This window comes from Orcinus orca, chromosome 3, assembly GCF_937001465.1.
Source record: "Orcinus orca chromosome 3, mOrcOrc1.1, whole genome shotgun sequence".
Lineage (NCBI taxonomy): Eukaryota > Metazoa > Chordata > Mammalia > Artiodactyla > Delphinidae > Orcinus > Orcinus orca.
In genome coordinates, this window is record NC_064561.1 from 117,139,067 (window position 1) to 117,427,424 (window position 288,358).

A 288,358-nucleotide genomic window follows, 5' to 3' on the forward strand; every position below is an offset into this window, starting at 1 on the left:
AAGTCTTTCATTTTATAAATAAGCAAACTGCAGGCTGGAGAAAGTGTAGACTCTACATATTTTATTGATTTGCGGTAGGAAAAAAAATTTTTTTAACTCATAATAGCATCATATCATACTTTGAAATATATAGTTTTAAAGCAAATAAAGTCAAAATGAATGCAGAGTCTCCCTACCTAGGTTAAATAGCAGTTGATCTTTGTGTTCATGGTAGAGTTACATAGATTGATCAGAGATCCTTCTAATGCTAATGATTCCACAAATAGGATCTGTTTATTTGGAGATGGTATATAAATGGTGTTAAAACCTGTTAAGGGAGGCATGTCACTTCATTAAATGAAAATGGAGTGACCTGATGTAAAAATTAATCTGAGCTTCATTCTATGCATACCTCAACTTTTCAAAAAGGAAGAAACTCTGACTGAAGAGGTAAACATGCTGCTCTACCTTACCAACCCCTACTGTTGTCTGAATTAGAGTCCTTAAGTCAGGACCAACCAGATAATGGAACAACTCTCATTCTCCCTAAGAGACAGAACTGTGACACAAGAAGAGTATGCTTTCCCCATATCTTTTCTACACTTCCATCTGTTTGCAACCAAACTAATAAGACTTCAAGTTGCAATAACCAATGAGAAGAAAGTGAGAGTAGTGGGGGAGTGACTGAGGGGAAGGAGGAGGGGGGTTATTCAGAGGTACCATAATAAAATTTTAGAGGTTTATACCACATGGATAATATACCCTCATGAGGACAGAAAATAACCTGGAGAACATTTCATAAGATTACCTTTTCTTTCTTTTCTTGGTGTAAGTTAAGGGTTACAGAATTCCATGAGTAAGGACAAAGGAGATATCTTTGCTTGCTACGGGGAATAAAATTAGGACTTCTGTATTTCAACTTGATCTTATAAGAATATAAGAATAATTCATGAGAAGGAGAAATAAGTTCCATCTAATCATTTAGTCTCTGGAGCAATGGCAAATCTGAGTATATTTAGATTTCTGTTTGTATAGCTAAAGAGAAAATAACAACATTGGATACATCAAAAAAAAAAAAGAAAAAAAAGAAAAAACTACTGAGAAACTCAAGTAGGTTGTAAATCTGAAAATGGACCTCAATATTTTAACGTGACTTCAATAACTGGCAATTTCATATACTATATATTGAATGCCTCTTTCATCTGCTGCATGCCAGGGTTGGAATTTTGCAGGTAAAATAACAAAGGAAGAATCTATGCACACTTTCTTTAGATTCCAGCAGTTTAGTTATGTGAGTCATATTCTTTTCTTTCTTTTTTAAATTTTATTTTTTTAACATCTTTATTGGAGTATAATTGCTTTACAATAGTGTGTTAGTTTCTGCTTTATAACAAAGTGAATCAGCTATACATATACATATGTTCCCATATCTCTTTCCTCTTGCCTCGTCCTCCCTCCCACCCTCGCTACGCCACCCCTCTAGGTGGTCACAAAGCACCGAGCTGATCTCCCTGTGCTATACAGCTGCTTCCCACTAGCTATCTATTTTACGTTTGGTAGTGTATATATGTCCATGCCACTCTCTCGCTTTGTCACAGCTTACCCTTCCCCCTCCCCATATTCTCAAGTCCATTCTCTAGTAGGTCTGTGTCTCTATTCCCGTCTTGCCCCTAGGTTCTTCAGGACCATTTCTTTTTTTTTTAGATTCCATAAAAATGTGTTAGCATAAGGTATTTGTTTTTCTCTTTCTGACTTACTTCACTCTGTATGACAGACTCTAGGTCCATCCACCTCACTACAAATAACTCAACTTCATTTCTTTTTATGACTGAGTAATATTCCATTGTATATATGTGCCACATCTTCTTTATCCATTCATCCAATGATGGACACTTAGGTTGCTTCCATGTCCTGGCTACTGTAAATAGAGCTGCAATGAACATTTTGGTACATGACTCTTTTTGAATTATGGTTTTCTCAGGGTATATGCCCGTAGTGGGATTGCTGGGTCACATGGTAGTTCTATTTGTAGTTTTTTAACGAACCTCCATACTGTTCTCCATAGTGGCTGTATCAATTTACATTCCCACCAACAGTGCACGAGTGTTCCCTTTTCTCCACACCGTCTGCAGCATTTATTGTTTGTAGATTTTTTGGTGATGGCCATTCTGACGGGTGTGAGATGATATCTCATTGTAGTTTTGATTTGCATTTCTCTAATGATTAATGATGTTGAGCATTCTTTCATATGTTTGTTGGCAATCTGTATATCTTCTTTGGAGAAATGTCTGTCTAGGTCTTCTGCCCATTTTTGGATTGGGTTGTTTGTTTTCTTGATATTGAGCTGCATGAGCTGCTTATAAATTTTGGAGATTAATCCTTTCTCAGTTGCTTCATTTGCAAGTATTTTCTCCCATTTTGAGGGTTGTCTTTTTGCCTTGTTTATGGTTTCCTTTGCTGTGCAAAAGCTTTTAAGTTTCATTAGATCCATTTTTGTTTATTTTTTTTTTATTTCCATTTCTCTAGGAGGTGGGGCCAAAAGGATCTTGCTGTGATTTATGTCATAGAGTGTTCTGCCTATGTTTTCCTCTAAGACTTTGATAGTGTCTGGCCTTACATTTAGGTCTTTAACATGTTTTGAATTTATTTTTGTGTATGGTGTTAGGGAGTGTTCTAATTTCATACTTTTATATGTACCTGTCCAGTTTTCCCAGCACCACTTATTGAAGAGGCTATATTTTCTCCACTGCATATTCTTGCCTCCTTTATCAAAGATAAGGTGACCATATGTGGGTGGGTTTATCTCTGGGCTTTCTATCATGTTCCATTGATCTATATTTCTGTTTTTGTGCCAGTAACATACTGTCTTGATTACTGTAGCTTTGTAGTATATTCTGAAGTCAGGGAGTGTGATTCCTCCAGCTCCGTTTTTCTTTCTCAAGGTTGCTTTGGCTATTCGCGGTCTTTTGTGTTTCCATACAAATTGTGAAATTTTTTGTTATAGTTCTGTGAAAAATGCCAGTGGTAGTTTGATAGGGATTGCATTGAATCTGTAGATTGCTTTGGGTAGTAGAGTCATTTTCATAATGTTGATTCTTCCAATCCAAGAACATGGTATATCTCTCCATGTATTTGTATCATCTTTGATTTCTTCCATCAGTGTTTTTTTTGTTGTTGTTGTTGTTGTTTTTTGGAGCATGGTCCTCTTACTGTTGTGGCCTCTCCCATTGCGGCGTGCAGGCTCAGCGGCCATGGCTCATGGCCCTAGCCACTCCGCGGCATGTGGGATCTTCCCAGACCGGGGCACAAACCCGTGTCTCCTGCATCAGCAGGTGGACTCTCAACCACTGCGCCACCAGGTTATCCCCATCAGTGTCTTATCAGTTTCTGCATACAGGTCTTTTATCTCCTTAGGTAGGTTTATTCCTAGGTATTTTATTTTTTTTGTTGCAATGGAAACTGGGAGTTTTTTCTTAATTTCACTTTCAAATTTTTCATCATTAGTGTATAGAAATGCAAGAGATTTCTGTGCATTAATTTCACATCGTGCTACTTTACCAAATTCATTGATTAACTCTAGTAGTTTTCTGGTCGCATCTTTAGGATTCTCTATGTATAGTATCATGTCATCTTCAAACAGTGACAACTTTACTTCTTTTACAATTTGGATTCCTTTTATTTCTTTTTCTTCTCTGATTGCTGTGGCTAAAACTTCCATAACTATGTTGAATAAGAGTGGTGAGAGTGGGCAACCTTGTCTTGATCTTGTCCTGATCTTAGTGGAAATGCTTTCAGTTTTTCACCATTGAGGATGATGTTGGCTGTGGGTTTCTCATATATGGCCTTTATTATGTTGAGGAAATTTCCCTCTATGCCTACTTTCTGCAGGGTTTTTATCATAAATGCGTGTTGAATTTTGTCAAAAGATTTCTCTGCATCTATTGAGATGATCATATGGTTTTTCTCCTTCAATTGTTAAAATGGTGTATCACCTTGAATGATTTTTGTATATTGAAGAATCATTGCATTCCTGGGATAAACCCCACTTGATCATGGTGTATGAACCTTTTAATGTGCTGTTGGATTCTGCTTGCTAGTATTGTGTTGAGGATTATTGCATCTATTTTCATCAGTGATATTGGCCTCATCTTTGTCTGATTTTGGTATCAGGGTGATGGTGGCCTCGTAGAATGAGTTTGGGAGTGTTCCTCCCTCTGCTACATTTTGGAAGAGTTTGATAGGTTAGGTTTTAGGTCTTCTCTAAATGTTTGATACAATTTGCCTGTGAAGCCATCTGGTCCTGGGCTTTTGTTTTTTGGAAGATTTTTAATCACAGTTTCAATATCAGTGCTTGTATTGGTCTGTTCATATTTTCTATTTCTTCCTGATTCAGTCTCGGAAGGTTGTGCATTTCTAAGAATTTGTCCATTTCTTCCAAGTTGTCCATTTTATTGGCATATATTTGCTTGTAGAAATCCACTTAAATATAAAAACACAATTAGGTTAAAATAAAGGGATATAAAATGATATACCATTATAACACTGTTCCAAAGATAGAGTGGCTACATTAATGTCAGTAGATTTCAAAGAAAAGAATATTATTAGAAAATTTTAAAAGGATACTTTTAATAAAGAAATAAATGTATTAATATATCGTAGCAGTCATCGTTTTTTAGCATCCCAAATATTTATGCATATAATAACACATGTTCTAAATATGTGAAGGAAATAAAGATAAAACTTGAAGGAGAAATAGACAAATCTACAATTACAGTTAGAGATTTCAATGTCCCTTATTCCACAGTTAATCAAACAAGTAAACAAAATCAGTGAATATGCATAATGTTGAACAAAACTACTAACAAAATTAACCCAATTGACATTTAAATAAGAGTCTACCCAGTAGTAGCAGAGTACACATTTTTTACAGGTGACCATAGCACACACACCAAGACAGTTTATATTCTGGGCTTTAAAACAAGTTTCAATGAATCTAAAATAATTTCATATAAAACATTTTCTGTGATTATAATAAAATCAAACTTTAAATCAGTAATAGAAATATATCTGGGAATTTCAAAATGTTTGGAAACAATATATTAAACACTTAAATAACCATCGTATCTAAAAAGAAATAAAAAATTAAATTAGAAAGTATTTTGAACTGAACAAAAATGAAATCTCAACATATTAAAATTCGGGGGCTTCCCTGGTGGCACAGTGGTTGGGAGTCCGCCTGCCGATGCAGGGGACGCGGGTTCATGCCCCGGTCCGGGAAGATCCCACATGCCGCGGAGCGGCTGGGCCCGTGGGCCATGGCCGCTGAGCCTGCGCGTCCGGAGCCTGTGCTCTGCAACGGGAGAGGCCACAACAGTGAGAGGCCCGCGTACCACAAAAAAATAAAAATAAAAAAAATAAAATTCGGGAGATCCAGCTAAAGCACTACTTTTTAAAACAATTTTATTAGTATAGTTGATTTACGATGTTGTGTTAGTTTCGGGTATACAACAAAGTGAATCAATTATACATATACATATATCCACTCTTTTAGATTCTTTTCCCATACAGGTCTTTACAGAGTATTGAGTAGAGTTCCTTGTGCTATACAGTAGGTCCTTATTAGTTATCTATTTTATATATAGTAGTGTGTATATGTCAATCCCAAATCTCCCAACTTATCCCTCCCCCTGACCCCCTGGTAACCATAAGTTTGTTTTCTACATTCTTAACTCTATTTCTGTTTTGTGGGTAAGTTCATTTATACCCTATTTTAAAATTCCACATATAAGCCATATCATATGATATTTGTCTTTCTCTGTCTGACTTACTTCACTCAGTATGACAATCTCTAGGTCCATCCATGTTGCTGCAAATGACATTACTCCATTCCTTTTTATGGCTGAGTAATACTCCATTGTATATATGTACCACATCTTCTTTATCCATTCCTCTGTCATTGGACATTTAGGTTGCTTCCATGTCCTGGTTATTGTAAATAGTGCTGCAATGAACATTGGGATGCATGTATCTAGGGAGATATAACACTATCTTCCTATATTTGAAAAAAAGAAAGTTCTCAAATCAAACATCCCAGATTTCACATTAAGAATCTAGGAAATGATGGGCAAATTAAACCAGAAGTAAGCAAAAGAAAGGAAATGATAAAGATCGGAGTGGAAATCAATGAAATAGAAAGGAGACAAAGAATAAGAAAGAGAATAAAACCAAAAGCAGATTCTTTAAGCAAATCAGAAAGATTAATAGAAACTTTAGCCAGACTGATCAAGAAAAAAAGAGAATAGTCAAATTAGCAATAGTAGAAATGAGGGAGGTTACAACATCACAGATTTTCTAGATATCAAAAGGGAAATAAGGGGATATTATGAATAATCAAGTCAATAAACTAGACACTAGATGAAAATGACAATTTCTTTGAAAAACATAGACTATGAAAACTCACTTAAGAAGAAATAACCTGAGTGTTCCTATATCTATAAAACAAACAATTTTTTATTTACAAACTATTCCACAAAGAAAACTCCAGGCCAAATTTTATTCCAGAAAATTGAGGACTAGATATACTTCCTGATAAATTCTATGAGGCTGGCATTGGCTTGATACCAATAGTAAAGTAAAAGGACATTACCAAAAAAGAAAACTATAAATTTAAATGCTTCAGGTCCATAGATGCATTTTAAAAAGTATGCTAACCAATGATACATAAAAATATAAAATATCATGACCAAGTGGCTTTTTCCCCCCAAGAATGCAAAGTTGTTTTACTATAACAAATAAATTTTGAATAATCAACACAGAAAAAACAAATTTTACTACATTGAACATCCACATCAGATTAAACGTAAGAGTTTTTTCTTAACCTGATTAACAGCATCTACCAAAAAAATACAAAGAATATCATTCTAAAGTGTAAGAATCAAAGTCTGTTTTTCCTTTAATATCAGGATCAACATGCCTATTTCTGCACTCATCACTTCTATATAGCATCATACTAGAAAGTCTAATGACTATAAAGCAAGATAAAGAATAGTAGCTTCCAGATTTAAAAAAAAAGTAAAAATTCTTTTATTTGAAGATGATATGATCATATATGTGAAAATCCTACAATGTCCATAAAGAAAATTCCAGGATTTATAAGTGAGTTTAAATAATTTTCAGGAAAAGAGATCAACTGTATTTTTATATACTAACAATCAGATATTAAAATTAAAACTGAAAAACCATTAACAAAGAATTAAATGAGATATTTGTCAGTAAATCTCATAAAAGATGTGCATCACATAATACTAAAAACTACAAAGTATAGTTGAGAAAAATTAAAGCTCTAAATAAAGAGATTTACCATGATTATAGATAAATGATCCAATATTGAAGATGTCAATTCTTTACAAAATAATGTATAGATTCAAAGCAACTTAAATCAAAATTCAGGAAGTATTTTTAGTAGAAGTTTAAAAATTTATCCTAAAATTCATATAGAAGAGAAATTACCTGATATCATCAAAATATCTTTTAAATACAAGATGAAATTTGGAGGACATACACTGTTGTATTTCAAGATTATCATAACATACAATGTTTTATTGGCATTAAAGATAGACAAAGAGATGAATGATAAGGAACTGAGCCCACCTAGTCATACTTCACTGAGAATATCGAAGTAATTAGAAAGAAAATATACTAGTGAGCTTGACTCTGAAGTTAAAATTTCATGTACGGGTGAATGAAGGAAGCTAAGGGATACAGACATAGGTGCAATATCAAAGATATAAGAGAATCTGATTTGATTTTGAAATGTTGATATAGACTACGTGATGGAAAATGTTTTTGTTTTTTGTGTTTTTTTAACTAGCCAACATTTTTGGCTAGCCAATTATTTTTGGATAGCACATTTCATTGATTTTGGTGAAATTATGTATCTCCTTGCCCTCCCCTCCCTTATTAAGTCAAAGGGTGTGTCTGTGATCCAGGATTATAATGGAATTCTCTCTTTGGGGAATTCATCTCTCATGTTGGAAAGTCCAGAAGAAAAAATAGGTAAAGCTAATCCACTCTAATGCTCAAACCCTGAAGATATTACCCATTAATTCCTGCTACCAACTTTCTAAAACTACTTTGATTCCTGTGCTTTCAAAAGTCTGCTTCTTCGGATTTTGCTCCAATTCTTTGAAGTAATATTTTTTTTTCTTTTATTTTTGCTACTTTTATCAGATTCAGTTTCTGTTGCTTAAAGACAAAGAATCACAACTGTTGCAAGGTGTTAATTGTATTTCTTGATGAAAATATCAAAATACGCAGATAGAAATGTAGGCCAGGACCCAGAGAAAATGTTTTGTGTGAAGATACAGATTTGGGAATCATATAAAGGGATTGAGTGAGATTTCTGATAGAGGAAAAAAAAGTATAAAATAAAATTTTGGAAACATGCCCAAAATATAAGTGCTTGACAAGTTATTAAAATCAAGCAACTTCACATATAAGTGCATGATATTCTATATGTTAACAGCAGAATTAACCTTATGTTTCATTAAAACTGAACAATCTTCTGGAATCATAGGTATCTTGACTAAATAGGCATTCATATAGCCTAACTAAAAACCAGGTGATAGAAAAACTTGACTCTGAACATACACAGAAACTGCTTCTCCAAACCTTAGAGACATACATAATCTTTATATTGTCCCCCATTTTTTTTTTTTTTTTTTTTTTTTTTTTTTTTTTTGCTGTACGTGGGCCTCTCCCGCTGCGGGGCACAGGCTCCGGACGCGCAGGCTCCCTGGCCGCGGCTCACGGGCCCAGCCGCTCCACAGCATGTGGGATCTTCCTGGTCCGGGGCACGAACCCGTGTCCCCTGCATCGGCAGGCGGACTCTCAACCACTGCACCACCAGGGAAGCCCTGAACACCATTTTATTCTTTTATGCCATTTAAAACACAACAAACATCAAAACCACACGATAAAGCTGAAGCTTCTCAGAAAAGGTAATTTGAGAGAATGATAATATTGTTAATGTGTAAGTTAATTTTCACTTGTAATTTGAGACATCAGTCTCTGCTAACTACTATGTACTTTTTTCTCCTTCAAAATTTTGCTTTGCACTTACACAGCATCAAAAAAAAAAAAAAAAAAACTAAATCAATCTAGGCAGGGTATCAGAGCCTTCTCAATTTCAATAATGCAATTTAAATCCCATTACTTTTTGGCAGGCTACTAAAAAAGCACCATGATGCAAAGAATTCTACTAGTTATTTAGTATTGCCAGATTATGTTTTATCAACATTCCATAAAATGCAGTCGATATCAAACAAATATTTTGTTTTTTATAACCCTTATTATTTATAAGATTTTTGAGTTGTTGTCATTTTTAATGCCCTAGTACATTGCAAAATATTTTTCCCTTATTTGTTCCCACTATCCTTGAAAGTTTCACATATTGCTGCTATAATATGACATTCATTACAGGTACCTTAATCACTTTCAATTACTTTTAATGTGATAAAATTCTATGTTATGGAGTTCTTAAAGTGTTTAATATGGCATCATTCAGCTAAGTTAAATACCCTCAGGTAACATTAATTATTTGATTTAAACCTGCAGAACAAAGACACTTAGATGAAGTTTAGATTAAGAATTGCAGTTTAGCTATTTACTCACGTCTTTACATAGGGAGGAGGGAGCTGTTGGAGATACTGAGAGAGTAGACAGGTGAAGGAGAAAATGTAAAGATATCAGCTTCTTGAATGATAAAGAGCAAAGATGTTGCTATATTTTCCATTTTATTAATGAATTACTCCGGAATTACTTTGATTTTATTATTTTAAGACAGACTTCAATGAATATGAATATTTAGCATTTATAAAGCTTTCTATCTTCCAAGCACTTAGCTAATTAATCTTTAAAACACCCTTGTGAGGATAAGTATCATTATACCTTTTGACACATAAAGAAACAGATACACAAAGAAAGGTTAAATGCTACATATTCTATTTCACAAGCAATGGAATGGAAATATGAGAACCACAAATCTCAGATACAATGAGATCATACTCATATTACTTGGCAATTATCATTTAATTCCCCATATTAAGTCAATAGCTACTTGCACTATACTGCTATACAAGAATGGTGCTTGCCATGGGCAGAGACAAACAGCTTTTGCTTGGAGTACTGAAAAAAGAAGATGGCTTAATAATAGCAGCAGAGTAATTTATACATTAGGGAAAATCACAAATATCAGTAGAGTTTTTTTTTTTTTCCTTTTTCTCTCCTGTACCAACAGAAAGGAATTCAGCAGTTTTTCTAGGACTTAGTCTCTCGCCTGTGTTTTTACTCCCATTCCTTCCAGACATCCCCTGGATCTCACCTTGCCATAGGCATTCCTGAATCTTTTCTTGACTTCAGTATTTGTTCTCCAAATCCATGGTGCTTATACCTGTTCAGGTGACAGATTCCTGAAAAAAATTATGCATTTTACAGATCACTACAATGCATTTATTTATCATCATTTTAATCTCATCTTTCAAACTTGAAACCATTTTACCTACAGGAAATTTGATTCTATATGTAGGCAGTTAAAACTGAAAAGAAGTCCTTAAACTATATTAGTTAAACACGACCATTTACTTTTAGAATTTCTGGGAATTTTCTTGTTTTAAATTGCCTTCCCTTCTTTGCAGATAAGTGATAGCTTGTGTCAAATACTTCAAAGACATCTAAGAAAAAAAATTACAATTACTGTCATTAATGATTAGAAAAGTAACTTGATTAGTGTTACAATTTTTATACTAACCCTATTATCAGTTTTAAGTTTTGGAATATGTTCCCTCTTGTAGGATATACCTGTTGTGTTGGATGAAGACTTGCTAATCACTAACCTGAAAACACACACACACACACACACACACACACACACAGATACAACTCTTCTAACCTAAAATTCTATCAATTGTTTAATCTTTAAAAAAAATTTTTTTTATTGGAGTATAATTGTTTTACAGTGTTGTGTTAGTTTCTGCTGTACAATGAAGTGAATCAGCTATATGTATACCTATATCCGCTCCCTCTTGGACCTTCCTGACCCCACCCCCATCCCACCCATCTAGGTCATCACAGAGCACTGAACTGAGCTTCCTGTGCTTCATAGCATATTGCTATCTATTTTACACATGATAGTGTATATATGTCAATCCTAATCTCCCAGTTGGTTCCACCCTCTCCTTCCCCCACTGTGTCCACATGTCCCTTCTCTACATCTGCATCTCTATTCCTGCCCTGCAAATAGGTTGATCTCTACCATTTTTCTAGATTCCACATATATGCGTTAATATACAATATTTGCTTTTCTCTTTCTGGCTTCACTCTATATGACAGACTCTAGGTCCATCATATTTCTACAAATGACCCAATTTCGTTCCTCTTTATGGCTGAGTAATATTCCATTGTATATATATATACCACATCTTCTTTATCCATTCATCTGCCATTGGACATTTAGGTTGTTTCCATGTCCTGGCTATTGTAAACAGTGCTGCAATGAACATTGGGGTGCATGTGTCCTTTTGAATTATGGTTTTCTCAGGGTATATGCCCAGTAGTGGTATTGCTGGGCCGTATGGTAGTTCTATTTTTAGCTTTTTAAGGAACCTCCATACTGTTCTTCATAGTGGCTGTATCAATTTACATTCCCACCACCAGTGCAAGAGGGTTCCCTTTCCTCCACACCCTCTCCAGCATTTATTGTTTGTAAATTTTTTGATGATGGCTATTCTGACTGGTGTGAGGTGATAACTCATTGTAGTTTTGATTTGCATTTCTCTAATAATTAGTGATGTTGAGCATCCTTTCATGTGCCCCTTGGCCATCTGTATGTCCTCCTTGGAGAGATAATTTTTAATCTTAAATTACTATTTTATCTTTCTTTTAATTACTGCCCAGTAATTTGAAAGATAAACCATTTTTGTTGCTGCTGTTTCTTTACCCCTTTTCAGTCTCTTGCAATCTGGTTTTGACTTTGTCTACTGAAAAATACTCTCAAGGTAGCAAATGACAACTTTATAAAAAATTCAATGGCCTTATTCTCATTATACTCAAATTCTTTGTAGCATTTTGTGTTGTCTGATACAAATTCTTAAGTCTCCTCACATCTCACATTCCTTTCAGTCATCACATTCTGCTGTTCCTATCTCCATATTGGATAAATTTCTTCTTTTAGAATCCCAAGACCTCTAACCTGCTTCAGATAACAATTTCTCTTGGCTGAACTCTGAAATTGGCTTTTCAACTGACCTTGCAGCCTCCAGTTTGTTCTCACACCATATTAAAATCTACCCTCTCCCACACCTGGAGGCTGTATAACAGTGGTCAGAACTCAAACTCTGGACTATTCCTGATTTGAATCCTGGCCGAGTCATTTACTAGCTGCTTGAATTGAGTCAATTACTTGAGGTCTATTCCATTGATTTCCTCAACTTAAAATGTTGATGCATGTGAAAAATCCTCATAAAACTACAGTAGCCATTCTAAGAACTCAGTGGGTGATTGCTAATATTATTCTGACAGTATAATTTTTTAAAAACCCAAGCCTGAATATGTGCATTCAATTGCTTTAAATTTTTCAAATACTGATGTTTCTGTTTCTTTTGCTGTATTGTGTTTTAGTTTACTATTACAGGTTCTTCCTTCTTAGTTTGTTAATTTATCATCTACCACAACTGCAAACCAGAAATATTATCACTCACTCAATATAACTTTTCCTTTCCTCTGTCGTGTATTTTTTCTTGACTATATTTGTGCCAGATAGTCCTTTCCTCCATCTCTGCATGTCAAAAAATGTTAACTGTATTCTGGGGTGCAGATAATAATGTTACCTTCTCTGTGAAATTTACCCTGAACCAAGCCATAATGTATTTCTCCATTGACTGCATTGCCTTAGCACTTTTTGTTACTCCTTTGATTCATCTCTCCTAATAAAGAGTTAAATCCTTGGGGGCATACAAATTGTTTATTGAAATTACATCCTCTACAGTGTTTGCTAAACAATACTAGGTACATAGTAGGTGCTCAATTTCTGATATATTAATGAAAACCTTATACTCCTTTGTACCCTAGGGATGATAACAATATTTTCAAGTAGATGAATTGATATATTAGTGGTTACAATAAAAGAGGAATGAAAAAGCAGAAACAGAATATGCTGTGTTGTATTTCTGTTTTTCCATATTAATAATTCTTTGAATCCACAACAATATAAATAACAGTAATACTCTTTTCTTTAGTTTTAACGTGCATTTTAAAAACACCACCGTAATTATGCTTATTTTTCTAATATTTTTCTAATATTTAACATTTATTTTTCTAATATTTAATCATATTGAGAAAATAAAAGTAACATTTGATTCTATGTAAAGTTATCTGTTTATGAATAAAAATCACTGATGAATATTTAACTATTCTTCCCAGAGGTATTAAAGTAATTTCATTGATAATTTTTAAAAATATTTTCATATTAGCTTTCCTTTCAAGTGTTAATTAGTTCTGAATTATAGTGAGGTGAAAAAATGATAGTTTCATTTAGAAAGACCTGATTAAACTCCCAAGGCAACAAACTCAAAAGAGTCCATTTTCTTCCAGGTTAGAATTTAAAAGAATTTTTCTGATATGTTTTACATTTACACTTTAAAACATAAATTATATTTTAAGTAGGTAATATATGTATGCTATATAATTATTATATAAGGGATATGCAATAATAATTATATCTTTCTCTGAGCCCCTAGTATCCATACAGAATAAATAACTGTAGTCATATCATTTACCGCCTTTGATGGTTTATGCTAATACAAGAACATCATACAGCATGAATACACTTTATATCTCTAAATCCATGTATTATTATGTAGCATTTTCCAACTAGAAGTTCTCGCTCTAAATTTAGAAAAACATTTCTAAAAATGTACTAAATTAACTATCGACCACTTATTATGATTATTTATGGTTGTATATCCCATCTAACAAGGTTTTAGTAGCTTAAAATATGTTAAAATATCCAATAAGATTAAAATAGTACTTTAATTGAGAAAGATTTAGGAAAGATCAAAGAAAATAAGGTCCAGGAAGACACTATCCTACAGGGGTCCCCAACCCCTGGGCCACAGACCGGTAGCAGTCCCTGGCCTGTTAGGAACTGGGTCACACAGCAGGAGGTGAAAGGCAGGTGAGGGAGCAAAGCTTCATCTGTATTTACAGCTGCTCCCTATCACTCTCATTACCACCTGAGTTCCACCTCCTGTCAGATCAGCAGTGACATTAGATTCTCATAGGAGCACAAACCCTACTGTGAACTGTGCACGCAAGCGATCTATGTTGCCCGCTCCTTATGAGAATCTAATGCCTGATGATCTGAGGTGGAGCTGAGACAGTGATGTTAGTGCTGGGGAGCGGCTGCAAATACAGATTATCATTAGCAGAGAGGTTTGAGTACACAGAGACAATAATAAATCAGTTGCTTGCAAACTAATATCAAAACCCTAACAGTAAGTGGCAAGTGACAATTAAACTGCATCTAGGCTTTATAGTGGCAAGTGAGGTGGCATGTTTTAAGTCTGAATCCAACACTTATGTTAGTCCGTGCACGGCCTGCCCATTATTTTGTTTACCACTTCCATCCGCTCCTCTTTCCCGCACTGTGCACTTGTCTCAGTCACAATTTTGGTAAGCCCACAAGCTAACCCTAGCCGAAATGAGTAAAAAAACAAATGTCACTGGAGAGCTTCTTTGAAAAGGGGGAAAGACTCAATGATGAGACAGCAGAAGACTCTAGGACTGCCAACAAAAAGAAAGCTGCATTTAAAAGAAAATAACAAGAATCCTTCTTAAATTACGGGTTCATTACAGCAGGTGATTCACATTCTCCAAGCCTGGTTTGTATAATATGTGGTGACTGGCTATCCAACAAAGCCATGAAATCTTCAAAACTGTTTTGCCACATGGAGACCAAGCACCCTGCATTAAAGGACAAGCCTTTGGAGTTTTTCAAAAGAAAAAACCGTGAACACGAAGAACAAAAGTAATTATTGCAGGCCACCACTTCATCAAATGTGTCTGCACTGAGAGCATCATTCTTAGTGTCTAACAGCATTGCTAAAGCTAAGAAGCCCTTTACTATTGGTGAAGAGTTGATCCTGCCTGCTGCTAAGAACATTTGTTGTGAACCTTCAGGAGAGGCTGCAGCTCAAAACGTGGCATGTGTTCCTCTTTTGGCTAGCACCATAACTAGATAAATTGATGAAATAGCAGAGGATATTGAGGCACAATTGTCAGAGAGGATTAATGAGTCACCGTGGTATGCAATCCAGGTTGACCAGTCTACCGATGTTGAAAATAAGGCAACAATGCTTGTTTTTGTGCTATATATTTTTCAGGAGGATGTGCATGAGGATATATTATGTGCCCTTTTGTTGCCAACCAACACCACACCTGCAGAGCTATTCAAGTCTTTGAATGATTTCATATCAGGAAAACTGAAGTGGTCATTTTGTGTTGGTATATGCATGGAAGGAGTGGCTGCCATGACTGGACAGCTTTCTGGTTTCACTACTCAGGTCAAAGAGGTCGCTTCTGAATGTGAGTGTAGGCAGTATGATATCCATAGAGAAATACTGGCTAGCCAAAAAATGTCGCCTGAACTTTACAACATTTTGCAGCATGTGATTAAAATTATCAACCACATTAAATTACATGCCCTTAACTCACGTCTGTTCATGCAGCTCTGTGAGGAGATGGACGCAGAGCACACACGTCTTCTCTTATACGCAGAAGTGAGATGGCTTTCTAGAGGTAGATCGCTAGCCAGAGTTTTTGAGTTATGCTCCAGAGATTACTTTTAGAAAAACAGTCACCACTGGCAGCACATTTTACTCACACAGAATGGGTCACAAATCTTGCTTACTTGTATGACATATTCAATCTGCTCAATGAACTCAATCTGTCACTTCAGGGGAGAATGACAACTGCGTTCAAGTCGGCAGATAAAGTGGCTGCATTCAAAGCCAAACTGGAATTGTGGGGACGACGAGTGAACGTTGGGGTTTTTGACATGTTTCAAACATTAGCAGAGATTTTGAAAGAGACAGAGCCAGGGCCTTCTTTCTCCCAGCTGGTGCATGATCACCTATCTCAGCTTTCAAAAGAGTTTGAGTATTACTTCCCAACCACAAAAAAAAACCTGAACTGGGAACGAATGGATCCACTGCTCATTTGTGAATAAGCCAGGTGAATTGACTTTGTCCGAGCTAGAAGACAAGCAACTGCTTGAGATCGCAAATGATGGTGGCCTTAAAAGTATGTTTGAGACAGCTTCAAATCTCCATACGTTCTGGATTACAGTCAAGGAGAAATATCCTGAGATTGCCACAAAGGCACTGAAAAGCCTGCTTCCATTTCCAACATCCTGTCTTCCTGTGAAGCAGCATTCTTTGCAGTGACAGCAAACAAAACAAGATGATGGAGTAGACTGGACATTAGCAACACACTTCGGGTCACTGTCTACCATCACCCCCAGACAGGACCATCTAGTTGCAGGAAAACAAGCTCAGGGCTCCCACTGATTCTGCATTATGGTGAGTTGTATAATTATTTCATTATATATTACAATGTAATAATAGAAATAAAGTGCACAATAAACGTAATGCACTTGAATAATCCCGAAACAATTCCCAGCCCCCACCCCTGGTCCATGGAAAATTTGTCTTCCAGGAAACTGATCCCTGGTGCCAAAAATGGTGAGGACCGCTGGTACACTATAAAGTTGGGGATAAAGTCAGTATGCAAAGAATATGCCATTAGATCTTATATAACTTGTTAGAAATGGGTTGTAGATTTGGCTCAAATTCTTAATAGTAGAGGAAAATTTTATCAGATAGAAGTATTAAAGAGTTTATAACATTAAAAAATTAAGCATATAGAGAAAATATAGGAGAATAATTACATGTTCTTTGAGGAGAAGAAGATATATTAAACAAGTCACCCAAAATCACAAATTAAAAAAAGAAATCATTGAAAAATTGAACTTTATTCAGCCTACCACAGACTTATATAGTTCTAGCATTTAATATTATGGTATGATTTATGTTTTGATATGTAAATTTAAAAAAAATCCTTAAAGTATAATTTCTTTGTTATTTTAAAACTGTAGTTCCTCTAATATTTTTAAATGTTTGTAATTTTGTTTTAGTGCTTATCTTTGTAATTATATCTTTATATCATCCTCTTGTCTTCCTTCTTAACATCACACCTATCATTTCCTTTTCCTAAACTCTTCAACTCCTCTTCTCATCTCCCAATTTTAGTCAATAATATTAGATTTCTTAGTGTTTACTTGTTTGCTCTTTTATGTACTTATATTTTACTGCTTCATTTGTCAGCTTTAAACACCACCTAACTTTTCCATTACAAATAACTAAGCTGATTCTACTTCCTGACTTAACTCCCTTTCTTCTCCCATTTTATTTTGGTTGTTTTATTTCTACTTTAGAAGCACCTATACATTTACACTGTTCTGTACTCTGTTAGTCTCATCTCTGTTTTTGTCTCAGATCTGCAATTAACAATATTCAATCCTCATGGCCAGTTCTTTGCTGTTTACTTAATAATGTTTTTGTTGGTTGAGGCTTAGCCTACAATAGTTTCCTCAAACACAATACATATAAGCAATAAGTCACATACTTTAATGTGTTCAAAACTATTTATCATCTTTATAGTAGTTGAAAGAGAGATGGATATAAAATCCTTGGCTCACTCTTTTCGTGTATAAGTTTCCATATAGATATTACTTTCTTTCCAGTTATTTAGTATTAATTCAGTATTCAATTTTCTGTTCAGCAGATTTGGAATATGTACTAAATTGATCTTTTGGTTCAAATATTTATCCCTTGTTATATATGTGCTTATGTCACACATTACAGTCCTTCCCACTAAGGTGGATTATTTTTTAAATATATGTAAACTATATTATTTATCAGATTTTGCAATGTGATCTAATTAGCCTACTCTGGCCAGTGTTATCTTGATAAAATATAAGATTTTTCTTATTATCTACTACATATATAAATATGCAAATAAAGTAACAATATAGTGCTCACAAAGTACTGATTCCTAGCAATATCATATAGAAGTTAGCAATGATTTTCAAATTTCAATTCTCATCAGAATCATCTTAAGGAGATTTTTTTAAACAACACTGACAATATACTAATCCTAGAGATGCTAATGAAGAAAGGCACTTCAGAAATCTGCATTTTTAACAACACCACAGGTAATTCCGGTTTAGGTAATGCTATATTCTTAGTAACAGTGGACTAAAGTAATATAGTGTTAAATTTTAATTCATATGTTATTATTCAAATTAAAAAGGAAGATTTTTTTCTATAATATATAAATGGATTAGGCAATCATGTGAATCATTTATGATACTTAAATTAATTAGCCAAACATTTAAATAGATTAACTAGGCAGGAGTTAAACAAAATGTTTAGAGTCCATTTATCCATGAATAATATTTTCAACTATTTAAATAATTCCCTGAGTATAAACACTAATAATATAAAACACAGCGGGCAAAATAACTGAATCAACAAAATGGATACCTCAATCTCTCCTTTAGAACCAGCTATTTTACTCAGGAATTCACTGACCCTTATTTTATAATTCTGGTATCCTGGTTTACTCAAGCCAAACAGAAAATAAAGGAAATTGTTATAGAAAGTCTCACTGTGTACAAGATAGTAAAAGCTTATGGGCCATGACTGAAGGAAAATCCATTACAATGGTCCAAAACTAGTAAGTAAATAAATAAATAAATATTCAGTGATGATTCTCTATCATAAAGAAAAGCTTAATTTATATTCAATAGCCTATGTTAAAGAACTTGGACAGCATTTAATAAATTATGGAAGAATCTCTTCCAAGACAATGGAAACCTAAAAATAAGAAGAATATCAAAAGTACTTGTTTTATCTGGAAAATTAACACGTATTTTATACCCATCTTTTCTAACAATTCAAAACATAAGGATCATTGGCTTTTTCACTGAATATCTAGATTTTTGTTTTTAAGATTTAAAGTCTTACTTTAGCAGTGCCATTGAAATCTTGAGTTTAGGATGAAACTTTTTACATTGTAAGGCAATTCTAATAAAAATAACTAAATAAATAAAATAAACTGAGGGGTATTACATTTCCTGTCAGAGTCTTTATGAACTTTAATCTAGTTTCCACTGTATCATGCACCTCTTTCTTTCAATTTTAGTATTTTCTAACATTTAAAATATAAACATTCTTTGCAAGAGTAAAATTAGCTGTAAGTGGTGAGTGGGAGGGAGTTTGATTGGTGGGTGGGGTCTGTTTGGTATTAAGAAGTTAATACCTAATAAAAGAACCATTCATTTTAGAGTTGTGCTTTCACCTTAGATATTTGAATATCTTCTCATCATTTCAAAGTATTACCCTAAAATTACTATTTGAAATATGCCACCAGTGAAAAATGTGTTCATTGTTCTTCTTTCACAAACCACATTTCATCAGTTAAGCTACACTACCAATTCTCATGTTCATCTGAAACATGTGTCCAATTTTCTCTTAGCCTAATTCTGTCTTTGAAGACAAAACAGTGAATCAAGTTTGCTTTCACATGAAAGTATTCCAAATGTTTAAAGACTTCAATCCTGTCTTTACTAAATCTTTGTTCTCCTTTATTTCTATGCTCTCTGTTACTACTTTCTGCAAACATTTCAATGGTACATGATTTCCAGGCATTTAAACTGCAGGTCATTTTTCCATAGAACATTAATTGGTTAGAATTCTTCTTGGAAGTTATGCTTGGAATTCATCATAATCTTTGAGATATAATCTGATAAGCAGGATTACTTCCTAGAACTTTATGCTTTTATAAATACATACTGGGTTTACTTTAGTTATGCATTAACTCCAGTTATATATTATTAGTTTATTCATTTACTTGCATCTATGTATATAATTGTCATTTAAACTTGAAATAAATTAAAAACCTGATTTACCTCACTGCTGAGATTCACTAGATTCAAATCACTATTTTTTTCCAATCTAAATTTAGGATATTATATTAAATCCTAGTATGCCTGTGGCAGCTGGAGCTCCAAGGTCAGTCACCAACACTTGTTAGCAGTCTCTCAGTTTAACTCTATGCAATGTTGAATAATATAATTTTCTGTGTGTACAATGACAAGAAATTATCTTTGGTAATTTCTTGGTATTTCTGAATTTTGGTAATTCAGAATTGTCTGAAGTTAAAATTAATTTTTGTTTTGTAAGAAAACTTATACAAGTATATTCATAGCTAACCTGTTTGAAAACAATCTAAATATACTTCAAAAGGAGAATGAATACTTAACAAATTAAGCCATTTGAAATTGATGATATACAATCTTTTTTGATCTATAGAAAGAGCAATCTTTTATGGGTCATCCTGATATATTCTGATATATGTACACTATAGAAAACTATTAAGCTGTAAAAGTGAATGAACTGGAGTTGCAGATATCCTTATGGAAGACTTTAAAAAATATATATCAAGGAAAACCAAAATCAAGTTATAGAAGCTCACCTATAGTGTGATATTGTGTTATAAATGTAAAAAAATTAAAATAGTATTATACATTATTTTAGAATACTTACTTTTATAATAAAGGTGTTAAAATATCCACAAGAATAATAAACACCAGTACTAAGATTGTGGTAACATTGGAGTAAGCAGGGATAAGTATAGATTTCTGACTAAGCAGGTAGGTTTTAAAAAAGTGGGTGAGACTGACTTAGTTGGTTGATCAGTCATCTGTTTCCCTAAATCCTCCCTTTCCAAACCCCTCTATGGCTATATACTTGTTTCTGAACAATAAATAAAGTGAGACATTTAAGTGTCTTAGTTCAATATTGGCATGCCATGAAATGTCAGTAAATATTATTTAAAATAAAATAATAACTTAAATGGCTTCTGGAAAGTGAAGGTTATTTACTGAATGCATTTATGTATTTATGGTATTTAATAAATGTAAAAGAAGTATTAGTAGGAAGCCTGATAGAAGTCTGAAAGATAAATGGAGGATTCAAAATTGATAATTTTATTATTGATACCTATCAGACTACAGTGTAAACTTCTTGAATCCAGAGTACATAGCTTATTCATCTTTTATCCACAGTGTTTGAAACAACTAAAGTGTTCAAAAATGAGTGGAAAATTAAGAGGAGGACAAGAGAGATTGTGTGACTTAGTACTAGCGCAACATCAGATGTGTGTACTTAAATATGCAAATCCTAATAATTTTCAATTAAGTGAAAGCAGGAAGAATAATTTATACCCATCAAAATGCTATGAATATGAAAAGTTATTATCTTAATTATTTTAGGTATATTACTATATTACTATAGTCTCTCTATGGATAAATTAACTAGCAATTATAGGAACATTTCGTGATCTTTTGTTCATATTAAGAAATGATAGAAAAGAGTTTACCTATCAAGAATTGTCTAAAGCTTTGGAAACCAGAGAACTAATGTTACTACCTATTAATCTCTTCTGCCTTTTGAAAAGGCCTTTACTTAATAGAGAAATCACAACTTGAGTTTCCCTTCTTGTCAGTACAATCTCAGTCATCACATATGCTCTCTCTATTGTACAATAAAGAATGCTTGCCACTCCAGTACAATCAAAGAGGAATGAAATGAGGTCAGCCTCTATTCATACTCCAATTCTCTCTTTCAGGCAATGAAGACCAGGCACCTTTGTGAGATATCACACTTAATAGAAAGGCCTAGCAATTCAGAAAAAAAGTCTATACATCACTTGAGGGAAGTAAGAAAACTGAAAGAAAGATTTTACCCTTTATTCTATAAGACTATTTCTTCTAAAATGAATGCAGAACAAGCACCTACTATTTGAATCTGTATAGCCACAATTCATCAAACTTACTGAGCTTCTGGAAAACTGTAATAAAGTTGATATGGTTTAAAGTGCAGGTTTTATTCAATGTTATATCAAAGCTATAGAATTTCTATCTGACACATAATATATTTATATGTATAGAAAATTTCTTAATAATCATGGATACTTCCTTCCAGAAGGGTAGTAATTACACATAATTTTAGAATTATGTGTATCATACACATTTTGTGGATAGGTCTTGTGTAAATAGCACCATTTTTACTACCTTTTAGACAAGTTATTTAGGTCTGTTGCCCCTGAGTGCTCAATTCAAAACGGAAGGTAATTGGGCAATGTCAGTGAAAATAGAGTGAGGACCTCTGAAAATTCATCCCACCATAAAACCACCCCCCAAAAAAGCACAAAAATTATCAGAATCAAAATGTTTAGAATTCTGGACGTTAACCAAAAGCTTGTGTCAACCAAGGGGCAGTTACTCAAGAAAAGTGGCTGAATCTCTTAAAGAATAGCAAATGTGTGGCATAGTATTTACCCTAGTTCCACCTCTGGCCCTCAAATCTGAAGCAGCTTTGAAAAATAACAGGCTATATTCCTGGTACTAGAGGGAGCCAAATGGGGCAGGAACTCTTTCAAAGCTTCATTCTCAGAGAAAATTCATTATTTGATTGTCTGTTTTTCCCTGAAGACCCCAATCAAAACACCTGTCTTTATTTGACCTAGTGATAAAAACTTCTGAGGACCCAAGGGGAGGGCTGCAGTACATTTGTCAAATGTTTTAACACTATGGCTAAAGGAATAAGGTGAGAAAGTAATCTGAGGAGTAAGATGACCATAGGGGCCTTGAAAAACAACTGCATATGCCTGGGAATCTAGAGACCTCATGTGTAAATATAGCTATGCACATGTTCAGGAAAGACCTAAGAAGGACCTGATCTCTCAACCCTGACTGAACTTGAAGTTCTGTGAAATCAAGAAGTAAAAGTAAAGCAGAATTGCAAGCTGTCTGATTGTTGAAGGCATGCCCAATTATACAAAGCCCCTCACCAAAACAAGGAGCCTTACTGCTTTCAGACACTTAAAGAAATTTCTGTCCAATCATTAATTGACTACAAAGTTAATCAAATAGAAACCCAAGGACCACATATGACACAGATACAGAATTTACATAATTAGGCAGAAAAGTCACTAAACAAACAAAAACTAAAATACCTGTATATTAAAAAATAAAAGAGACCACAAATTAATAACCTATGCTTTCACCATAAGATAGTGGACCTACAGGGGAGAGTAATCCAAACAAAACTAGATCATTCAATATTCTACATAAGAACACGTGACACATACGGTGTTTGGTGTAAACAGATTAGCAAATGTGGCCCAATGCAAAAGCAGCTAAAAGTTTCAAGGGGATTGTTAATTATATTATTTCGAAAGTTTCCCAGTACTTCTCTCACAGGGAGGGTAAGATGAGGAGGTGTTACTCCAGCAGGAAGACACTTCTATGCCAAATGGCTTTAATATCTCCCTCATTTCTCTGGAATGCAGACAACACAGAAACTTATAAATAATTCAGGAGTCAAAGCAGAAAAACTTGAACTCCAAAAGTGACGACACCTCCAAATAAGCTTAGTTTCTAAAAATAGTGCTGCAACTTTACACAACCATTGTTGCGGTTAACAAGCATCAAGGCTCAAGATAGTCATCTAAACAAATGTATACGTAAAACTTAAACCTCTGTTACAGTAACTCAAATAATCGTGGGATGGATATCAAAATTTTCCTAATTCTGTCAAGATCAGGTAAAATTAGAAAAATAATTCACTACAGAAAGACAAGGCCAGATTAATACAAAATATATTTCCTGTCACCATATTGATTAACATTTTTGCAAGTTCTTTTGCCAGGAGAAACTAGAGAAGGGCATCAGGACTCAGTGTACATTGTCCTTCATTACATCTGAGTAAAAAGAAATGTGTATATGTATGTATATATATTTGTATATATGTGTGTATATATATGGATATGGATATATATACATGGATATTTTTGTGTGGAAATGAACTGAATTTCAAAATTTCATTCTCATGTAGGCACTGTCTCTGTCAGGAACACTAGCAGCTCTGGGCTTACATTAGCAAGGAAACAACGTCATTGGAAGGATTCAGTTCCTCCCAGTAGTTTCAGGAAGAGCTCAGACAAATCTGCATTCTTTGTCATGTTGTGGGCAGTTTCTTATTATGGAGAAGGTAGTGAGGAGATAGAGAGGTGAAACATACATACTGGGGAAAAAAGTACTGATTATGAGAAAAACATGTTTTCCCAAACAAAACTCAAGATCATGAAGAATAATGAGGGGGAAGGAGATATTTACAGAGTTTTATTTTATCTTAAGGAAACCAAACTAGTACTATCAAAATTGTCCATGAAGAGATCTAACTAAATTACATATGCTCACTATTCATATCAGAGTCTCTAAATTTGGGCTTTGGAAAATTTAACTTAATTTTAATTCATTTTATAAAATTTGATGAGATAAAAAAATATTGGATAATACAACAGGCAGTTGAAAGGAGACTAACAGCTGAGAGAATGCAAAAGACAGAGAAGATTAAAATGGAAAATATAATGTCTATTAAGTTTAAATGGCTTAATGAGGACCTATTGTATACCACAGGGAAATATACTCAATATCTTGTAGTAACCTATAATGGAAGAGAATGCAAAAAAAAAAAAGAATATATACATCTATATTTATATGTATAATTGAATCTCTTTACTATACGTCTGAAACTAACACAATATTGTAAATCAACTATATTTCAATACAAATTTTTTAAAAAGAAAGGAGGCAATGTCTATAAGACAAGAAAAAAAATTAAATTGCTTAAAAAAATCCAAAAATTGGTAAGTATTTAGGTAGGTAAGAACTTTTGTTTGACTGAATATTACTATTATATATGTGTGGAAAATATTAAATGAGTAAAAAACAAAATTTCTCTCAAAATTCTACTTGGTTAACCTGAACTAGAGAATGATATAGTTAGTTTACTAAGTGATGAGTTACTGACCAAGGACAGAAAAAAAATTTTGTTTACTGAAATATTTTGCCAATGTGAGGAACTAAGGCACAAATTTTTTAACACAGGATATTAAACAATGTGTGTTAATGTTCTTTTGTGACTGTATATTAGAAGCATATGATTTATAATATATTTTAGGTATATATAAGAAATGGATTTTTAATTTAATCCTATTCATATACTTCCTAAGTAAATAACACTGATTAAATATTAGGAATATTTAAGGTAAAAAAGTATAGCATTAACATACAGATATATAGGAGTGGTGAAAATTATATGTCTTGTCACATTTGGGTGACAAATAGCTATGAGTTATTGGAATTGCTGCTACCAAAATAGACTTGTCAATTTTCTCACTGTGTGTACTTCATTGCTCGATGATGGTAAAAGATGAATAGTAGGAGCGATGTTAAATGCTAAAATTTTTTTTTTCCTCTATGATGCCTTAATGCAGCTATGATCAGTACAAATTAGTTCCTACATTATTTGCAATTAGTATTTTTCTTACAACACTCAACAGAATTTTAATTCGAATGCTTAAATATAAATAACCACAGTTCATAAACATTTTATTTTTTAGGACTTTCAAGCTGCCTAGAGTTTATTATAATTTTTTGAACACCTTTACTGGAGTTTAATAGCTTTACAATGTTGTGTGAATTTCTGCTATATAACAAAGTGAATCAGCTATATGTATACATATGTCCCCATATACCCTCCCTCTTACATCTCCCTCCCACACTCCCTATCCCACCCCTCTAGGTGGTCACAAAGCACCAAGCTAATCTCCCTGTGCAATGCAGCTTCTTCCCACTAGCTATCTATTTTACATTTGGTAGTGTATATAAGTCAGTGCTACTCTCTCACTTTGTCCCAGCTTACCCTTCCCCCTCCCCATGTCCTCAAGTCCATTCTCTACATCTGCATCTTTATTCCTGTCCTGCCCCTAGGTTCTTCAGAACCTTTTTTTTTTTTAGATTCCGTATATATGTGTTAGTATACGGTATTTGTTTTTCTCTTTCTGACATACTTCACTCTGTGACAGACTCTAGGTCCATCCACCTCACTACAAGTAACTCAATTTTGTTTCTCTTTATGGCTGAGTAATATTCCATTGTATATATGTGCCACATCTTTGTTATCATTTCATCTGTCAGTGGACACTTAGGTTGCTTCCATGTCCTAGCAATTGTAAAAAGTGCTGCAATGAATATTGTGGTACATGATTCTTTTTGAATCATGGTTTTCTCAGGGTATATACCCAGTAGTGGGATTGTGGGATCATATGGTAGTTCTATTTTTAGTTTTTTAAGGAACCTCCATACTGTTCTCCATAGTGGCTGTACCAATTTACATTCCCACCAACAGTGGAGGAGGGTTCCCTTTTCTCCACACCATCTCCAGCATTTACTGTTTGTAGATTTTTTGATGATGGGCATTCAGAATGCTGTGAGGTGATACATCATTATAGTTTTGATATGCATTTCTCTAATGATTAGTGATGTTGAGCATCCTTTCATGTGTTTGTTGGCAATCTGTATATTTTCTTTGGAGAAATGTCTATTTAGATCTTCTGCCCATTTTTGGATTGGGTTCTTTAGTTTTTCCATATTGAGCTGCATGAGCTGCTTATAAATTTTGGAGATTAATCCTTTGTCAGTTGCTTCATTTGCAGATATTTTCCCCCATTCTGAGGGTTGTCTTTTCATCTTATTTATGGTTTCCTTTGCTGTGAAAAAGCTTTTAAGTTTCATTAGGTCCCATTTGTTTATATTTGTTTTTATTTCCATTTCTCTAGGAGGTGAGTAAAAAAGGCTCTTGCTGTTATCTATGTAACAGAGTATTCTGCCTGTGTTTTCCTATAAGAGTTTTATAGTGTCTGGACTTACATTTAGGTCTTTAATCCATTTTGAGTTTATTTTTGTATACGGTGATAGGGAGTGTTCTAAATTCATTCTTTTACATGTAGCTGTTCAATTTTTCCAACACTACTTATTGAAGAGGCTGTCTTTACTCCATTGTATATTCTTGCCTCCTTTATCAAAGATAAGGTGACCATATGTGCATGGGTTTATCTCTGGGCTTTCTATCCTGTTCCATTGATCTGTGCTTCTGTTTTTGTGCAAGTATCATACTGTCTTGATTACTGTTGCTTTGTAGTATAGTCTGAAGTCAGGGAGCCTGATTCCTCCAGCCCCATTTTTCTTCCTCAAGATTACTTTGGCTTTTCAGGGTCTTTTGTGTTTCCAAACAAGCTGTAAAAAATTTTTTTCTACTTCTGTGCAAAATGCCATTGGTAGTTTGATAGGGATTTCATTGAATCTGTAGATTTCTTTGGGTAGTATAGTCATTTTCACAATGTTGATTCTTCCAAACCAAGAACATGGTATATCTCTCCATCTGTTTGTATCATCTTTCACTTCTTTCATCAGTGTCTTATGATTTTCTGCATACAGGTCTTTTTTCTCCTTAGGTAGGTTTATTTCTAGGTTTGGATTCTTTTTGTTGCAATGGTAAATGGGAGTGTTTCCTTAATTTCTCTTTCAGATTATTCATCATTAGTGTATAGTAATGCAAGATATTTCTGTGCATTAAAATTGTATCCTGCTACCTTACCAAATTCATTGATTAGCTCTAGTATTTTTCTGGTGGCATCTTTAGGATTTTTTATCTATAGTATCATGTCATCTGCAAAGAGTGTCAGGTTTACTTCTTCTTTTCTGATTTGGATTCCTTTTATTTCTTTTTCTTCTCTGATAGCTGTGGCTAAAACTTCCAAAACTATGTTGAATAATAGCGGTGAGAGTGAGCAACCTTGTCTTTTCCTGATCTTAGAGGAAATGCTTTCAATTTTCACCATGAGAATGATGTTGGCTGTTGGCTGGTCATATATGGCCTTAATTATGTTGAGGTAGGTTCCCTCTATGCCTACTTTCTGGAGGGTTTTTTTCATAAATTGGTGCTGAATTTTGCTGAAAGCTTTTTCTGCATCTATTGAGATTATCATATGGTTTTTTATCCTTCACTTTGTCAATATAGTTTATCTCACTGATTGATTTGCATGTATTGAAGAATCCTTTCATTCCTGGGATAAACCCCACTTGATCATGGTGTATGATCTTTTCAATGTGCTGTTGGATTCTGTTTGCTAGCATTTTGTTAAGGATTTATTTTTCTGTGTCATCAGTGATATTGGCCTGTCGTTTTCTTTCTTTGTGACATCTTTGTCTGGTTTTGGTATCAGGGTGATGGTAGCCTAGTAGAATGAGTGTGTGAGTGTTCCTCCCTCTACTATATTTTGGAAGAGTTTGAGAAGGATTGGTGTTAACTGTTCTCTAAATGTTTGATAGAATTCGCCTGTGAAGCCATCTGGTCCTGGGCTTTTGTTTGTTGGAAGATTTTTAATCACAGTTTCAATTTCAGTGTCTGTGATTTGTCTGTTTATATTTTCTATTTCTTCCTGGTTGAGTCTCAGAAGGTTGTGCTTTTCTAAGAATTTGTCCATTTCTTCCAGGTTGTCCATTTTATTGCTGTAGAGTTGCTTGTATCAATCTCTCATGATCCCTTATTTAACTGCAGTGTCTTGTTACTTCTCCATTTTCATTTCTAATTCTATTGATTTGAGTCTTCTCCCTTTTTTTCTTGATGAGTCTGACAAATGGTTTATTAATTTTGTTTATCTTCTCAAAGAACCACGTTTTACTTTTATTGATATTTGCTGTTGTTTTCTTTATTCCTTTTTCATTTATTTCTTATGTGATCTTTATGATTTCTTTCTTTCTGTTAACTTTGGGTTTGTTTTTTGTTCTTCTTTCTCTAATTGCTTTAAGTGTAAGCTTAGCTTGTTTATTTGTGATTTTTCTTGTTACTTGAAGTAGGATTGTATTGTTATGAACTTCCCTCTTAGAAATGCTTTTGCTGCATCCAATAGGTTTTGGGTCATCATGTGTCCATTGTCATTTGTTTCTAGGTATTTTTTGATTTCCTCTTTGATTTCTTCAGTCGTCTCTTGGTTATTTAGTAGTGTATTGTTTATTGTGTTTGGAATTTTTAGTTTTTTTCCTGTAATTGATATCTAGTCTCATAGCATTGTGGTCAGAAAAGATAAGATTTCAATTATCTTAAGTTTACCAAGGCTTGAATTGTGACACAAGATATGCTCTATCCTGGAGAATGTTCCATGACCACTTGAGAAGAAAGTGTATTCTGTTGTTTTTGGATGGAATGTCCTATAAATATCAGTTAATCCATCTTTTTTAATGTATCATTTAAAGTCAGTGTTTCCTTATTTATTTTCATTTTGGATGATCTATCCATTGGTGAAAGTGGGGTGTTAAAGTCCCCTACTATTATTGTGTTACTGTCGATTTCCCATTTTATGGCTGTTAGCATTTGCCTCAGGTATTGAGGGGCTCCTGTGTTGGGGCATAACTATTTACAATTGTTATATCTTCTTCTTGGATTGATCCCTTGATCATTATGTAGTATCCTTCTTTGTCTCTTGTAATAATCTTTATTTTAGAGTCTATTTTGTCTGATATGAGAATTGCTACTGCAGCTTTCTTTTGATTTCCATTTGCATGGAATATCTTTTTCCGTCCCCTCACTTTCAGTCTGTATGTGTCCCTAGGTCTGAGGTGAGTCTCTTATAGACAGCATATATATGGGTCTTGTTTTTGTATCCATTCAGCCAGTCTATGTCTTTTGTTTCAAACATTTAATCTATTTACATTTAAGGTAGTTATCGATATGTATGTTCCTATTACCATTTTCTTAATTGTTTTGGGTTTGCTATTGTAGGTTTTTTTCCTTCTCTTGTGTTTCCTGCCTAGAGAAGTTCCTTTAGCATTTGTTGTAAAGCTGGTTTGGTAGTGCTTAATTCTCTTAACTTTTTCTTTTGTAAGAAAGAGGAAAACAAATACCGTATGCTAACACATATATATGGATTCTAAAAAAAAAAAAAAAATTGTTCTGAAGTACCTTGGGGCAGGACAGGAATAAAGATGCAGACGTAGAGAATGCACTTGAGGACACTGGAAAGGGGAAGGGGAAGCTGAGACAAAGTGAGAGAGTGGCATGGACATATATACACTACCAAACATAAAATAGATAGCTAGTGGGAAGCAGCTGCATAGCACAGGGAGATCAACTCGTTGCTTTGTGACCACATAGAGGGGTGGGATAGGGAGGGTGGGGGGGTGATGTAAGAGGGAGGGTATATGGGGATATATGTATACGTATAACGTATTCATTTTGTTATACAGCAGCAAGTAACACAACAATGTAAAGCAATTATGCTCCCATAAAGATGTTTACAAAAACAAAAAGAATTGCTGCCCTGTACTTTCTGTAGTCATGAAGAAATATCTTTAGAAGATCTTTTAATAGATTTGTTCCATCTAATCAATAAATATAGACTAATAACTGCATTCCTCAAATAATCAGATTACTTCTTTCCTTTTCCCCACACCAACTATTTCAGTAACTTGCATTCATCATTTCAAAATTAATGTAGTTAAAGTCAAGCACATTGCTAAGCCTTGTATTCAGTGTTGCAAACACTTCCTGATATATGGAATTTTTCATTTGTGAGGAAGACTATATCAAGAAGCAAAGAAACAAAAGACATACATATGAACGATACCTAAAATTATGATATCATAATGAAAATGAATAGGGTGCCATGATAGAAAAGAGAAGGGGACTTCTATAGAGCAAGTAGTTTGGGAGGTTGATTCTGAAGAGTTGACATTTTAGTTGAGGCCTGAATGATGAACGTTAGCCATCCAAAATAGGAAGAGAGTGGGGAGTGGGAAATGAGTGGGGAATGAGACAGTCTGAGAACAAGGGAAACATGCATGTATGTAAAGAAAGCTGATTGACTCCAGATTATAGCAAGTCTTATAGATATATCAGACTCAATCTCCTTAAAATTTGCATGAGGACCCAAAACATATGCACTGATAAAATTTAAATGCTATAGGCTTTTAAGATAGTCTTCTTTTCAAGAAAATGGTGACTAGTCCAGATGATATAGTCTGGAAGTCATAGGAGAGAATAATTTGGAATGAATGAATAACCATGGAATGAGTTTTCTTATTTAGTACTTAAGGTACTACATCCTTATTTACTTCTCTGCTGAATATCTCTATCTAAACCAATTGCTAAATGATATATAGAAATTGATAGAATGGGAAATAAGAAAGAGAAAGTAAACAAAAACTCTGGGTGCCCTATTGGTCCCTACTTAACTTCAGATTTCTATTTTGGAAAGGTTAATGAACACTAGTATTTTCTAATTTAATCTGAGGTTTTTATACAATATTTCATATATTAATGCAAGTGAAGTCACTTTTATATTGACTTTTTAGAAGTAACTCTTATATCGAGATCCAAATAGACTAAAAGTTTTTCAGAATAATATAAGAGATCATCTATATATCAGTTGAAAGAAGTCACAGTTCACCCAGGGCCCAGGAAGATTCTGCTAATAAGAAATAGATTTTCTTAAAATATTGGAACATTTTTCACACAATTATCTAATCTAGCCCTTACATTTTCTTTAATGGGAGGCAGAAATTCCATGGGCATTTTTGTAAAACAAGTTGAAAAAATGAATAGTAAAAGTGGAAAGGAACCTTTATTTACAACAATGCATGGAGCAGATAAAGACTTATTTAAAATGCATGAATAAATTGTATTTCTAATTTATATGTGAATTATATTCATATTCATTAGAACAATAATGATATTTAAGGATGGGTATATCATTGTATTAATCATATTTTTAATTTCTGCAAATGGATGCTTTAACATCCACCGAAGGGACTATTAGTTACCCTTAACCATATTATGACTCACTCATAGATATACGGAGTCCTCAGATAGTTTTAAACTATATGCTCTAACAGTCACCGTGAATATGAGTATCATGGGGGTGCTACTTTCAAACATAGTGAATCAAATCTGAACCTGTTTGCCTTGCTTCTTCCTTTTCTTTCCACAGAAACCACTAAAAGGTGCTTGCCCACAGTTCCCCCCTCTCTCTCTGCCTGTGGCCGACTCCAGTGCTTTCCTTGAGTGTCCCTGCTTACTGTGCTCTCCCCAGGGAACTGTGAGTATATTGAACCTTGAAATGTGCCAGCTCTCTTTCTCTTGATCGGTATCTGGTTATTACCATACTTCACCCAAAGTAATATGATTGAAACAATCATGTGTTCTCAGATTCCCTGACCTTAAGAATGGTAGTGCAGAGCATGATAGTACAATGTTATTTCTAGGGGAAAAAAAATGTTGATTTTTTTATTCCAAGAATTCCATGGGAAAAATTAATTCTATATTCATAATTATTAATTTCTGTACCTCAATTAATGAGGAGACAAAGTAAAAAGTATTATGTCTGACCCAATATAAATTATTGAGAAAACATCATATATAGTTTTCAAAAATCTATATTGAATGGATACATAACCTCTATTATTTCTCATGTATTTCATATAAGTATCTGTTATTCTTTGAAGTGGTTCTGTAAATGAGATATTGTGAAATATTCATTTTTGTGACTATAATATGATAAATGAAGTCAGTTTGCTTCAGCTTCCAGGATCTACAATTCAGTGCTACTTGAGCTGCGTTGGGGTATGATTGATCTTGGTGTCAGTATAAACTATGGAAATATTTTCAACTTTCGGTTAATGTAGTTTCTTACTATTGAAATAAACATGCATCAGCCATATCTAGGAGATAAACATATTAAGATTGCCCTAAACATATATTCCTTAATTTCCTGCCTATATTTTAAGGCTTTCTTATAAGTAAGGTAGGTAGATGCTCTTTGATAATGTTGAGTAGCAGCCAACTTTTTAGTCATAATAAAGATTAGATGAAAAGAACACTGTTCAGTTTAGAATAACCCAACCTATTTAGAGCTGCAAAAACATTTCCAAAAAAATAATCACCATCAAAACAACTATTGTACTTCAGACTTTTACTGGATATATAGTTACACATTAAATTATCACTTTTATAACATTATAAATGTACAATCTAATAAAAATAACAAAAGTTTACCACATTAATTGCTGTTAGTTAGAAATAAGAAGTTCACTTGAACTACTTCCATGGTAAAGGAAATGTGAAAATTTTGCATTGCTCTCACCTTAAAGTTCACAGTGAAATGCATACATGAGGCTGAATCGAGAACATTAGGTAAGCTCTTTCAAAATTCACAGTGTGCAATATACTTTATTTTTCTCTCAAGTCTCATTTTATAGACTATTATTGGAAGAAAAATAGTCTAATTTTGAGGGAGCAATGGACTGATTCAATATGTCAGATGCCACGTTCCTATCTAGTAGACTGACAAAAAGTCACAAGAATTTAATTTCAAATAGAGCAAATCAAGCATTGCTTTATAAAGACCATTTACATGTCATGTAGGAGATCTTAAACAAAAGTACTTTTGTGCTTATCTGAGCATATAAATACCTGGGAAACTTTTAAAAGCTGAACATATTTTTCCCTCTATCAAAATTGTACTATGAAGGGTAATCTAATGGATTTTTTTTCACTGATAAAACAGATCTCAAATACTGTGCAAAGTAAATAAAATAACACATTTTCTACTTATGGCTATAGCCTTGCAATATAAAGTGAGTATAAATAGTTAAAAAAAAAAGAGTTAATTATTGGCTTTCTTATTTACAAAGTATTACAAAGAGCTTAATCCACTTAGGTAGTATGGAGTTAAATGGAAGTATTGTAGTATAATTAAAAAAAATTTGGAAGTCTTTAATGATATCAAAATAATATTATATTCCTAGAATATGTTTGAGGATTTCTTAGATTTATTTATTTTATCCACCCATGTGTCTGTAATGCATATGTGTTTGTATATATACAAAGTAGAGACATTCAGCATTCACAGGTAACTGAAATGCATTTTAGGAGACTAATGAGAAATGTTAGTCCTGTGTTTATATTTAAGGGAAACAGATATATACACCTACAACACTCTTTATACTTTAGTTGTAAAAATATGTTTCTTCATATTACTTCATATTCTGATTAGCATAGAGGAAGAATATGTCTTATTTTTGTACTGTCATTAAATCAAAATGCTAATTTGGGGAAAATATGTTTAAATATAATCTCCTCCTACATTCTCTGTAAGCATTTCTATCCATATCCACTGTCTATCTATCCACTGTCATTAAGTCAAAATGCTAATTTGGGGAAAATATGTTTAAATATAAACTCCTCCTACGTTCTCTGTAAGCATTTCTATCCATATATGGGAAAGAAATATAGAAAATCATTGTTACAGTCATGAACTGTTTTTCCCAATAAAATCTGATTTCTAGATTAAAAAAAAGTTTGCTACAGAGGAAGAAATGATCTTTTTCTTGTCATTCTGCATATTTGCAGTGTGCACTTTGCCAACTTGCTTCCTTTTTGTGTAGTTATGGCATTGTGCCTGTGCTCTCCTATGTTCACATTGGGGTGCTCACCAGGGTATACTTCAGTGGAAACGCCCCTTTAAACCACAGCGCCTGAAACAAATAAATGGTTAAACAAAGAAGTAACAGCAATGCAGAATAGGGAGCATAATACATGCTCATGTTTCCTTGTTTAAATATTACAAAATTTATTTTTGAGTGGTGAAAAAATGATAGGATAAGAGGGAAAAAAGGAGACGTGAAAGGGAGCTACTGGGAAACAATTCAAGCCCCAACAGGAAGAAATTGATCTCTATTACATTAACCAAATTATACATTCTCTTTCTCTGTATAAGTTTAAGATATGTTATGTTTAAGGTAAGGGTATCTGAGGTTTAAGACTCTCAGATGACCTTCTGTCATAGAATGTTCATAGGGATTTTTAAGAAAATCTCTAAAGCCATTAATGCCAGTTAGATCCCTTGATCATTATGTAGTGTCCTTTGTCTCTTGTAATAGTCTTTATTTTAGAGTCTACTTTGCCTGATATGAGAATCTTTTGATTTCCATTTGCATGGAATATCTTTTTCCATCCCCTCACTCTCATTCTGTATGTGTCCCTAGGTCTGAAGTGGGTCTCTTGTAGCCAGCATTGTTTTTGTATTCATTCAGCCAGTCTATGTCTTTGGTTGGAGCATTTAATCCATTTACATTTAAGGTAGTTATCGATATGTATGTTCCTATTACCATTTTCTTAATTGTTTGGGGTTTGCTATTGCAGGTCTTTTCCTTCTCTTGTTTTTCCTGCCTAGAGAACTTCCTTTAGCATTTGTTGTAAAGCTGCTTTGGTGGTGGTGCTGAATTTTCTTAGCTTTTGCTTGTCTGTAAAGGTTTTAATTTCTCTGTCGAATCTGAATGAGATCCTTGCTGGGTAGAGTAATCTTTGTTGTAGTTTCTTCCCTTTCATCACTTTAAATATATCCTGCCACTCCCTTCTGGTTTTCAGTGCTTTTGCTGACAGATCAGCTGTTAAACTTTTGGTGATTTCCTTGTATGGTATTTGTTGCTTTTCCCTTGTTGCTTTTAATATTTTTTCTTTGTATTTAATTTTTGATAGTTTGATTAGTATATATTTGGTGTGTTTCTCCTTGGATTTATCCTGTATGGGACTCTCTGTGCTCCCTGGACTTGATTGACTCTTTCCTTTCCCATGTTAGGGAAGTTTTTGACTATAATCTCTTCAAATATTTTCTCAGTCCCTTTTTTTCTCTTCTTCTGGGACCCCTATAATTCAGATGTTCGTGTGTTTAGTGTTGTCCCAGAGGCCTCTGAGACTGTCATCGATTCTTCTCATTCTTTTTTCTTTATTCTGCTCTGTGGTAGTTATTTCTACTATTTTATCTTCCAGGTCACTTATCAGTTCTTCTGCCTCAGTTATTCTGCTATTGATTCCTTCTAGAGTATTCTTTATTTCATTTATTGTGTTGTTCATCATTGTTTGTTTTCTCTTTAGTTCTTATAGTTCCTTGTTAAAATTTTCTTGTATTTTCTCCATTCTATCTCCAAGATTTTGGATATCTTTACTATCATTACTCTGAATTCTTTTTCAGGTAGACTGCCTATTTCCTCCTCTTCATTTGTTTGGTCTGGTGGGGTTTTACCTTGCCCCTTCATGTGCTGTGTATTTCTCTGTCTTCTCATTTTGCTTAACTTACTGTGTTTGGGGTCTCCTTTTCACAGGCTTACAGGTTCTTTGTTCCCATTGTTTTTGGTGTCTGCCCCCAGTGGGTAAGTTTGGTTCAGTGGGTTGTGTAGGCTTCCTAGTGGAGGGGACTGGTGCTTGTGTTCTGGTGGATGAGGTTGGATCTTGTCTTTCTGGTGGGCAGGACTGCATACAGTGGTATGTTTTGAGGTGTCTGTGAACTTATTATGATTTTAGGTAGCCTCTCTGCTAATAGGTAGGGTTGTGTTTCTATCTTGCTAGTTGTTTGGCATGGTGTGTCCAGCACTGGAGCTTGCTGGTTGTTGAGTGGAGCTGGGTTTTAGCGTTTAGAGGGAGATCTTTGGGAGAGCTCTCGCCGATTGATATTACGCTGGGCCAGGAAGTCCCTGGTGGACCAATGTCCTGAACTTGGCTCTCCCACCTCAGAGGCTCAGGCCTGACACCTGGCAAACGCAGCAAGACCCTGTCAGCCACACAGCTCAGAAGAAAAGGGAGAAAAAAGAAAAAAAAAAAAGAAAGAGAAAATAATAAAATAAATAAAGTTATTAAAATAGAAAAGTATTGTTAAAGTATAAAAATTTAAAAAGTAATTTAAAAAACAGAAGAAGATAGCCACCAAACCAATAAACAAATCCACCAATGATAACAAGTGCTAAAAAGTACACTAAAAAAAAAAAATGGACAGACTGAACCCTAGGGCAAATGGTAAAAGAAAACCTATACAGGGCTTCCCTGGTGGCACAGTAGTTGAGAGTCCGCCTGCTGATGCAGGGGACACGGATTCGTGCCCTGGTCTGGGAAGATCCCACATGCCACGGAGCAGCTGGGCCCGTGGGCCAGGGCTGCTGAGCCTGTGCATCTGGTGCCTGTGCTCTGCAACGGGAGAGGCCACAACAGTGAGAGGCCCATGTACCGCAGAAAAAAAAAAAAGAGAAAACCTATACAGACAAAATCACCCAAAGAAGCATACCCATACACACTCACAAAAAGTGAAAAAGGAAAATAAAATATATATATATATATAAAAATGGAAGAGAGCAACCAAATCAATAAACAAATCTACCAATGATAATAAGCTCTAAATACGAAACTACAATAAACATAAAATTAGAAACAAATTAGATGCAGAAAGCAAACCCCAAGTCTACAGCTGCTCGCAAAGTCCACTGCCTCAGTTGTGGGATGATTCTTTGTCTATTCAGGTATTCCACAGATGCAGGGTACCTCAAGTTGATTGTAGAGATTTAATCCACTGCTCCTAAGGCTGCTCAGAGAAATTTCCCTTTCTCTTCTTTGTTCGCACAGCTCCTGGGGTTCGGCTTTGGATTTGGCCTTGCCTCTGCATGTAGGTCACCCTCTGACATCTGTTCTTCGCCCAGACAGGACTGGGTCAAAGGAGCGGCTGATTTGGGAGCTCTGGCTCACTCAGTCCGGGAGGAGGGAGGGGTACGGAATGCGGGGCAAGCCTGTGGCAGTAGAGGCCGGCATGACGTTGCAACAGCCTGAGGTGTGCCGTGTGTTCTCCCAGGGAACTTGTCCCTGGATCTCGGGACCTTGGCAGTGGTGGCCTACACAGGCTCCCAGGAGGGGAGGTGTGAATAGTGAACTGTGCTTGCACACAGGCTTCTTGGTGGCTTCAGCAGCAGCCCTAGCATCTCACGCCCGTCTCTGTTGTCCGTGCTGATAGCAGTGGCTTGCACCCATCTCTGCAGCTTGTTTAGCCAGTGCTCTGAATCCCCTCTCCTCATGCACCCTGAAACAATGGTCTCTTGCCTCTCCAGCAGTTCCAGACTTTTTCCTGGACTCCCTCCTAGCTAGTTGTGGTGCACTAGCCCCATTCAGGCTGTGTTCACACAGCCAACCCCAGTCCTCTCCCTGGGATCTGACCTCCGAAGCCTGAACCTCAGCTCCCAGCCCCCACCCGCCCCACCTGCAGGTGAGCAGACAAGTCTCCCAGGCTGGTGAGTGCTGGTCGGTACTGATCCTCTATGTGGGAATCTCTCCGCTTTGCCCTCTGCACCCCTTTTGCTGTGCTCTCCTCTGTGTCTCCGAAGCTTCCCCCCTCCCACCCCACTCCCGTTTCCACCAGTGAAGGGGCTTCCTAGTGTGTAGAAACTTTTCCTCCTTCACAGCTCCCTCCCAGATGTGCAGGTCTCATCCTTATTCTTTTGTCTCTGTTTTTCCTTTTTTCTTTTACCCCACCCAGGTACATGGGGAGTTTCTTGCCTTTTGGGAAGTCTCAGGTCTTCTGCCAGTGTTCAGTAGGTATTCTGTAGGAGTTGTTCCACATGCAGATGTATTTTTGACATATTTGTGAGGAGCAAGGTGATCTCCATGTCTTACTCTTCCACCATCTTGAAGGTCCTCCTAAATGTTATTTTTAAATGGCTATAAAACTGATAGCATTTTAGAGTGAATAATATAGCATTATACAAAATACAGAGAGCAAATTCTCACTTCACAAAAAATTCCAGAGTAACTATTAATATTGTTTTCTTATTTTTCACCGATATTCAATTTTTTAACTCTAATGGAGGACTTAGGAATTGTTACCCTAATGAAAATGCAAAAAAAATTAAATAAATAAATTTATAAATAAATCAAGAATATGAGGAAATAGACACTCTCATATGTTGCTAATATAAATTAACAAAATCATTTAGTGAAATAATTTACTACATTCTATGACAATGTAAAATGTACACATCCCAGGATTCAACAATTCCACCTATTTTTAGCTGGTCCAGAAGTAAATGCATTTAAGGAGTATGATGCTGCTTTTTACCCCCAAGCCTTTTGAAGGTCGCTATAAAAAGAACCACTGGGAGAACTTTAGAAGTTTTTCTGCAATTTGGAAGATGGTGCGTTACACTATGACAGCTAGAGGGTTTTTCCTACTACCCTTGCAATTTCAGTATTTGTAGGTAAAAGGGGACCCCAAGTTCTTCCTTTTGATCAGCTTTGGGGCATGTAAGAGAGAGCATGGTTGTGGGATCACCTTGTATCTTGTCTAAGAGTGCTGCCTGAGGGGAGACCTCAGTGGATAGAGACGGAGGTAAACAACTAAATGTCCAGGAGTGAAGGAAGGCTAAAATACATGACTCAGAGAGCTCCAAGATGCCTCACATTAGTCAAGAATACTGCAAGAGAGGCATTCATCTGGGAGCCTGTAAAATGCCCAGGAAAGTGTGCCAGGAGGGAAGGAGTCACATGTAATTATCTGTCAGTCTCAGAAAGTTCAAACTGCAAAACCAAATAAGAACTGTCAATCTCCTTTCATCTCCTCCCTCCCCCTACTTGACAAATGGCTGGCTGGATTTGCAGCCGGCCAGTGGGGGAAGAGATGAGCTTGGAGGTATTAAGTTTATATTAAGAAAACAGAAGCATCCTGCTTTCTTTCCCCTGAAGCTTCAGCCTGGGCCAATCCCAAATGGTTAAGATAAAATTGAAAGCTAAACAATTGCAAAATGTTGACTATCACATAGGCCTGGATATATTATTTTCAAAATTAAGAATTTTTTATGAGAAAGTGAACAAGGCATATTTTATCATCAGAGAATGATCAGCTCAGTCTTGGGTCTGTCTAAATCTTCATCAAGCTGCAGGGTATATTCACCCTCAGAGAACGAATTTTAAAGTAAAAGGGAGAGGAAAAACAATAAAGCTATATTTTGATTACAATCCCACATAATGTTTGTTTAACACGTTACTTACATATACTAACAAGTGAAAACGGCAAGTTATGCAATGATACAATGAAAAGGACCTCATTTATGTTTTTAAAATATATCGATATAGAATAGATATATCACATAAATGCATACATTATATTAATGCAGAGTAAGGACCCTAGTCAGTCTCTACTAAACATTTAGGAGAGTCTACTTCTGGATAGGAGGGAAAGAGACTTGGAACAGGAGATAAAGGGAACTTGTAGTTGTGTACAGTATGTCTCTTTTGGCAAGGACAATGAATGGTATATTTTGTGTATTTAATAATTCATTTAAAAATTGCTCAAATGCCCTTGGGAAAACTCCTAAAAATTTAATCTTTTGAATTTTAATCATTACAATAATGATAGGTGCAGGAGACCTTTAAGCGTAACTTTTAAATCATTGCTTTTCTGAATTATCTGATGTTCTGTGCTCACCTACTGACTATCCATTCTGCAGATCTTCTCAGAATCTGTTTTCTTGACATTTACCCTCTGCTTTTAAAACACTTCTTATTCTTTAAGGTAAAAATTATCTGGCATTGTAGACACATACTCACTGATATTTAAAGAAAAGACTAGGTCTTCTCTATTTTTATTAATCAAACTGATTTTGTAAATTGGTGATACTAGCTAAATAACTTAGCAAGAAAAAAGGAACGTTAGGCCAGCATACAATAATATCAAATAAAAACCAAAGGTGACCTATTAATGAATTTTTTGTACTATTATTTGATCCAGCTTGTGGGACTTTGCTTAAATCTATTCTACAGGTTAGCAAATCTCCAGAGATAATAAGAGATCAGAAGCTGTCAATGAATTCAGAAATCTTGGCACTATTTTTATCAATTCATAATGGCCACCTGCTGGATTGTAAACTGCCTAGAAGATCACACTGCTATGCACCATCTCAGATAGGATGTTTCTAATATATAGAAAGTCAGGAAGGCAGAGTATCAATATGATTCAAACCCATTTACTTTAAAATGAACTTCTCAATTTTTCAGTCTAAAAGGACTTTTAGCTACATCTTGATAAACTATATTATCAATTTTAATGCAAATGACAGTGACATATGTACATTTGCATCTTATGTAGCATAGATAAACAGACTTTTAAAATAGCTTTTGGTATAATTACAAAGGCTGATAATCTTATATGAAGGTTACTAGGAAGAGTAACATTTAAAATCTATTTATATTTAGACTTTATATGGTTTCTATAATTTCACACATCAGATTAAATTTCACACAGCATTATAAATCAGATTTCTGCCATTCACTTTTCAAAATGACAGCTAATACCCAGGACTAGTCTTAAAAATACTTAATAATATTACTAGGACTTATAGAACATTTATAAAATGTGGCATTACATTTAGTTGTTATGGGAACACATAAGACTCTGTACATCTGATACAATAGGAACAAAATGGAAACTGTTTAGCACAGGTAGAATAGACAGTTTGACAAAACCACATTTTGTAGAAGAATAATTGTTACAGTTGCATCCAGTTGGATTGACAGGTAGTTTATTTTCTTGCCCAAACTTCTGTAAGGCTTGTCGAGCTCCTTGGCTTTTTTCTCTGGGGTGTGGTCTTTGATGCTTGTTTTGCCAAATGCCCATTCTTGTCAGTGGAGATTCCACTTGTGTAACAATTTTGGAAGATGCCTTCCAAACGCCCAAAGTATCAATTGGGCCTCTGAAGGAAGGTAAAGTTAGCCTCAAGCAGCAAAACGTAGATGTTTTAGATAAGGGTTTTTTTCCCCTTTAAAAAATTTTTAAGTTCTAGGGCTCTTCTTCAGTTGCAAAACATTCTTTCAGAAATCTAATGCCCTAAAGCAGGCAATAGATACACATAGTACTGTAGTGTGAAGAATCGATCATTAACTATCTAGCTTAAATTAGTGTATTTATTCATACCCAATAATTGACACCGTTTCATTTATGTTATCATACATATAATAAAATGCAGATATTTCAGTGCTCTGTATTCATCAAAAGGCTCAAGATCATCAAGCATTTCCAGCTAGCGTTGCTATGAACATAGGGAAGAAAAATTCTTGTGATACTAAACAAATAATAGTTCTTCATATGAAAGGTTAATAATCTAGCTACTTAAAGCAGGGGAATATCCAGTTAACTTATGGAGATTTAGGAGAAGAAAGGAGAAAAAAACTCGGGGTTGGTTCAGTCATAGAATCACTGGTAATAAAAACTGATGGGAATTATAGATACTCCCTAGAACAACCCTGGCCTGATTTTAAAGTTGAAGAGATTGAAGCCCATGGAGACTTAGGAGTTTAAGAAGTGAGCTGTCTTTTATGAACTATGTAATCAATTAAAACATTATTTCAGTTGTCTCCTCTCAAAACTGTGTGCAAGATATTCTTTCACACTTAAAATTCCATAAACATCTTACATTCCAGTTTTTACTTGTCTAATTTCACAGGTATATTTTCATTTACCAGAAAATTTTACTGTATTTATCTATAGCAATTTGTCTGGAGAATAAAAAACAGAAATCCCAGTTTTCAGTAGTTCACTGCTCGCATTCACATTATGGGATCATAAAGTCATTTCTGTGGGGAAAAGAAGTCAGTGATTCTACTACTGAAAGGTCAATTGAATATCAGCACTATTCTTACCTAGAAAATCCTAAAGTCTATGCTGAATTATCGCTAGAGAATCTGTCCCATCCACATTTGAACAAATGCTGCTTACATTCTTAAGAAATGACGTTTGTAAGAGTCAGTTGCAGTATCTTTTAAAACAGTATTTCTGGCCCCAGAATAATCTGTTTCAGTCTAATGTGAGAGTTTAGGTAAACTATATCAGTTAAACTGTGGGTTACTCTTGGAACAAACTTTGAGAAACACTGGGCTAGATGAATAATGATACATGTTTTAGCTTATTTTTTATCTAGATTAATTCACATAACTAGTGTAGTTATTGAATGGAAAATTTATTCTAAGATCCCAATGTTTAGCCATAGAATATAGTGATGCTGGGACTGAAAAGAAGTTCTTACAAACATCGCCTTTGACCTCTGTTTAACCTATACATAAATCCAAAGTTTACAAATTACTGTTTGTGTGAACTCAGAGAAGTAACTTAACATCTCTGAATTGGGGATAGGCAATTTATATCTTAGAGTATTTTATCTAAGAAGCTTACATAAAAATAAATATGAAATTACATGAAATTTTGACGCTTTATTACACTAATCATTATTATCAGCATGATAACTATTCCAGTTAATGTTCAGTCTTCACAAGTACATTTTTGCAATGAACTTGCATTAATTAGCAATCTCCTTCATTTCTTTGCTGTTTTATTCAACTACTTGGCATTACTGAAAAGCAAAACTCTGTGTGACTGCATACTTAGCCAGCTTATTCTCAGATTCTTGCTTTGAAAAATAAATACCCATTTTTTTCTGTATAGTACATAGTTGCAATTTTATTTACTTTTTAAAACTTATTTACTATTCACTTATTTTCTATGTACTATCAGCATCTTATCTACCACTATTATTTTAAGAGCTAGAATTGAAGACAATGTCCTTTCAAGTTTGGCAGAAAAATATCCCTATTATGAATAATATTATAACTTATACTTTCTATGGTATGCCTATGAATTTTGAATGTTTTATAAAAAAAATCAGACTAGTAAATGGTGATTAATTTTGTTATATTTTGCTTAATATATTTATAAATATATATTAATATAATAATTATAATATATTAATATATATTTTCCTTAATATATTTATTTACCATCAATATAATTTTCCATTATTACTTTGAAATAGATATTATGTCAGATGTATAAAATTATGTAGTTCCTATTCTAGTGGAAAGTCAGTATTTACTTCTATTGTATCTAAAATAATTCATCACCTCATATTAACAGAATTTTAACACTATGCAGGAGGCAGAAATGATACAACTAGTCACCACCCTATCACAGCAGAAAAAATTCAAAATTATTTAAGATTTGAAATTTTGTAGAATTAAGAAGTGATAGGTGTTTTCAAATATCAGACTGAAAAGGGCAATTTACTGAGGAAAAGGACTATCAAATTCTATAAATACTACTTTAATCACTAAATAAAAGAAACATTTGAAAGGATGAGACCAAAAAGGCCAGTTTTTATGCCATTAGCTCTTAATTTATTTAATGGAAATTAAAGTTTCCAGTGTCAGTCCTTTCATATTCTTGTTATATTTTAAATATAACATATTTTATGACATATCGTATTCTGCTTTACATCCTTGCTTTCACTGCTGTTTTCCCAACTGCATTGTTATAATCTTCTTAAAAGTAGGGGTCACTTTATTTGGTTTTGTGGCCTCCATTGTCATAAAGCAGTGTGTGACACATACTAAGGTCAAATAATTATTGGATTGAATCAGAAAACTTGATTTTTGTGTATTCTAAAGGTATGAAGAGGTAATGGAAAGTTAGTAGATCAACATTTATAATACTTTATGTCAGGGGTCAGCAAAACTACAGCCTGCAGCCCAAAGACAAAGAGCCACTGGGTATTTTCATTAGTTTGCAAGTTAAGACTACTTTTACAGTTCTGAATTATGGGTGCGGGGGCGGGGAGAGTTTAAAAAGGAGAATAAAAAATAAGAATAAAAATTTCATAACGTGTAGAAATTATATGAAATTCAAATTTCAGTGTTCATAAATAAAGCTTACTGAACACAACACCATTAGACCTCTACATGCTGCCTATAGCTGCTTGGGGGCTATAACAAAGAGTTGAATAGTTGCAACAGAGGTTCTAAAGCTGGCAAAGTCAAAAATACTTACTATCTGACCCTTTATAGAAAAAAAAATTCCCACCCTGCTTTATGCTTTTATAGGCCTTTATAATTTATAATACAATTTCATCATCTGTATCTCATTTGAGATTCATAGCATTCCTATGTATTATGTCATATTCATCTCCAGTGTGCTGTAACTAAAAAGAAGTACAATCTATATTTTACAATCTGTGTTTTACAAACTAAGGCTTATAGATTTTAAGTGGTGCTGTCGGATTTTCAATACACTTGTTCAGACTCTAAGCTCAATAATTTCACACTAGTATAGTCTCCTCTTCCATTAAACAATATTAGAGAATTCCAACTTTTTAGTTTTAAAATTCCTGTGAACTATACAATCCTGTAGAGTACTTTAGTTACAGAGAACTATGACCCACTATACAATTTCACCAATACAATGGTGAAATGATAGCCTATCTTAAAAGTTGATTAAATATCAAACACTTTAATTCACTAATTAAAAAAAATTACGTTTTAACACTGCACATTTCTCTCTTATTTTCACTTTTGTTCTCATCTAATTACTTGTTTCCCATCACTTCACAGTTGATTTGAGTAAAAATGGTAAACTTGAAGTCGAGTTTAATAGGAATAAACACTGGATACAGATGGCAAAATATTAGAGTAAACTCATCATTAAATTACTTCTTAAATCTAATTTCTGGAAAAAAGATCATTTTTACTAAGTAATACAACATTTGCAAAGGAACTCATTTTTCTAACAATAAAGAATTGAGATAGTTTTCAACTCTAAGAACCAATGCCACTGTTGCCTGGAGGAGAGCATATAAGATAGGCTATTCAGGTGAGTGAAAGAGGAAAGAAAGATGGTCAGTACGTGGTATAAATTGTGGTGGAAAATAAAACATGACTGAGGAATAGGATTCTAATTTTGATGATCAGAGATAAATAAATGTTTTCTACTACAAAAGAGGCAAGGCTAATTGGTAAAAGAATACAAAACTTAGGAGAGAAAATAGAAGAAAAGGTAAGACCACACAATCCAAGGAATTTTTAAAAGTTTAAAGGATGGGTTATTATATTCTCTTGCACTTATAACCATTCAGATAAAGAAAGAAGAAACTAAATAAAATATAATCAATCACAGAAGAAAATATTTGATTTTATATTCTGTGGCAATTGTAATTTTAAAATAATGATTAAGCTAAATAGATCTCAGTCTTGGAAATATATATAAGATTACATAGCTACACATTTATTAATTGATATCGAGACGGGTTCAGAGAAAAGGTATCTAATTACCTTGGTCTCAAATGCAAAATTTCACCAGAATTTTCACAAGGTCTTCTATAATGTGTAAAACCGCTACCTTGGATATGCCTTATTAACAAAGTAATGGGACAAAAATATCAATGAATTTTTTATCTTTATTCTGAACAACCTCACAGCTAGTAGTCCTCCTAAACCATTATTTATTTAAATAACCAAATTTACTGTTCCTTTCATTAGTTTAAATGCCATTTATTAATGGGCCAAGTAAGGATCCCATAAAGAAAACTGCTTAAAAGATTTTATTATTTTTTAATTAAGACAGGTTTTGCCATCTTTTTGTTGGGAGGGATCTGATATCTGGAACTACACAACATTATAATGTTTTATTTTCTCATTTTTAAACTTTCTAGTGTTGGTTTCTATTTTTTGTGTTTGAAATCTTCACCTTGGACTGTGTATTTTGGAGTCAGTCTTACTGTCAGTAACTATATGTCTAATTAGATTTTCAGTTGCAAGCAACAGAACCCAATTTACAATTTAAGGAGTTGAGGAATCCACTAAAAGTTTTTCGATCTGATGATCAGAAATGTACTAGATCATCAGAGTTAGGCTTGGAGGCTATATATTCAGGGACAAGGAGGGAGTTACTCCACCTAAGACTGTATTGTACCTGCCCACTATGCCCAGATATGAAGCTCATGATGGTGATGCTGGACAGTGGATGCCAGCCTGCCTACTGTTGATGCTTTCTTTTCGTACAGTGAGTATAACTGGCAGTATCACATGTTTATAACCTAGATGAAGAACATTAGGAAAAGGAGATTCTGACCCTGCTTTCTTCAGAGGAGTTTCCTTTGGGAAACTTTAACTAAACATAGGGGGAGTATTCAAATGAAGTTGAGCAGCCAAAAACCATGCAAAATTCCACTATATGAACATTAAAAGGGCAGTCAATAATTAGAAAAAATCTTATATATGTTTATTATGTAATTCCTTTGACAAAATGTATTTTAGTTAATCCATTTATACATTAACCAAACATTTATTATATGTGATGCTCTCTGCATTATGCTGGGTGGTTAGGGCATAGTTCTTGGCCTAAAGATTTTAATAATTTTGTAGAAGCAATAAATAAGTTTAAAAAGACATTAAAATATTATACTCAATAGAGGCATATGCATTGCAGTGGGTATAAGAGGAAGAAGAGATTATTTCTGATGTGTGGAGGGGTTTCCAGTATATCAGGAAACATTTCTTATAACAGGTAGCATTAAAAGGGAATGGAGGAAGGACTGGATCTGCAAAATAAAAGGCCTTCCTAGGGGAAAGAACTGAACTAAATCATCACTGAGGCAAGTAGAATCAGGATATAGTCATAAAATAAAAAGTGCTAGGACATTAAAATAGATGTAAAATATAGTAAACAAGAATTCACATGACCTTTTTATTTCATATAATCATTGGACTTCATGATTATTTTCCTATGTGGGATTTTGTGTAAATAAATAATTATATACTCATGCATCCATTTAAAATAAAATGGATGCATAAGTATATAATTATTTTACACAAAATTTTGCATTTGCATTATTTACTTTGTTAGCCACTTTATAATTTGTTCCTGGTGTGCATTAATAATCTGTAATCACCCCTTTAATCATACCTAATTTATTACATGCCTAAGTAAAAATTTCTGAAGTTTATTCCCAGTGAAACAAAGGCTTATTCTCAAAACTTTAAATGAGAAAATGTTCAATTTTCTGTTCTGAAAAAAATGTAATATATTGCTATGGATTGTCATTGCTCTCCACCCACAATTAAAACAATATTATCAAGCATTTCATCTTAACCCTTTGGCTTGTGAAAAGTAGTATGTGCATTAGCCATTTATATTTCCTCTTTGTGAAACATCTGTTTTAGGATGTTACCGGGGTTTTTTTGGTTTTTTTTTTTTTGATTTTGTTATCTGACTCAATCATTTGCAGCTTTCTTTTTTTGAATGGATGTGCTACAAATATCATCTCCCCAGTATTACCTGGTAAATATATTTAATTTTTTAATGGGGGCCTTTCATGAACATTTTTTATATTAATAAGGTCAAATATGTCTCTTTCCTTCCCTTTGTGATTAATTTTTTATTTTAAAAGTATTTCTCTCCACTGAACATATGAAGATATTCTCTTGTATTTTATTTAAAAATTTTTAGTGTTTTGCCTTTCAGTTATAATACAGTTGTAATTGAGTTTTACGTAGGAGAGAGAAAGGCATTCACTTAAACTATCCACCCCACATAGGGATAACCAATTTCATAACACAGTTGAAAAGTTTGTCCTTTCCCTTGTTTTTAGCCATACGAACTTTGTTATAAAGCAAGTGTCCATAGAACCATAAGTATGTTTCTGGGCTCTTTCATCTGAGCATGTGCATATTTGTCTACCTTTGTGCCAATAATATACTGTCTTCATTACTAAAGTTTCATAATAAATATCCTCACCAAGATGACAACATAGGTTGTTTCTGACTTTGCTTCTGTTCACAAGAAGAACAACTAACAGCTATCCAAGAACAAGACACCACTGAGAATATCCTAGAACACGGTGGTGAGGGTAAAGCACTCCCCATACCACACAGACTAAGACAGACTTCATTAGAAGGAAAGAGAAGGAGCTATACTTTGACACATTGCCTCTCCCCCAGGCCAGTGCAACCTCATATAAAGAGGTTTCCCCTGAACCTCTGGTTCCTCCACTGAGAAAAGAGAACCAAGGTGGGACTACTGGACCACCCCAACATTGTGAGTTGCTTTGCAAGAGCTCCTACTCTGATCTTGTACCACAGGGATTTTGGGGGAATCTGCAGGACTCAAACACTGGGAATCTGACTGTGATGGAGAAAAGGAACAAGCTTGCAATAACCAGCACATGGATCTTTGCTGACTGAGTTCATACCTGCAATGCCCAAAAGGTAATCCTAGCCAATGGCTTTGCTCATCTGCAGAACCAAATTAGGGGCACACTCTTTCTGACCAGAGAACTTTGCAGGGTGCAGATGTGCCTGATTTGGAACCTCAGTCAAGGAGTTCTGCCAGCCTTAGAGCCTGTTTACTCACACCCAGGCAATGAACTCAATCACAACCTCACCCACTGTGGAGAGGATATTCCAGCCCTTATCTGACCAGAAGGGCTGCAGTTAACTCCTGGAACCTGTGCCACCCAACATCATAAGAGGTGAGTGGGCAGACTTGACAGTTGGCAAAGCAAAGCCAATGGGAACTTGGAGTGAGGGTCAATGTGAGTTAGACAACAAAGGGCTTTACCAGCTTTAAGGCTGCTTCTCTCACTAGGCTCATTCAGGAAGTCTATTTTATAGTCCTGCTCATCGCTGAATACAGCCTTCAGCCTGTCTGCCCAGGGAAACTAACTAGAGCACACAGGAAACTGCATAGTTCATTGAACATCCCTAGGTACAGTGGCACTTGAACAGAGAGCACAGTGCATGGCTTCTGCATTTGCAGAGCAAAACTGGTGGTCCCACCTGACCAGGGAATTCAGTGCACATTCTGGCCTGATTTTATATAGGCTCAGGGTCCCATCCTGCTGCCTTGCCAGGAAAGGGAAGCTAATTCAGAGCCCCGTCTATTACTGAATATAATACCTAGTCCCAACCATCTAGTAAGACTGAAAAGATAATCAAGGCAACTGTGGATCCCATCCTACAGCCTCACTTGGATAGGTTACCAAGCCAGCAGTCCTATCCAACTCTTTTCAGCCAGTGGCAGGCCCCCTCATCCCCATTCTTCAAGCTTAAACAGTTGCTTTGCCCCAAAATAGACGATAATAGCAGGCCCCACCTGCCCAAGGACATTACAAGCAAACACACCCAGAAACCCCAAACTGAGCTGAGGGTGAAGAAATGCCTTTGCCAAAGGAAATCTGTACAGTTTTGAAGAGCAGCCTGATTACTTAAATGCACAGATACCAATGCAAGGAATTAAGGATCACAAAAATATCAGGTATATATGACACCACCAAAGGAAATTAATAAAGCTCCAATAACTCACTCTACAGAAATGGAGATCTATGAACTGTCAGACAAAGAATTCAGAATAATAATTTTAAGAAAGTTTAGTGAACTACAAGAAAGCACAGACAGACAACTAAAGAAAAATAGGAAAACAATGCATGAACAAAGTGAGAAGTTCAATAAGGAAATAGCAACCATAAAAAGAGAAATCCTAGAGTTAGGAAATATAATAACTGTACTCAAGAACTTAACAGAGAGTTTCAAAAGTAGACTCAAACATGCAGAAGAAGGAATCAATGACCTGGAGGATAGAACATTGGAAATTACCCAGTCAGAGGAGCAAAAAGAATGAAAGAATGAAAAAGAGTGAAGAAAGTCCAAAGAAATTACAGAACACAATAAAAATGAACAATATTTGCACTATGGGAATTCCAGAAAGAGAAGAGAAAGGGACATAAAGTATATTTAAAGCAATAAGGACTGGAAACTTCTTGAATCTGGGGAGAGAAATGGACATCCAGATCCATGAGGCCCAAATGATCTTGAATAAGTTGAACCTGAATAGGGTTACAACAAGATATATTATACTTAAACTGTCAAAAGTCAAAGACAAAGAATTTTAAGAACAATAAGAGAAAAGAGAGAAGTTACATACGAGGGAACTCCTATAAGACTGTGGGTGGATTTCTCAATTTAAACTTTTCAGGACAGGAGAGAATAGGTTGACATATTTTAAAATATTGAAGGAAAATAACAGTCAACCAAGAATTCTATACTCAACAAAGCTGAGGGTGTTCATTACCACCTGCCTTACCAGAAATGCTAAAGGTAGTTCTTTGAATGGAAGTAAAATGAACACAAACTAACAACATAAAACATAAAAAATATATTGTAAATCTCATTGATAATGGTGAATATATAGTCATAGTCAGATTTTGCAATATGGTAATAGTGGTGCATAATTCATTTACAAATCTAGTTTCAGAGTTTAAAAAATTAACATAATAAAGGTAACCATAACTACAATAATCTCTTCTACCCAAAGCAAAGTGGCACAGTAAGACCATTCTAAGGAAAACAGGGAAGGTTTGAGGATGAAAAGTAACAGCAAGTCATGTAAAATGAACTGGATAAAAAGAGAAATAACACACATGAATATGTTTAGTTATACTGAAATATGACGATGTTAGATGTATTTTTCTGCCAAATACATCTAATTATTAAAATAATAAGTACTCTAGGTGTTCCCTGCGATCTCCCTTCCTGCATGCTTTCTGCTTGAAGTTCCCTTGAGTGTCGCTGGAGAACCACCTTTTCAGTTTGGCAAGAGCAGATCCTTCATGTTTGTAGTTGAATCACTGATCCCCAACAAATACATACCCAGAAACTGCAGCACTCACTCAGTTCCTTTTCCTCAGATATATGAGTTTCAGCTCTGTAGGGACTTTATACCAGCTTCTAAATTTTAGTGATTCCAACTTCTTCCCTTTGTTTCTCACAGCCCTTGGGGTGGAAGTTGCCTTTTGCAGTTGCTACACAATATTTGGCACAGGGCGCCCTTCACTATCCTCTTGATAGTGTAATGAAACACAGGCATTATCCATTCATCTATTGACAACACTTAGGTTGTTTTCATATCTTGGCTATTGTAAATAATACTGCAGTGAACAAGGGAGTGCAGATATCTATTTGATAGCCTGTTTTCATTTCCTCTGGATATATACCCAGAAGTGGAATTGGAGTATCATATGGTAGTTCTCTTTTTAATTTTTTGAGGAACCTACATACTAGTTTACATAGTGGCTGAACAAACAGGGCACAAGTGTTCCCTTTTTTTCCATATCCTTGCCAACACTTGTTATCTCTTGTCTTCTTGATTATAGTCATCCTAACAGGTGTTGTGTGATATCTCCTTGTGGTTTTGATTTGCATTTTCCTGATGATTAGTGATGTTGAGCATCAGTTCATGTACCTGCTGGTCATTTGGTTGTCGTCTTTGTGAAAATGTTTATTTAATTCCTCTGCCCATTTTTTAAGCAAATGTTTTGTTGTTGTTGCTGTTCCTGATTTATATGAGTGCTTTATATATTTTGGATGTTAACCCTTATCTGATATATGATTTGCAAATAACTTCTCCCATTCTACAGTTTGCCTTTTCATTTTGTTAAATGATTATTTTGCTGTGCAAAAGCTTTTTATTTGATGTAGTCTCACTTGTTGATTTTTGCATTTGTTGCTTGTGCTTTGTGGTATAATATCCAAAATATCATTGCCAAGACCAATATCAAGGAGCTTCCTCCATATGTTTCTTTGTAAGAGTTTCAAGGTATAAGGTTTTATGTTTAACTCTTAAACATTGCAAGTTAATTTTTGTCAGGGGTGTAATATAGGGTCTGATTTCATTTTTCTGTGGTTATCCAATTTTCCCAACACCAGTTGTTGAAGAGATAGTTCTTTCCCCTTGAGTATTCTTGTTTCCCTTATCAAATATTAGTAGACTATATATATGTGGGGATTTAATTCTGAGCTTTCTATTCTGTTCCACTGATCTATGAGCATATATTTATGCCATTACCAAATTGTTTTAATTACTATAGCTTTGTAGTATATTTCAAAATCAGGAAGTGTGATGCCTCTAGCACTGTCCTTCTTTCTCAGAATTGTTTTGGCTATCCAGGGTCTTTGTAATCCCACACAAATTTTAAGGTTGTTTATTCTATTTCTATGGAAAATGCCATTGGAATTTTGATAGGGATTGTGTTGAATTTTAGATGGCTTTGGATAGGATGTCCATTTCAACAATATTAATTCTTCCTATCTATAAACTCAAGATATTCTTCCATTTGTTTTTGTCTTTTTCAATTTTTTTTCATATCAAGTTTTGTAGTTTTCATTGCATAGATCTTTCATTTTCTTGGTTAAATTTATTTCTAAGATTTTATTGTTTTTGATGCCATTGTGAATGAGATAGTTTTCTTTATTTCTGAAAATATGTGGCAATTAAATAATACACTACTGAACAACTGATGGATTAAAGAAGAAATTTTAAAAATTTAAAGGGAAATTTTAAAAATCTCAAAACAATGAAAATGGAAACACAGTATACTATGGGATGCTGCCAAAGCAGTTCTGAGAGGGATGTTTAAAGAAATAAATGTGCATATTAAGAAAAGAGGAAGATCTCAAATAAACAACCTAATTTATACCTCAAGGAACTCAAAAAAGAACAAACTGAGCCCAAAGTTAGGAGAAGGAAGGAAATTTTAAAAATCAGAGTGGAAATAAAGAAATAGAGACCAGAAAAGCAATATAAAAGATCGACAAATCTGAGAGCTGGTTTTTCAAAAAGATAAATAAAATTTACAAACCTTTGGCTACACTAACTTCTTAGAAAAAAAGGAAGATAAATAAATAAATTCAGAAATGAAAGAGGAGACATTACAACTGATACCACAGAAATACATAGGATCATAAGAGACTACTATGTACATTTTTATGCCAACAAATGGATAACCTATAAGTCAATAAATTCCTAGAAACATACAACTACCAAGACTGAATCAGGAAGAAATAGAAAATCTGAACAGACCAATAATGAGTAAGGAGATAGGATTAGTAATCAAAAACCTCTCAACACAGAAAAAAAAAGAGGGTTAAATGCCTTTGCTAGTGAATTCTGTGAAACATTTAAAGAAGAATCAATGCCAAGTGTTCTCAAATGCTTCCAAAATGTGAAGAGGAGGGGTCACTTCCAAACTATTTTAAGAAGCGAGCATTACCCTGATACCAAAATCAGATAAGGACACTACTAAAAAAGAAAACTATAGACCATTTTATCTGATAAATATAGATGCAAAAATTCTCAACAAAATATTAGCAAACTAAATTGGGCAATATCTTAAAAGGATTATATCCATGACCAAGTGGGATTTAACCCTGGGATACAAATCAATAAATATGATACAACACATTAATAGAATGACAAATAAAATGTGTGTGTGTGTGCATATATATATATATATATATATATGCACACACACATATATAATCATCTCAATAGACACAGAAAAAGCATTTGAAAAAATTCAATATTCTTTCATGATAGAAACCCTCAACAAATTGGGTATAGAAGGAACATACCTCAACATAATAAATGCCATATATCAGCAGTCCCCAACCTTTTTGGTACCATGGACTGGTTTCATGGAAGACAATTTTTTCATGGATCAGGGGTGGGCAGGAATGGTTTCGGGATGATCCAAGTGCATTACATTTATTGTGCACTTTATTTCTATTATTATTACATTGTAACATGTAATGAAATAATTATACAACTCACCATAATGAAGAATCTATGGGAGCTTTGAGCTTGTTTTCCTGCAACTAGATGGTCCCATCTGGGGGTGATGGGACCACCTCAGCTCCACCTCAGATCATCAGGCATTAGATTCTCATAAGGAACATGGAACCTAGATCCCTCACATGTGCAGTTCACAGTAGGGTTCAAGCTCCTATGAGAATCTAATGCCACCACTGATCTGACAGGAGGCGGAGCTCAGGCGATGGGGAGCAATGGCGAGTGGCTGTAAATACAGATAAAGCTTCACTTGCTTGCCCACTGCTCACCACTTGCAGTGCGGCCTGGTTCCTAACAGGCAACGGACCAGTACCGGTCCATGGCCCAGGGGTTGGTGACCCCTGCCATATATGATAACACATAGCTAGCATCATGCTCAACAGTGGAAGATTAAAACTTTACCTCTTATATCAGGAACAAGACAAGAATGCCCACTCTTACCACTCTTATTCAACATATTATTGGAAATCCCAGCTAGAGCAATTAATTAGTCAAGACAAAAAATAAAGGCATACAAATTGAAAGGAAGTAAAATTATTATTATTTGCAGATGAAATGATCTTATATATAGAAAATCCTAAAGACTCAAACAAAACACTATTGGAACTAATCAATGAATTCAGTAAAGTTGCAGGGTACATAATCAACATATAGAAATTGGTGGCATTTCTATACAATAACAAAAAAAATCTGACAAATAAATAAAATGATAATATCTGGAGAAAAGAGCTTTATGTCTTACAGTTTTTACTACTTTTTTCATTTTTGTATGCATTATACATAAATAATGCATTTGAAAAATCATTTTCATATATTTTGAAACAGTGCATGGGTTTTCTGTATAGAGCATTCACATTTTTCTGAAAATATTTATTCCTAACCTTATTAATAAATCTTACTGTACTCCCTCAGCATTCTTCCTAAATAACTCTTGACATATACAATTAAAGAAAGAACTATAGTTAATTAGATGCCAAGGGTTAACTACATATTAAGTAGTAATTTGAGTAGACTGTTCTTGGGTCATTAAATATATTCTGAATCAATATGTATTAAAAGCAATTAAATGTATACTTGACTAATATACAGTATGTCAAATATATATTAGTGAATGTAATTACACATTTTTCTACTCAGACTTAATATTCAGGTTTGTTTCAGGCTACTGTTTATTTTTAAATTTCCCTGGATGTTTTTCTTTAAAAGTCTCATTGGGTTTTATTATATAATCAAATTATGGTAAAACTGTAATTGTTTATGAAAATTTACTATCTTATTTGTTCAATACATTTATTTAACAACAACTTATATTCTTACAATTCAACTGAAGTTAAAGTAAACAAACAGGGAGATGCATATATAAGAAAGAAGTCTATTAAAGTACTTGAACCAAAGAGACGTTATTCTGTATGCGCAGAATTCCACACTGAATGTTTGGTTTAGAGCATAGTACTTTTTAAATAAAATAATACAGTTGACCCTTGAACGACACAGGTTTGAACTGTGCAGGTCCACTTATATGTGAATTTTTTTCAGTAAATACATATTACAGTAGTACATGATCTGTAAAGTTACACGTAGATTTTCAACAGCTCAGGGGTCAGTGTTCCTAACCCCCAAGTTGTTCAAGAGTCAACTATATAACACAAAAAGACTAAATTGGAAAACAACAAAATAACATATAGCAAAATTTGCCTGTTGTAAATTTAAATTCATAAAGGGAAATATAAAGATATATAATTTTATATGAATGTGTTTGTGTATATTTGTGTCGATTTCAATATTGTCGTTTAGAGAGATATGAGGAAACTGAAGAAACTGAATCTTTTGTTGAATGATCCATATTTTACACAGTTAATAAAAGGCACCCTTATGTTATGTAAACTATTGCTTCTTAGAGAGTATACATTATTTCTTTGAATGGCAAGGTTATTGAAGAAAAGATTTGTCATCTGTGTAAAAAATCCTGTATTAAAGTTATATTGATTGAATCATTTTCCCCTGATGTTTAAATGAAAAAGATCTCTTACAGTGAATTTCTTTAGGGAGAATCTAGCTTAGTCTCATACCTGCTAAACTATAAAACTGCTCTTGTCTACTGTAAAGAGATAAATCTCTTCCTTGCAGGTTTATTGTGAGGATTAAAGAGATAAGATATTTAGAGAATCTAATACAATATCTATCTACAGATGGCAATCCCTCAGGAATTTTTTTTTAATTTATATTGAAATATAGTTGATTTACAATGTTGTGTTAGTTTCAGGGGTACAGCAAATTATTCAGATAGATAGATAGATATAAAGATGTATATATATATATATATATATATATATATATATATATATACCTATCTAAAAATTAATATATATATATATTCCATTATAGGTTATTACAAGATATTGAGTATAGTTCCCTGTGCTATAGGTAGATCTCTTCCTCTTTCCACTTCACATCAGGGAGAGATAGCCTGCAGACCACAAGATGAGGAAAAGTCATTTCTTGTCATATAGTAAAGGAGTATCATGAACATTTTAGTGCTATTTTGAATGAAAATTTTAATATTGCTTCTTGGCAAAAGATGAATATACCTATGTTCCCATATATGTCATTTCCCTTTGTTTTATTTTACTTTATTTATAGAAAAGATACTAGTAAATACTATGACAGTTTATGGAAAAAGAAACAGTTCTTCAATCCATCCATTGACAAAATTGATAGCATTTACTTTCGGATTTATAGACAAAATTAAGTCCTAAATGTTTTTCAGTAAGGATGATTCTAAAGCTAAAAACAAATTAACAACACATTTGCATTATTATAAGTTCGTGAACAATTTTCACAACACATCAAAGCAATGTGTTAAGGGATTTCTTCTTTTCAGATACAGAGAATCTACTAAGAATCTCTAAGCTATTATTCCCTAACACTTCATCAATTCGTCAAGTCATGCTAGAAATGATTGCTTCACAAATGAAACATAAGTTCCCAATAGAATTTCTTGCCCCCATGTCAACCCAGGGCTTTGAAAAGCTTTATTTTTCTTTTCTGTTTTAAGGAGATTCTATACCTTCATTATTATCACCATTTTATTCCATTCATTTATTTATTCCACTTTTATTATTTTTATTGCATCAAGGAAATGCAAATTAAAACCACAATGTAATATAACTATAGACTTACTATGAAGTCTATAATGAAAAAAAAACCTGACAATACCAAGATTTTAGTGAGGAAGTGGAGAAATTAGAATCCTCAATCACTGCTTATGGAAACGTAAAATCATATACAATTGGCCATTTGGCCACATGGGGTCCACATCCGTGGATCTGGAGTACTATGCTATTTTATATAAGGGATTTGAGCATCCAAAGATTTTGGTATCCATGGGATTCCTGGAACCAATACCCCCTGTGGGCACCAACTACCAGCTGTAGGCACTTTGAAACAGTTTAGTAGTTTCTTAAAAAGTAAAACCCAAACTTTGCAAATAACCCAACAATTTCACTAATAGGTATTTCCCCAGGGAATTGAAAATTCATATGCACAAGGAAAAAAAATCCTGAAAAATGTTTTGGTGGCTTTATTCTTTATCCACAAAAGCTGGGAAGAATCAAAAGCTCCTTCCACAGGTAAATAGATAAACAAATTGTGTTAAATATATAAAATGGAATACTAATCAGCAATAAAAAAGAATGGACTACTGTTATCATGCCATATGTGGTACATATATTATAACACAAATTAACCTCAAAAACATTATGTTGAAGTGAAAGATGCCAGACTCAAATTGTAAGACCTAAAATGTTGCCCTGACATCTCTGAGTCTCAGATGGCCCCAAAGACCCAACTGTGAGTTCCTCTGCTCTTGCTAGGTATAACCCTCATCCAATGGGAATGTTCCCTGATCCAGCCTATTCTTCTATCATCCAGATCAATTGCACTTCACTTAGTTCTCAACCTCATGGGTTTCATGTTCCAACCAGCACATAAAATTATTCAAACTTGTCTTAGTCTGGGTTCCTTGAAAAGTACCACTGAAAGAAAATAAGAAGGGAGCAGAAGTGCTGGGAGAGCCTTCAGACCATGATGGAAGTCTGATCCTAGTCAAGGGAGAGAGGGAAGACAGAAAGGAGGACAGGAGGTTGCAAAGTTAGGTGGAAACATTTTAAGCTATAGTACATTTGTAAGTAAAGTTCATCAAGATAATCAGATAGTCCTCAAAGCAGTGTCTTCCAAGAAAGGAGTCCCACATCTTGCAGGAAGGAGCCTGTCTTAGTATCCCACCCATACTCAGTCACTGAATGGTAGCAGCCTGTGGGAAATGAAACACAGTGGTGGATTTTAGAGTGCGACAGGTGAGTCCTTCAGCTAATTATGCTCCCTTATATTGGAGATCTGAGAGGCACATCCTCAGGGTCACCGCAATGCTCCATGTACATTTTTAATGAAGGAGAGCTTTCATTGAGCTAGGTAACCAGGCTGGGTTTCCTATGCAGATTTGAAATATGTCTACTGACACAATAAAATTTTAACTTGAATGAAAAGTTGGCTAGGAATTATATCTACAAGGCCAGAATTTGTTTCACTGAAAGGTTCTTCATTAGCAAAAATAAATGAAATGTCACCAGAATAGGAAGAGCTATACTTGTTTGTATATTTTTTTCTACCCACCCTCTATACTGTGCCCACTGTGTTTGTTGCTAAATCCTCTAGAAAAATAAAAATAGAAACACATATATTTCTTAAAATCTATGTGAAAGAAGAAAGAGAAAATTATGTGAAAGCTCTGTTCTCTAATTCTAAGTTTTTGTGAATCAGACTTCCTTTTCCAAATATATGCTGGGGGTGGTGGTGGTGATATTTAACTTTGTATTTATTTTAAATTATTTGACCCAATATATTTTCCAATTAATAGTTCAGCTATAATAATGCAAATATTTTAGAAAAAATAACTTGAAAATTAAAGAAAAACAGATCATTTGTCATTTAATTAATGTTCATTGATCTCATTTTTAAAATAATACTGTTAAAATTTATTATTGACAAATTATTCAATCAAATATTTTACAATGACTAAGAAAAATTACCATTATTAAATTGCCATTATTAAACTCTATTCTATAATTTTATTGAAAAAATATATATTTATATTTATAGCTGAGACATAATTTTACAAGTATGACATTTGAAAATCTGTACATTCCTATTAGAGAATTAACAATAATTATAGTGTACATACACTTTTCAGAGAATCAAGAAGAATTTGAAATATCATATTTTATATTGAATTAGTTACTATCTATTTCAAAACACTATTATCTCTATGTTCTGAGATAGTCATAAATATGGCTAACGACAGAAAATCAGCAAATCAGGTCAATAAATTACTAGGAGTTAGCATTCTCATTAAAAAAAAAGAATTTCATATTTTATATAGGACTCAGTTTAACTGGTGGAATACAAACATGACTTGAAAACAAAGCCTTTAAATATATATGTGTATATGCATGTGTGTGTGTATTTTATTTTTAATTTTATGAGGGTTAATTGTTAGTTCCTTCCTATGGGAAAGTAAAAAGTTGTTTTATTGTTAAAAAGCTCAGCCTGGGTTTAAACTTATCTCCTTCATATGAACTCTGGAAATTCTTGGGAAGTTTACCTAATGTTCACTTTCCTCAAGTATAAATGGAGATTACAATAATAACCAAAATATAGGGTTGTTGTGAGGATTAAATAAGATATTTGTTAAGGAGGAAGGATAGTTCTAAGAACACTGCTAACATTTAGTAAATATTAACTTTCATTATTATTATAACTCTAATGTAGATTTTTAAAACTCAGAGTATCCTTATATTGTATTATATGTGAATGTAAAAATTATGTATCAATTACATATGAATGTAACAGTCAGATAAGTTAAATTGATAGATTGAAAAATAAATAAAATCATTAGCAGAGCTTAAAAATTTTGGACAGTATACATATGCTCACCCTGCTTCATACCACTTATTGTAATTTTAAACCTTACTTTAGAATGCGTTACAAACTGGTAGACGAATCAATGAAATGAAGGCAGTGGTGTAGAGCATTCATTAAGTTTATAACGACTTGCAGCAATGTCTGTAGAAGCAGACTTCATAAGAAGTGTCTAAATCCAATATACTTTCATGTTGACTTCCATTACACAATCATAGATGTCAAATATATTCCCACAGGTAAAAGTTTATTGACTCCAAAGAATCATAAAACTCTTATATTTAACACCACTCCAAAACTTCTGAAATCACATATTTAACCTAGATAGGCTTCTAGGTACCCTCTTTACAGCAATTTCATGAAAATTGACAGTGAGGAAAAATTGCAGCTACTGGATTACTTTTTTAAACAATGCTAAGAACACATTGCCTGAAGTTTCCTTTGTTTCCTTAGCAAAGTTCCAAGACCAAAGCCTATTAGATTAAAAAAAAAAAAAAAAAAAAACCAGCACAGGGATAGAAAACAAGGAAAAACCAACACCAGAAAGATAAACCAGCAAGGCATGAAAGAAAATTTAAAATCTTTTAAAAAGCCCTTTTAGTCTTTCGTGGTGTAAAGAGAAATATGACAAAACCGCCTAACTTCCAGAAGATGTTTTGTATATTTGCACTGAGTTGTGCAAATTGAGTTAATGTCATATTTAATTTAATGAATTAATTCTGGAGAAAGATATATAATTAATATTTTTTCAAGAGAAGTTTTATGTCTAAACATTTAATTCTTGTGTCTAGGGCAATTTTAAATATATGACTAAATATTTTATGAAAATCTTTAGCAGAACAATTTGGATCATTATTAGTATGAGACCTAATTTTATTAACATCTTACTAAAAAACATTTTACTAATATTTAAATAACATCTTACCAAATAACATATTTAGTAAGATATTATCTTACTAAACAAAACTAGAGAATTATTTTCTTCATATGATATATGCCATTTGAGAAATGCCTTTAGGAAATGAGATACTCCACAAAAGAGAAATTGTCCACGTAATGGAATGTTATTTCTGAATGCCTCTTGTTACTCACTAAATATATACACATATACATATGCATATATATAGGAAATATATATGTATTCTTTCTTATGAAAGTTACACATTGAATACAAGTACTTTTCTCTGCCCCCTCTTGAAAAGTCAACTAATAAGACAGTAAATGATTTAATTTTAAAATTGGCATTTTAAAATTCCCAACTGCTAAGAAGAGAGAAAATTGACCCCTCCAAAAAAGAAATGTCAAAATATTGTTAAGTGAAAAACATGATGGATGGCATTAGCAGAATGTCATATTGAAGTCTAAATGCCAGTAGGAGAGGACACCAGTGAAGACCAAGGCAGTTTACACCACAGAAACCTGATAATTCCAGAGAATTATAGATGAAAACAAACAAACCAAAAATCCAGTGGCATAGTCAAAATTTTAAAAGGAATGTTGGACTTCCAGTATCATTTCAGTCATGTAATGATCTTAGAAGTCATCACTAGCCTTACAAGCAGAAGCTGAAGAAACTGAAAATTGAGGACTTTCTATGGACCCATCAGAGAGCTGAGTTTGTAGGGAAAACCATGACCCTGAAACCTGGGGATACAGGCTTATTCAGAGTTACAGCCAAAGAATGCTTACCTGGAGCAGAATACACGGCAGCTGTAGAGGTGGCAACACTTAAATGGTAATTTTCACTGAAGCTAAGTGTGAACTAATGTGAGAATGGGAAAATTCTGGGAGCTCCAGTGTTAGAGAGGCCCCCACATTTTATGAGGTTTACCTCCAGGAACACCACCAGATTATCATGGGGAGGAGACAAAAGGGACCCTTATACTGTTCCAGCCAGAGGGAGGGAAGAATAACATTTGTGCAATTCATCCAGAGCATTTTCCATAACAAAGGTTGATTCTCCAGGGCAAAAGACATTACCAGAGCATTATCTCACAGAGGAAATGGCATTTCTCTGGCTAAAGTCCCATCTTGCCTTCCTGCTTCACCTATGAGTGGGAGAGGCTAAAAACACTTCTGAATCTTATAGCTCAGGGTCATGGGCACACTAAAAGATGGATATTTAACCAAAGACTATAGAATGCTTCCCGCCCAACATACCTTCCCATCACACAAAAGGGCTTCATCAAAATAACAGTGTATTAGAATTGAAAGACTTTGAGGATGCAGACTGTGTTTGAACAGGAGTACAAAGGGAAGCTGAAAGACAAGAGGAGAGGAAAAAACAAAACAAAACAAAAAAACAAGGACATTAGAAGTAAACAATTTAAAGCCCCTCTGGCATCCAAAGCTATAGCATACATAAAGTCAGCCCAGCTTTCAGTTATATTAACATAAATCCTCACATTAAAGGCCCACTTACTTCAGTTCCTATTACCTGACACATTATGTCTGACTTTCAACAACAATAAAAAAAACTACAAGGCATGCAAAAAAAACAAGAAAATTAAGAGATGAAGCAAGCATTAGAAGCAGACTCAGATGTGGCACAGATTTTATCAAACAGGAACTTTAAATAACTATGATTAATATGTTAAGGAGTCCAATAGAAAAATGTAGGCAACATGCAAAGAATGCATGGGTAATGAAAGCAGAGAGACGAAATCACTTAGGAAAAAATCAAAAGAAAATGTTAAATATTTAAAAAGCTTTATAACAAGAATGGATAATACCTTTGATAGGTTCATTGGTAGACTGGAGCTAGCTGAGGAAAGAATCAATGAGTTGAAGATATTTCAATAGAAACATCACAAATTGAAATATAAAGATATAAATGAATAAAAAGCTATAATATAAACTTACTTAGACTACCACAAGAAGAAAAAAGAGGAAATGGAGCATAAGAAATAGTAAGTAATAATAGCCAAGAAGTTTCCAAAATTAATGACACCAAGTTACAGATTCAAGATCTCAGAGAAACCAAGCAGGAAAATACAAAACAAAACAAATTACAAAAAAAAAAAAAAAAACTATTCCTAGACATTTTGTGTTCAAACTGCTGAAGAAGATAAAGTGAAGATCTATAAAAGAAGCTAGAGGAAGTAAAACACTTTATTTACAAAGGAAAAGTATAAGGTTTACAGTGAACTGTTCATCAGAAACCGTATAAGCAGGAAGAAAACATAGCAAAATATTTAGTGTATAGAAAGAAAGAAACACACACCTAGAATTGTATATCTATGAAAATTGCACTGTAAAAGTAAGGGAGAAATAAATACTTTCTCAGACAGACAACAACTGAGAGAATTCATTAACAGCAGAATTACATTGCAAGATATTTTAAATAAGATTTTCAGGGGAAAACTAAAATGACACAGATCGAATACTAGTATCTACATAAAGAAAGGAATATCATTAAAGAAGGAATAAATGAAAGTAAAATAAAATTTGGATTTTTATTTTCTTAATTAATCTAAAAGACAGTTTTATTTAAAGTAATATTTGTAAAAATCTATTAGCATACTATAGATATAGGTTAATGATATAAATGAGAGCAAGGCTAAAAAGGGGTGGGAGGGAGGAATTATACTCTACTATAAGTTACCTACACTACGAATGAAGCAGTATAGTGTTATTTGAAGGTAGATATGGGTGTATATTTCAGTCTCTAAGATAGCATCTAAACCAACTAAAAATAGAAGTCTAATTTATATGCAAAAAGAGGGAATAAAATGGAATCATGTACAATGTTCAATTAAAACCAGAGAACACAGAAAAAGAGGGAAAAGAAACACATAATAAGTGCAATGAGTAGAAAGTAATTACAAACATAGTAGATATTAACCCAACTAAGACTATAATCACCTTATATATGAATGGTCAAATACATCAATTAAAAGGTGGAGATATTCAGAATTAATTAAAAAAAATAAGAACCAACTGTAATTTGTCTACAAGAAACCCACTTTAAATATAAAGATTCACAAACAGCTATACGTTAAGAACTGAGCATCAAAATACATTAAGACACTGCAATGTCTACAGCTATACCACCCTGAATGCGCCTGATCTTGCCTGATCTTGGAAGCTAAGCAGGGTCGGGCCTGGTTAGTACTTGGAGTCAGGTCTGGTTAGTACTTTGATGGGAGACACTGCAAGAACTGCAAATAGAAATATAGAAACCACTATTACAGTTGAAGACTTTCACCCTCTTTCAGTGATTAATTGATTAAGGAAAAAATTTCTACAGGGATAAATTTGACCTGAAGAGCATATCAGTGAACTTGATTTAATTTGATATTACAGAATATTTCATCCTAAAACAGCACAGTACAGATCTTCCTAAAGCTCACATGGAATATTCATCAAAAAAGACCAAATTTTGAGCTATAAAACACCTTAAAAAGTTTAAAAAATAGAAATCATACGATGTATATTCTCAAAACACAATGGAATTAAACTAGAGATTAACAATAGAAAGATGGAAAAAAATGCCCAAGGCCCCAAATATTTGGAGATTAAATAACACATTTTTAAAAACACATGGATAAAAAAAGAAGCCTCAAGATAAATTTTTAAAATATTTTGAACCAAGTGAAAGTGAAAATACAACTTAGCAATATATTGGGGATGCAGTAAAAGTTGTGCTTATAGGGAAATTTATAACATTAAATGCATATATTAGGAAAGAAGAAAGATAGAATGTCAATAATATAAGCTTCCACCAAAGAACTCTAGAGAAAGAAAAGCCATTTAAGCCTAGATGAATAGATAAACAAACTATGGCATATTCGTACAAGTGAATCTTATTCAATGATAGAAAGAAAAGAGCTTTTAAGTTATGAAAAGATGTAGAAGAGCCTTAAATGCATAGTGCTAAGTCAAAGAAGCCAATCTGAAGAGGCTACATACTGTAGGATTCCAACTGTATGACATTTGGGAATGATCAACACCATAGAGGTAGTCAAAAATTCAGTGGTTGCCAGGAGTTCATGGGGATAGAGAGATGAATAGGTGGAACCCAAGGGATTTTTAGGGTAATAAAGATATTTTACATGATACCGTAATGGTGGATAGATGTTACTATATATTTGTAAAAATTCATAAACTGTATAATAAAGAGTGAACCCTAATGTAAACTATGAGCTTTAGTTAATAAACTGTATAAATATTGGCTCATCGGGTATAACAACTGTATCAGTTATTACAATTGTTACATCAATTGTATGATCAACAATTTTTATAATTGTTACAGTAGTCATAACAAATATATCACTATATTAATAACATTAATAAGGAAAGTGTGGGGGGCATGGAAACTGTGCTTCCACTCAATATTTCTATAAATGTAAAACTGGTCTAAAAATAAAGTATGTTTTTTGTCTTAAAAAAAGCAAAGGGTTGGAGAATTTCTGTATTAAACAAAGGAAAAACTATGGCCTTATGCTTGAGAGCATATGCCATTTGTGTAAATATTTCAGATGGCTGGAAAAATGAGCCAGCTTCAAAAGAAGGTCCAGAATCTGACTCTTCAGATTGTTAAGAATAAAGGAGAATTTGGCATATGTCATTAAAAGATTCTTGGATCAACTGAAAAAATAGTATTTAATTACTATGACTGCAAGTATTGAAATTAAGAAGGACAAAATTTCAGGTTCACATTGACTTATAGGGTGATCCTTCTTAGTATCTATTTTGTAATGTGATTTATTACTTAGTATATAAATGAGATAATTGTATGAGTTGACATAATCATGAAAAAATTGTATTGGATCTTATGCATGTTTGTAACATGAATTTCTAACTTCCTACTAATGTCTTCTACTATCATTAATATCATTATGCTATAACTTTTACTTTTTAAAGTGTTGTTCCATTATGGAAAATTGTTCATAGCAAGAAGACAAAAGTATAATGTACTGGGCTAGATTTTACCAAGGGACTACCTGAACTCTAAAGTGTCCTAAATTTATGTTAAAATGGTGATGAATTTCATGGATGAACTTTCTCAGAAGCCAGAGAACCTTACACTGATATCCCACAAGGCAAAACAAAAAACAAAACAAACAAACAAAAAAAACACTCACCTGATTGTCTTTTTTGAATTAGTGTAGAACATTGCAGAGTAAACTCTCCAGGGCTGCTGATGGTTGGAAACACAGACACCAGTATATGTACAGTATATTCAAGTGGAGGAAAAGTACTATGGCTTCATAAGTAAAGAAAATCATGTTTAACTCTGTGTTTAGAACTACAGGATAGAATGATAATATTATCAAAATTTGCAATACGTACAAATGGGAATAGATTCTGATTTTTTGAGCCAAAGAACATGTAATATTATTAATTTGCATATTTACAGGCCCTTAATAAATATTTTAGATATAAATCTGAGTTTCTGAGTTTTCAAACATAAAATTTGCATTCACAGTAAATATGTAAAAACAAGCAACAGCTTCCTGAACCAAAGTGACTGGTATATTAACAAGCCTTAACTTTAAAATGTGTTCAAAAGTGGTAGTTCCTATACCTCAATAAAAAATTGAAAACTATCCATGACTTCTCTGTCTAAACTTAAATATTAGGCAAAATAACGAACACATTAACTTCAAAACTGCAGCTATAAGTTCAATCTCTAAATACACAAGCTCACGTGTGTGTGTGTGTGTGTGTGTGTGTGTGTGTGTGTGTGTGTGTGTGTGTGTGTGTGTGTGTGTGTGTGTGTGTGTGTGTGTATGATCTCTTCATTCCCAGCTGGGGCATATGCAATCTGGCTGCTTGCTCTGGATGAGGCTAGTCCTTTATATTTCTTTTCCCCACTTGGAAATTCTCCACCCCTTAGTTACTAATTGAAGTTGCTGGATCTTCTGAGATGGACCCTAGGCAAATAATGATCAGAGAAAGAATACAGAGGCTTACTCATAGGGTGTACTTGTCACCTAAGTTTGTGGATGCACTGACTTTCTCATGTGGATAACTTCTACTGGGACCCTGTACTTGAAACTCATGTGATCTTCGTGGTGCCACTTCTCTCTCAGCTCTAGAGTCACCTCCGTTCCACATAGATACTCTTCATTTGAGCCCTTAACCCTTCCAGTAGGTCCTTTTAGGCAAAACTTGAAACAACACCCAGATAACTTTCTCTCAGGTATGATCCATATTTCATCCTTGAGAAACACTGTCTTTTTTCTTATTTATCACTCAGATGGGAGTATAGCTACTTTCTAGATATAGTAACTCAGTTTTGTCTCTGCTGCCCTCCAAATTCCCTGAGATGGAAGTCAGATACCAGGTCACTGTATCCCCGAGATACAGGAAACACATACCAAATTATCTCAGTGGTGTCACTGAGGCTTGAGGAAAGGGGTTAAATACTTGCCATCTTGGCCCTCCTGGGATTAAGGAGCTAGGACTCATACCACAGCTTTGTCATAAGAAGTAAACTAGCAAAATTTCTCTCTTTTCTCCAGTTTATGACTCTTTGACATCCTGGATATGGATGAGAGACTGATGAGTTGTGAAACAACTTCTTGTCAACATATTTCCATCTTGTAAATAACTTGAGAAAATTTTACTCTATTATGATGCTTCAGGTGAAACTGTCAATTTACTATTTTGTCTACACATTTTTTCCCTGTTCCAGGCATATCTTATATTCAGTATCTCATTATGTCTCACAATTACTTGGGAAATGTTTTCTAATTATTCTCATTCTATAACTGAGGGAATAAAATTGAGGATTAGAAAGATCAAGTAGCTTGCCTTTAAGACAACAGCAGTAAGTGGTAGAGAGTGTTCGATGAATAGTGTTTGCACATTTCAAGAGCCTGTGTGCTCTTATCTGCTGTTTATGCCAGATACTCACAAAGTCAGAAGTTATGCATACCTGTATGGTTGAAATTATGAGTAGTCACAACAAAGTGTTGCTGTTTTTGTTTTAATGGGACAAAGGTGTGGATGATGTAAGTTCTGAACTATGAAAAGAAGGATATGCTACTCCTCTCTGTCCTCTACCCGTTGCCCCAAGAGGCAGAATGTTACCATAGACAAGTAGTTAAGTGCAACACATAACTGATTATCCATCTTCCCTGAAACATAAATATTTATATTAATTTGAATACAGATTTTAAAGGAACTGAATACTCATTTAAATGTGTACTATACTGTTTCCCTAAAGCCTTCAGGTGACTGAGGATTTTGTGTTTTCAGATGTGAATTCAGAGTGTTTGCTGTGAAATATCTAAGTGGAACAAGGCAGGGGGTTGGTAACAACTGTAGTAATTCTTCATTGAAATACAGGTAGGTTTAAAACTGGAGTGATAATTACCACAAATCTGGATTCTTTAAGCCATAGTCACATTCCTGATAATTGTCAAAGAGTATGAACTTAAATTCACTACAGGCTGAGTTGTTCACAAGAAACAGTTAAAATCCATGCATAAAAGATATGTAGTTTATCCACCCGGCAAGACAAGCAAAATTTATGCCATAATTAGAGCATATTATCAAAGGGCCATGGCTGGAAAATGATTTGGTTATATATTTTTAATTCAGCTTTTATAAACTTAATTTTAGTGAGATGCTATCAGCCTATATTGACTAACATCATAAAAATAAATAAACCAATGCATTGTTTATTAATAGAGTTAATCATAATGCCCTTCATAATGTTATCTTTTAAAGGATACAAATGTTTTCCTTGTCCTTAGACTCAGAATATAGCAGGCTTTTATCTTAAAAGTTGAATTTCTTATAGACATATATTTAACCTGTTGATTAGAAACATTTTTTGGCAGCTGATCAGAATCTTGAAGATACATTTTTTATTTTATATTTTGCAAATAGATTAAGTTAATGTTATGAAACTGAAGATGTGCCTTACAGTCCCTACTCCATGTTTTACTTTGCCTTGTCTTTTTTGGTTTTTTTCCCCATATATTTATGATGTAGGCTATCTTTCTATAGATAGATAGATAGAGAGAGAGAGAGAGAGATAGATTTTTTTAATGGAAGAAACACAGGTATATATGGTATAAATTCTGAACTAGGAAAAGAAAGATATGTTAATCTCCTTTCTCCTCTGTACCAAAAGGCAGAATGCCACCATATACAATTAGCTAAATACATCTAAGGCTTTACTTTAGATGACTGAGGATTTTGGTTTTTACAATTTCAGATGTAAGTCTGAGTGTCTATTGTGAAATATCTAAATGAAATATATCCTTTTAAATAATTCCTTTGATTATGGCTTGCTTGAACAAACTTAAAGTTATAGTGTATGACCTCGTGAGAAAGTTTTGTTGGTTGCAATTATTCCAAATGTTAGATCACATAAGGGTGGTATAGAGACAAACACAAGCACCTCAGGAAAGAACCAGAAACTATAGAACATCTGTTCTATAGCTGGTCACTTGAACAGTATACTTTTCATAACACAGTAGAGGAAATTAAACAGAAAGTTATTCAGGGAATATTCCAAACATATTAAATTATTCAATGATTAACTAACTAAATATTTTTAATTAAAACCCTTGACTCTTTAGTTATACTTTTATATCTCACATTAACATATTTATATTATATATTTAGAAAAAAGTATTTAGTCATATTTCAAACAACGTATTTCAGGGAACTACACAGCAATGTCAGATATTCATAAACCAAAAGCAAATGCCATTTTGTAATTTGGAGTGGACCTTCTCTAAGATTATTTAGACTTAAGAGACAGAATACACATAAGGACACCTACTCTGTTACAGGATTTTTCTTGAGCCCATTTGCTTTTTTGCTATCATCATTAGAATGTGCTTAATAATTGCATAAATGAAAGGTTTCTTTCAGAGTCTAAACTGCTTTTATTATGGAGATTACAAAGTAGGATGGATAGATGAGCTCTATTAGAGCAATCTGTGAAGGAGGATGGATGGATGGATTCATCTATAGTACTCTTCAAGGGGCATAGTAAAATAATAAAGGACAAGTAATGATCATTTCCATTTCCATGATTATGTAAACGCTCCCCAGGAGAACGTTTATTATGAATACTGTCATTGAAATCACATTTTCCTGTGTTGACTGGAGCTAAATGCCTCGGAAGACCTGATTACTAAGCACTTCATAAGATGTAGCATGTGATGCTACCCACAGCACTGCCAAAGAAATGTCACTGTAAAATTCTTTTGTTGTAAGCAGTATTTTAAAGCAAATATTCAAACATCTCTTTAAGGTGTACTGAGCTCTTCCAGCATCATAAGTAACAATGAGTCTTACAACAAATCCAAACATTATTGTTCTTTGAATCATGTTAATGGTTATTTAAAGTATTACTCAGCACGAGTTTATTTCAGCCAATGATACAAACAGGTTTACAGAAGCATTTGTGTCATATACACATAGGAAACACGAGGAAATACATTTCTATTTCAACAACACTTTATGTAATTTTAGGTGACATGTTTTTGATTTATGCAATCATATTCTTCTTTCTTGGGAGTGGTTTTCTGTATTTCAAAAGAATTATCCTAATGTAAGAATATATATTAGATCTAAAGAATACATCCAATTTTATAAATACCAATTTTATGACAATTCAGTTTCCCAATTTTGTATGAAATACTTTTGGATATCAAATAATTGAGCGAACACTATTATAAAACATTCTGCTCACTTAACCATTTAAAATAAATGGTAAAAAACAGAAGAGGCATGAGAGTCTGAAACCCTTTATATTTAGTCAACCAGTCTAATTATGCATCTACTCTGTTCCAAACACCATGGAAGAACTGTGAAGAAAACAAACTAAAAATAGAGAATATAGGCACTCTTTTCAATAAGCTTACACTCTTTGGTGACAGAAAATATTTTGTAAAGTATTTAGAAAGCAGTTCTAAAAGAATAAGTAGACAAGAATGAGTGTCGCACGAAATTATATACAGAAGTAGAGATAGAATTAAAGAAAGATATTTGTATGCTTTGTGAGTCAATGTGTGTTTCTAACCTGGTTAGTGTATTGATGGAGAAAAATGGAGAGGCACATTCCACATTAGGAGTAAGGAAGCAACAAGTGTTTTAGAGCTTGCAGGGTGGTCTTACCTGTGTGAAAACAGTGAGTAAGGTGATCTCATGAAAACAGAATTGGTCGACAGGTCATTTAATGGAAGGAGATACAACAACAAAATGCACAGTGGAAGGTTGATAAAATCCTTTTATCAGTTATTCCGCTCAAAAGCATAACAGTCCTAACTACAAACATTTACATAACATTTATTATATGCCACACTTTTCTATGATTTTGCAAACATCAACTTGCTTAATTCTCACAAAATGCCTATGAGGTAGATTTTATTATTTTTTCCACCATAAAGATGAGGTAACTTGCTTAACACCACAACGCTACTGAATAGGGGGATTTGAATTTAAAACCAGGCAATCTCACTGCCAGACTGTGCTTTTAGGCATTATTACTATGCTACTTCTCTTCAATGGGACCATTTTTAAAAATAATGTTTGATCAAGTCATTGCTATGCACCATGTACCATCACTAAGTTTAATCAAAAATTATCAGCCCAATAATGTGTGAAAATTGTCTTCAGTCTTTCATACATAGGCAGCCTGAGATTACATGTTCTGCTGAATGCTGATCATAGAATAAAGTAATAAGAAATATTTATGGTCACCTCTAATTACTGTTAAATATGTATTGTTCCAAAATTATATTATCCTCATTTTCCTGTTCTGGCCTTTCTTTTTCCCTTTTTTTAATTAATTAATACAGCAAATGTTTGATAAGCACCTGTGTCCTAAGTGCTATGTAAGGCACAAAGAAACGCTAAATAAGTTTAGTTGCCACAGTATAGAAGATCATAATCTAGGTTCCTAACATCCTCTTCCCATTCTATCTGGTACTGGTGTACTCTCTGTGTCCTCTCATTATGCTTTTAAATCAGCTTTTCAGAAAGAAATTGAAACAGATTAACCTGAGAAATCCTGACATTTTAGGTGATGACTTCTGACAGTTATTTGCTTTCTAATGTTGATCAGATTTTTAAGATACATGGTAAAGTTTTAGGATTGATATTCACCCTAATTTGTAACACACATACACCAGTTGTCTATGTGTTTCTTCTCTGATTTTTTTTATCCCTTTTATCTTCAGTTATAAACACTACATCCTCACATTTCCTAATCAACAGTTGTGTAATAAGCATACCCTTTTAGTCCAATCAGGATGCTATAACAAAATACCAGAGACTGTGTGGCTTATAAACAACAAACATTTATTTCTCAAATTCTTTTTCTGCATCAACTGATATGCTCACATGATTTTTTATCTCTAGCTTGTTGATATGGTGAAACACATTAATTTTCAAATGTTAAATGAGTCATACATTCTTGGAATAAATCTAACTTGGTAATGGTATATAATTATTTTTATATATTTCAGGATTTGGTTTACCAATTTTTTAAAAAATATTTTTCATGTAAGATAACAAGAGATATTGGTCTGTAGTTTTCTTCCTTCCTTCCTTCCTTCCTTCCTTCCTTGCTTCCTTTCTTTTTTATAGTGTATTTGTCTGGTTTTGGTATTCACGTGTTCCTCCAGGTTGTATTTCCCTCTGTGGAGTATGTTGGGCTACTGGAGCTCTTATCACCCTCAGATAGGGAGCTATCTGGGGATATTATGTCCTCAGTTGTTAGTGCAAATGACACTCTGAATGTGAGCCCCACACTTCTGACACACAGCAGAGTTTCTCCAAGCACACCACCAGGAAAACAATCAGACAGCCGCTTCCCCTCTGCTGTTCCTGTCTTCATTTCTGGTGTAGGCATACATGCCTTGGAAAAAATGGTACACAACTTGTCATTAACTATGGCAGAGATGGCTAATGTTACCACTGAAGTTATTCAGGACCAGTAAGACTCACTGAGCTCATTAGCCAAGTTGGTGATAGACAAACAAATAACCCATGGTAATCTGCTGGCAGAACAGAGTGTTATTTGTGTTATTGCCAATACCTCTTGTTGTATATACAGTTGACTTTGAAACAAGGTGGGGGTTAGTGTGCTGTCCCTCCAAACAGTTGAAAATCTTCCTGTTTGGCCCTCCTATACAGTACTCAGTTCCTGTGGTTCCTCTGTGATTCCTCTGTATTTCAAACGTGTTGTTCAAGGGTCAACTATGTATCAATAACTCGGAGAAGCTGGAGAAAATCCATGCTCAGGTGGATAGATGGTTGTCAGCAGTACACACACAGTCCCTCCTACACTCATTCTTTGACTTGTTTAGTGAGCTCAACCATGGCACTTGGGGTTCCTGATTGAGGTTTCTGGCCATCTTCTAGGGAAGACTCATCATTCTCCTGGGTCTGTCTCTTCTAGTGACCCTGGCAAAGTGCTGTCTCAAAATGATAGGTTCTGTGAGCAAACCAGCTGCAGACAGTTATTCAGGGGCTCAACTGGACTTGACTTCACCTCCAAATGCAAGATGGGCAATGATCCTGCCAGATTTTGTATGCTTTATCTGCTATTTCAGCAACTAAGTGAGGGGCCAAGTGGTAGCCTGTTGGGAAATGTAGTCTCATGCACCTGGTCTTTTGACTTGAATTGCTGTGTAAGAATGGGCCCTGGGCTTGGAATACTCCCTTTGCAAGAGATAAAGGGCCCACACAAGCTGTGCCAGGCTTATCAAATACCTATCCCTGTTCCAGGTACAATGAGTGCTCTTTTGTCTCTGCTTAAAACTTGTGTATCATATGGTACCTGGCCAACCCCACTGTGATATCTGTCCTTGGTGGGGAGGGGACAGGTTTCCTTCCACTGCAGCACAAGACAGTTTCTAGCAGGAGAGACTCTGGCCATGAAGGACCAAGGCACACTTACTGAAGCTGATCTGGCTCTGTCTCTTCTAAGTGTTGTTCTATCCAATATTTGACTATGGTATGTGTGTGTCTGTGTGTGTATGTGTGTGTTTGTGTGTTTGGTGATCCAGATACCGAGATGAAATGGCCAGAAGGTTGTTTAGAGTCCTCCCTGAGTTTTGGTAATCAGTGCAGAGTACTGGGATTAATAAGTGGTGCACAGTACTCTGCTCTACAATAACTTACATAGTTGTCTCTCTCTCCATCTAGAATGTAAGTCTCATTAGAGCAAGGACCAGATCATTTTTAAGTGATAGTAACCATATTTTCAACTTACTTGATTATGACTGTAAAAGGCTTAGCATAGAGTAAGCTCTCAAATTATTTTCATTTAATGAAAAAAAAAATTGTTCTTTTCTAAAAATCTACATTAAAGTCTACTCTTGGTTTCTTTTTTGTTTTTCAGACAAATATTTGAACCTAACTGAAAAATCAGTGAAAAATATCCTCTCATCCTTATTCAGTAGAATGAATTATTTAACATAATTTAGAGTTACATTTAAGTTCTCTGTTTTAGTTAGTACAATTTGGTCTCTGTTTTACTATCATTATTATTTTAAACTGTATCAGTTTTCAATCATTATGTATATTTATATCTCTATCATAATTTCTAATTTAGAAACTATATTTAACCTCAATCTTTGTTTTATTTTTAGTATTTTCTCTTGTTTTTATTCTCATTGTATATTTTCATAGCAGCATCCTACTGTGAAACTGTATGTGAAATTACCCTAAAGTGTTTTCTCTGTATATGAGTAGGGTTTTATGCTTTGGAGTTCTTTCTTTTTAAACTTCATTTTTTCACAGAATCCATGATTATTGTCTCTTCATTCAGTTTTCTAGAAAGAGTGTTTTTTAACATTGTTTTTAAGAAATGACTTAAAGACAAACAGGAGTTGATTTGACATTTCTCATATGGTTTATGCCCATCCACAACTTTTAGAGAGGTTATCAAGAAAGGTAGGAAAAATGATTCAAAGGTCTGGTAATCTATACAACATTATTTAGGAATCAGATATGTATCAGATATGTATATGAGTAATTGCCTATAAACTGACATCAAGAAATCCTAGACAAAGGAACCCGGCGATAAATTGTTCTCTTTAGGATATTGTTATTCATAACAGAAAAATACCTCAGGCTTTGTTGGGGCTAATGGTGGACTCTGGGAGGGCTCACGCCAAGGGATATTTCCCAGAATTTCTGCTGCCGGTGTCCTTGTCCCCGTGGTGAGCGAGAGCCACCCCCTGCCTTGGCAGAAGGCCCTCGAAAACTAGCAGCCAAGTGGCTGACAGGGTCTTGGTGCTCAGGTCAGGTGTCAGGCCTGAGCCACTGAGGTGGGAGAGCTGAGTTCAGGACATTGGTCCACCAGAGAATTCCCAGCCCTGCATAATACCAAATGGCAAAAGCTCACACAGAGATTTCCATCTCAATGCTAAGACCCAGATTCACTCAACAAACAGCAAGCTACAGTGCTGGACACCCTATGCCAAACAACTAACAAGACAGGAACACAACCCTACCCATTAGCAGAGAGGCTGCCTAAAATCATAATAATTTCACAGACACCCAAAAACACACCCCCGGATGTGGTCCTGCCCAAGAGAAAGACAAGATGCAGTCTCATCCAACAGAACACAGGCACCAGTCCCCTCAGCCAGGAAGCCTACACAACACACTGAACCTGCCTTACTGACTGGGGGCAGACACCAAAGAAAATGGGAACTACGAACCTGCAACCTGCAAAAAGGAGACCCGAAACACAGTAAGTTAAGCAAAGTGAGAAGACAGAGAAATACACAGCACATGAAGGGGCAAGGTAAAAGCTCACCAGACCAAACAAATGAAGAGGAAATAGGAAGTCTACCCCAAAAAGAATTCAGAGTAATGACAGTAAAGATGATCCAATATCTTGGAAATAGAATGGAGAAAATACAAGAAAGTATTAACAAGGACCTAGAAGAACAAAAGAGCAAACAAACAATGATGAAAAACACAATAAATGAAATTAAAAATTCTCTAGAAGGAATCTATAGCAGAATAATGGAGGCAGAGGAACAGATAAGTGACCTGGAAGATAAAATAGTGGAAATAACTACCACAGAGCAGAATAAAGAAAAAAGAATGAAAAGAATTGAGGACAGTCTCAGAGACCTCTGGGACATTAAATGCACCAAAATTCAAATTATAGGGGTCCCAGAAGAAGACGAGAAAAAGAAAGGGACTGAGAAAATATTTGAAGAGATTATAATTCAAAACTTCCCTAACATGGGAAAGGAAATAGTCAATCAACTCCAGGAAGCAAAGAGAGTCCCATACAGGATAAATCCAAGTAGAAACACACCAAGACACATATTAATCAAACTAACAAAAATTAAATACAAAGAAAAAAATATTAAAAGAAGCAAGGAAAAAACAACAAATAACATACAATGGAATCCCCATAAGGTTAACAGGTGATCTGTCAGCAGAAACTCTGCAAGCCAGAAGGGAGTGGCAGGACATATTTAAAGTGATGAAAGAGAAAAACCTACAACCAAGATTATTCTACCCAGCAAGGATCTCATTCAGATTTGATGGAGAAATTAAAACCTTTACAGACAAGCAAAAGCTAAGAGAATTCAGCACCATCAAACCAGCTTTACAACTAATGCTAAAGGACTTTTCTAGGCAGAAAACACAAGAGAAGGAAAAGACCTACAATAAAAAACCCAAAACAATAAAGAAAGTGCTAATACAAACATACATATCAATAACTACCTTAAATGTAAATGGGTTAAATGATCCAACCAAAAGACATAGACTGGTTGAATGAATAAAAAAACAAGACCAGTACATATGCTATCTACAAGAGACCCACATCAGACTTAGGGACACATACAGACTGAAAATAAGGGGATGGAAAAAGATATTCCATGCAAATGGAAAGCAAAAGAAAGCTGGTGTAGCAATTCTCATATCAGACAAAGTAGACTTTAAAATACAGATTGTTACAAGAGGCAAAGAAGAACACTACATAATGATCAATGGATCAATCCAAGAAGAAGATGTAACAATTGTAAATATTTATGCACCCAACACAGGAGCACCTCAATACATAAGGCAAATGCTAACAACCATAAAAGGGGAAATCGACAATAACACAATCATAGTAGGGGACTCTAATAACACTCCACTTTCACCAATGGACAGATCATCCAAAATGAAAATAAATAAGGAAACATAAGCTTTAAATGATACATTAAACAAGATGGACTCAATTGATATTTATAGGATATTCCATCCAAAAACAACAGAATACACATACTTTTTAACTCATGAAACATTCTCCAGGATAGATTATATCTTGGGTTACAAATCAAGCCTTGGTAAATTTAAGACAATTTGAATCATATCAAGTATCTTTTCCAACCACAATGCAATGAGACTAGATATCAATAACAAGAAAAAATCTGTAAAAAATACAAACACATGGAGGCTACACAAACCACTACTAAATAACCAAGAGATCACTGAAGAAATCAGAGAGGACATGAAAAAATACCTAGAAACAAATGACAATGAAAACACAATGACCCAAAACCTTTGGGATACAGCAAAATCAGTTCTAAGAGGGAAGTTTATAGCAATACAATCCTAACTCAAGAAACAAGAAACATCTCAAATAAACAACCTAAACTTACACCTAAAGCAATTAGAGAAAGAACAACAACAACAAAAGCCCCCAGAGTTAGCAGAAGGAAATAAATTATAAAAATCAGATCAGAAATAAATGAAAAAGAAATGAAGGAAATGATAGCAAAGATCAATAAAACTAAAAGCTAGTTCTTTGAGAAGATAAACAAAATTGATAAACCATTAGCTAGATTCATCAAGCAAAAAAGGGAGAAGACTCAGGTCAATAGAATTAGAAATGAAAAAAGGAGGAGTAACAACTGACACTGGAGAAATACAAAGGATAATGAGAGAGTACTACAAGCCACTATATGCCAATAAAATGGACAACCTGGAAGAAATGGACAAATTTTGAGTAAAGCACAACCTTCCAAGACTGAACCGGGAAGAAATAGAAAATATAAACAGACGAATCAAAAGCACTGCAATTGAAATGGTGATTAAAAATCTTCCAAGAAACAGAAGCCCAGACCAGATGGCTTTACAGGTGAATTCTATCAAACAGAGAAGAGCTAAAACCTATCCTTCTCAAACTCTTCCAAAATATAGCAAAGGGAGGAATACTCCCAAACTCACTCTACGAGGCCAACATCACTCTGATACCAAAAGCAGACAAAGATGTCACAAAGAAAGAAAACTACAGGCCAATATCACTGATGAATATAGATGCAAAAATTATCAACAAAATATTAGCAAGCAGAATCCAACAGCACATTAAAAGGATCATACACCATGATCAAATGGGGTTTATCCCAGGAATGTAAGGTTTCTTCAGTATACACAAATCAATCAATGTGGTAAACCATATTAACAAACTGAAGAATAAACTCCATATGATCATCTCAATAGATGCAGAAAAAGCTTTTGACAAAATTCAACACCAATTTATGATAAAATCCCTCCAGAAAGTAGACATAGAGGGAAGTTACCTCAACATAATAAAGGCCATATATGACAAACCCACAGCCAGCATCATACTCAGTGGTGAAAAACAAATCATTTCCACTGAGATCAGGAAGAAGACACGGATGTCCACTCTCACCACTATTATTCAACATAGTTTTGGAAATTTTAGCCACAGCTATCAGAGAAGAAAAAGAAATAAAAGGAATACAAATTGAAAAAGAAGAAGCAAAATTCTCACTGTTTGCAGATGATATGATACTATACGTAGAGAATCCTAAAGATGCTACCAGAAAGCTACTAGATCTAATTGATGAATTTGGTAAAGTAGCAGGATACAAAATTAATGCACAGAAATCTCTTGCATTCCTATACACGAATTATGAAAAATCTGAAAGAGAAATTAAGGAAACACTCCCATTTACCACTGCAACAAAAAGAATAAAATACCTAGGAATAAACCTACCTAAGGAGACAAAAGACCTGTATGCAGAAAACTATAAGACACTGATGAAAGAAATTAAAGATGATACAAACAGATAGAGAGATATACCATGTTCTTGGATTGGAAGAATCAACATTGTGAAAATGACTATACTACCCAGAGCAATCTACAGATTCAAAGCAATCCCTATCAAACTACCAATGGCATTTTCCACAGAACTAGCACAAAAAATTTGACAATTTGTATGGAAACACAAAAGACCCCGAATAGCCAAAGCAATCTTGAGAAAGCAAAACAGAACTGGAGGAATCAGGCTCCCTGACTTCAGACTATATTAGAAAGCTACAGTAATCAAGACAGTATGGTACTGGCACACAAAAAAAGTAATATAGATCAATGGAACAGGATAGAAAGGCCAGAGATAAATCCACGCACATATGGTGAACTTATCTTTGATAAAGGAGGCAAGAATATACAATGGGGAAAAGATAGCCTCTTCAATAACTGGTGTTGGAAAAACTGAACAGTTACATGTAAAAAAATGAAATTAGAACACTCCCTAACACCATAAATAAAAATAAAGTCAAAATAGATTAAAGACGTAAATGTAAGGCCAGACACTATAAAACTCTTAGAGGAAAACATAGACAGAACACTCTATGACATAAATCACAGCAAGATCCATTTGGACTCACATCCTAGTGAAATGGAAATAGAAACAAAAATAAACAAACAGGACCTAATGAAACTTAAAAGCCTTGCACATTGAAGGAAAACATAAACAAGATGAAAAGACAACCCTCAGCACAGGAGAAAATATTTGCAAATGAAGCAACTGACAAAGGATTAATCTCCAAAATTTACAAGCAGTTCAATATCTAAAAAACAAACAACCCAATCCAAAAATGGGCAGAAGACCTAAATAGACATTTCTCCAAAGAAGATATACGGATTGCCAACAAACTCATGAAAGGATGCTCAACATCACTAATCATTAGACAAATGCAAATCAAGACTACTATGAGGTATCCCCTCACACCAGCCAGAATGGCCATCATCAAAAAATCTAGAAACAATAAATGCTGGAGAGGGCATGGAGAAAAGGGAACCCTCTTGCACTGTTGGTGGAAATGTAAATTGATACAGCCACTATGGAGAACAGTATGGGGGTTCCTTAAAAAACTAAAAACAGAGCTACCATATGACCCAGCAATGCCACTACTGGGCATATACCCTGAGAAAACCATAATTCAAAAAGGGTCATGTACCACAATGTTCATTGCCACTCTATTTACACTTGCCAGGACATGGAAGTAACCTAGGTGTCGATCGACAGGTGAGTGGATAAAGAAGATATGGCACATATATACAATGGAATATAACTCAGCCATAAAAAGAAACGAAATTGAGTTTTTTGTAGTGAGATGGATGGACCTAGAGTTTGTCATACAGAGTGAAGTAAGTCAGGAAGAGAAAAACAAATACCTTATGCTAACACATTTTTATGGAATCTAAAAAATAGAAGGTGGTTCTGAAGAACCTAAGGGCAGGACAGGAGTAAAGATGCAGGCATAGAGAAAGGACTTGAGGACACGGGGAGGGGGAAGGGTAAGCTGGGAAGAAGTGAGAGGGTGACATTAACATATATACACTACCAAATGTAAAATAGACAGCTAGTGGAAAGCAGCTGCATAGCACAGGGAGATCAGCTCGGTGCTTTGTGACCACCAAGAGGGGTGGGATAGGGAGGGTGGGAGGGAGGGAGATGCAAGAGGGAAGAGATATGGGGACATATGTATATGTATAACTGATTCACTTTGTTATAAAGCAGAAACTAACACACTATTGTAAAGCAATTATACTCCAATAAAGATGTTAAAAAAAAAAGAAAGAAAAATTCTTCAGGGTTTTTCCACGCAATGTGTAACCGATTGCAGAAACCTTAAAAATTCTAAATGTTTAACTTCATAATTTGTTCTTCAAACAGTGCTTTCTAACCGAACTAAAAATTTTATAGCTATGATATTTCAATCTTCCAGAAGTTTATAATCTTTCGAGATGATATTTTTTCTCAAAATTTTGTTTCTGGCAGCTTTACTTGTTTTCTGCATATGTATGTGTGCGTGTGTGTGTGTGTGTGTGTGTGTGTGTGTGTGTGTGTGTGTGTGAGGTGGAATATCTCAAACAGGAATTTTTAATTTTCTATTTTTTCTACAATAATCATTCTATTGTTAATTCTTACTCTGATATATTTTAAGACTTAAAAAAGTATAACCACACTTTTAATAGAAATACATCATATCAATTTTGTTTCTAAACCTGAGAAAAATTTTACTCAAGAAATTATTACAAAATATGACAGAAATCTATCTTCATCTTCTATCTAAATATAAGAAAATCTCTAATTTGCCTAATTTTCTTCTTTACTTTTTCATCCTTGTCTTCCTTTCTCTATCTCATCATGAATTTGAAAGCATTTAAAACTTCTAGATAATATTGTAGGTCACCTAATATTTAGGGACAAATTATACTGTAATATAGTATTAAAAACTCTTGACCTTTCTTTCCCATTTATTTCCCATCTATTTCTTGGAATAGAAACAGACAAATGTCACACATTTTGTTTTTTTAGATCTCAAATTGCATAAGCTATTTCTCAAGAAATGATAAAATAATAAGATTATAATAATTCATAATTTGATGTAAGGGCAAGCTATAATTTTGTATTATTATCCTACACAACAAACTTTTGAAGATCAGTATAGAGCAGCTCTCTTCATTTTAATTGAAATAGTATATTTCAATGTGAATTACAAAATATAGGTAACCATATCTTTGATAATTTTATTTTACTGCTATAAATACTAAATTTGTCTATTTCAATCTTTTGAATTTTAAACTAGAGTCATTTCCCCTAATTACAGATTGCCACTAATTTCAAAGATAATTTCCCAGGATAATGTGAAGTCTTCTACACCAAAAAGATTTATTCTTTCTTACTAAGATGCAACTGTCTTTTTTTATGCTGTAACTGTGTGTGTTTCTTTCAGATTGTTAGGAAGCAAAGTAGATTATGAATCAAAGTACAGCTTTAATCTCTATTAAAATTACGTTTGATCTCTCTGTCCCCTGCTACATGTCTGAATAAGTTAAAATATAGATAGATAGATAGATAGACATAGAGACATATACCATTAGTATGGGCAGACATCTTAAGAGTGGTTTCAAGAACAACTGTTTTCTGGTCTTGGCCAGTTAATATAAATCCAAATGAAAATTCTGTGAAATGGCAAGTAATAATAAAAATGTTTCCCTCTAGAATAGGTCCTCAGTAAGGTCATGACATTCATTAAATTTCCCAAGTCATCATATTACTGTATAGAAGTTATTTCTTATATAATCCCTATAACCCCTCTGACCCATATGCATATGTGAACCTAAATGGGTTTTATGCTGAATGTATTCAAGAAATAGGAGCAGCAACTAGTACTGTTTGCCTTTCATTTTTCTTTCTTTTTAATCCGATTTCCTTCTGTGTTTATTAGTTTTTTAAAACTCTGTATGTGAGTTAATTTGATTAGAAATTAGAGAAATTTCATACAAGTGCTTTAATGAACATATTTTCATGGACTGTCATTTATGGTTCCAAAAAATGATCATGTAAGCTAAGTGTACTACCGCTTTGCAATTTGCAGCTCTTTTTCTTTTTCAGAAAGGGCATTTGATTAATGATTGTTAAAATGTCAAGTGAATGGTTATACATCTCTAATCCCTATTACATCATGTTCCAACTCTGTAGCTCAGTAATGGAAAATGGCCATAATGGTTTCTGTTTTCCATGATTTGCCTAAAGTTTTGCTCAACTTGTTTGGATTTCCAGGAAGAAGTGGGACTAACCATTAAATCCAAGAATCACTTAAAGGATTCCACCCTTTCATATTAGTAATATTATCATTCATTTAGAACCTTCTGTGAATAAGACCAAATACCCACTTTACCAATGCTGGATTTTCAAGTGTTTGCAGATATTTTAATTTTTATGTTAAATTTCTGTAAAAGCCATGTTGAGGTTAAAAGTCTCTCCCTAGAAGGCTCATATTAAAATTAGAATGAGAAAGTTACAGATGAGAAGCAAGTTTACTGCAGAAGTGAGTTTGTTTGTGAATACATATAAATGTAGTTGTTTGAATAACATTCATATCGAAACGTTCAGCAGGCAGGTGGAACAACATAAAAATGTGCAATGATTAGGAATGAAATGGAGCTCAGGTATTTAAAAAATACTTTCCTATTTAACGAAAATTATTTGTGGAGCAAAATTTTATTAAAAACATATGCATTATAGAAACAATTCACAAAAGTAATATGAATCTATAAGTAGTTTAAGATAAACATGTTAATTCTGAAAAAATATAGTTTTAATTCATAAAAAAAGTTTAACAGAAAAATTAACACAACTTTTCTCATGTTAAAACATACCAAAGGATGTTATAAATTGGGATCTAGAAAATAGGTTTTAGGGAAGTATGAAAAAGAAAGAAAATGGGGAGAACAAAATCCCAAAAGAAGAAAAATATAAAAGAAGTAGAGAAGATGTAAAATGTGTTTAATTAAGGGCTACTAGTTACTATCTCTAATTCATACATTGGTACCAGTGTCAGAAATTTTAAAATTATCCTGACATGTAATTTAAAGAACTAAAATACAAAATCAGCAATATCACTTACTGTTACAGTCATTGGGATTTTATGTTTGTGATGAAACAGCCATTTTAGCCAAATGAAATACACTAAAAATTAGCATTACACATGAAGCAACAAGATATTTCTAATCTATACACATGCTTTAGCTAATTTCCTCAATGGGTCTCCATAGTTATCACTCTGTTTTCTATAGGTAATTGTTTTCTCAGCATACTGGCCATGAATCTTGATTCACTCAATTATTCAAAAGTAGAAGGTAAAATTAAGAATGGCAATTTGGGGCTTCCCTGGTGGCACAGTGGTTGGTAGTCCGCCTGCCGATTCAGGGGACGCGGGTTCGTGCCCCGGTCTGGGAGGATCCCACATGCCGCGGAGCGGCTGGGCCCGTGAGTCATGGCCGCTGAGCCTGCGTGTCCGGAGCCTGTGCTCCGCAGCGGGAGAGACCACAACAATGAGAGGCCCGCGTACCGCAGAAAAAAAAAGAATGGCAATTTGAATTGTGCCAGTTTTGTAGAGACAGCAAGGGTCTTAAAATATAATCAGGAAAGGAGAAAACAGCATTAGAAATAGTGATTTAATTTTCAATCTTGTAGTCTACAGAAAAGTAACATCTGAGTTCATCAAGACAAAAATACATCCTTGAAGAAGATTCTGGGGGTACTTATGTTTAATTGGAAACAGACTTTATTTTTTTCTGTGATAACCATTTGCCATATCATATCACTTCATTTTAATATATTATCATGTTGTTTATAAGCAATTTCAAAGAATAATGCAAACATATGTTACAGAGACATCTTATTTTTTATTTTACAGGGAGGCTAACCAGAGCACTGGTTATGTCTTTCTATTTTTTCATTAATTGACAACAATTCTATTATCCTCATGCAAGTATTTATCATGTTATTTTATCCAGCAGGAATATCCAAAAGTTTGGAAAGTGCAAAAAAATGTTAATTATCTTACAATTATACTTCCAGTTAAAATGTATTTAAGTAGATCATGTTTTTTCACAATTTCAATTATTCTGAGATTATTTTCTGAGAATTTCATGACACTCCTTTATCTGAATGGACAAGCTTGTGACCTATGTTGAGGTCAGAGGTGTTAGACATAAGTGTATCTTGCCTTATTATAAAAAATTTATTTGTATTCTTCCATTTTTAAGAATAGTTTTTTGTAAGCTAGTTTTTTACTCCAAAATATATTCTCTGCTTTATGGATAACTATTTTAGAAGTTGTTAAATATAATTTCATGTATTTTTACTCTGTTGTGATTCACCATGGAGAAGCTAAAGAATCCGTGAGAATGAATTAGAATCTACATTATTGTGCTAAGTATCTACTAATTGCTAAAGCATGAAGAGTCAAAATAATAATAATAATAATAAGCTAAGAAATGGCAAACGGAGGGAATTTCCAGACTGTAAACTTGCACTGATTATTGCGCCTTGCAGCTGCTGACCCTGAGATAGAATTACAAAACTATTAGTACCTCCTACCATTTTGAAAATAGGGTCAAATAGGGACTACAGCTATTCGAAAGCAATTGACTCTACTTGTCTTGTCCTTAACATTAGACTTCTGTTGGATGAAGAATACTGGCCAAGAACTGGCAGATAAGATGCCCTCTGATAGAGAGTGACTTACTCTGCATTTTACCAACAAGCTGATTTCTGCAAAGTTTACATAAGGAAAAAGCATGGAAACCTGCTGTCTTCACTTTGTCTTTCAATGATTTTGATTGTATAAAAACAGTAAGTAAAAATATAGAATCTAAATATGAAAACTATTAAATTTAAAGGAGTCAATGTAAAAGGTGAAAAAATAAATTCCTTTGACTTATGGTATTCAAAAGATAAGAAATCAAAATGACTGCTCAGGGATTCTATCCCTGGACCTAAACCTATAATCTCAAAAAAAAATTTACTTTTAGTATATGAATATTATCCTCAATAATATCCTCACAACAAATCTAACACGCTTCAGAAAATTGATCCATAAAACATCCTTCATTATAAAATACTAAAGAGCTGTTCAGTGAAAGCAATATTGAGAGACCCAAACAATATATGCAAGCACAGGTCATTTGACGATCTAGATTAATCTAAGGGCACTTACAGAGAATCTAGAAAACTGAATGGGCCACATGATATTTAGGTCATCAGGAATATTATCGATCTTTTCTGTCCTGATAAGAATGGAAGTCTGTTCAAGGTTTTATTTTCTGGAGAGTATTTAGAATACAGATAATCTCTCATGCCAATTTAAATGAGACCCAATTACAGTTGACATCCTGGAATACTAATGACAAAGCCTATAAAAGAAAATCACTTGAATAAAATATCATACCCACTTACCAACTGAGGTGGCTATAATGACAGCAATGATTATCAGGGAGAAATTTCTCCTCAAGTAAAAATGAAGGAAAAAAGAGAGGAAGGAAGTAAAAAGGGAGGGAGAGACGAAGAGAGGGAAGGAGGGAAGAAAGGCAGGAAGGAAGGAAGGATGGATGGAAGGAAGGAAGGAAGCAAGGAAGGAAGGAAGGAAGGAAGGAAACTGAACTTCTAGAATTGAAATTTTAGAAATATTGAACTGTCATTGAAGGTCCCAAAGTTCTGCTCTCTAGAACATAGCTAAACAATTCTAGCCTACAAGATGTTATACTTTCTATTGTGTATAACCAAATGTTCATTTCAGTCCTAATAATACCTCAGGAAAGCATTCATCTAATGTTTAACTTCAAGTAATGTTACTTCCTATTTTAACTTATAAGTTAATTATAAGCCAACCCCACGTTAAGCCAATATCTACCAAAAAGTGTAAGGAAAGTTTTAGAATAGCCAATTTAAAGTTATACTTTCATATAATACAGCCAGTAACCTACTACTTTAAACAGTAAAATCATAATATACTCATATGGATAAACTAATTTTAGTGTTTTCTATAGGCCTAATAGGTAGAAGGGCAACATACTGCTCATGCAAAGGAACATGAGTAAAGAAGAAGGGCCTCAAGAACAAGCACCTGTATTTCTCACTGAAGAACACTAATCAATCAACTGTCTACTTCTAAAATATAGCATATGTTAAATCAGTCCTTTAACATTAACTCAGTGGCACTCTGCCTATAAAAGCCTGCATAGGACTCAATATTTTATTATTTTATCATTATTTTCCTTACTGAAATGAATATGCAAGACTACAAAGTATATAAAATTATCAATGATCACATTGTAAATTCTATTTCAATGTCATTTATAATATTGTTTTCAGAATTTAAGTCTTGAGATTTTTGTTAAGATTAAAAGTAGCATAAATTTTATTAAGATAAGCTAAAACACTCATTACTTAGAAGGCTCCAAAATTTTTGACAGAAAGCTATCTAGGATCATTTGGATAGAACTCTACTTGTAGAGTTCATGAACTTTACAATATTTGCCAGAAAATCAATATATCCTCAAACATTTTTCTAACCTGGAAATCATTCTGATGTATATATATTTAGCATATATGCTATATATGTATATATGTATATATATTTAGCATATATTTTTAATTACTGAAATGTATCAGGGGAGGTTGAAAGTAACCTGAGTATTTTGATATACTTGATCCCTGCATGTAAAGATAAGTCAAATTTTCAGGTTGTCAATTGCAATATAAGATGCAATCACACACATACACACATACATATATACATACATATATGTATATGTATGTACATATATATACTGTCTTATGTATGTATATATATGAAACAGTTACCTAACATAGATAGATAGATAGATAGATAGATGTCTATATTTCTAAATTTTAGTCTGCATAGAGGGATAAATTTTAAAAACAGAAATGAAGAGACTATAGAAATATTCAAGATATTTATATTTATATAAAGACTTACATTGTATAAAATACTACACAAATTTTAGGGCACACTACTAAATTTGAATTTCAGATAAACAAAGTTTTTAAAAATATGAATATGTCCCAAATATTGCATTTGTTCTACTAACAAAAATATTGGTTATTTATCTGAACTTCAAATTTAACTGAGCATTGGAATTTTTATTTGGTAAAACTGCAGCCTTCATTCCAAGAATAGTAACATATACAGTTAAGTGAGTCAATAGTTTGTAAAAAACAATTATTTTCATGTTCAACTACGAACCATTAATGAAGAATTAGGGCTAAGTTAACATCAGCAAAGTGGTGGAATAGAAGTATTCTACCATCTTACCATGAAAAACACCAATTTTGATAATTACCCATGGACAAAGGTACCTTTGTGAAAGTCTTAAAGTCTGGGATTTCAGCAGAGAAATCCCAGCACAGTGTTGAAGCAAAAAAAAAAAAATCCAAGATTGGTTGCATTAAAGAGAGTAAGATAACAGTTTCACTTTATTCCCCTCTCACAAGGCAACACAGCTCAGTGCCAAGATAGACCACATTGGCCTGCAGCTTCTCCCACAGGGGAAAGTGAGAACATGTGATTGAGCACACAGTTTTCCCAGCTATGTGTGATGCTGCTCAAGGGTTCATGTCTTTCTCATCCTATCTAGAATATAGAGATGAGCTGCATGACTGAGGGGCAGGTAGGGGCTAGGAGAATGACAGCCAGGGCTCAGAGCATATCAAAGTAATTAGATCCTACTAATCACTCAGACTCCATGAGGAAGCCTATCTGTAAGCCATTAAGGACAGCTCATCTGTGGATCCCACAACTGGCCATTCACTACCCCACAATCCATTTGCCTCACCCAAACACCTTCAATTCCATACCTGGTTGCCTAGATCATGGAAATTAAAGGAAACATGACACCACAGTTTTCCAGTCACTGACCCCAGAGAAATGAATATCTACAAATTGTTGACAAAGGATTCAAAATAATTGTTTTAAGAAAATTCAGCAAGCTACAGGAGATTAAAAAAAAAAGACAATTCAACAAAATCAGGAAAACAGTATATGAATAAACTGAGTTTAACAGAGAGACAGAAATTTTTTAAAAGGACAAAACAGAAATTCTGGAGCTGAAGATTACAATAATGAAAGGAAACATGAAGATTACAATAAGGAAAGGAAACAACATCAAACTTGATTAAGCAGAAGAAGGAAGTTTTGAACTTCCTTCATTCCTGAAAAGAATGAAGAAAGCTTTAGTGAATTATAGATGCTATCAAATGAAACAATTTATGCATTATTGGAATCCTAGGAGAAGAGAGGGGGAAAGGAGCAGAAAGCTTATTTAAAGAGATAATGGCTCAAAAATTCCCAAATCTGGAAAGAGATTTGGGCATCCAAGTTTATGAAGCTCAATGTTCTCAAACAGGTTCAGCTCACAGAGGTCTTCTGCAACGTACATGATAATAAAACTGCCTAAAATCAGACAAAGAGAATTTTTAAAGCATCAAGAGAAAAAAAATCCTCATATACAAGGAAGCACCCATAAGCTATTAGCAGATTTCTCAGCTAGAAAAATACCTTGCAGAACAGGAAAGAGTGGGATGATATATTCAAAATACTGAAAGAAAAAAATAATTCAAAGAATACTTTAGCCAGAAAAGCTAAGCTGCAGAAATGAAGACCTGCACACTGAAAAGTATACAACATTGATAAAAAAAAAAAAATAGAAGACACAAATAAATGGAAAGATATTCTGTGTTCATGGATTGGAAGAATTAATATATTTTAAACATCCATATTACCCAAAGTGATCTAAAGATTCAATGCAATCCCTATCAAAATTCCAATGGAATTTTTTTTTTTTTTTTCAGTATGCCGGCCTCTCACTGCTGTGACCTCTCCCACTGTGGAGCACAGGCTGTGGACGCGCAGTCTCAGCAGCCATGGCTCACGGGCACAGCCACTCCGCGGCATGTGGGATCCTCCCGGACTGGGGCACGAACCCGTGTCCCCTGCATCGGCAGGCAGACCCTCAACCACTGCGCCACCAGGGAGGCCCCCAATGGAATTTTTAACAGAAATAGAAAAAAATCCATAAATTCATATGGAACTACAAAAAACCCTGAGAAGCTAAAGCAATCTTGAGCAAGAAGAGCAAAGATGGAGGCATCACACTCCCTGATTTTAAAGTATATTACAAAGCTCTAGTAATCAAAACAAGATGGCATTGGCATAAAAAGAGACACATAGATTAATGGACAGAATGGAGAGCCCAGAAATACACCCATGGTACATGGTCAACTAATTTTCTACAAAGACACCAAGAATAAACAATGGGGAAAGGATAGTCTTTTTAATAAATGGTGTTGGGAAAACCAGATTGCCACATGTAAAGAATGAAATTTGACTGCTATTTTACACCATACAAACATCAACTTAAAATGGATTAAAGACTTGGAACATAAGATTTGAAACTGTAAAACTAGAGGAAAATATAGCAGAAATATTCTTTGACATTGGTCTTGGCAATGTTTTTATTTTAGGATTTGACACCAAAAACAAATTCAATAAAAGAAAAATAAACAAGTAGGACTACATCAACCTAAAAAACTGTTCACAGCAAAGGAAACCATCAACAAAATAAAAAAAAAGCAACCTATGAAATGAGAGAAGATATTTGTAAACTATATTATATATCTGATGAGGGTTTGATATTCAATATATACAAGGAACTCATACAACTCAATAGCAAAAAGAAAAAACAAATACTCAATTAAAAAATGGTCAAAGAACCTGAATAAATATCTTCCCAAAGAACACATACAAATGGTCAATAGGTATATAAAATGATGCTCACCATCACTAATCATTAGGGAAATGCAAATTAAAACCACAATGGGGTATCACTTCATACCTCTTGGGATAGCTATGATTAAAAAGGCAAAGATAACAAATGTTGGTAAGGATGTAGAGAAAAAGGAACCCTTGTACACCCTTTATGGGAATGTAAATTGGTATAGACATTGTGGAAAATAGTACAGAGGTTCCTCAAAAAATTAATAACAAAACTACCATACGACCCAGCAATCCCACTTCTGGTTATACATCCAAGGGACACAAAATAACTATCTTGAAGAGATATTTGTACACCCATGTTTATTGCAGCATTATTCACAATATCTAGATTATGGGAACAATCTGAATATCCATTGACAGATAAATGGATAAAGAAACACACACACACACACACACACACAGTAATGTTATTCAATCTTAAAGGGAAATCTTGCCATTTGCAACAACATGGATGAAGCTGCAGAACATTATGCTAAGTAGAATAAATCAGATAGAGAAAGAAAAATACTGTATGGTATCACTTATATGTGGAATCATAAAGAAAAAATATCAAACTCATAGAAGCAGAGAGTAGAATGGTTTTTGCCAGGGGCTGGTGGGTGAGGAAAATGGGGAGAGATTGGTCAAAGCATACAAATTTTCAGTTATAAGATGAATAAATTCTGAGTATCTAATACATAGTGTGATGTGACTACAGTTAATACTGTATCTGTATCGTATAGTTGAAATTTGCTAAGAGAGTAGATCTTAACCATCCTTAACAACAACAACAAAAAGTCACTATGTGAGATGATGGATATGTTAATTAACCTGATTGTAGAAATCCTTTCACAATATATATGTAAATCAAATCATCAGTCTGTATATTTTAAACATATTGCAATTTTATTTGCCAGCTACACCTCAATAAAGCTGAAAAATTAAATAAATAGAATTAAGGAAGTAAAAGTATGATTACCTTTCAATTGATAAATGGAATTATTAAGTGGAATCTAAATTAGTACAAGTGTAGGCTTTAAGCAGCATTTTATCTCTGAGCACAATGAGTTGGATTTCTGATTAAGGTTAGCAGCCTTTCTCAGGAAGTCACTTTATTGTAAAGTTCTGGAGAGATTTATTTTCAGTTATTTGAGAGTAGACATCATATCTGTCTGCAGGAATGAAGAAGATAAGACTAATAGTAGCAAATTATTTCAGACACATTTGGTGGTATTGTTATTTTAATCTCAAAGAAATCTTGGCATTTAAATCTGTATACTGAGTTTTGAAATATCCTAAGATTCAAAATGCTTTATCATTCTCATTTCAACAATTTTCTTTGAAAGAATTTCATAATCATAGAAAATAATGCACATTGTTTCCTAATCCAGGAGGCAATAATGTGGCACCATCCAACGTCTATATGCCCTTTACCTTTGAGTTCAAATCTCAGTTTTCCTGCTTACTAGTAGTGTGATGTTGAGGAAATCACTTAACCTCTCTATACCTCAGTTTCCTCCTTTGGAAAATGGAGGAATAATAACAGTCCCACTATACAAGTTTCTTACAAAAAATAAATATTAATATTTATAAAGCATTTAAAACAGTATTTGACACTTAGGAAGCCCTATATATTTTTTAAATAAAATAAATATAACACAACTTGTATTTAACATTGAACATGCTACTAATATCAGTCCACAGAGATGTAATTGATTTTTAAATAGATGCATAGTATTTTAAAGCATTTATTTCACAAACTTTATTAATCCATGGCACTTGTGGTGGATATTCAGATTATTTATAATTTTTTTTATATAATTACAAATGCTGCTACTATAAGAATCCCTATACAAATGCCTTGGTATGGAGTGAGAGTATTTTTGAAATTAGATTACCACAGAATACAGAATGTTTATTTTCAATTTTGATAAATACTGCCAAATTGTCCTCTTCAATATGCTGAAAAATGATACTCTCTCAGAGTGAATAAAACTTCCCATTTCCCCAGCTGTTTTTCAGTGCTGAAAAAAGCTCACATTTTTTCCGCTCCATATGGTACTATGGTGCCTTGATCTCAGTGTAAATACCTTCAGCGCACCAAAAAGACACTATTTGAAACAGGAGTTTAGGGAAGTCTGTTTTAACCATGACACCATAAACCCACAGTGTTTTCCTGTCTAATGCGTATTAGAGATGAAGCGTTGCATTGAACAGAACATAGGAATGTTTTGAGTTCAGATATAGTATAGAGTGGATGAACATGAAAGAGAAAGCAACTTTCTTTCATGAACTCTATAATTTCATTACAGAACTATATTCAAAGACTATATCACTCCTGAAAAGGAGTTCCATGGAAATTTTTGTCATAAGCAAAAAGAGCTTTTGTAAGACTTATTGAAAATGGTGGTGCCTTATTTTATCTAGGCAACAAATACCTGGCTCCATGCCTTATCCATCTTTCTTACATGGAGGCTATTCTCATACAGAGGAATCCATGGTAAAAAAATACATTTGCTACACCTTAGAAAACATAGAATATTAGTCATTTATCAGCATGATTCAGTGAAACCCTAACAGATGAAACCACTTTCCTAATAACAGTGTGATGATGAAGCTGAGACAAAATTGAGAATTAGTTTTCTAGGAGACTTTCTACAGAAGAAGTTTGTCCAATTTACTTTCAGAATTTGTAGGAATTTATTATAAAACACCCCTGGTTTTCAACAGAAAAAATTTGAACATTAACTGACTTCCTAAAATACACTGATGCTTTTGTGAAAACTGTTAACTTTAAAATATAAATTTAAAAGGGACATTGAAAAATGCAAGGACCATAGTCCATTGTTTTTCAGTCAAGAGAGTCCATAAAAGTAAAATTTAATGCACTTTCATGGTGGGAAGAGGAAGGGGTGCTAATAAGAGTTAAGTTGCCTGTTTTAGGTCAAATCAGAAAATTAAGTTCAAAACTTCTTATATTGAGTAAAGGAGTGATTCTCACATTGAGTAGTTTATAAAACATGAAATTGTCAAAAATAGTAATATAGTTTCTTAATAAAATTGTCATTAGTTGCAATGTAACCTTCATGTCATAGGTGGTTTAAAATTATTTATAACATAGACTTGTTACTGACATAATTTAATTTTCTCCTTGATGACTTGAACAAACTAGTCTCCAGATTAATTTTATTTGACAAATGGAAAAGATTAGGACAGTAACTATAATATTGGCCATAAACACTGAGTACAGTAGAAAGAACAAGATTTTAATGTAAAATAGGCTTGAGTTTGAATCACCTGGCCTCTCTTATTTATTAGTTTTGTGCTTTAAAGTGCACCTAAAATACTGTTACTCTTTGAATCTCTACCCCTGTGTTCATAACAGCATTATTTACAATAGCCAAGACATGGAAATAACTTAAGCGTCTTTCCATGGATGAATGGCTTACGAAGTTGTAGTGTATATATACAATGGAATATTACTCAGCCATAAAAAGAGAATCCTGCTTTTAGCAACAACATGGATAGACCTTGAGGGCATTATGCTAGTGAAATAAGTCAGACAGAGAAAAGCAATTACTTTATGATCTCACTTATATGTGGAATCTTAAAACAAAAAAAAAATTCTCATGGAAAAAGAGATCAAATTTGTGGTTACCAGAAGCAGGGGTTGTGGGGAGGAAGAATTAGAGAAAGGCAATCAAAAGGTACAAATTTCCAATTACAAGATAAATAAGTACCAGGGATGCAATGTTCAGCATGATGACTATATATAATGCTGCTGTGAGATATATAAGAAAGCTGTTCAGAGAGTAAATCCTAAGAGTTCTCATCACGAGGGAAAAAAGTCTCTTTTTTTCCCCTTTTTTGCTTTCTCTTTTTATATTATCTATATGAGATGATGTATGCCGCCTAAACTTTTTGCAGTAATCATTTCAAAATATATATGTCAAACGATTATGCTGAACACTTTAAACTTACACAGTGATGTATGTCAACTATACCTCAATAAAACTGGGAAAAATACTGTTATTCTTTAAATATAGTGACATCAGATATTTCTGAAGTTTGACTTTTATTTATATTTTTTAATTCGGATTTAATAATTTTCAGAAAGCGTTTTTGTTTAGGGAAAAATTTGAGGAAGTCTAAAAGGACAATGATCAAATGGGAATGAGAGGATAATTCAAAGGCATATGAAACTGACAGAAAAAAGCAAAGAAAAATGTTTGTTGTCCAGAGAGAAGAGGCATCCTCTCTCCTGAAAACCAAACCTAATGCTTCCCTGTGTCTAGATGGGTGGGCAACCACCCTCCAGAGAAGTGGAAAAGGGGCTACTACAAGACGGTCTAGTGATTACACATGGTGACAGAGCCACTTATTTCTTTGCCCTCAGAAAGCAGAGTTCTGTGTGTGGGATGCCTCTTTCCAAGATGAAAGAGAGAACAGAAGAGAGGAGGAGAGGGGAGGGGTGGAAGGTGGAGAAGTATGGAGAAGAGGGAAATGGAGAGGAGGGGAGAGATTTCAAAAATCAATCCCAAATTGTCTATACTAAGGATATTGTTCTTAGCTCAGATCTCTAGTGATTTTATTTCTTAGCCCTGCCATGGAAACGTGAGCCAGAATGAGTCTAGTATGCCAATTCTAACCACTTATATCTTTATCAATAGATCAACATCTGGAATTTGAAAATCTTTAATAAAACAGCATCTACACATTTCAAGGAGGTACAGCAAAACAAATAGGATTTTTCCCCTGATAGCACTGATTTTCTTACATCATCCCTTTATTTCCAAATGTAAAGGGCTCTATTACTGCAATGAGAGAAGACATTCTAAATTTCAAGAGTTAATTTGGGATTAAGCTGCTTCTCACATGAAAAACTCTATGAAGCATGCCTTAGCGTGAGCAGCAGCCAGGAATCTTTCATTTATTTATTCACTTATGTACTCTTGCATTAATTCATTTGACAAATATTTATTAAGTGGCAGCTACATTGCAAATACTGTTCTGGTTTTTGGAGACACAGTGTTAAATAAAAAACTAAGCTATTTGGTTTTTCTGTAGCTTAGATTCTATTAGTGGAAGACAGTAAATAAAAAAGAACTATCAGATAGTGTAAGTGCCATTAAAGAAAACCAGTATGCTAAGTAGAATGTGACAGGGTTGCTTTTAATTGGATTGCTAGTGAGGGCTTACTGTTATGACAAGAAGTGTTGCTACAAATTTCAAAAGTAGTACACTTCTCTGTTAACAATTATCCTTAAAAACTATTGTAATTCCAACATCAATATTTTATGGATCATATTACATTTTATTTAAAATGTTAATTATTCTCCTAGGTGATTCTAAGTATTCCAGTTAATAAGTAAGGCATTAAAACACATAGCACACTTGGAAAAAAAGATATCGGGGGTAATTACAACATTAAAATGAGTGATAATGTTTTACTGGCTCCTTATTGATAATACTGTTAGTTCAAAGCTAACACTAAGTTGAAAAGTGAAGAAATAAAGCAATGGATTAATTCAATACTACAAACTTATTAATGATTGAGTCTCCTTTTAAAAAATTATTTAATTATGCAGCAATTTTATTTAACTGATTATACCTTTTAAACCAAAATATGAAAGTGACTATGCATATAGACAAATCCAGACAAATACTTGCTTCAATAAGCATCATACTTGACCTGAAAAAATGCTAAAGTTGTGAATTCACCATTGTTAGTGGGATAGTATTAACTACAACATTGTAACTCCTGAATATTTCACTTTATTTAAGTTATGTATTTATTTAAACTATTCGAATATTTTGTTCTATTTTTAGTTATGAATGAGTAAAGGAAGTGAACCAATAATTTTCTTTATGTGTCCAAGTCATAACATATAAAAATATTTCAAGGGGTCTTGCTGGTGGAAAATCATATCTTTATTTGCAAAATTTTAAAAAGTGAAGAACTTAAGGAAATTGGTTAAAAATGTCATGCCGTGATTACATTAATAGAGTTTGAAACAAAGTTATAATGTGAACAACAAGCACATTACTAAAATATTTGCAAATATTTCCACATTTTAAAATGGATTCTAGATGATGGTAATTTAATAAAAACAATTTCCTTTTTTTTTTTCAAAACAACTTTTTATTGAGGTATAGTTGATTTACAATGTTGTACTAGTTTCAGTTGTACTTTCTTAGATTTTTTATTGTGGCAAAAAACATGTAAATTTTACCATCTTAACCGTTTTTAAGTTCAGTAGTGTTAGGTAAATTTACATTGCTATGGAATAGAGCTCCAGAACTTTTACATCTTGAGTCAAAGTCTGTATCCATTGAACATCAACTCACCATTCCTTTCTCGTCCCCACTGCCCCCACCCCAGCCCCTGGCAACCACCATTCTACTTTCTGTTTCTAAGAATTTGTTTAAGATACCACATATAAGTGGAATCATACAGTATTTATCTATCTTTTCATGACTGGCATATTTCACTTAGCGTAATGTCCTCAAGATTCACCCAAGTTGTGGCACATGTCCAACTTTCTTTTCTGAGGCTGAATAATATTCTTTTTTTTTTTTTTTGCGGTACGCGGGCCTCTCACTGTTGTGGCCTCTCCCGTAGAGGAGCACAGGCTCCGGACGCGCAGGCTCAGCGGCCATGGCTCACGGGCCCAGCCGCTCCGTGGCATGTGGGATCTTCCCAGACCGGGGCACAAACCCGTGTCCCCTGCATTGGCAGGCGGACTCTAAACCACTGCGCCACCAGGGAAGCCCTCTTTTGTATTTTTATACCATATTTTTTTTATCCATTCATGTGTTGATGGACATCTGGGTTGCTTCCACCTCTCAGCTATTGTGAATAATGCTGTGAACATATAGCAATAAACATACAAACAACATTTGTTTGAGTCCCTGCTTTCGATTCTTTTGGATATATATCTAGAAGTGGGATTGATAGATCATATGGTCATCTATTTTTAACTTTTTGAGGAACCTCCATATGTTTTTCCATAACAGTAAGACTATTTTACAGTCCTACTAACAGTGCACAAAGGGTTCTAATTTCTCTACATCCTTGCCAACACTTGCTATTTACATTTTTGTTTTTAGATCAATAATCTCATAATTTCTCCAATTATTTTAGTGTAATATTTTTTATATGCAGTCAAATTGTTCTGTATTTTTCTAATGTTGACTTTTCCATTTGTCTAGAAAATACACTCTAGTATGTTACAATCCACAGGAGAAATGGAGTACATAATTTGCGCGTGACAGAACAGAAATTAATTCATGATAGAATCTAAAACTGATAATTCTAGAACGGCTCTGTGTTATATCACAATCCAGTGTGATACTGTGAGAATACAGCATTTTGAAGGCACCCTGACAAAACTGGGTGTGGGTGATGGGGTGAGGATCAGTTTAAAAACCTTAACACTTGGGAAAAACCTCCATGAGGATACTGAACATAAGCTCGCCTTGACTGTGAATACCTTTGACTGCTAATGGATTTACTGACCTCATGTTTTGGGTCATGAGTCTCTTTATCTTTCGATAATCATTAACAATGCAGGGGTTCAATTTTAATTTAACACACACCAGTTCTCAGTTTCCACAGCCTACTTTAGACGGTTGGTAACAGACATGTCCTGTTGCTTCCTAAATGCCAGGGAGTTATACACAGCCATTTCTGTCTTGAGAGTATCTGTTATATGGCCCCAAACCATTATTCCATGACAAAATGTGTACTTTTAAAATTTATGCTTATATAGAAAACCCAGTTCATAGATGCTGAATGCAGATTTGTTAAATATACATTTAAGTTTCTAGTGTGATGTCTCATAAATAGTATTCTGTGGACAAAATACTCAAAAGGAATGGAATATAGGGACTCTTTTAGGGTGAACAGATATATTTGCATCAATTATAATCATTTAAAAATTAAAGAAGTTTCTTTATTAGCAAGTTTAATCAAGAAAGTAAAGATTAATAGGTTTACCTGATAAATTTCATTAAGATAGAGACACAAAGAGAAAAATCACTACCCTAAATGTATTTTTTGATTAAGAGATGCATTTATTTTACACATGCTATGTATTTATTTACATAAGATTCCTTCTGTATGTCCTTAGGCATATTTAGAGAGAAAATATACAGATGTATTATAAATAGTGCTTTTTTCAAAGAAGATATGTTTTTAAGTTGAAAAGTTTAGCTTTCAGTAAAATTTCTATATATTATATTTAGAAGGTTTATGAAAACAGAGGAAGTACTGATACAGAAGAGACATTTATCTTCCAGTATGTTTGGAGAGATGGTAAAGACATAAATGTACAAATTATACTATAGTTATATATACCAAGGAAGAGCTATTCACAGTTGGAGTAATTTCCCAAATAAGCCAAACAGAATACCTGATGTTGAGGAACAGTGTGTTTTTGAAAAATTGTACTTAATCTTGCTGTCAGTTTTATTCATTGATAAAATGCATTGCTTTACCAATAGCTGGAGGGATGTGACTGGGCTTTTTAAAAAAATATGCTGCAAAAATTCTGTGTTTTCCAAGCTGTTAAAATCAGAAATGTTTTGTTGGTCTAAAACAAGCACTAAGTAATGGAAATAACACCAGAGCAATAAAAAAAATGGACTTATATTTTTATTAATAGCTATAAGTTATTTTTTTATAACCTGCTTAAATAAACAGGTTATTTAATTTCTTTTGGACCTCAATTTGTGCATCTTTTATGAATACTGTTGTATTTCTATTCTAACCTTCTCTAGTCATGAGACACATATTCACCACTTTCATCATTTGTTTCTAAGGAAATATATTTGTTCAACTATTTCTTCATCTTTTCTTAAACTGTTATTGGTAATTTTCAACATCCACTAAGTGGACCACACTATACCATAGTCTGCACTGGGAAATCAATCACTGGGACTGGCTCTAAAAGACTGCATTTGTGAGGTAGGGTTTTTCTCTGACTTGAGGTATGCTTATCTTTAGACACACTGTTCCGTTTAAATCCCTGGCAGCTTGGCTAGCTTTAACCTATTACTCTGTCTTGATGTGTGGCCTTTAGCTCACTATGACTTTGAATTAATACTCTATGGACTCCTAACTTCTGGGGACTCTCTGGATTTGGAATGCCTCCTCAAATTGCTGTACTGTTTCATTCATTTCCTGCCTTGGTTTATTTCATTATCTTGTTATATGCCATGTCATGGAGCAGAAGTAAATCTATTATGTTTGGTTTATGTGACTATTAGGCCTATACAAGACAAGGGTCATGTAAATTTCCTGTTTGACAATCTTTTTGGAGTTATCAATAGAAAATAGAACAAGTTGGATATTTGGCCTATGCATAGGTGAGGTATACAGAAACATTTTGACACCACTTAGAAAAAAAAAGAAAAGAATTCTGTCTAATTGATTACCTTTGGTTTTGGAGGAACAATTCCTCAAATGACCAAAGTAATGGTCACTTGTAATGGTCACTTTTCTCACTATAGTTGAATTGATCTCGTCATCAAGCTTATTTTATGTTTGAACTAAAGTGCTAGAGTCTAGAGGTTCTTAACTGGGGTGATTTTGCAAACTATAGGGCATTTATGGTTGTCATAACTGGGGGATAACTGTTGGCACCTAGTGGGTAGAGTATGGAATGTTACTAAATATCCTGCAGTGCACAGAACAGTCCTCACAACACAGAATTATCCAGCCCAAAATGTCAGTAGTGCTGAGGTAAAGAAAATTGAATAAGATTGATTGATTAAGGGCTTATATCTTAGTTCCAAAAGTAGAACCAAGAACATATAGTTTTTCTCTAAATATGTGGGACTTTATATAGAGAACACAATCTAACTGAGGTATGTGTAAAACCCTGTCCTTGGAAGACCCATAAAGGATGATAAGGAAAAAAGTAAGAAGGAAAAAATAGTAAATTTTTTACTATTCTTGTCAGGTTGGATAATAAGTTGACATCAATGAAAAGGACTAGAGTTTTCTAGAAGCTTCTGTGTCTCCTTGGAAACAAGTCCTTCATTTTCTTATCTGGGAAGATCACTACCTCCATCTCAGCAGTAACAAAAACAGCTACTAGAAAACTATTTTTTATTGATGCAAGTTGCCTTGGGAAGACAGACATCAGGCTTTCCCTAATATTTATGAGCCCACTGTGTGCTGCTTTCCTGGGGCAGGAGGGTGCAGTCTTTTTAGCTCAGAGCCACTCTGTGTTCAAATCACAGCTCAGTCACTGTCTAGCTATGTGAACTTATGCAAGCTCCATAAGAACTCTGTGCCTCAGTTTCCTCATCTATAAAATGAGACTAATGACATTACCATTTTCTTTAGGCTTTATGAAAGTAAATGTATGGAAACATAGAAAGTGCATAGAACAATGCCTTGCACATAGTAAGCATTGGATAAAGTTTGCCTATTATTGTTTTAATCAACATTATTGTCATCATCATCAAGACTAGAAAGAAATTTCAGGAAGAGGCTGGTACCCAGGTCATTCTTTCACAATGCAGGGGTAAAATAAATGACATTCTTAAACTTGGACCATGGCATTAACTCCTAAATTCAAACTACTCTATTGTAATTAAACTGTCAATCAACTATTTAAGGCACACAGGCTTCAATTAACTTAAGGGATACCAAACCTGACTTGAGGATTGTCTAATACAGCTGCGTGAATTACATTTTGCCTATTAAGATTTCTCAGTTAAGAATCAGCTCTTAGGGCTTCCCTGGTGGCGCAGTGGTTGGGAGTCCGCCTGCCGATGCAGGGGACACGGGTTCGTGCCCCAGTCCGGGAAGATCCCACATGCCGCGGAGCGGCTGGGCCCGTGAGCCATGGCCGCTGAGCCTGCGCGTCCCGAGCCTGTGCTCCGCTATGGGAGAGGCCACAACAGTGAGAGGCCCGCGTACAGCAAAAAAAAAAAAATGAATCACCTTTTATACATTTTCGTTTACCCCTAAAGAAAGCATTATTATCTTACTTTGTAGTCACTGAAGCTGATTGAAGGTTTTAATAAGTGTTCAGAATCAAACACCTAACAGTATGTGTTCTCTTGATTCCAAATCAAGGGCTCTTCTACCACCCAGTGGAAACATTTTGAGGCAACCAAGGACCACAATAAGAGAATTTTTGTCACCACCAAACTGCAGACTTAGAACTGATGCTATACATAAAATAAATCTAGTTCATTTTGACCAAAAATTAACTCCAACAACCTCAGTTACAATAAAAGAAAATTAACTATTTTCAAATATGGTAAAATTTTAAGTGTACAAAAAATAATTTGTCTACACCAGAGATTTCATTATCTAGAATCCTTTATCCTTGATAATAGAACCTTGATTTTACTCATAGTGGCAATGTACCCAAATTTAAAAATAAAATTTTTTCAGCTTCCTTAGCAGCTACTATTGGTCCATGAGCCATAAGTGGAAATTGTTAGGTGGAGGTTGAGCAAATCTCTTTGAAGAGTGCTGATTCAATTGAGAAGAAAATACTGTCATGATTGCTCTGTTTGTATCCTTCCTCCCCTTCCTGTCTAGAAGGTGGACATGCTGGCTGAAGTAACAGCAGTCATATAGGACCACTAGGAGGCCTTGAGTATGGAAATAAAACACTAAGGATTGTGATCCAAGAAGAAGGGGAGACCTAAATTCAAGATTAGCATAAAGCTACTATACCAGTTTCCAACAATTTGTCTCCAAACTTCTTTTACATGAGAGAAACAAGTGACTCTAGGATAAACCAAACCCTAAAGGATACTGTTGGCCAAATCACTGATGACTTAAGTCAATCAAAAGAATAAAGTCAGAATTTGTACATTGTATGCACAATGGAAAAAGGAAAGCTGCCAGTATATCTATCAAATGATATGAATTATATAATTTAATCTTCAAAACAAACCCTGTAAATTCTATTATCTCCAAATTACAGATGAGAATATTATGGCTTAGTGGGATGACCTGGCACACAGACAATAAAGGTCAGAGCTAGATTTTAATCCTAGATGTCCTAACATCAAATCTATTTCCCTTAAGGTAAAGTGACTTTAATTTGGGGCCTTACAATGAAAGAGATTTGAGATGAGTAAATGTTAACAAGGCCAACCAAAAGGGCAAGCCTTTTAAAAAAAATTATGTACACTTAAAACATGCCTGCTAGAAATGTCCGTTTAATAGATTTGATGTACATGTGTATTATAGTTTAAAACTGATATGAAACTTTCATAAATTAAACTTTTGCTCACTTAAGGATGAATAGTGAGAAGTCTATAGAGTCTGTGAAATGAAATGCAGCGTCAGCTAAACTGCTCCCACTATATTCTTATGCAGAATGTACTGCATAAGTAATGATAAGGGTTACTGTGAGTATATATCCAAGACTCTCAAATTTTGTGTTTTTATTCAACTGGGTTGATACAAATGACTATAGGGAATGATGTATTTGTAATGGAGTCTGTCTCTAGGGAGGATGACAACTCCGATAACCTAACATAAGACTTTGCAAAAACAAAAATATTCCCTGGCCTGAAAGGAAATTTATTTACTTGTATGAATATACCTTCTTCTGTGGGCATTTATTATGACTGGGAGGATACAATTTCTAGCATACACAAAGCTTGGTTTTTCTGGATACCAACCCTGTTAACGTGGAGACAGGGCATTCAGTGACATCAGCTTCATTTTTCAGAGCTCTGGGAAGGCTAAACTTGGTCATGTTTGTGAACCCAAGGCAGGGGTAGATGGCTGGCCTGAGTCTAGGCCTTCACCTCAAGTATTATTTCTGAGTGTTAATAAGGGAAATTGGAAAATCACTATATTAAATATGTGGTTGTAATTTATTTGACTTAAGGACCTCTAGAGTTACTGAAGACACTAATGACCATGCATTTCTTAAGAACATGTGGCTTTTAAAAGCTTAATGATCTCTATTAGCACCTCAGAACATTCAGCACTTCCACATAGTAATCACAATAGCAATAACTAAATAAAGGATAATAATTAAGACATATACTCTTCTTTAAGATGAGAAATTATTATTACTCCAAACGGAACTTTACATGGGACCCTAATTTGCTATTTATATTTCTAGATGTATATGTACATTGGTCTCCATTAAAACAATTTTTTACACACACAGACACACACATTTACTCTTAGGCATTCTTGCACACAGTGACATAATCTGTCACATGTTGGCACTACAGTCCTTTTTTGTATTTGATTTGGGAATATGGTAAGAAACATTGGACACTAGGCATTTAAAAGATGTCATAAACAAGTTTTAGGAACAATATCTCAAAATAGAGAACGCTTTGACCAGCATTCTCATAAACCTTCAGGCATCAAAGCTCTTCACTATTTACAAAGTTTCTTCTTTAGGTAGTGTTATAGTCAATGACAGGAAATGACAGGAATGACAGGAAATAAATCATCTAAAGTTAATTGTGACTTTTGTTGAAATAGGCAGCACAAAATCTCTCATTACTTGGCAAGCTGACTTAGTAAATAGGTACTATGATTGTGGGTAAAAACCTATGCAATATGGATATAAAAAGCAAAACAGGAAGAAGATACAAGGTGTTTATAATAATTCGACCATGTGTTTTTGTAGCTTATTAGACTTTCACCTACTGTGTTTTTAAATATGGTGATGCAAAGAAAATATTACTATCACTTATGATCCTGTATGTAACTATAGTGGAAGAAAAGGGATTATTTTATTTCCTCATCAGTTATTTTATTTAATATGTATTTGAGTGCCTACTTTAATTCTCCATGGGATACTTGGATCTTATTCTAAGGATTTAACATTTAGTGGAGGTGACAACCTATGAAAGGGGGGGAACTAAGCAAGCAACAGTACAACATTTAATAAAATCTTAACAAAAATGCTTACAAGACAGGGTATGATCACAGAATGAATATCAAAAAATTGCATGTTCAGAATTATGGAAATTTAGAGGTCATTTTTGGCTGCAGTTATAGAATCAGGCTGGTGTTCCATGCAGGAACTAAATAGAGTTCTTATAACTTGCTAATGAAGTTAGAAATATGATAAGTATAACTATAAGTGAAAAAAAATGAAGATTAGAAGGGACATTTAGACAGTACATGATTAGAACTGAGAAACTGAGCTCCTCCAATCAAGACAATAATAGAACAAGGGATTTGTAAATAAGAAAAATAATCATGAATACATGCCACACTGAAAATAAAAGTTCTATCTAAATGTCCGAATCTTTAAGAAATCTGACTTTTATATGGTTTAAGTGTGATAATATTGAAAACAGAAGGCATTTTCCCATCAGTTTTAGTTCCCAGGAAAAAAAATCATAAATATTTTTTAATATAGATCCTGTCTGAGAGTGAAAAGGACTGAAAACAATAGATGTGGAACAGCTCAACTTAAGAGCAAAGGAGAAGTCTCTGATACATATTTGGAAAATGAGGCTATAATTTCTGGTAAAATATAGGAATAAAATATTCAGAGAAACCTCTCCATTATAGCCCATTTAAGAATGCTATAAAAATATTTATAGAATACATTTTAATGTATGGCCGCCCTGGGGGAAAGGGGAAGCAAAGGTATTCCTTGGAGATGAAAAGCTTCAAATGAATAATGTATGTAATTTCACACACATACATATACATACATATATATTGACAAGAAGGATAAGATCTCTGGATCAGAGAACAAGTCTTTATTTGCTCATGTAGTATCTTAGCAATGCTGATTCCTCACACCTCAATTCCCCAAGGGGTGACATGGTGAAGGCTAAATGTACCTGCATGTGCCACAGGATCTGCACCACAGGAGAGGAACTCCACAATGGTTATACTCAGAGCTTCTATAGTATGACTGGTACATCTGCCCCTTTTCTCCTCTGAGATAGTGAGAGATCTTTATTTACTAATGTAAGCAAATGCTCTCTGCTATTGATGAGTAACTGTTCTTGGCATCCCCTTCTGTTTTCAAAATGAGAGCATTAGCTGTGTTTAATAGTTTCCTGTTCATCCTCATATGTTGGATATGTGGAGGACAGGTAACTAGCCTTTCACTTCATATATGTCTGGAACAAAAGGAGTCTCATTTGGCCCTGATTTTAAGTCATAAGAAACTGAACCTTGAGCTTACCATCATGACGGAATGAGAATTTGAGGAGTCTTGTTATGTTACTAAGTGTATTTTCTATGCATGAAGGACATGAATATATATTTATAAGAGGATGGGGTGCAATAGATTTTATTATTGTTTAATAATTTCTCTCTTCTTACACCCTACAATTATGTAAGGAAACTACTTTTTTCCAGTGATATTTGACTTGGCATGTGACTTGCTCTGGCCAACAGGATGTCAGTGTTTGCTCTGACCAATAGGATGTCACTGTGAACTGAGCTTGAAATGTGTTTGCAAAGTTGTGTATGGACTTCAGCTATTGCCAAAAAAGAATATATCCTAGCATCCCATTGGCTTTAGAAGAATGAGAAATATATGGAGCAGCCTGAAACTTTTCTTACAACTAGGAATAAAGCTAAACTGAGTACAACCTAGACTATCCAAATATTACCTAACTGAGGAATGAGCAAAAAAAAAAATAGTTATTTGTCCATGTCATTGAGTTTTGTCATGTAACACTATGTCAATAAAACTGACTGATATAGTATGAAGGCCCCAGATTACAACATTCTCCAGCATACCACATTGGTGCACTGTATTGATGACATCATATTAATCAGACCTAATGAACAGAGATATATGCTTATCAGAGGATGAGAGATAAGTGTATAGATATTCAGAAACCAATGACATTGGTTAAATTGTTAAGAGTCCAATGATCTGGAAAATGCCAAGATATTCATTCTAAAGTAAAGAACAAATTATTGCACTTTGGAACCTCTTCCATTAAGAAAAATGCAGATTTTTTGCAGGTCTTTTTGTATTTTGGAAGGAGAATATACAGCAATTAAAAGTACTAATATACCCATTTAACAGCTTAGTTAAAGGTACAAATTTTAAGGGTGGCCCTGGCAAATAAGGTCTCTGAGGCTATGTGTAATAGATCCAATGGAGCTAGAGCACCATTCAAAACAGATTACTTTTGTTCATGTTGGCCATTTTAGTTTGATGTATTTATTTAATAGTCACACAGATTTAAATAAAATTTAATTACTTGTCAATGTTTAAAAGAAACAGATTTTACATAAAAATCGAGAATACTAGCTTATCTTCCCAAATCTGGCATACTGATATTTATTGCCCTGTAGGAATACTGGTCCTGTCTTCTCTCATGGTGACAGTAATGTGGGCCTAAGTAGTGACAAGCCCTCTAACACAAGGTATGCACTATAGTTTCTCACAGTCCATGTACATCTTAGTTATTTCATCTCATACCAACAGTCTAAGTTGTGTCCTTCCTTAATTAGATCTTGAGAACAGTACTGATGCAAGATGGATACCAAGAAGTTGGGTTAACATTAGTGGGAAAGTGGTAGAAGTGATACACAGAAGAAAAGGAAGATAAAAAAGTTTGCACTTTAAACAGCTACCACAGTGGATGACTAGAGAATAATTCTGCTAGAAAACTTTGGGAAGAGGTGCATAACACACACTTCAGAAATATCCCATCTGAGGTGTGAGTGAGCTGGGGTAATTATACACCAACAACAGAGGTTCACTGGTTGAGAAATATTCTCACAGGAATGTTCATTCTTTGGTATGTTTCACTTGTTACATGTACTCTTAGGGGGACAGCATCGCTTTCCCTAGTAAAGGGAGAAAATCTCAGGCATAGAAATGTGGGTGGGCACCAAGAAAAATGTGATACATATGGGTGCTACACTGACAGGGTCATATTTTCATACTGAATATCAGTTGAGGTCCATTTCAGAGCCTCCTTGGAAACTGATTTACTTAAATGCTTAAGCTTGTTCAGAGGAAGATTCCAAAATAAGTTTGAAATAGTATTTCCCTTCCTTCTTGTACTATGAAAAGCATAATGCTTTTTTTGCTTGTTGTTTTCAGCTCTTAGAGAATGATCTACATGGATATAGCCACATTGGTTGTATATAGAAAAAAATGCCATGTATAATATCTTCAGGTGATATATCAAAGCTCTGTTTATATAAAGTATATGATTAGTTCTTTGGCTTATATTAATTAGATGTATCTTTGACCTAAATATGGTTAACTCAGATTATTTATATTAACACAGAAATTTTATGACACTAAAAAAAATGGAAAAGCCAGTATGGCATAATAAAAGATAACCTTGAAAAAATAGTTGATAAAAGTCACCCCTTCAGGAATGTATACTTTGATGCAGTCATAAGGTCTTTCTTTAGATCAGAGAGGCACACAGCAACAAATAGAAGATGTGAGTCTATTTTGCACTATGTCTATATCAGACCCTGAAACACAATTTCACATAATGGTTACATGAGTTACATCTCTGGACACTCACAACTAGACATTACACTTCTCACATCTTTCCCAGGGCATGTTATGGAAAGATATTTGAGTCAAATGATCCTTAGAATTCATAGCCCATTTAACTTCCACTGGTCAGTGTATTTTACTCTGACTTCAATAAAAAGGGTAACTAGACTAATTAATATTGTTTAACCATATTAAAAGTATCTTGCTGTGCTATGTGTTAATTCACAATAACAAAATACTCTTTTTTCTTTAAATGTAAAGGTAAAAGAAATGAACTGGGATGGAGGAGAAAATAATCAAGCAAAACAAAGGAATAAGATATGATAGACACTTTATTGTGGTCTAAAAACAATTAGTGGGATTGCAATTTTCTATTTAACTATATGAAATAAAAGTATTATTAAAGATTCTCCATTTATTCTTACTGGTACAGGAGCCCTGACAAGTAGCTGTGACATCCATAATATCACCTGGCTAATATGGTACTAGAGAGAGATCATTCTACTTAGAAAGTAGTGTAGGTTTTATTGGTTTGGGCACGCGTACCAATTTTATGGGAGTAAAAGTTGCTGTACCTCAAACCTAATTGTGAGGACTAGTTTTCCACAAAATGTTCTACCTATAATTTTCACTATACGTGGCAACAGTATTTCCTATTCTCTCCCAGTTTTGCTAATGCCCAATATTATAACATTACGCAGCAGTAGTGAATGATAAAGAGAGAGGAATTAAGAGTGAACTTATGATATTTATCATCAGTGATCTCGTCTAAAGATATTTTCCTCTTTGGGTGCTTAGTTGACATGATAAGTAATACATATCAAACAGGAATTGAAAATCCTCCAGCTGGGTTAGGAAAATTCTAGTATATTAGACTACAAATTCAGCTCACATCTAATATTTAACCTCTTACTTGTAGCAATACTTGTTAAAGTTAAGATGAATGAGATGATTGAATAGATAGAACATACAACAATGAATGATAAAGATGTCTGATTATTACAGTGGATTAATAATCACACCATTAAATGTTCAAACCATTTAAAAAAGATTCGACTCACCTACTGAGCTATTATTCAAAATGAGATACTTAGAACAATCCAGTTGGACTACACATTTTAAAAACACCTTCACAATGAATGTTATGCATCTTTATAAAAGCCATATTTATATTCAGGACAACATTCAGGACATGTAATCCAAGCAATTGTTCTAAAATATAGAAACTACCTGGTTGGGAAGGTCTCTCTCTCTCTCTCTCTCACTCTCTCTCTCTCTGCAACTTCCCCATCCCTGTCTCTGTCACCATTCTCTCTCATTTTTTTTCAAATGGGGACAAATTTGGAAACAGCCATATCATGGTCAACTTGAATGTATTGTTTGGGGGAATATTAAATAGCGTGACTTTACAGGTTTTAGGAGCATATATTTACTGAATGGAGCATACTTAAGTTTCAGAGGGAGTTTCAAGATCATCAACTAATCTATGGAGAGGATGGTTATTTTGGGACATATGACATACTTTTACTCGACTACTCTCTGTGAATTGAGGCCATCATAAACAGATTACATGAATGTTAACTTCTGAGGGGAGAGTTACCTTGACTTTTATTTACACTCATTATTTAGATAAGGCAGAAAAGTTCCAAACATCCTTATTTACTCCACATAGTGCCTATGATAAACTTTGGACACAATAAAACATCCTTGATTCTTGCAGAGAAACAGAAAATTATGTGAATTGGCAAATGTAGATCTAGCTATATACTCATGCATTAGACATTTATCATATTAATTGTCCATAAAAGATAAAAAATGATAAATTAGATCTAATTAAAATTTTAAATTTTGCACTGCCACCCTGTGCTCCCCAACCTGAGATACTCCTCTGTCAATCTATTGACTACTCCTTCCATTAAAGAGATGTAAACTTCACCTTGATGGTTAAAGTGTGCCAATTGATATCCATAGTCGGGGGTTTCCAGCTTTTTGGGTTTTTTTTTTTCTAATAAAGTGCCGTAATTCCAACAAATTTATGTTTTATAGAAAATTGGGGCATGTGCAAGAAATTGAAAATTAAAATGTTGTCATGACCTATTATACTAATATTTTCTAGAAGGTATATTGGCAGATGTTAGTTTACTGAATTGTTTGTTTTTTAAGACTTAGTCTTCTTAGGCATTCTTTTATCCAGATAGAAGCTTCAGCAACATTTGTATGGTGTTTATTTTCTTGCACAACTTTTAAGTAGAAATGTCATAAAACTTTGTCCTATAAAATGGATATAGCATTTTAACTTTCTGACACATTTGTATTTATGGTCCAGAACAGAATCTGATAATGTGACAATTATTTAGGAACTTGTTACACCAGTATTAAGAAAACTCTCCAGAAAACAAACAAACAAAAATCACTGTTTTAGGAATAGATTAAATAAATATCATTGCTCTTAAGAACAAACATATATGTACATACACCTACATGTAATTTCAGGTCATAGTATTCCTTGGCAACAATGGTATATTTTGAAACTCTGACTTTTGGTTTTAAGATATGAAGAAACATTGATAAAACTATAAAATAATACTTATATTTTCCAGTAGTGAAATTTTTTAATCTCTCTTCTCTTTGGGTAATACTGTGAATTAAATAGCAATATCATTTTATATAATATGATTATTGCCATGGGCTTGGATTACTTTAAAAATGAAAGTAAATAAAATCCAGAACTAGGATATATAGAATTAGAATAAAAGAAAGCCAAGAAAAGAATGTTGAGAAATTTTAATTCCTTGTATATAAGAATAAGTGGAAGAAGAGTAGTGATCAGAAAAAACATAAAGAAGTGAACTGAGAGAAGAAAGTAAATTTAAGGAAGAGATGTACCCAATAGTAAAGAAAGAATATAGAAATTGATAGAGTTAGAAGGAATAAAGGAGATAAGATAAATCAGGGCCCTCATTTAGTAGAAAATAAGATCCTGAGAAACGTAGGCATCAAGTCATGAAAAGAGTGTATCAGCTTACAAGTTAGACTCCAGTTCAAAACATGGATCTATCATTTACTTATGGTGTGACCTTGAATAGTTAATGAATCTCAGTGTCTTATCTGTAACATTGGGATAATTCTTACTTCATAAAGCTACTGTAAAAATTCAAGGCAGTTGTAAAGTATTCTGTACATCTATGTACATCATTCATCATCTATGCTCCATGAACGGTAATTTCTTTAGGTGACTCTCTTAAGTCACATAGATGGTTGGTAGTAAACAAGGAAATTGGGCCTCCTCATGTCCAGTTGTCTACTTGTTGTTTCCTTTTATTTAGACATCTAATGTGTTCAATTCCCACAAGTATTTAAGAAAACTTTTACATCATAAACTTATTATTCCTTTTTATATATCTTTCAAAATAAAATTGATTGATTACAGGAAAAATTATATGACTATACTTGGTTCTAACAGTTGTTATTTGATCTATACACATTTAAATATGTAGTGATATTATAACTAAAATCTGTGTTTCGTTAGACATTGTGTGTTTTATACCATAAGTGTCTTATCATTGTATATCCCTCAAAAATACTTGCCTACTGTGTAATCTTATCCTTTTGCCTTCAATATGCAGTAAGACCAAGTTTTATGATTATATAATTTCTAAACCAGATGTTAAATGTTCATGTACACGTTCTTTTCAAAGATTTTTTAAAACTATAATAGCTCTGCTTACTGTGGTCTATTTCTATTTCTTATTTAAATAGCATACCTGTAGCTTCCTCAAGGAAACAAACTTATCTGTAAATCATTTTTATAAAACCAAGTCACAGCAACCTCAAGGTATGCATAGAACTTCTGTATCTACCCAAACATATGACAATAATTGGGATTGACGTTGTTTTTATTCTTTCTATCTATTTTGTTCTTTTTGGGATTCTCACTTAAAAGGGAAAGCACAAAGCTCGTGGTGTATCTCCTTTTATATTGAGGAAATAAGAGATTAGCTGAATTTTTCTGTTTCTTGTTTCTTTCCTAGCGATTTTCTTATTATCCTAGTTTCTTCTTAATAATTAAATTTGTGCTGTGTCTTCTAGGGAGTTCACATCATCTTTCTGTGTAGAAACAGAATATGATTTTGGTATATTCAGGTTATAGTTGGCTTACATATCATGGGAATAGCTCACTATAAGGCTTTTTAAAGTTGGTATTTGCATTTAAGAATTCTACACACCTGTTGTTTCTAACCTTTGCTGACCTGAAAAAAACCCACAACTACACAAATAGCAGTTAAAAATATGGATCTTATTTTTGTTACGTTACTTTTGGCTTGTTTTCTCTGCAATAATCATGGCCAGTAGCCAGATAACAGTAAGATAACAGCTTCATGTTGTGCTTTTATTGAATAGCAAGAGAAAGATTTCTTCTATTTAGCTTTGAGGAACACCAGACATACACACTATTCCTCAAAACTGACCAGCCTAAGGAGGTCAAGGATTGAGAATTGGCCTAAACTAAACCAATATTTTTGGTTTTGGTTTTGCAGAGGATGTTTTCGTTGTTGTTTCTTCTAGATTTTTGTTTGCTATTGTTTTGGTTTAGACACAAGGGCAAATAAAATGGGAGAAGAATCATTCAAGGAGCATGACTCATGAACTAGTGTTCTATAAGTTTCAGTGACTCTAAAGTAATTACTTTGCTCAAAACAGCCATGTACAGCTGCACAGGCTGTGTACTGGACAACAAATTGGGGGTGGGGGTGGGGAATCATGCACATAGACCAGAAGTCAATACAATTTTTCTGTAAAAGGTCAGATGAAAAACATTTTAGACTTTGTTAGTCACATATGGTCTCTGTCACATATTCTTAAATTTTTAAAATAATATATATATATATATATATATATTTTGCAGTACGCAGGCCTCTCACTGTCGCGGCCTCTCCCGTTGTGGAGCACAGGCCGCGGACGCGCAGGCTCAGCGGCCATGGCTCATGGGCCCAGCCGCTCTGTGGCATATGGGATCCTCCCAGACCGGGGCACGAACCCGCTTCCCCTAGCATCAGCAGGCGGACTCTCAACCACTGCGCCACCAGGGAAGCCCTAAAATAACCTTTAAGAATGAAAATAAATAAAACATTCTTAGTTCATGGGCCATAGACAAATAGTTCAGGGGGCAGATTTGGCTTATGGGCTGCAGTTTAATGACCTCTGACATAGACTATAAATTTAAAAATCATACAGATCATGTGTATTATTTTTAGTTCTGAATCTAAATCTAAAGCTGTATGCCTGCATATAATTGTGCTTTAACCAGATCTAAGGCAAAATGCCTAGTCTTCTTGATCTAGAAACAAATCTGGCCATCAGTTTGACATTCAATTGACAAGATCTTCCAGAAATTAAAGTAATTCATATATATTTAGGATTATTAACTAGAATTTTAGTATGGGAATGGAAATGGAAATATTTGAGAAAAAATTAAGATTTGAGAATAAATTATGTTCTTATGTTCATGTTATTAATTTCATAAAAACATTGTTTTAAATCTTGTACCAAAATCAAATGGCAGTACTTTGAACAACAAATTAATATTATACATAGTAGCTCTCTTTCCAAAGGACAAAAAAAAAGTACTCCTTGAATTATAAACAAGTTTTTCAACAATTTATTTTCAATGGACACAGCATCAAGGAATACATCCTACCAAGTCTAGTGAAAACTGATACAGTATACTTAATGAGTTCTTATTACATTTTTCTTCAGTTCTATTAACTCTATAGGACCTATCCTTCCTATCACTTGTAATAGTACTTTTTTGTTGTTTTCCACAAGCTTTATGAAATAGCAATGGCAAATGCAATCAAATATTCAAATAAATCTTCTTAAAGTAACCCTGAAATACATCTTTTGGACCTAAACTTAGATATAAACTTGTAAGTTGTTATATGGAATTCAGATTAAAATACAAAAGCTGTATTTTAGTTACCAGTGAATAGTGAGCTGATATGAAATTTGTACATGTGTTCTTTATAAATCTGGGGGGCTGCCAATCATTGAGAATTAGGATAATTGAACTTGAGTATGCATTTAAATTAAACAAAGCAAGGACAATTTTTTAAAAGAGACTATACCCTGATGTCTCTAAGTCACCTATATAAAAACTGATTTTTTTTTTTGAGATGACTAATCCAGCCTCCCACAGTTTTGGGCAACAGTTCAATCACCAGAGTTAGCTACACCTGTGCCTCATTTTAACTCTCTTTATTGTCCTTTTCCAATATATCCCAGAACATCAGCATTGATCTCTTTTGCTGAACTGGTGGCTCTCTTATCTTGCTCTTTTATGCTTTGCAGTGGCTTACTAACTCCCTTTGCAAATATCTCAGCATCAGACTTAGCATCACTGTTTGGCTGGCTCTAAGGTTTCCTTATTATGTACTAACACTGTTTGATCATTTTCTGTTTTTTCTTCAGCTTGTGTCCTGCCTTCTAAATTGAGTCTTTTCTCCCTATTTCTTTAATTTTCCTATCCTCTCTTTCTTTCCCTCCCTTTCTTACTTTGACGTTCTTTTATCCTTCGCATTCCACCCCACTGCATAGAATCATAACCCTCTCTCTCCTTATTTATTTCTATTTGTAATCACGCTTTTACTTTAGTCCTTTTGGGTAAACTAATTTATTTATCACATGAAGCCTTGTCATTTAATGAGAGGTGGCCATGTTTCCTGATAGAAACATTGGAAGAATCACTCTCTGGAAAAAAAAAAAAAAAGAAAACCACTTCTTCTTTAGTACTTCCAACAAACATCATGACTCAGTAAAAAGGCAGCAACTATCAAAGGCTATTTTTAATTTTCAATCACAAATTATTAGTAATAACTTGGAAAAAACACATGCTTTAAATGATTTCTAATCTCTTATTATTCACTATGTATAGGTTGTACTAAGAGAGTTGCAATATATTTACAAAGCATTTAAGTGAAAATATTTCAATATTGATTCCATATTTAAACCTGAATCCTACATTTGAACTTGCACCAGTATTAATTTTATCAAAAATATTTATCCATTTAAGCATTCCTCAAGATTTTTCTCATTATGATATCACAGTGTTGTATTCTAATAAGTATAATACCCTTTTTGCTCAACTCTAGTCATTCATCCTTACTAAAGTATTTTAATTTATCTCCCTGCTTAAAATGATTAGTATGAGGGAGTTAGTATCAAATTGTAACCTCCAATGGGAGGTCCATTTTTGTTCTTCCATCCACCACTAAAAGGAATGTAGTGGATATCTGCCATTATTTTCTTGACAAGAAAGCATTGCCTACCACTCCTCTAACCCTTGTTCTGGTAGCAGCAACATAGCTTTGCTGTGGAAAAACCCATTAACAATTGCATGAAAGTGTGTTCGGAACTTCAAACAACCACTAGCAATCCACTGACATCATCATTTCAGTTGAAATCTTCTATTTCAAGGCTAGAGACTCCTTTGTGCTGTGTTTAATCATCATAAACCTAACAGAATTCATATTAATTTTATAGGTGGCTGGTAATTAATTATATATAATTTTGTAATCAATGGGTAATCCAATATATATGTAGAAAAATGAATAGAATAAGGTCTTTAAGAAATAGAATATCCAAACAGCCAATGAACATATTAAAAGTAATCATTTTATTGGTCATCAAGAAAATGCAAATTAACACTGCAATATCTTACTACTACACACCCATCAAAATTCCTAAAATGAAAATGAGGAAAATATCAAATATTGACAGCAGCTTAAACTCTTATACTTGCCTAATAGGAATGTAAAACTGGTAGATAGAATCTAATAAAACTGATCTATAAATATACTATGACTCAGAAATTTTATTCATAGGTATAGTCCTGAGTAAATATGTACATTTATTCACAAAAAGATATGTACTGGGATGTTTAAAGTGACATTAATTATACTTGCCTAAAAGGAAAACAATGCAAATGCCATCAATAGTCGAATTGATAAGTATATTATATGATATTTGTACAACAAAATAATACTATAGGCAATGAGAATGAATCATAATCACACACAACCATATGGATCAACATAACGTTGAATGAAAGAAGCCAGTCCAAAAAATGCACATATATTGTACATCACTTACATAATATTCAAAAACTAATATGACACATTAATTTATGAGGCTACAAACTAGAATAATAGTAATATTAGGGAAGAGTAGTGTCTGGAGCCCCAGAGAAGGGGTTCCAGAATGTCTAGTAAAGTTCTGTATCTTGATCCAGGTACCAGTTATACCAGTTCATTCATTTTGTGAAAAATTCATCAAATTGTTTACTTTTTATTGGTGAACTTTTCTGCATATGATATACATGAATAAAATATTTTTTCTGTAAATGTTACTAGTTTGAATAAGAATTTGTGTTAAAGAGCTTGAAATATTTTCTTGTAGGAGACAAGGCTTACATGATGGTAATGAGTAAAATTTGTTTATTTTTTGATATTACACCAGTCATTAAAAATGCCTCTAAGTTTCTCACCTACTACCTCTATATATTACATTACACTCATTACTGAAACAAAATAAAACCCTAGTAATCAAAGATATACTTGTTTACCAATGCAGAAAGGACAGAATTTGTTCTGCAAGGAGTAATGGAGTGAAACAGCCTATGAAAAAGGTACAGAACATTAGGTACTACCAAATATTACTACTGTGAGTAATTGCAAACTTGTAGAATATTTTTTGGTGTAAAATTTCTCAGAATATGTATGAGATCAGAGCTTTAAACATACTCATTAAAACAACCATCAGTCTGATATATTCATGTCCAATGAAAAATTATCCCCTCACAAGAGTGTCAAATTTATACAGTCAGTCTGGCTTCTGTCAAACTTCTTTGGAAAAGCAGTATTGTAAACAAACAAAGATCTAAGGAAAACTGATGAAGAGAAACACAAATTTGGTGTAATATAAAAGTTTTTAAATGGGGGGGGATCTGAATGATCAAGTGAGAAACTACTTTTCTCTTCAGGTATAGCAAACTTAGAGTATAAGAATAGCAGGATACAAGATTAATGAACAGAAATCTCTTGCATTCCTATACAATAATGATGAAAAATCTGAAAGAGAAATTAAGGAAACACTCCCATTTACCATTGCAACAAAAAGTATAACATACCTAGGAATAAACCTACCTAAGGAGACAAAAGACCTGTATGCAGAAAATTATAAGACACTGATGAAAGAAATTAAAGATAATAAAAACAGATGGAGATATATACCATGTTCTTGGACTGGAAGAATCAACATTGTGAAAATGACTATACTACTCAAAGCAATCTACAGATTCAATGCAATCCCTATCAAACTACCAATGCCATTTTTCACAGAATTAGAACAAAAAATTTAAAATTTGTATGGAAACACAAAAGACCCTGATAGCCAAAGCAATCTTGAGAAAGAAAAATGAAGCTGGAGGAATCAGGCTCCCTGACTTTAGACTATACTACAAAGCTACAATAATCAAGACAGTATGGTACTGGCACAGAGAAAAAAATATAGATCAGTGGAACAGGATAGAAAGCCCAGAGATAAATCCACACACATATGGTCACCTTATCTTTGATAAAGGAGGCAAGAATATGCAAAGAAGAAAAGACAGTCTCTTCAATAAGTGGTGCTGGGAAAACTGGACAGCTACATGCAAAAGAATGAATTTAGAACACTCCTTAACACCATACAAAAAAAATAAACTCAAAATGGATTAAAGACCTAAATGTAAGGTCAGACACTATCAAACTCTTAGAGGAAAACCCAGGCAGAACACTCTATGACATAAATCACAGCAAGATCCTTTTTGACCCACCTCCTAGAGAAATGGAAATAAAAGCAAAAATAAACAAATGGGACCTAATGAAATTTAAAGGCTTTTGCACAGAAAAGGAAACCATAAACCAGATGAAAAGACAATCCTCAGAATGGGAAAAATATTTGCAAACGAAGCAACTGACAAAGGATTAATCTCCAAAATATATAAGCAGCTCATGCAGGTAAATATCAAAAAAACAAAGAACGCAATCCAAAAATGAGCAGAAAACCTAAATAGACTTTTCTCCAAAGAAGATATACAGATTGCCAACAAACACATGAAAAGATGCTCAACATCATTAATCGTTAGAGAAATGCAAATCAAAACTCCAATGAGGTATCATATCACACTGGTCAGAATGGCCATCATCAGAAAATCTACAAACAGGGCTTCCCTGGTGATGCAGTGGTTGAGAGTCCGCCTGCCGATGCAGGGGACACGGGTTCGTGACCCGGTCTGGGAAGATCCCACATGCCACGGAGTGGCTGGGCCCATGAGCCATGGCCGCTGAGCCTGCGCATCCAGAGACTGTGCTCCGCAACAGGAGAGGCCACAACAGTGAGAGGCCTGCGTACCACAAAAAAAAAAAAAAAGAAAAAAAAATTTTACAAACAATAAATACTGGAGAGGGTGTGGAGAAAAGGGAAAAGGGAATCCTCTTGCACTGTTGGTGGGAATGTAATTTGATACAGCCACTATGGAGGATAGTATGGAGGTTCCTTAAAAAACTAAAAATAGAACTACCATATGGCCCAACATTCCCACTACTGGGCATATACCCTGAGAAAACCATAATTTGAAAAGAGTCATGTACCACAATGTTCATTGCAGCACTATTTACAATAGCCAGGACACGGAAGCAATCTAAGCATCCATGGACAGATGAATGTATAAAGAAGATGTGGTACATATATACAATGTTATATTACTCAGCCATAAAATGAAATGAAATTGAGTTACTTGTAATGAGGTGGATGAACCTAGAGTCTGTCACATAGAGTGAAGTATGTCAGAAAGAGAAAAACAAATACTGCATGTTAACACATATGTATGGAATTTAAAAAAAATGGTTCTGAAGAACCTAGGGACAGGACAGGAATAAAGACACAGATGTAGAGAATGGACTTGAAGACATGGGGAGGGGCAAAGGGTAAGCCGAGACAAAGTGAGAGAGTGGCAATGACGTATATACACTACCAAATGTAAAATAGCTAGCTAGTGGGAAGTGGCCACATAGCACAGGGAGACCAGCTTGCTGCTTTGTGACCTCCTAGAGGGGTGGGATAGGGAAGGTGGGAGGGAGACGCAAGAGGGAGGGGATATGGGGATATATGTATATGTATAGCTGATTCACTTTGTTATACAGTAGAAACTAACACAACCATGATGTAAAACAATTATACTCCAATAAAACTGTTAAAAAAATTTAAAAAATAAAATGCTATAAGATAAAGGAATCATAAAGGAACAGACTAATGCATTTGATTACATAATATTAAACAAAACTTTTTAAAAAACTAGTCACAGACTAGAGGAAATATTTAAAACCTATATGAGACAAAGAATTTATAAGAAAATAAAGGAATGAAGAAAATAAGCAAAAAAAGAATAGATAAGGATAACAGGTTTTAAAGAATTTTCATGGGTTATTTTGTTTATTTATTTTTCAAGGATAAGGGAAACACACATTACAATATTAGCTTAAAGGACCATGGAAATACAAGAATTAAACCCAATTAAATAGTAACAGTTTTTGAAGGATGTAAATGTTACAGAAACATAGGTACATATTTCATACTAGCAAATAAACTTCCCAACCCTATTTTATTAAAAAGTATCATTATATTTTTTACTGGAGCACTTTACACTCAGCTCCTCCTTCCTCCTTGTCTAGTCTTTCAAATCTATCATTGAACATTTCTCCCTTTTTGTTAACCCTCAAAGACTTCTTTCTTCTTTTCTCATTCTCAATGTCACATTTTATCATAAGCCCTTACCCACATGATTAGAATTGTTTCCTAGCAGAGCTTCTTTCAGTCTGGTTCACTGGGCATAGCATGTACCAGACTTGAAGATCTCCATACTAGATCAGTGTCATCAACCAACGGTGTGCTGAATTCAGTTAGTACCTTCTCCTGGAAGGAAATTGTGTACATTCCATCCTAATTCCATTCGGTAACATCACTTTTTGTAGCTTGATATTATCCATGGTTGTATCAGTAGTATTTATATCAGGAAATCAGTAAATGCTACAAAGAAGCCTTTTTAATATTTTTTGAAGGGCTGGTTTTAAAAAAAAGATTATCCACATATTATGGCATTGAATCACTTAGAGGTTAAAGCACAAATCCCATAATCTAAACATTCTTTAGAATTCAACTAATACTTCATTATATATCTCCCTCTAGCACTTATACAAGTGAACTTTTCTACATGGTTTACTTTCTATGTAGTTTACTTACTTACTCCCCCATAGGTTAGATGCATTTACTCATGTTTGCACCCCAAATGTGTTCTAAATTTTTCTATGCTTAATAAATATCCCTTCCCTTTTGATATCAACTTTTGTATACTTCTTTGACTATGTCCAGAAATATCACACTTTAGAATCATTATTACTTCACATAACATTTAATATGGCATTTATAACTTTACATTACTATTATTTCATCTATAATTATGTTATATTTCCAATCAGACTTATATATTATTCAACTATCCATTCAACCATTCCGTTAGTCTTTATATATATACCCAGATAGTCACTAATTTATTCTGTTTGATATAAACATCTTGAGAGTGAGGATAAGGGCTTTTGACTTTGTATATCCAGACAGACAAATAGTTGTTGGTCAATTCATGAATTTACCAAGGACATGTTGAATACCTGTAAGTTTCAGTAGAAGAAATAATATATCCTGTAATTTGTATAATCTCTTGAATAGTGGTGTTCAAAATTAAGTATAATTTTCTTAAGGTATAAGCAATTTGTTTTACATAGTACAAGAACATTTGAAGAGATAGATACAGATTTCAGGACCTCACATCAAATTTTCTTCAACCATGTAAGATGTGTGTGTGTGTGTGTGTGTGTGTTAAACTTGATCATTCAGACTCTTGTCTTAGTGTACTTTTCTTTACATTGTTTGTATAGATTTGGCCTTAGAGAGAAAAATAGGAAGCATTATACATCAAGAGCTTTATACATCAAGAAGTCAGCAGGTTGATTGTATGTCTTTTATTTTTCATGCTTTCTACCAAGTCTTATTTAGTTTATGTACTCATCTCCAGAAGAGGACACTATATATATGAACATTGTTTTCATCTCTTACAAGCAATATTCTTCATTATCTTTATGTTAGTCACAGTGCACCCTATATTTATAAATAAACTAGCTACCTACCATATAATACCCATATTTTCAAAGAATGTTAATATCAAATTAATGAAAAGCTGTACAAGCAGTGTGATAGCTGAAAAATTTAAATAACACAGACTTATTTTGATAATGCTTATTTTTGACTTTTCCTTCTAGCAGTCGGCAACATAGATAAATTATCTGGTCAATTATAAATGGGCTTAGTGTTGGCATGATTATAGATAGAGGAATATATTAGAATGCTTGTTTTCTTCAAAAGTGAGAAACCCAATTCCAACTAGAGAATATATCTGCCTCTCAGAAAGAGGAGTGGAGAGGAGTTGGCTTTAGGTACAAATTATACTCTTTGTCTTAAATTGCAGTGATAGAACACTGACCATATTTTGACTCTGTGCATTCTTCTCTGACTTCATTCTCTCACTAGTTTTTACACATGGAAAAATATTTGTCAATATCCATATGTAAATATCAAGGAAATATTTCTTGTCATACCTAAGATACTCTGATTATGTCATGTACATGTTGCCGGGGGGGTAGATAGGATGCAGGGCAATATGATAAGAAGCTTCCATCCAAAGTGAAAAGGGAGTTCCACAAAGAGTCTTGCAAGAAAATTACAAGGAGGAGTTTGGGAATGTGCTATACTGACAACAATGATAACCTAATATATTGGGTTGGCCAAAAAGTTCGTTCGGATTTTCTGTAACACGGCAAACCCGAATGAACTTTTTGGCCAACACAGTACAATGAATTATTGATACAATTAGTGATAAGTGACAAATAGTTACTTATAGATACTGAAAAATTAAGAACTTTCAGAATGTTTCATTATCAATTTTATTATCACTAAAACTCTGAGAAACAGACAAGAATGTTATGATTCTTTGAATTTTTTATTACAGAATTTAACATAGCTGCAATTACATAATAAGGAGGCTGAGATACCATGTCTTATGTCTATTATAAAGAGTCATCAAAAAAATTCAGTGAAAAATACCATTCATTCATTTATAAATGAAAACAAATTACTAACAAAAAATCCCTCTCCTATTACAAAATAGAAGTCTCATATTAAATTATTAAGGATGTAAATTCCAATTCAGTAATTCCCCTATGTTCATCTGATCACTAAGTAAAATTTTAAAATACACATGTTGAATATTTATTCTCTTAACCCAATTTCCCATGAAAGTAGACTGAACAAAACTTCGGTAAAAAGACTTTACGGAGATAAAACCTACAGTTAACAAGAGTGAGAAATTAAAGCATCTCAAACCAATCAGAGCTTAGGGTTACAGATAGAAGCAGCATAAATTCCTCAAGTGCATTAATAAGAGTGTTAATGAGAGAGTCCTAATTTCACTCTTTGGCTCAAAAACCCATGCATTCTAGCTATTGGGATTAGACTTATATATTGACTATTTGTCTCGTGTGCACACTCTATGGCTGAGGAGTGCTGTCCAACTCTGCAAAGTTGCCCATAAGCCAGCACCTTAGCTAAATCTTCAGTAGATTTTCGCAAACGGAATCCTTTGATCCAAGAAAATGTTGTGTACTAATTATGCCACATTGATACCACTGTATGTATGTATGTATGTGTGTATGATACCACACTGATGAAACAAGCAATCTGCGAGCCTCTTAATGACTGTGCTGTCAGAGGTAAAATGAATAACATAATTATGTATCTTACTACCTCCAAGGTGGAAGAGATCTGATATAGTTAATCAGCCACCATATGGCAGCTAGTCTCCCCAAAGGTAAAGCCCTATCTAGGACTCATACTCTCTCTCTGCATTGGTAGGTGGACTTTTTCTGAATCAGGATAATGGATGATGATACCATGACTTCTAACTAACAACTTAAAATTTGATTAAGTTTCTTCCTTATAGATAAGAATATTGCTTATAGTTGAAAATTAAGTGGAATATACATTTTTAATCATTTTTATGTACAGTCTTCATCTTGAAATTATAGATTGTCATGTACTTGCTTTAATTTTTTTATGTTTATAGTGTTGTTCCAGCTTAAAAAGTGTATACATGAAATATACAGGCAGATATTCTTCTGCTAAAATTAAAATTCATCATTTTATAAATATTTTTTCTAGTTGTCTTAATGGAAAAATATAACCTCTAAAATAATTGTACCAGGCCAATGAATAATAAATATATATAATTTAATAGATAAAATTTATGAGGGTAGGCTTTATAGAGGGAAATATGAAATTATATAGCAACAAATAATTTCAAGTATGAATATGTATGTCTAAAAAGTGAAGATAAAAAGATAGCAAAATCATATTTATTGTGTTCCCTTTCAAGTGAATGTTTCACATGGCTCCATTAAATTCTCCTTGAAAAACCATCTCCTAGAGAAATCCTCCTTGAAGACGAGCCCTGGCATGAAGCCAAAAATATACCACATGTTCATGAAAAGTTGAATGAAAGCAGTAACAACATAGCCAAAATATGTATTTATGCATTGCAGTAGATCTGGTTCATCTCATGTATATACCTAGATTAAAATATGAAACTTGCTAAAAAAAATGTTATCAGGATTATGCAAAATGTCAGTAAACAGTTGACAGTTAATTAATGTAATCACCTATACAATGATTGTGTTAAAGTGTTGAACCTCATATTTAAAATGGAATGTAAATTTTAATAGGAATATTATGTCTTATGAATAGAAGTAGCAGGGAGTGTAAATTGCTACAGTTACTTTGTAAACAGCTTGGCATTATCTATTTAAACAGGACATAGGCATACCTTATGACTTTCTAACTGTATTCCTAGGTGAACACCCTTCAGAAACTTTATATGTGTACCAGGATGCATATGCTAAAATGTTCAATTACAATTAAATCATAATAAATTGGTAACAACCTACAAATCCACTAGTAGAAATATTTATAAATAAATCATGGTATATAATCACACATTGGAATTCTTAAAGCAAGGAAAATGAGTTAATTGCAGCTATAAGCAACAACACAGATACACTTCACAAACATAAGTTTCTATGAAAAATACAGTCACAAAACAGTAAATATGGTATACTTCTACTCTCAAGTTTAAAATTTAGAAAACAATCTTATGTTTTAAGAATGCATATTTTTATATAACAATTACAAATAATAAACTTATTATCATGTATGTCAGGGTTGGGGTCACATACTAAAGTGCAGGGAGGACTTTGTTGTGAAATGACCAATAGGGAGCTTCTGAGTTCTGGAAATCTCTAATTTCCTTATGAAGGTAATAGTTAAATGGACATTTGCTTTTGAGAATCCCTCAAACTTGACTATTTTATGCACTTTTCTCTATGCAAAATATATCTTGTGGTGGAGGATGGAGTCACCAAAATAATAACAGCATAGGTGGATAAACAGCTAGACAGAGAGAGAAACGAAAGAGAGAGAGAGATCCTAACTCTTGGATAAGATTGGCTGTGGGTTATACCAGGTTTATTTTGTACATCACAGAAGTATGTGAACAGTTCCCTTCTTCCTGTCATTTAACAAAAGTTTATCAGATTATGGGTCTTTATCCCTGCCTTCACTGTCATCTTTCTGGCTAATATTTCTGATATCCCTCAAAAATATCCTTGCTTTATTTTTAACATTTCAGGCCGCTCCTGATAAAATAAAATCTTTCAAACCTAGTTTTATGGCAATAAAAAGACATTAAAATAATAACAAAAGTAGAATGAAAGGGAAGAAGAAATTGGTAGTACCCATGTCTCCCTAGATCACCCCACTTAATAGTAGGATCACTGAGCATCCTTTTCCAGAAATATGACACTAACTTTAGAAGAACCAGTTTCCTGTCTGACGATATGAGGTGATACATTTGTTAAGATTTGCAGAGATATAGCTAAGCAAATATTTAATTTCTCTGGGACTCAGTTATGAATCTGTAAAACAGGATAATAAGATAGCCACTTTTTAGGGTTGTCATGAGGTTTATAGAGGTGATCATGTGAAAAGCTTTTAGAACCTTTCCTGGCCCATAAAGGAGAGGTCATCATGACACTTGCCTACAAACAAAACCTCTGTGTACTCAGGACTTAGTGAATTAATTATCAAAATTTGACAATCTTATTTTAACTCTACATCCACAAATCTTAATCCCTTCACTAGAGTGTTCCAAAGAAAAACCCAAATGTCATAGCTTTTTTTATCCATAAATAAATTAGCATGTAAGTACACATCTCTATATTGGATCAAATCTCTCTTCCTCGGGCTTCCCTGGTGGCACAATGGTTGAGAGTCCGCCTGTCGATGCAGGGGACACGGGTTCGTGCCCCTGTCCGGGAAGATCCCACATGCCGCGGAGCGGCTAGGCCCGTGAGCCATGGCCGCTGAGCCTGCACGTCCGGAGCCTGTGCTCCGCAACGGGAGAGGCCACAACAGTGAGAGGCCTGCGTACAGCTAAAAAAAAAAAAAAAAAAAAAAAAAAAAAAAATCTCTCTTCCTCACTCCTCTCTCTCTCCTACAACAGCATTATCACAATTAACATTAACAATAAGACCTTAATAACATGTAATATAAAGTAAGCATTCTATCTGCAATTTTTCAAACTGTCATTTTCTTTCACCTATAGCAATATGCAAATATGTTCTATAAACTTGATTTTTTTTTTTCCTCATTCCCCACCCCACCTCAACCCTAGCCAACTGCTGTTCTGCTTTCTGTCTGTATAGATTTCCCTATTCTGGACATTTCATATAAATGAAATAATTCACTATGTGGTCTTTTATGACTGGTTTCTTTCACTTAGCATAATGTTTTGTTTGTTTTTTGTTTAGCAAATATGCATTCTTTATATTCTTTCTTTTTTTAAAAAATCTTTATTAGAGTATAATTCCTTTACAATGGTGTGTTAGTTTCTGCTTTATAACTAAGTGAATCAGTTATACATATACATATGTTCCCATATCTCTTCCTGCTTGCGTCTCCCTCCCTCCCACCCTTCCTATCCCACCCCTCCAGGTGGTCACAAAGCACCGAGCTGTTCTCCCTGTGCTATGTGGCTGTTTCCCACTAGCTATCTACCTTACATTTGGTAGTGTATATATGTTCATGACTCTCTCTCGCCTTGTGACAGCTTACCCTTCCCCCTCCCCATATCCTCAAGTCCATTCTCTAGTAGGGCTGTGTCTTTATTCCTGTCTTACCCCTAGGTTCTTCATGACATTCTTTTTCCTTAAATTCCATGTATATGTGTTAGCATACGGTATTTGTCTTTCTCTTTCTGACTTACTTCACTCTGTATGACAGACTCTAGGTCTATCCACCTCATTACAAATAACTCAATTTCATTTCTTTTTATGGCTGAGTAATATTCCATTGTATATATGTGCCACATCTTCTTTATCCATTCATCTGATGATGGACACTTAGGTTGTTTCCATCTCTGGGCTATTGTAAATAGAGCTGCAATGAACATTTTGGTACATTACTCTTTTTGAATTATGGTTTTCTTAGGGTATAAGTCCAGTAGTGGGATTGCTGGGTCATATGGTAGTTCTATTTGTAGTTTTTTAAGGAACCTCCATACTGTTCTCCACAGTGGCTGTATCAATTTACATTCCCACCAACAGTACAAGAGGGTTCCCTTTTCTCCACAACCTCTCCAGCATTTATTGTTTTTAGATTTTTTGATGATGGCCATTCTGAATGGTGTGAGATGATATCTCATTGTAGTTTTGATTTGCATTTCTCTAATGATTAATGATGTCGAGCATTCTTTGATGTGTTTGTTGGCAGTCTGTATATCTTCTTTGGAGAAATGTCTATTTAGGTCTTCTGCCCATTTTTGGATTGGGTTGTTTGTTTTTTTCTTATTGAGCTGCATGAGCTGCTTATAAATTTTGGAGATTAATCCTTTGTCAGTTGCTTCATTTGCAAATATTTTATCCCATTCTGAGGGTCATCTTTTGGTCTTGTTTATGGTTTCCTTTGCTGTGCAAAAGCTTTGAAGTTTCATTAGATCCCATTTGTTTACTTTTGTTTTTATTTCCATTTCTCTAGGAGGTGGGTCAAAAAGGATCTTGCTGTGATTTATGTCATATAGTGTTCTGCCTAGGTTTTCCTCTAAGAGTCTGATAGTTTCTGCCTTACATTTAAGTCTTTAATCCATTTTGAGCTTATTTTTTTGTATGGTGTTAGGGAGTGATCTAATCTCATACTTTTACATGTACCTGTCCAGTTTTCCCAGCACCACTTATTGAAGAGGCTTTCCTTTCTCCACTGTACATTCCTGCCTCCTTTATCAAAGATAAGGTAACCATATGTGCGTGGGTTTATCTCTGGGCTTTCTATCCTGTTCCATTGATCTATCTTTCTGTTTTTGTGCCAGTACCATACTGTCTTGATTACTGTAGCTTTGTAATATAGTCTGAAGTCAGGGAGCCTGATTCCTCCAGCTCCGTTTTTCTTTCTCAAGATTTCTTTGGCTATTCGGGGTCATTTGTGTTTCCATACAAATTGTGAAATTTTTTGTTCTAGTTCTGTGAAAAATGCCAGTGGTAGTTTGATAGGGATTGCATTGAATCTGTAGATTGCTTTTGGTAGCAGAGTCATTTTCACAATGCTGATTCTTCCAATCCAAGAAAATGGTATATCTCTCCATCTATTTGTATCAGCTTTAATTTCTTTCATCAGTGTCTTATAATTTTCTGCATACAGGTCTTTTGTCTCCTTAGGTAGGTTTATTCCTGGATATTTTATTCTTTGTGTTGCAATGGTAAATGGGAGCGTTTTCTTGATTTCACTTTCAGATTTTTCGTCATTAGTGTATAGGAATGCCAGAGATTTCTGTGCATTAATTTTGTATCCTGCTACTTTACCAAATTCACTGATTAGCTCTAGCAGCTTTCTGATAGCATCTTTAGGATTCTCTATGCATAGTATCATGTCATCTACAAACAGTGACAGCTCTACTTCTTCTTTTCTGATTTGGATACATTTTATTTCCTTTTCTTCTCTGATTGCTATGGCTAAAACTTCCAAAACTATGTTGAATAAGAGTGGTGAGAGTGGGCAACCTTGTCTTGCTCCTGATCTTAGTGGAAATGCTTTCAGTTTTCCACCATTGAGGATGATGTTGGCTGTGGGTTTGTCATATATGGCCTTTATTATGTTGAGGAAAGTTCCCTTTATGCCTACTTTCTACAGGGTTTTTATCATAAATGGGTGTTGAATTTTGTCAAAAGCTTTCTGTGCATCTATTGAGATGATCATATGGTTTTTCTCCTTCAATTTGTTAATATGGTGTATCACGTTGATTGATTTGCGTATATTGAATAATCCTTGCATTCCTGAGATAAACCCCAGTTGATCATGGTGTATGATCCTTTTAATGTGCTGCTGGATTCTGTTTGCTAGTATTTTGTTGAGGATTTTTGCATCTGTGTTCATCAGTGATATTGGCCTGTAGTTTTCTTTTTTTGTGACATCCTTGTCTGATTTTGGTATCAGGGTGAATGTCGCCTCGCAGAATGAGTTTGGGAGTGTTCCTCCCTCTGCTACATTTTGGAAGAGTTTGAGAAGGATAGGTTTTAGCTCTTCTCTAAATGTTTGATAGAATTCGCCTGTGAAGCCATCTGGTCCTTGGCTTTTGTTTGTTGGAAGATTTTAAATCACAGTTTCAATTTCAGTGCTTGTGATTGGTCTGTTCATATTTTCTGTTTCTTCCTGATTCAGTCTTGGCAGGTTGTGCATTTCTAAGAATTTGTCCATTTCTTCCAGGTTGTCCATTTTATTGGCATAGAGTTTCTTGTAGTAATCTCTCATGATCTTTTGTATTTCTGCAGTGTCAGTTGTTACTTCTCCATTTTGATTTCTAATTCTATTGATTTGAGTCTTCTCCCTTTTTTTCTTGATGAGTCTGGCTAATGATTTATCAATTTTGTTTATCTTCTCAAAGAACCAGCTTTTAGTTTTATTGATCTTTGCTATTGTTTCCTTCATTTCTTTTTCATTTAGTTCTGATCTGATCTTTATGATTTCTTTCCTTCTGCTAACTTTGGGTTTTTTTTTTTTGTTGTTGTTCTTCTTTCTCTAATTGCTTTAGGTGCAAGGTTATGTTGTTTATTCGAGATGTTTCCTATTTCTTAAGGTAGGATTGTATTGCTATAAACTTCCCTCTTAGAACTGCTTTTGCTGCATCCCATAGATTTTGGGTCGTCATATCTCCATTGTCATTTGTTTCTAGGTATTTTTAATTTCCTCTTTGATTTCTTCAGTGATCACTTCATTATTAAGTAGTGTATTGTTTAGCCTCCATGTGTTTGTATTTTTTACAGATCTTTTCCTGTAATTGATATCTAGTCTCATAGCATTGTTTTCAGAAAAGATACTTGATACAATTTCAATTTTCTTAAATTTACCAAGGCTTGACTTGTGACCCAAGATATGATGTATCCTGGAGAATGTTCCATGAACACTTGAGAAAAATGTGTATTCTGTTGTTTTTGGATGAAATGTCCTATAAATATCAATTAAGTCCATCTTGTTTAATGTATCATTTAAAGTTTGTGTTTCCTTTTTTATTTTCATTTTGCGTGATCTGTCCATTGGTGAAGATGGGGTGTTAAAGTCCCCTACTATGAATGTGTTACTGTTGATTTCCCCTTTTATGGCTGTTAGCATTTGCCTTATGTATTGAGGTGCTCCTATGTTGGGTGCATAAGTATTTACAATTGTTATATCTTCTTCTTGGATCGATCCCTTGATCATTTTGTAGTGTCCTTCTTTGTCTCTTTTAATAGTCTTTCTTTTAAAGTCTATTTTGTCTGATATGAGAATTACTACTCCAGCTTCCTTTTGGTTTCCATTTGCATGAAATATCTTTTTTCCATCCCCTTACTTTCAGTCTGTATGTGTCTCTAGGTCTGAAGTGGGTCTCTTGTAGACAGCAAATATATGGGTCTTGTTTTTTTATCCATTCAACCAATCTGTGTCTTTTGGTGGGAGCATTTAGTCCATTTACATGTAAGGTAATTATTGATATGTATGTTCCTATTCCCATTTTCTTAATTGTTTTGGATCCGTTATTGTAGGTCTTTTCCTTCTCTTGTGTTTCTCGCCTAGAGACGTTCCTTTAGCAGTTGTTGTAGAGCTGGTTTGGTGGTGCTGAACTCTCTCAGCTTTTGCTTGTCTGTAAAGGTTTTAATTTCTCCATCAAATCTGAATGAGATCCTTGCTGGGTAGAGTAATCTTGGTGGCAGGTTTTTCTCCTTGATCACTTTAAATATGTCCTGCCAGTCCCTTCTGGCTTCCAGAGTTTCTGCTGAAAGATCAGCTGTTAACCTTATGGGGATTCCCTTGTGTGTTATTTGTTGTTTCTCCCTTGCTGCTTTTAATATGTTTTCTTTGTATTTAATTTTTGACAGTTTGATTAATATGTGTCTTGGTGTATTTCTCCTTGTATTTCTCCTGTATGGGACTCTCTGTGCTTCCTGGACTTGACTATTTCCTTTCCCATATTAGGGAAGTTTTCAACTATAATCTTTTCAAATATTTTCCCAGTCCCTTTCTTTTTCTCTTCTTCTTCTGGAACCCCAATAATTCGAATGTTGGTGCATTTAATGTTGTCCCAGAGGTCTCTGAGACTGTCCTCAGTTCTTTTCATTCTTTTTTCTTTATTCTGCTCTGCAGTAGTTATTTCCACCATTTTATCTTCCAGGTCACTTATCCGTTCTTCTGCCTCAGTTATTCTGCTATTGATCCCATCTAGAGTATTTTTAATTTCATTTATTGTGTTGTTCATCATTGTTTGTTTTATCTTTAGTTCTTCTAGGTCCTTGTTAAATGTTTCTTGTATTTTGTCTATTCTATTTCCAAGATTTTGGATCATCTTTACTATCATTATTCTGAATTCTTTTTCAGGTAGACTGCCTATTTCCTCTTCATTTGTTAGGTCTGGTGGGTTTTTATCTTGCTCCTTCATCTGCTGTGTGTTTTTCTGTCTTCTCATTTTGCTAATCTTACTTTGTTTGGGGTCTCCTTTTTGCAGGCTGCAGGTTCGTAGTTCCTGTTGTTTTTGATGTCTGTCTCCAGTGGCTAAGGTTGGTTCAGTGGGTTGTGTAGGCTTCCTGATGGAGGGTACTAGTGCCTGTGTTCTAGTGGATGAGGCTAGATCTTGTCATGCTGGTGGGCAGGTCCACGTCTGGTGGTGTGTTTTGGGGTGTCTGTGGACATATTATGATTTTAGGCAGCCTTTCTGCTAATGGGTGGGGTTGTGTTCCTGTCTTGCTAGTTGTTTGGCATAGGGTGTCCAGCACTGTAGCTTGCTGTTCGTTGAGTGAAGCTGGGTGCTGGTGTTGAGATGGAGATCTCTGGGAGATTTTTGCCGTTTGATATTATGTGGAGCTGGGAGGTCTCTTGTGGACCAGTGTCCTGTAGCTGGCTCTCCCACCTCAGAGGCACAGAACTGACTCCTGGCTGCAGCACCAAGAGCCATTCATCCACACAGCTCAGAATAAAAGGGAGAAAAAGTAGAAAGAAAGAATTAGTAGAAGTAGTAAGAAAGAAAGGAAGAAAGAAAGAAAGAAAAAAAGGAGGGAGGGAGGAAGGAAGGAAGGAACGAGCGAAGGAAGGAAAAAAGAAAGAAAGAAGATAAAGTAAAATAAAGTATGATAAAATATAATAAAGTTATTTAAATGAAAAAGTAATTATTAAGAGAAAAAAAGAAAAAAAGTAAAAAAAAATAAAACGGATGGATAGAACCCTAGGACAAATGGTAGAAGCAAAGCTATACAGACAAAATCTCACACAGAAGCATACACATACACACTCACAAAAAGAGGAAAAGGGGAAAAAATCATAAATCTTGCCCTCAAAGTCCACCTCCTTAATTTGGGATGATTCGTTGTCTATTCACGTATTTCACAGGTGCAGGGTACATCAAGTTGATTGTGGACCTTTAATCCGCTGCTTCTGAGGCTGCTGGGAGAGATATCCCTTTCTCTTCTTTGTTCTCACAGCTCCCAGGTGCTCAGCTTTGGATTTGGCCCCGCCTCTGTGTGTAGGTCGCTGGAGGGTGTCTGTGTTTTGCTCAGATAGGACGGGGTTAAAGGAGCCGCTGATTCAGGGACTCTGGATTACTCAGGCCTGGGAGGGGGGAGGGGGGAGGGGCACGGAGTGAGGGGCGGGCCTGCAGCGGCAGTGGGAGGAAGGGAGGGGCACGGAGTGAGGGGCGGGCCTGCGGCGGCAGAGGCCGGTGTGACGTTGCACCAGCCTGAGGCACGCCGTGCGTTCTCCCGGGTAAGTTGTCCCTGGTTGCCGGGAACCCGGCAGTGGCGGGCTGCACAGGCTCCCCGGAAAGGAGGTGTGGATAGTGACCTGTGCTCGCACACAGGCTTCTTGGCAGCGGCAACAGCAGCCTTAGCGTCTCCTGCCCGTCTCTGGGGTCCGCGCTTTTAGCTGCGACTCGCGCCCGTCTCTGGAGCTCCTTTAAGCAGAGCTCTTAATCCCTTCTCGCGCACCAGGAAACAAAGAGGGAAGAAAAAGTCTCTTGCCTCTTCGGCAGGTCCAGACTTTTCCCGTACCCCCTCCCGGCTAGCCGTGGTGCTCTATCCCCTTCAGGCTGTGTTCACGCTGCCAACCCCAGTCCTCTCCCTGTGCTGCGACCAAAGCCCGAGCCTCAGCTCCCAGCCCCGCCCGCCCCGGCGGGGGAGCAGACAAGCCTCTCAGGCTGGTGAGTGCCAGTCGGCACCGTTCCTCTGTGCGGGAATCTTTCCGCTTTGCCCTCCGCACCCCTGTTGCTGTGCTCGCTTCCGCGGCTCCGAAGTTCCCTGCCTCCCGCAGTCTCCGCCCGCCAAGGGGCTTCCTAGTGTGTGGAAACATTTCCTCCTTCACAGCTCCCTCCCACTGGTGCAGGTCCCGTCCCTATTCTTTTGTCTCTGTTTTTTTCTTTTTTTCTTTTGCCCTACCCAGGTACGTGGGGGGTTTCTTGCCTTTTGGGAGGTCTGAGGCCAGTGTTCAGTAGTTGTTCTGTAGGAACAGTTCCACATGTAGATATATTTCTTATGTATTTGTGGGGAGGAAGGTGGTCTCTGCGTCTTACTCTTCCGCCATCTTGAAGCTCTCTCCCTTATTACCTTTTTGAATCCTATTTTGTTTTTAAATATGGCTTTGTCTTACACCCAGAGTGATATAACCACTGTCTAGATTTTAAATGCATCACACCAGTTTCTTGAACTGATTAGTCAGTCAACAATTAGTTTATCCGGGAGTTTGATAATGAAATGGTGATGCTAATGCACACTAGGTTCTTCTAGACAGTTCTGCAACTGGTTTTCCAACTGAGGGTATTAAGTTTGACATTTTTTAATATATCAGAAAGAAAGACAACACTGGCTTCCAGGTTCTATGATGATTTTTCAGTTTTGTGAAGCAAAATAGAATGTCTAAAAAGATAATGACTCAATAAAACACCCATAAATTTTACAGATATGTCAAAATAATTTTAAAACTCGAATTAAAAAATAAAGTTCTTCAAAATATGTGCTTAAAGTGAACATGAAAATACCAATCTATAATCCATAGTAATATATTTCTTAATGATTTAACAATTTATCAAAAGTTAAATGGAAAATTTGTCCAGCTATATAGTTATTCAGTCAATTTAAACAAAAAAAACTGGTGGCATAAATTACCAGGTAATTGCTTTGATTCTTCACTTTATTTTGAGTGTGCGTAAGCCAAACCAATGATGAATCGTGTCAGCAAACATGAAATAACCTGATTTTTATGGCACTGGATTTTTTCCAGATGGAGGAATATTTAAGTAAGGTGCTTAAAATTCACATTTTTATTCTTTCAGTTACTAATATCTGAATATGCAATACAAGTTGTTCTAAGTGCAGATGTTCTTATTGCTAGATTCATCTGTGCCAATAAAGCAAAATGCATGTATATAAATACAGACTTTAATCTTTGATTCACCATTTTTAGTAGTACCATCCATACACTCAAAGATTTGCTTTACATTGGTAATTGAAACACCCAATATTTGTGTATTGACATGTGTTGATTATCTGATTTTATCCATGTAACATCCTTCATGAAGATGATATAGTACTATAATGGTCATATATTTTTTAAACTTGAAAAATCCTACCCCTACACTATTCCAAACAATAAATCCAAAAGAACGTCCTTTTGCTTTTGTTCATGTGATCCACTTATCGCTGCCTTTTGTGTTGCCTCAACTTGCACCTGGTGAGCAATGAGAAGAGTGACAGTCCTCCTTGACCTCTTGCAGCCAGCTCAGCACCACCACTTATTCTCTCTGACAGAGGAAGTTTCTTCTTCCTCAATAGGAATGCCTATTTCTTTTCTGTTCTCTGCCTGGTTTTGCCCACACCTCTGTGATCCCACAGATCAAATACATTTCTTGGTATTAGTCTTGCCACATCTGGCTCCATATTTCACCACTGACTTGACACTCCTTCACAATGTTCACCTGATTCATTCAGCCTTTACATACATACAGTCTGGTGAGCTCAGTCATCATAGTACTAGGTATTTGAATAAGAATAATTTATTCTGTCATATTTAATTCTCTAATGCTGAAAGTTATTTCTCTAAAACAAATTATTTGGCAAATAAACTAAATACTAGCTCAGACATGGCAAATCTGATGGTAAAATAATTGTATGTGTTACTTACTTGCCTTTTATAGGCAAATCATATGTGTACCTTAAAATATTTTCAAACTTCTATGATTAGCAACGTCCTTTATAAAGTAATTTGTGTGGTAATTCTAGTTCTTTATGTAGAGCAGATTTAATTCTGGAAACCTTTTACCAATATACTCACCAATAGAATGGATTGATTTACTTGCATGGTTATAGAAGTTTTGTACTGAGCTTAGTTCCCTAGAACGTCATCTACAAAAGTCTACAATTCTGTGAAAATGCTAAACTGCTGCAGGGTTAAATAAGGTAACACTATAGAACATGATTTTTATGAAGATCACAGTGGTTCATAAATTTTTATAAATTTTATATTCATTTTATAAATAATTTTCTTCATTTTGAAAGAACAAATTCCTTCATTTAAAAAACAGAGAAAATTCTAATTTATTGTAGTGGATGAAGTAAGAAGAAAAATTTCTCATCCAAGTGCTCTAAATATTGTTGTTTTAAAAAGTATAGTGACTAAATAAAATAAATGCTCATATGTCAAGAATCCCAAATTGAAAAATATAATAATTTGCATGTGATTAAAGCTCTTTTCAGTTTTTAATCACAACATAAAGGCAGATGAAAGTTGACATTCCCAGTGTTTTCTACCCCTCTCTTTTCTTCCTCAGAAGCAACCACTCTCATGAATTTGGTGTCCTTGGTTTTATACCTTAATACTAACTTATGGTTTTGTTGAACATTTAGCTAAACTACTTCATAATATTGTTGCCACAACATCCATTTTATGTGGCCAAGAAGCCTGCAGAGACCTTGAACTGACACCAGTCCCTCCTGCCAGCATCCACCCTAGATAACAGCCTGCAGAACAAGTATGTTTCTGATACAACTCCCTCAACACGTGTGCACCTTAGATAAAACCCAATGTTTACTAAAACCCCACTGTTTTTGGTTTGAATTGACCAATATGGTTTTAGACAAAGAATCTCAAAGCACTGCACCAAGGGACCCTAATAAAGACATGTGCCCCATGTCCCGTCGGTTGTGCTCTCTTTGCCCACACCCTGCCTTAACCTCCCTGTGTACCTCCTCGAGGACCAAGGAATAATAAACTTCTCTATTTCACTTTCCTTTGCAGTCTTTGTTGAGCAATGCTCACCATCTGACACCCCCAGGCTCTACTTAACAAGCATTAATTTAAAGGCACAACAGGTATGTACATAAGCAGTATTTTTTTGATATTTTAAGGTCTGTAAATGAACTTATTCTATATGTGAGATTATCAAGCATGTCATATTTATTCAACAATATAATTTCAGGATTGTAAGGGTTGATAAGCATAGACATGCACTTATTTCTTTCCCCAGGGCTGACATTTCAGGATTCTGGTTTTATTCTATTATAACAAACCTGTGATTAATATCTATGTGTGTGTCTTCATGTGCTCATGTTCAAGAATTTTTTTAATGTAGGAGTGGAACCTCTGGTTCATGGGTTGTTTATATTTTTATCATTCAAGTATCACTATTCTTTGACTATTGAAAACCCTCTCCTCAACTTCAGGGACATCATCTTATCTCTCCTCCCAGACCCTGATGAAACAACAATATGGCAACAATATTTGGGAATAAGCTTGTAAAAAGATAAACTGAGGCATATTAAAAATTTTAATAGATTATTTGAGCAAAAAATCAATTTGACTAAGGCTGTGCCAAACCAGAAGTGATTAGGAGTGCTCCACTAATAGGAGTTCAAAGGAGAGACTTTTATAGACAAAAGGTAGAAGCAAAGCAAGAAAATTATTTGATTGACTCTAGCTTAAAGCTTAGTTGGCTGATTGTGACTGGTTGCCCTTATGTTTCAATTTTGTAACCTTGAGGCATTTACAGGCTTAGCTTTTGGTTTGCTTAAGTAAGACTCCACCACATTAGAACCACCTCAGTCTGATGGCCTCCTTGTTTAATTAATTTAACGAGCTTAATTATTGAAATGGTGTATGAGAGAAAAAGAACAACAAATCCAAGAAGCTATTTATGGAGATCAAAAGGTGCTATTGAAATATATATTTATCTTCTCTCAGTGTAACCCTCTGAAGGAGTATGATATTTATTGTAGGCAACATATTAAATGCACTCAAATATGACTTGCTGTTTATATACTTGGGAAACCAGAATATGACCTAAAGATTATTGTGATTTCCTAAACTTTAGTCATAGTGCTACTTTATCCAAAATGAGATAATCAGTGTGGAAATAGTAGAAATGCTTGCATATTCACTCTTGGTATGCTATTAGAATGTAACTTACTCAAATGTGGAAAGCATTATCTGCTTTTATGGAAAAAAAAATGTACTATGGACATGTTTAGCAGATTTGGCGTCTGATCCAAATATCATACTGAACTATCACTTAACTTCTAGAACCTCAGTTTCTCACCTTTAAAATTGTTATAGTGGTATCTACTTTGCTTTTGAAATTGGGTTGTATAGAAGCAATTATCAAGCAAGATAATGGATATGAATGGGCTTTTAAAACTGGCAAGATTATGTAAATGTATGCAGTGATTATTCAGTACTTCCAAACACATTCATAGAATAATGAGACCAATCAGCATATGGCTTTGGTGACAGAGAGTATAATCTCTGAGTCTCTGAACACTAAATGTATCACCACTTACTGCTATGAAAACCATGTACACTTACACACAAAAACACACAAATTCACACATAAAAGTCTTATTATTAATGACCTTGAAGCAGTGTATGATGTTCTAAAATATACTTGTGAACAAACACTACTGGAAGAGGAGCCTCGATACTGTCAATGTCTAAATGGCAGTTCATCTGATGTAACACTGTTCTGACATTGAATCTGTGTTAATCAACAGCCTGAGTAAATGAACCAAAAAAGTGTCTTATGATTGCTGTTAACCTCAGCAAAGACAGAGGCAACAACTGCCACAGTAACAGCATGTTGAATGCTAAGAGAATTGGTGCACTGCCACTCTTCATAGAAGCTGACAGCTGTTAAGTCAGCTCTGGTGTAATTGCTATGGTTTTACTCTATAATTTTGTGCATTTGATTTTGGTGTCAAATTTCAAAGTCAGAATAGAAATTATGTAAGGCTACATTGAGTTATAAATATAATTGTTCAAATCAATTGTTTCTTATTTTGAATAGTAATTTATCATATGGGTAGATAGACAGATATATACACATATGTACACACATATATGTATGTATGGTTCCTTACAGAGATGAACTGGAAGGCCAGTCAGTGTTGAGGATGTGGAGCAACAAGACCTTATTTATTTATTGCTGGTCAGGGTGCAGAATGGTAGAGCCACTTTGGAAGAGCATTTGGCAGTTTCTCATAAAGCTAAACATAGTCTTAAAAAATAATCCAACCATTATTATCTTAGAGTCTTACCAAATTGTTATGAAAACATGTCCACAAAAAACCGTACACAGATCTGTGCAAAAGTTTTATTCATACTCACTAAAACTGGAAGCAAACAAGATGTCCTTAGATAAATTAAAAAAATAAATTATGGTACATTCATACATTTGACTACCAGTCAACAATAAAAAAGGATAAACTATAAAGTCATGTAAAAACTTGGAAAAATCTTGTATGAATACTGCTAAATGGAAGAAGCCAGAGTGGAAAAGCTACATACTGTATGAGTCTATTTAGAGGACATTCTAGAAAATGCAAAAGTATAGAGACAGTAAAAGATAAGTGATTGTAGAAATTTGGAGGGGTGTGTTGAGATTCTTGGAGATGTTGACATTATTGCATATGATACTCTAATGATAGATGGGTAATACTATGAATCTGTCAAAACTCATAGAACTTTATAGCACAGAGTGAACGTTAATGCATACAAACTTAAAAATACATATATTAAGGAGATAGTGGAATCCCATGATGGAATGCAGATTGTGACAAAAGAATCTAATTGTTTATGAAATGACATCAGTGAAGTGCATGTTGTGTGTGTGTGTATGTGTGTGTGTGTGTGTGTGTGTGTGTGTGGTGAGAGGGTGGGGCAAGATATGTGGAGACGCTGGCCCAAGTACCTTTGCAGGGAAATGGAGTCTATAAAACAAAAGACAAAAGGAACTCTATATATAAGCACCCTATTCTAGCTGATGAAGTTCTCTATCATGGGAGCATTGATTACAAATTCAGAAATCACTATACACGTATATGTGAATGAAACGATTAAGCAAATGGTTGGCAGAGAGTAAAGAAGGATTGATCACTCTTGGAGGGGGCATTACAATTGAGGAGAAGGCTAGATTGTTCTGTGTGGTAATGGATTAAAGTTGAAGGTATCAATATAAACTCAAGTTTAAATTAATATAGATACAGATGTGTATATATATATATATATATATATATACACACACATATGAAGGTCAATATACACACATATATTTCTGTGTCCTTTCAGTTGAAAGCCTAGAAAGAATTGAAACCACAGTAGCAATGAGCACAGCTAGAACCCAGATTTTTTTCTAATATCGTTTCTCCAAGAAAAGGAACAAAGAGTCTCTGGAGAAAGCACTGATTCTTGGGCTGGTCAGGGAACATACAAGATATGCTGGAGCATCCTGTAATGTCAGAAAGTAAGGAAATAATTTTTTTAAACGATGGAGGTATGTCAAAGGAACACATGAGCCAACTGAAAGAGTCCCATTTACAGATTTGAGCAACCAAATAAACTAGCATTGGATTATAACCTAAATTATAAAGTTATTACCTATAAGTTCATTCTAATATATAAATAGATGATTGAATAAATATACAAATGGGGCAAATAGGAAAATCTTCTGTTTAAAAGAATTTCCAATAATTTATGTAGATACTTTTAAGGAATTGAAGCATAACTCCCCACTCCTTAAGTATGGGCCTACATAGTGACTTCCTTTCAAAAATATGGTAGGTAAAGAGGAAAAATTAAACTGTATTTGTTTCTATGCTATATACACCTATAAATAGATTTTATATTACCAGCATTGTTAATAAAAATGATTTTAAATTGCTTTCTTTATTTGTTTTGGTTGGTTATCTTTTCTTGTTAACAGAGAAATGATAGTTACATTCTAGCAGAAAAACAGAGAATTCAAACAAAAAATAACAATGTATTTTTAGAAGCAGAGGATGCTATTTAAAATCAATTTCATTGTATTATGACACTGTCAACAAAATATTGTTCCCTTGACATTTCAGCTCAACACTTCAAAATTCTAAATGTAGTAAAAATTTCAAGACGTTTTCTTCAAATTTAGATATTTTTTCCCTCAGAGCCTGAGCCCATATGTCAAATTCTCTCACCACAAATACAGAAGGAATAAAAGTCTGCAGTTTGCATTTGAATTTTTTAAAGCAATACTGGAGGAAAAGATGGCCAGTGTGATCCAATAATATTTTCAGATTCCTACAGATTGATTCCTTTGAAGTATATTATGAAGGGGTTACAAATAATGACACTGTTTACAAATAAAGATACCAAATAAAGATGCTGTTGAAAGCTTCTGAAGGATTACTGATCACTAATACATTGAAAAATAAATTATTATAGTCATATACTGTGCCTTTCTGTCCTAAGGGGAAAACATTGTACTTCATGGACAAATGTTAGAAGTACTTAGGAGATCCTTCCTTGTTACTTATTGAAGCTTTACTCAATACATACAGTGGAATTTTTCTAAGATTCTGGCAAAGTTTACTAACAACTCAGCCAGCAGTCATTTCAATGAGAAGGTGATGAATTTGTATTTTTCTATTTTCTTTGTAAGAAATGATATCTCATTCACTCTATTCCATTTGAGATATATAAATATTTGGATTTTAAAAATGTACTCCCCGCCTTCAGTTGACCCTTGAGCAATGTGGGGGTTGGCACGCTGACCCTCTACACAATGGAAGATATGCATATAACTTATAGCTGGCCCTCCATAGGTGCAGTTCCTCCATACACGCAGTTCCTGCATATCCGGGCATTCCACCAACTGCAGATCATGAACAAATCTGGAAGTATCATGCTCCCTAATTTCAAATTCCATTACAAAAACTATTGTAATTACAACACTGTGGTACTGACATAAAAACAGACACACAGATTAATGGAACAGAATAGAGAGCCCAGAACAAAACACACATATATGGTCAATTAATTTACAACAAATGAGACAAGATTATACAATAGGGAAAAGACAGTCTCTTTAATAAATGGTGTTGAGAAAATTAGACAGACAGATGCAAATAATGAAACTGGACCACTATATTATGCCATACACACAAAATTAATTCAAAGTTGATTAAAGATTTGAACCTATGAATGACTCAAAACCATAAAGCTTCTTGACAATGGTTTTAGCAATGATTTTTGGATTTGATGATAAAAGATATGATTATGTACACAAAAAATTCTAAGAAATTTACCAAAAAATAAGACATAAGAGAATTTAGCGTGATACACAATGTAAAAAAAGTAAAATCTCTTATATCTATGTATTATCAACAAACAACAGGAAACTGAAATTAAAACAATGCATTATAATAGCATTAAACATTAAGAGTAAGTATAAAAAAATACATGGAAAAAATTATTACACTGATGTATACAAAATATTACCAAGAGATATTTTAAAAGACCTAAATCAGTGGAATGATATATACCATATTCACTGATTGGAAAGTTCCATATTTTTAAGATGATAAGCCTTAGTATATTGTCTGTAGATTCAACACTCAGCACCATCTCATTCAAACGCCAGTAGGAGTTTAGTAAGACGTTGACAAGCTGATTCTAAAACGTATGTATAAAATAGAAAGGATCTAGAATAACCAAGATAAAGTCTTGAACAAGAATAAAATTGGAAGACACAGAGTAGCAGGTTTCAAGATTACATATATATAAATACACAAGTATAATGTTGGAGAGTGTGCTCAGAAATAGACCCACAACTCTACTGTCAATTGATATTCAATTAAGATGCCAAGCAATTTATTTTGGACAAGAAAAAAAAATAACAAACTGTCTTGTAACTAGACAACCAAATAGTCAAATATGAAAAATAAATGAGTCTCCATTATTACCTTGCACTGTTTACAAAAATTAGCATGGATCATGATCCTATAAAAGTTCCAGACTTTACATAAAGTCATAGACATAAAATCTGCTGGAACTATAAAGCTTCCAGAATAAAACAAGATTAGATCTTAGTGAATTTAGAGAAGACACCAGATATTCTGAATAAAGAAAGTAAAAATTGATAAATGTTACTGCATCAACTTTTAAAACCTTCTTCTCATGATAAAAACTACTTCAAAAGCTACCAAAAATATAGAACTCTATTAACTAATATTCATGCTGAAGTATTTAGGGAAAATTATTCTTATGACTATAATTTACTTTGAAATACATTCAAAACAGGATGGATTAATGGATTAATAGAGAAACCAAGTATAGTTGCACATTAAAGGTAGGATCTAGGTGTGGTTATACAGGTGTTCATTGTAAAATTATTGAAATTTGGCTATTTGAATTTTTTCATAATAAAATTTGGGAGGAAGTTTTTTTAATTAAAGGGGAAACTAAAGAAAGGGAGAAAATGTTGTAGTACATAGTATGATATTGTGATTTATAATTAGAATTTATTTGGTCTTTGTCCCCATTTCTGGCACAGAGCCCATAAAACTCTTGGAATTTACTAAGTGATGAGATTGATAAAGGTGTCATTGGTTATGTCAATGAGGTGACTTTGGTGAAACACCTAGATGACCTAAGTTTGGGGGCTAGTTGCCTGGGCATCCAACCATGTGATTAGAGGATTGGAAGCTTTCAGCTCCACCGCTGACCTCCGGAGAGGGGAGAGAGCCTGAAGGTTGAGTCAATCAACAATGGTCAAAGATTTAATCAATCATGAATATATAATGAAGCCTCCATAAAAACCCTAAATGATGGAGTTCAGAGAGCTTCTGGATTGGTCAACACTTGCTGATTTGGGGAGAGTGGCATGCTCAAAGAGCATGGAATTTCTGTGCTCCTTCCCACCTATCTTGTGCTATGCATCTTTTCCATCTGGTTTTTCCTGACTTATATTCTTATATAATAAACCAGTAATCTAGTAAGTAAAATATCTCTAAGTTCTGTGAGCCACTCTAAGCAAATTAATCAAACCAAACAAGGGCACCATTGGAACTTCAAATCTATAGCTGGTCAGTCAGAAGCATAGGTGATAACTTGAGCTTGCTACTGGGGTCCAAAGGGGAGGGACAGTCTTGTGATATGGTAGAATTGAATGCTGTCTCTGGATAGGTAGTTTCAGAATTGAGTTGAATTGTAAAACACCCAGCTAGTATTGGGAAACCCTCTCCCTTAACACACACACTGGAATTGGGTGCAGAACGCATTACACAGGTTTGAGAAATGACTTGTAACCAGAATATATAAGTGACTTCTATAGGGAAGAATAGGGAAGAAGTAATCCATTCAACTAAAAAATGGGATAAAAACTTGAAATGACATTTCATAGAGTAAGCTATCTAAGTGGCCAATAAGAAAATGAAGACATTTTCAATATCATCATTCATTAAATATATGCCATTTAAACCATAGTAAGGTGCCAATATACATCTACCTAAATTTTCTAAAATAAAAATATTGACAACACCATGGGAATATCAAATAACTGGTTCTCAACATATAATGTATACTCTCACGTATAATCAGCCATTCTACTTTTCAGTATTTACCGAAAGTTGTGCTTTCCTAAGAATTTGTCCATTTCTTCCAGGTTATCCATTTTATTGGCATATATTTGCTTGTAGTAATCTCTTGTGATCTTTTGTATTTCTGCAGTGTCAGTTGTTACTCCTTTTTCATTCCTAATTCTATTGATTTGAGTCTTCTCCCTTTTTTTCTTGATGGGTCTGGCTAATGGTTTATCAATTTTGTTTATCTTCTCAAAGAACCAGCTTTTAGTTTTATTGCTCTTTGCTATTGTTTCCTTCATTTCTTTTTCATTTATTTCTGATCTGATCTTTATGATATCTTTCCTTCTGCTAACTTTGGGGGTTTTTTGTTCTTTATTCTCTAATTGCTTTAGGTGTAAGTTTAGGTTGTTTATTTGAGTTGTTTCTTGTTTCTTGAGGTAGGCTTCTATTGCTATAAACTTCCCTTTTAGAACTGCTTTTGCTGCATCTCATAGGTTTTGGGTCATCGTATTCTTATTGTCATTTGTTTCCAAGTATTTTTTGAATTACTCTTTGATTTCTTCAGGGATCTCTTGGTTATTAAGTAGTGTGTTGTTTAGCCTCCATGTGTTTGTATTTTTTACAGATATTTTCCTGTAATTGATATCTAGTCTCATAGTGTTCTGTTAGGAAAAAATACTTGATATGATTTCAATTTTCTTAAATTTACCAACGCTTGATTTGTGACCCAAGATATGATCTATCCTAGAGAATGTTCTATGAGCACTTGAGAAGAATGTGTATTCTGTTGTTTTTGGATGGAATGTCCTATAAATATCAATTAAGTCCATCTTTTTTAATGTATAATTTAAAGCTTGTGTTTCCTTATTTATTTTCATTTTGGATGATCTGTCCATTGGTGAAAGTGGGTGTTAAAGTCCCCTACTATGACTGTGTTACTGTCGATTTCCCCTTTTATGGCTGATAGTATTTGCCTTATGTATTGAGGTGCTCCTATGTTGGGTGCATAAATATTTACAATTGTTATATCTTCTTCTTGGATCGATCCCTTGATCATTATGTAGTGTCCTTCTTTGTCTCTTGTAATAGTCTTTCTTTTAAAGTCTATTTTGTCTGATATGAGAATTGCTACTCCAGCTTTCTTATGATTTCCATTTGCATGGAATATCTTTTTCCACACCCTCACTTTCAGTCTGTATGTGTCCCTAGGTCTGAAGTGGGTGTCTTGTAGACAGTATATATACAGGTCTTGTTTTTGTATCCATTCTGCAAGTCTATGTCTTTTGGTTGGAGCATTTAATCCACTTACATTTAAGGTAATTATGGATATGTATGTTCCTATTACCATTTTCTTAATGGTTTTGGGTTTGTTATTGTACGTCTTTTCCTTCTCTTGTGTTTCCTGCCTAGAGAAGTTCCTTTCGCATTTGTCGTAAAGCTGGTTTGGTGGTGCTGAATTCTCTTACCTTTTGCTTGTCTGTAAGGTTTTTAATTTCTCCGTCAGTTGAATGAGTTCCTTGGTAGGTAGAGTAATCTTGGTTGTGGGTTATTCCCCTTCATCACTTTAAATATGTCCTGCCAATCCCTTCTGGCTTGCAAAGTTTCTGTTGAATGATCAGCTGCTAACTTTATGGGGGTTCCCTTGTATGTTACTTGTTGTGTTCCCTCACTGCTTTTAATGTTTTTTCTTTGTATTTAATTTTTTTTAATATCATTACTTATTTTTTATTAAGTAATTTATTTAATTTTGCTGTGTTGGGTCTTCATTTCTGTGCAAGGGCTTTCTCTAGTTGTGGCAAGCGGGGGCCACTCTTCATTGCAGTGTGTGGGCCTCTCACCATCGCGGCCTCTCTTGTTGTGGAGCACAGGCTCCAGACGCGCAGGGTCAGTAATTGTGGCTCATGGGCCTAGTTGCTCCGCGGCATGTTGGATTCTCCCAGACCAGGGCTCGAACCCCTGTCCCCTGCATTAGCAGGCAGAGATTCTCAACCACTGTGCCACCAGGGAAGCCCTGTATTTAATTTTTGATAGTTTGATTAATATGTGTCTTGGCATGTGCCTCCTTGGATTTATCCTCTATGGGACGCTCTATGCTTCCTGGACTTGATTAACTATTTCCTTTCCCATATTAGGGAAGTTTTCAACTATAATCTCTTCAAATGTTTTCTCAGTCCCTTTCTTTTTCTCGTCTTCTGGGACCCCTATAATTAGAATGTTGGTTCGTTTAATGTTGTCCCAGAGGTCTCTGAGATTGTCCTCAATTCTTTTCAGTCTTCTTTCTTTATTCCACTGTGCAGTAGTTATTTCCACTATTTTATCTTCCAGGTCACTTATCCGTTCTTCTGCCTCAGTTATTCTGCTATTGATACCTTCTAGAGAATTTTTATTTTCATTTCTTGTGTTGTTCATCACTGCTTGTTTGCTCTTTAGTTCTCCTAGGTCCTCGTTAAATGTTTCTTGTATTTTCTCCATTCTATTTCCACGATTTTGGATCATCTTTACTGTCATTATTCTGAATTCTTTTTCAGGTAGACTGCCTATTTCCTCTTCATTTGTTAGGTCTGCTGGGTTTTCACCTTGCTCCTTCATCTGCTGTGTGTTTTTCTGTCTTCTCATTTTGCTTAACTTACTGTGTTTGGGATCTCCTTTTCGCAGCCTGCAGGATAGTATTTCCCATTGTTTTTGTTGTCTGTCCCCAGTGGCTAAGGTTGATTCAGTGGGTTGTGTAGGCTTCCTGGTGGAGGGGACTAGTGCGTGTGTTCTGGTGGATGAAGCTGGATCTTGTCATTCTGGTGGGAAGGTCCATGTCCGGTGGTGTGTTTGGAGGTGTCTGTTGCCTTATTATGATTTTAGGCAGCCTCTATGCTAATGGGTGGGGTTGTGTTCCTGTCTTGCTAGTTGTTTGGCATAGGGTACCCAGCACTGTAGTTTGCTGGTCATTGAGGAGAGCTGCATCTTGGCGTTGAGATGGAGATCTCTGGGAGATTTTTGCCATTTGATAATACGTGGAGCTCTGAGGTCTCTTGTGGATCAATGTCCTGAACTTGGCTCTCCCACCTCAGAGGTACAGTCCTTATGCCTGGCTGGAGCACCAAGAGCCTGTCATCCACATGGATCAGAATAAAGGGAGACAAAAAAGAAAGAAAGAAGAAGATAAAATGAAATAAAATAAAAGTTTGAAATAAAAATGAGTATTAAAATTTTTTTTAAGTAATAAAAAAAAGAAAGAATGAAAGAAGAGAGCAACCAAACTAAAAACAAATCTACCAATGATAACAAGAATTAAAATCTATACTGAAAAAAAAAAAAAACAGACAGAACTCCAGGCCATATTGCGAAAGCAAAGCTATACAGACAAAAATTACACACCGACGCATACACATACACATTCACAAAAACAGAAAAAGGGAAATAATATATATATCGTTTCTCCGAAAGTCCACCTCCTCAATTTGGGATGATTTGTTGTGTATTCAGGTATTCCACAGATGCAGGGTACATAGTTGATTGTGGAGATATGATCCACTGCTCCTGAGGCTGCTGGGAGAGGTTTCCCTTTCTCTTCTTTGTTGGCACAGCTCCTGGAGTTCAGCTTTGGATTTGGACCCACCTCTGCATGTAGGTAGCTTGAGGGCATCTGTTCTTCCCTCAGACAGGACGGGGTTAATGGAGCAGCTGATTCGGGGGCTCTGGCTCACTCAGGCCGGGTGGGAGGGAGGGGTACGGATGCGGGGCGAGCCTGCGGCGGCAGAACCCAGCGTGGCGTTGCGCCAGCCTGTGGTGTGCCATGTGTTCTCCCCAGGAAGTTGTCCCTGGATCACGGGACCCTGGCAGTGGTGGGCTGCACAGGCTCCCGGGAGGGGAGGTGTGGAGAGTGACCTGTGCTTGCACACAGGCTTCTTGGTGGCGGCAGCAGCAGCCTTAGCGTCTCATGCCCGTCTCTGTGGTCGACGCTGATGATAGCCGCGTCTCGCACCAGTCTCTGGAGCTCCTTTAAGTGGCGCACTTAATCCCCTCTCCTCACGCACCAGGAAACAAAGAGGCAAGATAAAGTCTTTTGTCTCTTCGGCAGCTTCAGACTTTTTCCCGGACTCCCTTCTGGCTAGCCGTGGTGCAGTAGCCCCCTTCAGGCTGTGTTCATGCAACCAACCCCCAGTCCTCTCCCTGGGATCTGACCTCCGAAGCCCAAGTCTCAGCTCCCAGCCCCTGCCCGCCCCGGCGGGTGAGCAGACAAGCCTCTTGGGCTGGTGAGTGCTGGTCGGCACTGATCCTCTGTGCGGGAATCTCTCCACTTTACCCTCCGTACTCCTGTTGCTGTGCTCTCCTCCGCGGCTCCGGAGCTTTCCCCCTCCACCACACGCAGTCTCCACCCGCAAAGGGGCTTCCTAGTGTGTGGAAACCTTTCCTCCTTCACAGCTCCCTCCCACTGGTGCAGGTCCCATCCCTATTCTTTTGTTGCTGTTTTGTCTTTTTTCACTTTTGCCCTACCCAGGTACGTGGGGAGTTTCTTGCCTTTTGGGAGGTCTGAGGTCTTCTGCCAATGTTCAGTAGGTGTTCTGTAGGAGTTGTTCCACATGTAGATATTTCTGATGTATTTGTGGGGAGGAAGGTGATCTGCACGTCTTACTCTTCCGCCACCTTGAAGGTCCTCTCCAGAGTTGTTTTCTAATGCTTGTTGCCCTCTCACCTTTAGTCCTCCTTTTGCACCGTGCTTCAGATGGTCTGTCTCTTGCGGTTAACTTGCTATAAATATTATTAGCTTTCTTTGTTACTGACTGGCAGTTGTCTGTTGATAGGAATGAGGGTAGGGGATATTCTCTGCTATTCTGATTAAGCCTTAGTCTGTGGTAGGCACTGTACCTCTGGATCTAGGAAGCATTGCCTTTCATGTGTTCCAGACTCTCCAGGGTGGTAACCTGAATCAGCATACATTGTTACCTCTGCCTTAGAGTCAGACTGTTCTGTTTGTTTTTCTGGTCTCTTTCCCCAGCTGCAGTGGATTCTCTTCATTGATGCATGAATTGTGACAGTTTTTGTTGCTTTTTTCCCCATGATTTAATGCTTTTTCCCCGTAAAGAAGATAGAGTTCTCGTGGATTATTCTACCTTTCCTACAATGGTTGCTGCTTCCCTTCCCCAGTTCTGCATCATTAGTGAGCAGTCTTTGCTGTGAGAGCTAGCGGGGTTCATGGAGAAAAAGCCTGTAAGAAGGTACAGAATCCCCCTATATTTGCAGAGTCAAGGGACTTCAGCCTCGTTCACCAGTGCATGCTTGATGTACACCAACAATTTACTAGTCATCCTAGCAAGCTCTTCTTACTAGTGTCCAGCTGCCTCTTGCCCTAGTGAGCCTGTGCTTGCATCTCATCTCTCCCAGCAGGCAACTCTCTCTCCTTAGATTTTAGGTTTCCTATAAACTAATCACTCCAATAGTTTAAGAAAAGTTGTGAACTTGCTCTATGACTTCCTTTTTTTGTTGTTGATGTTTAAGTTTGGGAGTGACACTGTTCACACCTCTTTCTATCTCCAAGCGAAAACTGGGTGACCAGAATGCTATAATGATATTAACTGAGTGTGCATGCTCAAAGTCATCAGGTAAATTCATTTAAGCTGAAACACTAATCTATTATTTTCAAATTACATTTGTTTTCTGTACTATACCAACTAGAACTTATTTACATATTGCCTTGTTTTATTTTCTTATGAATAAATTATGTCTTATGAAAGACTACAAATTTTGAAAATGAAGAGTTATAATGTATATTAGTTTTATATATCAAGAAACAGCATCCAATATTAGATTACATGGTCCTATATTCTACAATTTAATTAGATTTTTATGCTTTTATATAAATTCTCATATACTTTAAAAATTAACTTCATTTTTTAGAACAGGTTTAAAACAGAGAAAGCATGTGAAAATAATACAGAGTTTCCATATACTCTGCATTCAGTTTCCCTAATTATTAATCTCTTACACTAGTATGATATATTTATTAAAACTATTAAACATATATTGCTCCATTGTTATTAAGTCAATAGTTTATTCAGATTTCTGAGATTTTTACATAATATCTTTTTCCATTCTAGGATCTCAGGCAGGGCACCACATTATATTTAGTCTTCACATTTCCTTAGGCTTCTAGTGGCTGCAAGATTTTCTCAACCTTCCTTGAAGGTTCTGAGGAGTACTGTTAGATATTTCATATAATGTCCCTCAATTGGCATTTGTCTGATGTTTTTCTCATGATTAGACTTGGGTGAGTGTTTTGAATAAGAGGAAATCCACAGAGGTAAATTGCCATTTTTATCACCCCATCTCAAGGGTCAAAGAGTCATGCTATCAACATGACTTATCATGTTTACCTTGATCACCTAGATAAGGGAGTATTTGTCAGGTTTCTCCACTGAAAAATTATTTTGCCCCAAACCTCAACTCTCTTGCCCCTTCCCTGCTTTCCATACTGTATTATTTGGAAGGAAATCAGTATGTGCAGCCCACACTTAAGGAGTTGAAAGTTACACTCCTTTGAGTGTAGAGTATCTACATAAAATATTTGGAATTCTTCAGGGGAGATTTGTCTATCCCTTTTCCCCCTTCAGTATGGACTCATGGTTATTTATTTTATACTTTGTTTTATAACAGAATACTGCACCATTATTTTCTTGGCCACTGAGAACTATTTCCTTTGGTGCCTGTGTCTCTTTGACATACCTCATGACTGTGGGATTTTTTGTTTGTTTTTTTAATATGTCCTTACTTTCTGATACTTTAAGATGCTCCAGGCTTATCTTCTGTATTTCCTGTCCCAGTCCTAGAATGAATCAGTCATTTCTCAATGGGAACCCAGTTCCTTTTAATGGACAGTGAAATGAGAAGTCTGGGTGCTAGGTATGTTCATTGCTACTGGAGTGCCTGTGCTGTAAGGCCTTTGAGGTGACAGAGCAAAGAAATATATGTGTGTATACTAACTATGCATGTACATATATCTATAAATCTTTAAATAGATAAGGTCATCTATATCTATACTAAGCAAAACATGAGTTCAGTCTGATATCTCCAAATATAATCCATTACTACATGGCTCATTCTAGCTTATTTTCCTTCCTTATCAGTTACTGCCCTTTCCTACAATGAGAAATCTCCCTACCACACATTTACTTAATAGTAGAATTTCAGTGTAAATGCATGGCAGTATCAGAATTCTTAATTCATACCTCATTGGGAAATAACTTTATGAACTAACCTTCAAAGCTTATGTAAAATTTATTTTGCATTTAGTCTTACAAATTCCACTCATAAACAAAGTTACATAGGTCATCACTTTTTCTCCAACCACTCTCAGTGAAGTCATTACATACATTTGTAATATAGTTAATTTTCTTCTGGATTTTGTCCCAGGATATCATAACCTCCTAAACAATTGTCTTTTGAAGTTCTTAACTGTGTCTTTCACAGGACAGAAAGCTTTCATTTTAATAAAGTCCGACTTATCTCTTTTTTCTTCTGTGTGTTGTGTTTTCAGTGATATATCTAAAAAATAACCACCAGATTTAAGATCACCTAGATTTTCTCCTATATATTCATCTAGAAGTTCTATAATTTTGGGTTTTATGCTTAAGTCATCAATAATCCATTTTGGATTAATTTTTGTGAAAGATTGTTCCTTCTTGCTTGAATTGCCTTTGCTCATTTGTCAAATATCAGTTAATTCTATTTATTGGGTCTATATCTGGGCTCTCCATTCTGTTTCATTGATCTATGTGTCTATTATTTGACCAATACCATGATGCCTTAATTACTGTTGCTTTATAGTGCGTCTTGAATCAGTCAAGTCTTTCAATTTTATTCTTCTTCAATATAGTGTTGGTGATTCTAGATCATTTGTTTTTTATATAAACTTTTTTTATATAAAAGTCAGTTTGTCAATATCTACATAATAGCTTGCTGTGATAGTGACTGGGATTGTATTGAATCTGTAGATGAAATCAAGAAGAATCAACATGTTAAAAATATTGAGTATTCCACTTCATGAATTATGAATATCTCTTCATTTATTTAGATCTTCTTTGATTTCTTTCATTGGAGTTTTGTAGATTTCTGCATATAGATTCTGAGTATATTTTGTTATATTTATACTTAAATTTTTTTTTTTTGGTGCTATTGTAAACTGTATTGTTTTCTTTTAAGTTTAAAATTCCAATCGTTTATTGCTAATATTTAGGAAAGCATTTGGCACGTGTGTATTAATCTTTTATCCTGCGATGTTGCTACATTTACTTATTAGTTTCCAGAATTTTTGTCAATTCTGTGGGATTTTCTATTATACATCTGTTAAGACATTTTTTTCTTCTTCTCCAATATATACCTTTTTATTTTTTCTTGTCTTATTGCACTAGCTATGAATTCTAGTATGATGATAAATAGTAGTGAGAGGTAACACACTTACTTTGATCCCTAGAGGGAAAAAGCACCCAGCTTCTCACCATTAAGTGAGACATTTGTTTAGCTAAAGATTTTATTTTGGATGTTCTTTTTCTACTTTACATTTATATTCTTAGTTTGCTGAGAGTTTTTGTCATGAATGAGTGTCAGATTTTTCAAATGATTTTTTTGGCATCATTTGATATAATTATATTTTTTCTTTACCCTGTGATTTGGTGGATTACAAAAAAAAATAAATTAAAAAACTAAAATGTTGAACCAGGCTTATTTACTTGAAAATAATCCTAATTGGTCATGGTGTACAGTCATCCCTAGGTACCACAGGGGATTGGTTTCAGGATCAGCCAAGAGAGCAAAATTCACAGATGCTCAAGTCTCATGGTCCTTTATATCTGTGGATTCTGTATCCATGGATTCAACCAGCTGGGGGTCATAAACACAATATGTCATCTGCAGTTGGTTGAATCCTAGGATGCAGAAACTTCAGATTTGAAAGGCCAACTATATATTTATTGAAAAAAATCCATGTATACGTGGACCCATGTTGTTTAAGAATCAACTATATATTCCATTTTAGACATTGTCAAATTGCTTTTGCTAATATTTTGTTGTGGATCTTTGCATTTGTATTGATGAGCAATATCTATCTATAATTTTCCCTTCATGTTATGTTATTATGGGTTTTGGTATTAGAGTAATGATGGTTTCAAAGAAGTTAGAAATCCTTCACTCTGCTTATATTTTCTGGAAACTATAATAAAAACTTGATATCATTTCTTCCTCAAAAGTTTGGTAAAATTCATCAGTGAATCTATCCAGGACTAGTGCTTTCCTTTTTTGGAACTTATTAACAGTTGAATCAATATCTTTATTTATAAGCCTAATTTAAGTTATTTATTTCTCCTTGTGTGAGTTTCGGTAGTGTTGTCTTAAGAATTGGTCCATCATTTCTAAGTTTTCACATGTGTGGTTATATAATTTTCCTAGCATATTTTATGAGCCTTTTTATTGATATCAGTAGTTATGATCCCTATATAATTTCATATATTCCTGTCTTCTACTTTGTTTTTCTTGGTTACCCTAGTTAGAGATTTATCAATTTTATTGATCTTTTAAAGAACCAACTTTTGGTTCTGCAGATATTTTTCTATTGCTTTCTTGTTTTCAAATTCATTGACCTCTGCTCTAATTGTAATACTATTTTTCTGATTGCTTTAAGGTTACATTGTACCTTTTCCTCTAGTTTCTTAAGGTGGAATTTTAGATGGTTGTTTTAGATCTTTCTTCTTTACCCATGATTACATTTAATGCTATAAATTTCCCTCTCAGCACTGTTTTCATATTTTCCTCAAATTTTAATGTTTATTTTGATGTTTACTTAGTTCAAAATATTTTTTATATATCCCTTGAGACATTCTTTGACACATATATTATTTAGAAGTGTGTTGTTTAACCTTCAAATGTTTGGGAATAGTTTTCTGTTATTGATTTCAAACTTAATTCTACTGTGTTATGACAATACACTTTATATGACTTCTATTATTTTTGATTTGTTAATGTATATTTTATAGTCCAGAAAGTCATCTATTTAGTAAATGTTCCATGTGAGCTTAAGAAGAATATGTATTATACACTTGTTTGATAAAATAATATATAAATATCAATTAAACAAATTGATTGATAGTGCATATCAGGTCAACTTTGTCCTTATTGATTTTCTGCCTACTTAATCTATCACTCACTGATGGAATGGCATTGGAGTCTCTAATAGTTAATTTTCTGTTTCACCTTGATGTTCTATAAATTTTTTTGTTTCTTTATTGGTCTCTTTGTTTTTGTCTTTTTTACAATGTATTTTGATGATTCATTTTTAGCTATATGACCATTAAAGGATAGTATCTGAGAAATGACCTATTTTCTTTGTGTAATGCTTTCCTTTACCCCTGATAATTTTGTTTTCTGAAGTTTAGTTTAAGTGAATATGTTATAGCTACTCTAGGTGTCTTTTGATTAATGTAGCATGAAAAATTATTCTTCATTCATTTATTGTTTTAACAGGATTATTGAGATGTAATTCACTATTCCTTTAATTTTAACATATCTGAGTCTTTTTATTCACAGCTGGTTTTTATAGACAACATAGTGTTGGACTTTTTTTACTCCTCTCTGACAATCTCTGTTCTTTATTGGCATATTTACATCATACTCATTTACAGTGATTAGCAATGTGGTTGTGTTAACATCAATCACTCTTTTCTTTTTCTTGCACATGTTACTTGTTTTGACCTTTTTCTATGATCTTGGAATTGGGCATGTCCTGTGAGCTCACATTATTTTCTCTTTTGGATTGTGAATAATACTTCTATTTTTAATTCTAGTAGATTCCCTAAAGATTGCAATATACATTTTTAACCTAATCCATGTACACCTTCAAATATTACTGTGTAGTGAAAGTTACTTATGGCAGAGTATTCTCAGTTCCTCTTTTCTATCCTTTTTTCATTGCTGTCATTTATTTCATTTATCCACATATATAAATTACCCAATATATTATCACTATTAATACTTAAACAATTATCTTTTAGATCAATTAAGTGTAACAAAAATAAAATATTTTAGCTTAATTTTTTTCTCCAATTATCTTCCTTTCCTTACTTACTTAGTTTCTCATGCATATCATTTTTCTTTTTCCTGACAAACTTCTTTTAATATAATTTTTCTGGCAAATCTGCTATTAATTCCTTCATTTTTTGTTGTAAGAAGCTATTTCTTCCTCACTTTTGAAGGATAATTTCACTGGATATAGAATTTCTTCAATACTTCAAATATTTCAATCTACTTTCTTCTAACACCTATGAATTTTTATTAAAAACTCCACTGCAATGCTTATCTTTATTTCCTTATAGTTAACATGTTTTATTTCTCTGTGTCTTTGATCTTCTGCTGTTTGAATATAATATGCTTACATGTAGATTTTTTGGCATTTATCCTGTTTGTTGTTATCTGAGCTTCCTGGACTTCTGGTGTAGGATCTCTTATTACTTTTGGAAATTTTTCAACCATTAGTGCTTAAATATTTCTTCTGCTCTATTACCTTTTTATTTTCCTACTGGTATTCCAACTAAGCAAATGTTATATATAGCTCTGATGCTTTTGTCACTTGTCTCTTCAGAATATTTTTTTCTTGACTTTTCTTGTGCCTTGTAATTTTTTGTTGAAAGTCAAAGTGATGTATTGGGTAATGGAAACTAAGGTAATAGGCCTTTATAAAATAATTTAAAAAAATTTATACAATTTTTTAAAAATGTATAAAAATTTTAACTCTATTTACAGTTATTACAAAATATTGGCTACATGCCCTGTGTTGTACAATGCATCCTTGAGCCTATCTTACACACAGTAGTTTGTACCTCCCACTTCCCCATTTCTATATTGCCCCTCCCCCCCACTAGTAACTACTAATTTCTTCTCTATATTTATATCTATGAGAAGAAATCTCTATATCTATCTGCTTCTATTTTGTTATATTCACTAGTTTGTTGTATTTTTTAGATTCCACATATAAGTGATATCACATAGTATTTGTCTGTGTCTGACTTATTTCACTTAGCATAATGCCTTCCACATTGCTGCCAATGGCAAATTTTCATTATTTTTTATGGCTGAGTAGTATTCCACTGTACATATATACCACATCTTCTTCATCCGTTCATCTGTTGGTGGACACTCAGGTTGCTTCCATATCTAGTCAATTGTAAATAATGCTGCTATGAACATTGGGGTGCATGTGTCTTTTCAAATTAGTGTTTTTGCTTTTTTTGAATATATACCCAGGAGTGGAGTTGCTGGGTCATAGGGTAGGTCTATTTTTCATTTTTTAAGAAATCTTCATACTGTTTTCAACAGTGGCTGCACCAATTTACATTCCCACCAACAGTGTGTGAGGATTCCCTTTTCTCCACATCCTCACCAATATTTGTTATTTGTGTTCTTTTTGAGGATAGCCATTCAGACCAGTGTGAGGTGGTATATCATTGTGGTTTTGATTTGCATTTTCCTGATGATTAGCAATGTTGAACACCTCCTCATGTGTCTGTTGGCCATCTACGTTTCTTATCTGGAAAAATGTCTATTCAGGTCTTTTGTCCATTTTTTAATCAGGTGTGTTTTTCTGTTTGTTTGTTAATTTTTTTAACATCTTTATTGGAGTATAATTGCTTTACAATGGTGTGTTAATTTCTGCTGTATAACAAAGTGAATCAGCTATACATATACATACATCCCCATGTCTCCTCCCTCTTGTGTCTCCCTCCCACCCTCCCTACCCCACCCCTCTAGGTGGACACAAAGCACCAAGCTGGTCTCCCTGTGCTATGCGGCTGCTTTCCACTAGTGATCTATTTGTTTGTTCATTTTTGATGTTGAGGTGTACAAGCTGTTTATATATACTGGATATTAATCCCGTATCCATCATAGCATTTGCAAATATTTTCTCCCATTCAGTAGGTTTCTTTTTGTTATGTCAATGGTTTCCTTTGCTATGCAAAAGCTTTTAAGTTTAATTAGATCCCTTTTGCTTATTTTTGCTTTTATTTTGTTTACTTTAGGAGACAGATCCAAAAAAAAAGTATTGCTGTGATTTATGTCAGTGTCCTGCCTATGTTTTTCTCTATGAGTTTTATGGTTTCTGATCTTAAATTTAGGTCTTTCATCCATTTTGAGTTTATTTTTGTGTATGGTGTTAGAGAATGTTCTGATTTCATTATTTTACATGTAGCTTTCCAGTTTTCCCAGCAGCACTTATTAAAGAGACTGTCTTTTCTCCATTTTATATTCTGGCCTCCTTTGTCATAGATTAATTGACCATAAGAGTGTGGATTTATTTCTGGGCTTTTTATCCTGTTCCATTGATCTATGTGTCTGTTTCCCCCCCCCAGTACCATACTTCTTTGATGACTGTAGCTTTGTAGTATAGTCTGAAGCCAGAGAGCCTGTTTCCTCCAGATCAGTTTTTCTTTCTCAAGATTGTTTTGGCTATTTGGGGTCTTTTGTGTCCATACAGATTTTAAAATTATTTCTTTCAGTTCTGTGAAAAATGTTCTTGGCATTTCAATAGGGATTGCATTGAACCTGTAGATTGCCTTAGGTAGTATGTTCATTTTAAAAACATTTATTCTCCCACTTCAAGAACACAGTATATCTTTCCATCTATTTGTGTCATCTTCAATTTCTTTCATCAGTGTCTTATAGTTTTCAGAGTACATGTCTTTTGTCTCCTTAGGTAGATTTATCCCTAGTTATTTTATTCTTTCTGATGTGATGGTAAATGGGATTGTTTCCTTAATTTCTCTTTCTGATACTTTGTTGTTAGTATATAGAAATGCAACAGATTTCTGTATACTAATTTTGTAGCCTGCAACTTTACCAAATTCATTGATGAGCTCTAATAGTTTCTTGGTGGTGCCTGTAGGATTGTCTATGTATAGTATCATGCCATCTGCAAACAATGACAGTTCTACTTTTTCTTTTTCAATTTGGATTCCTTTTATTTCTTTTTCTTCTCTGATGGCTATGGCTAAGACTTCCAAAACTATGTTGAATAAAAGTGACAAGAGTGGGCATGCTTCTCTTGTTCCTGTTCTCAGAGGAAATGCTTTAATCTTTTCACTGTTGAGTATGTTAGCTGTGGTTTTGTTACATAATGTCTTTATTATGTTGAGGTATGCTCCTTCTATGCCCACTTTCTGGAGAGATTTTAATCATAAATAGCTGTTGAATTTTAACAAAAGCTTTTTTTGCTTCTATTGAGATAATCATATGTTTTTTACTCTTCAATTTGTTAATGTGACGTATCACATTGATTGACTTGTGGATATTGAAAAATCCTTGCATCCCTGGGCTAAATCCCACTTAATCATGTTGTATGATCTTTTTAAGTATTGTCGGCTTCAGTTTGCTAGTATTTTGTTAAGGATTTTTGCATCTATGTTCATCAGTGATATTGGCCTATGATTTTTTTTGTGTGTGATATCTTTGTCTGGTTTTGGTATCACAGTGATGCTGGCTTCATAGAATGGGTTCAGAAGTGTCCCTTCCTATGCAATTTTTTGAAATAGTTTGCGAAAGATAGGTGTTAACTCTTCCCTAAATGTTTGATAGAATTCACCTGTGAAACCATCTGGTCCTGGACTTGTTTGTTGGCAGTTTTAAAATTACTGATTCAATTTCATTACTGGTAATTGGTTTGTTCATATTTTCTATTTCTTCCTGGTTTCAGTCTTGGGAGATTATACCTTTATAAGAATTTGTTCATTTCTTCTAGGTTGTCTAAGGTATTAGGCTTTTAATGTGAGGTTTATGTTCATCTGTGTAATAGGAAGTCTGACTTCTTTTGTTTTTTTTTTTGATGTTTGACTGCTGAAATTTTTCTGGCCCCACCCTCCTTTTTCCCCTCTGCCCTATTATCTGAGCAAGCTGATAAGAAAACCCTGGTCTCCCTCCTTTTACACAGATAGGAGAGTCAAACCACTCAAGCCCCTGAATGTGCCCAAGAAATGTAACTTTGGTTCTACCCCCTAACCACAATAAAAACTGTGAGCCATTCTCCTTTTCATCATTCTCTTAAACCATTACAGATCCTCTTGAGAGGTTTGCCCTATTCTCCCCAGAAAGTCTTAATTATGCAAGTAATAAATCTTTTCATATCTTCTTGAAAATTGTGTGTTATCATCAGAACCAAATTTGGGGTACAGATCCATTCTGCCTATGCAGAATATTCAAAACAATCATGCTAGGAGTCAGAATGCATTTAATATTTATTGTAGCTTTAGGTGATAGAAGCTTAAAATTCTCCCAGTCTCCTTGTTTATGACCTTGAGTGACACTAAGAAGTCTTATTAAATAGTCTGTGCCTTTCAGATCTTTCATATGTAATCCATGGTTATTATCCTGGCATTCCATTGATGTAGTAGTAAGGCATGGGGTAAGGTAAGTATTCTATAACCCTAGCCTGTGTCCCTTGGCCATGACCTTCACAAGTGTCCCTCCTCCCTGTATTAGTTGAGACAGGTATGCTAAAGGGGGAAATGGATTAACGGAAATGCTTTTTCCCCAGGCAGCATAAGACTCTAATAAACTCTTTTCCCCTATATAGTAAGTCTTTGTTATGGAGAAAGCTCTAAACATTTTTCACATGGTTACTTCGCCACCCCACACACTCCTTGTAAGAGCCATTAGAGAATCGATATTGACTCATCATTATGAGAACCTGGCAGTATTCCTGAAGGTAAAACCCATAAAGTGTGAGGGTACCCCTGAGACTTGAGCATTTCTCACTTTCATGCTAGTCCACATTCAGCCTTCAAAATTACCATTTAAGTGTTCCTACTAGTTTATGTCTCTAGCAGCTTCTACTCCAAGTCTAAGTTTTAACCCTCCGATTTCATCTGTCTCTCTAGATTTCAAGGTGGTTGTTTGCCCCATGAACTCTGTTTTCTTATGGGGCCAAGAAAAGTAATTGATTTTCAGTTTCTTCAGCTTTTTTTCCTGTTGTCAGTATGGAAATAAGAACTTCCAAGGTCTTTACATGTCAGACTGAAAATGGAATTTCTCCCAATATACATTGTATGAGTTACTCTAAAACACAGAAGACTTCTACTTTACCTATATCTCTCCTACATCATCTAGTTCTCTGACTCCTACCTATTGACCCTTAAAGATATTTTTGATTGACAGCAAATGCTCTCCATACTGAAAATCTTAAGAAATGTCAAATGTGAGAGACTCATTTTCTCTAGATATCCTGAACCACCTAAAAGTCAATGGGTCCAAACCTTGACATCATGGATAAAGTATTTTGCAGTTTGTACTTTTAAAGACATAATTTTCTGGCCTCATTTGTTTCACTCACTTTGACCATAAAGTCCTCTTACGGAACAATTCCTCTTTCCCTGTATTTGCACTGAACTTCATACATTTGAAACTTTGCACAGTGCTACTCCCTTTATCAGAAATGTTCTCTCATCTCTATCCAGACACAGTTCAAATTCCACCCTTTCTGAAAAATATTTCTCAATTTATTTCAGCAATTTTTTAATCTTTATGAAGGTTCATTGAATGTTTATCCTCATTTTGTATGATTTTTTCCACATTTTACATTCATTATTTGTTTACATGTTTTGCTCCCCTACTAGGTTAAATTGTCCATTTTTGTATTATTAGAGCTTTGTTCACACTATAAGTTCAATAACTGTTTGTTGAATGATTAATGTATTGAATTTAAACCAGCCTTTTTCACTCTTTTTATAATGCAGAAAAATCTTACTGTATCAAACAAATATATATCTCTAAAATCTTCCTTGTACTTTTGTCTATTCTTTCCTAATATTTATTTTCTATACTGCTAAAAGATTTTGAAAAGCTCAAGATATACAGACTAGATCAAATTAAATGATATTAAAACTAGAATTTTTATTGTTTCTAGAAAGAACTCTAAACTCAGCTTGTCAGCAATAAACGTAAGTTATTTATTAGCCCTACTGTGACCTTACCTAAGGGTATGGAATGAAGAATTCTCTCATAAATTAGCGTTGGTTCACTGAGGTATTCCCTTTAGAATGCAAATTTTGTCAGTACTGTTGCTCTATTATTGAATTTTTTGTCCTTTATCATAATCAGCCATTTTATATTTAATTATATTACATGAAATGTTACTAATAAATGATTTAGAAGAAATTGTGAACTTTTGAGACCTTCTTGGCTATTTAGAACATGAGCTATTATTCTCAGAGCTCATGTGTGCAAAGGATAATTCACCAGATATGATAGGCAAATGAAGGAAGCGATGAACTGAGATTTTTAAATGATGTTCTAGGATTGCACAATGTATATTTCTGGAAGTAGAGAATGACTTAGCTTTAGTTCTTTGATATTTAAATGTATATTTCCCACATCCCTCCATATTTTACTTATTTTGTTGAATGTTATCATATAAATGCTAACAATAGTTTTTTTCTTTTCTTTTATTCATTCATTTACTTATTTATTTACTTTAGTGAACAAAGCTATGCCTTAAACAACAGAAATAAACAGTTTAATAGTGAAAGCCTACCCAACTTTGCATATGACCCCAATTACTTGCAGTGCTCACCAACAATTTTAGCCCACTAACCTGAGGGGTGGCTGTTTGAATATGGTCTTTTTCATTCTCCTTGACCACCTCCCTCCAGTGACCATGCCACTCTAGCAATAAATGTTCTACACATCCCTTCCAATTCTTTTCCAGTTTTACTACTAAGAAAATATGGAAACACCTTTCTTTTCTTAATGATGTATCATTGCCTAAAGAGGTTTCACTGGGGATAGGTGCACAGGATAAGTCCTTCACACACACACACACACACACACACACACACACACACACAGAGTCTAAGGACTATTCTCTATGCCCTAGGGAATATCACCTAAGTACTCTCCTTGACTCATCTACATATTAGTTGTGACAGTGTTGCTGCTCTTTGAATGCTACAGGAATCATTGTAGGGGGTATGACCTTTATCTAAGCAAAAGTTTTGGGTTTTGGCCCTTTTGTGTTATGATAACTTATGGTCATCCTGACATTTTCCCAAAGGCCAAAGCTCTCCCTTGCTGAGTTTCACACCTGGGAACTATTTGTTTTCTGCTGTCATTTTCTAGCTACAGATGTCAATGTTAACATTGCTGAAAATTGACATTGCCTCAAGAAAACACACAAATCATTTCTGGTTGAAAGGAGCCTATGTCTGCTAAAACTGTCTCTGCATCACTTGTCTATGAGAATTGCTGATAGGATTATTTTTCATTTGTACCCCTGGCAAAAATAACTCTTCTGCATCTTAAATGTCCTTTGAAGTCAGTAGTAAACATAAATAGAGTGCCAAAAGAAATTATATTGTAATATTTTATAATGTACTTAATAGTATACTTTGATATGGCTCTAAAAAAAAGATTTTACAGGAAGGTGAATGGTACAAAATGTGTTCTGAAATGCTGAGTGAGAAATAGATTAAACATCTCTTTGGCTGTAGTAACATTTTTATAGTGCTATATTTAAGAATTTTTAAAAACTGGATTTTCTTTTGATTTATGTCTCTTGATAAATAAGTCAGTAAGATGATTTCTGTTTAGTTTATTAACAGATAGTGTTTCTACCTCTGGATATGATTTCCTTCTCTTTCTTCTTTTAATAAGAATGCTTTGAAAGTTATACTTCCTACTCTTCATTCCTTTATTCCCTATCTCAGTATATTAAAAATGAGTTTATCACAAGGGAAGGAATTTCTAGCAGACTATTCGTAGGATTGATGAGTACATTTGCAGACCCAAGTAAAGGAATCAACAGAGAAAAAGAATTTTAAACTGAAGTTAAAGAAGGGCAATTGATGAAGAAAGACTTGTGTCAAGTTGTAAGAAGACTCAAGTGTGAACATAGCTAGAAAGCTCAGTCTTATTAAAGAAAGATGCTTAATATTAGGGGACAGATATAAAATAACAGGGGCAAGGGAGAACAGAAATTTTGGCAAAGAAGAAACGATGGTCAAGGAAGTTAATATAATTTTTCTCTAATTTCTCAATGAATTAAATGAAGATATTGACTGTGGTTGAGGTAATCTATGGGGTTAAGGTTGTGGACTAGCGCTTATTAATTTTAATGAAACTGTGTAATGAAATTCATGTGAGTAAAATAATAACTGAACATGGGTCAAGTTATAATTTATTGGAGAAATTTTGAAATTTTGTTAGAGGCAGACAATAGGGCTATATACCTTACACCAAGGATCATACAAGTCTGCAAGTTGGGATGAAGAAATAAGACATTGATGGTTACCCAGACAGAGGGCTAAGGAAGTGGGGAAGAGAATTCAATGAGAAAGTAAAGCAATCATTAATTTTAGTAATTAACATATTATAATTTTTTTTTTACTAATTTAAATAACCAAAGTGTTTTCCAGAGAAGTTTTTATAAAGTTTTGTCAAATTTATCTGGCCCCTTCTTTAGAATCAAATTAAGTTGTGGAATATGAACATGTGTACTGTATTTGTGATTAAGTACTCAAATAAATTGTTCTCATTTCTATATATGCCAATACTTATTACTTTATCCATTACCAATTTCCCTGATTGTATATATTTTAATCATGAAAATACCTGTATATGAATTAATAGTTTTATTTTTGTGTGCTAGTGAGTAAGACTATGTGGTCTAAATGGTTTTCTCACTTCAAAACAACTAGATTCTGGATAAAATCAAATTTTAATACATTGCTGGACTCAAAGAGAGTAAAGAAAAATTATCCAAAACATACCCACAGACAAGATGATCTGAGATGACTACAAAGAAAGATCCCAAATTCACTTCCTCCCATAGACACACAGAATCTACAGCTACATATGAGACAACGTTGAAAAAGACCTGAAAACTAGGCAATTAGCTACTTTACATTAGCAAAAGAGAAAAGGGCCATGTTGAGATAGGTAGGAGAGGCTGAGACAGGGTCTTATCAAAGCCCCACCACCAGCAGAATGATTCTCAATGAATCATGAGGGATCTCACCACCTGGAGCTTCTCCCAGGCCCCTAAACTCTTAAGACCTGCAATGGAGAGATGAGCCCCTAAAACATCTGGCTTTGAAAATCATCAGGTTTTATATCCATGAGACCCAAAAGACTGTAGTGAACTGGGAAACACATCTGAAAGTATCTCTTTGAGGGGAGCTCTTACATGTCACTGGAGTCCCAGTCTTTACATGTGATGCCTGTGTGATGTCCACATAGTGGACACTCCTTGACTGCCTGGTGTTGGTGGCCTGGGGGGGCTTGTGGTAGAAGGACCGATGGAATGACAATCAGAGAGACAGATTTTGGGAGGCTATCACTCCCAGGGTACTGCACAGCAGTCTTAAACATAGCCCCAGTCTTTCTATGAAACAGGCCTACTTACTTGTCCTGAAGCTTTAGGCTGAGGGGCAGGCTTCAGGTTTGCCACACATCTGGAGTGTACAGCGGTTCTCTCAGGGAACATAGGCCAGGGGATGTCCTCTTTATGCTCTCTCTCTGCCTTGCTACAGCTTTCTGATACCTCCCATAAAGGAACTTATACACTTGTCTGGAGGCCCAATTTTTGCAGCTGCTATCCAGAGGACACTTTCAGATAGCCTGGTCTGGATGCCAGCAGGGTTTACAATTGCAGTCTCACAGGACAATTTATATCTGCATACATGAAAAGCTGCTGCCCGAGGGTCTGACTTCCAAGTAGCCTGAAACTAGGTGCAGACAGAAATCCCTCCCTTTGGAACACTGATAGGTTTTGACATGCCTTCAACAAATGGGACGTGTTAAAAATAAATCAGGTTCCTTTTAAAGTCACAAAGGTTCAGGTGATAACCAAGAGCTAGGGCAAGGTTTAAGGATAAGTTTCTTCTTCTACACAAGGCTACTCCTCCAAGCCTGGGAGAGGCAGATGTTTCACCTAATGCATAGAAAGAAATATGCAGAGTCAAGCAAAATGAGGAAACAGAGGTATACGTTCCAAATGAAAGAACAAGATAAAAAATTCAGTGGGTGGGAAACCTTACTAAAATGAAGATAAGTAATATACCTGATAAAGAGTTCCAAGTAATGGTCATAAACATGCTTACTCAACTGGGGAGAAGAACAGATGAACACAGTGAGAACTTCAACAAAGGAGTGGAAAATAAAAGAAAGTACCAAATGGAAGTCACAGAGCTGAAGAATGCAATAACTAAACTGGAAAATACACTAGAGTGGTTTAAGAGCAGACTAGATGAATCAGAAGAAAGGATCAGTCAACTTGAAGCAAGGCAATGAAACTCAACCAATCAGAGCAGCAAAAAGAAAAAAGAAGAAAAATGAGTAAACTAGCTTAGTTTAAGGGACTTATGGGACAGCATTGAACAGACTAACATTTGTCTCACAGGGTTCCTAGAAGAAAAGAGAAAGGGACAGAAATCTTATTTGAAGATATAGTGGCTGGAAACCTCCCTAACCTGGGGAGGTAAATGGACAACCAGATCCAGGAAACCCAGAGACTTCCAAAGAGTCCTACACAAAGACACATTGTAATTAAAATGTCAAAAATTAAAGACAGGGCTTCCCTGGTGGCTCAGTGGTTGAGAGTCCGCCTGCCGATGCAGGGGACGCGGGTTCGTGCCCCAATCCGGGAAGATCCCACATGCCGTGGAGCGGCTAGGCCCGTGAGCCATGCCCACTGAGCCTGTGCATCTGGGGCCTGTGCTCCACAACGGGAGAGGCCACAGCAGTGAGAGGCCCGCGTACCGCAAAAAAAAAAAAAAAAAAAAAAAAAAAAAAAAAAAAAAATTAAAGACAAGGAGAGAATACTAAAAGCAACAAAAGAAGAACAACTTGTGTACAGGGAAACTCCCACAAAACTAGCAGCAGATTTTTCAGCAAAAACTTTGCAGGCCAAAAGGGATTGGCATGATATATTCACAGTGGTGAAAGAAAAAAAAAGAAAATTCCAAACAAGAATACTCTGCCTGGCAGTTATGATTAAGAATTGAAGAAGATATAGAGTTTTCCAAACAAGCAAAATCTAAAGGAGTTAATCACCACTAAACTGGCCTTGCAGAAAACGCTAAAGGGACTTCTTTAAGCTGAAAAGTATGGGTATTAATTAATAAGGAAAAAACATGTGGAAGTACAAAAACTATGAAAGTATAAAAAAATATGAAAGTATAAAGGTAAATATATAGAAAAGGTAGTGGATTAATAACATATAAAACTAGTATGAAAGTTAAAAGACAAAAGTAATAAAATTAGCTCTTGAACAAACCTCTGCTAGCTTCAAACTGTTCTTCTGCAGCTTCCTCACCTCTCTCAGCCTTCATAGAATTAAAGACAGTTAGGGCCTTGCTCAAATTAGGCTTTGGTTAAAGGAATGGCATAGTGTTGTGGCTGGTTTGATCTTCTATCCAGATGGCTAAAACTTTCTCCATATCAGCAATGACTGTTTTGTTTTCTTTATTCATTTGTTCACTGGAGTAGCACTTTTAATTTTCTTCAAGACCATTTCCTTTGCATTTACAATTTGGCTAACTATTTGGTGTAAGAGGCATAGCTTTCAGCTTATCTCAGCTTTTGACATGACTTCCTCACTAAGCTTAATCATTTCTAGCTTTTTTTTTTTTTTTTTTTTTTTCAGTACGCGGGCCTCTCACTGTTGTGGCCTCTCCCGTTGTGGAGCACAGGCCCCAGATGCACAGGCTCAGTGGGCATGGCTCACGGGCCTAGCCGCTCCGCGGCATGTGGGATCTTCCCGGACCAGGGCATGAACCCCCGTCCCCTGCATCGGCAGGCAGACTCTCAACCACTGCGCCATCAGGGAAGCCCCATTTCTAGCTTTTGATTTAAAGTGAGAGACATGAGACTCTTCCTTTTACATGAACACTTAGAGGCCATTATAGGGTAATTAATTGTGTATTGGCCTAATTTCAATATTGTTGTGTCTCAGGGAATAGGGAGGCCTAAGAAGAAGGAGAGGGAGGGAGGAACAGCAAGTTGGTGGAGTAGTCACAACACACACAACATTGGTCTATTAAGTTCATCATCTTATATAGATGTGGTTTGTGGGTTCACCCCCAAATTACAACAGTAACATCAAATCTCACTGATCACAAATCACCATAACCAATATAATAATAATGAAAAAGCTTGAAATAGTTCAAGAATCACCAAAATGTGGCACAGAGACACAAAGTGAGCCAATGCTGTTGGAAAAATGGCACTGATAGACTTGCTTGATGAAGGTTGCCACAAACCTTCAATTTATAAAAAAGTGCAGTATCTGTGAAGTACAATGAAGTGAAGTACATAAAACAAGGTATGCCTGTGCACCCTCAGGAAATGAATTAAAAATAATTTCTAAATATCTCAAGAGTAAAAAAATAAATTATAACACAAATATAACACAAATTAAAAACACAAAGAATTTTAATGCTACTGAATGTTGTGGAATGCAGTGAAGTTGGTATATAAAAGGAATTTATAACTTTAAATGCTTGAATTAGAAAATAATAATCACCTAAAAAAATTAAAACAATTAAAATGAGTGAGCTGTATCCAACTCAGAAATGAAAAATAAGAAAACAATAGAAGCAAAATTAAAAATTAATATATTTACAAAGAAATGAGATACATAATAAAGAGAATCAATGCACCCAAACTTGAAAAGCATAATAAAAGAAACAAAATTTTTGTGAAATGAAAGAGAGAGCAAGGGAAAGAGAGAAAGGAGAGAGACAGAGACAGAGATGGAGAGAGAAACAGAGAGAGAACACAAATGAACCTTATGGGGAAAAAAAGGTATTACAGCACAGATTAGAGAGAGACTACAATGACTGATTTTATATTGGAACAGGTTAAAATATAGATATGGAAAATGACTAGGAAATAGTACTTACAAAAACTATCTCAAATAGAGAAAGCTGAATGGTTTAGTTATTAAAGAAATAGGAACAATAGTTTTGTGAGTGTGTCAAGCCAATTTTTAAGAACAGATCATTTTAGCCATATAAAGAAGTCTTTCAAAGAATAGGTAAATGAAAAAATGCCTGCTCCCACTTTTTCTATGAGGACAGCCTAACCTTGATACCAGAACTATGCAATAATAGTTTGGGCAAGCCAATCTCACTCACTCATAAATGTAGATGAAAATATCCACACCAAACAAACCAGATAGGATTTTTTTAAAAAAACACACCGAGTTTATATAAAATATACTACACCAAGGCCAAAGTACATTTATCCTAAAATACAGGCGGGTTTGTCGTTAGAAAATGTATAATTGGTATTTACCACAATAAGATTATACATATGCAAAATTTTATATGACAGTAAAAACATTTTTGATAAAATTCAAAACCCATTCCTGATTTGGGTGGGGTGAGTTTGGGGGGGGAAGCTAATCTAGGAATAGATTAAAGAGAAATTCCTAAACCTGACAATGGGTTTTACAAGAAAAATATAGCAGAGCATGTTGTTAATGGGGAACATTAGTAGCATTCCCTTTAAAATAAAAAAATAAAATTAAAAAAACAAACAAAAAAACCCAAAAATGTCTATTATCACCACTTTCATTCACCATTGTCTGGCCCTCTGAATAAGGAAAACAGCAAGGAGGAAAAGGACAAATAAAAGCATAAGGATTGAAAGGAAAAACAGAAATGCCTTTATTAAAAAGTGACAATTTTCCATGTAGAAGATCTCTTAGAAAGTTCATATGTATATTGATAGAAATAATCGAAGTTTAGCAAATTGTCTGGATACAAGCTCAATAGGCAAAAATCCATTTCATACTGATATAGCATCAAAAAGAGAGAATGTAAGTTTTTTAAAAAGACAATATTTTTATGGCCATAAAGACCATTAGGTTCTAGAAAGAAATATAAAATATATTCAAGAGCTATAGTGTAGGAAATTATAAATTTTATTGAAAAATTAACCACAAGACATCCCATCTTCATTTGTATAAAGATGCAATATTATAAAAATATAAAATTTGACCAAACAAATCAGCACAATATCCAATGCAATTTAAATAAAAAAATCAAACTGTTTTCTTTAGAATTTGATAAACTGGCACTAAAATTTATTTTCAAAAGGAATTAAATTGGCTAGAGTAGGAAATCCTTCTGAAGAAGAAAAGGGTGAACAAGTTATTCCTACTCATTTATACTTAATCACTGCAGTGTGCAAAGGTTGAGGGGGTGATGGTTTGCACTGGTTGCAGACAATGAAAGGTGCATTATATGTAAAGAATTCAAAAGCAATAATAAAACAAGCTAAAATATTTTTGTTTTTATATCAGCAACATTATTGGTAATTCTAAACTATATCAGTGTTAAAATTCTCCTCCATGCAGAGGCCAATACCTCCCAAGCACTACCCCCTTAGTGTCTTACTACTTAAAGTTGGAACAGTTAAGTCAGTACTTTATTGGTGAAGATAAAAAATAAATTGACCAGTGAAATGGATAGGATTCCCCGAAACAAACCTATGCATATATTGATATACAAAGCGGTAGTGTTACCGAGTCCAAGCTTGCTCTGCTTGCCGCATGACGGGCCAATGAATTGGAGACGAGGCTCCAAATACGACTTTATTCGGAAAGCCAGCCGACTGAGAAGATGGCAGACAAGTGTCTCCGAGAAACCATCTTATATGGGTCCAGTTTCTTTTATAGAATCAGAGAGGGAAATGCCTTCAGGAAGTAAAGTAAAAAGGAAGAATAGAGAAGTAGAGGCGGTGAGGAAGTAAAGTAAAAGGGCCATCAGTCTTGCAAAACATCTTCTGGAATGACCAACCTTGGTGAGAGGATGTGTTAGTTTCTTTTTTTCTTGAAGCCATTTACAGGTGGGCAGGGTTCCCTGAGGCAGGCCATTATGTATGATTATAATAACAAAAGCAATGAAAAGCAAGAGTTAAAGTCAAAGAAACAGATCCAACGTGGAGTCCGATTTAGCTCTTCCCTGTTACAGTAGCATTACAGCACAGCGCAAAACTTGTAACATTAATGAATCTGTTTGTGTTGCCAGAAGGAGATGAATGCAACAGTTAAAATTTTAATGGAAACATGTATAAAGAAAGGACTATTTCCAGAATTGTGATCAGGGCTAAGGGAACCAAAAAGTAATTATAAAGTTTTTAGGGACCAGTAACTGGCCTGAAAGGCAAGAGACAGGAGAGCATTTTCTGAGCCTCTCCTAGCCACAGGAGATGGCCTATCCTTCAGGAGCTGTGGTCACTGAGAAGGAAAAAAAACAAAAAACAAAATGACAGAGAGGAAGAGGAGGAAGAGAAATCAATACCTCTTCTTCTCTCTCTTCTCAGTTTTTTGATGTCCTGTCTGTGGTACCCATTATTCAAATCCAACCAGAAGCCTGAAGGCAAGGTTCCTTAGGCAATGCAGTCTATAGAGGTCAGCTTTCCCTGACAGAGGGCAGAGAAAGGCTGAGGAAAGATCTAATGAGATAAATGGAGAATAATTAGCACAGGCAAATCTTCTGTCACTCAACTTCCAATCTTATGGTTTGCTTGGATTAGTTGTTAGCAAAGATTTTCTCTAAAGATAGCCAATATTTTTGCTGGTCATACAAGTCTCTGTCACAACTAATCAATTCTACTGCTGTAGAATGAAAGCAGCCATTTAGTCTCACTCACTCTTAAAATCTGAATTGCAATACTACCTATCATTATTGTTCATTATGTAAAGTAGCAGAAGGAGTAAAGGGATAGAGGAGAAAAAAATAACTATTAAAAATAATAATCAATCATGAGACCTAATTAATAATTATACTTTTAGACCACTCTATGGCAACATTTCCCACTGCAATCTTCAGCCTAACGAATGACAATGTCTAAAGTATGACAAAGGTTTTTCAATAAATTTCAGGTATGCTGGACTTCTCATTGGTACACTTCATAATGTCTTAATGGAGATAGTGTCCAAGAACACTCCTACAGGGTATGTTTAGAGGGTACCTGAACAAGTATAGTGGATCTACTCTAACACTTATGATTCCTGATTCTTAGAACTCCTTCCTCTACAAAATGACTAGGAAACTCTCTGACTTAAAGGCAGTCTCAGATTTTAATATGCATACAAATCTCTTGGGAACCTTGTTAAAATGCAGAGTCAAATTCGGTAGATATAGTGTAGAATCTGAGATTTTGCATGGCTAAATCATGTTCCCAGATGGTTCTCTAACTATGCTTTGAATCAAAACACTGTGGGCTACTGTTAAGTCCAGGCTTAATTAAACAGTCTCGCTGACTGTTAACACTGCTCTCAACACATTTCATCCGAATCCCTAGGGGAGTAAACACATATCATTAGATTTGGCCTGATTCAATCTAATACTTTATATTTAGTGATTGAATTCTCTTACAGTTTATGACCATTTTTGTCTCCAAGAAGTTTTCTAATGTAAATAGGCAACACCCTACAACTTCTTTAACATATCTGTTTCCCAAGAAGGCCCAACACTTCTCCTTTTGAGTGATGCTGGCATCTAAATCTCAGTATGAATGAGGGGTAGTGATAGAATAGATTTCCCTTTTGAGGCAAGTACCCCAGGGAGGGTCATTGAAGGTTGTATGTTTATTTATTTTAATGCAGGAAAATTATGGTCTCTTAGAAGGGGAGAGGGTGGATTTTTCTTCCAATGTTCAGCAAATTTCAAGGCAAATTGGGATGTCAAAACTCTCAACATCATCTGAGTCTGTCCAAATGTCTCCAACCCAAGTCCCAAAGCCTTATTTTTATATAAACAGCTTACTTACCTTCTTAGCATGTAATCCATAACAATTGAACACTTAAATGGTTTAGCAATTCTGCAGGCTCTAAGCTTGACCCTCAGACTTGTCTGCTTTGCCACTTCAGCGACTTTTTTTAAAAAATTTATTTATTTTTGGCTGCGTTGGGTCTTTGTTGCTGCACACAGGCTTTTTCTAGTTGGGGCAAGCAGGGGCTACTCTTCGTTGCAGTGCATGGGCTTCTCATGGCAGTGGATTCTTTTGTTGCGGAGCACAGGCTCTAGGAGCGTGGGCTTCAATAGTTGTGGCATGTGGGCTCAGTAGTTGTGGCTTGCGGGCTCTAGAGCGCAGGCTCAGTAGTTGTGGCACACAGGCTTAGTTGCTCTGCAGCATGTGGGATCTTCCTGGACCAAGTCTCGAACCCGTGTCCCCTGCATTGGCAGGCAGATTCTTAACCACTGCACCACCAGGGAAGTCCCTTCGGTGACTTTTTTTAGGCTCCACAAAAATTTTCTGATGCTTTACTTGAGACTTGGTTTGGAAATTCAAATCTTTAAGTTCTTTCTTTTTTCCTTCTTTAGTTATGCTCTTAAGGACAGTCAAATGCAGGCCACAAATCCATCCCCAAAGTCTCTGTAGTCATTAATTGTCACCATTCGTCACCATAGTGACTAAGTCCCATAACTACTTAATCTCTCAAAGCTTTTCTTCTTACTTGTATTGTGTCCCATGCTATAACCTCTAATAATTTGAGTCATTTTCATTTCATTGAGTAATATGGATTAATAGCATCCTATTTCCTACCCAAAAGGAGGTTAACCAAGAGCTCATCAAATATCTGAACAATCAAATCTCAAAATCTCATTTTCTACCTGGGACAATTTCCCTTCAGTACTACACTCTATGGCTACCTTAAAGTTGGACTGTAGTGTGACCTCAGTTCACATGTATTGAGCTAAACCATTTAAATTCTATATTAATCTAGGAACTGCAAAATCACTCTATGATACTAGCCATCTACTGTATCCTACTAACCTAACTTCTTTTATATCATTTAATAATTATTCTAATTTGGGTAATCTCTCCTAAATACAGAAACTATCTACAATATAGAAAAAGATTTTTTCACAAACATATTAAATTAAGAATAATTTGTAACAAAATAAAATTGACAACAAAAGTGATGCTTAAAATCTATGTAAAAGAATTCCCTGGTGGTCCAGTGGTTAGGGCTCCACACTTCCACTGCAGGGGCATGGATTCAATCCCTGCTCAGGGAACTAAGGTCTCACGTGCCGTGTGGCATGGCCAAAATTACAATAATAATAATAAAATAAACATGAAAAAAATTTAAAAATAAAAGTTATGTAATAAGTGATCAGTTTTAATCCTTATGGATTTACTTTTAAAAAACAGAATAAGAAACACATATGATTACATGTGAACCACAAGAATGAACAAATCATTTGCTTATAATAATATGCCAATAACATACATAATATCAACACTGGATTATGGAAGTATAAATGCTGTCATTTCCTTTCCTATTGCTCACTATTAGTCTGAAGAGAGAATAATTTACAAGTGGCTTTGAGCACTCTGGTTAAATTTAATTGGTTCTTCTTTGATTAACCTTGGTCTAAAATTTTTTATTTTCTCAGAGTTCTAAGGTTATAGAGTTGCCTTTGAAATCTTTATAAATTTTGTGAAAGTGTTAAATCATGAGGTACTGTTTCCTAAGTCCACACAAGTTTCAATTCATCTAATTAATCTATGAAGCTGCAAATGCAGCAGATAATTATGTTTCCCTCAAGATAACAAAGCCCATAAGTCCTTCTGTTTAGGTGGGAATTGAAACAACTGTACTACATTATTGGAAGCCAAAACAATTAGTGAAATAATTCTGCACCATCTGCATTATTTCTTGTCTTCCAACTCATGTTTGCCTTGTTTTCAGGTAACTAATGTTAAAATAAATACACTTTTACTGCTTTCCTAGCTGGTAATGGGTATTTACCATGATGGGCTGAGCAGGATATTTTAGAGAAATCCAAGCATTGTCACATTTCTGTTATCTTCTTTCATGGAATCAAAGAGTGCAAATCTTGCTGAATAGTTAATACAATTATCTTGTCACTAAAGCTGACTCCTCCAAATATAGTAACAATAGGTAAAGTCATCTGAGGTTGGACACAGTATGTAGCTGTTGTTCCAAGGATGACTATCACTGCAGACAATGAGGGCTAAAAGAGCTTTCTAATTCCATGTAAATACAAAAATAAAAGCTGAACCTATCAGAAGTGAGAAATTAGTGGAAAAACAACTCATATCTTTTGTTGAATGAGAATCCATTTTTGGTATGCTTTATTATTAACACCATATGGTTGGAACAATTGTTTTTTTACTTTTAAATATGTTTTAATATATTATAACAAGGAAAAAAAGATGTGGTATAAAATATTGACTCATGCATATTTCTTAGCATTTTGCTAAAATAGTTTTCTTATGCCTATGCTAATATGAAAGAACTAAATTAAATGATGTATACATAAAAATTAAAGTCTTTAAATTCTCAATAAACTAGACATCAGGGTTGCCTCATAGCAGATAGTGTGGTTCAAAACCATGAGCTTTCTCCCCTGACCTCTCTAACACTCATCCAGCAGAGGCTGGCAGCCTTAGCTTCTCAGGGAAGAGAAAAGTTATCCCTCTTCTCTCTGCTTTTACTAGATTTAAGCCCATAGTCATTCATATTTTACCTTATCAGTAATAAATAGTATCCAAATCCTGGCTTAAATTAAGGTGATTTTTTTTTCTTTTTTTTTGCGGTACGCGGGCCTCTCACTGTTGTGGCCTCTCCCGTTGCGGAGCACAGGCTCCGGATGCGCAGGCTCAGCGGCCATGGCTCACGGGCCCAGCTGCTCCGCGGCATGAGGGATCCTCCCAGACCAGGGCACGAACCCACGTCCCCTGCATTGGCAGACAGACTCTCAACCACTGCGCCACCAGGGAAGCCCTAAGGTGATATTTTTAAGACTTCTCTGACTACCAGTTTAGAATTAATTGTTCCTTACCTGTGTTTCTTCAGAGTCCAAAGTGCTCAGGCTGCAAACATAGCTTGGAATTAAATGGAATCATTGCAGCTTACATTGTCAAGAGTATACATTTTGGGGGATCTGGGTCATCTAATACCACAGGGCCTAGAGTTGCAGGAATGGAGAGGACGAAGTCCCCGAGTCGGTCTTTGGAAATGATGATAAGTCGGGACACTCCTGCTTTGCACTTTTGAATCCTAGATACTTTCTATTGAGGACACAGTATCATATGGATATCTCTGATTTAGTTTATGTACTGAAAGCTGGAGAACATCACCCCATGTTTGCAGAATATTGATTCAGTGCTTGATGCTTCAGTTGTATCTGGAGAAGGCCATCCCAGGGCTCTGTCAGGCCTGTTTCTGTTTGGTGTAGTATATGATATGACCAGTGGATCCTATGTTGTAGGCCTACCTCCTCACCTCCTTCAAGGTCAAATAGATCCCTGTTTGGATGCAATGTTGTATGGGATACCAGGTGTGTGAATCGGGCACTTGGTAAATCCCCAGATTGTGTTGCTGGTGGAAGCTCTGTGGGTATTATTCCACACCTGGAATAAATGTTCATTCTTGTGAGAAAAAATAATTGATACTTTCAGGACATAAGGAGCCAGATGTAGTCAGTCAACTTGCCACCAAGTGCCCAATTGCTCTCCATAAGTCATAATGTAATACAGGTATCTTAGCATTGGTGTTTGTTAAAGACATGTTGGACACTGGGGTGGCACCAGCTAGATCACTCTTGATAAGTGGGCTTCCATGCCGCTTAGCCTATAATTATAACACTTAATGTGTTTGTCTGTAATGCCATAATTGGATTTCCCACTGAACAAAACAATGTTGGCTGATGTCAACTAATCTTTTCTTTTCTTTTCGGTCTACTCAATTATTTAGTGACTCTCCTATGGTGCATGCTTTCTAGTGAGTGTTAACATTTGTTTCAAAGACCTTCACACTTTGTATCCACCACCATATGTCCATCCTTATCCTTTCTACCCAAGATTTCCTCATCTACAGTCTTCCAAATATTTGCCTTTCAGTTGCCCAGAACTGTTGCCCTACAATGTATGAGCCTGGATTGCTTCTCCTTCCACACAAAATAAATGAAAAGGTACACTTTCCAAAGCTACACCTATTGGGAAGGTTTTTTTCCTCACCACTTCTTTCAAAGCCATTACTGAGTATTTTCTAATCCAGCCACCATCCACTTTTAACTTGCACGTACATAGTGAGCCAACCCATCTGTAAATCAAGTGTGGGCTGTATCCTTTTCCTGCAGTAGATTGTATGGGATGTCCCATGTGTCTGTAGTTTTGTGCTGAGGGAGGGGCACTGGTCCTACTGTGGTGGTTTCTGGGAAATCTGGGCTACCTGCTAATATAGCTTACATATTCCCTCTGGTCTAGCTTGAGGTCAATCCTAGATATATCATTTCTAACTTACAGTGGAATGCTGCTGGGCCCAATCAAATGTATGCCTTATGTGTCCAATAGGATGCCTTTCATCATGGGCAGCTGAAAACTCATTATCACTTGATGCCTTATGGTCAAGTGTTCATTTTTAACAGGACCCAACAATATACCAAGAACTTGTCTCAAGGAGTGTGCAGTTATCTGTTTAGATGGCAAGGACTTGCTCCTGAAACCCAGGGCCCTATGCCGTGAATTCTCCTACTGGAATTTGCTGTAAACTCTACTTGGCATCATTTTCCACCACTGACACCTCCATCACAGTAGGCTTTTTGGTTCTTATAACCCAAGTAGTGAGGCTCGGAATACTGAGCTGATACAGAATACTTTTCTTCTCCAGGCCCCAATCAATAGGGGAAGCCTTTTATGTTACCCACTGTGCGTACCAGAGCAGTAATTCTAGTATTCTTATGTGTTGCCTCCAGAATCTGAAGAGCCCCAAACTCCATTGTACTTCCTTATTGGTAGAAGAGGATACAAGGTGAGGCAAATTCTCTTTTATTTTGGAGAGGAAGTCCTGAGTTGCCCTGACTAATGGGCCATTACAACCTTAACTGAAGTAGATAGTTCTTAAATTTTTATAGGGTTTATTTCCAACTGTCTGCAGTATGTGTATCATACCAAGGGTTCCAGCATGTAAGATACCTCTTGATTACCCTGCTTTATCAATATGGTGTCATTGATGTATAAATCAATGTGATATTCTTTTGGATATCCAGATGGTCCTGATGTCTTTTAACTATTTCAAGATACAGTTTGGGAGCCTTAAAATAGCCCTGAGGCAAAACTGCAAGTGTATATTTTTGTTCTTTCATATAAATGTAACTTTTTCTGACCCATTTTCCTGGTTGTGAAAGAAAAGTACACGTGCACTAAAACAGTGTTTGTATATCATGTTCCAGAAGCTGCATTAATCTCCAGGAACAGTAGCATACTTGGCATGTAAGATGCTCTCAGCACTACTGTTTCATTGAGATTCTGATGTTCTACAACCATGTTCTAATCTCTGCCTGCTTTTGGCAAGGATTATACTGGTTAATTAAACAAAGATATGATAGGGACTATTACTGCTGCATCCTTTAAATCTTTAAAGTGGCACCAATCTCTCTCATCTTCCCAAGGTGCAATACTGACTTTTATTTATTATCTTGTCTTTCTGGGGGAGCAGTCATTGAGACTTCCACTTGGCCTTCTCCACTATGATAGCTCTCCTCACACAGGCCATGATCCAATGTAAAGTTTACTTCAATTGTTAAGTATCTCAATCCAAATTTTACATTAATGGCCTGAGGAAATGACACCAGGTGGGTCTGTGGAACCAATGTAATAACTGTTAGCTGGACTTTGGCAAGGATTTCAGTTTTTAACTGGCCTCCAGTCTAACAGGAAAATCATAATGACAGTCCAGTTCTCCAAGTATCAATATCAACTCAGACCCTGTATCTAATAGTCCACAAAAAGTAATCCCTTTTCACCTGTAGGCAATTATAAGAAAGAAAAGGGGAATCATTGCTGCATATATTTGATGTAATAGTGTAGCATTCTTTATCCTGGGGATTCAGTTATCTCTTCAGTCAATGGGACAGCACTGTGGTTCAGATCTGGGAAATTTCCAAGGAACAATGACTTTTTATTGAGACAATGCATTCAGTTTCATGCTCATCTATTCTTGCTTTTTTAGTCCTAGTTTGCTGTCCATTTATTTTGCCTTTAAGGATGCCAGGTTTTTTTAATTGTATTTACAACTCTGTAGGTCAAACCTCTCTATCTCACACTCCAGACTTGCTGGTCATTATGATAATTGTGATCCCTTGGCTGTTGTACTTTAAACACTGCCACCTGATGCCAATTGGTTCGGAGCCATTCATCTCCATTGGTATCAGCTGGTGAAGCTCTACATCATCCTCTTCTACCAGCAGCTCTGGTCTGTAGCAGAAAGCCACTGCCTTGGCAACTGGTGAGTACTCTGGGCCTTCCTGTGAAACAAATCTTCTGGTGGGACACTTGTCCTCATATAACATATCCACTCCAATACCCTTGCTTCCCTGATTATTTTAATTCCTCTTGCTCCTGTAATTTGAGACATTTTAGTTTTGCTCAGTATAAACCATTGTTTTCTTTAGATCTCTAGAAGCCAATCTAGCACCAGGTTTTTATCATCCTATAGGGTTCTTGCCAGGGTGTAAAATTCTGATTCCTGAGAGAGTGCCCCAAATTTAATAAACTCTTCCTTAGATTTGTGCTCTGGCCCCCTTTATCAAACACCTTCAAAATCCTGTATCAATGATACTCTCTTGGCACCTGCTGGTACCTGCTGGTTAATCCTTACAGCTTCCTTTGTCATCTAGTCATTTTCTTCTCATATAAGACCTAACAAGGGACATGCTGGGTTTTGCTTTGACCAAACCCTAGTTATTAACATAGCATCTAAGAGAAGAGGTAAGACAGATCCTGAGGCGAACACCTTTTGCCTTATGAGGGAGAGATATCTGCATTGTTTTCCTACAAGGAGTAAGTATATATTTTATATAAATAATAAGGTATAATACTTAAGCAAATTGTATATACTTCCTTCTGAAATAACTTCTGTATTAGTAGTAACAAAAATTTCTTACTCCAATTGAATTTAGATAAGCATATTTTACAAACTGTCAATAATTTTACAATAATTATTCTATTTTTGGTGAAGCCAAATTACTGGACTTTCATTGTGTTGTTTTAATATGAATCTATACAATACTATTTTAATGAACTTATATAGGCAGTGTTTTTGTTTAGCTTGCTTATTTTAACATTCAAATTAATGTCATAGTTACTTAATAATCATTAATAAATTCCCAGTAGAGTAAATACCACAATGCTGAAGAGATCTGTTTAATAACATAATCCTCTGGTGGTGGCCATAGTTGACAATTTTCTATTAGCCTACTTATAATTAACCATTTCTAGTGAATAATCCTGTAATACAAATAAGTAAGCTAATAATACTTGTTCAAGTCAGAGTCATTAATAAATATTGAGGCAAATGCATTTTGTTCTACGTACAGGCTAAATTTCTCTTTCAGCTCCACTCACCATTATACAACTGAAATATTTCAAAAATACACTCTATAAAAATTCACTCTATAAAAATAAAAATATTTCAATAATTTACTCAGCTTAAATTAGCCAATTACACTCATGGAAATTCATAAAGTGAAAGTATATGACTTTTAAAAAGAATAAAGGTATAAAATTAAATATTATAGGAAATACTCTCTTTTTTTCCCAACATGATTCAAACATTTATTTGTTCACTAGAGTGAGATTTGTATGCTTGGCTATTGCCTATAGATATTTGGTCTGAAGTTAGAATTCCATGTAGAGTCCATTTATGTCCATGTTTGGGAAGCTGAATTATAGTCTCCTTGCTGGTTTCCTTGCCTCACAGAGAGTAAAGTGATTTAGCCTAGTTCAATTTCAGCAAGTTGATAACTTCGCCCTTGTATATCAGTTATCTTGAATCACAGCTGACTCTGTTAGGCGTTATGTCATTCCACATTTCACTCTGTGCAAAACCTGGATGTGGTTTAATGCTCTCTGACCCTCTATGCAAGCTGGGTAGTTCACACAATATTAGACAGAAATAATGAGCATTTAGCAGGATCCAGGTCTAATTTATAGTGAAGTGTTGATGCATGTGATCCCTGCTTCTCCTGAAGTTAATTTCTCTGGAAATAAGTATCAACCAATGAGTCATGTATGGTGAAGACAAACCCAGAGAAAATCGAAAGGATAGTAATACTATTTTATTTCCATTTATGGCATTTATTTCTCATAATATCACACAACTTTCATGATTAATCTGAATACAGAACATTGAAAATTGGAACCTAGCTGTCTGTGCTTAAAAAACTTAATCTTCAGGGGCTTCCCTGGTGGCGCAGTGGTTGAGAGTCCGCCTGCTGATGCAGGGGACACAGGTTCGTGCCCCGGTCCGGGAAGATCCCACCTGCCGCAGAGCGGCTAGGCCCGTGAGCCATGGCCGCTGAGCCTGCGCGTCCGGAGCCTGTGCTCCGCAACGGGAGAGGCCACAACAGTGAGAGGCCCGCGTACCACAGACAAACAAACAAACAAAAAACCTTAATCTTCAGGTAGATAGAATTTGATGAGAGCATTCAAATAGAAAAAGTAAAATCTGAAATTTTGGACAGGCTACTCTATATTTAGAGATATATTTCTATGAAATTCAGTTTGTACTTCATGGAAAACATTCTTAAACAAATGCAATGATAGACTTTGCTTTTGTTCAGAACTAAAACATTTTATACATTATATTTTTATATCTATAAAAAAGAAAGGCAGACATTAAACAGTATTCCTATGGGTAAATGTCCTAATAACCATCAAAAAATTCCAGTAAAAAAGTTTACCATATGTGCTGAGGAAATATAAACAAATTCAAATATCTATATAAATTTCCATAATATTGCGAGTTAATATTTCTCTTGTTTGCAATACTCAACAATTTTTGCTCTGAAGAGTAGGGAATCTCTATCCCTGGTCTCCCCAGGGTCAATTTTGCTTCATGAGTAGCGACCCATCTCCCCCTAAACAACTGATTTCCTGTTTTGCCACACTTAATGAGGTGGAGTCAGATAATATATTGTTCTTACAATTTTTTAGTAGTACATTTTCAGCTTTTCCCTAGAACAACAAGTTTTTCCCTTTCTCCTTGATGGCAAAATCACATATGTGACTAGATAACATATGTATAAAAATGTATTTCCTATACTTTGGCTTTAATATTTTTGAATTCTATGATTTTCCCATTCACTCTTTTATTCAGCATCCTTCATACCAAGCTTAAATAGCACATCTGCAGCATAAAATGGACTAAGCGTATGCACAGTTCTTAGCAGTTGGCTAAACAGTACCATTTCTCCTTTTACTGATCCTGAATGTACCAACACCTTGAGCCACCATGGTTATGAAGCAACGCCTTGGAGCTTTTCTTCTATACATACAACTTACCTCCAGAAAAATGCTCTTAATTGTGACTAAACAGGTACAGCAAAAGTGCTCAGTACAGAGATAGCCCTGTCATTCTTCCTTTGCTTAAACAAGAGTGATGGGTTACCTGCCAAGTAGGGATAAAGAGGCTAGTTAGGGAAAGATCTGTGTGGGAAGAGAAGAGGGGAGTGGGGAGAGGGAAGGGGAGGGGGAGAAATACACACAGAGAAGAAAATATAAAAAGAAAAAGATTGAAATAAGTTTCAAAGAAAGGAGAAAGGGAGTCAAATGCCATAATTTGTATAGTTGGATCAAATATTATAATATAGTTCTTCATGATCCATGAAAACAGGTAAAAAGCTGGGAATAGACAGAATAATTCCCAGAGTTTACACAGGCTGAAAATAGTTTGCTTTCTTATCAGAGGGAAGTAGATTCATAAAATATCCAGCACTGGGTACAGTTCTCAGGAGGATCATGCCTTAGATTTTTCATCAGAAACCACGCATACCAGAAACAATGATAATAAAAATTTTAAGTGCAAAAGAAATCAATTCTATACTTGGTGAAAATATCTTTCAAAAGTAAAATAAGGACATTTTTCAATATTAAAAGAGTTGAGAAAATCTGTTACCAGAATTGTCTTAAAAAATTTAAAAGAATTTTTCTGACACAAAGAAAATGATAGATTGGAAATTGGATAGGGTTGATTTAATGATTGGGTACAGTTCTTGTGAGGGCCAATATACTTCTGATTCACTGATATCCCTGGTGTCTACACCCAGACCCATTTTCCACTTGGTAGACCCTGGACTAAATGTCTATGGTTCAGTGCCTCGGGGGCTTTAAAAAATGATGCTTAGCTTTACAGCCTCTCAGCTTCCTCTTCTGGAAAGATATTCCTATAGGTAAGGAAGCCACAAAGCTATAGTCACTTCTCTGGGTTTCTCTTTTTCTATATCATGGCCCAGTAATTTTTCACTATCTTGTTAGCTCTCTGATATCTTCAAACAAACTTTTTATAAACATGCTTTTCAGGTAAAGTACAGAGGGTTTTTAAGGCAGGGGGTATATGGGAACTCTCTGTACTTTCTAGTCAATTTTGCTGTGAACTTAAAACTTAAAAAAATAAAAATTATTAAAAATATTTTTTCAGATTTTTAGTTTTACTCAAGTTAAGAGGGTGGTCCAAATACCTTATTTTCCATGATTGGAAATTTATTATTCTTTTTTTTATTTAACTGTAAATACCCCAATAAAACTAAAGCTTACAATTGAAAAAACAACAGCATTCTGTTCTAATTCTTCTTTCCTCTTGCCCTCAATCTCTGTATTACTTCCCAATTTCTTACCTTCTGTTGCACAATTGCTGCATTTTTATAATGGTGATTATGAAACTATTCTTCAGGGAAATCAAGTGCAGTTATATATTCTTTGATTTGTTACTTTTTGTTGTTTTCTAGAGTTAATAATTGTTACCAAACTCCTTCCCACCCCCTCCTTGAGCTCTTTCTCCTGAAATACTTTGTGTCCTCTGATCTGGCCTGGTATCCTGGGAATTTTCTTCATCACTCTTCTTATTTGATCCTCTGTATCCTGGATCACATGGCTTATTCTTCTTGATTTTATTCCTTATTTTGAACAAAGCACAGTCTCTAGATTGTTAAGAGAAAAACTGTACATATCACAAAGTTTTTTAGATATAAATTACCTGAAAATTCCTTTAAAAAGAAAAATAAGGAAACAAACAGAAAACCTTGTACCTAGGTGAGATATCAGTTTGGAATAGTTGGAACTGGTTTCCCTCCAAACTTTTGAAGGCCATGTATTTACTGTCTTCTCTCATCTACCTATGCTGCTGAGAATGCTATTACAATTCCTATTCACTGACATTTTTCTTTTTCATTCCTTCTTTTTCTGGAAATTTCCCTTTGTTGTGAAAGTTCATAATAATGCTATTTTTATATATGTATATTTTTAAATTCATTGGCCACATACTCAATGACCTATTTCAACATAGATGCTTATGTTCATAATTCTAGGAAATTTTCATGTTTGATTTATTCCCTTCTAGTCTCTCTAATCTCAGTTCCTAGAATTCTTATTCGTTGAATACAGGATCACTGTAGGATCTGTATTTTTTTAAAAATTAATCCTTGTCTTTCTCTTTAGTATTCTTTAAATCTCTTAAAATTTTATCTCTGTTATGTATTTAATATGTGAGAGATTATTATTTTCTCATTTTCTTCATTATACAATCCTTTTCAAGTTTCATGATCAGTATCAACTTATCTGATTATGCAATTTATAAATTTTAAATATTTCCTATATTTCCTTATTGTTTTTCATTTCTATATGTTTTCCTTCTTCTCTCCCTCCACCCCCCCCCCCACCGCCTTGTCTTTTGTATTACATCATTTCCTAGAATGGCTGGTGATCATTTGCAGTCCAATCATATTTAAAACTGAAAAACTAAGTAATTGATTGAAAGCTCTGTGTGCATTGGTGGGACTTATGAAGTGGTGGGTTTTTTCACGGAGTGTGCTGATGGGAATCCAGTTATTTCACTGGAATGTAGACAAATTTCAGAATGTAAAGATATTATCTTTGCTTAGATTCTCCAAAGAGGAAAGCATCTTCCGTGATAAGTCTGTGTGTGTGTGTGTGTGTGTGTGCGTGTGTGTGTGCGCGCGAGCGCAAGCGCGTGCACGCATGCTTGAGAAGGAGAGTCCAGGAGGGGAGGAGAGGTTGAGGAGGGACTTCGATCACTATGCCAGGGCTCTTGGAGATTTGCAGCAGAAGGGGACTGCCTAGCCACCAGTCATTTAGTAAGTTGGCTTTTAATCAACATCTCTATTTTCTCTAAAACATATTTCCCTGTCCTTTGTTATTCATGATATTCCTGGGTCTGGATGATTTATAGTTTAGTAAATTCCTCCACCTCTTGTTAGAAATATGGGGGAGAGGTGGTGACAGGAAGGAGGATAATTGACTCACAGCATGGGATGTGGGAGAAAATTGGGGGTCTAATTGACCTTAGACTTTTCAACTATGGATTTATGATATCTACCTTGGAGTTTTGTTAGAACTTTATGCTATGTTTAAACTTTTATATTATGTAGGGAGAAATGGTTTGGTTTGATAAAACTATGAGCTGATAAAATTTTCAAAATGATGGATAGTTTCGTTTTTCCCAACCAGAAACCAGAGTTCTCTTCATAATTAAAGTTATATTGAGTAAAAATTCAATTTTAATGATTTCAATATGCCACTCTTCCTAAAGCAAACTTCATTTATTATATGTCAAAAACCAAAGTAAATGTGTGATATTAAGAGTGTAGAACCTTCATGAATGATTCATTGTTTAGTATATTAACTTGTTAAAGGGAAAATTAGAGTCATAATTCTTCTATATCTAACTTGAAACTTATTTTTGTGTAAGGAAAAGATAAATGATTCTTTTTTATATTTCATATATCCTAAATAAAACAATGATTGTTGAATAAAATAAATCTTAGCATATAAAAAAAGCTTCAAAATTAATTTCTACTTTTTCTTGCCCTAAAACGTATTAAAAACTATTTCACATCAAAGGGACATGCTATAATTTTGTATGTTAATAGAAATTCTGTACAAATGTTGCTTTACAAGTTAGTATTTTGAATGACATACTTTTAAGGTAATCAAGCTTAGGAGTCCTTGCATTAGGAAACTTAAAGCTAACCTGATTTTTATGCATTTAAATGCATTTGGATTTTGTATGAGTAATTTTAAAATGATAGAGTCTGTAATTTATGGGAGTGTTGTGTGCTTTTCATCAATCTTTATCCTTTAATAGATCCAGTCAACCAACAAAAACTGGTTGATTCTTTCTCATAAGAGCCCAGACTATTAATTTTTTCATTCTTCACATTCAAATGATTTCCTCCAGGATTAATGTTCTGAAGTATTTTTCCATTTTACAAAGACAGAAGTCTAAAGTCTTTGGAATAGTTTGATAATCTTCTATGATATAATCCCTACCTAGTTCTCCAAGTTCATAATTTACCAATTCTTCACAGGGTTCTTCAATCCAGTTTTTAGAACATCACTTCTTTTGTGACAAAAAATGACATTTCTCACTTCTTTTATTGTCACAATACATAGGTGATGTGCCCATTAAATATTTGATAAGTGAATTAAAGACTGAGTGAAATCTGGTTCCACTATCACTCCTTTTGTAAAATGTTTGCTGATCTATTACTCATTTATGTAACTTTCTTCTGTTCCAATGACATTTTGAATTTACGCCAATATGGTGCTTATGACATTCTTAAAGATAATTGAGTATGAATTTATCACTAACCACCTCTAAACTGTAGACTTTTTTTTTTTTTTTTTTAGAAGATGTTGGTTGTAGGAGTTTAGTAATTTATTTATTTATTGTTGCTGTGTTGGGTCTTCGTTTCTGTGCGAGGGCTTTCTCTAGTTGTGGCAAGCGGGGGCCACTCTTCATAGTGGTGCGCGGGCCTCTTACTATCGTGGCCTCTCTTGTTGCGGAGCACAGGGTCCAGACGTGCAGGCTCAGTAGTTGGGGCTCACGGGCCTAGTTGCTCCGTGGCATGTGGGATCCTCTCAGACCAGGGCTCGAACCCGTGTCCCCTGCATTAGCAGGCAGATTCTCAACCACTGCGCCACCAGCAAAGCCCCTGTAGACTTTTAATTATATGCTATCTCTTATTTGTCTTTTAATTCCCTACCTTATGAGTGCTATTAGTCTTATTTATTGCTGAATAGCAAACTACTCTAAAATTTAGTGACTTAAACCATTCCAAAACTTGATGACTTAAAACAACAGCCATTTTATTTTTTCCTATGATCAGGAATTCAGGGAGAACTTAATAATGATGGGTTTTATTTGCTCTTCATTGAGGCTGTGGAATTAATTTGGCTTGATATGTCTGACCCTACATCTAAGATGGCTGGAATGCTTGAGACCTCTGCACTCATAGTCCATTATTATCAGAACTTCTCTTCCCTTACGGTTTTGCATACCTCTATTCTTCAGGACACTTATTGCCATCTAGCCTCCTCAGTATGACAGTCTAGGCTTTTTTATGTGGTGCTTGAAGTTTCCTAAGAGGGTGAGAAAGGAAGTTGCAAGATTTCTTAAAACCTAGTCTCCAAAGTCACTTCTACGTCATTCTACTTGTAAAAATCACAGGGCCATCCATATTCATTGTAGGAGAAATAGATTCCAGCTGTTGACAGGAGGAGTGGCAAATTCCATTGCAAAAGTGAGAGATCATGGCATCTATCTTTGAAAATAATATTCCACAGTCACTTTATGTGTGATAATTGACTGGCTGCTTATTTGATATTTCTCATCTGGAAAAGAGAAGTTTGGAATAATTGGTTTCTAAGATACCTTTCACTCTAAAATATTGCATAAGCTCTTTGGGCCTAATGGATATGTTTAATAAGTAGGAAGTATGACTTTCTACTTATATTTTCTAGGGCAGCTCTGGGCTGCTTTTCTAAGCAGGCTAATAAATAACCAAGACAATGGTAAAGAGAACATCACTCTTGCTAAATTTTTTTTTTTTAATTTTATTTATTTATTTATTTATGGCTGTGTTGGGTCTTAGTTTCTTTGCAAGGGCTTTCTCTGGTTGTGGCAAGAGGGGGCCACTCTTCATCACGGTGCGTGGGCCTCTCACTATCGCGGCCTCTCTTGTTGCGGAGCACAGGCTCCAGACACGCAGGCTCAGTAGTTGTGGCTCACGGGCCTAGTTGCTCTGCGGCATGTGGGATCTTCCCAGACCAGGGCTCGAACCCGTGTCCCCTGCATTGGCTGGCAGATTCTTAACCACTGTGCCACCAGGGAAGCCCCAACTCTTGCTAAATTTTTAATAAAAGTTAAAATAAATACCCTGAATTTGCAAAATTTTCTTTAATTTTTTTCTATCTCCATAAGCATAACTCAGGAAGATGGGTTCTCTACTACGAAAGTTGTTAACAGTTTTGATATTGGTAATAATCATGTTGTCAATCTGATCTATGCTAGATAAATTAACAAGCAAGAAGAAGCAATTTTTTAATACTGATATACACGTTTTTCAAAGAGTGCATGTAGGTGATTTTTATAGAGAATTATTAATTCATACATTGTATTTACTTATAATTGTGGGATTACAAACGTGTGATATGATATGGAAATTCTTTTTTATTAACTGTCTACAAGCACACTTTCAATAAACAACATGTAAGTTTTTCCTGATTCTTTTCCAGTTTTTCTGTATTATGTTTGTTCTGATTATATTATTAGGAAACATTTTGAGGGAGACTATTGAATTTATTGATAAATTTGGGCTTGTATATCCTTTTCTATTTTATTATTATTTTTATTTTTGGCCCTAATTTTTTTTTTTTTTAGCAACTTTACTGGAATATAATTGCATTACAATGTTGTGTTAGTTTCTGCTGTATAAAAAAGTGAATCAGCTATACGTATACATATATCCCCATATCCCCTCTCTCTTGCGTCTCCCTCCCACCCTCCCTATCCCACCCCTCTAGGTGGTCACAAAGCACTGAGCTGATCTCCCTGTGCTATGTGGTTGCTTCCCACTAGCTATCTATTTTACATTTGGTAGTGTATATATGTCCATGCCACTTTCTCACTCCGTCCCAGCTTACACTTCCCCCTCCCTGTATCCTCAAGTCCATTCTCTACATCTGCGTCTTTATTCCTGTCCTGCCCCTAGGTTCTTCACAACCATGTTTTTTTCTTATATTCCATATATATATGTTAGCATACAGTATTTGTTTTTCTCTTTCTGACTCACTTTACTCTGTATGACAGACTCTAGGTCCATCTACCTCACTACAAATAACTCAATTTCATTTCTTTTTATGGCTGAGTAATATTCCATCATATATATGTGCCACATCTTCTTTATCCATTCATCTGTCGATGGACACCTAGGTTGCTTCCACGTCCTGGCTATTGTAAATAGTGCTGCAATGAACATTGTGGTACATGACTCTTTTTGAATTATGGTTTTCTCAGAGTAACTGCACAGGAGTGGGATTACTGGGTCATATGGTAGTTCTATTTTTAATTTTTTAAGGAACCTCCATACTGTTCTCCATAGTGGCTGTATCAATTTACATTCCCACCAACAGTGCAAGAGTGATCCCTTTTCTCCACACCCTCTCCAGCATTTATTGTTTGTAGAATTTTTTGATGATGGCCATTCTGACCGGTGTGAGGTGATACCTCGTTGGAGTTTTGATTTGCATTTCTGTAATGATTAGTGATGCAAGGTTTTTAATCACAGTTTCAATTTCTGTGCTAGTGATTGGTCTGTTTATATTTTCTATTTTTTCCTGGTTCAGTCTCTGAAGGTTGTCCTTTTCTAAGAATTTGTCCATGTCTTCTAGGGTGTCCATTTTATTGACATGTAGGTTCTTGTAGTAATCTCTCATGATCCTTTGTATTTCTATAGTGTCAGTTGTTACATCTCCTTTTCCTTTCTAATTCTGTGGATTTGAGTCTTCTCCCTTTTTTTTACTGATGAGTCTGGCTAATGGTTTATCAATTTTTTTAATCTTCTCAAAGAACCAGCTTTTACTGATTTTGCTGTTGTTTTCTTTGTTTCTTTTTCATTTATTTCTTATCTGATCTTTACGATTCCTTCTGCTAACTTTGGGAGTTTTTTCTTCTTATTTCTCTAATTGCTTTAGGTGTAAGGTTAGGTTGTTTATTTGAGATGTTTCTTGTTTCTTGAGGTAGGATTGTATTGCTATAAACTTCTCTCTTAGAACTGCTTTTGCTGCATCCCATAGATTTTAGGTTGTCATGTTTTCATTGTCATTTGTTTCTAGGTACTTTTTGATTTCCTCTTTGATTTCTTCATTGATATCATGTTTATTTTGTAGTGTATTGTTTAGCCTTCATGTGTTTGTGTTTTTTACTGTTTTTTTCCTGTAATTGATATCTAGTCTCATAGCGTTGTGGTTGGAAAAGATACTTGATATGACTTCAGTTTTCCTAAATTTATCAAGGCTTGATTTGTGACCCAAGATACAATGTATTCTGGAGAATGTTCCATGAACACTTGAGAAGAATGTGTATTCTGTTGTTTTTGGATAGAATGTCCTATAAATATCAATTAAGTCCATCTTGTTTAATGTATAATTTAAAGCTTGTGTTTATTTTATTTATTTTCATTTTGGATGATCTGTTCATTGGTGAAAGTGAGGTAAAGTCTCCTACTATTATTGTGTTACTGTTGACTTCCCTTTTATGGCTGTTAGCTTTGTTTTATATATCGAGGTGCTCCTATGTTGGGTGCATACATATTTACAATTGCTATGTCTTCTTCTTGGATTGATCCCTTGATCATTATGTACTGTCCTTCTTTGTCTCCTGTAACATTCTTTATTTTAAAGTCTATTTTGTCTTATATGAGATTGCTACTCCAGCTTTCTTTTAATTTCCATTTGAATGGAATATCTTTTCCCATTCCCTCACTTTCAGTCTGTATGTGTCCCTAGGTCTGAAGTGGGTCTCTTATAGACAGCATATATACAGGTCTTGTTTTTGTATCCATTCAGCCAGTCTATGTCTTTTGGTTGGAGCATTTAATTCATTTACATTTAAGGTAGTTATCGATATGTATGTTCCTATTACCATTTTCTTAATTATTTTGGGTTTTTTATTGTAGCTCTTTTCCTTCTCTTGTGCTTCCTTCCTAGAGAAGCTCCTTTAGCATTTGTTGTAAAGTTGGTTTGTTGGTGCTGAATTCTCTTAGCTTTTGCTTGTCTGTAAAGGTTTAAATTTCTCCGTCGAATCTGAATGAGATCCTTGCTGGGTAGAGTAATCTTGGTTGTAAGTTTTTCCCTTTCATCACTTTAAATATGTCCTGCCACTCCCTCCTGGCTTGAAGTTTTTTTGCTGAAAGATCAGTTGTTAACCTTATGGGGATTCCATATGGTATTTGTTGCTTTTCCCTTGCTGCTTTTAATATTTTTTCTTTGTATTTAATTTTTGATAGTTTGATTAGTATGTGTGTTGGCATGTTTCTCCTTGGATTTATCCTGTATGGGACTCTCTGCACTTCCTGGACTTGATTGACTATTTTCTTTCCCATTTTTGGGAACTTTTCAACTATAATCTCTTCAAATATTTTCTCAGTCCCTTTCTTTTTCTCTTCTTCTTGTGGGACCCCTATAATTCGAATGTTGGTGCTTTTAATGTTGTCCCAGAGGTTTCTGAGGTTGTTCTCAATTTTTTTCATTCTTTTTTCTTTATTCGGCTGTGCAGTATTTATTTCCACTATTTTATCTTCCAGGTCACTTATCCGTTCTTCTGCCTCAGTTATTCTGCTATTGATTCCTTCTAGAGAACTTTTAATTTCATTTATTGTGTTGTTCATCACTGTTTGTTTGCTCTTTAGTTCTTCTAGGTCCTTGTTAAACATTTCTTGTATTTTCTCCTTTCTATTTCCAAGATTTTGGATCACCTTTACTATCATTACTCTCAATTCTTTTTCAGGTAGACTGTCTATTTCCTCTGCATTTGTTTGGTCTGTTGTGTTTTTACTTTGCTCCTTCATCTGCTGCATATTTCTGTGTCTTCTCATTTTGCTTAACTTACTGTGTTTGGGGTCTCTTTTTGCAGCCTGCAGGTTCATAGTTCCCATTGTTTTTGTTGTCTGCCCCCAGTGGCTAAGGTTGGTTCAGTGTAGGTTTCCAGGTGGAGGGGACTGGTGCCTGTATTCTGGTGGATGAGACTGGATCTTGTCTTTTAGTGGGCAGGACCAGTCCAGTAGTGTGTTTTGGGTTGTCCGTGAGCTTATTATGATTTTAGGCAGCCTCTCTGCTAGTTGGTGGGGTTGTGTTCCTGTCTTGCTAGTTATTTGGCATGGGGTGTCCAGCAGTGGAGCTTGCTGGTCATTGAGTGGAGCTGGATCTTAACATTGAGATAGAGATCTCTGGGAGAATTCTCACTGACTGATATTACATTGGGCCAGGAGGTCTCTGGTCGTCCTATGTCCTGAACTTGGCTCTCCCACCTCAGAGGTTCAGGCCTGACACCCAGCTGGAGCACCAAGACCCTGTCAGCCTCATGGTACTATAGGATTTCATTTACAGGATATTCTGGAAAAAACAAAAGTACAGGGACAGAAATCGTACCAGGTGATGCCAACGCTGGTGTTGTGGGGAGGGAAGAGTGTTGACTGAAAATCTATTTTATTCTTATAATAATTCATTTTACTATATTTAAAAATTTTTATGTGTTTTTATGTGTATAAATATGGAAAATGTTTTTTCTTTACTTTAATGCAAGAAGCTTCCTGCTGGAATACTTCAAGCTAGGACAATGAAGAGTAGACACAAATCTTACAGTTGCTAAATTATTCTTGATTGTTTACTTCCTCTTCAGAATGTACTATTATTCACTTTATAAACAATGGCTTATAGGAGGAGAAAAATAATGATTGATTTCTAGTCCCTCCCATCTTAATAATGAGTTGTATGGCTGTCTTATTCTATTGAGAAATGCATTGATCCATAAACCCCTGTTGATATATAAGTAGAAAGTTGGATATGATTTAGAAGAAATTACTCCACAAAGAAATGCGAGCTAAACAAGAATTTGTTTCGTATATTTTCTCCTCATTAACACAACCTTTTAGGCCATTTTTCAAATAATTATTTTTCACATTGCATACTCATGACTTGGTGTTTTTTTTTAGTTTCATAGAACCCTGCTTCTGGTAACTTTTACATCTTTATATGCGCTTTCTGTAAGAAACATATTTTAGGAAAGTCACACAGCAATTGAGTTACTCAACAGAATTTAAAGCCCAAGATCTTTAAAGCCCAAGATTGATATAACTTTCAGATATCAGAACTATGTCCTAGCAGATTAAAGATCTGGAAGTGACTGGGATTTGTGTCATTAATCTGAAGAAATCTTTACCTGCAACTATCCTATCCTATGGACATGTGAGTGTCAATTCAGAAAGAACACAACACTACTTGAATATCCAGCTAGAAGTAAATTGCCGAACTACAGTTTTTCCCTTTTATTCTTCTTTATATATTTTACCTACTATCTTTATTTGCTTAATTTTATTTCTTGGTGTTTTATTTTTGTAAGTCAATGATATTTCTATTTATATATGAAGTAGAATGCAATCCTATTATCTCCTTTGTACTTCATTATTACCATGATAAATTTAGTAGTTATACTGAAATGTTTTTATGTCACTAGGCTACTGTGAAATTCTAAAGGGAAATGTTTACTATATATATTTGTCAGAAGTTAGTAAGATAAAGAAAAATGAATCAATTCTGAATAAAAATGGTATGCAAACATTTTATCCTATAATCAGGAATGCATTGGAGTGAAAAGGACATATCATTTGAGAATGCAGTTACTTTATAACTTAAAAAGTTGAAGTTTAATTTCTATTGCTACACAGCATGACTTGACATAAATATTCTTTTTTTTTTTTTCTTAAATAGACTTCATGTTTTAGAACAGTTTTGGGTTCAGATCAGTACTAAGAATAAGGTTCAAAGATTTTCCATATACTCCCTGGCCCCAAATATATATAGCCTCCCCCCCAATATCAGCATCCCCCACTACAGTGGTACATTTGTTACAATTGATGAACCTATACTGACATCATTGTCACCCAAAGTCCACAGTTTTCTTTAGGGTTCACTCTTAGTGTTGTATATTCTATAGCTTTGGACAAATGTATAATGTATGTATCCACTATAGTATTACACATGATAGTTTCACTTCCCTAAAATTCCTTTGTGCTCTGCCTATTCATCACACCCCACTCCCAACCTCTGGCAAACACTAATCTTTTTATATCTCCATAGTTTTGCTTTTTCCAGAATTTCATATGGTTGGTATCATACAGTACAGAGCCTTTTTAGATACAGCTGCTTTCATTTAGTGCTATGCATTTAAGTTTCCTCCATGTCTTTTCATGGCTTGATTCTTTTTAGCACTATACAATATTCCAGTATCTGGATGTACAAGAATTTATTTATCCATTCACCAACAGAAAGGCATTTTGGTTGCTTCAAAGTTTTGGAAATTGTGAATAAAGCTACTATAAAAAAATTTTGTGTGCAAGTGTGTACATAAATTGTCAACTCCTCTGGGTAATTACTGTTGAACACAATTTCTGGATCATATGGTAAGAGTATGTTTAGTTTTGTTGGAAACTACCACGCTATCTTCCAAAGTAGCTATACTATTTTGCACCAGCAATTAAATGAGAGTTTCTGTTGCTCAAAATCCTTGCTGGATTTGGTATTGTCAGTGTTCTGGGTTTTGGCCATCTTGACAGATATGTAGTGGTATCTCATTGTTGTTTTAATTTGCATTTTCTTGATGACAAAGGAAGTGGTGTATCTTTTCTTATGCTTATTTGCCATCTGTATGTCTTCTTTGATTAAGTATCTGTTAGTCTTTGGTATATATACATACATATATATATATATATATATATATAAACTTGCTGAGATTTTGGTTGGGATTGTATTGAATCTACAGATCAAGTTGGGAAGAACTAACATCTTGACAATATTGAATATTCCTACCCAAGAACATATGATATCTCTCCATTTATTTTATTTAGTTCTTCTTTGATTTGTTTCATCAGATTTTGTAGTAAATTTTCTTTAAATAAGTTTTCCCTCTGCACTTAAGGATTTAGGAAAACTGCACCCTTTACGAACAGATTACAAGAAATAATTGTTATCTATAATCTGTTTTCCCCTTAAAATTTGAAAGAAACTGGGAAAACCAGAATGCATTGAGTCAAATAGTGTTCAGAAGAGAGATGGAAAAAGTTAATTTTTGCATTTATAAAATCTCTTAGAGATATCTAAAATTAGAAAACTCAATCCTGACTCATATCTCCCAAATTATCTTCTAATACTGAGAAAAATGAAAGTGATTTGGCTAAATGGATCAATTTCAAAGTAATCGAAGTCCAAATACTACAAGTTTTGCCCTGAATTGTAGTTTACCAAAACCAATTTATATACTAGACAATTTATGCTTGAGTTTATAATATAAACTCTGGGAAAATCTGAAGAAAATAAATTTAGTTGAGCATTTCAACTATTGAATATAAAGAAAATACACTTTTAAACTTTTAAGACGGCTTCCTAGAGAAACGTAACTATGTGGGCTAAGAGAAGCTACTTCTTTTTACATATGAGCTATCTACAATTCTGTTATTTTATTAAAAATTTTAATAATAACTCAGTCACATAGAACATATATATGGTCATTCTGCATTTACTCATACATTAATATGTTAAAAATTTATATATATTTGAGGTAATCTGTCCCAGTTTATTTCCCTTTATCCCTTTTTCAGAAGATGCATATGCCAAACTGAGGATATATGAAAGTACTGATTGATGTTTTTCCTTACAAAACAACATTTCTATTTATGTAGCCTGAGCAGCTTAAATATATCATGTAGGGGCAGGACAGGAATAAAGACGCAGATGTAGAGAATGGACTTGAGGACACGGGGAGGGGGAAGGGTAAGCTGGGACGAAGTGAGAGAGTGGCATGGACATACATACACTACCAAATGTAAAATAGCTAGTGGGAAGCAGCCACATAGCACAGGGAGATCAGCTCAGTGCTTTGTGACCCCTAGAGGGGTGGGATAGGGAGGATGGGAGGGAGGGCGAGGCAAGAGGAAAGAGATATGGGAACATATATATATGTATAACTGAGTCACTGTGTTGTAAAGCAGAAACTAACAAACACAGCATTGTAAAGCAATTATACTCCAATAAAGATGTAAATAAATCAACCAACCAACCATGGCTTTATGACGTCTCTGGGGAGTTTGTAGAGCTCATCATTTTCTCAGAAATATATCAGTCTCCACATTTCTTCAAAGAATATATACAGATTGCCAACAAACACATGAAAGGATGTTCAACATCACTAATCATTAGACAAATGCAAATCAAAACTACAGTGAGGGATCACCTAACACCAGTCAGAATGGCCATCATCAAAAAATCTACAAACAATAAATGCTGGAGAGGGTGTGGAGAAAAGGGAACACTCTTGCACTGTTGGTGGGAATGTAAATTGATACAGCCACTATGGAGAACAGTATGGAAGTTCCTTAAAAAACTAAAAACAACTACCATATGACCCAGCAATCCCACTACTGGTCATATACCCTAAGAAAACCATAATTCAGAAAGAGTCATGTACCACAGCGTTCATTGCAGCACTATTTACAATAGCCAGGACATGGAAGCAACCTAGGTGTCCATTGACAGATGAATGGATAAAGAAGATGTGGCACATATATACAATGGAATATTACTCAGTCATAAAAAGAAATGAAATTGAATTATTTGTAGTGAGGTGGATGGACCTAAAGTCTGTCATACAGAGTAAAGTGAGTCAGAAAGAAAAACAAATACTGTATGCTAACACATATATATGGAATCTAAAAAAAAAAAAAAAAGAATCTGAAGAACCTAGGGACAGGACAAGAATCAAGATGCATATGTAGGGAATGGACTTGAGGACACAGGGAGGGGGAAGGGTAAACTGGGACGAAGTGAGAGAGTGGCATGGACATATATACACTACCAAATGTAAAATAGCTAGTGGGAAGCAGCCACATAGCACAGGGAGATCAGCTCAGTGCTTTGTGATGACTTAGAGGGGTGGGATAGGGAGGGTGGGAGGGAGACACAAGAGGGAGAGGATATATGTACACGTATAGCTGATTCACTTTGTGAAACAGCAGAAACTAACACACCGTTGTAAAGCAATTATACTCCAATAAAGATGTTAAAAAAACAAAAAAAATGCATCAGTCTCCAGCTTCTCCCTGCCCGCTACTGGACATCATCAAAACAACAGAGGAGAATATCAGATCATTATGCCTCTGCTGCCCTATGATCTGTCAAAAATACAAGTCTTTAAAAATTTACTTTGTAACCATGTTTTTTTAAAATTGAATTATAGTTGATTTAAAATATTACACTAGTGTCAGGTGTCTAACGTGATTAAATATTTTTATAGACTATATTTTAGTTATTATAAAATAATATCTATATTTCTCCGAGTTGTACAATATATCATTGTTGCTTACTTATTTTATACATGATAGCTTGTATCTCTTAATCCCATAACCCTATCTTGCCCCTCTCCTCCTTCACTTTCCCACTGCTAATCACCAGTTTGTTCTCTCTCTCTGTGAGTCTGTTTCTCTTTTGTTGTATTCGTGTGTTTTAAGATTTCACATACAAGTGATAACATGCAGTGTTTTTCGTTCTCTGTCTGACATGTCATTAAGCATATATCACGTCTTCTTTACCCATTCCTCTGTTGATGGACACTCAGATTTCCTCCATACCTTGACTATTGTAAATAATGCTGCTATGAACTTTGGGGTGCGTATATTTTTTGAATTAGTGTTTTGGGTTTTTTCCTTTTCTTTCTTTCTTTCTTTCTTTTTTTTTTTTTTGGATATATATCTAGCAGTGGAATTGCTGGATCATATAGTATTTCTATTTTTAGTATTTTGAGGAACCTCCATGCTGTTTTCTATAGTGGCTGCACCAATTTACATTTCCACCAAAACTGTACTAGGATTCCCTTTTCTTCACATCCTTGCCAACATTTGTTATTTGTACACTTTTTAATGATAACCATTTTGACAGATGTGAGCTGGTATCACATTGTGGTTTTTATTTACATTCTCTGATGATTAGTGATGTTGAGCATTTTTTCATGTGCTTGTTTACCATCTGTATATCTTCTTTGGAAAATATGTCTGTTCAGGACTTCTGCCCATTTTTTCATCAGGTTGTTTTTTGATATTGAGTTATATGAGCTGTTTATATATTTTAGATATTAACCTCTTATCAGTCATATCATTTGCAAATACTTTTTTCTAATTCTGCAGGTTTTCTTTTCATTTTGTTGATGGTTTCCTTTGCTGTGCAAAAGCTTTTAAGGAGGTCCCAGGTTTTTTTTTGGGGGGGGGGCTGGTGTTTGTTTTCACTTGTTTGTTATGTTTTAGTTTTGCTTTTGTTTCTTTTGCCTTAGAAGACAGATCAAAAAAGAATTGCTACAATTTATATCAAAGAGTTTTCTGCACATGTTCTCTTCTAGGAGTTTTATGGTTTCAGGTCTTACATTTAAGTTTTTATTCCATTTTAAGGTTTTTTTTATTTGTTTGTTTTAATATTATGTGAGAAAATGTTCTAATTGCATTCTTTTACATGTAGCTGCTCAGGTTCACCCAGCACCACGTATTGAAGAGAATGACTTTTTGTCATTTAATATTATGCCTCCTTTGTCAAAGATTAATCGACAATAAGTATATGTGTTTATTTCTGGGCTCTCTCTTTTGTTCCATTGATCTATGTGCCTGTTTTTGTGCCAGTACCATGCTGTTTTGATTACTGTAACTTAATAGTAGTGTCTGAAGTCAGGGAGCATGATACTTCTAGCTTTGTTATTTTTTGCTCAAGATTGCTTTGGCAATTTGCAGTCTTTTGTGGTTCCAAACAAATTTTAGGATTATTTGTTCTAGTTATGTGAAAAATGCCTTGGATATTTTGATAGCGATTGCATTAAATCTGCAGATCATTTTGTGTAATATGGACATTTTAACAATATTAATTCTTCCAATCCAAGAACACAAGATATCTTTCCATTTCTTTGTACCATTTTCAAATTCCTTCATAATGTTTTATAGTTTTCAGAGTATAGGTCTTTCACCTTCTTAGTTTAGTTTATTCCTAGGTATTTATTATTTTGATGTAATTTGAAATTGGATTTTTTTTTGCTTTTATACTCTAATAGTTAATTATTAGTATTTAGAAAAGCAACAGATTTCTGTGTATTAATCTTGTGTCCTGCAATGTTACTGAATTCATTTATTAGTTCTAATAGTTTTTTTTTTGTGTGTGTGGAAATATTAATGTTTTCTATATCATGTTGTCTGCAAAGAGTGGCAGTTTTACTTCTTTCCTTCCAAATTGTATGCCTTTTATTTCTGTTTCTTATCTGATTGTTGTGGCTACAATCTCCAATACTGTGTTAAATAGACATGGCTAGAGTGGGCCTCCTTGTCTCATTCCTGAATTTAGAGAAAAAACTTTCAGCTTTTCACCATTGAATTTGATGTTAGCTGTGGGTTTGTCATAAATGGCCTTTATTATATTGGAATATGTTCCCTCTATACCAACTTTGATGAGAAGTTTTATCATGGATGGATATTAAATTTTGTCAAATGCTTTAAGATTATCATGTGATTTTTAATCCTTCCTTTTATTAATGTGGTGTATCACATTGATTGATAAGTGGATATTGAGCCATTATTGCAACTCTGGAATAAATCATACTTGATCATGATTTATGATACTTTTTATATAATGTTGAATTCAGTGTCTTAATATTTTGTTGAGGATTTTTGTATTTGTGTTTATCAGAGATAATGGCCTGTAATTTTCTTTTTTCTTTTCTTTCTTTCCTTTTTTTTTTTTTTTGGTAGTGTCTATTTTTGGTTTTGTATCAGGGTAAATTTTACCTCATAGAATGAATTTGGGAGTGTTCCATCCTCTTCAATTTTCTGGAATAGTTTGAAGAGAACAGGTATTGGCTCTTCTCTATGAGTTCAGTAGAATTGTGCTGTGAAACCTTTTCCTACACTTTTGTTTGCTGGGAGGCTTTTATTATTATTACTACTATTACAAATTGAGTTTCAGTACTAGTGATCCATCTGTTCAGATTGTATATTTCTTCCTGATTTAGTCTTGCAAGATTGTATGTTTCTAGAAATTTGTTCATTTCTTCTAGGTTGTCCAATTTGTTGGCACACAACTCTTCATAGGTTTCTCTTATGATTTTTGTATCTCTGTGATATTAGTTGTTATTTTCCTCTTTAATTTTTATTAGTTTATTTGGGTCCTCTATTTCCTTCTTCATAAGCCTGGCTAAAGGTTTATCAAAATTTTATGTTTCATTGGTCTTTGGTTTCACTGATCTTTTCTTTTTCTCTTTCTTTCTTTTTTTTTTCCTTTCTTTCTTTATGGTCTCTTATTCTCAGATTTTTAGTATTTCCTTCTTTCTGAGAACTTTGGGCTTAATTTGTTCTTCTGTTTCTAATTCTTTTTAGACAATAGATTAGGTTTTTTATTCAATATTTTTCTTGTTCCTTGGGGTAGGCCTGTATCACTATGAACTTCCATCTTAGAACTTCTTTTCCTGCATCCCTTAGACGCAGATTTTGGAAAGCTGTGTTTCCATTTTCATTTTTCTTGAGGTATTTTCTGATTTCCACTTTGATTTTTTCTTTGTTTTTTTTTAGTAGTGTGTTGTTTGGTCTCCATGTGTTTGTGCTTTTCCCTTTTTTTTCCTATAAGTGATTTCTAGTTTCATACTATTGTGGTTGGAAGAAATGCTTGATATACTTTCTATCCTCTTAAATTTGTTAAGACTTATTTTATGGTATAGCATGTGATTTATCCTGGAAAACATTCTATATGCACTTGAATAGAATGTGTATTCTACTGTTCTTGGATGGAATGCCCTGTAGATGTCTATTAAGTCCAAGTGGTCTGTTGTGTCATTTAAGATGCATTTCTTTATTGATTTCCTGTCTGAATTATCTGTCCATTGATTTAAGTGAGGTGTTAAAGTCCCCTACTATTGTATTATTGTCAATGAATCGCTTCATGTCTGTTATTGTTTGTTTCATATATTTAGCTTCTTCTGTATTATTTGCATATATATTAATGAGTGTTACAGCCTTTTCTTCTATTGATCCTTTAAGCATTATATAATACCCTTCTTTGTCTTTTGTTATAGATATTGTTTCAAAGTCTATTTTTGTCTGATATGAGTCTTGCTCCCCCACGTTCTTGTCATTTCTGTTTACATGAAATATCTTTTTCTATCTTCTAACTTTTAGTCTGTGTGTGTCTTTAGCTCTGAAGTGAGTCTCTTGTAAGCATCATATAGATGGGTCTTATTAATGTCCTTTGATCTGAGCATTTAGTCCATTGATTTTTAAAGTGGTTCTTGATAGGAATGTACTTATTGCTGTTTTCTTATTTGTTTTCTTGTTATTCTTGTAGTTCTTCTTTGTTCTTTTCTTCTTTTAGTTCCCTCCCTTATGGTATGATGATTTTCTTTAGTGTTATGTCTGTATTCCTTTCTCTCTTGCTTTTGGTATCCATTGTAGGTACTTGATTTGTGGTTATCATGGTGTTCATACATGTTGACCTATAGCTATATCTACTTGTTTTAAATTGGTAGTCATTTAAGTTCAAACACACTCTAAAAGGTCTACATTTTTTACTCTCTTCCCCCACATTTTGTATTTTGATATCATATTTTACTTCTTCACGTTTATCCTTTACTGATTTTTGTAGTTATAATAGATTTTACATTTTTTCTTATAATTTTTGTACTAGCTTATTTAAGTGGTTGATCCTCAGCTTTTACTATATGTTTGCCTTTACTAATGGGATTTTTCCTTTCCTATGTATAACTACTACTTGTTATAGCCTTTTCTTTTCCACTTAGAGAAGACCCTTAACATATTTTAATGTAGGTTTCGTATTGATCAATTCTTTTAGTTTTTGCTTGTCTGAGAAGTTCTTTATCTTTCCTTCAATTCTAAATGATAATCTTGCTTGGGGTAGAATATTATATGTTGCAGATTTTTCCCTTATCATGCCATTCCCTTCTGGCCTGCAAAGTTTCTGCAGAAAAATCATTTGATAACTTTATTGAAGTTCCCTTGTATATGACTTTTTTCCTTTTGCTGCCTTTAGACTTCTCTTTATCTTTAACTTTTGACATTTTAATTATGATATGTCTTGTTGTGGGTCTGTTTGGATTCATCTTGTTTGGGACGCTGTGTGCTTCCTGAACTTTGATATCTGTTCCCTTCTTCAGGTTTGGGAATATATCAGCCATAATTTCATCAAATATATTGTTGACCCCCTTCTCTCGCTCTTCTCCTTCTGGGACCCCTATAATGCAAATGTTGGTATGCTTGTTATCCCAGAAATCTTTTAAATAGTTCTCAGTTTTTGATTCTTTTTTGTTTTACCTGTTCTGATTAGGTGATTACTATTATTCTATCATTTATGCATTCTTCTGTATCAGCTATTCAGCTGTTAAATTCTTCTATTGTGGCTTAAATTTCAGTTATTATATTCTTCTGTTCTGACTGTTTCTTTTTTATATTTTCTAGTTCCTTGTTAAAATCCTCACTGTGTTCCTCTTCTTGTCCTGAATTCAGTTAGTAGTCTTATTACTAATACTTTGAACTCTTTATCTGGTAAAATGTATATTTCTGTTTCATTAATTGTATTTTTTGGTGGGGGCTTCTTGCTCTTTAAATGGAAACAAATTCCACTGTTTTCTCACTTTGCTTAACTTTCTCTGTCTCTAGAAAATTAGGTGAAAATATTACCTCTTGAGGAGCTGTCTGGGTGGGAACATCCCCATACGGTGTGCATGTGCCCATAGACTTTGCTGAGAGAGCTAGATTTGATGTGAACACAAGTCACATCTTTCCCCATGGTGTGCTGTCAGCTATCACCTTGGTAAGAGGTGGGCTTGAAGATGTAGGGGCTAGATTGTTTGCAGATATCTTCTCCCATTCAGTAGGCTGCCTTTTTGTTCTGTCAATAGTTTCTGTCACTGTGAAAAAGTTATTTAGTTTGATTTAGTCCCATTTAATTATTTTCCCTTTTATCCCTTGTCTAAGGAGACAGATCCCCCCAAAATATTGCTAGGACCAATGTCAAAAAGTGTACTTCTTATGTTTTCTTCTAGGAAAGCACCTTTATTCTTTACAGTCTTACATCTACATCTTTAATTCATTTTGAGTTTATTTTTTTAAATGGTGTGAGAAAGTAGTCCAATTTGATTCTTTTCCATGTAGCTGTCCAGTTTTCCAAACACCATTTGTTAAAGACAAACCTTTTCCCCATGATATATTTTTGCCTCTTTTGTTGTATATTAATTGCCCATATGTGTGGGTTCATTTCTGAGCATTCTATTTTGTTTTATTGATCTATGTGTCTGTTTTTTAGCCCATAGTGTCCTATTTTGAATACTATAGTTTTGTATAGTTTGAAATCTTGGAGTGTGATTCCTCCAGCTTTGTTCTTTCTCAAGATTGTTTTGGCTATTCAGGGTCTTTTTTGTTTTCATATACATTTTAGAATTATTTGTTCTAGTTCTGAGAAAAATGCCATTGGTAATTTGACAGGGATTGCATTGAATTTGTAGATTGCCTTGGGGAATATGGTCATTTTAACGATATTGATTCTTCCAATCCTGGAACACAGTATTTCTTTTCGTTTGTTTGTATCTTCAAATTTCTTTAATGAGCAACTTATAGTTTTTGAAGTATAGGTGGTTTGCTTCCTTTGTAGGCTTATTCCTAGGTATTTAATTCTTTTCAATGCAATGGTAAATGGGATTGTTTCCTAATTTCTGTTTTTGATACTTTGCTGTTAGTGTATAGAAATGCAACAGATTTTTGTATATTAATTTTGTATCCTGCAAATTTACTGAATTAATTGATGAATTCAACTAGTTTTTTGGTGATGTCTTTAGGATTTTCTATATATAGTATCATGTCATCTGAAAACACTGACAGTTTTACTTCTTCTCTTCCAATTTGGATTCCTTTTATTTATTTTCTTATCTGATTGCTGTGGCCAGGACTTCCTATGCTATGTTAAATAAAAGTAGTGAAAGTTGACATCCTTCTCTTGTTCCTGATCTTAAAGGAAATACATTAATCTTTTCCCTGTTGAGTATGATGTTGGCTCTAGTTTTGTCATGTATGGCCTTTATTATGTTCAGGTATGTTTCTTCTCTACCCAATTTGTTGAGAATTTTTATCATAAATGTATGTTGAATTTTGTCAAATGCTTTTTCTGCATCTATCAAAATGATCATATTATTTTAATTCTTCAATTTGTTAATGTACAGTGTCATGATGATTGATTTGCTGATGTTGAACCATCCTTGCATCTCTGGGGTTAAACCCACTTGATCATGGTGTATGATCCTTTTAACGTATTGTTGAATTCCATTTGTTAATATTTTCAGAGAATTTTTGCACCTATGTTCATTAGTGATATTGGCCTGTAATTTTCTCTGTGTATGTTTGTGTGTGTGTATATGTGTGTGTGTGTGTGTGTGTGTGTGTGATATTTTGTCTGGTTTTGGTGTGATGCTGGCCTTGCTGAGTGAGTTTAAAGCATTCCTTCCTCTCCAACTTTTTGGAATAGTTTGAGAAAGGTAGATGTTAACTCTTCTTTAATGTTTAGTAGAATTCATCTGTGAAGGCATCTGGTCCTAGACTTTTGTTTTTGTGGAGTTGTTGGTTGTTTTGTTTTCTTAATTACTGATTCTGTTTCATACTGGTAATTGTTCTGTTCATATTTTCTATTTCTTTCTGGTACAGTCTTAGGAGATTCTAGGAATTTTTCTAGAAATTTGTTCATTTCTTCTAGGTTGTCCATTTTATTGGTGTATAATTGTTTCTAGTAATCTCTTATGTTCCTTTATGTTTATCTTTGGTGTCCATTATAACTTCTACTTTTTAAAAATTTCTCTGTTCATCCAATCTTCTCCTGAGTTCCTTGAACATCTTTATAATCATTACCTTGAACTCCTTATTGGGTAAACTGCTTATCTTTACTTCACTTAATTCTTTTGGGGTTTTATCTTTTTCCTTTGGAATATATTCCTTTGTTGCCTCATTTTGCCAAAATCTCTGTTTTTATTTCGTTGGTTACATTTCTCAGCCTTGGAGAATTGTCCTTTTGTGGAAGCTCTATGCAAACCAGCAGTGCACTTCCCTCTGGTCACCAGAGCTATATGCCCTAAGCATGGTCCCCTATTTGAGCTGCATGGGCACTTAGGTAGGCAGATTACTGTGGGTAGTCTGTGTGCCTGGCCCCTGGTCCAGTTGTTTTCCAGGCCCTGCCTTGTGTGGAGGTAACCAGGAATGGTGGGCAAGACCAGTTCCTGATACAGTTGGCTGTGTGAGTTGAGATTACCCAAACCTGGTGTTGTCCCACTGATGGGTGAGGCTGGATCCTGGGGCAGCTGATTGAGGGACCCCTGGCATTCCAGAGCTTGTGCTGGCTGGGAGCCACAGTGTCCTGGAGCTGGTACCAGCTTTCTGGTGGGTGTGTTGGGTCCTGACAAGGCAGGTTGCAGGGCTGCAGTGGTCCTGGGGCTGATGTCCATCCACTGGTGGATGGAGCAAGGGACTAAGGGATCCTGAGGCTGATGCCTGCCCACTGGTGAGTGAGGCCAGTCCTGGGGCTAGTGCCTGTCCACTGGTGAGCAGACCTGAGTCCCAGATTCTCTGGTTGCAGGGCCCTGGTGCATCCTGAAGTTAGTGTTAGCTTGCTAGTAGGCATGGCCAGGTCCTGACATCTGGCTGAGGGGCCTAGGTGGTTCTGGGGCAACTGCTGATACACTGGTATCCAGGGCAATATTTTGGGCCATCTCATGCACAGTGCTGAGTTTCAGGGCAGCTGTGGTCTCAGGACATCTTAAGGCAGCTAGCCTGCTGGTAGGTTGGTCTGTGCCCGCCCTAGGCTAACTGCTTGGCCTGAGGCATCCCAGTACTAGTGCCAAGAGGCTGGTGAATGGGGCTGGATCCCTGAGCTAATAAGCTAGAGGGAGGATTCCAAAATGGTGCTTTCTGACCAGTGTCCATGGGGTAGAATGAGCTCCCAGAAATGGCTGCCCCAGTATCTATATCCCTCTGTTTAGCTCCAGTTGCCTCTCCCCTCTCTGTGAGGCTATCCAAGATCAGCAGGTGAGTCTGACCCAGGCTCCTTTCAAATTACTGCTTCTGCCCTGCATCCTAGGGAATGTGAAATTTTAAGATGGAGTCTCTATTCCCTAGAGCCCTATGGCTTTTCCCAAAATAAGCCTATCTGGACTTTAAAGCCAAACTTTCTGGTGGCCTGTCTTTCCAGTGTAGGACCTCCAGTCTGGAAAGCCCAGTGTGGGCCTTGGACCCCTTGCTCCTTGGGGAGCAATTGTAATTAAACTTCCATTTTTGGGTCACCCATCCAGAGGTATAGGTCTTGACTATAGCATATCTCTGCCCCTCCTACTTGTAATTCCTTCTTTTTATCTTTAGTCATAGACCTTTTCTTCTAGTCTTCTGTTCTTTCTCATCAATAGTTGCTCTACAAATAGTTGTAATTTTGGTATGTCTGTGAGAGGAGGTGAGCTCAGGGTCTTTCTACTCTGCCATCTTGACCACCCTTCCCCATTTTGATTTTTATATCTTTTTTATTCATTCTTTGAGTTTTCATCTCTGATTACATTAGCCATCTGATTTAGCAAGTTGTCCACTTTTCCTGTTAGAGCCCTTACTGTATTAATCATAGTAATTTTAAATCCCCCAGTCTGATAATTCCAAAATTTCTGCCATATTTGAGTATGGTTCTGATACTTGCTTTATCTCTTCAAACTGTTTTTATTTTCCTTTTAGATTGACTTGTAACTTTTTTGTTGAAAGCTTTATATGATTAGCTTGTGAAAGGAACTGTGGTAAACAGGACTTTAGTGTGAGATTTTATGTTTTTCTGGCTAGGAGAGAGGCTGTATTCACTGTTTTCTGCAATGGTAGGTGTTAAGAGCTAAAATTTCCACTAGCATCCTTGTTTTAGTCTCACCTGGTATCTTGTGCTTCCCTAGAGACTTTTTAAAATAGGGTCTGAGACTTGCAGTTCTTTTAGATGTAGTCCACTGTTATTATGCAGAAGCCTGATTGATGTGGTGGTAAGATGCAGGGAGAAAAATATTCTATAATCTTATGCTTGTATCTCAGTCTTTTAGTGATCTTGTGCCCCTAGTCTATGACCTTCATAATTGCTTCTCAGCTCTCTGCCCAACCCACCCTGCACACTTTCATGAGACAGGAAGGCTAGAGGGGGCTGGAGTTGTGTATTTTTCTTAGATTGGTTAGGGAATTTTTCTTAGATCTTCATCTGGAAAACATGAGTGGTCTCCTAAATGTAAAACATGCAAAAGTGTGCCCCTGCTCCCCTGAACACTGGTTCTCTAGAGTTTTTAACACTTAAGCTTGTCCACACTGACTCTCCAGAAATTCACTGATTATAGTTAAACATTCCTATTAATATTGGCTCCAGTGATGGGTTTCTGCTTCTGAATTGTTCGCTTCTGGTAAGCTATGATTCTTGGTATCCTCCTTTCTCTCCAGTATTCAGGGAGGTGGTTTGCCCTGTTACCTCAATTCTCTGATGGATCTAAGAAGAGTTGATCTTCAGTGTGTTCAGCTTTTTCTTGTGAGAACAGGAGTGATGCCTTCTAAGTTCTTTATATGTTAGACTGGAAACTGGAAATCTATTTTTTTAAAAATAACCACTTTCTCACTTTCTGCTCTCTTCTTATTTTGTTATCCTAAGCAATTCTGAATTATAACTGTGCCAACAAAGTAATTTACTAGTCTGAACCAAATCACTGTCTTTCACTGATTTTAAGATGTTTAAATGAAAGAAATTACCTCAATATCTTTGTTTAATTTGAAATTCTTAGCCTAATGTGTACATCTTTTATGACATATTTCCTTACACAGCTAAATTTTACTTTACCAATACAAAAATATATTAAAATTTTTAAAATATAATTTAACTTGTCAAAAATTTTTTTTCCTTAATTTATGAAGAAAATTATGTTTTGAGGGTAGAGCTTTTTACTCGTTAAGAACATCAGTATAACTAGTCTTGAATTTTTGTGGAAGTCCCAATGATCAGTTAAATGGCTATAGGATAATTAGCCTGAAAGCACAGTGCCTAGATAATCTACAATTTGGATAATCATAATGAAATACACTTAGTTAAATATTTATATTAAACAGGACCAGTGAACGCATTATAACAAAACACCTTTGGGTGAATTTTTTGTGGAAACTATACTGTAATATATTGGTGCCATCAAATGAAATGGTCACACAATTTCTACTTCCATGAAATTATGCTAGCCTCTAAATGATTCTGTTGTTAACGCTATCTTCCTGAATTGCCCTGAAATTTTGAAGGCTCTCTTCATCACTGATTGTTCCATATCAACTCTTATCTGATTAGTAGAACTTGCTTGATATGAGATCTTTGCATTTTATGTCCTCTTTTTATGTCCATCCTTAGGATGCCTAATTTTCTCTATTACCTGAGAGTAACATTGATACATTTTGTCTTTTGATAGATAAAATTTTTGTATGCATCCAAGTTAACTTTAGTTAAAACTGCTATAAACAGTTTTAACAGTCATAACAGATGCTTTTTTCCTTATGATTTTAGTATCAAATTATATGTCCCTTGATTTGTCAATTAAATTTGTAATAGGAATTTGAAATATCAATGGCCTTCCTAACTGGAAGGCAATATTCAAAACATGAAGATTTCCTTTCTGTGCTTTCTATGTAGGTAGAATATGATTGGTAGAATCTAAGAGCAAGGTGTTTTTGTTTTGTGAAAAACGAATGTGAAAATATTTGATTCATGATTTCATCACCTGGAATACTTTCATTTGCCCAGCTTTCTGAAATCGTTTTATACCAGTTTGAGTTGAATAGGAACACAGCTGCTCAGCAAATGATAAAAACAAAAACAAGCGAACAAAAACTGTCACTTTAATAGTTCTATGATGGCTGCCAGTTCATCAAAGATCAATTTCACTATGCAAACTGCTTCCTGGAGCTCAACAGAGGTACATTTGTGGGGTGCCTGTAATTATGTCATTTAGCTCTAAGTTATTCCCCATAAGCTATGGAACTCTCTTTGCAATTCTTGTGGGGAAAATGACAGATTTATAAACTAAAAATATCACAGGTGAGTAAAAATATATATTTAAAACAGTCACACAGAATTTGGCTTTTTCAGCACATGGGGATATAGAAATCTATTTCTCATTTACAATCTCTTTTTGTTATTTATAGATCATCTATATTTTTGTGATTTTCATATGTTTTTCTAATTTTTTGTATGTTATTGGACTTTATCCAGAAAACTCTATTTACTGGATACCAATATTAAACATTAGGGGGGCATAATTTTTATGCCACTGGTTTTCCTGCTATGCAGTGATTAATCTCCTTACATATATCCTCTGTGGAAAAATACTCCTTTGATTTCAGTGTATTTTAGAAAATAAAGATGAACAAGAGACTTAAGAGAGGAATAAACAATCTTAAACTATCAAAATATTGAATGGATACTGCTGCAACTATAAAGGCAATACTGTAAGTGAGATGTTAAGTATTTAAACATTTTTAATGGAAAATATCTTAAAATCCTGTTTGCCATTATTTAACCTTGGTATTCATATGGAAAGGCTTAAGTATGTCAGATTGAATTTGGCCATTTTGTTATAGAATATATGATTATCTCCTCTTTGATCAGAAAAAATCATACTCTATATGTTTATGCTTAAATATTAATATGCATTGATATAACATACCTCAGAAAAGCAAAGGATTATTCTGATTTATTGAGCTTTCTCCCTAAGTAAGATAAAGGAATTGATTTAATATTTATTATTTCATTATTTCTCTCAATCTCAGGAGGAAAGTGACCACTTGGGGAAAAGTTCTCCCTTGTGATGCATCAGCATTGAACAAGAAAGTGACAGTGAAGAACTGGAAGAAAGGGGACATTATCACAGCCGTGTGTCCTCCTGGCTGCAGACTGGTATTACTGTACAAGGTATGTTATCCTCCTTGGAATAATACACTGAAATACATCATGACTCTTCTTGTTCTCCGAGTAAAAATAAGCTCGGCTCACGTTATACATCTAAGCTCTGGTCCACCTCGAGCCATTAAATCCATTTTCAACCATGTCCTTCTCAAGGGAAATGTGTTTGAATGTATAAGTGTGCTACCTGGGATAGGAGTAGTTGAATGGGATGTCTGGGGGTCAATTCTCACTGCAAAATACCCAGGTTGGCCTCTTTTGGTCATAGGCAATTTGATGGCCTATATAACATGTACTTAATGGTGTGAAAACATATAAGTGGAATATCCAGGAATAAAATAAACTATCTATAAATTGCTTGAGTCAGTTAAGAAGTTATTCCACAATAATATTCTAATGGTGCCTCTATGTTCATCACAGTGCTTCCATTTCATTTGTTTACTACAGTAGCACACTGATCAAGAATATGGACTCTAAGACGAAGTTACCTTTGTCCTCACCTCTCATTAGTTTTCCATTGGTCTGCAATGAGAATTAAATGGATTAGAACAGGTTTAAAACAGTTACTAGTACATATAAGTACTTAAAATGCATAGTTGTTGTTATTCTCTTTTAATAATGCAATTGGTTGAAAAACTCTGAGATGGGAATTTCAGAGTATATGGTAAATAAGATATGCAAAGCCTAACTTCAGCAATAAGAAAAATTCATTTAAAAATGTAAATGTCTAAAAAGTGGAATCAGATATAAATATGTAAGAAACAGAGCAAAATGTGTTACTACAAAAGGGAAATTATGATATGCTATACTGCTTCCCTTCAATTGAATTATACTAAGAATTTGATCAGTCTGTCTAAAAGAGATGGGTGTTCTGGGTAAAAGGGGTTTTGGTCCTGCTTAAGTTAATATTTGGGTTCTTTTTTTTGTGGGGGGTTATTTATAATGGTTCTCTTGTTCCCATCCTGCTGCATTCTATGTTGTTATTCAAAAAAGCAATACTCATCAGCCCTGTAATTTCCCATTCTCCTTTGCCATTTTGTTATCAACCCCACATCACTCAAATTCAGGTTTTGCCTATAACCCCATGTTCTTATTTCAGTTTCTATTCAACCTGTCAAATGTTAATATTATTTCTGATCTTTGCCTTCTCTATTCTCAGCTTCTGAATTTGGCTTTATCCATGCCACATGTCTGCTACTATCTATCTTAGCATTATTTCTCTTTCAAAGAACTGAGGGTGACACATGTTAGGACAAGCCGATGATGATGATGACAATGATGATGATGATGATGTACGGTATCTTCCAGACACTGACCCAAGCATTGTGTATATATATATATATATATATATATATATATATATATATATATATATATACACACACACACACATATATATATATAATTTAATCCTCAAACTAATTCTATGAAATAAATATTACTTTTATCCTAATATTACTGCAAAGAGGTTGAGCCACAGAGAGATTAAGGAATTTGACTACGATAATTCAGCCTTATTATCATAATTGCCAATAAATTTCTGTGAGTCCATCTATTAGGAAAAATGATGGGAAATGTTGTCTTGTGATGGCAAAGACAGAGAAGTTCATTCAACAAATGTTTGTTAAGAGCCTTTGTCCCAATTATTTTTAGGTTTTAAGAGTTCAAAAAATTAATTAAATTGCATTTAGTTCATTTCTGGCTAGCCTGCCATAAATTACTTAATTTCTGGCCAGCCAAAATTGAACTAGAATAAGATAATGGGCAATTGGTGGGGACCAAAAAAGAGGAATAGCATAATTGGATTTACAGAGAAAGGAGTTATATACGGTATAAAGTGGAATAAAGAAAACAGGAATTTGTGCTGGTTGCTAACACTCACAAGAATGCAACAATGAAGAGAATGAAAAGAATGTCTGTGCCTATTTGAAACTTGGGCTTTGATAGAAAGTCATCAATGAAAACATTCTGTAGAAGTATGGTTTTTCCAAAAGTTCAATTCATCCTCCAAATGAAGTTAACCTGCAGTCAGCGAAAAAAAATGAAAATTGAAAAATGTCTGTATCCTCTGGATTTTTTTTTCAAAGAAAGAGATATCTCCAAACAATATAGTATTATGAATCACACACAAATATATTGTAGCTAGTAAATTAATTGTGCATAAAACTCCTGAAATCTTGCAATGGGAGAAAAGATACACTCTGGGACCATTAAGTCTGCCAATAATTTGCATAGCTTCTTAGAAAGAATTTAATTAGAATACAATTTTGCAACTAAATGGAAAGCTGTTATGCCAAGACATATTAATCAAAACAGCGGCAATCTATCTTTAGAGAGACTTTTTGAATTAACTGCTGAATTGAAAGAGTTTGGAAAATACAACTATATGATAAAAATGTATACGTAATCTTTTTGAGGATAACTAGAAAGCAAACAAATATTAATGAAATAATACTGTTTTATGGTTCTGTTTGTTGCAAAAGTGGAACCAGAATAGGCACAAATAAACTCTGTCTCTCGTGAGACAAACCAATGTAAAGAATGTTACAGCTTAGATGTCAGATTATAGAGTTCAGTAAATCAATATTCCATCTAGCCATGCAGAAAAAAGTTAAGATTTGACTATGCTTAAATTTTAGTAAGCCCTGAGGTGAGCTTTAACTTCATGTTGACTCTAGAAAGAGGTTCAAGTGTGTAATTACTAGTTGTGTAGAAATGTTGCCAGTGGCTTTAAGGGCCAGGCTGTTAGTTTCTTATCTGCTGTGAAGTTATCTAAATGTTCTTCTACAATAGCTCCCGCATATTTTTATCATTTTTCCCATTGTTATGTTGGGGTTAAAAAAACAAACAAGCAGCTACCAGCATATGTGTGCATACGTGTGTGACTTTGTGTGTGTATGCCCTCAAGTATATATTTGTATTATCAGCTCTGAGTAAATTTCACTAACTTTGGATTTTAGATTGATTTTGAGTTACAAGGTTACATTTGGAGTCATCTTTGAGCCTAGTAATATAAAATGAATTCTTGAAATACAATTGTACATACATTTTTAATTGCATAAATTGCTAATATTTTTAATTGCACAAATTGCTAATATTTCATTTCATTCTGTACTAGTCACATAGTGATGTATTTCCATTTTAATTGTATAATTAAAAGGCCCAGAATAAAAAATAAATGTGACTCATATAACTGTCTTACTCTTACATAGAACAGTCTTACATATAGACACAACTTACAGATAATTATGTGTTACAATTTATAGGTGCTCAAACATCCCAAAATAACATATATAGGATTGCCCACTAGATTTTTAAGATGCCTGAAATTTCTGTGCTTATTGTTACTTTCTCGATTGTAATGAGTATTAAATATTATACATACTACTGTAATTTTAGTCCTGCTAAGCATAATGTGTTAAAAATCTTAACCACACAATATAAATTTATTTAATGAAAGAGTAATACATCATAGTCTCTAAATTCAGTACTTTGTGTTATAATCAAAACTGTGTATTCCATAATTTCATTTGAGTTATTGATAAAAATGAGTATAAATGTGAACCACTAATGCATTGATAAAAATGAGTATAAATGTGAACCACTAATGCATTGAAACACTAATGCATTAAATATAAATTTATTTAATGAAAGAGTAATACATCATAGTCTCTAAATTCAGTACTTTGTGTTATAATCAAAACTGTGTATTCCATAATTTCATTTGAGTTATTGATAAAAACGAGTATAAATGTGAACCACTAATGCATTGAAACAGATTACACTGTCAATAGGAGATCAAGTTGGAAAGATGGAAGACAAATGTCCTTTCTTAATTTGGAAGGGGAAAGAGAGTAAAAAAGTCCAGAGCTTGAGTGTTATTGGGAGAACTGGACCAAGTACAGGGCCCCAAACAGTCAAAGTTGGGGAAAGGAAGGGACATTAAGAGCACTTTTTTATTATTACTTATTCTCAGCTATGTGCTTCTGTCTCTCATGCCAAGGGTGAAAATGAATGATTTAGGAGATGCCATGACCCAGTTAACATTACTTGGAGACTTGTCAGTATATGAATGAGCCCATTTCTCGATGAAGAGTTCAAACTACTACAAACCATCAATTGTTTTTGACTGCCTGCTAGGTTACTATTTTCCATTAAGAACTATAAAAACATGAGTGGAAATTTTCCCCAAGAAAGAGTCTATTCAAAAGATAGTTGTATTTCCATTTATCTTAATTTTTTTCCTCCTTGGACTGCATTACTCTGGATAATATCAATATCACTTTGTAAACAGATGCTCTCATGCAGGCTTTTAAAATGTACTGAATTTATACCTAGTATTAGTGGAAGGCAATGTGTAATCATCCAGCTTCATTCCACAACACATTTTAAAAGCTTCTGGAAAGATTGGAACGTAATCAAATTAGAGATTACATCAATACAAATCAACTGTCTATGCCTTTTCATTCTCACTTAAAGCAAGCTAGCAGACCTAGCAGTAATCTTACTCCAATTCACAATGAACTTCATTATACATGCTAAAGAAAATCTCTATATGGGTAGGGAACTCTGTTGCAATGATTTGGCATGGTTGACTAAACTCACAAGGGGAAATATGTACAAAGGTTTAAAGATTAGATTCAAATGAAATTTTTGTGCCAATTGAATTGAATCATCATGCCAAAATTGAGACACAATGCAGTACTTCTGTATTAAACCAGCCATGGCACAGATGCACATAAGGCATCATAATGTTATTATAGGCCATTATTCCTCCAATCACTAGTTTAAGTCTAATTTCTCACTTCTCCTAAGCGTTGTCAACGCTCTGCCTAACTTACTTTTCTCCCTCTAATAACAATATACTTGCTGGAGAAAATCACAAACAGTGATTTAGTTTGTTCTGAATTAAATCAATTAAACTCAAATATAAATTCTGTGACAAAGAGAATGATATAACTAATATTGAGAAAAATAAAGAACTTTTGACAAGTCACTAATAGAATAACAATGACAATATAGTTAGGGTTCTGCCCATTACAGATTTAATAATCTTTGGGAATTAAGGGATTCCCTCAGTTTATGTACTTACTCATTTGGAAAATTAGGAGAAATGGGCTTGTTACTCAACATATGGACCTTACACCAGCAAAATTGGCATTATCTGGGAGGCTGATTAAAGGTAGTCTTAGACCCTTCACCCCAGATCTAATGAATTAGATATGCATTAAAACAAAAGCCCTAAAGGGCAGAATGCCCAATGATCTTTGAAAAACATTGGCCCAGAAGACTGTGATCCCTTATATATCACTTCTATCTGTTTTTCTACCTCTTGCCCATATCACAATTCTGATCTGAACAGTGAAAAGATTATCAGAGCCAAGATTACTTGTAATACAAACACTGCTAAATATTAGGCCCATTCATTGATTTTTCATAAAGTTGTCCTTAGAAAATAGTTAAAACAATAGCCTTAGGAATTTAATGTATTACTATTATAACATTAAAATGGCTTTAAATTTTGGAAATTTGCCCAGTACTTATAGTCGACTAGTTATATTTTGGTGTTATATATATATTTGGTATTATATATATAGAGAGAGGGAGAGAGACAGACAGAGAGAGAGAAAGAGAAACATTTTCTAGGAATAGAGGCTTTTTGCTTTTATTATTCTAATTTTGCTGCATGTACTATGTGGCAAGTGGAAGGTGGGATATACTTCTGTTAATTATTCTATAATAATTCATTCTGCCAGAAATACATGGAAAACATATAACTATAAATGTTGGCTAAACACACAACATTTAATTATCAAGGTAGAATTTAATGGTGATATTAGTGGTTCTTTTCTTATTTTTCTACAACTACCCTAACCTTAGATGAACATGAACTGACACTGTTATGAATTCATACATATACATGATAATTTAATATTTCTCCTACAAATTAAGTTCAAATCCATTTCTTTCTGCTTACCATCTCATATATTTGAGTTCATATAATTTAGTCAACCCAAATATATAACTTCATAAGCATATTTTAAAAATTAATATTAACAGCAAGACTTTGTGTTTAATTTTCTATTTGATATGTGCGATAATGTTTGTTTTTGTTGTTTGAATTCATATTCAGATATGAAGAAGAAAATTTCCCTTAGATTATTTCCAAGGTTATTAAATAGATATTTCTTAAAATAATTTTAAGAACTGAGTATTAAAATAGCTTTATTTTTTAAAGATATCTTAACATCCTTAAATGGTTCAAAAATTTTTAATATTAAAATATCCTATAAAATGAATTGTTTTGCCTATGTAGAAAATTACCTAGGAGTAGATAATATGATGCACACTTAGTTTTAAATGGAAGTTGTTGACATTTGTTTGAGTTACTTCAAATGAAGTAACTCTATCTTGAATTATTCTGAATTACCAATCATCCATGCCAGTTAGGTAATGGCTTCCTATTAAGGTTAATGGAAATTGAATGTAAATCTCTATGAATAAAATTAAGGCTATACTGATATCTCAGTTACTTAGGGTACAGGGTCTGTGATAGTCACCTTTTAAAAAAGCAAGAGTGCTTACTAGAAGCCCAAGGCTAATAACGAAACCAATTTTACAATAGTGCCTGATGGGTATGGTCACAAAAATGGCCTGAATTTAGGAAAACAATTTAGTTGTTAGACTTTAAGGCTTCTGGAAGCAGTGCTGCTGAGTTGTGATACTGTACAATCATCTCATAGGGCAAACAATTGGGAGTAAGTTGTTTCAGAAAAAAAATGTATATGGTCCAAAATAATTACTTGACAATGGGAAAGTATCAATATGATTTGTGACTTCCTATTCATCCTTTATCTACTTTTCTGTCCTTTTCCAATTTTTACCCCAACCTCTGGATTTCCTTAGATTCTATAGCCGATGTATGTAAACTCCATCACTCCATTACACTCTTCTTTATCAACTGTTCCTTTTTTCTCCTTTCACTTTTCCTAGTACTGCATAAAGAATCCAATGATTTTATTGTAAAATAAGTATTTCTACTGCCCTATATCAGTTCTGTCTCTCACCTGAGCTCAAAAAACTCCCCCTTTTGCTTGTTTCTCCTCACTCTAAACCATGTTCCACAAGCCAGCCAGTTTCTTTCTAAAACTAGTATTTGGTCATATCACTTTCCCTTGCCAACCCTTAAGACCTTTTCTAATCCAAAATCCTTTACACTGCATTCAAGATCTTCTACTATCTGATTGCAAACTGACCTTCCAGATTTTAATTGCAATGTCTTCCTTATGTTCTAACTGCTGCAAAAGTTTGTGGTTTTCTTGAATAAGAATTGCATTTGTATGCCTCTGTTTCTTATGTTTCCTCTGCTTATGTTGTCACTCATTTAACACACTAATTAACTATTTTACTGCAAATTCTTCACATGTCTTATCTTCTCTGGTAGATGGTATATGAGCTTATTTATTTTTATTTATTTAAATGCTTATTTGTTTAATCTTCATGGACCTACCACAAAATAGTCACTTAAATTGTGTGTTTTCTGTTAGTGAAGTAATTCAGATTAATTCTTTGTACAGAATTTCTTAGTCTGATTAGAATTGTAACCTGGATTTGAATGAGAAAGGTGACATGGGTGTTTGATTATATATTGAAACATTTTTCTTTTTAGGATATATTGGTTTCTTTTTCTTGTAAAACAAAATTACTAGTGACACTGTTGATCAAGGTTTAAGCAATTAATATGTTTTGACTCCAAATATATTATGGATCAATTATCTATACTCCTCTATGCAATCTGGTCAAATACTCATACTTATTTCTATAAGTCAGATACAGTAATTGAGCCTTGTTATTAAATCCACCCTCTACACCACCACTAACACTGTTGGATCTTACAAAAAAAGTAAAGAAAACTTAAAGCATTTAATGAAGAATACGTGCAAAAGGGGTCCAGGAGAAGCTAGCTTTGCTCTCATGGTCAAGAGTGGAGGGAGAAGCACTGCAAAGATAATGGATGGTTTTCAAAGTTGCAGGGTTGCTGACAGAGGCACACCATGCCTCTATCAGACTGTGCTTTGTGAATAAACTGAAAATTTTATGGCTTCCTTTGTAACAAAAACCAAACAATTGAGGTAGTGGTCTTAATACATACAAGTCCTATTCCAAGCAGAGGTCAGTATTGCTATATCAAAGGCCTCCCAATATGTCTAAAAAATTAATGTCCAGAGACTCCATGAGAATCTTTTAATACAGGAATTTTCAAACAAAAATTTCATATAGACATTTTTCAGTATCATGAAACAAATTATTAATCCTAAAGTGGCTGTTTTCATAAGCATCATCAAAGGTAGGAAAATGGGTTATCACTCTAATGCTTGCAATTAAGTCTGCTTTGAAAAAAGTCTAAATTCTATGTCAATCTAAGTAGAAGAAAGACTAGAGGTGGAACTTTGATATTTGATTAAACTTTTATTATTCAAGAGACATTTCTTCTCCCATCTAAAACTTTTTCTGATCATTGCAAACCTTCATGATCCACCTCTGGGAGAGAAGAAAGAGTTTTTTGACACTTAATCATTAATCTTACTTCAGGTTTCAGTAGTATAGGAGATGGGTTTTGTTCCCTTGTCGGATAATCTACTCTTCAGCAATTTTTGAGTGCGTAGCAGAATACATAACTCTACGGTGAAGCCAGTCACCACAGGGATGGCTACCTGATCAATGCTAGTTCAATCATATTTTCCTGGGTACTCAAAATTTGGACAAAAGAATGAATTATTTAGTTCTTGTGGGCCAAAAGCATATATACACAATATATATATAGTTAAGAGCCAATCTACAGAAAGAGGATAACTGTAGATTTTTCATAGGTTCTGTTTATCAAGGGGAAATACTCTTGTTTAATATAGTTTGCTGAGTGTTCTGAATTCTAATCATAAATGGGTGATGACTTTTTTAAATTGATTTTATTTCTGGATCTATTGTGAAAATCATGTGGTTTTTCTTTTTCACTCTGTTAATACAGAGCATTACACTGATCACTTTTCCAATGTTAATCCAGCCTTGAATTCCTGAGATAAATGCCACTTGTAAGGATATTTTATACTTTTTTTAAATTTTTATTTTTTTAATACTTTTTTTTATACTGCCAGATTTATTTGCTAATATATTTTAAGGATTATTGATCATGAAAGAAAATTGGCTTGTAATGTCTTGTAATGTCTGCCAGTTGTGGTATTGGTATCAGAGTTGTTTTGGCCCCATAAAATGTGTTGGGAAGTTCCATCCTCCCCACTTCTTTGAAAGAGTTTGTGCAATATAGGTATTATTTTTTCCTCAAGTGTTTGACAGAACTTATCTGTGAAACCATTAAAATTGGTGTTCTCTTAGCAGAAAATTATTGATAATTCAATTATTTTCAAAGATAAAGGGCTATTTAGATTTATGTTTCATACTGTATCAGTTTGTTTATTAGTGCAATTCAAGGAATTTGTCTATTTCATCTAAGTTGTCATGGTGTCATAAATTTTCTTATAATATTATTGAATTAGCCTTTTAATATTTGTGATATCTCTCTAATGATATCCTCACTTTCATGCCTAACATTGAAAATTTGTACCTCCCTTTTATCTTGATCAGTATTTCTAGAAGTTGATCAATTTCATTTATGTTTCAAAAGGACACTTGCTGTGTTAATTTCCTCTACTTTTGTCTGAATTCTGATATGCTTCTTTGTGTGTTTACTTTTTGGTGATATTCTACCAATTTTATTTATTTTGAGTTGATGATATTCAGATGAAATTTTAGATTTAGAGTTAATGCTAGAATAGTTTATAACTTTTGCAGATGTTGATATAGGGTGAAAGTAATTTGCAGGCAGGAAGGAGATGAGTATTTGAGAGCTGAAGGGAGGAGTATATTGGGTTGACTAGTTTACTCCCAAGTTCATATCTACCCAGAATCATTGAATGTGACTACTATGGTCTAAATGTTTATGTTGCCCCAAAATTCATATGTTGAAATCCTAACCCTCAAAGATGATGGTATTAAGAGGTGGGGCCTTTGTGAGGTACTTAGGTCTCATGAGGGTGGAGCCCTCATAAAGGGGATTAGTGTTTTTTTTTTTTTTTGCGGTACGCGGGCCTCTCACTGTTGTGGCCTCTCCCGTTGCAAAGCACAGGCTCCGGACGCGCAGGCTCAGCGGCCATGACTCACGGGCCTAGCTGCTCCACGGCATGTGGGAACTTCCCAGACCGGGGCACAAAGCCGGGTCCCCTGCATCGGCAGGCGGACTCTCAACCACTGCGCCACCAGGGAAGCCCGGGGATTACTGTTCTTATTGCCAAGACATGGAAGCAAACTAAATGTCCATAGACAGATTGAATAGATAAAGATGTGGTATATTTTTACAATGGAATATTGCTCATCCATAAAAAAGAACAAAATAATGCTATTTGAAACAATATGGATAGACCTAGAGATTACCATACTAAGTGAAGTAAGCCATACAGAGAAAGACAAATATCATATGATAGCACTTACATGTGGATCCTAAAAAAAAAAAAAAGATATAAATGAACTTACAGAAATAAGCCCACAGACATAGAAAACAAACTTATAGTTACCAAAGGGGAAACACAAGGGGAGGGATAAATTAGGAGTTTGGGATTAACATATACATACTACTATATATAAAATAGATAAACAACAAGGACCTACTTTATAGCACAGGGAACTATATTCAATATTTTATAATAACCTATAAGGGAAAAATCTGAAAAAAAGATATGTATGTATGTATAACTGAATAACTTTGCAGTGCACCTGAAACTAACACAACATTGTAAATCAACTAAACTTCAATTTAAAAAGTTTTTAAAAAAAACAACAAAAAAATAAAAATAAAAGAGAACCCACAAAGATCCCTTGCCACTTCCACCATGTGAGGACAGAGTGAGAAGGCATCAGTTATGAACCAGGAAGAGTGCCTTCACCAGGACACAGCAATGCTGGCACCTTGATACTGGACTTCCCAGCCTGCAGAACTGTGAGAAATACATTTCTGTTGTTTATAAGCTACCCAGACTGTGGCATTTTGTTATAGCAGCCCAATGAACTAAAGCAGTGACTTTATTTGGAAATAGTCTTTGCAGATGTAATCAAGTTAGGATGAGGCCATGTAGGATTAGTGCAGGTCCTGAATGCTGTGTAACTGGTGTCCTTATAAAAAGTGGGAAATTCAGATGCAGACAGATTCACAGGGTGAATGCCATATATAATTCAGAGGCAGATATTGGAGTGAACTGTCTACAAGCCAAGGAATACAAGGATTGCCAGCAATCACTAGAAGCTAGGAAAAGGCAAAGAAAGATTCTGTCATAGAGCCTTCAGAGAAAGTATGGCCCTGTTAATACCTTGATTTCAGACTTGTAGCTTGAGCTGTGAGAGAATACATTTCTGTTGTTTTAAGCCAACAAATTTGTGATGCTTTATTATGGCAGTCCTAGGAAACAATACAATCTCTTTTATGGACTTAAGTTTTAGGAGTGTTCTTATAAACAGTAATAGTTGCATTTTCTTCTTTTCATCAGATTTAAAGATCTAGGCCTTTTAACCAGAGAGTTTATCTAATTTACATTTAATATTATCATTGATATATTTAGATTTATATCTATTACTTTTCTAAAAGTTTTCATTTATTCTACCTGCAGTATGTTTCTTTTCTTCTCTTTTTGTGCATTTTATATTATTTTGGTATTTCATTATTTTACCTTATACCTAAATTAAATTGGTAATTATAAAATACTTTACTATTTTTTAATGCTTATATAGCAAATTACGGCACTTATTCCTAAATCATCTGTTTTCATTATTAGTAATACATTTACTTTTGTTAGAATAATGTAAAGGACTTTGAAAATCTTAATATATGTTCTTCCTCTTTTATTTCAGTCACATATATGTTTACATTTATACCTTCTTACTGAACAGTACTTTTTAGGACTTCATTCAGTTTAGTAAGTGTATGAATTACCTCAGTTTCTATTTTATTGAAACTTTTTTTATTATATATTTATTTTAAAAGATATTTAACAGGATAAAATTCTAAGCTGGAACCTATTTTAATTCAATACATTGAAGATATCATTCTATTTTTCATGGCTTCCATTGTTTCTGCCACCAGTCTATTTCTGTGTTTTTGATAATTTCTCTAATTTTCTCTCAATACTTTTAATGTTTTTAATATTTTATTTTGAGAAGTTTCATCATGAAGTGACAATGTATGATTTTTCTAAAATTTTTACCATCTGAGAGTGGGTAAGATTTATTGAATTTGTGAATTTGTTTTTCATCAACTTTGGCAAATTCTCTTCCTTTATCTTTTCAAATATTGCTACTGACTCATTCCTTTTATCTTATTCCTTGGAAGCTCTAATTTTCAATTATACTTTTTTAAACCTCCTCATATCTTTGAAGTCCCTTACTTTTTCTCTGTGTTTCATATATTTCGAAAAAAAATATCCTTTATCTGTCTCGATTTTACTCTGTATGTTTTCTTTTGTCCTATTCAATTTACTAATTCTCTATTTAGCTTCTTCTGACCTATTCAATTTATTAATTTCTCTGTTTACTGCTGCCTAATATGTTGTTAAAAGTATCCAAACAATTCTTAATTTCAGTTATTTTATTACTTAATGTTGAAATTTTTATTAGGTTACTTTTCATAGTTACTAGTTCTCTCTTGAAATTCACAGCCTTGCATTTTATCATCTTGAACATACAAATTATAAACTCATATGCTACAACTTTTTGAGGACCCTCCCCACATTGAGAGAGCATTCACCAAAGACAAAAACTAATTCAAAAACAAGCAAAAAAACAGTTCATACCCCTCTAGCCCTTTGAGGCTTCTAGTACTTCTACCAGAATACAAAAAAGTCTGCCTCCTGTCTTTCCTCTTCAGCAGTGGCCTTTCCTTTGGGGATAAAGGGGTACCAAATGCTGGACTCCTTCCCCCAGAAGCTCTCTCTTTTGGTAATTATTTCACAATTTTCTTAAGCCTTTAATGTTTACAGGCAAATAATTTTATATATTTTGTCTCAGGCAGAAGAGTTGATCCAAATTACCTAATTTGCATTCATTGGAAGCGGAACTTGCTTTTTGGTCTATATTGCATGACCATATTTTTTTTCTTCCGTAAAGTGATTAATTTTTCCCTAAACCACCAACTAGAATTTGATATGAAAGCCCAAAAGATTTTATGTTTGCGTTTAAAATCCACAGATGTTGGCTCTTGCCTTGGATCATATTTAGAAGAAAGCAGCTATATTTCATGATCCACACTTGATAGGTATGGTTCCTCTTTAACTACAGCACCATTTTGAATCTTTTTTGGTCCTTATGATGTCATATTGTATGATTTTATTTTACTCATAGCAATAAGAAAGGTAAAGAAAAATTAGATCTTTCTTTACCTTATCAAGGTAAAGAAAATATTAGAAGCAATATGATATTGTTGAAGGTGTACCAAGCAGATAGTCAGTAGAAGTATTTTCTAATTTAAATGCTTCTTTTGACTAGATTGTATAATGGAATAAATTACCGAGTTTCATATTTCTTCTTAGTAAAATTAAATTAATAAAACCCTCTCTGAGCAACAAATATTTTTAAATATTAAGATAAAACAAATTTTAAAAGTACATGAGAATCACTTTATCGGTAGCAAAATTCTACATAGGTATTTTTAGTACCCTATTAAATTGGGTAACTTGAAAGAGTAGAAGATAATAATTTATATTTTTACCAACCTGTTGAAAGTAAATTCTATCAATACATGTGTATCTCTAGGTATAGTGATAAACATCATGAACTGGCTCTAATCTCTTTAGTAATTATTGCAACTGAGAAAGATGGTACATTTAAGGAATTATATCAATTATCCATCTATTCATTTAAAGTCAGTGCATACTTATTCCACATTATAAAAATTATCATGTTTTATAAATCTCTCTACCTCATTGCTCCTCAGTAAAAACAAAGAAAAACATCTAATGTTTTTGGTATGGCCAGTGGCTAGTTCTGCAATAGGCAGGTAATAAAGTCAATAAAAATGTGACCCTCAAGATTCATAATCATTTTTTTAGACAAAGTAAGCTTTAACATAAAAAAACAAGATTCATAATCATTTTTAAAATGTACTTAGCTTCTATTATGCACTAGTCAGTGTTTAGATGTTCCTATCAACCTCATAATAAATCTGAATTAGTCATTATTTTGCCACTTAGAAAAAGACTAAGTTCCAGAGGGAATAAATGACTTTCCCAAGAGAACAAAATGGAAAAATGACATTGGTAAAATTCTTGGTCATTACTATTGGAAGTAAAAAATATAAGAAAAGGAGCAACACATACAATTATAGTTGGTGGCAGCATAACCAGAGATGTATAAATGCTATTTTTCTTCATTCTACATGAAATAAACTGCCCTGCAGCAGTCACTGTAAACCAGAGGTTGGCAAATGATGGCATGAAGACCAAAGCCAGACCCAGACCATCACCTATTTTTGTATAATCCATGAGCTATGAATAGCTTTTCATTTGTAAATGATTTTAAAAACAATTTTAATGCAATATTTTGTGAGACATAGAAATTATACAAATTTTCATGTCAGTGTCCATGAATAATAATTTATTGGAATACAGCCATGCCCAATCATTTAAATGTTGTTTGTATCTGATTCTGCATAATAGTGGCAGCATTGAGTAAATACCACAGACTATATGGCTTACAAAGCATAAAATATTTATAATCTGGATCTTAACAGAAAAAGTGTGCCAGCTCTTCTCTAGGATATTCATTATTTTATGTGTATTTGTGTTTACCTGAATTTGTGTGTGGCATTTAAAAAAAAAATATGACAAAGTTTTTTTACTTCTCTATAATTACGGATTTTGGTTTTCCTTTGTTTTCAAGTGGTCATTGCCTTAGTTGATATCCCCAATTTGTATTTGAGGCATTGGAATCACTGGATTGGATATTTGTTCATTTTGAAAGAATATATGAGGGTATTGGAATGAGGTTTCTGCTTTTACCCTGTCCAGATCTTTCTAGCTTCATTCAGATGTAGTGATAAGAGCCAGCCTGATATTTAGAATTACACTGGCACTTTCTATGAGCAAAATGTTTTATGACATATTCATTCAGAAGTTAACCCTACAGCACATTTATAAGCATAATTAGGCTATTTTTGCAGCTGTTTCCCTAATAACAGGGGGAAATATCAAGTTTATAAGTTGCTCAGTTGTCAAAGAGATTGCATCTGTAAAGGTGTTTTCCTATAATTTGGAGATGTGTCTACAAAACATCAAAACAATCTAGTGATTCAGTAATTGAGGCAAACATTGGTAAACTTAAGTATTTGCTTGAGTTGACAAGCTATTTGACTCAGTTCACTGGTAGGTTTATAACAGTACTGAAAAGGTACAAAATAATATAAGACACAAAAACAAAAATTCACTGTACAATTTACTGACCTTTCCAAATTTTAATTTTTTTATGAGGCTAAGATTCATATTTAGTCAGAAATTAAGTATACAGAAGCAAAATATAGAATAAAACAATAGTAGGAGTTGTTTTGAAATTTTCTTTCACTTAATTATTAATAGTATTAAAAGAAGGTAATTTACCTTTTAGATAGATGTTAGTACAGAAAGTAAGAAAGATAAAATATCTTTAAAAAGGGACCTATAAAATATGTAAATACCATTTATTTGTGCAATGGGTCAATACTTTAATATGTGGTTAAATTATATTTAAGAAAGGTAACCAATATATTTCTAGGGAAGCAAAATACTGTACTATTTCTAGAAGGGACTTTTAAATAACATTTGTCTCTATATAAAGTAAATTATCATATTATTATCTGAAAGGAGTAACAAACATTTTAAGAAGTCATTTTGTTGGGACAACTTAAATGTTTAGAACGATTTAATTGTTATTTATATAATGATATCATGTTCTTTTAAGATTGAGTATGTTTTCAACTTGTATAATATAGATAACAAAAGATCAAGAAAGATGTATCAATTTTAAACACCAAATTGTTTGTAGAGTAATGAAATAGACGTTTTTCTAAATACTAATATGAATATGGCTATTGTCAATATTAAAAAATGATAATATTTGAATTCTGGCTTCAGAGTTCACATATAACCACTGCCAGACTGCCTTTCAGAATTAGTGCTTTTCCACTGAAATAGAAAGCATGTGAAAAAATATCTACAATTCTAAAATTGATAGATATCCATAAAATATTTATTTTCGTACATACAGTTCCAAATTCTGTATTGTCATTAATTCTCTATAGTATCTATGTAAACTGGTCTTCTTTTTTTGATTCTTATTTGAATAAGGAAGGCTTTTGAAGTATATAAATATGAGTTGTGGCAAATATAAATGTATCCTGGGCCTAGAAAGCCATACCAGTACCAACAAGCAGTCCTTGTGTCTGGATCTTGGTTACTAATACCATTCCCCAATAAAAGGAACCAGAGCTCCTTGAAGAAGTGGCTGATTCCAGAACTCAGGTAGAAAATATACAAGAGGATCCTGAAGTATCTTGTAATGCCAGAAAGTAAGGAAGTGTTATAAAACAAAGAAAACAAAACAGATCACAGTGATGAGAGTCTCTGAAAGAGACACAGAACCCAATCAAAAAGCTCCCAATAGCTAAAGCTGGAACAATTTGAGCAATGAAGTAGTAGGGTTATAGTCCAAAGTATAAAATAAATATCCCTGAATTCACACTGATATAAATAAATGTTTAAGTAAATGAGGAGAAAAGACAAATCTCCCATGTAGAATAAGCCCAAATAATTGATGCTTTACCCCATAAGATAGTTTACCCCCCAAGAGAAAGACACAACTCTACTTATTAATTGTGGGCTGTGGCACAGAGTGACTTTCTCCAAAGAATATAGTATAGAAAATGAAGGAAGACAGTAACTCTACTGTGGAGAAATCTGACAAATACTATCCAGACAGGTAATCAAGGTTAATTTCAACAGTAATAAATCATCTTGATAGAGTGTACCCTTGATATGATGTGATGAAAATGGCACTGTAACTCTGTGGTCTTCCTCCTAAAACTTCATAACCCCAGTCTAATCATGAGAAAAACTACAAGAAAATTCCCAACTAAGGGATATTCTAGAAAAATACCTGACTAGTACTTATGAAAACTCTGAAGGCCATAAGAAACAGTGAAAGTCTAGGAAACTGTCACGGCCAAGAAGAGCCTAAGGAGACATGATGACTAAATATAATGTGGTAATCTGTATGGGATCTTAGAAAGAAGTGAATACATAGAGTAAAACTAAAAAATCTGAATAAATTTGAAACGTATTAATACTAGTTCGTTAGTTCATTCAATTGTGACAAATTACCATACTAATGTAAGATGCTAATAATAGGAGAAACTAAATGTGAAGAATATTAGGATTCTCTGCACTATCGTCACAATTGTGCTATAAATCTGAAATTTTAAAGTTTATTTAAAAATCAACACCAATATCAGCAATGAACTTGGGTGCAAATTCTAATTCCAAAATTATGTATATTATATTCTTATTGTGGCTATATGAGATAGGTTACTGTTAATGCTTCCATTTTACAGATGAAGAAACTGAGGCACAAACATGCTAAATAATCTGTCCAACCTCAAATTACTGAGGAGCTGAGATTTAAACTCATAGAGTATGACTTGAGAGCTCACATTCTCAAACTACTATCTTGTACTTATTCTCATTCATTGTACAAAGTATTCACCCCCATAAACACACCCCCCCACACACACACACACGCACACACGCACACACACACACACTGATTTCTTAGTCATCAGAATCTAGCCAAGGTGAGACATCAGCTGTTTCATCAGAAGCAGGGTTTAAACTAAGACTTAAATATAGCTGCAATTGAGAAAATCACATTATAATGGAAAAAGGTTCTTTCTAGAAAATGTGTTATCAAAACATTTACTTCAACCTGGAATGCAGGGATAGTTCAACATATGAAAATAAACTGACGTAATACACCACATTAACAGATGAAGGACAAAAACCACATCATTTGACAAAATTTAACATTTTTTCATGATAAAAACTCTCAACAAACTAAGAATAAAAGGAAACTACCACAACATTATAAAAGCATGTGTGATAAGCCCACAGCTAACATCATACGGAATGATAAAAGACTGAAAGCTTTTTCTTTAACATCAGGAATGAGGCAAGGAGGTCCACTCTTGCCAGCTGTATTCAACATAGTATTAGAAGTCCTAGCCAGAGCAATTAAACAATTTTTTAAAAAAAGAAAGAAAAAGAATAAAAAAAGACATCCAAATTGGAAAGGAAGAGTATGAGATTATAAAGACATGAACTTATATGTAGAAAACCGTAAAGATTCTACAAAAATTGTGAAAAATAATACACACTTTCAGCATAGTTGCAGGATACAAAATCAACACACAAAAATCAGCTGCATTTCTGTATCCTAACAATGCGTATTTTGAAAAAGAAATTAAGAAAATAATCCTATTTACAATAGATTCAAAAAGAATTAAATACTTAGAAATAAATGTAACCAAGGAGCAAAACACTTATACACGGAAAACTACAAAACATTTCTAAGAGAAATTAATGAAGACAAAAAGAAATATAAAGACATCCCAATACCATGGATTGGTATTCTTAATATTGTAAAAATGGCCATACCACCCAAAGTTATCTACAGGTTCAATGCAATCTCTACCAAAATTACAATGACATTTTTTTTTAAATAGAAAAATTCACCTTAAATACTCTCAATGGACACTGAATAGCTGAAATGATCTTGAAAATAAGTGTCAAGACTACACAATGGGGAAAATATAGTCTCTTCAGTAAGTGTTGTTGGGAAAGCTAGATATTCACAGGCAAAAAATGAAATTGAACCCTTACCTTACACCACAAAAAAAATAATTCAAAGCAGTATAAAGACCTGAAAGTAAGACATAAAATTATAAAACCTCCATAGGAAAACAAGGGGAAAAACTTTAGGATATTAGATTTGGTAATTATTTATTGGATATGACACCAAAAGCACAGGCCACAAAAGAAAAAAAAAATAGACAAATGGGAATATATCAAACTTAAAAACTTCTCTGTATCAGAAAAGAAAAAACAACAATCAACAGAGTGAAGATAGAGCCTACAGAATGAGAAAGAAAATTTGCAAATTATATATTTGATAAGGGATTAATATCCAGAAAATGTAAGGAATTCATACAACTCGACAACAAAAGAACAAATAACCAATTTTTAAAATGGACAAAGAACTTAAATAGACAATGCTCTAAAGAGTACATACTAGTGGCCAGTAAACGTAGGGAAAATATGCTCAATATCATTAATTGTAAAAGAAATGCATATCAAAACCACAACGAGAGATCACATTATATCCATTAGGGTGGCTATTATTAAAGAACAGAGAATAATAAGTGTTGGGGCATATGTAGAGAAATTGAAACATTTTTACACTGTCAGTTGGAAAGTAAAATGTTGCAGCAATTATAGAAAACAGTTATGGAAGTTCCTCTAAAAGTTAAAAATAGAACTACTATGGTCCAGTAGTCCCACTTTTTGGTATAAGTGGGAAATAATTACAATCAAGATTTCGAAGAGATATCTGCACTTCCACATTCACTGCAGCATTACTAAAAATAGACAAGATGTGGAAACAACTTAAATGTCCATTGACTGATAAATGGATAAAGAAAATATAATGTATACAAATAATGGAATATTATGAAGACAATAAAAAAGGAAATGCTATCACATGCTACAACATGAAAGAACCTAGAGGACATTTTGCTCAATGAAATAAGCCAATCACAAAAGGACAAATACTATATGATTCCACTTGTTTAAACATCTAAAGTAGTTAAAATCATATAAATGGAAAGTAAAAATGTGGTTTCCAAAGACTTGGAGGAGGACAAAGCGAAAATTAGTGTTTAATGGGTATAAAGTTTCAGTTTTTCAAGATGAAAAATTCTAGAGATGTTTTGCAAAACAATGTGAATATACTTCACACTACTGAACTATATACTTAAACATGATTAACATGGTAAATTTAATATTATTTTTTACCACAATAATAATTAAAAATATTAACTTCAAACCTGTTTTTTTTCTTGTGATAAGAACATTTAGGATTTACTCTCTTAACAACTTTCAAATATACCATACAACAGTGTTAACTATGGTCATCATGTTGTACATTACATTCCCAATACTTATTTATCTTATAATTTATACCTTTTGAACACCTTCACCTAATTCTTCCATGCACCCTCCATTCCCTGTCTCTGGTAACCACAAATCTGATCTCTTTCTTTAATGAGGTTTTTTTTTTTTTTTTTTTTTTAGGCTTCACATATGAGATCATACAGTATTTGTTTTTCTCTGTTTGACATATTTCACTTAACATAATGCCCTCAAGGTCCATCCATGTTGTCACAAATGGCAGGATTTCCTTCTTTTTATGGCAAAATAATTTTCCATTGTGTGTGTATACACACACACACACACACACACATATCACTTCTTTATTCATTCATTTGTTGATGGACACTTAGGTGCTTTACATGTCTTGGCTATTGTAAATAATGCTGCAATCAACAAGAGGGTGCAGATATATCTTCGATATACTGATTTTGTTTCCTTCAACTATATACCCAGAAGTAGAATTGCTGAATAATATGGTAGTTCTATTTTTAACTTTTAGAGGAACTTCCAAACTGTTTTATATTTACATTCCCACCAACAGTGAACAAGAGTTCACTTTTCTACACTTCTTCTCCAGCATTTGTTATCTCTTGTCTTTTTGATGATAACCAATAGATAATAATATCTATTTTGTCTCATTTAAAATTAATTCATTTAATCCACAAGTATATGTAATGCCCACCTTATGGCTTTGGGGTTTTTTAGCCATTGAGTTGTATGAGGTCTTCGTATATTTTGGATATTAACCCTTTACCTGGTATATGATTTGCAAATATATTCTCCCATTCTGTAGACTGCCTTTTTATGTTTTTAATTTTACTGTGAAGAAGATTTTTAGTGATGTGATTCCACTTTTTTAAAAAAAAATTTGTTTCTTGTGCTTTAGGTGTCACATACAAAAATATCATTGCTAAGACTCGTGTCAAAGATTTTTTTTTTTATGTTTTCTTCTAGGAGTTTTATGGTTTCAGGTCTTATATTTAACTTTTAATCCATTTTGAGTTTTTTTGAATGGTGTAAGGTAGGTGTCTAGTTTCATTCTTTTACATGTGAATATCCAATCTTTCCAGCACCATTTACTAAAGAAACTGTGTTTTCTCTATTGAGTATTCTTGGTTCCATTCTCAAATATTAGTTGACCAAACCTGTCTGTTTTACAGGGTTGGGTGAATTATCCCTTTTTAAGATAGGAAGCATTCAGGGATGTTAAGTAATTTAAATAATTTAAGTATCATTGATGATACTGCTGATTAAAGTGTAAGGCAACTATAAGTTGTATCTATATCTGGAGAGCTAGTACACAGTATGTAAAATAAATGACTCCAGTAGCTATTAATAAAGAATAATTTGGAGACACACAATCATTGTCATTAACTAATTCCATTCTCAGCTCAAATGCCACCTCCTCAGAAAGATTGTCTTTAACATCCACCAAAAAGTATCCCTACTTGCTACCCTATCCCACCCTGTTTTATTTTCTTCCTGGTACTTATAGTAGATTATTATTCTTTATTTTTAGTGTATGCCTCCTCAGCATAATATAAGTTCCTTATAAGTAGGGACCTTGTCTGTCTTATTTATCTCTGTATTCTCAATATTTAAACTAGGATTTGTCCTGAGGTGGGCACTCCATATACTTGTGGATTAAATGAATTAGTTTTAAACAAGACAAAATAGATATTATTATCCTTTTCTTCTTTCCTTCACATATTTTTCAGGCTGTAGTTTGGTCTAAATCATCCCTCAAAGAATGCTGTCAGTTTCAATTTTTAATTTTATTTCTGCCTAGGAGAATATAGATGTATGTGGAAAGGGTTATTTCTTGGGGTACTAAAAAGGAGAGCCTTAGGTATAATCTCTGTATTTAGCTGTGTGGCATTTCCCGCTTCTCCTTTCCCAAGAAATCTCAATTGTATTTATGGTAGACCTGTGTCAGGCTAGATGTTTTATTTTCTAAACTTCCTTGGATCTAGATGTGGCTATGTCACCATTTCCTACTTAATGAAATAGAATGAAAGATATCTTTGGGCATTCCAAGAAGACTTCTTAGGGAAATCTGAGTAACTTCTTAATGTGTATGCTTAGAGAAATGATTTTAACTTTTGTTTCATTTCTAATGCAAACACTCAAATCTACTAATTTCCCACTAAACATTGCTTTTGCAACATCCCACAAATTTTGATGTTTTCATTTTATTGTCCACCTGCATTTTCAGTGTCATATTTAAGTAGTCAGTTTCACTCATTTTAACTCACCTCCCAAAGTTGGTGCCTGTAATGAAAGATATTAATCAAGTGTGAATCAAATGCTTAAATACTGCTTTAGTGAAAAATAATTTTGGCCTAAATTGTATTCAGATTGAGTGCAATGAAAACTTCAAAACTTTCTCCTTGTTGGAGGCATACTAAGTATGCTAAATGATATTTTTGTCAGTAATGAATTATGCAAAGCCAAAATAAATTTTCTAGAATTTGCAAAGATAGATTTAAATTGCAATTTAAGAACACACAAGGAAAGATTAAAGGATTAGAAATCTCTCTTTGCAGAGTACAATGACTCTGTGCAAAGACTGTAAGTCTATGTATGAGTCGGTGCACTGTCAGAGCTTTATGTCAGTAAAATCATTTTGCCTGAAGCATTCTTCTAGAAAAAAAGTTTTCAAAGGAACTTCATCTGGCCAGTTGCTTTAAAGAGGAATTTTTTAGTTAACCTAAATGATTAGTAGAAAGCCATGTCTCAAATGTCTTTGAAAACCTTATGAAATAGTATTTTTCTAATTGTATCTTATATTTACCATAACTTATATAAAATAATTTTTAAAGCATTTCCAAAATGGATGGATAAGCCTGTTAATATATATGTACACAATTTATATATATAATTTTTTAATACTTAAGATGTTTTAATGGGAGTTTATTAGCAGGAGCTTAAGATGACTAAATCTCCATCCAATTAATAGAAAATAAATTGGTAAATTCTAAAATTGAGCTATCCAATAACGAGTCTGTGCATGCTATTTAGCGAAGATACGAGAAGAAATGTCTTAAAACAGTATAAGAAATTGCCTCTATGGAACAGAATTGGAGAGTAGGTCAGGGAAACTTTTTCTGAGTTATAATTTTTTAAAATATGCCTTCAATGACTTTTAAAAAAATATGCATGTTTTATCTTTATAAAGTGAAAGAAATTGAAGAGATATTCAAATGTTTGTATTTTATCAATAGTGGGATTTTGTTAAAAATCTTTGAAGTACTTGTACAACTAAAAATTTATTAGACTCAAATAGCAATTACACAAGTGGCCAAGCATTACAATGATGAAAGTCTAATCATTATACAGAATCGATTTTTTTTAATTGTAAAGAAAAAAATCACATTTTGAAAGAGAAAATAATTGTCAGAAAAGGCATGTCTTCAGTGATTCAATTTCTTCAGGCCATTGTTCAGACTATGTCAGTCATAAGAGCAATAGTACAAGTTGTTGAATTTTACAATGTCATATATCACTAAACACATTTACCCTTCTCCCAAGATTCCTAGGGGATATATCTGTCAATGCAAAGAGAATCGCATAAGAGGAGAGCCAGGACATTAGAGCAAAGGAAAAAAAGAAAAAAAAGAAAACACATTTAGCAAGAGAAAACTGTCAAAGAATTCAGCTTTGGAAAAATCCAAATTATCATTGAGAGATTAAAATAAAATGACCCTCTCTCTGTAAGGACATACACACATTATGTCACCTCACGCAGTGTAATTATTTACCAGTTTATACACACACACACTCTAATTAGATGATGAAATTCAAAATTGTTTACATTTTGAAAATACGCTTTGTTTCTAAGTTATTACAACGTAATAATAAAGATATGCTTTGTTTCTAAGTTATTACAATGTAATAATAAAGATACATAAGCATATTACATATATACATGCCAATATAAAGTTCCGTGCTTTTTATTTGTAAAGCAATGCATTACGCAGCTTAATTTGCTAGGTGTTTCATGTGTCTAAATATAACTTTAGATTAATTCGTCTCTTCATATCTTAAAATAACAGTTATTCTTCATACCTGAGTATAAACCAATAGAAACATATTTTACAGTTTATATTCTAGTTAATATGAAAATATAGAGAGGTAAATACTCAAAATAAAAGCCAGCATTAATGTATGTATACACTAAGATTATTTAAGTATTGGATATTTTAACTAATTTTGCAGTTGAAATTTTCCGTATGTTCAGTTATCCACATATGCATGGACATTTAACATAATAATCCCAACACTGGGTAATATTTAGACTGCTGCATGAAGTTTAAGAAGGTTTTCATCTGTTTTTTTCTTTCTGTAGAATATATTCTAACAACAAATGTGCACAGAAAATACTGTAAATACTCCAAAACCACTTGAAATAATTATTCTCAAATGGGATATGTCACCAACTTGATACAAACTTAGGTTTTTTGTTTTGGTTTGTTTTGTAATTTTCAGCCATTGCTTTTTTATTTAATTTTACTTTTTGAATATATCTTCTGAAATTATGTTTTCAAATTTAACTACATAATGACATATTTAGACAACTCTTTCTTTACTCTCTGTGATATCCATTTATTCTCTATTGTTCCCAGCTTTTCTTTCCCCACTGTCACTATTTCCTGTGACAAATATAAGCAAATGTACATATATATGCATTTATATGTATGTGGGTATATAAATATTTTGTATAAAAAGTAAAGGGATATGCAAATGGTATAATACTGCAACTATCTTCTTCTGTACCATACTTTTATTAATTTAAAAGTAAATCCTGGGCTTCCCTGGTGGCGCAGCGGTTGAGAGTCCGCCTGCCGATGCAGGGGACGTGGGTTCGTGCGTTCGTGCCCCGGTCCGGGAAGATCCCACATGCCGCGGAGCAGCTGGGCCCGTGAGCCATGGCCGCTGAGCCTGCGCATCCGGAGCCTGTGCTCCGCAGCGGGAGAGGCCACAACAGTGAGAGGCCCGCGTACCACAAAAAAAAAAATAATAATAATAATAATAAAAGTAAATCCTGAAAATTATTTCATGAGAGAATATAAAGAATTTATCATTTTCTATCACTTTATGATATTTACAGTCCCATTCAGTGGTTGTGCTATTATAGTTTATTCAATCAGGCTTATACTAATGAACACTGTGTTCATTTTAATCTTTTGCTTATTTCTATAAATACTATAATGGATAATCTTGGTCGTAAATTATTTCAAATTTTGCCAGTATATTTTCAGATTCTTGGTAGTAGGATTGTCAAAGGATAAATTCATCAGTATGCAATTTTTCTAGATATTTTGAATTTCCCTCATAGGCATCATTTAATGTAGCATACCCACCAGCAGTATAACAGAGAGCTAAATCTCTCATAACTTCCCAGTTAGATGATGATATTCATGATGATTAATTCTGTGTGTCAACTAGCTACAGGGTGCCCAGATTAAACATTATTTTGAAGTGTGTCTGTGAAGATGGTTCTGAGCGAGATTAGCAGGTGTTTTGGTTGATCAGTGGAGTATATTGCCCTCCCCAGTGTGGGTGAATATCATCCAATCAATTGAGGGCCTAAATAGAACAAAAGTCAGAGGAAGGAAGAATTACTCTTTTCTGCTTCCTGCCTGCCTGCTTGAGTTGAAACCTCATTTCATCTTCTCCAGCTGGATTTTAAACCATTAGCTCCCCTGTTCTGAGGCCTTCAGACTTGGACTAAATTACACCACTGGCTTTCCTGAGTCTCTGGCTTACATATTGTAGGACTTTTCAGTGTCCATAATCGTGTGAGCCAATTCCTCATAATAAAATCTCCATATAAATATAAATACTGGGTTGGTCAAAAAGTACCTTAGGTTTTTAAGTAAAAATAAAAGACACATTTTTCATTTTCACCAAGAACTTTATTGAACAGCGTATTCACCCTTTTGTTCCACTACCTTCTGCCATTTTTCAGGCAACTTCATAATTCCATCTTCCCAAAACTTTTTATCTTTTTGAGTGAAGAACTGTTCCAGGTGCCTTTTACAGGCTTCCAGGAAATTGAAATTTTTTCTATTAAGAGCATTTTGTGAAGATCTAAATAAAAGGAAATCCAAAGACGCAATGTCTGCTGAACACGTCGGGTGAATCAGAACTTCCCAGCCAAGCTGGTAACAGTTTTTGCCTGGTCATCAAAGAAACATGCGGTCTTGCATTATTCTGATGGAAGATTATGGGTTTTCTATTGGCTAATCCTGGATGCTTTTCATCAAGTGCTGCTTTCATTTGGTCTAATTGGGAGCAGAAGTTGTTGGAATTAATCGTTAGGTTTTCCAGAAGGAGCTCATAATCCCTTCCAATCCCACCATGTACACATCACCTTCTTTGGATGAAGACCGGCCTTTGGTATGGTTGGTGGTTGTTCATTTCACTTGGCCCACAATCTCTTCCATTCCACATTATTATACAGTAGCCACTTTTCATCGCCTGTCACAATTTAAGAACTGAACGTTTTCATTACGTTTCAGTAGAGAATCCCATGTGGAAATATGGTCAAGGTTTTTTTTGTTTAATTTATGTGGAACCCAAACATCAAAGTAATGAACATAACCAATCTGGTGCAATTGATTTTCAAAGCTTGAGTATTTTGAGTATGTCAGCTATCTCCTGCATGGTATAACATTGATTGTTCTCAATTAATGTCTCGATTTGATTGCTCTTAACCCGAACTGGTCTACCTGACCATGGAGCATCGTCCAGCGAGAAATCTCCAGCACAAAATTTCACAAAGCACTTTTGACACGTTCGCTCAGTTACAGCACCTTCTCCATACACTGCAAAAATCTCTTTTTGTGTTTCGTTTGCGTTTTTACCTTTCGTGAAATAATAAAACATAATATGCCAAAAATGTTGGTTTTTTTCTTCCATCTTCAATATTAAAATGGCAACACAAAAATTCACCAGTTTTGTTAAGTCTTTTTTTAAATGCACACTAACGTGACAGCTATCACATACAATCTAACAAAATTGTTTCAAATGAAGTTAAAGACAACTAAGCTCTACCAGAGCCATCTTATATACAGATGGCTCTGGTAGAACTTAGTTGTCTTTAACAACTAAATATACGGAGCAGGTCTGTATATTTAGACCCTACTGGAATTAAATAAACCCTAAAAACAAATGTAATCTAGCACATGCATTTATATGTGTACTATTTTTTACTACATCCAAATTAGCTACCTATTTTGAAAACTTCACAGAAATAGCTAAAATATTTGTTTATTTGACTCTGGTGAATCAAACATTTAACCCTAACCCTAAGCATAAACGAGATGAAAAGACAACCCTCAGAATAGGAGAAAATACTTGCAAATGAAGCAATTGACAAGGGATTAATCTCCAAAATATACAAACAGCTCACGCAGCTCAATATCAAAAAAACAAACAACCCAATCAAAAAATGGGCAGAAGACCTAAATAGACATTTTTCCCAAGAAGATATACAGATGGCCAACAAACACATGAAAGGATGCTCAACATCACTAATTATTAGAGAAATGCAAATCAAAACTACAATGAGGTATCACGTCATGCCAATCAGAATGACCATCATCAAAAAGTCTACAAACAATAAATGTTGGAGAGGGTGTGGAGAAAAGGAACCCTCTTATACTGTTGATGGGAATGTAAATTGATACAGCCACTATGGAGAACAGTATGGAGGTTCCTTAAAAAACTAAAAATAGAACTACCATATGACCTAGCAATCCCACTCCTGGGCATATACCCACAGGAAACCATAATTCCAAAAGACACATGTACCCCAATGTCCATTGCAGCACTATTTACAATAACCAGGACATGGAAGCAACCTAAATGTCCATTGACGGAAGAATGGATAAAGATGTGACACATATATACAATGGAATATTACTCAGCCATAAAAAGGAACAAAATTGGGTCATTTGCAGTTATGTGGATGGATCTTGAGACTGTCATACAGAGTGAAGTCAAAAAGAGAAAAATGAATATTGTATAATATTGCTTATATGTGGAATCTATAAAATGATACAGATGAACTTATTTGCAAATCAGAAATAGAAACAGATGTAGAGAATGGACGTATGGATAACGGCGTGGGGGGGAGGGAAGGTGGGATGAATCAGGAGATTGGGATTGACATATATACACCAGTATGTATAAAATCGATAACTAATAGAACCTACTGTATAGCTCAGGGAACTCTACTCAATGCTCTGTGATGACCTAAATGGGAAGGAAATCCAAAAAATAAGGGATATATGTATATGTATAGCTGATTCACTTTGCTTTACAGCAGAATCTAACACAACATTATAAAGCAAATATACTACAATAAATTTTTTTTTTAATTCTAATTTCTATTTTAAATTGAAAAGTTGCTTAAACGTTCCTTGGAAGATGTTTGGGTGTAGAGCATAGAGAATTGAGAAAAGCTGACAGACTTAATGTTCTTGATACTCTGTTGAGGAAGGGCAGGATGAAGAATCAAATTAAATCATGCTTCAAGATAAACATCGCTAAAGAAGAATGGCAGGAATTGGTTATTTGAGAAACTAAATAACATGATTCTTAAAGTTCTTATATAGTGATGGGTGACTTAGTGAAGCATGGAAAGGAAGGGGAAATTTAAGGTAACCAAGTCATAAAAAATTCCACATCTGCATAAGAAAGCTAAATGATTAATAAAGAGTTCTACAATCAAGATCTCCCAAACAATAAAAATCGTGGAGCCAGGCATGGAATTAGAGCAGGATTTGCAACTTTATTCTTTTAAGACTGAACTATCAATGTCTCAGTTTACAATTAACAAAACAAAATAACAACTATATACATATGTGGTGTATGTTTCTCCAGACCAAGATTGTCTAGTGAGACCAAAAGATCCAAATGTGGTTTGGGTTTTCAGTTCAAAGATTAGAAAGTTTTCAGGCCTGGTTGTCATTACAATCATCTGTGATCCTTTTAAATTTACCTAGATACTTGAACCCTACCTCAATCCTCTTGAATCGAAATCTCTGGGCTACATTGTGAACACTCTCACTTTTCAAAAGTGCTATTGGAAGTTTTGGTATATAACTAGCGTTGGGTATCTCTTGTTTAAAGAATGGAATTTAAAACAGTTTTAAAACAATTTATTGAAACAGTTAATTTGTTAGTCATCCATGACTGGTAAAAGTTGAATTGGTTGAATTGAGTACAGAGGCCAAGGCAGAGTCCAGGTGATTTAGGAACATCTAATTGTTGGGTGTTAAAAGGCAAGAGTAGAGGTAGACATTGCTACACAGGTGAAACCCAGGCCAGCTTCTCCCTCTGAAATGAGGCTTTATTCTCCACTGATTGATGGAATTGTACTAAGTTCCTTAGGCCTGATGGATTTAAGCTTATGGATGAGCATGAAGCTCAGTGATGACTTGTTTGTTCCATTAGATTAGATGTGAGTGCAAGCAAAGTAGAGAGACATTGAATAAAGTTGCATTTAATAGAGAGATCCTATGGTTGAATTGTGTCCCCCTCCCCCAGTCCATATGTTTAAGTTCTAACCCACATTATGATGGTATCTGGAGATGGGACCTTTGGGAGGTAATTTAGATAAGGTCATGAGAGTGGGGTCCTCATGATGTTAGTGCCTTCATAAGAAGTGATACTGTTCTCAGACTTCTACCTTCCAGAACTGTGAGAAATACTTGTTTGTTTAAGCCACTGAGTCCATGGTATTTTGCCTGAACTAATTAATACCAGTATATTAGAAGTGAAAAAATAATTTATGCTTTATCTTGGAACATGGGGAGAATTGGAAATACCTAACACCTTTCTTTCTCTTCATCACTATCAATAGTCTTCAATAAACAGGAGGAAGCATTTTTTGACTAAACTACCTACCCCTATAATCTCTTATATTGTTGAAATGTTAGATTCATGAGATAGCTACAGAAGAGCAGATGTACTTATTCATATATTTATACTTGTAAATTGATTACTAAGTTTATGTAAATACAGGTTAGAAGTTAGGTGCTTAGATTCTATCACTACTCACTTCTTTGACATTGGCAAGTGAATTTAAGTAATAGATTGCTAAGTGATTTCTATTGTTGATTCCTATAAATCATTGAGAGTGAAAGTGAGTTTAATGGAATATTGGGACTATATGGAGCAAGGCAGCAATAAGAGGACAACAGAGCATGCATTTGGGAACATGAATGGTCTGGGCATTTAGGCAATGGGAATAAATGGAAGGTAGTGACAACTGGGTGCCCAGGGATAAAAAATACTCCCTTATAGTGGTGTGTGATCAAATTAAATCAATTCAACCTCACAATGTGGAGTATTTTCCATAATTGTTCCAGGCCCCATTAGTAAAAGAAAAAAAATACATATTTTTATTTGGGGGAAAAAAGAGGATCTAATGAGAGTTCCTTTCAAAATATTAAAATATATGAGAGGATCTGGTAAACTCATTTGATAAACTCCCTGAATATTTTTAAGATTCATCATAAATACAAAATTTGGAAATGCTAATTAGCATGCAGAAGTTGTAAGTAATGATTATTACTTATAGATAAGTTTTTATTTAATGAATCATTTATATATTTGTCCAAAGTACAGATTAGATGATTTAGTGATTCACATTTAGAATTATAAAAGTCAGAAGAAGTAAGCATATTTCTGGGTTAAAGGAAATGAGATTTTTTTGCTTTAATACTATGTCTCAGCTATTATTAAAGTGGCAGATATACATATAGTGTCTATAATTTTTATCTGAGTCTTTTGTTTTTTGTAAATAATATTTAATATTCAGATTATTAGTTCCAGCAGTTTTTTTTGAAAAATTATATAATATAATGTTGATACATTAGACTTTGAAGTAAAAGAGCTTTTGATTGGAATCCCCACTTTAACGTTTACTAGCAGTGAGACCACCATGTTGCTCTTCTGTAAGCATCAGTTTTGAGAAAATATAATATTTTTCTTTGTCCTACTTGTTTCTTGCCTAGCACAAAGTAAATGCTCAGTAAATGTTAGCAATTTTTGATTAGACATGATGAATATTTTTATAGTGTACATTTGAATTCATCCTATAGGACATATACATTAACAAACACACACAATGTTTTCAATTTGATAAAACCAGATACAAGAATAGGAATTAAGCTTATTCTACATGCTGAAATTTTTCATGCCATATTGTTTTGAAATTCATTCAGAAATGCATTCATGCATTCAAAAATGCATTCAAGTAACTATGATTTTGCTCTTATAATCTTTGTATCACAATTGATTATATGTGTGGCATCACCTAAGTTTTTCAAATAGATTTATTATTGCAAAATACTCTCTTTGGTAATCCTTTCATAGAGCTAGTTTATTTGAAATGAAAAATTTTATAAAATATATAATTAAAAAAGGAAACATATCAGTCAAATTGCATTGTGCCATATTCTGCCAAAGACTCCACTCAAAGGAATAATTAGTATTATTGGCTCTATTGGCTCTCTAGATGAGTAGTACTATATGTACCCACAAAGTAAGGAACAGTGTGTGAGTGTGTATGCCTGTGTGTTTGTTTGTATTGGGGAAAGGTCAAACCAGCAGACAAAGGACAGATAATACCCCATCCACCTACACTTAGGACAGTTCTCACCATCCTTGAAAGAATAAATAAGTGTATCTAGCAATAATTGAAATGTGAACTCGGGTTTCTAAATCCAGATTATTTAGAAGAGTTTTGGTTTAAAAAAAAACAACAACAAAACCTTGGCCTCTGCTAATCAAGGTATATCCAAATAATACCCTAATAATTTTCAAAGTGCTAAAATATCAATGATTCTCCAGGCACCAATATCCAGTAAAAGTAAGCATTTAAAGTGTTTACTAGTCTTAGAACCATATAGTACTTAGGGTATCCATGATAATATTATCATTGGCTGGTTCCATTCAACTATTGAATCTCTCTTAGTTTCAAGTGAAATTTAATATCTTTTAGAGGTCTTGGGAGAAAATATTTTAAAAGTCTTTAACAGTAAATGTTTATTCCAAAACACTATGAATTCATTCAATTCTAGAGAATGAGATCTGCATCTGCATTTAAAATAACACTAAGGGACAAACCGAATCCTGACTACCTTAATTTAAATCCATGAATCTTGAAAACAAATATTCATGTGCATACATGTACATGTACAATTGCATATGGGCATGCTTTTCAACATTTTTAAAAACCAAGTTCTAATAATGTAACTATAATGCATTTTCCTGTTAGGGGTTTTGGTGGATGGGAAGGAGGAAGACTTTGAGTCAAACAGATATTGATTTTAATTCAGTTCCAATTCTTCATTTTACAACCTGTAAGAGACTAAAATTGGATATTTAGATTACTATAGGCAATAAAATGACATGTGATAGATTTTGTTTCCTAATAACATAAAAATGAAAAGTATCCTGAGATAAAGGTCTATTTCGTAGGTATTTCTATTATCTATACTGTCAGTTTTTCACATGGCCATCCTGATGTATCTTTGAGAAAATGAATGATTTTTACACAGCCTTGATGATAGATACTTCTCCTTATAGCTATATGTAGAAATCAAAAAAGGTATCCAAGAAGGAGTTTGTGTGTGTGTGTGGGTGTTTATCTAAAAGTAATCATTAGTAAGGATAGAATACTAATTTATGAATCACTCAAAATGTTTGCATTGAAAAGGTTTATGTAGAGAGAGTTAAATAATAGTACTGTGAGTGTTAACTTTTTCATCTGTTTTTTTTCACCATAACTAACTGCTCTGTGATAATCCCTTCTCAGATTTATACTCAAATATACTGAGCGCCATGAGATACCAATTCATATTCTTTTAGACATGTTTGTTTCCAGGTAGCAAATTTATGTGAAACAGAATTGTATACGAATTCGGCATATGCCAGAAGTGGGATATTTTAAATATTTTGTAATGGTCATGCAGATGGCAAGTTGTTTTTTTTGTGTGTGACAATAAAATGTGGGCCTGATTTGACTTAAAGGTATTTACTTTGCTGCATATTTGTATAGTCTGTCATTACAGAAGCAAAATGTTTAAAAATATTTTAATATTTTTTTTTGCTGTGTTCTCTCAGTAACATGATCAAAAAAATGGATTGGTGAGGTTTGAAAAGGAAGATAGGGCACCCAGATTTTGTATTAGACACATAAAATATGAGCGAGTTTGAATCATATATTAGAGATTTTTTTTCCACTTAAAGTATCATATTTGAATGCAAAGAATTATTTGGAAGCTATTGTTTCAATTACTAGAACGGTAAAAGACCTTGAGGATCAATTTTCTAAGGAAGGTATTGACGAATATACTATATTTAGATATATTTCACTTTCAGTCATTCTTTCATCAAGAATTTAAAGTGTTCTCATTACATACACAATTCTGAGCTATGTTGTTTGGAACAACAACCAAGGACAAAATAATCCCTGGAGCTCACTACTGCTCCTAGGCTAGACTCCTAAACTGTCAATGGACTCCTAAACTCTTTATCTAGCCCTGGTAAACAACCAGACACTTGAAACTGAGAGTAGTACTTCCTTAAAGCATTAATGCTGGTATGCAGAGAGAAAAATGGATGATTCAAAAGGTGAATTTCTTTTGACCTCTGTTTCTAAAAAGTGATTTTCTGCATCATTTGAATCTAGGTTGGTGAACTGAAGAGTATGTAAAGCAACATATTTTAAGATCTGTTTAGTTCAGTGGTTATCACTCTGACATAAACTTTAAAAAGAAATTATAGACACCCAGACCCTAGGGTCAGAGATTTTACACAGCTCTACTTTGTCTATTTGGTTAATTAGAAGATATCTGACTACTTACTTTATTAAAGTTAGCCACTTTGAAGTTCAATATCTGGCATTGTTTAATAACAAAATTTTAAGTATCAGAAAAGTGTCCATCAACCAATGAATGGATAACCAACTGTTATGTAACTACGAAATTGAACACTTTCAGGAGATTTGGTAGAAGGAATAGTTTAGGGTAGAACTTTCCTAATGATGTTATTATTCACTTCATCTCTCAAGTTGACTAGGCCAGGACTTGGGACACCTGAAACCCCAGGGCCGGTCACCTGTTGTCTTGAACAGGCTCAAACGGGGCTCCAGTAGCAGATCCTGTGATTTTTTTAATATGGTTTCTGTTATGAAAAGTTTGGGATGGCATACATAGCACTCCTTACTAATATTTTGCAGTTTTCCTTTTGGGTACTTGGGTATAGGGTTACCAGATAATATTCAAGACACCCAATTAAAATTCAGATAAACAATAATAATATTTTAATATAAGCATTTTCCAAAATATTTCATGGGACATATATTAAAATTATTCTGTTTTAATCTGAAAATAAAATTTAACTGGCAATCCTGCATTCTTTTTACAGCTTTGTTGAGGTATAATTGACAGATAAAATTGTAAGATAATTAAAGTATATAAAGGATGATTTGATGTACGTCTACATTGTGAAAGGATTCCCCCCATCAAGTTAATTAACACATCCATCAGCTCACATATTTACCTTTTTTCTGGTGAGAACATTTTTATTTGAGAAATACGGTGCCTGTATACTGCAGCAATTTCACTTTTATCTTGAGGTTACGTGTCATCATTTGACTCATTTTTGCCATTTAAATGTGTTTCTCTTCTCTGGAAAATCTATCTCAGACAGTAAATTGTTTCTCAGGCAAACAATTGATTGTGTGAGATAGATCTCCCAAAGAACATTTCCCCTAACCCTGCAATTGTGGAATCCTAAGATGTTGTGAGGGATGAATGCTGCTGAGCCATCACCTAGCCAACAGCTGCCTAGGAAAGCTTCCCAGTCTTGCTAAATATTTTGAGTGAGTGAGAAGTAAGCTATTGTTTGTATGCTTACATTGAAGGTTAGGAGGTGCTTATTAACAGAGAATAACCTAAATTATTTTGACTAATAAGGATTGGAAGCACTGGGCTTTTAGACAATGCAGAAGAATTCCTATCATGACTAAAATTTTACTTGGTATTAGTGATCCTGATTTAAAATGACAGATAGCTGTACTGGTGTGTGTGTGAATATGTGTGATACACACATGTATATATGTTTTGACCATACTTACATATGGAGAATTGAATTTAGCTTGAGTTGGAATTTTTCCAGTTGAGTATGATAGAGAGAAAGGTAGACAAAATTATTGAGGATGGTTGCAAAGGCATGATTGCAATGAAAGTACACAGAGTTAAAGCTGAGTGAGGAGGGAAGTGGTATTAAGGACAGTGAAATGGATGTAGAAATCAATGAAATGCTGTCCTTGGTGGGGTCAAAAATGTAAAAGAAGTTTATAATATAATATTTAATCAACTGCAGCTTTTTTAAATTTAATTTTTATTTTATATTGGAGTATAGTAGATTTACAATGCTGTGTTAGTTTCAGTCGTACAACAAAGTGATTAAGTTATACATATACATATATCCATTCTTTTTTCAGATTCTTTTCCCATGTAGGTTATTACAGAATAATACAGTAGGTCCTTTTTGGTTATCTACTTTATATATAGTAGTGTGTATATGTTAATCTCAGACTCTGATAAATTGTAGAAAATATGGGTCCTTAAAAATTCCTCCATTATAGAGTTAATTGAACTAATTGGACAGAAACTGGAAATTGAGGAAAATAAGAAATATGGCCTGGTTATGTTATGGTGGAGGAGTGACTGAAATGGTTAAAAACAAATGTAGAATTTGGATAGTTTTAGATAAAAGTGAAAGACATTTCAAAGAGAATATTCTGATCCAATCTCAGAGGAGCCACTACTATTTAGCAAACCTATTTCATTCCTCTTATTTTAATCAATAGCCATTTCAAAGCTTTATTTTCCTCAACTCCCTATCCCATCCAATCTCACAGACAACATGTCTTGTAACTGAAGACTGTCAGGTAAGTACTCTCAGCAATTCTTTTTTTTTTCCCCTTAAATATATCTTCATCAACACTCACTGTTTCTTCCTGTTTAATATATTATTTATGAAGATATATTTTAAATTTTGGATGATATGGACTTTCTAGAAAGATAAAATTCACCAAAACTTACCCCATGGAGGAAGTTTAAACAGATCAAGTTATCAAACAGCAACTTTTACAAAAAACACCAATCTTAGCTGGTTTCACAAGCAAAGCATACAAGCTTGCAAAGAAAACCACAACATTGTACATCATGCTCCTTACTAGTGGTGGCAGTTTTTTTCCTACCTGCTAAAACTATTAATCTATGGATTATTTTCCTGTTTTGTCATATTTGTGTCTGAACCATTTCATTCACTTACTTCATAGAAACAGTTAAGGCAGAAATGCACACAGATTATTTTATTCAATATCAATAAACATATGGACAACTAACACATATCATACGCCTAAGGAGATTGATTATACAGAAAAAGCAACAGCTATATATCATTAGTATTCAATATAGGCACCTGCAACTGTAGGTTTTACTCCAAAGTCTACCAAACTTTGCTTTTGTTAAAGAACATACATATTGTTGAGATGAAATTTTATGAAGTATTTGAGTCCTTTTGTTCATATATAAACAAATTTAAATCATGAATGACAATAAATTGTCAGAAATCTTTAATTAATTTGCATGAATAGATTAGAAAATAAAGTTTTACAAAGTTAATTCTTATTTAGACTAAATCTAAATATGACAACTAACATAAAATAGCAACTGATATAATTTCTTTTAAAAGTTTTGATATCACTATTTAACTCAGAAAAAGAATAATAGTAGTAATAGACTGGCAATGTTTTTACCAAATGTGTCTAAGCCATAAGCTTTCAAAAGTCTAATTGAAAGGACGTCCTTGAAGTGAAGATGTAATAAGGAATGTCTCAGAGTGATTACAAGTAGTGGTTGGGTTGTTACCCAGCTTCCATAAATTCTTTAGGATTCCAGATTTTATAAGTAGAAAGAATGATAATATTCAAGAAATAAAGATTAGAAACCAAGTAGGGGGAGGGGCAGATAATGTGGCAAAAAATAGAGAAGCACAGCTTGAAAAGTCAGGAAATTGGAAACAGTTACAAGATAGGTATAAGTGGGAGAGTTCCGGTTCTAAAGTTTTGGGAACTTTCTCCTGGTGTTTTGATTATCTCTTTCTTTAACCCAGGGTCATGGAGATGGCCAAACACACAACACCAGACTGGAGAGATGAGATCTACAGAAGTTTATTAGTCAGGTATACCCACATCCTGGGGTGGAGGACATTTATGCCATTCAGGGCCACATAGAGGTTTCACTCAGGAAGAGAGTGAACAAGCAAGGTTGTGGGCAGCAGGCTTTGTAGTCATAAGAGAGTGAGGTGATCTTTGTGTTTCACAAGAGGATGAAATTTTCTTATTTCAATAATTCATCAGCTGGCAGGAAACTGAAACCCATTAGTTAGGGATAAGCAGGCAGTGTGTCTGGTCTCCATGATAAGGGGCTTATCTGTGACATTACGCCACACTTGGAGTGTGTGTGTGTGTGTAGATAAAGATAAGATACATTTTACATTTTAGAACAGTTTTAGATTTACAGAAAAAGTATAAAGATAGGATAAATTGTTCCCCTTATATATCACTCCTAATTCTCTTATTATTAACATCTTACATTGGTATGTACAATTGTCACAATTAATGCATCAGTATTGATACATTATTATTGACTAAAGTCCATACTTTATTCATATTTCCTAAATTTTACCTAATCTCCTCTGGTCTGGGATCTCCTATAAGATATCACATTACATTTAACCATCATGTCTCTTTAGGCTACTTTTGGCTGTGAAATTTTCTCAAATTTTCCTTTTCTTTGATAACCTTGACAGTTTTAAAAAGTATTGGCCAGTATTCTACTTTGTAGAATGTCCCCCTGTTGAAATATGTCAGATGTTTTTGCACTGGGGATATGGGGTTTTTGGAGAAAGACCAGAGTAATGTGCCATTTTCATCTCATTGTATAAAAGATACACACTATCAACTTATAACTATTGGTGTTGACCTTGACTATGTGGTTGAGGTAGAGTTTGATGGTTTTCTCCACTGCAAAGTTATGCTTTGTTCCCCCATTTTCCATACTGTACTCTTTGGAAGGAAGTCATTATGTGCAGCCTACACTGGAGGAATGGGGAGTTATGCTCTAGCTGCTTGAGGGTGGGGTATCTACATAAATTATTTGGAATTATTCTTCATATGAGATTAGTCTCTTCTCCATTTATTTATTCAGTCACTTATATTTGTGTTGTCTCTCAATATTTTATTATACACTGTGGATTATAAAATAATACTACTTTATTTTATTGTTCAAGTTGTTCAATCTTTGGCCTTTCGCAACTCCTTCTGCTGGTTCCTGTGTTGCTTTGACATATTCCATCACTGTGTGTGTGTGTGTGTGTGTGTGTGTGTGTGTGTGTGTGTGTGTTAGCACTTTCTTACTTTCTGGCATGAGAATATATTCCAAGATCATCTTGTATATTTCCTGCTTCAGTCTTAGTCTCAGCCCTGGCTCCTTTTATCTGAGAATATTAGAAACTATGTACACACATAAAATCTTTCGGTATGAAGTTATCTGTGTATAAATTAAGTTAAACATGAGTGCATACTGATGTTTCAAACTAGAGTGATCAATGTGGTAATGGATTATAGCTGGAGACATCAGTAAGAATTTATTCTCATGAGTTCTACAATTATATATGGTAATGATTTTTTTTACTTATGACATACATATATGGGAAGAAATAACCTCTGTTTCTCTATTATATGAATACAAATGTCTCTCTTCTTATAGTACAAACCTCTTTTTATTACTGCTCCTATACAACTTTGACTTAAAACATAAAAACAGAAATTTTAAAACTGGTAGAATTGTAGAGATTATGTAATCCAACTATCCCACTTTACATGACAATGTTAAAATATGGAATGGTTAAGATATTTTCACATATTTGCATTTGAACAAGTCAGTGGCTGGATCAGATTCAATTCAAAGTTCTAGGCCACAAGTTTAAAAAAATTTAAAACTATATCATATAAAATTGCAAGTTGTAAAGGACACTGGTAGATATTAATGAAATCCAAGTAAAGAAAAAGAGTTCAAGTAAACTATGATTAACTAAACATCAATGTGACTAAATAATGACAAAATGAGAATAGAAAAAAGAAAGAGAAAAAAGTAAAATTAGAATAATATACTGAGAAAATTTTGCTCATCCAGACTCCTTTTTTATTTTTTTCATTTTGTCTGAATATCTCTGATTTGGGAAGCAGTACCCTACATTCAAAAACATTAGTTTGAGAATCAGAAAATCATGTTCTAGGTTTATGTTTAATCTGTTTATTCATCTGTAAAATAAGGTTAGCATCTCAATAGTAACTAGGCTTTAAAATTCCATGGACTCTCAATATTTACACAATTATTTCTGATCAATTGAAAATAAAATTCATATGTAGAAATTCATAGATTATTTGACTGATCATTCAAAGAGAAATGAATGGAGAATGTAACATTAAGTATATTTCCTGGCCTCCAATCAAGCCTGGGCCTTACATTAAAGAACACGTAATATATTATTATGCTGATAATAGTAGTGTTTTATATTCCTAATTGGTTTAGCGGTTCCCAAGAGGCAGCTTTACAATGCCTTAACTGACTTTGTATTAAAAGTTCTATTTGCCAATATTTTATTCAGATGTGTTTTGCTGTTGCCTACACAGGTTACTCTTGATGTTCTGCCAGCCCACAGTTAATGAGAATCACTAACAATTTGGACTCTTAGGCCACTGTGGCAGTGCTAGCAGTTCTGTCAATGCAGTTTTGATAATAGATTCTTTTGTTTCCAAACACATCTGCTGCTTTTATCACATAAGAAACAATCTAGTTCACAATGCATGTCTTTTATTTTATTTTATTTTTATTTTATATTTGTGTATAGTTGATTAACAATGTTGTGTTAGTTTCAGGTGTACAGCAAGATGATTCAGTTATACATATACATATATCTATTCTTTTTCAAATTCTTTTCCCATTTAGGTTATTACAGAATATTTAGCAGAGTTCCCTGTGCTATACAGTAGGTCCTTGTTGGTTATCTATTTTAAATATAGTAGTGTGTATATGCCAATCCCAAACACCCAATTTACAGGCCCCCCACCTTTCCCCTTTGGAAATCATAAGTTTGTTATCTAAGTCTGTGAGTCTGTTTATGCTTTGCAAATAAGTTCATTTGTATCATTTTTTTTAGATTCTGCATATAAGCAATATTATATTTGTCTTTCTCTGTCTGAATTACTTCACTTAGTATGATAATCTCCATGTTGCTGCAAATGGCATTATTTCATTCTTTTTAGTGGCTGAGTAATATTCCATTGTATATATGTATCACATCTTCTTTATCTATTTACCTGTTGATGGACATTTAGGTTGCTTCCATGCTGCAGTGAACATTGGGATGTATGTATCCTTTTGAACCATGGTTTTCTCCAGATATAGGCCCAGGATTGGGATTGCTGTATCATATGGTAGCTCTATTTTTAGTTTTTTAAGGAACCTCAATACTGTTGTCCATAGTGGCTGTACCAGTTTACATTCTTACCAACAGTGTAGGAGGATTCTCTTTTCTCCACTCTCCCTCCAGCATTTATTGTTTGTAGACTTTTTGATGATGGCCATTCCAACGGGTAGAGGTGATATCTTATTGTAGTTTTGATATGCATTTCTCTAATAATTAGTGATGTTGAGCATCTTTTCATGTGTTTGTTGGCCATCTGTATGTCTTCTTTGGAGAAATATCTACTTAGGTCTTCTACCCATTTTTTGATTGGGTTGTTTTTATTTTTGAATTTTATTTTTTTTAATACAGCTGGTTCTTGTTAGTTATCTATTTTATATATGTCAACCCAATCTCCCAATTCATCCCACCGCCACAACCCCTGCTCCCTGCTTTCCCCCCTCGGTGTCCATACATTTGTTCTCTACATCTGTGTCTCTGTTTCTGCCTTGCACACTGGTTCATCTGTACCATTTCCCACATATGTGCATTAATAAATGATATTTGTTTTACTCTTTCTGACTTCACTCTGTATGACAGTCTCTATATCCATCCACGTCTCTACAAATGACCCAATTTTGTTCCTTTTTATGGCTGAGTAATATTCCATTGTATATACAGACCACATCTTGTTTATCCATTCATCTGTTGATGGACATTTAGGTTGCTTCCGTGACCTGACTATTGTAAATAGTGCTGCAATGAACGTTGGGGTGCATGTGTCTTTTGGAATTATGGTTTTCTCTCGGTATATGCCCAGTAGTGGGATTGCTGGGTCATATGGTAATTCTATTTTTAGTTTTCTAAGGAACCTCCATACTGTTCTCCATAGTAGTAGGTGTATCAATTTACATTCCCACAGTGTAAGAGGGTTCCCTTTTCTCCATACCCTCTCCAGCATTTGTTTGTAGATTTTCTGATGATGGCCATTCTGACTGGTGTGAGGTGATACCTCATTGCAGTTTTCACTTGCATTTCTCTAATAATTAGTGATGTTGAGCAGTGTTTCATGTGCCTCTTGTCCATCTGTATGTCTTCGTCGGAGAAACGTTTATTTAGATCTTCTGCCCATTTTTGGATTGGGTTGCTTGTTTTTTCAATATTGAGCTGCATGAGCTGTTTATATATTTTGGAGATTAATCCTTTGTCCATTGATTCGTTTGCAAATATTTTCTCCCATTCTGAGGGTTGTCTTTTCGTTTGTTTACAGTTTCCTTTGCCATGCAAAAGCTTTGAAGTTTCATTATGGCCCATTTGTTTATTTTTGTTTTTATTTCCATTTCTCTAGGAGGTGGATCAAAAAGATCTTGTTGTGATTTATGTCAAAGATTGTTCTTCCTATGTTTTCCTCTAAGAGTTTTGTAGGGTCTCGTCTTACATTTAGGTCTTTAATCCATTTTGAGTTTATTTTTGTATATGGTGTTAGGGAGTGTTCTAATTTTATTTCTTTTGCATGTAACTGTCCAGTTTTCCCAGCACCACTTATTGAAGAGACTATCTTTTCTCCATTGTATATCCTTGCCTCCTTTGTCATAGATTAGGTGACCATAGGTGCATGGGTTATTCTCTGGGCTGTTCCATTGATCTGCATTTCTGTTTTTGTGCCTGTACCATATTGTCTTGATTACCGTAGCTTTGTAGTATAGTCTGAAGTCAGAGAGTCTGATTCCTCCAGCTCTGTTTTTTTCCTTCAAGATTGCTTTTGATTTTCGGGGTCTTTTGTGTCTCCATACAAATTTTAAGATTTTTTGTTCTAGTTCTGTAAAAAATGCCATTGGTATTTTGATAGGGATTACACTGAATCTGTAGATTGCTTTGGATAGTATAGTCATTTTCACAATATTGATTCTTCCAATTCAAGAACATTGTATATCTTTCCATCTGTTTGTGTCATCTTTGATTTCTTTCATCAGTGTCTTATAGTTTTCTGAGTACAGGTCTTTTACCTCCTTAGGTAAGTTTATTCCTAGATATTTTACTCTTTTTCTTGCAATGGTGAATGGGATTGTTTCCTTAATTTATATTTCCAATCTTTTCTTGTTAGTGTATAGAAGTGCAAAAGATTTCTGTGCATTAATTTTGTATCCTGCAGCTTTACCAAATTCATTGATTAGCTCTAGTAGTTTTCTGGTGGCATCTTTAGGATTCTCTATGTATAGCATATCATCTGCAAACAGTGACAGTTCTACTTCTTTTCCAATTTGGATTCCTTTTTATTTCTTTCTTCTTCTCTGATTGCCATGGCTAGGACTTCCAAAATTATGTTGAATAATAGTGGCGAGAGTGGACAAATTTCCCTTCCTCCTCATCTTAGAGGAAACACTTTCAGTTTTTCACCATTGGGAATGATGTTTGCTGTGGGTTTGTCATATATGGCCTTGGTTGTGTTGAGGTAGGTTCCCCCTATGCCCATTTTCTGGAGAGTTTTAATCATAAATGGGTGTTGCATTTTGTCAGAAGTTGTTTCTGCATCCATTGAGATGACCATATGGTTTTTATTTTTCAATTTGTTAATATGGTGTATCACAGTGATTGATTTGTGTACATTGAAGAATCCTTGTATCCCTGGGATAAATCCCACTTGATCATGGTGTATGATCATTTTAATGTGTTGTTGGATTCTGTTTGCTAGTATTTTGTTGAGGAATTGTGCATCTATATTCACTAGTGACATTGGTCTGTAGTTTTCTTTTTGTAGTATCTTTGTCTGGTTTTGGTATCAGGGTAATGGTGGTCTCGTAGAATGAGTTTGGGAGTGTTCTTTCCTCTGCCTATTTTTGGAAGAGTTTGAGAAGGATGGGTGTTAGCTCTTCTCTAAATGTTTGATAGAATTCACCTGTGAAGCCCTCTGGTCCTGGACTTCTGTTTGTTGGAAGATTTTAATCACAGTTTCAGTTTCATCACTTGTGATTTGTCTGCTCATATTTTCTATTTCTTCCAGGTTCAGTCTTGGAAGGTTATACCTTTCTAAGAATTTTTCCATTTCTTCCAGGTTCAGTCTTGGAAGGTTATACCTTTCTAAGAATTTTTCCATTTCTTCCAGGTTGTCCATTTTATTGGCATAGAGTTGCTTGTAGCAGTCTCTTATGATGCTTTGTATTTCTATAGTGTCTGTTGTAACTTCTCCTTTTTCATTTCTGATTTTATTGATTTGAGTCCTCTCCCTCTTTTTCTTGATGAGTCTGGCTAAAGGCTTATCTATTTTGTTTATCTTCTCAAAGAAATAGCTTGCAGTTTCATTGATCTTTGCTATTGTTTCCTTTAGTTCTACTTCATTTATTTCTGCTCTGATCCTTATGATTTCTTTCCTTCTACTAACTGGGTTTTGTTTGTTCTTCTTTCTCTAGTTCCTTTAGGTGTAAGGTTAGATTATTCATTTGAGATTTTTCTTGTTTTTGAGGTAGGATTGTATTGCTATAAACTTCCCTCTTAGAACTGCTTTTGCTGCATCCCATAGGTTTTAGATCATTGTGGTTTCATTGTCATTTTTCTCTAGGTATCTTTTGATTTCCTCTTTGATTTCTTCAGTGTTCTCTTGATTATTTAGTAATGTATTGTTTACCCTCCATGTGTTTGTGTTTTTTACCTTTTTTCTCTTTAATTGATTTCTAATCCTATAGCATTGTGGTTGGAAAAGATGCTTGATATGATTTCAATTTTCTTAAATTTACCAAGGCTTGATTTGTGACCCAAGATGTGATCTATCCTGGAGAATGTTCTGTGTGCACTTGAGAGGAAAGTGTAATCTACTGTTTTCTGATGGAATGTCCTATAAATATCAATTAAATCTATCTAATCTATTGTGGCATTTAAAGCTTGTGTTTCCTTACTAATTTTCTGTCTGGATGATCTGTCCATTGGTGTCAGTCAGGTGTTAAAGTCCCCCACTATTATTGTGTTACTGTCAATTTCCTCTTTTATAGCTGTTAGCCTTTGCCTTATGTATTGAGGTGCTCCTGTGTTGGGTGTATATATACTTATAATTGTTATATCTTCTTTTGGATTGCTCCCTTGATCATTATGTAGTGTCCTTCCTTGTTTCTTGTAACATTCTTTATTTTAAAGTCTATTTTATCTGATATGAGTATTGCTACTCCAGCTTTCTTTTGATTTCTATTTGCATGGTATATCTTTTTCCATCCCCTCACTTTTAGTCTGTATGTGTCCCTAGGTCTGAGGTGGGTCTCTTGTAGACAGCATATATATGGGTCTTGTTTTTTATCCATTCAGCGAGCCTGTGTTTTTGTTTTTTAATAGTGTGTTGGGTTTTCTTTTATTTATTTATTTATTTACTTACATACATAATTACTTACTTATTTATTTTATTTTCGCTGCATTGGGTCTTCATTGCTGTGCCTGGGCCTTCTCTAGTTGCAGCGAGTGGGGGCTACTCTTCGTTGCAGTACACGGGCTTCCCATTGTGGTGGCTTCTCTTGTTGTGGTGCATGGGCTCTAGGGTGTTTGTCTTTCAGTAGTTGTGGCTCACAGGCTCTAGAATGCAGGCTCAATAGTTGTGGGACATAGGGTTAGTTGCTCCGTGGCATGTGGGATCTTCCCAGACCAGGGCTTGAACCCGTGTCCTCTACATTGGCAGGTGGATTCTTAACTACTGTGCTATCAGCACAGTCTAAGCCTGTGTCGTTTGGTTGGGGTGTTTAATCCATTCACATCTAAGGAAATTATCGATATGTCTGTTGCTGTTACCATTTTCTTAATTGTTTTTGTTTTGTTTTTGTAGGCCCTTTTCTTCTCTTGCGTTTCTCACTTAGAGAAGTTCCTTTAACATTTGTTTTAGAGCTCGTTTGGTGGTGCTGAATCCTCTTAGCTTTTACTTGTAACACTTTTGATTTCTCCATTGAATCTGAATGACATCCTTGCCGGGTAGAGTAGTATTGGTTGTAGGTTCTTCCCTTTCATCACTTTAAATATATCGTCCCACTCCCTTCTGGACTGTAGAGTTTCTGCTGAGAAATCAGTTGTTAACCTTATGGGAGTTCCCTTGTATGTTATTTGTCATTTTTCCCTTGTTGCTTTTAATAATTTTTCTGTCTTTAATTTTTGTCAATTTGATTACTGTGTGTCTCAGCATGTTTCTCCTTGGGTTTATCCTGCCTGGATCTCTCTGTGCTTCTTGGACTTAGGTGGCTATTTCCTTTCCCGTGTTAGGGAAATTTTTGACTATAATCTCTTCAAACATATTCTCGGGTCCTTTCTCTCTCTCCTCCTTCTGGGACCCCTATAATGCAAATGTTGGTGCATTTAATGTTGTCCCAGAGGTGTCTTAGGCTGTCTTCATTTCTTTTCATTCTTTTCTCTTTATTCTGTTCTGCGACAGTGAATTCCACCATTCTGTCTTCCAAGTCACTTATCCGTTCTTCTGCCTCAGTTTTTCTGCTATTGATTCCTTCTAGTGTATTTTTCATTTCAGTTATTGTATTGTTCATCTCTGTTTGTTTGTTCTTTAATTCTTCTAAGTGGTTGTTGTTTAATTCTTCTAGGTCTTTGTTAAACATTTCTTGCATCTTCTCGATCTTTGCCTCCATTCTTTTTCCAAGGTTCTGGATCATCTTCACTATCATTATTCTGAATTCTTTTTCTGGAGGGTTGCCTATCTCCACTTCATTTAGTTGTTTTTCTGGGGTTTTATCATGTTCCTTCATCTGGTACATAGTCCTCTGCCTTTTCATTTTGTCTACCTTTCTGTGAATGAGGTTTTCGTTCCACAGGCTACAGGACTGCAGTTCTTCTTGCTTCTGCTGTCTGCCCTCTGCTGGATGAGGCTATCTAAGAGGCTTGTGCAAGCTTCCTAATGGGAGGGACTGGTGGTGGGTAGAGCTGGATATTACTCTGGTGGGCAGAGCTCAGTAAAACTTTAATCCGTTTGTCTGTTGATGGGTGGGGTGGGGGGGGGAGGCTGAGTTTCCTCCCTGTTGGTTGTTTGGCTTGAGGAGACCCAGCACTGGAGGCTAAGGGCTCTTTGGTGAGGCTAACAGTGGGACTCTGGGAGGGTTCATGCCAATGAGCACTTCCTAAATATTCTGCTGCCAGGATCCTTATCCCCATGGTGAGCCACAGCCACCCCCACCTCTGCCAGAGTCCCTCCAACACTAGAAGGTAGATCTTTTTCAGTCTCTTATGGGGTCACTGCTCCTTCCCCCGGGTCCTGATGAGCACACTACTTTGTGTGTGCCCTCCAAGAGTGGAGTCTCTGTTTCCCCCTGTCCTGTCAAAGCCCTGCAATCAAATCCCACTAGTCTTCAAAGTCTGATTCTCTGGGAATCCCACCTCTCATTGCCAGACCGCCAGGTTGGGAAGCCAGGACCTTCACTCCAGTGGGTGTACTTCTGTGGTATAATTGTTCTCCAGTTTGTGAGTCACCCACCCAGTGGTTATGGGATTTGATTTTATTGTGATTGCACCCCTCCTACTGTCTCATTGTGGCTTCCCCTTTGTCTTTGGATGTGGAGTATCTTTTTTGGTGACTTCCAGTGTCTTCCTGTTGATGATTATTCAGTAGTTAGTTGTGATTCTGGTGCTCTCTGTTTGTTTGTTTTTCATATTGAGTATGTCGTTAATTCAGTAAAATAGTATAGATTTCAAACTAAGTACAATTAAACTACCAGAATTTTTCCATATCAGCAAACTATATCAATTTTATTAAGCGCCTTCTGATATCAAAATCATGGATTTTTCAATGCAGAAAATAAAATTTCATTATCTTGGTTGGTAGAAATGAAACATATCCAGAAAATTCTATACCCATTATGTTACTTAAAACTCATATAGGAAATTAGTAAATTACAAGGAGACATACTCATTCTTTACTGGTCAACCTGTAAAGAAGCAAACATAATGATTCTTGCTTTAGAACGCCAACAAGTTGGGTGTCTGGTGAACATTTTTTCAGTGTTTTGACAAAATACTAGAAATATCCAGAGGATTTGGAAATGTTTTTCCATTTTCTGGCATCTCATCATAGCACATTTTATCAGCTGAGGATTATATGAAAACAATGCCCAAATTCTGTCCAATATCTCGTATACTCCCAAGAAGAAACTTCTCTAATATAAAAGAAACTTCAGTATAAACCTAATGGATTCATTTCACTTTAGATATGTTTTAAAACTTCTTTGATTGATTTTGCACTTGTGTTTAATCATTCATAAAAAAAGACTGTCCATTAGGGTTGCAGTCAGAGTGTCAGATCGCATTACAACCAAGACCTACTTTCAAGATTTCATTGGTGTTTTAGTAACAGAACATTTTTATTATGATTTAAACTGTACTGTTTTATACTAAATTGTATTCCAGAGTTCAAATGACAAAATTAAGATGAAAAAGTACTATATTTTGACACAAATCCAATCTTCTGGCATCGGGTGACAATTGAAAACACTATGTATGTTAACAAAAGTTTATGAAAACATTCCTAATTCTAACTTCCTAACTTCTAATCTATTAAGACAAGAATATGTTTCCTTTTAAAATCCGTATATGCTTAGTGTCCTTCTGTAAGTTAATAATATTAAGGATTGGTAATTTATTTTCTATGCTTATTTACTGGTACTTTGAATAATGTAGTTAGATTTATGGAGTTATATATCTAAGATTCTATTGGTACTGGACTATTAATGTTTTTACCAATGTGTTCCTAAAGTTGCCACTGAAATATGGATATTTATAAAAGAAAAACGTATTGTAGTAAGCATTGCCTATCTAAAGGTAAAATATCCAGGTGTACCAAGGGACTACTTCATATTCTTCCTCAAGACAAAATAAACTTTAATTTCTCCCTAAGGTAGAGGACAGCAAAACTCAGCATGGTTTGCTAGGCACATTCATATCTCATGAATGCAGTCTTAAAACCCATTTTTTTCCCTTCTCTTCACTGTCTTGAATATTACTTACTTTATCTCTTTCTTAATATTTAAATATTTTCTTTTTTCTTCCAATATTTTAGAGGAAAATATTCTTCCAGTATTCCAATTTTCTTTTTTGTTTGTTTGGTTTTTTGGTTCTCACTTTAAAAACACTTAAAAATGTTCAACTATGCCAATTTCATTTGTATATGTGTGTGTTCACTTCTTTGCCTAGAATTTGTTTAAAATGAGCAATTCCTTGAAAACTGCCAGAACTCACTAATAATTTTCACTGGGTTTATTTTAGTAGACACACTAAAGTAGACTACTTTAAAATATCTCTGCCTTACAGGGAAAAGCAACTCAGGATCATGTCTAAACAGTTTTGAAAACAGTAATTTTGGATTTATCACATGATAGAGAAAATTTAAATATGGAAAGCTAAAAAGAAGAAAATATACTCAATATTTATGGATTAAAAATTTTTGTATTATGTTTATGCATTCCCATCTAGTATTTTATGTACATTTGGAAAACACATATGATCCTCTATGAGTTGGTGAATAATGACAGTATTGTTTTATCATTATATCAAACTCATAAATAGTTAATACTGTGGATGACACCTCTTTATTTGGTCTCAATGGGCTCAAATTTTCCTGGATTTCTCCTAAATTCTGTAGACATTCCTATCTGCTTCTTACAAATGTCCTACCTTCTCTACAGAATGCTTTAAGATCAGATATCCCAGAGCTCCTATCTTTTGGCATATTCTCCCTCAAAAATCTCTACCATTTTGATGGCTTCAATCACAATCTATATGCCGAAAACTCTCTACCACCATGTCTAACCCACATTTCTTTTCTGATATCATAACTTTAAAATGCCTTATGGCATTCTCTACTAGAAATTGAAGGAATTTAATCAATTTTTTTCTTTGTTGTTTTTGTTTACTATCCCTCGCTATTTATCAATATTTTATCTGAAATATTCTTCACCCTATGCCTTCATTTAGCTAACTTATGTCCCTAATTTAAGTCTGAACATTAAAGTCAAATTTTCACAGAGGACTCCTTATGTTCTCATTTTTGCCTATTCCATTTTCTCCCTTTATCTCATGCTCTAATCTACATTAAAAGCCTCTGTTAGACAATTTTTATAGTACCTAATACTTTTACAACTTTATACAAGACTGTAAACTCAGTGAAGGCTAAGGTCACGTTCAATGTATTAACCTTAATGCCTACAGAACCTAGTATGATATTTTAAGTTATCAATAATATTTTATAATTTTGAGTTCTTTTCAGGTAAATTACACAAGACAAACCAAACATTCTAAGGCAGCTATTACTATTAATGCTTGATTATAGGATAGTAGAAATGTAATTGAGTTTTCAAACATATTCTAAACCTGAATTCAATTTATTCTGGCTATAATCTGTGATGAAATATTATATTGCTCTTTAGAGCATTAAAACTATAACAAGGACAGTATTTTTATAATTAATATGACTGTGACCAAGTTACATATTTAAATACATTTTGATGTTATTGTTTACCAATATAATAACTGAGATCCCTGTGTAGGCCCCTTAGATTTATTCTCTTTTATGGTCCCAAATTTAATTGTGTTTTTAAAAGAAAGTGGTATAGGACAATACGTGTGCATTTTTACTGATTAGTAGCTATCATTCTCCTTGTGTAATAGAGTTAAAAACAGATAGCAATAAAGTCTAAATTACTATATATATGGTCCACCAGAATGTTAATTTTGCTTACTGCTGTAAACTACTTTCCCTTATCCCTGATAAATGAAAGCAACAACTCAAAGTAATTTTAGGTAATTTGTCCAAGAGAGCTCTCACATAGTCTAATCAACTTTGAGCCTTTCCATAAACTTCACAAAATATTAATAGTAATTATTTTTCTAAATAAAATAGAGAAGGTACACCTCATCCTCAACTCTATAAAAAAAAATCCAAAGACTATCTAATATTTTTGAAATTAATTTTTAACATCCTTTATATTTGCCCTTGTATTAGATTTCACATAGATTAAAAATCTGTGAACTGAAGCTAAAATCCCTTCAGATATTTTGATCTGACAGGCTTCAGTTGTGATGATAGTAAGCCTACAATTTAAGCTAATGTATAAACTGAAAAAGCAGTTTTCAAATCCAACAGTCACTTAGGAAAATAGTTTTCTACCAAGTGACAGTTTTGGTTCTCTCTGTTTCATGTGAAACTTTTCTCTGAAAATCTATAGACAGTAAAACAAAAATAACCTTATTTTATCTGTTCTTTCCCCATTTAAAATCCTGCTGTTTTTATCCAATTTATTAATTTTCTTTTTCTTCCCCCTACTGTGGAGACTTTTATGCTATTGCTTTTTGCTACATAGTTTATATAGGAGATACATGGAACCACTTAGAATGATTTATTTGTAAATGACTCAATTTAATTCCTTTATTTTACCACTTGTCATTGTTTTCACAGTTTAAATTGGTGAACCACAGTTAAATAATTAAATTAAAAGATGGAAAAATTTGTCACATCATTTAAAATAATGACAAAAATCAAGGAAGAAAATGAATTTGAATATTTTTTCTCCATACAATGTATTAAATAAACCAATCACTTTTTGTAAATGAAAACTGGATTTTGTGAACCATAAAAACAAAGAATGAAAATTTACATTGATGGTGAAAAAAAATCAAAGAGTTTATGCAAAAATACATAAATATAATAAGAAATCATGGTTCTCATTACTGTGAAATATGTATATATCTTCTTTTACCATCTTCTTTCTATACCTTATTATTTTACTTTTTCACGGTAGCTTTCAAAAAAAAGTATGATAAGGTCAAATCTGCCTTTCCTAAAGATATGTGAAGCAATTGTGCAGTTTCTTGATGTTTTATTCTGGGTATTTGATGAAACTTGAAACCAAGAAACATGTATTATTCTATATCATCCAGTGTTACATAGTTGGCAATCAATTTTATATTGTATGAAATTTCATAATTTGGCTTTGGATAGTATTGATTTTCTTAACTTTTGATTTACTTTTGAACTTTTTTGTTTTGTTTTGTGGTACGCGGGCCTCTCACTGTTGTGGCCTCTCCCGTTGCGGAGCACAGGCTCCGGACGCGCAGGCTCAGCGGCCATGGCTCACGGGCCCAGCCACTCCGCGGCATGTGGGATCTTCCCAGACCGGGGCATGAACGCGTGTCCCCTGCATCGGCAGGTGGACTCTCAACCACTGCACCACCAGGGAAGCCCTTGAACTATTTTTTATTCCTGCAGCATTATGCCAGTAGGAGGTATATTACACATTCCATTAATGTAAAATCATGCAAATAGAACTCTGACAAAAATATATCAAACTTGTAATTTTGCCATTTTTAATTTCTAAAATCTGAAGAAAAATAACTGTCCACTTCAACTAGAAAATAAAGTACACTGAACTAGCCACTGTGAACTCGGAAGGAATACAACAGTAGTGCAAAAAGAATTTTATATTTCATAGGACAATATATGACTGTCATATTTGGTAATGAAACTAATATCATTGAGTTGAGAGAAGGAAGGATTTACTGTGTCTCAAATGGTCATTGAATGACCAGTAGGAGAGGGGAGGAATTTCTAGGCAGAGAAACAAGGAAAATCCTGGAAGGGAGAAGGAAGTGGGTTAAGGCTCAAAGTTCAATATATGCCCAATGAGGGCCTGAGATGTAATGACCAGACTGACTGTTGTGAAATTGCCATCTAAGAGACTAACACAAGGAAAGATGACCACTTTTCAGCAGCCACTAAAAACTGTTGAGGTTTGTGACACACTTTATATCAGTATGAGAAAATGACAGAGGATATGTCTAAGAGATGTTAAGAAGATGTAGACAGAAAATCTGTGTGGCTATTTCAGTCATTCCTTGTGCTTTTGTGATGAAGCCAAGACTGTCACAATGCCACTGGGAACAAGGACTAATTATTGGAAGACATATAACCACTGAAGTATTGGTGTGACACCATGACAGATTTGTGTGAGATTAAAAGGAGGACCCAAGCATGAAGTTAGGTCCTACGTATGTCACTGCTAGAATTCTGACTACCTCAAAGAAGTGACACATACAAGAAGGAGACTTCTAAGGCAAAAAGTAAAAGATGAGTTCAGTAAGAGAAATGTTGGATCTATAATAATAACAGAACACTAAAAGTTCTTAGAATTTCTGGTAGAGATTTAAACAATATAGCTGTTTATTAGACATAGTTAATAATTCTAGTAAATAGGTATAACAGAAAGATAAATTACTGTATACAAAGGTGTTGCTTTATTTATGAAGTTTGGGATGATGGGTCATAATAGATTATTTTGAACAGGTAAGCCTATTAAATTCTTTAATTATGCAAAATTATGATATATGATAAATTAAAAGACATTTGTTTTTTGAGAGGCACTGTTTCTGAGAAGATATGAAGACACTGTTAGAGAACATGGAGAGATTTTCTGCCACAAATTGGCAAAATAACTTGTATTAAATGTCCAATATTCAATCTTAATTGGTTTCCATTTATATGTTTTTCCTAGAACTACTTTCTTACTTTGTTATAGTGTGTCATTTATTGAGCCTTCCCATACTAGACTATAATCCTTCTACAGTTTGTCAATGAGAGAAATAGGAAAAGATGTTTTCAAAATTACTAATACAGAACACACAGAGAAGTATTCATAAGTACCAGGAAACATGTTCCTGTTTGTTTCTCTTTTCCTACATTTACTGCTGAATGGGAAACTACATAGAGAATGTAGCCCTGAGGTGAAGAAAGACTTCTGTGACCCCAAAATGTTATATTCATGTATTCCCGATATCCTATTGCTCAAGATGGTAACTTTCCATTGTATTCAAGCTATATGACTTCACATCATCCAAATCTGCCTATTCATGTATGCTTAGGGAGTCTGCTTACTCTGAGCCAGACATTGCTTGAAGAACTTTACAAATAAGTCATTTAAATCTCCTAGCAACACTGAAATAGATATTACCATTATCGCCGCTTTCAATTGTTGAAAATGAACAGAGGGAGTTGAAGTAACTTTCTGAGGCACACAGCTGGTTAGAGGTGGAGACCTCTAGCTCTTGAGTATGTCCTATTAACCACAACACTGTGCTGTCTCTGTACCTGTAGGAATTAGTGTTCCCATCATCTTAGAGGAGACCTCCTTTCTCTTCTCTGCCTGTCTAGCACTAGTAGAAAAGAAATTTGACTGAAATTGGAATTGGGGTCCATTCTATTTGGGATTTTCCTGCTTTTCATGTGGAGGTACAATCCATATATTCTGAGAACTGGCTTTGGATTACTTTCCTTGAAATAAGGCTAAGCAAGTCCAGATAACAAACTCATTAGTCCTTGTTCATTGCCATGAAAGCTTTTCCCTAAAATCAGTTTTATGTAAGAGTTTAATGAATGATACTTTGAATTTGCAAGAAATATGATGTTTGTAGTTTAGAAAATAAAGTCCTGCTGGGAAAACAGAAGTCAAGTTGATAAAACAACATAAGCAAAACTTTGTAGATGCTAGAATTTAAGTGAGAGATAAGAAATCCAGCCATCCCAATAAATCTTAGCACTTCTCAAGAAAATAAGAATGATTTTAAATCCCCTGGACCTTGACCCTAGAAGAACAGAAAACAACAGAGCAAACATGTCAGGCAATAGCAAAGAAGAGGGTAGAAGTCAGACATGTTCTAATCTCTTTCCTCCCTAAAGATTTCCAAAAGATCAGGTCTGTGCTCAGGAACACAGGAGTTTTAATTGGATAAAAAAATCAATATTTTAACATTGACAGGACTAGATTCTTTTATTGCCTGAAAATGAAATTGTTCATTAAGAGTTGAAAGTGACAAGGGAAACTAAGGGTTATCCCTAGGATTACAATCAAGGATAAGGGGGAGAGATCCAACAGAAATACTATAAAAGCAGTGATGGCAAAATAATAATTTGCTTCATTTTCTGCTTATTAAACACTCTGGTTACATTCATTTTCTTGAGTTTTCTATAATGCAAATTGACCATTCATAGGAAAAAAATAAACATAGATAATGCCAAGGCAACTGCCAAAGGACCACACCAATATCCTATATTTTATGACTCTTGATGTGATCTTCAGAACATGATCTCTGCCTTACACATTACTACCCCATAAATGGGGGCATAACATTTTTTTCTAAGATCCCAACCATATTTAAATGCCTGTTGAAGTTTATCCTGCAGAGTAATAATAGGATTGGCTAATTTCTACATGTGCTCTTTCATATGAGCAAAATTCCTGTACATTTTTCCTGGCTGGTATTAATATAACACCAATGCACTTCCCTTAGTACTCAGTCAACCACTTGGGATTTGAGTTACATTATAAAAAATTGAGTAAAGTTTTTGGAATACCAATAGGTGATAGTATAAATAGAATAAATTTTCCATTTAGTAAAACTGTGAGGAACTAAAAATATATTAATTTTTAAAAAATCAATATTCTAAGGTTGCAATTACATCTGTACTTACTCCAACCTCCACTTTCTGATAAGAACAGAAAATCAATAAAGAAATATGTAACCATATGAAATTTTAAAAACATGTATCACTTTATGGTCAATTTTACTCTGTATTAAATACTGACAGAGCAACTTCTATAATACCTATTAATTCATTTTGTTAAAATATCAAAGTAGAGATGAATAAGGCATAATCATAGATATTGAAAAGAAAAAAACTTTCTCTGGAAACCCTGAAATTAGAACTCAGATAATTAATTCAGTAAATATTTTCAATGCAGAGTATGTATTAAAAAAAAAAGTAAAAAGCTCTTTGCCTAAGAAAATTCTGAGTGTGGTGGTTATTTTTAAATTAGAGGAAGTCGCTGCTTATTTAAGGGCAAATAAGTGTCAGGATCTCACCAATTACATAAATTAGGTATGGATTTTAGTTACCCTGTTTTCAAGCCAAATTTCCTAATTATATATATCTTACCCATGTGTCATATTTTCTTATTATCTACATGTAATTTTTATCATTACTTTCACAGTAAAGACTACTTATTTCTTCCCAAGCCAAGTTTTCAAAAGAAAATGGCTGATGTTCTACAGTAAGACAAAATTAAATATCTTAAAGAGCAGAAAAAAAAACCTACTAACACTTTTGTAATAGATTTTGAAACTGAAGAATGCTATGCATATCTATACAAAGAAAGGGGTATATAATATCTATATTTTAGCAATGGGAAAAATTATAGAAACTATAGGTTTGTCTCATAGCCAATATAGAAAAGTAAAGGAAATGGGCTCTATTTTAATTGTTTGGCAATTTCTTAAATTTCAAAACTTCATAAATGCTAATTTATCTTTTGAAAACATACCAGGTAAAGGTGCTTAAGTATCTTTTTAACATAATAAAATTGATAACACCAATTCCAAATCTTAAATCATATTTTTCTTCAAAATCTCTCCAATTTTTAAACTTTGATTTTGTTTCTTTTTTTTAAGGTATTGATGTGCGAGACTATTTTAGCACAATTGTCAGTATCACTATCTAAACAATCATCATTCATGTTGATATTCTCATCTCTGGATGATATATTCACCCAGTCTTAAACAATGATCATAGAAAAATTGTTAGAATTTAAATTTCATTATGTTTTCCCTATCTGTTAAGCATTTCAAATATTAAGAACCAAAGGATGTTTTAGGATTCCTTTCCCCTCATCTAAAGATGTTAAACTAGTTATTTCCCTACCTCTTTCTCCTATGAAATTAGCTGACAAATAGAAAACTCCATCTTCAATGAAAGTAAGAATGTAGAAATTTCCAACTTCAGTATATGAAGGATGCCTTCAAAATTCATAGACAACTGAACTAGTACAAGAAATGATGCTGATAGAAAATGTATATTTTCCAGACCTTAAGCATTTTAAACAGAAGACTAGGTACACAAATGTGGAAGTGGTAAAAACAAGAGCCCTTACTTGGAGCAGCAACATTGGATCTGCAGTGTTGCCACTGTGGAGTGGCACAGGAGGGAGGCCCCAACAGGGAAATATGCAAACATGCCATGTACAAAAGAAACATTTACTTAATGGGTATGTTTGGGAGGTAAACTGTAGCTACAAATAGCCCTGGGGCTGTGATAATATATTGCCAGATGAGGAATGTTGGATAAGTATGACTTCATGTAAACATAAAAGGTAAATGACTCTTTGAAGTATATAGGCAAATACTTGGTAAAATAATAATACATATAGAAATATAAAAGAAATATATTGGAATATATATTGGAAGGGGAATACACAGCAAAAATGCAGAATAGTGTCACCTTATTGATTTCTTCATTATTTTTGGCAGGAATCGTAGGAGTCATGCAATAATTGCTGTTCACAAAGTTTAAAAGAAAGCCACTAAAATGAATAAAATAAATCATTAATCATCTATATTTTTAGAAGGAAAAATATATATATATATATAAAATAAATGTAGTATATTAGTCAAAGTTCTCCAGAAAAATAGAACCAAAAGGGTGTGTGTGTGTGTGTGTATGTATGTGTGTGTGTGTAAATAGGTAGGTAGATGATGATAGATAGATAGATAGATAGATAGATAGATAGATAGATATTTTAAGGAATTGACTCACAGAGACTGGCAAATCAAAAATTTGCAAGGTAGACTGGCAGGCTACAGACTCATGGAAATGCCAATGTTACAATTCAAGTCCAAAGGCCATATGCTGGCAAAATTCTGAGGAAGTCAGTCTTTTTCTGTAAAGACCTTCAACTGATTGATGAGAAGCACCTACATTATAGAGGGTAATCCACTTTACACAAAATCTACTGATTTAAATGTTAATCTCATCTAAAAATACCTTCATAGATACAGTTAGAAGAATGGTTGAACAAATATCTGGGTACTATGGCCTAGCCAAATTGTAATCCAATTAATCACCACATGTAATGAAAAGAAAATCCACCTAAAGTTAAGAATGATCAAATGTTAATATATAAATTATAAAATCAAATGGATATTCATAAGTGTAAAAAGGGGCACACTTACCTAGTAAAAGTAAAATTTCTCATTCTTGACAAAAGAATCATATCAATTTTTAATAGAAAATATTCATTTAAAATATATTGTATTCTAATGAAAAAGTATGGAGAAGACATACCATGTGTATACATGCCCAAAGCAGGTTTGACTACTAATATCATGCAAAGTCATTCAAAGAAAACAAATGTTGAATAACTTAAAATTCTGCCATAAATTGCAACACATCAAATAACAAAGAATCAACTTCTATAAAAAACAAAATGAGCCAAGATCAGTAATAAGAGTAGGTGATATTAATTAGTATTTACGGTTCATTTCAGGTTAAGCAAATAAACTCAAATATAGAGTACATCAAAAACAATTATTATTGACAATCTGATATGTTAAATAGCTGTTTAAAATAGAAAAAAAATCTGTTAAGTGCTCGAGTACTTATGTATTTTTAAGTGCACTTACAAAACTAGATTATACAATAGTCAACAAAGAAAACTTCAGTGAATATTGCCAAAGTAGAAATAAGTATCCATATTTATTTCTGTACAAGTAAATGAAAACAATTCCTCTGATTCTTTACCCTGGGGTGGGGAAGTGGGGGAAGAAATTGGAGGAGGGGGAAGTTTGAGGAGGACACCTTCTTAAAAAAATTTTTGGTCAAGGAGGAAATCAAACCACATCAAGCACTTAAAAAATTGCAAAATAGTAATAATAATAAAATAATTATTAGTATGATCTTATGCAATACAAGTAAAATAGAACTCAAATTCTAGTCTTGAATATATTAATAGAATATAAAATAATAAAAACATAAAAATAAGCTATTTTAAACTTTGGGAAAAATAATTTGAGAAAATGACAACAAAATAAACCTAAGCTGAAAAAGGTATTAGTAAATATAAAGCTAGTGATAAATATGAATTAAATTAAACACCAGAAAGATAGTAAAGCAAAGAGAAAAATTCAAGAGATTTTTCAAAACTCTATAGAGTGGATAATCTTAACTCTCGAAATCAAGAAATTCAAGAAAATCTGTAATATATAAAAATTAAAATTTCATGAAATTAAAAATATACAGAGTTAAATAAGTCTGTTAAAACAAGTCTGAAATCTGTAAGGTAAACTGGTGGGCTGGAAATTCAGGTAGGGACTGATACTGAAGTTTTAAGTACAAGGGCTGGAAACTCAGGAAAATTTTCTATGTTGCTGTCTGGAAGTGTAAGTCCTTTCTCTTTAGGAAACTTCCGTCTTTGCCTTTAAAGCCTTCAATTGATGGGAAGAGGACCATTTATATTGTGGAGGGTAATCTGGTTTACTTAAAGTAAACTGCTTATAAGTGTTCATCACATTTAAAATTACCTTTACAGCAACATCTAGACTACTGTTTGATCAAACTACTGGGCAACATAGTCTAGCCATGTTGACACATAAAATTAACCATCACACAGTCCTAGGCCAGCAGGCCTTTGGATGACTTAGCAGCTCACTATATAGACACCTGGTAAGCCCAGTTGAGAGCAAAAGCACCACCTGGCTGAACTCAGGTCATGTTGCCAACTCACACATTTGATTAGTATACTAAACCACTAACTTTGGGGTGCTTTGTTATAAGCACAAGCTAACTGGTTCCAAAGTAAGGAGCAAATATGTAGATATCATTTTATTCTAAATTGACCGATAAAGTTAAGGAATTTCCAGTAAAATCCCAATATTCCAATAAGCTGTTTCTTTTCATTTTTTTTTTTTTGGAAACATTTTATGCAGACTACGGTATAATATGCACAGGAAAGCAAAGAAATTCCCTCAAAACAAGATTAATAAATACTAAAATATAAAACACCATCATTAAAGAAAATTATCTTAGTTCTGAGCATGAAAAAATAGATCAACATAATAGAAAAAATTTCAAAAATGGACTTTGAACCATGAATCTCATGATGTGACAATGTATGATTTTAAAGTCAATAGAGAAAAGCTTGATTATTCAACAGTTTGGACACTTGGCAAAAAACATGATATATATAGAAAAGTTTTCATTCTTAACTTTTTCCTGGTGACTGAATATATCATAGATAAAAACTAGAAATATAAGTGAATCAAAATATTAATGAATGTATAAGTTTAGCAGAATGAATAAGAAAAAAAAATAATTTTATTATGTGTTAAGATTTATTAAGTAACATAAAAATTAAAAAGGAAAGAATTGGACTATAAATCAACTAAACTTTTTATCTTTAAAAATCTACTATGGTCATAGTCATAGCGGGATGCCACAGTTGTAATGTAATAACTATTTTATTAATATATAAAAAGGATATTGTAAATAATAAACCATGATAGAAAAGCAAAAAAAAAGGACATATAAAGGCAATTCTCAGAGAAAGGTAAATTCCTTTCTAAAAATATTTCAAACATATATAAGCCCACTGGTATACAAATATGAAAGCCAGTTAAAATACATTGACCTCAAAGCTTGACAAAGATCAAAAATTTATACAATATATAGTGTGGGAGGCAAGTGAGGAAAAACAGGCACTCATACACTTTTGGTGGAACTGTAAATTAATATGATCTCTTTAGACATTCAACACTTTTTAAGTTAAAAGTGCACACAGCCTTTGATTTAGTAATCCTACTAATAGGAAATCATCCTAGTGATAAACTCTTGGATGAATACAGTGATTTATATAAATGTTTACTGAAGGGAAATTTATGATAATAAAATACTAGGAACAGTTTAAATTGCCTTGAAGAAGGAACTGAATAAATAAAGTTTGCCAGGTCTTTGAAAAAGAAGAAGGTAGATCTATATACACAGTGTTAGTTTCCAAAATGTAGATAAGGAGACTGTTTGTGGGATGATAACATTTGTATAGAATAAAGTTTAGATAGATAAACAGTTAAATTGAGAGATGACAGATGACAGACATCCACAGATATGATACCTATCTCTCTTTCTCCTTATCCTTCTACTTCCCTTTCTCTCTACCGTTTACAATATTTAAATTATATATATTTATATGTATATGCAAAATTAAAGCGTTTATAAAAGACATTCAAAAGCCACACAAGAGGTTGCTAATTATGTCTGCCTCTAGGGAAAATTGAATACGTTGGGAGAAAATAAAATTAGCATCACATTTATTCTTTGTTAAAATATTTATATTTTATCATGTACATATGCTATTTTCTTTCCTTTTTTTTTTTTTTTTTGCGGTACGCGGGCCTCTCACTGTTGTGGCCTCTCCCGTTGCGGAGCACAGGCTCCGGACGCACAGGCTCAGTGGCCATGGCTCACGGGCCCAGACGCTCCGTGGCATGTGGGATCTTCCCGGACCGGGGCATGAACCCATGTCCCCTGCATCGGCAGGGGGACTCTCAATCACTGAGCCACCAGGGAAGCCTGCTATATTCATAATTTAAAAACAAATATTTTAGGGAAATTTTGAATTTCCTTCTTTTTAAAAAAATTTTGACTTTGGGGTCTTATTCACTGAACCCTAGTAGACAGGCTGTAAACTGCTGCTACCTTACTTCAGTGTTTCAGTTTCCCTTTGGTAAAATTACCATATAAAATACAGAAATACATTATACCCAGGTAACTTTGAATTTTAGATAAACAATGAATTTTTTTAAGTATAAATATCTGCCGAACATTGCATAAGATATAAAATTTGCTAGATCTGGCAATCCTACCTTTGATCTGACATGAAATGCAAGAAATATGATTGTATACTTAGGTTGATCATATAATTTATTGTATAAATCAGAACACTTTTGAAAGTAAAAGTGTTCATATCTATGATTAAATCATGTCAACAGCCGTAAACAAGATCTATGCCTGGAAAACTGGATTATCAGGTAATCCTAAGTACAATTCTTCACTAGAGGAGTTAAGACTGAGATAGGAATGGTTGAAAGAAGCTTGTTAAGGTGAAATGTCAAGCATTGACTATCATTCTTGGACCAAAGCTACTAATGAACATTGCTCCCACTGCCCCTTACCACTAACTTTGGAAGGATCAGAGTTTATGTCTGCTAGATGCAGATACTGTTTAATTGCTGTGGAGAATGGGAAGAAAACAAGTGAATAATAGCAGCTGTGTATGATAATAGTTTCTTAATGTCACTGTCTAAAAAGGAAAGTAAAAGAGTGGGAAGGAAGCCAAAAGAATAATCATTATCTCACTAAAGTTTTCAATCTTCAAAAAAAAAAAATGTTGCTCTTATATAATCCATGTATTGCTTGAGTATGCTGCATACTGGGAGCAGCTCCACAGTTTATACTTATTGTACCACAGATATACAGCCACATTTTAACAGACTAGACCAAGGACTATTAAACTATAAAAACAGTATTACAGATTGCAGTCCAAGACAATTTGAAGAGTATTTAAGAGAATACTTTAAAAAGGCAGTTTCCTGGTGGGAGTTACGCTTTAAATGCAATGACTTGTGAAGAAGTTTCTATTCTTTAACCTTGTCTGCTTCAGAGGGTTTACTGATTGTGAGGAGGAAAGAGTGAAAAAATGTATTTATTTTATTTTATGTTTTGATACCTTCCTTACAGGTCTAAAGGGAAAAGAAACACCATGAGCTCTCTGCTATCTTCTTGTTCTATGTATCACATAGATTAACAGGAAGGAAAAGAAAATCAACTGGAGAAGTTATGTTAACAAGATAAACTGTATTTAGCTAATATGTATATGCTGCTTATTTGTAGGATTAACTTTTATAAATAATTCAGCCTTATAAATGGCCATTTGATTATCCATCAGAGTCTCAGTATAAGTGGTGTGCACATACAAGTTAGAACAATGTTACAGGACCTATGTAAAAATGTGTGGCAGGATTTAACAAAACCAAAAGAGATAGTACCAAGCCCTGAGGATAGTTATTGAATGCTGAAGAAGAGAATTCTGTTTTTGTTTAGTTTTGTTTTGTTTTACCTTGACATGACTATCACTTTCTAGTGAGGAACAATGCTAGACTGATAATCCAGGAAAGAGGCAGGCAGTAGAATAAATATGCTGACTTCACCCTCTAACATCCTGCCAGGACTCCCTGCTGATAAAATTCTATGGGAATCCAGACGACAAAGGACATAAATTTATTAAGTGATATAAATCAGATAAGTCTTCTGACATAGAGAGGATGGTGGTGAAGAGCAGAGAGTAGATCTGGAAGGGAAACATAGGATATATGGCATATTAATTCAACCAATAAATATTAAATGCTTATTATACACAGGAAATTGTATTAGGTGTGGGAAAAAATGAGCAGGACAGGGTTTAATCTTTCAAAGAATAGAAGCTTATTACAGAGACTTTAAAACTGAGTAAATATTGAAGAGGAGAGGGAAAAGCTAACCATGTCATACATCATTCCCTCCCACATACACAAATAATACTTGTTTTTGACATTCAATTATTCAGAAACTTTAGTTTTAATACTTTTAATATCTATCCACTAAAATGTTTCACATTTATGACCATATGAAGATGCTATGTTATTTCAAGATGGTATTCAGTTTCTACCTAGTCCCTACATCAAATATTTAGCAAGATGGACATAGAGACTTCAATATTTGCACAATCCCAAGTATTTAGATAATAAACTGTCTTCATCCCATTTCAACTAATCCACAACACAAAGTGCCAGTAATTGCTTTAAACCTATTTCTATCTCTCCTTCATTTTCACAGTCTGAATGTAAATCTCAGTTTTAATCTCTTTCCCTATCTCCCTATCCAATGTAGGAAGAGTCTCTGATTCATAGCTGGCAGATAAATACATAATTTCTTCAGAATTTTTTTCAAAAATAAGGAATATATAGTTTTCTAAAGGAGAATTTTTGCATTTACTTTGAATATTTTTAACACTTAAAAATTATTCAAAAATCAGCTGTTTCTATATACCAGCAATAAACAATCCAAAAAGAAAATTAAGAAAGCAATAGCATTTATAAGAAAATATAAAATAATAAAATACCTAGGAATAAATTAAGCCAAGAAGATGAGAGACTTATACACTGAAGTCTTCAAAACATTGCTGAAAGAAATTAAAGACCTAAATAAATGGAAAGACATTTTATGTTCATGGATAGGAAAACTTAATATTGTTAAGATCTACACATTCAACACAATTGCTACCAAAATTCCAACAGCCTTGTGTGTAAGTTAATAGGATATCATATATATCATATATATGATGTTGATTCTCTTCTCTGGAAAACCCTAATACAGTATCAAAGGACATTATCAAGAAAGTGAAAGACAACCCACAGAATGGGAGAAAATACTTGCAAATCATGTATCTGATAAGAGTTTAATATTCCAGAATATGTAAAGGACTCCTATAACTCAACAACAAAAAGACAAACTAGTTTAGAAATGGACAAATGACTTGAATAGACGTTTATCCAAATAAGATATTCAAATGGCCAATAAGCAAATGAAAAGATGCTCAACATCATTATTCATTAAGGAATAATGAATTAAGGTACTACTTCACAACAACTAGAATGACAATGATTTAAAACAAAACAAAACAAAAAGCATCAGAAAGAATGTGCAAAATTTGAAACCCTTGTAAATTACTGGTGGGAATGTACGATGGTACATCCACTGTGGGAAACAGTTAGCTAAAAAACAGATTGGCTAAAAAAGTAGGGCTTGTCCAAGGTCATGTGTCCTTCCATGGGCAGCCTACATCTAAAAATTGATCAGTGTGGAGTTTAAAAGCCAGAGTTCCTTACCCCAATGTGAAATGACTCTGAAGGTCATTCCAGCTCCAGAGTTCCCCATTGAATGAGTGAAAGCCTTCTTTTGGAGTGTATCACAATTCAGCTTCTCTTTGACCAATCCTTCTTCCTTCCCTGCTCTTCCCTAGTGCTGATCCCAAGAACACTCGCAATAACTTTCGTTATCTGTACCTACTCCCAGTGGAATCCAAAATTCAATACCCTAGAATGCCTAATATGGAACTCTATTCACAGTAGTTTCTTTTTTGTGGAGATTAAGTTGGAGCTTCAGATCAAAAAGAAATGGAGTAATGTGGAAAAATGTGGGCGATGAATGAAAACTATGTAAATGTTGTAGGATATAATTAACATAAAAACATTCAGGGCTATGTCAAGTGACTGGCAAACAATATAGCTCAATAAATAGTTTGTTAACCAAAATTTTCAGAAACAAAGACCTGATTGAAATAAAGAGATAAATATTTGAAGGGTTTTTTTGGACTGCAGTGCAGGAGAAACGGATTCAAGGAGCACTTGAATTGTGTTCCACTGGACTAAAAAATGGAGGAAGTTTATAAAGGCAAAACTGCAAGGCCACAGTTAGTTAAATAAATTGTTTGTCAAGAATTATGATGGGAGCTGGCAAGAAGTAAGGGTGCTTGTTAAGCAACAATTAGCTGGGATCCAAAATGGTTACATCGTTGCAAAGGGGAACCTTGAGACCACAGGTTTGCAGTTGGCAGATGTTGTTCTTAAAACGTCTGGTGCTGTCCTTGGGTTTGGTACAGTTCAGAAAGTTCAAGTTCTCAGTGATGTAAGGATGTGTCTGAAACCAGATCCTCAATGGCCACCCAACTCCATTTTGTGTGTCTCAACTATGATTGCTCCGTTATGATTTCAATCTGTCATCAACTTGAATCAATAAGTGCAGGAATAGACTTTCCTTATCCAATCTACCACTAATTCTTTAACAGTTGTAATGGTCTCATGATCAATCTCTCTACCTTGAATTCACTGCTGCAGCCTTTTAGGAGCCTATTTTGAACGATATATTCATAGAATAGTGAAAGTGATATTTTCCTGGTATCTCCAGTCTTCTGAAATCCTAAATTCCACATCATTGAGCCATCTTTTCACATTTTATGGGCTTTCATCACTGATGTCTCATTAAGTTATTAACAGGAGTCAAACTGCAAGTCAATCTGCACATCAAGCATTGGTATCAACCAAATAACTGCCCCTCCATTTTAAAACTTTATATATGATGGGGTGAATAATAAAATACATACAGATTTAGATATTTTTTGATCATTATATAGTGTTCCAACAACACATGTTAAATATACAATTAATATATTAAGTGAGGGTCCATAAAAACTTTTGTTATTGAAACGAGGACATCACAACCAATAATACTGGGGCCACTCATACTGGAAAACACTATAAAATTACTGCAGGAGTGTATTAGTTTTATATTGCTTCTGTAACTAATTACCACAAACTTATTGGCTGGAACCCAAGTTTATTATCTAAGTAAGAAGTCTGGTATGGGTCTCACTGGGCTGAGTAAAGTATCAGCTGGGCTTCATTATTTTCTAAAGACTTTGTTTCCTTGTCTTTTCTAGCTTCTAGCGATCACCTGTATTCTTTGGCTCATGGTTCCCTTCTTGCATTTTTTATATCTCATCTCTTTGATGATCCCCCTGACTCCTTCATATTCTAAGGACACCAGTGACTAGTTTAGATACAGCTGAATAATCCAGGATAATCTCCCCATCGCAAATGTTGATAATTAGCAAACTTGATTGCACCTGCAAACTTAATGTCCTTTTGCCATGTAATGTAACATATTCACAATTTCTAAGGATTAGGACATCTTTAAGGAGGCATTATTCTGCCCACTATAGGGAGATATGACTATGATTGGCTACTGGGCCAGGTGGAACTCCTATCCAATACAACATGGCATCTATTATGCATATCTTCTCAGCTGAACTTATTGCACCTTAGGGCTGTCTTGCTCCTGTGAGCCCTGGGCCTACCTCAGTTGCTTCTGATATGGTATCCTGAGTCTTTCCAAAAACACACGTGCTGTTCCCACCGGGTATGCCATAGTTTAAAAATTAGTCAACGTTGCAAACCTCTCAAATAGCCTGATTATTTAACAAAAAATACACATGCCACAAGGAAATGCATAATAGGCTGGTAATTGCATTGTCAGTATAATAAGGCCTAATGTTATTAAGTTTATAGACCATGTTATACAAACTTGAAGTTTAAACAAAACCTTTTTAGGATGCAATCTCAAGCTGAAATGATAAAGAGATACCATGATTTCTGAAAAATAAAAGGCACTTTAATGATTAGAACATTGAAATAGAGATGAAATACATCTTTTGACCTTAACAGCAAAATCTTTTTCCTATGTTTTATGTAAGAGCATGATTAAATCTTTATTGAATGCTATCTCTAATATATTGTAAATTTGTATTGGGGACTTTCTTTTTTTTAGAAGTAATATTCCATGATAGGGGTATGGTGAGGGATAATTGTATAATACAAATAAATTTTTAGCACAGAGTGATAGCTAAGTAGAAGTTGCTGTTTATTATTACTAATATGGCCTTAATACAGTGACTAGAATTTATACCAGGAGTACTTTCTGAAAATGTACTAGAGGTTTCTGTTAAAATACAATTGTTTTATAAAAGGAAAATTAATGATAAACATTTTAACCATTAGTGTTTTATCTCAATTTAGACTAATTTCTACTATCAGCAAAATGTCCCTGAAATTCAAATAATAATGGCTTCTCCTAAAGCCACTGTGAGGACTCAGGCACAGAATATGTATTGGATATTGTGAAAGCAGGGGACAAAATAATTAGTATGCACTGGAAGGGACAAGGGACAATGAGGAAATATTCATATAAATTATCTTTAACACACCCAAGCCATTCAGATAAACTCTAGTAAATTACAACGTGCGGCCATACATAGAAAACTTCAAAACAAGTCACCTACAGCCCTCATGCCATGTCTTGTCCATTTAAATTGTCTGTCTGAGGCTTCCATTAGAGACAGGTTCTGAAGCCCTTGTTGTCATTCTAACAAAAATGGACATGATTATTAATTAATGCCAGATTGTAAAAAGTGCCTTAGATCATGGCATGACACTAAATATTCTTCAAAAGTGTGATATGCTATGATGGCAACAAGCTACAGTCAGAAAAACTGTGATAATACAATTGGTTAAAACTTGGCAATTGGATTAAGAAATGATGGGGAACAAAGATAGTGCTAACAGGGAACTGTTTTAAATAATTATAACAGCATTTAATAGGACAAAATTCTCATTGTGTGAAGAACAATATAAAATATATAACCTATAGCACTCTTTTCAGTAGATTCAAAACAGTCTACACAATTAGTGAAACAAAAGAACACTAGAGAAACAAAACTATATGTTTACATGAAATGATTTTTCCCTTCTACCAAAAAGTTAGACCAAATAAAGGGAAGAATGTTCATAAATTATGCTTTTGAAAAGTAGCTTCAGATCCCCTCAAAAATATGTCTTATAAATCTGACTTTTGGAAGTTTTTCTATTTCTGATACAGTCTACTGGTCAAAGCAGCAGGGACATGAAATTGCCATTAGTTCCAGCTATTAAAGAAAAGAAGAAGCATTAAACCACTATCTTCATTAATCACATCTCAGCCTCCAATCAGAAAATAGGGGTTATCAGAAAGCAACCATCAGTTTAATAATTTGATAATTCTAATTTCTTTTAATATCTAGCACCAGAGAATTGTTGGAAACAAATTTATTAGAGGCAAATATGTTAATTAATATAAAGTACCCATCAGTCACTAATTTTTATGCAGAAGATCAGAGTCCACATTCAAATCAAAGCCAAATGCAAAACGGCACTCTGCCTGCTACAAGCACTGAGAGGTGATGTGAAATGGATTTATGATATGCATAGAGAAATATATTCTGACAAATTTTGTCCATGGCTTTTTTTATCTGAGTGCTAAAAATTCATTTAAGCTTCCATCAAATTGGGCAAAAAAAGACAATCCCAGAGGACTCAGAACTGCTATAAATATTTACCCTAAGTTTGAGTAAAGCCCTATCAAAAGATTCCCAGAGAGGTAGAGTGTGTGGTTCTGATCCCTAATTCTTAGGGAAGTGAGGTTCAATTTTGATATTTTCCTAACACCCCTTTAATGATTTCAGTTCCTAAAACTGACACTATTGTTGTTATAAAGTCACTCAGACTTTCAAGACCCAATGGGGAAAAACAGCATTTTTAAGTGTCCTATGTATCATCCTCATAGCTAAAGAACAGGGAGAATCAGGGAAAACCTGACCTTTTTTTTTCTTTTTAAAGAAAATCCATGTAGAGAGGAGTACAGTGGCTACAAGCACAGAACCTGGAGCCAAAGAGTCATAGTTCAAAATTAAACTCCTGTTTGTGTAACCCTGACCAGCTTACTGAACACCCCTGTACCTTAACTTCCTCATCCCTAAAATGGGAATAATAATAATACCTAACTCAGTTGGTAGGAATTGATTATTGATTATTCTTTTGAAGATTGAGCAATTTATTTCTAATATATTTTATTTATTATGATCAGTCCTATCATGTATAGACCTGTTCATTAAAATCACTGCCTCCAAGAAATGTAAATATGGCCTTAAAGTCAGTTCATATAACATCAGTAAGGATCATTATATCCCTTGCATACATTTCCTGTCTGTCTTTGTATACCCCAACTTGAATATACATTACTGAATATTGAGATATTGATGTAAAAATTAGTTATACTCATCAATGATTAGTGGTTCAAAAGACAACCCTTTAATTGTGTCTTTCTATTACATACTGTCCTAAACTTCTTTCAGAATTGAATAAAAGAAGTTTGTTTGCCTTTAGCCTAGAAACATACAGCTGTGTGTCATTGGACATGTTACCTCATCTTTTTTTTGTGTGTGTGCCTCAGTTGTCTCATCTAGAAAAGGGACATAAACATAGTTTTCATTTCTTAGAGTTACTGTGAGAAGTGAATGAGATAATTCATGCAAAGTCTTGCCCATAACAAAATAATAGTTCTTACTTTCAACTATCAATCAATCCCATTGTTTACAATAGATTTCTGTAGGTCTAAAATAAAATACCAACATTCTGAACAGTGTGAAGTTAATATTTGTGAAGGCCATGAGAAATAAATATCCACACATGCATATAAAAAATCTATAGAATACTTCCTGCACATTTTTATAAATAAATATATGTAGGCACATGGGGAAAAAAGTCATCAGAGAAAAAGTCTATTAACAAATCTCTGGAATTGAATGGAAGTCGCTGAAGAAAACTGTATTATTGAAAGAGTATGTGAAAGTTTCCATCTGCACATTGAAATAGAAATAGTTTTCAAACAAGTAGATTTTCTTTCAGAAAAGAAAATTTAAACAAGATAATTAAAAAATTCCATTGTCTTATTGTACTGCTACTTTTTAAAACTAACAAATTTTAAAATTAATCAATTCCGAGACACATGCACCCCAGTGTTCACTGCAGTACTATTTACAATAGCCAGGTCACGAAAGCAACCTGAATGTCCTTTGACGGATGAATGGATAAAGAAGATGTGGTACATATATACAATGGAATATTACTCAGCCATATAAAAGAATGAACTCGGGTCATTTGTGGAGACGTGGATGGACTTGGAGACTGTCATACAGAGTGAAGTAAGTTAGAAATAGAAAAACAAATATCGTATATTAATGTATATAAGGAATCTAGAAAAATGTACAGATGAACATGTTTGCAAAGGCAGAAATAGAGACACAGATATAGAGAAGAAACATATGGACACCAAGGAGGGAAAGGGGAGTAGGAGGAATTGGGAGACTGGGATTGACATATATACAGTAATATGTATAAAATAGATAACTAATGAGAACCTGCTGTATAGCACAGGGAACTCTACTTAATGCTCTGTGATGACCTAAATGGGAAGGAAATCCAAAATATAGGAGATATATGTACACATATAGCTGATTCACTTCTCAGTACAGCAGAAACTAACACAACATTGTAAAGCAACTATACCCCAATAAAAAAAAAATTTTTAATTAATAAAATTAATAAATTCCAGAGACCATGGACCAAATTAATATACTGTTGGCTTAGGAAAATATTTGAAACAAAATTCAACATTTCATATTACTGTACATATCTAACTATAAATTGACAATGAATATAAAATGAGCACTATTTTCCCAATGAAAGATCACTCCAGAAACTTGTTGGCCAACCTGCAAATATAAAATTTTAGATATATGGATAAAGTAATAGTCATATACTAAAAATCACATATAATACTAAATTATATTTAATTTAAACCTCTTTTTCTCCATGTATTTTTTATGAAATAACTTCATTCAATCTCCTCAATAGAGCTTTGACATCACTCTCTTTGTCAGATTTGAACTTCTACAGTAATTTAGCAGTTTTCCAGGGAATGTCATATTAATTTATAAGGTGAATCATCTATGACATTATTACTAAAAGTTGTATCCTACTACTTAAATAGCTATTCCCACAAATTTAAGACACTTGTTTTTCTACTGTGTTGTTTGTTTTGACTTGTTAAACTGTAGTTTTATATATATGCTCTCTATCAACAGTGTCAACTACTTACCAAATTGATTTTAAAGTGATTTGTAAGGGCCTGTTTACAAAGACAGTCAGTATTTTACCGGAAGAATAACTAAGGATTAATAAGCTAACCAAACTTTATCAAATTAATAATTAATGAATTAATACATTTATTTGGCACATTTTTGTTTCAAAGACACTGTCAAGTGAACTTGAGATCATGTCAGACAAGTGTGATTTCCTCAAAGATTAAACCAATTTTTTTGTTTTTTCAAAATAATGTAATTGAGACTTTTGCTTCCAGGAAGATGGAATAGATGTACTTTTATGTTTTTTTTTTTTCCAGAGTACAAATAAAAACTCTGGACATTCAATTTAAAAATATATAAATAACAGCAATTAAACATAAGAAGACTCTGAAAGGTAGATGGAGAAAGGTGAATTGGCTAGGGATCTTGGGACCCAAGGAATAACTCAGTGGTTCAAGTTCTCTGGTTTTTTTGTTTTGTTTTTGTCTTTGTGGCCATGCCCCGCGGCTTGTAGGATTTTAGTTCCATGACCAGGGATTGAACCAAGGCCCTCGGCAGTGAGAGCACAGAGTCCTAATCACTGGACCGCTGGGGAATTCCCTCTGTTTTGTTTTGTTTTGTTTTGTTTTGTTCCTGCTTTGTATATCCCAGACTAATTGCTGTATAACTGAGTAATCTGGAAATGCCAATAGATACACACAGAACAGAAGCCAGTTTTCTCTAGAACTGCGAAAGGGAGAACCTAAAGAGACAGAAAAATCTAGATAATGGATAATAATCACTCTACTCCAACAAAGGACACTAGAAAAAACTGTGTCCCTACCCAGCTTACACCAAAGCTGAGTAGGGAGCCCAGACTTGCACTCCATCATGTTTTAATGATAGGCTTCAACCCTTACACTGGGTGATGTGAGAGAAGGCCAAGAAGGGAGCCAGGACTTTTGTCCTTGCCAAGCATTAATGATCCTTCCTTCCCCTATGTGTCAGTAGAGACCACATGAAGAGCCTGGACTTCCATTGGCACCTGGAAGTAAAGAGGCATCTTGTGCCTCCCTGCTGGGAGGTATCAGAGAAGGCCTAGTCTAGAGGTGGACTTTCACCATCCCCCCAGCACTACCAAGGCCTTGCCACTGTAAGTTTCAGTAGAAACTCTACTGTGGTTTCAGTGGAGGTCACATGGAAAACAGTAACAAGGCACTTCTACCCTTTCAGTAACAGTGGAATCAGCAAGAGCATAGTGATGAGCCATAAGTCCCACTCCTGCCCAGAAGTAGCAAGATGACTACTTTAGGAATCAATGAGACCAAGTGGGGACCAGACTTCTATGCCACCTGGCAATAAGTTGGTGATCCCTCATTTCCCCTAGTGAATATAATGCCATTCCAGTAGTGACCATCATCTGAATTTTCTTTAAATTAGCCATTCAGATGCAATATAACTAGTGTGACAAGATACCCCAATTCTACGAGGACTGTCCTGGACTACTATGCCTGATGTCCTAGAATAATTATATATTTTGCCTTTCTATCAAAATAGCCGCATTTCCTTAAGTAAGCAAAACAGTTCTGAGGTATAGCCATTTTACAAATCGAAAGATTGGAATGTATTGCCTATTTGGTCTTGTCTGGCTGAGACAAGCTATACAGAGCTGTATATACCCAGCAGCAGTGTCTTATTGGCGCTCCCATCTTTCCCCAGTTGCAGCATTCTGAGTGCAGCTTTCTTTACATCCTTTAATATAGATTTATACAGTATATTCACTTTATGCCTGCAATATTATCACAAGGGAGGCACTGATTAGCAAAATAAAATTATCATTACAGGCATATTTGTCCAGTTATTGACACATCTGGACAACAAATTGGGTCTAGGCCCTGTGTTTAACTAATTCTGTTATTACAGTTGAATTTGCCAAGTGCTTTGCTTTGTAGCTACAATTATTTTCTTCATCCAAATAGCTCTTTTTTTTCCTCTGTCCTTTAAAGAAGAGTTTAAAACTTTTCTCCAAAAATTATTTACATGTTTGTATTGCGAAGTGAGCATATCTGATGGCAAAGTTGGTACTTTCAAATTATTTCAGTGGGAAAGGGCAGTGTTAGGGAGGTGCTGAAGCTGGAAAGTTTCAGTTCTAGTTTTCCAAAGAAAGTTTAGAGTGTCTGTGAGATAACTCTATAAGAAATCTTATAGGCAAGAGTTTGGTCAAAGGGAACCAACTGGAGATATTGACTAATCTCAACAATCAAAGCTTAGGGGTTTCAAAGTCCAACCTGTAATATTATCAAAATCTAAGACCATGTAGAAGACTTCTTACCATATGAAGATTAGGGGAAAAACTTAAAACCGGGAAAAAAGGAGGGCTGGCAGAATGAATATGTGCTCAAGTGTCTTAAAACAATAGGGCATGGAATCAATTACTGAGGCAACAACTTGGTTATCTAATTGGAAACATAATAAGGACTGATCTTGATAATAAAATTAAAATGCCATTGTCAGCAGTAAAATCTTCATGCTTGTAACCCAGGCTTGATATTAAGATAGAAACCCCGTTATCAGCAGTAAACTTTCCTAAACATGTCTTTCATCATGGGAATATTTCTTTTAAAGTCATACATACACAAATGAACAAATAAACTTTTAGTTCCTAATTTACTAACTTAAAATCACATTGCTTTGCATTCAAATAAACTACCCTCTGATCTCACTGTCTGCATTTTTCCCTAATCTCTAATATGTTTAGTCAGAAGAGTCTTCATATTGTCCCACAAACTGCCACATTCAATAATCATGACAGCCATTACCTAGAATGTTTTTCTTCCTGTGCTTTTCTTCCTGTTGTTTCAGTCACTATTCAAAGATCACCTATGTCTAGTTTCTCTCTGTGAATATTTTCCTTCTACAAAAACTTTTAAAAATGCTGTTATCTCTATTGAGCCCAGTCCTTCTATCCAATAAAAAGTATATCACATTATTCTGAACTTTTAAATTAAAAAAATATTTGATACCTCATGTTTTTTAGTTTCTTTGCCAACGGAAATGTAAAATTCTAGGAAGATACAAATCATACCTTATATTTCATTATTTATATTTATCTATACCATCTAGCAAAGTTCTGAAAATATATTGTGTGTTGCTATAAAAAAATGATGTTGTACTGTACTGTATTGGGCTTGGAGGTTCAAGAAACTCATTCTGATTAACTTTTCATAAACTGGTGTAATTTATGTATGTATACAGGCTCCAAAAAGCTAAGCTTTTAGGACTAGAGGTAATGTTACTGACTCAAGATGTTTTTATCTTTTTCAGATAGTTTAAAAAATATTTTATCAAGATATATCTGATTCACTATTCTTCTCACAACTAATATTCTCGCCCTCTGTATTCCTTAGCATAATATCCAACAAGAACCAGCATGACTAGTTTATACCTCTTTTAGACAGAGCCAATCACATCATGCCAGTAATCACCGTCTAACAGTCTTGTGCCAAATATCTCATAGGTCTTTACACTATGAGATGGGGTTTCTAGGTGGGTGGTTTCCCCTAGAACATGATATTGGAAGCTGATAGGTCCTGTGTAATCACCATTATGAATTCTACTTGATTGGGTGGCAAGAGAAATATTTCTGGCTTTGTTTTGTTCTTCAGGGTAATAGGATTTTTCCTTTAATGTACTAAAGATGGAAGAAAAATGCTAAACATTTTCTTCTCTTATTTTTCCGTCAACTAACTATAACTGGCATAAAATATCTTGCTCCACTCTCACCTCCACAAATGTTTGTTACCTAACTCCTGGGCCCCTCACACTCACATTACATTAAAAGCATGGACCAAGATTGTATTTGAAAGTTTTCCTCTCTCTCTTCCCATATACTTGTTTGCAAAGATAGATATATACATGCATAAACATTTTTGCAATTATATATATGTATATATATATACACACCCAATTAACTGCATCAAAAGGAGTGTGGGATTTAGGATAAATTATTTTAAATTTTGTCCCTTTCTGAGATAATGGAAAATTGAAAAGACTCAGAAGGAAGGCTTTGTTGTCATCACATGGTATATCTTCCTAAAATAATTTACTTTGAGGCCAAAAGAAATAATGGTGACTACATATTTGCTGAATTGTTGTGGTTTTTTTTCATTTGAGACATAACTTTTAGTCTAGAATTTATAAATCCAAGCATTCTCCAAATGCTTACTGTTATTCAGTTGTCTGGACTAAAAAATGTTTGATAATGTGCCTCTTTTCCTGATCTCCCATACCTGCTCCCCACACCACACAAATATTCACTTGTTTATCTTATGCAGAATAAGGTAACTTCAACCTAATTTTAGTATCTCTAAGAACAAGCCAGATTTAATTTCATTAGACACTATCAAAAACTTAACATATCATATGATCCAGCAATCCCACTTCCGAGTACTGTATATCCAGAGGAAGTGAAAAACAGCATCTTGTAGAGTCATCTGTACTCCATGTTCATTGCAGTATTATTCACAACAGCCAACATAAGGAAACAATCTATGTGTCTGTCAACAGATGAATGGATAAAAAAGATGTAGTATGTATACACGAGGGAATATTTTTCAGCCATGAGAAAAAATCCTGTTGTTTGTGACAACATGGATGAAACTTGTAAGCATTATGCTGAGTGAAATAAGTCACACAGAGAAAGACAAATACTGTATGATATCCTCTATATGTGGCATCTAAAAAAGCCAAACTCATAGAACAGAGAATAGAGTAGTGGTTACCAGGGGCCGAAGTTTGGGGGAAATGGGGAGATGTGGTCAAAGAGTATAAACTCCCAGTTATAAGATGAATAAGTGCTGGGGGATCTAATGAACAGCATGGTGATTATAGTTAATAATACTGTATTATATACTTGGAAGTCTCTAAGACAGTAGATCTTAAATGTTCTTATCACAAAAAATGGTAATTATGTAATGAGAGGGAGGTATTAAGACTATGGTGGTAATCATTTGCAATATATTTTTCAAAGCAGCATGTATAGCATAAACTTACACGATATTATATGTCAATTACATCTCATGAAACTGGGAAAAAAACCAAACAAATAAAGCCAAAAAAACATAATTTTAAGATAATCATTTTAACTGTGATCCAGAAGGACCAAATAATATAGTTTATCAATTTTGCAAATCAAATATTTTCACATTTTATTATATCAGAAATTTAGAAATTTGGATGTGTCCTATATTCTACAGCTTGTTTTGGTTTGGTGAGGGTATTTGTTCCTTTTATTCTTAATGTATACACAATAAAATAATGGCATGAATCACAACCAATGGCAACTTTTATGAGATAAAAATACATTATCAAAATTAGGAAGAAATATTAACATTTAATAGATAGGCCTCATTTAATAAATATTTCACAGGTAATTGTTGGATGTATTTTGGCAAAAGGGAGAATGATAAGTGGTAATAACTTGAAATGCTTTTGTTATCAGCTGTTGAGAATTATAACCAGGAAAAGTAAAACACAGTAGTTATTCTAAAAATAAATAAATCAAGAAAATAAGATGTAACATAGTACATAAAGAGCTCAGGGATTCCTGTACATGAGATGTATTATACCGAATAGATAAAAGCCTCTTTCATTACCTCTTTCATGAATATACAAATGATGTGATGTTCCAGAGCCATTAATCTATCACCTCTAATGGGCGTTAAAGCCTAGTTTGCTAATAAACACCTGTGTTACAATCATTAAAAGTAGTACACCATGGACTGTTTATCCTCTGAATGACATGTGGAAAGAGCTTTTGACATATTTTTTTTTTTATCTACAGAAACTCTTCTCTTAAAACCTCTCTCATGAATCAGAATTGTAGCCCATTTAGTGCAGCAGCTTCAAATAAGTGGCAGTGCATAGTATCCTTCTTTGTCGTTTTTGTAGCTATGGTTTTCAACCATGTGAGTTTAAAATAAATGAGCTAGACTTGTTAAGTAGATGGGCAATCAGATTGAGGAATTTGTGTCTCTGAGCTCTTCTATTCTATTCCACGTAAAAATTTTCTGTGAAAAGCACTGAAGTGAAAACTCCATACATTATGTTTGCAAATGAACTTGTGAATATGCCATTAAGAACAGGAATTTTAGTGGCGTCAAGTCATGGTTATGTGCCAGATTTAGACATGTCACAGATGATAGCAATGCCTCCTCGCTTTATACTATGTAGCAAAACTTACTTTCCAGTAATTACAAGTACTTATAGTACTAGTATGTGCAAATTGCTTTTTCAAGCATTTAGCAGTTATTCAATCTTTAAATAATTCTGTGAAGTGGGTAGTGGCAAGAATTCCAGAGTACAGGAAAGAAAATGATAAGTAGATAGGTTAAGTAACTTGTCCAAAGTTTCACAGAAAAAGGGTGAAAGAGTCAGTTTTCACAGACAAATAATCTGACCCTGAGTCCATATTCTTACCAACTAGTATATTATCTCTATACATATATTAATGCACACTTTTAGAGAGTTTGCATATAATGAAAAGTATGAAGATATCTATTCATTCTTAGTCAGGTATAAGTATACCTAAATCATCCAGTATATAATACCCAGTGCCAGTTGGTCATAGGACTGTTTTCTATAAAATATTGTCCTAAAAATATGTGCCATTATAGTATCCTGGTAGTCTATAGTTTTCCCATTTTCTGATAGCAGATTTAAAGTCTCAGCAGTGAAAATCTGTACAACACATTAATTGGATATTCTCAAGCAGTAAGCCCTCAAGCACCACGCTATGACCCGCTCAGCCAGTGAGAGCTCACACCCACCATCCTGCGTTAAGTATTCTTTGGTAATATGTGGTGTGCTATGGCCCTTCCTCTTCACCATTCATGCCATTCTCTTGAGAAAATTTGTAACTTATATCGGCTGACAACTTGTAACCACGTGATACTAGAGACTTGGTGTTAAAATGCAGATTTTAGTAGCACAAGAATCTTCGGGGATGTGGTAGAGAAAAAGAGGTAAAGTTCAGCAAGCGATTGGAGTTTCAGGGAAGCTCTTTGACATAAAATACATTAGAAACATTGAATACAACTTGGGAGAAATGACCAATAGCTGTGCAAATGGAAGGTAGAAGGAAGTATGGATGGGGAAATAGCATTTCTTTGGAAGATTTGAAAATAGCAGAAGGGTATTTTCATAATTTATATAATCTTATATTTCTATTTAGATACCTCCCACCTTACTAACAGAATATGCCTATACTGAATAGTAAGAATGAGTCTGAAGTAAACTTATGGGTCCATTTAGGGGCAATTTTGAGATTAAACTGGTTGGGAGAGAAATAGGAATGTATGTGTGTTTGGAATACAGAGACAGGGGAAATAATATGCCAGTGAAACGGAAAGGAATTTGAAAATGAAAATGAAACTTTGCCTTTTAATGGAAAACTGTGATGATAGAAATAAAATCTAAGATTCTGACTTCAAATCCATAAGATGATTTTTAGATACTAGTATTTCTAAACTCAACATGTATTGTTTGCCCTGTGAGCATTTTTTTATTATGGATTATTTATGTTAAATTTAATTTCAAGTTACAAGGTTACTCTGCCATAATTCACTTTGGTAATAGTTACTTAGCCCTTGTCCTTTTGCACTATTACCTATTTCCCCATTTTCTGAATTAAAACTTATCCATTCTTCACTTTATGATTTCCAAACCTGCCATTGCTATTTTCCATATATTGATATCATCTGTGATGCTCTGTTAAACAAGCATTAACATTTCGGGGTTAAATGAAAGCACTGTAACTAGTATACTCCTCTCTTATATACTATAAAGGAAGTGAGTAAGATCACTAAGACCAGGATAGAAAGAAGAAATGGGAAGGAATAAGACTGTATTTTTGTATGTATTTTTAAAATATATTACACAAATTATTTTATTATTCCTGGTACTGATCTGATTTCCTTCTCTGCCCTTTGGCTTTTATATGAGGTACAGCTTATGATAACACCAGTATTTCTCAATAGAGTTACAATGATATTACATACCATTAGAAACACATAATTCTA